Genomic DNA, 288,358 nt, shown 5'->3' with positions numbered 1-288,358 from the left:
ATTTAATTACTTTTGGAGAAGAAATATTTTAAAATGCCCCTTTTAGAAATTTTCCCCCTTTTTTTCTTTACAGCTACAATCCCCACAGATGGCAAATTTCACACTGAATTATAGCAAGATTAGCCAATGGAACTTTCAGGTTCCATCTGCTACTTCCATTTTTTTGAAGTTGCCAGTTTGCCTACCTGACTTACCAGCACTGCTCAAAATGCTATGGGGGCTCAAGGGAAGTAGGTTGGTCAGCAGCAGTCCTCAGGGGTCTGGGAGACACACGTGGGAGAAAATAATGCAGGGGAGGGAACAAAGATGGGGATTGCCTCGGCAGACTGGAGTGAGAGGAAATGGGGCTCTGTAGGGAAGTGTACAATCTGGAGAGAGCCAGCCTGGAGCAAGGTGGATTGAGTTGTGCCTCTCTGCTTTAGGGAGCAGCCTCCTTCTGTCTCTGTGTGTTTTGGGTTCTTGTGTATTAGGATTCTGAATTCTAAGAAATAAAGTACTGTTATGTTGCAACCTTCCACAGGGGTATTTATCTAACTTCTTTGTGTGTATGCCATGAACATAACACGGGAACCTGGAAGTGCTGGTTCTGGCTTCTCTGCATATCAGTCAGTACTGCCACAAAGAGGCAGAGAGGAAGGCAATGTGGGGATGATAAGGAATCAGAGTTAGGAATGTGAGGGCAGGAGTGAACAGGAAATGGGTCAGGGAAGGGAGAACTTGAAATGTCGGTCATGGGGTTGGGAAGACATCAGTGTCAGTCTTCCCATTCTTTCCCCCATGTATGCTGCCATCCACCCATTTCCCCAAATTTTACCCTAAAAGTGATTGTTGCAGAGGAGTTAGGAAGAGAGCCAGGAATTTGTGGGATTCATGAGGGACATCTAGGCCCCCCCATCTGTGCTCCCCTCATAGCTCTATGCCCACTAGTAGGCCCAGAAGGAATGATCTGATCAGCTCTGTCAAACTAGGACTCTTTTCTGGTGAACCACAGGAGTTAAGGTTACCAGACGACATATACCACCAAGGCAAACAATAAAATATATGGAAATACCCAGGTAAGTCTTCTGACAACCCATCTATGCCACATGTATCAGTTCCCATTCTCAGCCTTAATCTCCCTTTCACTACCCATAGCTCAGAGGGATGAAGCCTAGGATGAATGTCCTCTCCCTTTTTCTCTCAGGAAGGGGATTCTGCTCATGTGGACAGAGTCTGAGTTTAGTATCTCCTCCTCTCAGGAGAAGAATTGTTTTCATATGGCCAGGGTTGAGACAATCTCCATGGCTGAGTAGGATTTGAAGCTTATGGAAGCCCCAAACCTAGCTGACCTTCCTCTTTCTTCTTTGGTTATAACTGAGTTGGGTAGCTATTCCACATGAGGAAGGAAGGAGGAGGTGCTGGGGCAGGGATTTAGCAGAGTTTTCCGGATGAGATAATTAGCTGAGCTGGCTCAGTATCAGTCCTTTCCTGCAAGAACCAGCTAAAGCATCCCAGATCCTGAAACAGAATCATAACGGGAGCATCCAGTGCCACAAATCTCAGACCAAACCTGTACTTAGGTTGTAAACTAAGTTGCTTGAAGACTCTCCAGTACCTTCTGCTGGTGTTTGTCTGGCAGGAGACCAAAGGGTTGGTCAGGGATCAGGGGGCTGATAGTTTTGTATCAGTTGCTGGGCTTTCTGAAGACTGTTGTCAGCTTCATATTTTGTGGCTGTTACACTTGCCTTTACACTATAAATATTATTGCCACTAGCACAACTGAAATGCCAGTATGACAGAAAGTGGGAAGGCCTAGTGGTCAGAGCTGGAGCAGTCATGCCTAGTGGTTGGAGCTAACATTGGCATCCAAGGTGGGGTTGGCGCAAGGCTGAAGCAGGCTAATGCCTGGGGAGTCTGTTGCCACCCTCAGGCAGGAAAGAGTTCCAAGTCCTGGAATGATGTTGAGCAGACTGAGCTTCTGATCTTTCTGTGGGGCTTATACACCTGGTTGGGAGTGACACAAGCAGTTCCTGGATTGGCTGATGCCGAGCAGAGGAGTGACTCATCACAATTATATGGAGAGAAAAATGTGAAAATGTGAAATACATGAGGATCTTTCCTGAAGGAGTGATCCCCTTCCTGCTGCTTCCCCTGTTCATTAACCCTGCATAGACCTGTTACTCTTAGACAGGATTCAGAAGTGACTAAGTTTCCATAAGGATTTTGTTTTCCTTTTTGCCCTGCTCTTTCTTCAGGCTGTCTGCACAGGTGCCAAATTTTGAGGGGTTACTTGAGCGACATTTTACTTTGACATGAATGAATCAAGTGAGCTTTTGCTTGGAGGTGTAGTTTACTGGTATGGCCCCGGGAAAAAAAGGGGTTGGTTTTGCTCCAACCTCTGTCCCCTGCTTCCCAGTGCTCTCACCTATGGGTATTAGGTTAACAAGTCCCTTGATAAGTCAACTGATGGCCTGTAGTGGGGATCTTTACATTCATATTAAAAACATATGCTAGAGATGAGAGAGAGGAAGTAGAAAAGAAGTCTTGCTAATAATGTGTCCTCTATAAAGTTGTCATCTTTCAGGAACACCCCACTAGTTGCCTACCTGGCTCATCTGCTCTGCTTAAAACAGAGACCTAGGGACCCCTTGGAAGTAGGCTGGCCAGCAGGATCCCTTATTTTTTTATTACAAGCAGACTTCATGCAATAAAAATATTAATGGACTAGCAGAAATACCAGATTTAAAACATTGTATTTGGATCACAGGGGCATGATAAATAGAAATAAATGAAAAGTGGACAAAATACCCTGGGAAAGAAATAGATGTGGCTTCTTTGAGTGGACAAGTTATTAAACACCTCCACCCTTCCCTTCTAAGGCCAAAGGACACAAGTTGGGGTAATACAGTTCATTGGCAGGGAAGCCTGTCATCCATCAGCAAAAGGGACATAGTGCATTGCGTATATGGATGGCGAACTTTAGGATCTAAAGTTGTCTGTCTAACTTTCTCTTTTCCATTCATTTAAATGGGAGGTTTTCCAGGTATTAAGTTTTAATACCCAGAGGGTCTAGCTCTCCTGCAACAGGTTATGAGCCATCTTCAGAGAAGCCAATGGAAGTGACATGCATTCTGTGGTAGGAGAATGAGGCCCCAGAAAAAGGGGGAAGAGGTCAGATTTCCTGAAGATCCTGTAGCCAGCCAAGTCTGTTATTTCAGTTCCATCTTATCTCTACAGTGGCTATAAAATATGAGTTGGGAGTATGATGTCAATGCATCCACTTTCAATAATTGATATGATGAATAATCTCAACCTTCCAACACCTTCTGTATCTCCCCACATCTCAAGAAACTTCATTCATCAACCACGTTTGAAATGTTTAAGTAATCTCAGTGATGTATGGAGCACTGACACTCCCTTGTTAGAAATCCTTGCTACTAACATTCTATCAAATTAAAAAGCCACTGAGCTCTTGTGCATAAAATTATCATAAATTATCTCTGAAGGTTCATTGCTGCTTGGAATGTTTAATTGTTCACTAGACTGAACTTCAGCAGCTGAGGATGATTAATCAATTTGTCAGAAGCTCTCTCATTAGTATGTTTTTTTTACTCTAGCTTCGGAAAACGTGGCAAACCTGAGTGTGAGTTTCTTAGAAGCAGCAAGGTTCCTTCCATATATTTTATTAAAGGATACTTTTGATTGCTGGTTTCCAATAGAGGACTGGTCCAATTAGATAACTCTGTATCACCCCTTCAGAGGGAAAACTTAATTCTCCAGAATAGTATTCATAAATCTCCAGTTAGGGTTTGCATTTAGATAAGGGTGGGATTTTCAGAAGAGCTCAGCGTTTGACTAACTGTTCCCAGTGAATTCAAAACTCCCAGTGACTTCAGTGGAAGCAGAGGTAGGCCAGTGCTAAGTGCTTTGAAAATCTCACTCTGTGTATGAATTAGAACTAGTCAAAAATTTTCAGCTAAATAATTTTCCTACTAAAAAAATGGATTTTTGTTGAAAATTAAGTTTTTCACATGTCAATGTGTTTTTGATGAAATGGTTAAATATTTAATGGCAAAGTTAGAAATGAAACAAAACTAAAAATTATGTTTTGTTTTGTATCTAATTGAAATCTATTTGGCTTTGGAAAACTGAAAAATGTTGGAATTTTAGATTTTATTTTTTCTGCCATTCTCCCACTTTTTTCCTTCTTTGAAAAAAGTTGAAGTTTTGAAAAGTTATGCAGTGCCAAAGTTAATGAATTTTCTTTTTCCTGTTGCCCCTCTGTAAATTGTCAAAAGTTGGAGAATATGTGAAAAGTTACAAAGTGGAAAAAGGGAAAAGAAAAAATCCTGCTCTCTTTATTGCAGTCACTGGCAAAAAGAGGACAAAAATAGAAAAACGAGAGAAGAAAATGAGGAAAAGCAAAAATGTGTATCATAGCAGTTAAAATAATCTGAGATCTTGAGGTATCATGCTTCTTTTTTAAGGGTCAGTGCAGACCAGTGACACCACAGACCTCTGAGCAGCATGAGAAGCTCTTGGGATGAGAATCCCTCTATAAACGAAGGAGCTAGATGTATTATGACTGCTTCCCAGTTTCTCATTACTATGACCCAAAATGCAGTGGACTCCTTGCTGCACCACGTGCAGTGTTCATAAAGACAGATTTGTGCAAGTTCAGAGTCTAGGAGACAATGTTGCATTGTCTTCTCCACTATTTGCATGGATATTTCACTGGAAATTCCATTGCTTTGAACCCCTGCACTGTATAGAGGTGTAAGAGGGTGGATGACTGAGATCTCACTTTGTAAATGAAATACGAATAACCAAGTGTTCAACTTCCTTCTGTATCTTAGTAGAGTTAGACACACTTGTAACTCTTAGTAGAGTTAGACACACTTAATACACCAATCCATTGATTTTAATAGCGTGATTATTAGGTATATACCAGTAGAATGCAGTGCTGGTGAATTATAGCATCTTGTTCAATTTACTGTCAAATAAATTAAGATCATTTATTCCAGGTAAGCTAGTTTTTCACATTTCCTAAAGAGAACAGGTCAAACTTGTCTAGCTTTTAAATATAAACATTTAGGGCTAAATTTCACCCAGATTTACATGAAAATGGTTCAAGTCTCAGTAGAATTTGGCCACTAATTTTCAGCTTTTATAGAGCTCCTGCAGAATTCTAACAGCAATTTATTGAACTAAATCTCTTTCAGGGGCCTTTGATAAAACAGCTGCCAAAAGTTTTACAAGAGTTGGCTAGTGTCGCCATGTCATGCTTTATCACAATTTGTCCCTGAAATGGATACTTGGCAATTGCCACTTTGCTTGTCCCTGGAAATGTTCTTTTTTTCATTTACTATACCCTTTTTTTACAGCCCAGTTAAAAAAATTATGTTCATTTTATCCTTTAGGGGACCAGTCCTCTTCTCATTGACCTCAGTGGGAACAGGATTGAGCCCTGAATGAAAATGAATATACAATCCATTGTACAAAATCACTTTTTGTCTTAGTGACTTAAGATTCTGAAGTGACTTACTAAATAAAGTGACCATCCAATACATACAACATATTGATTTGTAAGATTATCAACGTATAGTATAAAGAGACCATTGTATTATTTTGGACATGAATTTTCACAAAAAAGTGTTTTTTTTAATTAATTAAAAAACTTCAGTCAGTTCTAATGCTTATAAATGCTGATTTAGAAATACTTCAAATATAAAGCGCAGAAAACAATGCACATATATCGGAGGGTGGTGGCAGTGACAGGACACTGTCAATGAAGGGCTTCAGATTTCAGAATTCATTTCCTCCTTGAGTCACCAAAAATCAGATTAGATTACTTTCAAGACATACAGCAAGACTTAACTCTTCTTCTTGGATTGTCCTCAGAGACAAAAGTTTGACTGGCAGTCTCTATTGAGGCTGGGATGGAAAATGTTTGGGTTTGGGAAGATACTATAGGAAGTCTGTATTTTGTCTTGTATGATCTACTGGTATAGATATTTTTTGAGTGTCCCATTTAAATATTTATGTGAAACAATTTTAAATGTCTAATGCCACAGGAGCTTGAAATTGCCACAGTTAATACATTTAAAAAAGACCACAGTTAAATATAATTTTAATTACTGCAGCAAAATGAAAAAGAGTTACATGTTTGAGGTGCTGACTACACAGATATTTGTTACTGCATCAGGATTCATTGGAAGTAATGGACATTTGAATTTTCATGTTTCAGAGTTCAATGTTTATAATACAGTGTATTGTTCTTACCTTAATTTAGCTAAGAACTAATAAATTTACACCAGCATAACTCAGAATAAAATCTGGCTACTATACCCAACACATGATGCATGATATTGTCTGACAACATCTAAGTCATTTCAAAATAAAAAGCAGAGAGATCATCAAAGTGTTCTTTACGCATTTAGCAAAACTAAGGGAAAGTGCTACCACATCATCAACAAACCTACCAAGCCTTATATTATACTACAATATTTAGACCAGATAGGGAAAGTTATAGACAGGGTCGGTTTTAACTTTGAATATCCTTATTTTTTTTATTTGTGTAAAATTTTAATCAAAATGCATGGGATAAGAGAGAAGGTCTTCTCATGGATCAGTAACTGGTTAAAAGACAGAAAACAAAGGGTAGGAATAAATGGCCAGTTTTCAGAATGGAGAGCGGTAAATAGTGGAGTCTCACAAGGATCTGTACTGGGACCAGTACTGTTCTACATATCCATAAATGATCTGGAAAAAAGTATAGACAGGGAGGTGGCAAAATTTGCAGATGATACAAAATTACTCAAGATACTGTGTAGACTTACAAAGGGATCTTATAAAACTGGGTGACTGGGTGACAAAATGACAGATTAAATTGAGTGCTGGTAAATGCAAAGTAATGCACATTGGAAAATATAATCGCAACTATATATACAAAATGATGGGATCTAAATTAGCTGTTACCACTGAAGAAAGAGATCTTGGAGTCATTGTGGATAGTTTTCTGAAAACATCTGCTCAGTGTACAGCAGCAGTCAAAAAAGAGAACAGAATGTTAGGAACCATTAGAAAAGAGACAGAAAATATCATAATGTACTATATAAATCCATGGTATGCCCACATCTTGAATCGCCCCATCTCAAAAAAGATATATTAGAATTGGAAAAGGTACAGAGAAAGGCAACAAAAATGATTTAGTATATGGAACAGTTTCCATATGAGCAGAGGTTAAAAAGACTGGGACTTTTCAGTTTGGAAAAGAGATGACCAAGGGGTGGGGAATATGATAGAGGTCTCCAAAATCATGAATGGTGTAGAGAAAATGAATAAGGAAGAGTTATTAACTCCTTCACATAACACAAAGAACCAGGGATCACCCAATGAAATTAATAGGCCACGGGTTGAAAACAAACAAAAGGAAGTTTTCATACAACACACAGTTGACCTATGGAATTCATTGCCAGGGGATGTTGTGAAGGCCAAAACTATAATGAGGTTCAAAAACTAATTAGATAAGTTCATGGAGGATAGGTCCATCAATGGCTACTAGCCAAAATGATCAGGGATGCAACCCTATGTTCTGGGCGTCCCTAGCTTCTGACTGCCAGAAGCTGGGACTAGATGACAGGGGATGGATCATTTGTTGGTTGCCTGTTCTGTTCATTCCCTCTGAAGCCCCTGGCTTGGGGAACTGTCGAAGACAGGATACTGGGCTGGATGGATCATTGGTCTGACCCAGTGTGGCCATCCTTATGTTCTAAATATAACTTATGTAATTATAACTAGGTCACTTCTGGGTTCGGGATAAGTTACCACCAGGTGCCCAGTCAGGTGTAAAGAAACAAAATGGACCTGTTGGTTGCCACCTCCCTCACGTGGGATACCACCTGCAGCAGATTTACTTTGCACTATCAGGTAAGTCACTAGTGACAAACCAAACAATAGTCTCATATCAGGCCTACCTTCCCTCAGGGAGGCTCTGGCAATCAGCAATATCACGCTGTTCCTGGCTCAAGTCAGGCCTTTCTCCCAGAGTGAGAGCTGGAAGTCTGCTGTCCTTCCCACTCAACTACCAATAGATCCCTCCCTCCAAGCCTGATACCTACTGCAGTTCTAGCAGGCCAGGCCTGACTGAACCCACAGCAACTTATTTACCCCTTCCTGACCTGTGAGGGGGTTTTATACCCCATCTCAGTGATATATATTTTTAAAATGGCACTGGCATAATAAAACTTCCAGAGGGTCTAGCAAGTGTTTCAGGTATAATATATATGCTTGAAACTGTCACATTTCTTTCCCTCCAGGTGCCATCTCTCTGTGCTTTTAAATCCCTTCTTCAAACCCATGTCCTCCATTAATAAATAATATAGCAGCAAAACAATGTGAATAATAAATAATTTGCACCTATTTGAAGATGTCAAAGTACTTTACAAATATTAATGCATCATGTTTCAGAACACCTGTTTAGTGTAGATATTACTGGCCTAGTCTGCAGAACCAGAGGCACTGAAAAGTTAAGTGTCTTCAGGGGGCACTGGATCTGATCCTCAGTGATTTTCCCAAGGTTATACAGGAAGTCTGAAGAGCTGGGAATAGAAGCCCCCTGACCCCTCTGCCACCTATGAGCTGCTGGGACACGGAGCTGGGTAGGGAGCCCCTGCCAGCCCTGCCATGAATTTTTGTTTACTGCCTGTGACCTGTCCATGACTTTTATTAAAAATACCCATGACTAAAACATAGCCTTACTCATAGGTCATGTTTTCTACACCTTTAATAATTTTTGTTGCTCTTCTCTGGATTTTCTCCAGTTTGTCCACATCTTTCCTGAAATGTGGCATCCAGAAATGGACACAATACTCCATTTGAGGCCTAATAAGTGCAGAGTAGAGCGGAAGAATTACTTCTTGTGCCTTGCTTACAACACTCCTGCCAATGCATCCCAGAATGAAGTGTGCTTTTTTTGGAATTGCATCTGTCCAAACTATCATGTATGGCCCACACATGAGTAAGAATCAGGATTGTTGAAGTGATTTGAACAAAGAAAAGGTTGCAGGATCAGACCATAAGTCTGTACTTTACAGAGAAAGCCAAATACAGAAAGGAAATAAATGGTTATGTAGATTATATATCAATAAGTGAACATAAGTGGATGAGAGTTATTGTAACTTACATGTCTATGAGGCGGAAGCGAAGGGTTATTGTGCTTAAAATAACCAAGAGGGAGATATAAGAACACAAGATAAAACTGATACCTCTGCCTTATTTAATTTTACATCTTTTAATTCACTGCTTTTCCTACTACAACCCTACCCTCTGTCTCTTTGGTGTGATAGTTACACCAGCTTTTACTCCCTTTCATTGACTTCCTGATGTGTAACTTACATCATCACTTACATCACCTCTGATCCTGACTCAGGAATTCTAATGATGTACGATTCAGTCCTGCTCTTTAATTCCCAAATGCAGGTATGTGATTACAGGTAATGACTATTCATTCAGATTTTACCTCTCCAGGTGCCAAAACAGCATTAAAAGCTATCTAGTGATGCACGCCTGCATATCAGAAAGTGGGATAGAGCCCTTAGTTTAAATTCTCCTCAGTTCATGCATCATTAATTTAATAGCCCATAACAGTCTATTATGTCAGCCCAGCTACCACATGTGCTCTAACTGTATGCTCTAAAGGTCCTTATGAAATGTTTACTTGAAAAAAATTACTATACTTAAACATATGATGAATCTGAAATCATTGTAATAATTTTAAATATAAAAACTTTTTGCCGATTGAATGTCTTATTTGTTTATATACTTACATAACTGAAAACTGGTCAAGGTGATTTACTTAACCCAGAAGCTGAAATTTTGCATACCAGGTTTTAACCCAGAGCAATTATTTATTCCATGTCAATGTGAGTACATCTCTGGAAATAAGGATTTCTAATGTAAATGAGAATAGATTCTTAATAACAATCATGCAGTTGTACTGTAACTACTTATAAGAATAATGATATATTTTCTGATATAAGTATAGTTGTAGAAGCAGAAATCTAACTTTCCCATTCCATTTAGAGGCCATTTTATGTTTTTTAAAGTTACTTTTTGCGGCAGGTCTAGTATTCTAGAAATGACTCTTCTCCTACAGAACTTGGTCAGCCTAATAGAGATTCTAATTCTATAGGCTAGATTCTACTCTCATTGCAACCTTGAAAACTCATCGACTACATTGGAGTTATTCCAGTGTAACTGAGACCAATATATTCAGCATCAGTGGCTGGCTCTGGATACACCAGACAAAGGGCATGTCTATACCATGGGAGCTACAGTGGCACAGCTGCAGTGCTGCCACTGTAGTGCCAGAGTGTAGACACTTCCTACATTAATGGAAGGGGTTTTTCCATCAGTGTAGTTAATCTACTTCTGAAGCAATAGAAGCTAAGTCAATGGAAGAATTCTTCCATCAACTTAGCTACATCTACACCAGGGGTTAGGTTGGCTTAACTATAGAACTTGGGTGTGAAATTTTCAGACCCCAAGTGTTGTAGCTAGGTTGATCTGAATTTTAAGTGCAGACCAGGGCAAAGGTTCACTGTGAGAAGCATGTGCTCCTATGAACCTGCACAGACTTAATTATGCACTATGTCATATTTATGTCTTGTGTGCACTACCATTGTATAATCAGGGTACAACTCTGAGAGGAATGGCTGCTTTCTTTGGAGGTAACGGTGATTTCTGATCTTTCAGGAGTAATGTCAGCTAGACACACAAGAACATTACTCGGTGGGAAATTTCAAGGTAAAAAGGAAGATTAAAATGTACCGTTGCTAGCCTTGGGCTTGCTTGCTTGAAGATTAGTGTGGTCTGTTTTGGGGGCTGTTTTAGGCTAACTGAGAGCTTATTAATAAGGTTCTATCCTTCTATCCCTTGATAGAAGCTCTTTAGGATCCCATGACAAAGGGAGTGGGCTAACTCAAGGAACAGGGGTTTAAAAGGCAGCTCCTAAGCAACAAGAGGAGCTAGCGAACCGGGGAATTTTGCAAATGAGTTCTCCAGGTGAAGGAGAAGAGACTAGGTGACCCTTGGGGCTGAGTTTGTTTGTCTGTTAGTTGGTTCTGTGCTTGAAGATTATAGTGTGCTCTATTTTAGGGGCTGTGTGTTGAGATTTTCCTGAGACCTCTTCCACTCAATTCCCTCAAAACTCAGTTCAATTCCAATCACATCACTTAGCTACCTTTATTTGGCATAAAGCAAAGTTTAAATGAGTTGATCAGCCTCAAGTATGGGGGGGAAGGGTATAGGGCATACCACATATCCAAACTACAAAATCATTAATCAGCTTTTATACACATTCTAAAACAGACAACCACATGCACTATCTATTCCACATTGTATCATGCACTCTGTGATTGGTACTTTAGTTTCTGCGAACCAATCCCTGTATAAATCACAAACTATTCATGCACCACACATATGCTGTCTGTTGCGCATTGCTTACTTCCCTACTATCTCTTTTCACTAGTTACATATTTTACATACTTACAAGGCTACTGTGTATTTATGCTTTGTTCAGTGTTTCATCTCCTTGCTCACAAGAAAACTACACTGTGTGCTGAGCCAACCTGCCTGCTATGCTCAGCTGAGAGAGGACTAATTAAGCTCTATCTTTTGATCCTTAACCCTGTTAGGATCCCTTGATAAGGGGGTGGGGCTAACTCACGGAGAACAGGGGTTTAAAGAGCCAGTTCCTAAGTGACCAGAGGAGCTAGGAAGCAGGGGAGTTGTGGCAGTTTAGGGAGGGAGTGTTAAAACCAGATACACCTAACACACATACTCGAAACTTAGGCCAATGACCTCCCGCATTGCAAAACAAACAATAAATAATTAAGGAAGAAGTCCAGCAGCACAATGGGGGCTATCCATTTTATTGCACTGTATGCAGCATGTACGATTATCTGTCTTGTGGCATGTGTGTGGATACAGTGCAAGCCGCTCAGGGCCATCAGAGACACCTTACAGGCTCTTGAGGCCAGAATGGCTGAACTGAAGGAGCTAAGTGAGACAGAGAGCTACATAGATGAGACTTTCCAGGACACAGTAGAGCAATTCCACCTCCAGACTGACAAACTCTGTGCTGTTGAGGAGGATAAAAATCTCAGGGAAGGAGAGTATCAAGCTGGAGAAGTGCAAAACAATCTCATAGTTAGGATTCTCCTTTCAGATGACGTCATGGTATCCTCTGGCACTGAGGATACCCCTTGTGTGGAGGGAACCATAGTTACTAGGAAGAGCCAGGTAATAGTAATGGGGATAGCTGATGGTTCCTGAGGACTGGAGAACTGCCTGGTGAATTGCCAGCTGGCTGGGAAAGATGTGGGTCTCATAAAACATCTAGACAGACATTTGTGCAGTGCTGGGGAAGAGCCAGCGGTCGTGGTACATGTAGGTACCAATGACACAGGGAAAACTAGGAAAGAGGTCCCGGAGGCCAAATTTAGGCTGGTAGGTAAGAGATTAAGTCCAAGACCTCCATGGTAGCATTCTCTGAAGTGCTTCCACTTCTATGCACAGGGACAGGAAGGCAGGCAGAACTACAAGGTGTTAATGCGTGGATGAGACAATGGTTTAGGGAAGAAGGTTTTAGGTTTATTAGGAACTAGGGAACCTTGTGGGAAAGGAGGAGCCTACTCAGGAAGGATAGGCTCCACCTCAACCAAAACAGAACCAGATAGTTGGCCTGTACAATTTAAAAATGTTGTAGAAGAGTTTTTAAACTAAGGGCTGGGGGAAAGCCTACAGGTGTGGAGGAGCACACAATTTGGGTGAATTTATTAAGGGAGGCACTCTATATCTTAGTAAAAAGGATAAAGGAAGAAGTTGGTAAAGTACAGATAGGAGCTAGTGAGGAACAATGAAATGTAAAAGAGTCTGATTTAAATATAGCTCATGGACACAAGCCACTGAATATTGACAAAATGTACAAATGCTTATATACAAATGCTAGAAATCTAAATACTAAGTTTTGTGATCTAGAGTGCCATTAGATAAGGATATTGATATTTCAGGCATCATGGAAATTTGGTGGAATGATGGTAATCAGTGGGACATGGTAATACCAGGCTACAAAATATATAGGAATGACAGAGTAGGTTGTGCTGGTGAGGGAGTGGCACTAAATGTGAAAGAAAGCATAGAGTCAAATAAAGTAACAAACGTACTATAGAATCTCTATGGAGAGAAATTTCATACTTGAATAATAAGAGTATAGCAGTAGGAAAATACTACTGACCACTTAACTAGGATGGTGATGGTGATTGTGAAATATTAAGGGAGATTGGAGAAGCCAGAAAAAGAGAGAACCCAATAATAAGGATGTGGGGATTCCAACTAGATAAAATATCTAGACACCATAAATTACTACTTCTTGGAACAGCTTGTCATGGAATCGACAAGAGGAGAGGCAATTCTTGATTTAGTCCTATGTGGGGCACATGATCTGGTCCAAGTGGTGAATATAGCTGAATCGCTCAATAATAGAGACCATAAGGTAATTAAGTTTAACATCCTTGTAGGGTGAAAAATGCCAAAGAAACCCACCACAGTAGCATTTAACTTCAGAAATGGAAACTACACAAAAATAAGAAAGCTAGTTAAATGGAAATTAAAAGGAATAATCACAAGTGTGAAACTACAAACTGCATGGAGACTATTTAAAAACACCATATAGAGGCTCAGACTAAATGTATATCCCAAATAAAAACAAAACAGTAAGAGGACCAAAAAAATGCCTTGGCTAAACAGCAGAGTAAAAGAGGTGGTTAGAGGCAAAAAGGCATCCTTTAAAAATTGGAAGTCAAATCCTATGACAAAAATAGAAAGGAGCATGAATTCTGGCAAGTGAAGGGTAAAAGTATAATTAGGAAGGCTAAGAAAGAATCTGAAGAGCAATAGCTAAAACACAAAAACAGCAATTGTTTTTAAGTACATCAGAAACAGGAAGCCTGCCAATCAATCAGTGGGCAACTGCAAATCAAGTTAATAAAGGAGCACTCAAGGAAGACAAGGCCATTGCTAAATGAAGTGTTTTCATTGGTTTTCACTACAGAGAATGTGAGGGAGATTTCCACACCTGAGCCAGTGTTTTTAGTTGACAGACCTGAGGAGTTGTCTCAGTTTGAGGTCTCAATAAAGGAGGTTTTGGAACAAATTGATAAAGTAAACAGTAATAAGTCACCAGCACTGTTCCCTCTAAGCTGTGCACGTGCATGCACGCACACAGATCCTGAACCCTGTGCACACAGCAAAACACCACTCACACAAAAATTTGCACAGAAGCACAAAAATTTGCACAGAAGAAATTTTTTGTGCACATGGCCTGTCAAAAATTAGAGGAAACATTGGTCACCAGGACCAGATGATATTAAGCCAAGAGTTCTGAAGGGATTCAAATATGAAATTGCATAACTATGAACTGTGGTATGTAACTTATTGCTTAAATCAGCCTCTGGACCAGATGACTGAAGGGTAGCTAATGCAACACCTATTTTCCTGGCAATTACAGGCCCATATGTTTAACTTCAGTATCAGGAAAATTGGTTGGAACTATAGTAAAGAACAAAATTGACAGACACATAGATACACATGATATGTTTGGGAAGAGTCAACATGACTTTTATAAAGGGAAACCATGCCTCACCAATCTATTAGAATTCTTTGAGGGTGTCAGTAAACATGTGGTCAAGGGCGATCCAGTGGATATAGTATACTTTGACAAGGTCCCTCATCAAAGGCTCTTAAGAAAACTAAATAGAAATGGGATAAGAGGGAGGGTCCCCTCATGGATCAGTAACTGGTTATAAGATAGGAAGCACAGTGTAGGAATAAATGGTCTGTTTTCACAATCGAGAGAGATAAATAGCAGGGCTCTCCCAAGGACTTGTGCTTGGACCTATGCTGTTCAACATATTAATAAATGAACCAGTAAAGGGGCTCAACAGTGAGGTGGCAAAATTTGCAAATGATACAAAATTACTCAAGATAGTTAAGTCCAAAGCTGACTGTGAAGAGTTACAAAGGGATCTCACAAAGCTGGGAGATTGGCAGATGAAAATGGCAGATGAAATTCAATGTTGATAAATGCAAAGTAATGTACATTGGAAAAAATAATCACAACTCTACATGCAAAATGATGGGGTCTAAATTAATTGTTACCACTTGTGAGGGCGTGGGTATACCCTGCACTAGGCAGGAAAGGGTTAATCCCACACTATGGGTGGAGGAAGTGCCACCCCTCAGACTGTGCTAGGCATGCTCCAAATGCTGTGCTAGTATAAAGGAGAGCAGTCCAGCTCAGTCTGGGTTGACCACCAAGGAGGAAGGACATTGGTTGGAGGCTCCAGCCCAGGAGCCATTACAGCCCTTGCCTGTGGGAGTCACATGGAGACCCTGATGCCCTATGGACTGCAGCTTCAGGAAGCCTGGTAGGAAGTGACCCAGGGAGGGTGAGTGAGTGGTCTCTCCCACCCGTGTAAGGTCAGTGTGTTGCGGTTGGATTCCCTGCTGACCTAGTGGCAGACCACTCTGCCACTGTTAGGGCTCTCGGTCGGCACCCGGTGGAGTTGGGTGGGCCTGGGTCCCTCTACCCCAGCCTCCACCCATTCTGGTGAGGGCCCCCAGATCTGGCCACTAGGCCACACTGCCCTGCACTCAAGGGCCATGGTATCAACTCTGGCCACTAGGCCATGCTGCCCTGAACTCAAGGACCATGGTATTGACTCTGGCTGCTAGGCCATGCTGCCCTGAACTCAAAGGTCACTGTATTGACTCTGGCCATGAGGCCACGCAGCCCAGAACCCAAGGGCCGCTGCTTTGACTCTGACCCTTGGACTTCATCATGGTGAGGCCCAAGACAGTCCGGCAGACTGTAACTGTGGTGTCAGCACACCCATTATCCACCCCGACAGGAGACGGGGTGCACATACACCACCACACCACTCAAGAAAGAGATCTTGGAGTCATTGTGAATAGTTCTCTGAAAACATCCACTCACTGTGTGGTGTCAGACAAAAAAAGCTAACAGAAGTTAGGCACCATGAGGAAAGTAATAAACAGAAAAAATCATAATGCTGCTGTATAAATCAATGGTACTCCCACACCTAGAATACTGCTTGCAGTTCTGGTTGCCCCATCTCAAAAAAGATATATTAGAGTTGGAAAAAGTACAGAGAATGGCAACAAAAATGATTTGGGGGATGGAACAGGTTCTATATGAGGGGAGTTTAAAAATACTGGGACTGTTCATCTTAGAAAACAGATGACTAAGGGAGGATTATGATAGAGGTCTATAAAATCATGAATGGAATGGAGAAAGTGAATAGGGAAGTGTTAATTACTTCTTCACATAACACAAGAACTAGAGGTCACCTGATGAAATTTATAGGCAGCAGGTTTAAAACAGCCAGATGAAGTACTTCTTCACACAGTGCAAGTCAACCTGGGAAACTTGTTGCCTTGGGATCTTGTGAAGTCCAAAGGTATAACTGGGTTAAAAAAAGAGTTAGTTAAGTTAATGGAGGTAAGTCCATCAGTGGCTATTAGCGAAGATGGGTAGGGATGCAATCCTATGTTCTGGGTGTCCCAAAATCTCCAACTGCCAGAAGCTCTGACTGGACAATAAGGGATTGATCACTTGAAATTGCTCTGTTCTGTTCATTACCTCTGAAGCATCTGGCACCAGCCACTGCCAAGAGACAGGATACTGGGCTAGATGGGCCATTGGTCTGACCCAAAATGGCCATTCTTATGTTCGTACCTGTTGACAATGATGGCACTAAGGGACATAGAGAGAAATGGCTCACTGACTGCTAACTTGAGCTGAGTGAATAATTTATAAGAAGTCAGTAATTTTTTTTCCCCCTCTCTTTATGACTTGTCCATAATTTCCTCCAATTTACTTGTTGTTTGAAATTATTTGCTGAATAATGTCTATGAATAAACAAAATATACATTCATTTCTCATGACTATTCTGCAAAATTGCTTAGAATTTGCTGGGTCTCTGAAGAGTCCTGCCAACAAACACATTAGCTATAATATTTGTGGCAAGTGAACACAATATGGTGGTGAACACAGTTTCTGAAGTCTGAAAGAATATGAGCAGCGGAAATGGTCTTGTAGCATCCACCCTACTCTTTTGCTGGCTTTGCTTACCCCACTCCTTTCTCTACACAAATTAATTAAACAATGTAAGCAGGCTCAGGTGGCTAACATAGTGTAGGAGGCAATATTGATGAAAAGCACCATACCAGTGCCCTATATAATCTCCAAGCAAGATTTGCTCCATGCTATGGAGTGGGACTTTGGAACAAGAAGTAGAGAGAACCCCTGAAGCTTCCCTCACCAGAGTATGCTGGGTCTGCACATTTTGGGAATATTTTGACCTTCAGCCTAGCTGGATACATTTTATAAAAGATGCTGCTTCTTTGGGTTTGGTCACAGAGACCCCCTTGGGACTGTCACCTGATGTGCTAAGACTACCTCTGAGCCTATTTTCCCTGTCAGCCTGGAACTCCAGAACCCTGTCTTGTTGAGCCAGACACACAAGCCTGCTGCAACACAGACCCAGGGTCTGAACCATGTCCCCAAAGCTGCAGGCTTTAACTGAAAACCACTCAGCAGGTATTCCTGTCTCCAGCACCAACACCCAGCTCCCAATAGGATCCAAACCCCAAATGAATCCATTTTTCTCTGTATAAAGCTTATACAGGGTAAACTCAGAAGTTGTCCACCCTCTATAACACTGATAGAGAGATATGCACAGCTGTTTGCTCCCCCAGGTATTAATTACTCACTCTGGGTTAATTAAAAAGCAAAAGCGATTTTATTAAATATAAAAAGTAGGACAAGTAATAACAGACAGAACAAAGTAAGTTACCAAGCAAAATAAAACAAAACACGCAAGTCTAAGCCTAATTCAGTAGGAAACTGAATATGGGAAATCTCACCTTCAGAGATGTTCCAATAAGCTTCTTTCACAAACTAGACTCCTTCCTAGTCCTTTTCAGACCAACGTTGTGGCTTAGGGCCTGGGTCCAGCAATCATTCACCCCCCTGGAGTTACAGACTTTTGTTCCAGTTTCTTTCAGGCATCTCTTTGGTGTGGAGAGGTCATCTCTTGAGCCAGTGGAAGACAAAATGGACAGGCTTCCAGGACCTTTTATATTCTCTCTCTTGTGGGCAGAAACCCATTTGTTCTTCTGTGCACAGTCACAGCAACAAGATGGAGTTTGTAGTCACCTGGGCAAGTCACATGTCCACGAATGATTCAGCCTTTTTGTAGGCTGACACTATTGTTTACATGTTAGTTTGAACATTCCCAGGAAAGCTCAGATGTGGATTGGCATCTCCCAAAATCCATTGTCAGTTAAGTGTTTCTTGACTGGACACTTACTGAGCATAGTCCTTTCTCAAGAAGCTGACCAAATGCTTCACTGAGGCTATTTAGAATCAAACACATTGAGATACAAGTACATAGCCAATATTCATAACTTCAAATACAAAAATGATACACACATACAGACCATATAATCATAACCAGCAATTTACAACCTTTCTATAGACACCTTACATGACCTCCTTTGTACGAGATTTGCAACTATAGGACCCTGGTTCCCACAATGATCTAAATGGTCACAGTTCATGTCAATAACATCACATTTGCCTTAATGTTAAATCTTAGTCTAATAATTCAAGGCTCCCGTAATCTGTGATGTAGCATCCAGGATAATGATTACACTTAAATCAATAGTTAAAGAAAGAGTTTGAGGTTTTTCTGCCTCTGATATTCCTATTAAAAATGGGACACACACACACAGTGTGCCAGTTTGGCAACATCTGTTTTGAGAAATAAAACCTATAAATAAACTCTAAACTTTGTCCCACATGTACAACAAATACTGAGGCCACAGTGGTCTAAAAGGACCAAATTGTGAGTCACAGCACTAGCACCTCAAGACTGATCACAGATAACTCAATTCACGTTTCATTTGTTATGTTTTGAAAGGTGTAAATACCTTTCTGTTTCTCTGCAGTATTAGTTCCTAGGGGACTGAGGAGCAATCTTCCATGCAGTTGTTTTCAATAGTTTAAGCTTGTGTGGTCCTAAGTAACATTTTAGGGTGTCTCAGAGACCATCATACTTATCATATACTAACACTGTTTGATGACTGTTTGATGGCTGCAATGGCAACAGCCATCTCATTAACAACTGAGCTAATGCTAACACAGTAGCTCACAGTTTGTGATCATAGTTATTCCAGTTTCATAGGTTTAGCAGAATTAGCAAAAATAAACTGTGCATCCTGGAGTGCTGAGAAATGAATGACTTGATGTATGAGTGAAGGAAATGTACCTCATGCATGTATGGCTCTCAGAAGGACAAATCACATTCAAGTCTTTCTTTATTAGAAGACCCATAAAAGTAAACACATAGAAGCAAATTTTTAGCTACTCTATGCTATTGATCTTTTCAAGCTTTTTTAGGAAGCCTTTTGCATCATGTACAAAATTAAATGTCCATTTCAGTATTATGGTTTATTAAAGGTATTGGCAATGAAATAAATTGTAGAATGAAGTTGTTTTAAAAGTACAATTTAAGAATGATTTAACATATCTTGAATACAATGGATCAGATTCACTGAGGCCTCTCCAGATGACATTAAGTATCCACAAAGTGGCACAAAGCCCTGGTCTTCTGGGATCTGCAGTTAGCCAAGACCATCCCTGAAATGGGTAGTGCTGACCAGAGACAGGATGTGGCCATCACAGTCTATGGATGTACTGTTTCAGCCATTCGCATTGCCGCCACTTCCTGGTGGGCTTCTGTGGAGCCCTCAGTGAAGATTAAAATTTTGTTTTTATGTGCTGATGTGTGTGTCAAATAGACCTCTATTTGAAACAGATAAGGTGATAGTAGGGCCATGCAAATGGAACAGCTCAAATGTATTGAAATAGCTATTCCTAACCAGACCAAAGATAAGGTAAGAATATGGCTGGCCCTGTGGAAACTCTCCTTAACCCTTTGTGTGGAACACAAGGAGTCTGCTGCTTGCAGGAAGTCAAGTGCTCGTCTAAGCCAGCTGACACTGAAGACAATAATCTATAAGGACTCCTGTAACAGTGCTAAGACCAGTTCAGAGCATTTTGCCATGTAACAATCCTTCATGAATTCTAATGGTCTGTTATGCTGTTGCTATGTTTGGTCCAGTATTCTGGCATATTGTGCTGATACCTGGTAGTCTGTTATGATTATCAGGAAGTCCTTACTATCCCTGGACATCGTTAAAGGTCACCTTATTTCCAGACTCAGTCAAGAGCCTGATCCTGCAAGGTGCTGAACCTCCTCAACTCTCATTAGTCCCAAATATTATATAATCTCCTTTGGAAAAAAGAAAGCTGGCCAGGAATCAAACTGAAAAACTCTTCATGCCAGAAACACGAGTTGGTCAAATTACTACATGAGTATTTGGTGGTGGTCTTCTTAATCAAACTTTAGTGTGGAAACACTCCAGGCTTTCTTCTGTTGCTTATGTTATTTCGGTGGTACTTCCTTTTATTTACCTAAGGATGTTTTGTTTTAATTAATGTTTATGACTGGCTTCATCACCAAAGCAATACCGACAAAGTACTGAAGTGGATGTGCTTTGTTTATGGGTTTTGAATCTAATTATGTCATCCATAAAAATAGACCAGACAATTTTGTTTGTCTGCCAAAAATCAATTCTTTATCACTGGATTGCAGATCTTCTTTTTTTTTTCATTTAAAAATAATAAAAGTTGTTTACTGATCATTATAAAACTAGTCTATATGGAGGTTTCCATTTATTAAATTTCAGTATGTTATGCTAAAAGGAGATGTTATATTTATCACTGAGATGTACTTTCTTTCCAGTCTTGAAAATTTGCTAGAAATCACTTTATTAATATTTTAGAGACCACTCCTGCAAACCTCTGTTTGTGTGACCAATTCTGTAATCATATTTCATATGATGAATTTTCAGTGCGAGTAACCACATGAGTAAGGGTTTACAAGATAAGACCATTAGGGTTGCTACCTTTTACGGAATGGAGGAAGCTACTAACACTTAAATATTGTTGTGCAAATATTTTATGCAAATATTTTAATTTAGTAATTTATGCGTGCATTTAATTGGCATATTTGGATATGATCACAAACTTCCTTTTTAAAAAAATGTGTGTGATTTAGTGGTGGTGAAATGCATCATTATGACAGCTCTAGTGAAAGAGGTCCTTTATTTATCTACAGGTCAGCAATAGGGCAAGCTGCCACCATGCACACTGCCCTACCAGCATTCCTCAATCGTGATCTAGGGGAGACTTCCTCTTAGGGTAACAGGGATAATTCAGTCTCTATGGACCATGACATTCTCCTGATAACTGAATCTGCCAAACTAAGAAGATGACAACATTTCACATTTTAGGGCTTACGATCCAGATTTTTTAGTTCTGTGCTCGGGGTGCCTCTCCTTCATAGACTGGAAAATATGGAAGATGCACAGTGGTATCACTGAGGCAAAATCGAACTACTAACCATTTATAGACTATTTAGTACACATACAGTATATACTTCTCGTTTTGTTGTCTAATGCAAGAGCCAAGTATCTCCAGGCACCACTCAACGTCGCCATCATATGGCCAATATCATAAGTGTCAGCGAATCTGTGGGAGGGATGTGAAGAAGTAGATTGTAATGACCTGTGGATTAAAAGTGGACAAGCAGGAGGCCACAGAGCTGTGAAGCACCTTGAAAGAGAGGACAAAAAAGCTTTACCTTGATGTAGGGGAAGCCAGCACATGGATTCAAAGGTGGTGGGGAATGTAGTCAGAGCAACTGCAAAGTTCAGCAGCTTGTCTTATACTGACCAGAAAGGGCAAAGTGGGTGTTAGGGAGGCCAGAGGTTACATTATCTAAGATGGGAGAAGGACGAGAGTTTTGGTTGTCTAGACAAAAAAGGAAAGGGAAGACCTTAGAAATGTTTGGAGGAAGAAGCAGCAAGATTTGGACAGTGTGCTTGTGTGGGCACGAGAGGAAGGGACTGCAGATGACTACTACATTATGAGCTTGGTTGAGAGGCAGGATTATGGATGTAAAAAATGACAGAGAATTGGGTGGGGGGAGAGTGCAGAGGGTTTGGAAGAAAACATGAAGAACTAACCTCTTGGTTTTGGTCTGGCACACTGAAAGGAGTGCACAAAAGAGAAAGCAACTGGATCTGGCCAGCCGCGAATTCTTCCAGTGTGGTGGAGCTTACCATTGTGCAGATCTGATGTGGCCATGGCCAGCATCTGTGCCATTCCACACTTGACTCTGGTGCACAGAGTGTCTTGAAGCATGGCCAGAGTGCTCTAGAGTCTGGCTATGCTCGACTAGAGTATGATTCTTATGGTACTGAAGCTAGCTGGTGTAACTATGTTGGCTACACTGGGTCACTTACCTTGAAAATCAGGGATCTGTGTAACCCCTCTTTTGCTGCAATGAGCAGAAGTCTAGTGCAGCAGAGACTCTGCACCAAGGAGTTCAGTTTTGGCTGTGTTAAGTTCAAACCGACAGCGTGACTTGCCTGAGGAACTGTCAGAGAGCTGTATTAAGACAGATCAGAGAGACAGTGTTGCCTAGTGGCTAGAGCAGTATAAATGGAATCAGCAGTTCTGGTCTCTATACCTTGCTGTGCTAATAACTAGAATAATATCTTGGGTAAATCACTTCAATTCCCGGTGCCTCAATTTACTCATCTATAAAATTGCTATAACTATTTCACAGCAATGTTGTGAGGATTAATTAATTAAAACTTGTAAATTGCTTGAGAGCTTTGTTTAAAATATTTATAAGTGTAAAGTTCTTGAATGTGACAACATAGCTAGACACATGACAACAATGGAATCGCAGGCACTAACAGTTTCTTCATCAGTTAAATGGAGATAAGGATACTGATTTCTTTTGTAAAGCGGTTTGAGATCTACTGATGAAAAATGCTATATAAAAGCTAGGCATTATTATTAATTATTTTATTCATGTAACTACTCCTCTTTTTCCATCATACATATTCTCCGATTGAGTGCTGACTGAATAACATTAAGATATACTGGTACGGTTGTCAGAGCCAATATGAAACCTATGTTAAAGATTAGATTTATTTTTAAATTTCCCCCTGAGCACTGAAAAACTATTGGAGTGCTGCAACCAATCCCAGATTCTCTGCTGAGTGACACTAAATCCTAGATCATGCAGCTTGTTGGCAATAATAGGCACACTCATACACCTGATAAAAAAATAACACATCATTCCTCTGTTACACTCGGCCACCTGCTCCATTTTTGTGAGTAGGAAGGGGACTAAACTGTACATTAATTCTGTTCTTTTAGTATCCTAAAGTGTGCAGTAGGTATTGGAAAACATATATATATATAGTGCATTTCATCCAGAAGGTTCCAAGGAGACATGTATAGAACCACTGAAATGCAGCCACCTCTGTGGTGGAATTCAGCAGCTGTTTAACCCTCCAAAACAGTCTAGACAAGAAAGAATACTGTATCCAAATGAAAGTGCAGATGGAATTGAAGCCAGAACAATGGTACTAACATCATAGTGCTAACTATTAAATTTTTTTAACTTGCTTATCTTAAATAATGCTGTAATTCCCTTTGTGACTTTCCTTTACAGGCATGAAAAGAAATAGGTTCTTGGAGAGGAGATTAACAATCTGGCTGTTGGAAACAATTTAATATCTCCGTATTGACTGCTCTGTGAGAAGGAGCATTATTCTTAATACCTACAACTTTGTTAATTATTGGTAAACTATGTTTTATAGATATTGTCTGAGATTGTAACATTATGAGCATCTTTGCCACTCCATAATATTTTAGCTTTCTATATATATGCAAAGTAGAAAGAAATATAAGTTTAAAAGGAAAGTTAAAAAAAAACAACTAAACTCAGCAACAGATCTCAATCTGCGTTCTTTCTGCTGGATGACTGCAATTGTCTATGTTTAGGAGGGATCCACGCTTGAAAAAAAAAGTTTTTATCTGCTCTCAGCTAAGTTTGAAATCTTAACTACTTTTTTTTTGAATAAGAAAACAATAGTAGAATGGAACAAAATTTGGTTTTGAATTGAGCCTTTCCTCCCCAACGGGTCTATTTCTGCTGTCACAGCAGTTTTACACTGATGTAATTCCATTGATTTCAGTAGTATTACTCCTGATTTATACCAAAGTAAGCAAGAGCAGGATCAGACTCAGAGTGGAAAACCTGTACAGATAAATAGAGCAGCCATTATGTGCTTAGCTGTAACACACATGCAGTGTTGGACACTGGAGCCTGTTTTTATCCTTTTTAGAGAAGCACTTTGCAGCTGGAGAGCTTGAATTAAAAGTGCTCATTAATTTCCAGCTAGATTTTGCAGGCTTTTACAATTCTGTATGCTCCTAGAGCCACCTGCTTTTTTATTTGGATTATAAAGGGCTAAAAAGAGTTTAAGAATACTTCAAATTTGTTTGTTCGGTTTCTTCATGGGATTGAGATAGGCAGCTCTGGCTAAACAACTGGTGTGAAATCCTGGCCCTGTTGAAGTTAATGGGACTTTTGGCATCAGTATTTCACCCTGATGCCTCCAGAACTATGATTAACAGGTCTGACCTCTCTCTAATCTGGGTAGAAAGATGTGTACACAGTCTGTAAATAATTAAGCCGTGATGTGTATGTATAGTTCAGAGCTGTGTAATACCAAGATTGTTCACTCATCACTCACTGTATAATTAAATATATATTGGTGTTCAATACTTCATTTTGAAACTTACACATGTACATTACTAATCACACATTTGAATCGAAGATTGTTGGAAGATGGTTGGAAAATAAATATTTACTTCCAAATCATGTCCTTATTTTGATCAGAGGTCTCTGCTGCAATTAAAGCTCACGCAATTCAGGTGTCACAGCTTCCACACTTCAGACCAACTTTCCTACTTAAAAAAAGAACAAGGCTGAATGAAAGAATCAAGTGCTAACTCCCCCTCCATCCTGAGCAGAAATGGAACAGAAGGGTTCTTCCAGGGAACTCCTGCAGAGAACAAGGAAACAAGTTCAAAGAGATTTGTATGACCTTTATGTTCAGGAAAATGAGTCAACTGACAACTTGAACTTCCAGGTCTCAAATTAATACTTAAACAAAATGTGGCCAATATGTGGTCCAAATATTACCTACTGTGTTACTACAATTATTCTATATTTATATTAGCGTAAATTACAGCAAAAATTTGCATTGTAGCTTTCACAACAATCAATGAGGTTGTACTGATGTAAATGAGAGGAGAGGTCGGTAGAGTTATTTCAAAAATGCATGAGTGTAACTGAGAGCAGAATTTAACCTCTGTTGTGTTGCACTAAGAACAAATCAGATGACGGAAAGAGCATTTCCATTCCATGTGCAGAGCCGAAGATCATGCACAGGTTCAACAGAAATGCCAATGTCAAGTTAGAAATAAAAGAGAGACCAATAACACCCAATGAAATTAAAGCACCTATCAAAGATATCAAACAGGGGATAGCTCCTGATCTTGACAAAATCCAAGATAAAATTCTAATTAAGCAGTTAACAAGAGTCTGTTGCTAAATATGGGTGAATGAACAGGTGCCATAGGACTGGGAAGATAGTTTTATCATGGCATTTCCAACAAGGGTGATCTTACTGAATGCACGAACTGGAGAGGAATCCTACTGCTATCAATCCCGGCCAAAGTATTGGCTACTGTTATGCTGAATAGAATGAAGAGGCAGTGGATGAAAAGAGAAGAACAGGCTGGGTTCCATCCAGGTAGATCATGTTGTGACCACATATTCACTCTTTGACAGATCTTCAAAAAAGCTACTGCTTGGCAAGCTACTATAATCAATAGAGGAACTGGACTGCCCAATGTGTCAGTGGCACATTTATCCATATAACTGTCCAATTCCTTGTTGAATCTTGGTAAGTTCTTGACCTGATCCGCTTCCTATGGCAGTGAGTTTGTTCCATAGTTGAATTAGGAGTTTTGTGAAAAAGTATTTCCATTTATCAGTTTTGAATTTGCCACCTTTAAATTTAATTGAATGTCCCCATTCTCCATTTTGCCTCAGTCTTCCTTTTTCTGCATTCAACCAATTATGAACTGAACTTACTGATAATGTTGATATTTTGGGGGAGGTTATATTTTAATGCTTGTGAAAGTTAAAGAATATTGAAGTAGGCACAATACCTGAAAGCTTTGTGCAAGTTTATTCATTCAGCTCTGTGAATATGTTGTATTTCAGTCTTGGTCAGCAACACTCTTGAGATTCCAGTCTGAGCACTCAGCTAAGCACTGAACGAAACATTTATCAAATTTAATGGGACAATTCTGATGTAGTCAAATATCTAGAAGGAACAAGACAGGATAGGCCTGACTCTCCACTGCCTTGCACCTATTGTTGTCATTTACACATGTACCAAGGAAATGCAATGTGGGTGCACTTTGTTGGGAGAAGGAAAGTAAGTTCCACCCTTTGCAAGGCTCCAGTAAAGATTGGTTTACAGTAGCAACTTATGTGAGAATAACTGTCGCTCAGTGGTGTGGAAAATCCACACCCCTGAACGATGCAGTTATACTGACATAGCGATATGTACACTGGGAGTTACGTCAGTGGGAGGGCTTTTCCTGTCCACATAATCCAGCAAGAGGCGGTAGCTAACTATGCCAACAGGAGAAGCCCTCCTGTTGGGATAGCCAATGTCTTCACTGAAGTGCTACAGTGGCGCAGCTGCATCAGTGCAGCTGCAGCATTTTAAGTGTAGACAAGCCCTGAGTAACTTCTCCTGGGAGCAAGTGGGGAGCAGGGCAGGAACTGTGAATTAGTTCCTTCCCTGAGTTGCTCCTGGATCAGCACAGCTGTATAGAACCTGATGTCCTGGGCTTAGAGCTAAGCCTCAACCTAGTTCAATGTAATTAAATAAACAAAATCATTATCACTTGCGTATCTAAAGCACCCCTTTCTGGCCAAGATAGCAAAGTACCTTAAGTAATAAATAAATTACAAAGCACAAAAGTATTCAGAAAATACCCTCACAAAATAGTAAAAATGCAAATGTTTTGTTTTGTTTTTAAGGTGAGGACCAGACTTCTCAGTAAACTCTTTATGTTAGTCTCTGGCATGCAGTTTTTAGTGACTCAGATGCAGTGTTACTATACCTCTACCCCTATATAATGTGGTCCTTGGGAGCCAAAAAATCTTACTGCGTTATAGTTGAAACTGCATTATATCGAACCTTGGCCTCGAGCATTTCCATTATTAATAGTCACTTCCTGCCCCCTGACTGACTCCTCAGAACCCCCAACGCATCCAACCCCGCTCCCTGTCCCCTGACTGCCCCGACCCCTATCCACACCCCCGCCCCATGACAGGCCCCTCGGGACTCCCACAACCTATCCAATGCCCCAGTTCCCTGTCCCCTGACCACCCCACCCCCAGAACCTCCGAACCATCCAACCCCCCCTGCTCCCTGTCCCCTGACCGCCCCCCGAGACCCTCTGCCCCTTATCCAACCCCTCAGCCCCGGCCCGGCACCCTTAAAACGCTGCTCAGAGCAGCGTGTCGGAGTCAGACACGCTGATGTGCTGATCTGCTGGAGCACGCGGCCCCACCCCCCAGAGTGCTGCTTTACTGCGTTATATCCAAATTTGTGTTATATCGGGTCATGTTATCTCGGGGTAGAGGTGTATAATTAAAAGAAGCAAACAAGCCTTTACTGTAAATCTGGGCCTGGCTGCATGGGCATCCAGCTGTTAGATGAAGTTTACATTAATAAAATGTTTGTCTCTTACCCAGGGGCTTTCTGAGTAGCCTGTATAAAGAACTCCGGAAAAATGAAGAGTAGATTTGTTCCTAGCAGCCAGGAAGGAAGTTGTCAGGCGGAAAAAGGATATGGACCTGTTTGCATGCGAGGGTCAGTATTTGCTTGCTGGATATTTCCGTTGTGTCCACACGACAAGAAAATCCTTAGTTTCCTGCACTGGACAAATAGCAGGAAAGGGTGTGAGAGTTATTGAATGACATTATCATCTTATAGCCTCATCGGTGAGGAAGGCTGCTTATCAAAACTGATAGCAGTGAACTGAATTTTTGTAGCTGACATGAGGTGGTGAAATTTTTAAGGGATTCTTCTTTAGACTTCTTTAGCTCTGTTTAGCTATTGTAGTATATCATTCTTCCTTTAGCTTCATGAATTTCTGCCAGCTTTTTTATTTTCATCTAACTGCACAATCAGGGTGGGGAAATTTCTAAAGCTTTGTTTGATTTTGTTCTGAACAGAGCCATGGGAGATTAGAAGAACTAAAACCTGAATAAAATAGATGCTTTTTTTGGTCATAATTTATGTATATATAATCGATGAACTACAAATGTATCAGGTATCTATTCCATTCGCCTATGTACATAGACAATATGAAGTACTGATCATCTGTCAGTGAATTAAACAATTTCTAACTATAAGTCTGATCCTGAAAAAAACCCCTTCCAAATGAAGTACTTACTCCTTCAAGTAATTCCACTGAAATCAAAGAGACTACTCAGGATAATAAGCACTATTCCAGGATCAGGCAGTGTGGTTAAATCCTCTATCAATGTTCTTTTAAATGTGCAAATGTATTTTTTATTTACTGTGTTCACAACCTTTTTTGGTTTACTTTCTGTCAAGATTTCCAGCATGCAAGTTTAATAATGTGAATATTTACCAGAAGCAACATTTTGGGTTGAATGTTTGGGTATTCACCAAAAGCAATTTTCAGATCACATATTCAGTTGCAAAATTTGCTCTCTGCAGTTTCTGCTGTTGTGGTTTGCTATGCAAGTTATCAAAGCAGGGTTCCAAAACAACACTATGTTGTGAATGTGACTAACAAACGCTGCACTCATTTAGAGCTGTGAATATACATATATTTGCTAATGAACTGCAGGTGAGGAATTATTCAATGAAGAAATTAATAAATCTTCTGGAAAAATCCCCCAATCATGTGCAAATGGAAAAAAAGGATGAAATATGTCAAGTAAATTATTTGTCATAAATTGTTAACTCAGCACTACAAAAGTCAAAATTCAAATACTATTTCTGATTTTATAATCACTCCATGTATTTGAATGGCAGGATTCTGCATGTGATTTCAAGTTGCAAGTGTCATTTAAATAGTAGTATCTCATACCTTGAGTCAACTAATAATTACTTTGTGGCAATTAATTAGGTCAACAGATATGTACAACTCTTAGTACAACTCAGGCCTAACTTTTTCTTGTGCTTTTGGAGAGTTATTCACATTTATTGCATACTAAATGACGGATTTCGACTGAGGTTGGCTAGGCACGTAAGCACTCTGTAGTTGTTGGTTTTAAAAAAAAATACATTTTGCATTAATCTACATAATAGCAAACACACATACTTCAGAAAGTTGCAGGCAGAGTTATTCATTTACAACAGATGGCACAAGGCAGGAACATGATGAATTGGTAGGTGGGACCTGAACTAGCAGGCACATAAATAAAGTATCCTCCAAGCTACTTTGGGGATCTAGTTTGTTCAAAAAGAAGAGAGAATGATGGGACAAAATATTTGCATATCTTCTTTTGTGCAGTGTAATCCCCCAACATGTGCCCTTTAACTGAAGAATGTTGCTACCTAATCATAATTTTGAATGTCTTCAGTTTGGTAAGCCTTTTTTAGATACATCTTCATCATCTCCAAAACCACTGCAACAGTAACAGAGTTTTCTGTAGTTATTTTTATGTTTACTGATCTAATGTCCCTGTACATTTTACAAAAGCTTGTAGTTACATATAAAGCCAATCACCTTCATATGCTTAGCAAAGTCCCACATAGGCAGTTTTAAACATTGATGCCATTTAACGTATGATGAGATTATTTCACCAAATGAATAATGTTTAAAAAGACGCCCATGTAGTCATTTGTTTTATGATTAATGCCACAGCATTTTAATGTCCCCAGAAACCACCAGCATATGAAGCAAATAAGTTAAACATTTATCCATACCAGAACTCCAGCACTAAAGAAATTCCCTAATCCCTCATACCAAACTTAAATGCTGTGTTTTGGTGTAGGGAATCTTTTATTTTCGATGAAGAAGAAGTAGAAAAGGCAGAACGGTAGAGTTTACACCCTCTTTTCTCAGGTGTAAATCACTAGATAGGCAGTGGAGAACCAGAGCCAAGGTCTCTATGGGAGAGCAAAGAGAAAGCAGAATGAGGATCTCACTTCGTCCTCCATCTTGGATTCTATCACAGCCATGTTTCCTCCCCACCCATACATACACAGTAGACAAACAGAAGATTTTGTACATTCAGAGGGGCAGTACACAGCGAATAGATTCATTGCAACATAAAACATTCCTACCACTTACTTTCATGCCATAACTTCAAAGCCATTAGTATTCCAGAGCTCAGGAGAGGTGCGATGTTAGCTACAGTGCTTACTTTGAAAATTTAACATGGCTTTTTCATAAGAGCCTGGTAGAAAAAAAAATTCCCCTGGCTATGGGAGAGATTCCCCTTGTATTGTTTTGAAAAGTCATGACAAATCAAAATTAATGTAATTTCTGCAGCTAGCCCTTATTCTTTGGAAAAAGACATAAATCACGAGTTTTTCTATGTTCTGAGTCATCATAGGAGGTATGCAGACTGTCTCTTTCGGATTAAGTTGTGATCACAGTGATTCTATCAACTTTTCCCTGGGATTCAGGACAATGACTAACAACTGACGGGAGGGTAAAAGGCATTACAGAACATTTTTTGGCAGGAGAAAAATATGTAAAAAATGAATGCTTGGCCTCTTGAAAAAACGTGAAGCATGTGCATTGCAAATTATCCTTGATTTGTAAGGGACAACACCTTCCCCAAATCCAAGAGTCTAAGGTTTACATCCTGGAAGTTCTGACTGAGTGGAATGTCTTTGGTCTTTTTGTGGGCCTGTTGGAGGTATCACAAAATAATCCATGCATTTTGTTTTACAATTTGGGATGTTAAGGGATCACTGCTCTGGAGAAGTCCAAAGTAGAATTAATATCCTCCACACAGAGTTTTCTTCCTGTCAGCATTATGTTCATTGATCAGGGAAGTAAAATGTTTTGCGTGCCGTTTATAGACCCCACATGTGCCACAAAAATGTAGTTCTTATATATTGTGTTTTCATTTATCAGTCTCCAAACTCTTTACAAAGTAAGATCAGTATCTCATTTTATGGATGGGGAAACTGAGAGGCAAACTAACTTGTCCAAAGTCAGATAGCAGGTTAGTGGGAGAGACAAGAATAGAACCTCTGTCTCCTCATCCAGTGCCCTATCCAATGGACCACACTACCTTCCGTATAGACACCAACTATGGTACAGCTGGTATACTATTTCAGATCGGGGTTTATTTTTTTTAACTTGCACACCATCTGTCCTGTGAGTGAAAAACAAGCGAGCTATTTTAACATTCTCCCTACTGCTCTCTTTCCTTCCTTCCTTCCCTCCCCCAGTGGACCTGGGAAAAGAAGAACAGAATGGTTTTTAAATATAATGGCTTATATGTATGCATATATATCTGGCTTATATAAAACCTAGGAAGCTGTCCCCAAAATTTCTAAGACCATGTTTTGTTAAAAAAACAACCTGTATTACTCTTTGCCTTTTCATGTAAAATACTGCCAACTTTCTAAATCTACCACAACACTTTTGATCCTCCCCAGGCGGGTAAAGTGTACTAAAGTGATTAGATGCTATCCCTATACTTATCTGCCTCTAAGATGGTGATTTATCACAAAAGACTCAAACTACTGCATTATCAAGTACACCCTTTAAATGTCTCTTCTTCTATCTCTCTCTTTCTCACTAATCAGCAACAGGAGAGACAATGTAGTAAGCACAGTGTATACTGTAACCTCCTTTATCAGTAAACATATTTACTATTTAGGTTCATAGGATGTGATTATAGAAATGGAAAAGAACTATTAGATTGTAAAAGTCTGTTCTCCTCCGAGAGCAGGATATTCTGTACGCCCCAGATAGTGGATATATCAGATATTGAACCAAAATTGAACTTGATCTTAACAAAATGTCTTGGGCCTAATTTGGATCTCACTTATGCTGGTTTAGACTGGAGCAACTATGAGCAGTTTCAGGTCAGATTCATTGTTGCCTTATGGCTTCTCTATGCTGTACAGCCAAAAGACAAAGGGCAGGAAGAAGGGTGTCTGCCTTACCAGACCCAGTGAATAGCAGCTGCTCAGGGTACAGCTGGGTGAAATGTTTCAGCCAGAACTTTTGTTTTTCACTGAAAGATGCAGATTTGGCAACACAAAAACCTTTTGCTAATTTGTGTAATTTTTGCCAAATTGTGGGGAAAAAAAAAACCCTACAAAATGTTTCCAACTCTCCAAACCTTTTCATTTTGACATTTTCTAAATGAAGTTTTTTTATTTTTTCCATTCAGAATTATTTTTTTCAAAATTTCTTTTAATGTTATTTAACAGTCAAAATGTTTAAAAAGAATCAATCAATTTTGTCAAAATGAAACATTTTGCTCCCCCCCCCTTTTTTTTTTAGATTTGCTGAAAATTTCAAAACATTTAGTTTTCGGTTCAACCAGAAACAATTTTTGTCTTTATTTTTCAGAATCACAGTCCAAGTGAAAAGCCTGTTATCCACCCAGTTCCATTCAGGGGGCCTCTTTGCTACTCTTGTACAAGTCTTAAATGCAGGGAGTGCTCTGGGGCTGGAGCGGGGGGTGACAGGAAGAACAGTCGGTGGAGCCGAAGCTCTCCAAGTGGAGATGGAACTGTTTCGACCTATAAAAATCTGAAATCTCTTGATCTGCCTATCTGAGAGAATCTTTCTGTGTGATACTGTTCTGTTCAATGGTGGCACTCAAATTGGCCTCCTCTTGGTACAATAAGAGAGAGGGAGCTGCCAAAGAGGGAACTCATTGTCCATGAGAGGCCTTCACCTTTGGAACCTACTCTCCACTTTGATTGGAAATAGCCCACATTTGCAACCTCTGAATTATGCTGCAAGTCCCATCTGTTTCTCCAGGCTGTGGCAGAGAAAGGAACATAAAAAGAGCTGCTGTACATGGGATAAAGATAGCTCTTGTTTGGGCTTGATGTATTTTGGTTTATCTCCTGATTTGAGGAACTTCTGTTTTTACTTTTGATTTATATTTTTAATTTTTGGTAAAACCACCTTCATCTGTATGTGCTTTTTGTGCACATTTATTTGTTGAACTATATAAAAGAAATAAATACACCAGGCAGTTTGCCTTCTCTTCATTTTTAATTTCTATTGATAGATCCAATATTGAAACAAGGATAAAGCAGGACATTTAGTATAAAGTTTTCTCATTGAAAAGATGACGTTGATTCCAAAGAATCTCTCACTAGTCTTGATTTGGCTCAGTTTATTCATTGGTCAATATGGCTATGTCTAATCATAGCCCATATCTAAACGCATGAGGCATGTGTGATTTATCTGAAAAGGCATCTTTTTCAGCAGGTGGAGAGCTCCTCAAAGAAAATAAGAAGAATGCTCATGGGCGCACACATGTTGAACCATTATTGACACACAGGCCTGTTTAGACATATAACTGATAAAAGGTTATCTCATGTACACTATTAATGAGTGATTTTCAGATCGCTGAGCTCCTGCAGCTCATGTTGACTTCATTTTGACCTGTGAAGATCAGTTTCTGAAAATCAATGTCTGAAAATCAGGCCCATACTGCACATTAGCACTGTACAAGCTGAAATCTGACTTAAGTCAACATTCATTTTTAATATCTATCTTCTAATAACCAATTAAATCTTTTTTGTATGACTCATGTCCCTCTGTACATAAAACATCCTTAATATGAGTCCTCAGCTTTTCCCCTTAGCATCATATAATTCAGTTTATTATCTCTTAGAGACTCTATAGCACTAGGGATGACTCTTCTAACATCTGATTACTCAGTTTGGCTCCTAAAGGGAAAAATGACCACATTTGCTCCACACTTTATAAGTTTCCCTCAAATCATGATGTTCTGTACCTCAAATATCCCTTAGTAAAAGAGAAATTCTGCCAAGTAATGACAGGAGTATAGCTGAGGGTCCCAGATAACACTATTACAAGTAGTACTATTTTGCTGGTTCTGTTTAGCAGACTGTTATAAGCTGTTAGATCGTATAGAAATACCTATCGTTAGTTGTGATGCAATTCTTCCTGGTATCTGAGTGTATCATTGATATATTTTATTCTAACTCTTCGAACCTCTCTGATTAAATTATTTCTTACTCCCTTTTCATTATATCCATGCAAGGAAACAAAACCATACATGGTGTCAGGACATTACAATTACTACACTGATGTCTTTCAGATCAGCCCTCACTAAGTCTAAGGCTTCTATGAACAGCTTTTTTAAAACATGTTTGTGATTCCATTCTCTCTTTTGCAAGCACTCTTTAATGGTTTTGAGCAATAGTGCCAATGGACATTTAAGTGAAGAACATGATCTGTAATAATATAAGCTATTGTTATGGGATGTTTTCCATGGTAGGGTCTCAAACAATTCCTTGTTCACAAAATCATGTCAGCATCTCTAACCAAAGCAAAAAGCTTCTATCTGGCTTAGGTGCTGATCTCAAGAGATATTGTTTTGGCTGTAAAAAAAGAGAATTAAGGTGCTAAGAAAAATCATTCATCTTCAAGGGTGGACTCAGGTAAATGGAGTCCCAGCACAGGAGACTTTCTTGTCAGGATGGATTTTCCTTTCCAGGCCTCTATATGGACTATTTTCTCCCTCTCAGTTCTGAGTCTTTAATTTTCCTGCTAAGTGCGGTCTCCGGCTACTCCGCATCACCACTCTGGTCCAGATTCCCTCTGGACATGGCTCCCAAAACTCTATACTTTTAAACTACTACACACATCTTTAAGATCTTTTCAAATTAACATATGCCTGGTCGCTCTCTTCTATTCTAAGGTGATATCCAGAAATGCTCTCTTGTATGCTTTCTTCATCTCCATCTAGTGGTAAACATTTTGCAATTGAAACCTGCCTCTGTCAGTCATAACTGAGTCAATCCAGTCTAGTTTCCAGGGACATGTATGATCTCGTGGCTTGAATATCAAGATATTAATACATCTTCTCTGATTTTTTTTTAAAAAGGTACAAACCACAAGGGCCACTGCACCCAGGGTGTGCCTCACTCCTGGGGAGGGGAGAGGATGTTTCCATAGCTCTGCTTCTCTGGGGATTTACTAAAGAAGGGCATTTAGTCATCTGTAAGAGGTCTGCAGGTTGCATCAGGGTTGCATCAGTGTTGTCCTGAATCAGTGGGTCCCCCCACTGTGCTCCCTTTCCAGATATCACTGTCCACTTCGGGGGATTACACTGTTGGATTTCTCTGGAGGATAAGTTGCAAATGCTTCTTCTGCTGCATTCTCTCTCCAGGAGGCTTTCCACTGCTTTGGTCTCTCTGCCGTCTGCCAAACACCCTTAGTAGTTCTGGCTCCCTAGCTAATTAAAAGGTGCTCAGATGTTACTAATGCAGTTTGCTGTGTATCCAATTCTTGATAATCCACCGAATTAAAATGATGGCAGAAATAATAGAGATGTGACAGGGATAATTCCCCCGATGAAGATTTGACAGATATGTGAAGAACTTAAAAAAATGAAATTGAAAATAATTAGGCTGTTGGACTAAACAAACAATCAATCAAATTGCTCTTTTATTTTACTATTACTTATTTAAGTCTCCCTGTCAAAACAGGTGCTGAACTGAGGTGCGGTAATGCTGCGCGACTTAGCACATTAAAATATATTTTACCTAACTAATCCTCACAACAGTCCTACTGATAGGCAAGTAAATATTATTAAAGAACAAAAACCTCCATGAAAAAGCAGTGTGTATGTCTCCTCTATTACTGAATTGTTGTTGCACATAGGGCTGTTCCTAGAAATACAAAGCTTCAGTATATAATAAAACATAAAAAGCATTACAAGTTCATATGTACATCCAGCATAATTATCCCTGTTTCACAGGCAGGAAAAGCGAGGAAGAGAGGTTAAGTGACATGGCCAAAGTTACAAAGAGAATTAGTATCAGAGTCAGGATTAGCACTCACCCATGAAATCTTGGCCTTATTAAAGTCAATGGGGTTGGGGGGGTGGATACCATTCACTTTAGTGAGGCCAGAATTTCATCCTAGGAGTTGTTGAGTCCTCTGTTCAAACCACTACAGTCTTTCTAGGAAGCAATGCCAAATCTGCAGCATTGCTGCAGCCTCGTTAAGAGCCATATTCTTCCATCCACTGCATGGCACTGTGGGAAACAACCACAGTAATGCTAAGGAGGGGAGATCGGAGTCCAAGCAAAAGCAAATGGTAGTTATGCAATAACGTCTGACCCAGTGGAGAAGGGTGGGCCCATGCCATGAACTTTACCAGTGTTGAGGTGTTCCAACTGGGAGTTGGATTCAGCCTGAGAAAGGGCCCAGTTACAAAGTTAGATTCGGTATCTGTACCTTTTTTAAAGTGTCAGGATATAGGGTTATGATTAGAACCCATCTCTAGCGTTAGGGAACAAAGGGTCCGAGCATAATCTGCATGATGAAGGGTGCAGGTCACACCTCTCACACAGAGGGGGACTACACTGTTTCTGTGGCAGTGTCCCACCACCCTTTGTCCTTCGCAGAAGGTGCTCTGTGGCTCCAGGGATCCATGTGTCAGAAAGTCAGGTAGAGGGCAGCATGGGAATGAGACTAGCATAATATACCCCCCTCACTAGACTTGTGGAGACCCCAGAAAAATTTACAGAATCCTGTCTGTAAATCCCTCCCTGCTATGGTGGCGGTCCCTCTCTCAGGGGGTCACTGAGGCATCTGCCAGCAGCTGGAGCTCTGTTACCATGACTCCATTGTAGCCATGCTGTTAGGAAGTTTATGGGGACCACTCTAGCACATAGTCTCTGTGTGGATAACATTGGCATCCTGCTGGTCCACTGATCAGTCAGTGTGAAAAATAAATATGTTCCCATGCTAGAGACTTGATAGATTTGTTCTAATATTTGGGGTTTAGGGAGATTAAAACCTTTCCAGATAAATGCAGCATGGCAAAGAGCCAAGCAACGACTCAGGTCCAGTGGTAAAAGGGGGACCCAATGCGTTAAATACTGTGGTCTGTAAAGTATCTCACATATTGCATATCCACTGGCAGCTCTAATGTAGTGGCTTCTTAATTACCTCTTAATTACTGGACAAGCTTAATAGGCTGAGGTCATGTAGAGTAGGCAACAGCTTTAGCCTGCAGGGGTTGCTCTAATGCAAGGATAATTATCCTGAGATGTAGCAACAAATCAAGCAGTAAGACTAGAAGTTGTTTTGTTTTGTTGTAAGGGCTATGTTTATATCCCGCTTTAGCAGACAGGCTTCCCAGCTACAGAATCTTTTTGTGGAAGGCTTGAGATTGTTTCCAGAAGAGTATGAGAACTACAGCATGTACTTTTTAGCATGTTGGGATTTTCTATCTGAAAGGATGTCCTGTTTATATTTTGCACAGTAGTTCAGTAATTATACTGCATGAGTTCTCCAGAAATGAGATGAAACACAAGAAGCGGGGAGATGGCTTGAAATGGATTTTCACACAAGTTTGAAAAATGACACTCTCCGACGCCTGTCATCATGCCATTTGGGATTAGTCCTCCAAAGGTCTATATTTAAAAAAAAACTATGCACTTAGGAGGGAGAGGCTATGGTATCCCTGGAATGCATTTTGGGTGGTTTGGGATTTTTTTGCCTTTTTAACAAAGAAAATAGGGAGAGGCTGATATTTGGCAGCCAGCCAGTCTCATTCAATGAAATGACCTGTGTAGGTAACTGAGCCGTGCAGAATGGAATATTATCACAGAGCAGCATCTAGCAATGGCAACATTAATAAAGCAAGGAGGATAGATTCTTCATTGCCCTGAATTTTGTACAGTCATCTACACCAGCATGTGGGTGTTTTATACTCAGTTTGCATTCACTTTGCACTGGGGCAAGTGTCTGCACAAGATGAAGGGCAACAGAAATCAAACCCAGCATATTTTAAGATCAGAGAGAAGTTTTATTTTAATGTAGTTTTTCTGGGGGTGGTGGGAAAGGAGGTAGAGGTGGCTTAACATTTTGCGATGAAATGTAGAGCCAAAGAACTAAATTCAGACAATGTGGCATCTAAGCATAAGTAAATCTAACTAAGTCTGTTGGGAGCCTAAACAGGCATAACTTGTGTGAGCGATACCTTCTGCCCCCTTGCGCTCCCTACACAGTTTACCCCAACTTACAGTCCGTAGATTTACTTAGATGCAAATTTAGATCTGAATCTAAGTGATGTTAGAGAGAGTCTAAGTTGATTTAACATATATTATTATTTATTTGTATTATTGTCATGCCCAGGAGCCCTAATCATGGGCTAGGACCCCATTGTGCTAAGTGATGTACAAAAACAGAACAAAAAATGGTCCCTGACCCAGAAAGCTTATAATCTAAGTACAAGACAAGAGACAACAGATGGATACACACTGGGGAGTATTAGGAGACAATGGGACAATATTGGTCAGCATGATAGATAGGCAGTCATCTCAGCACACTATTTAGTTTTTTTGTGGCATCCTGGAAAAGGGGTATTTTAGAAGGAAGGTTTGGAAGGAGGATAATGCATTAGTTTTGCACTTGTTTGTGGACAGTTTTAAACTCACATCCACTTATCCACATGACATCCTCCTGCTCGCTCTCCCCACATCTCTTCTTATTGTGGTTCACTGAGTCTAACTTAGATTACAGGAATCTTCATACAGTCACCAGAGACTGGGTCTGATTCTCCTCTCATATTCCCTTCAGTGTTGTTACTCCAGATTCGCATGGGTGTAACTGAGTGCCAAATCAGGTCCATTGGCCTTCAGTCAATGAGAGTAAAAGTAAAGGCAGAAAAAGATCTCGCCTAGGGTTTGGCTCTGAAGAAAGAGTGATGGGATAGCTTAATAAAATAAGCTCAATGTAGCCGTAACACATCACCTTATCAGTAGGGCAACTACATTTATGTCTAGCAACACCACAGAAATCTGAATCTGTCTCAGTTCTTACACTGCACCCATCACCACTGTATCTGAGAAGATGAAAATAGTACATTGTATATGTTATTAAGTCTGCCAATGTTATCTCTGGAATATGGGAATTGATTGGGGGTAATAAAGAGCACTCCAGAGCTCTGAAAGCCCTTGATTCTATATTTACATCTCTGAACAAGCTCATTTTGACTCATAGTTCCTTAATTAGAGGCATAGTCATTTTCTTTTCTGTAGGGCATTTTTTTACCCTCACAATACAAGCATACATTTGGTAACTAATACCAGCAATTAGCTTCATCTGCTATGTAAATGAGTGTAATTGCAATTAAATACTTTAGTGGGCCCAAAGGGAAAACATGCAATCATTACAAAGTAAGTAGGAGTACATGGTTAAGGGACATTTAGAAGTGTTAGCAGAAGTGCCTTTTCAGTAGTGACTACAGTCCTTTTCATTTTTAGTTATTCCTTCAGGAGGTTAGAACATGACACAAAGGATATTTTTTCTTCTTTTTCACAGAGAACTCAGAGACACGTGGTACAAGGAATGACAAACATGAGGAAGAAAAGAGGTGTTATCTACAAGAATGTTCAAAGCATTGGGTAACATATTTCTGGTCATCACAACCAGTATGCCAAAAACAATACTGGGGCAGATCCTCAGATGATGTCAATTGCCATAGCTCTATCAAAGTCAACTGCTATGACAATTGACACCAACTGAAGGTCTGACACACTGATTCTTGGAGGTATGTGCACATTTGATCTGTGAGATGTGATTCTGTCTTGTGTAGACATACCTGTGATAGCTCTACTTCAGCTAGAGTGCTAAAAATAGAAGTGCACCCTGGGTAACGTAGGCAGTGGCTTGGGCTAGCTTCCCGAGTACTTACGGAGAGGGTCTGGGGAGGTGCATATACTAGTGGCTAGCCTGAGCCGCTGCCTCTTCTACCCCAGCTGCACTGCCATTTTTTTGTGTTAGCTCGAGCCGAGCTAGCACGAGCATGTCTACACAAGCTGGAATCATACCTCACAGCTCAAAAAGTAGGCGTACCTTTGGTGGTGTACATATGGTCCAGGCCTTTGCTTTCAGGGCCTGTCCATACAGTTAAATGTCTAAATTAAACAGGTAATACATTTTGAAAAGTGAGTATAGTATTTAATTTATTTCACTGTTCAGGGTAGCAGAGCAGTCTGTTGAATGTGAATTGCCTTAACTCCTTTATAGGCCTGCTGCAAGGAATTTCCATGTATTGTCCTGAAAAGATTGATCAGATCTGAGATAATTTGACCAGCACAGGAAGTTATGAAAATGCCACCTTTTCCTGAACAGAGTTTCACCCTGTTTTGCTCAGGGAGGGCACTGAGTCTCTAAGTGTCCTTTGTCTCTAAGAGGCCAATAAGGATGGTAAGAAATATTTACTCTTCCTCTGTAAAGACCCTCATATGCAGTTTTCTACTTGGCTCCATTTTCTCAACTTCCTTTTCAGTCTGTGTGTATTACCTCTAGAGACATAATGAAATGCTTGACCAGCCATTTTACTAATGTAGGTATGACATTCAGATCTACATTTACTTTTGGTCAAACCTAGATACTTCAGTCTGTGAGCTTTCTTATTGCCTGAAAGAGATGAATAGTAAGGAAGAATCTGAACTGATTTTCGTCTTGAAAAATGTATATAGGCCAAACTGCCACCCAACCCTGGTTTGTCTCATGCTCATTTGCACCTTCATTTATGGAATTTAAGCACTAACCTATAGTCCTTATGCAGGCAAAACACCCACTAATGGTATTGGGAATTGTCCCATTGAAAGAACTACAGAAAAAGGCTCTTTTTGGATAAGCACCAAATACTAGTTTATCTTACAAAAGAATATTAGTTTTTAAGAGAGTGTCCAGATGCAAACTGGCTTAGTCTCAACCTACATAAAGCTGAAAAAATACACCAGACAAGTGGTGACACATTTAAACAAATGGGACAGTGAGCTCACCTTCTTAGTGGAGGTGTGTGCCTTTTCCAGTGTTGTCAAGATGAATCATAGTCTCAGGGACATTTCTTACCCATCACTGCTCCTGGAATTTCAGTATTGGCAAATAGTGCAATTTCCTTTCTATGATTGGCATGGTGATTGACTGTTCCTCTTTTAAGCAGACCCCATAACCCCAGTCCATGTCTTTGTAACTTCAAGGTTACTGCAATGAGCTTTACTTGTGGCTACCCTTGAAAAGGCCTCAAGATACAGCTAGGGTAGAATGTACTGTCTCATCTCCTGAGTGAAGAAGAGTGCTCCAAGGTCTCCACAGAAGACTTTGTTCAGTTTATAACTCCTTTAATTGAACTATCCTACATGATCTGGGCCTCAAATATCTGCTAATAGACCTTCATTTGAATTAAGGTCTTCTCTACTGATGCCATAGCTCTTCTGGGGCTTAATGTTTCCATGGTAGACCAAAAGTTTCCTTCAGTGATCTAGGAGATTCTTTATTTCATGAGCTTTAGGGTAAAGTATAAGACCTATTAGTATGGACAGGATTTACACTATTCTATGTAAAATATTTTTTTACAATTTGAATTTTATGATGTTCTCTTATTTTTTATTGATTTCAGATGGATTCCTTTTACTGATACAGGGGGAGTCCAGATGACTTGCCAGATTTGAAATCTCATCCCCAACAAGATTGCCTCGTGAAAGAAAACACCATCATGTTTGGAAATGGTTACCCTTAATTAGCATGCACTGAAATGGATGGTTGAAATTCAGTAAAAGAAGAGAAAGAAACAACAAAAACAAACACACAAAAAACAAAAATAATCCCCACCTCAACTCTAAATATCTTTCGGTGACATAGAATGGAAAGATCAAATTTTTAATGAGGATTTTTTCTCTTTTTAGGAAATGAATGGCCATAATTAAATTAAGTGTCAAGATTTGTGGAATATGAGTGGGAATATGGAGATTATTGGGCCAGTTAGACTATATGAGTGACACAAACACATTTGTATTACACTGCACTCATGCTTTTCATTATTAATGTAAATAAATTTAGCTGTGTAAGTATCACAAGGGAGCACAGCAGTTTTCCTTTAACATTATTAGGGCGATGGCTTTTAAGATGATAACTGTATCTGTGAAGGAAAAAATAATTTCACATGCAGTAGATGATTGTGTGAGGGGCCTGTTCAGCAAAGAAGATGTTTGGCATTCTGGGGGGGAACAAACACCATTAGTCCACAGGTGGTAGCTGTATCCTGATTTATCCAGGATAAAAGATTGGTTTCCTGAACAAGAGCTAAACAAAATAATGACCCACTTCTGTATCCGGGAGCAGTAAAGCTGCTCAGGGAATTGTGTAATCTTGTAAATGTGCGTCTTGTTCTGATATGCCCAACCTCTGATTCAATGATATGCCTGTTACTCTTCCCTTCAGTCCACACATGCTAGAGACATATGGGCAACATGAGTTACAGCAGCCCCACACAGGTAGAGACTGCTTATTAATCATTATTAGTAAAATTAACATTATATTCTGGCTCCAGGTAATAACCTCCTTGTATTGCTCTGCTAGGGTTAGCTCTGGGGACCGTTAATTTCTTTTTTGAAGTGAAAAAACAAAGCTAACTTGTATTTGGGCAATGAGGGAGGAGGACTTACTGCAGTCACTACTTGTGATAAATTACTGTGCCTCACCACTCCCTAGCTGAGCTCCATTTTAGAGTTTCCATCCAGAAAGAAGGCCTCTTTAAAGTTCCTTTCACAGCTGATTGACATCAGTCAGTTTGAAAAGAACCTCACTCTTTCAATGGCAGGGGATGCATTTGTCATGCTCAGGAATCCAATGATCACACAATATTAGTTTACAATATCTGGGGCTCCATCCCTGAGATTGGGCATCAGCCTTCGGTGATTAAATTGAATTCAGCGATATTCAGCCACATCCCAGAGTCAAATGCCTCCATCCAATAAGGAATAATATTTTGAAGGATCTTGCATCCATATTTTAACCCTTGAGCTGCACATAGCTCTAAACAGGAACACCTTAGTTTAAAAATAGACTGCCTCATTGCTACTCAAACTTCAACAAATAACATGCTTATTATTTCAGAGTTTAATATTAGAGATTGTTATTATTAATTCAACTATCTATGTATTTATTTGTATTGGAGAGTAGGCATATAGGCCCCATTGCATTAGGCACTGTACGCATATATAACAAAAAGACGGTCCCTGTGCAAAATTGCTTTCAAGCTAAGCAATGGAACCAAGCCACAAAATTTGGATCCAGATCAAGACTGGGATTTTTGAGGACTCAGAATTCAGAAGTGATCAGGCAAGAGTTTTTGTTCAATGTATTATATAGTTGAGGACCATTTGCAAAATTAGAATTTGGGTTCATATTTCAAATACCCTCAAAACTAAGAAGTGTTTGGATCTTGGATTTTCGTTTCAGCTCTTCTCTGTTTAATACTGTGCTAGTTGCAGGCATGATAAATTCTGAGGTTGAAATTTGCTCATAAATGTTGTTTTATTTAACAGTTATGTTGAAATTAAAAGTAAACTTTTAGGGCTGTAGGGTTTACATAAAGTGGACTTAAGGCCATTGCCTAGATTTGCAAATTTTAGAAAAAAGCCTGGGCAGAAACTTTATCTATTAGTGCTTCATTTATCATATCTCTGTTCTGTGTGAACTAACATCCACCTCAGTTCTGTGGAACAGAAACCTATTCTTCCAGATGTAATATCCAGTGTGTTTGTGGCGTCCTTGCAAATGGAATTGTTTCGGTCTTTCCCCGGCTGAAAGCAAAACATAAACAAGAGTCACATTAAAATGGAAACAGGATCTTGGTTCTTGCTGTTTCTCAGTTTTATTTAGCATTGACCTTTAACCCTCATTAAGATACTCTGGAAAGTTTGGGGCTCTTTATTTGTATAGTCCACTGTGGGAATATTTTGGTTGTGTTATTATTGTTGTTTTCCTCCTCAAAGATATTTAACTGCCTTTGGGCAGATATGTGGAAAGAAAAAGCCACCTTCAGAGAGCCTATTGTACTTGTTGTGGGACTGAGGTCAGAGCATATGCTCCGGCTATTGCAGGCACACCAAAAAAGTCATCCTTTCAGACAATGGCACCCAGATTGTAATCCTTAAAATATGAGTATGAGAACATGTAAAATGGCATTTGTCCAGGGGAAAACACAAGGATGTGTGCTCAAAAATGGGTTACTCCATTTAAACAGACATTTGTTCACTGAACAAACATGACACACTTGTATGGGCCAAATAATTGTGGTACAAATAGGTATTTGCATATTCAAAACATGTTGTGGAATGTATCCAACAGACAGGTTAAGCATGTAAATACCTGTGTGCACTGATCTTGTTTCCACAAGAAAGTACTTACACTGTTGGCAGACTGCTATTTGTACCTATGCACATGCACATGTCTTGCATGCCCATTTCAAGAACCATTGTTTGAAAATTTAGCCCAAAGTAACGAAGGATGCCCAATATCAACAATCTTCAAACTTTATCAGAATCAGAGCATTACTCCCCTTAGGTTCAGAAAAATTAGTCATGCTTTCTCTGATTTAAATATGTGGAAGAGGAGGTACATTAAAATGCTACCTATGCCCACTTGAGCTGTAGCTCACAAAAGCTTATACTCAAATAAATTTGTTAGTCTCTAAGGTGCCACAAGTCCTCCTTTTCTTTTTGAAAACCAAGGGTGCATTTAGGGATAAACCTGTTCTTTTTTGGTCTGCCTTGTTGCTGGGTTAGTGCCTCATGCAATAGCATAACTGTCAGTTCAGTGTTTTCAGTGATCAGCAACAGCAGGGATAAGTGAAATAAAAATCCAGCAAGAAAGTAAAAATATTACCATTTTCCCTGGGTTTGCCGGAGGCTCCCAGGCAAGGGAACAGAGCCTTCCCAGGGAAGCCATTCTAAGAACTGGAGAAACACTGTCCTATGTTCTATGCCTTCTATTAAACAGAAGCTGGAACTCTGGGTTCTGTCTTTGTCACACACAAAGGTCCCCAGTTCTCCTGACAGCATCAACAAACAAACAAACAAACAAACAAACACACACACACACACACACACACACACACACACACACAGAGCTCGTTGGAAAACACGAACTGTATCCCAACAACTTGTATTGAAAGAGAGGATATCTTTTTGAAAGACACCTTGATTGAAAGACTCCAAGTGATGGAGAATTTATCACTTCCTTGGTTATCTGTTTTGATGATTGAATGTCCTCACTGCCAAAAATTTGCCTCTTGTTTCCCATTTGAACATTGCTGACCTCAGCAACTAGCTATTGGTTCTTACATTTTTCCATTTGACTAAAAGGCTATTTTTGAACTAATAACATGTTACAATTAATATTTTTATTTGAGTCTTAAATGATTTGATTGCAGTTCCATCAGCTTAACCTTTTTAAAAAACTACAGCTAAATACATCCTTAATATAACTTCACTGACTACAGTGATATGACAATAGAGATATATTTGTCCCAACAGATCTAAATTTGCAAAATTTAAGCAACTCTTATCAAGTATCTTTTAAGACTCCAAGTCTTTCATTGGTCCCTGATCCATTTTTTCACTTGCCACAATCTTCCAGATTTAGTGTAGGCCATTACAATCCATAAATTTTACATCCATTAAAGGCAGAGTTTTCTGCTTGTAATAATTATTAATATTTGATGGCAGAGATATTATTCTTTGTAGTTAATTTTATAGGTAATAATTAATTCAGAAAGACTCAAAACTTCTATGCAAAGCTACACTTTAAAAAGTGACCTTGTCAAAGCGGTGCTTTTTTTGCTTCAATTAAGTTTAGTCTGTCAGTCCCATTGGTAATGTTAGCAATTGTAAGAATAATTTACAAAAGTAGTTAAAAACACTCAAAATAATGTTATGCTGTGCTAGTTTTTTTTTTTAAAGAATGATTTTATTTGAAAAGATCCTTATTTTAGTAGCCTTTTAGCAGATCATTTTGGAGTTTACTGTTACAAAAAATATTGGGTCAGTAAATGAGGCTAATTAAATTGTAGTAGGAGTAAAAGTCACCACGGGTTGTTATATTTATCCTACCCAGTCTAAAAAAAAGATGTAGTATGTCATTAGTAGCCTTAAAATTGCTAATTATTTCAACATGAATAGCAGTAACAATGCTGTCAGTTTAATTTAATGCCCTCTTGAGAATTCCTGAAGAATACATGATTTCTCTCTGTATTTTGTGATTCCAGGAATAACATCATCATCAACAACAACAAAAAGAAAATTCGGAAAAAGTCCCTCCTGTAGTACTTCAGAGTAGAGCTTGTTGAAACATTTTTGACAACACAGTTTTCCATTGGAAAATGCAGTTTCATCAAAATCAGAACGTTTCATGGGAACATGTTGGCTTAACAGAAAAAAGATGAAGTGTATAATTTCAACTTTCTCATTTTGTTTTGATAATATTGAAACATTTTGTTAAGGTAAAAATATTTCATTTTGACAAGGTACAAATGTTTTGTTTTGACAAGGTAAAAACATTTTGTTTCAAATTTATCATCTCAATTCATTTCAATTTGACATGTTATATTACAAAGTTTTGACATTATCTAAATGAAACATTTCAATGATACTGAATCTAAATTTTGCAGAATTTTTGATTAGAGGGAAATGTGTGTGATGGAAAATTTTTAACTAGATCAACACACCAAAGCATCCATACCTTTGTTCTTATAAGAGCTGCAGCAGGAAATTTCAAAAAATTGGCTTTCCATTCCAATTCAGAACTTTTTTTTTATCCTGGAATTTCCCATTGACCAGAAACTCTGTTTTCTGATGGGCTCTAAACCAGTGCCCTGTCACTTTTGAAAGTGACAGTGCTACTTTACAAAAATGTCTTTGTTATATAAGGTACAGTATACAATTACATCCTGCAAACCCTAAGATCTGTGGTACAGTGAGTATACAGCCACATTTTATTCAAACAAAACAATGATGTTTGGCTTCCCCAAAGTCCAATTATGCTGGGGAATAGGTGTGAGTCCAGTTCTGTAGTTAGCAATGGGTCTGAACTTCTCAGTGAGCTGGTATTCTGATCATGTATATGGATCATTTTCATGTTCCGAAGAGCCAAGGACTCGACAACATTCAAATCACTGAACTTTCAGAAATAAACACAAGATTGTAGACCAATCTATCTGTCTATATTTTGTTTTTGTATATCATGAGTCATCTTAGTTTCTAACCACTTTTCTAACATTTGGGCTTTTAATATCCAGAAATGAGGTATGCCAGAGTGCAGTAGGCAAACAGGAAAACTTCATTGTCCTTGCCAACAGCTAAGATTTTAAAAGTCAGTTGTTTAATGGAGGTGATCTTCTGACAAAGGCAGAGCAGAATTTTACTCAACGTGTTTGAGACAATCTTTAAGACATTGCCTAGTGGATTGCCCACTAAGAATGGGCCCTTGTGCTGACTTCACTTTACTTTATGGGTTTTAGTAAATCTCTCATTACAAAGAGTGAGAGAGTCCCACATTCTTTTAAATTTCGCATACTAATGATTTTCTTCCATTCTCTCATTTTGGATGTTTGTTCTAGTGCTGCAACTTGTTAGATTAAGAGTTATTCTAGAAGTTGAAAGGCTTTTCTCCTCCCTTTCCTTTGTGCATGGCAGAACTTGAGTCCAGGAAGGAAGAGATCTGATGGCCTTAAAATAGGATTTCTTTCTTTTTCTTAGTTGCAAGTACAGTCCTCTTAATATGACCACTTGGTTGGTGAATATGAAGGTGAGTCTCAGTTTGTGGGCCTCATTTATGTACTGTATTTGTATGTATATATGTTCACTATAAAGTGAGAGTAATTTTTTGTGCAGATCCAACCATTTTGATACTATTCAGTTTAGACAAAACACATTATTATAGTTTCTTGCTGCCATCTAGCCAGGATCTCATGAATATAAAAATTCCTGGAACAGAGCTTCAGAAAGTCGATTCTCCTATCAAACGTTACATTGTACTTAACTAAACTCCAGAAAAGTTGAGACCCAGTCAACCCCTCTGGGAAAAAAAGGAGGTGGCTTTAGGGTGAGGAAATCTCAGCAATATTTTCCTGGTGGAGATTTCTCCTGAATTGCTCACCAGAGGTATTGGTAAGAGATGCAGGGCTTGACTCCTTTTCCCCCTCACCAGAACAACCCACAGGATCAACCACCCGCAACACCGCAGATCCCAGAAGACCAGTGGGAGGTTAGCTTGTTTCCTCAGTGACCCCTCTCTACATATTATCCAGGCTAATATGGCTCCTGTATCCTGTGGACCCCCTCACAGGGAGTTCTTCATCACAGAGAGCAAGAGCAATTAGTACAGCCTAGATTTCTTGACTTTCCTAGGGAATCTCCAAGTGGCCAGTGGATTGGACAGAGTGCTCTGCAGCCCAGCCCCACACCTACCTGTCATTCCTCCCCTGGATCTCACACTCTCCACTGCTTCCCACTTTCAGATTCCTAGACCTCTGTAACACACTTCATAAGCCCAGGGTATTATTACTCCTTGCTGGTCATTATTGTCACTGATGAATTCTTAATTATCTTTACTTACAGAGGGGAATTTACCATTCTGAACATTTTACAAATGACATACCAGAAGACACACACTTTAAAAATAATATATATTTGTTCTCTACTACCCATGTAAATTCCAGTCTAGTCCAAGGAATAAAGATGAATATAAAACCCCAAGAGTGTTATGTCAATCTGAACTTCAGTCAGCTTGAAAGACTAGACACAAGCAGTGAAGGATGAGTCAAGTTTCTATTACTCACCAAGGCCTGATCCAATGCTCATTGAAGTTAATGGAAAGATTCCCAAACCCAGACACAGGAATGGAGGTTGCTCCTTTATCAGATAGACAGATATTCATTCCCAGATAAAAACTTTGCTAACTTTGAGATGAGGTTATAAATATCTATTTTAGGATTATCTTTAGCACCCATCACCATAGTATCTCCGGGCCAGATTTTTACAGGTATTTATGTGTCTAAATATGCAGATAGGCACCCACTAGGATCTTCAAAAGTACCTAAGTTGGTGAAGTGCCCAACTCCCATTGACATCACACTTATTGTGTCACATCTACAACTGTATTGTAAGTTCCTCAGGGAATAGGCACCATGGGTGAAATTCTGTCCCTATTGTAGTCAATGACAAACCTTCCTTTGATTTGAGTGGGCTAGAATTATACCCCATTTCTTTATATTTCTTCTGTAAAGCACCTATCATGCTCTGGACCACTATATCAACAACAAGTAATTATTATTGTAAAAGAATGACAAAATATTACAAGATTCTACAAAACATATTTAAGATTTAAGAAATTGTAATGCAGTATTATGCTGTATTATTTGAGAGATTGCATATGATCCTACCATGAAAGACATACTATAATACATATGCACAAAGGGTAGAGTTAGGGTTGCATTTCAATTTAGACTTTGGCTTTTTCCTAACCAACCTAATCAGAAGGGCTAGTGCTGATAACAGAAATTGGTAGTCTATTGTAAAACAATAATAATGCTCAGCGCATGCATCTGTGATCCATGTGAGGAAGTGAACCACTGCCCCTGGATGGTGTTTCTCCTGAACTGAAAGAACAAGTCAGATGATTCTGTGACAGTATCCTCCCAGTGTCAAATGGAGCAAGCCAGTCTACTCATTGTGTATCCTTTGTATCATTAAACCCAAAGTAGAATGAAAGTACACATTTTACGCATGTGTTTAGCAGTGGAACTGACTAGATGATATGGGAATGAGCCTTAAATGCTATCTAGAGGAAATTCAGCTTATTTAGCAGTTTAAATATTATTCAGTCACAAGAAGCATGGGTGTATCATTGTCTCAAGCTACAAAGCAAAGAGATTACTACACTGTGTGAGCAAAGAGCTAATCTGGTAGCACATTTTCATGGTTGTAACAAGTGTACACCTACGCTGTGGCTACGAGTGGACAGTCAATTTGTGATCTGATGCAGCATCTAGAAAAGTGAACGGATGCCAGGATTGCCACAGCCTCAGAGGAAACATTTTTAATTTAAGTGTGCACGCTGAGATGCAGCTGTGCCAATGCATGCATATTTATTGGACCTGGCCAGGAGGCAAATGTGTAACTAATTAAACTATTGAGGTGTCAAACACACTGGCTAAGATTTTATTCTAAAGGTCTGAGCTGCTGTAGACTTAGTTCAGAAGACTGTAGTGTTTTTAGAGGCAATTTAATCAATTAATGTATCGATAGAATATTAAAACACTTGCATGTTACTAACACAGTCGTTTATTTTCACAGAGTTCAGCACGGGTGGCTACACTATATCTAACATTTCTCAACAAAGTCATCCCTGAACTGGTATTTTGAGACAATAATGTTTATATATAGCTATGGTACTTATCATTTGTGGCCCTGAACTGCATTACTACACCAGATATGAGTTTAAGAATGGGCTAAACTGGAGATTTAGTGAGTTTAATTCTTTTGTCACTTTGATTTTTCAGTCAAGTCAGTGGTCTTGGAAGGTGTCAGGCTGACAGGGTTGGAGACTGATGTCTCCCTTCCATGTACAGAGCAGGAACTACATGAACATCAGCACTATGAATTTTCCCAACCTACCCTGCGACTGTGCTCATTCCTTCTTTAGACAGGCCACCTTTAATGACAAAAAGGTACACTGGCCTCTTCAGTCATTCACCTCTTTGAGGAGAATGCCAATGGAGATGTATATTGTGATGAATTTTTTGTGAAATGGACATCTGTACACTAGGAACTGTACTGAGACAACCAGCTCATTTCACACAGGCCATCAATCAGCTATCAGATGGTATTGACTTTCAGTTTCAGAGCTGAAGCAGCAACAAAAAGGTGAAAGACTTAGGGTCTGATTTTCAATGATTGTTTACCCTGCGCTAGCCTTTATAGTAATTTTCGGGCCCCTTTATTCGGCCAGAATGGCGTAAAGGTGCCTTAGTGAAAATGAAAACCAGGCTTTCTACATTTATTCCATTGATTGCCCCTCAGTTTGGTGGGTTTATAATTTTTTTTTATTCTCATATAGGCAGTATTGCCAACCTCAAGCATTCAAAAATCATGAGACTGACTTACAAATAGTGAGATTTTATAAAATAATACATTTGGGGTTCATATTATTTGCCTTCTGGCTTTTAGCTGCTAGGGTTCATATATGCAAGTTTTTCTCCACAACCATGATGTCTAGAAACTTACTTTTCTTTTAAATGAAAACTGAGATTGAACATGCATAATTATCTGATTCTAGGAACTAGGGCTTTAAGAAATACATAGAATATTGCAAAACTCACAATAAAATGAGGGCCATCTTGTATGGGATATTTTGCTCCTTCTTCTTGCTGGATTCTTCCATGGAAAAAGGGTAGTAAATAGGTTCCTGAATCTTTTGATCCCTTTTGTGCAGGCTGTGAAAACTATCACTCTATAGTAAGGGTCCACTATGCTATATGCCAGGCTACATGTCAGCCTGTTTTTGCAGTGAAGTTGCTGTAGTGGAATTTAACTTAAAGTAAGAACATAAAAAACAGAAAAAGTGAGACATAAATTAAATCAGTAATACCCACCCACTCCCAGCCTCAACTTCAAGCTTAACTCTGTGTAAGATTGAACACTATTTACCTGTTACGCTTCTCTTTGTGTTTAAATTCTTACATCTTACAGTGAAAAATGCCTTGCCAGACAAACAGTTATTTTACACAGTAAGTTATTGTAAATAAAAATGTTGATTAATCAAGGAAAATCAAACTGTGAGCCCCAGTATCATTCCTTCCTGGCTGGTCCCAGACTCCCAGCTTGTTTATTTAGTGTCACCCATAGTCTATCATGGCTGACCTAAAACTATCAGAAACAGCCTCAATTGCAGCCAAGCATAAACAAAAATCCGAACTGAAGGTGCAGAGGGACTGCCATTCTAGAGATAAGATCTATTGCTGTAATAGCCCTTGATTATGAAGACCAAAGGAAAAAAACACCAAATATACAGACACACTTCTGTTTATTTAAACATGAAGGGAGGGAAGCAAATCATTTACAAAGAGGAAGGCATATAGGGAATAAGGTTTCATTACATGTCAGTGTTTCTCAACAGTTTATAAAACAAGATTTTCTGATACTAAAGGTTTGCTTGTGGTCTTCTTTGTTTGCTTATTGACATTTGGCAATGTGCTAAAAATCACATGCTGTAGATGGAGATAGTAGAGGGAGAGAAAGAATCTGCCAGATGGTTAGCTGTAGGTAGAGTGATTTTTTTACCCTTCCATCCACCTACAGCTTAGAAGCCCCAGTTTTATATTGTAGACAAACTTACATTTAGATGATATGTCACATGAAAAAAATACAGTATGATATTATGTTTCATAAGCATGCAAGATGCATGAATGCTGGAGATGAGAGTAAAGAAGGTCAGTTTCATGCATGCAAAAAAGCAGCCCTCTGAGAAGACAAACGTACCCTCTTTATTCTCTGTGGAGTTATTTTGGGGCAGGAGATCATTTTCACTTGGACTGTTGATTTTACAGTTTTGGTAGAACAGAGAGGGAGAGAAATGGGATTTAAAGACATGCTGAATGCTTTTGACGCATTTTGAAATGATTTTTTTTATTATTACTGCAGTTTGGTGGACATGTGGAATTATCTCATCCCAGAGGATAATAATTTCTCCTGAACATCAGTGAGATGTATTGCAGATTTAGGGGAGCTATAAAAGAATTAAAGGAATTTGCAATAAAACTGGATGGCCATAGGTGGACTGATGGAATTGAACCACACTGAATACTACAGCCAGAAGTTCTTTTTCTATCTGGGCATATCCCTGTTCAGCCTCTGACAGGGATGTGCTGGCATAAGTGACCAGCTTCTCCTGCAAAAGAGCTGCATCCAATCTTTTCTCCATTGTATCACATTGGATTCTCATTGGCCATCCTGGCTAGGAGTACTTTTGGACAGGGGCATCTGTTATCATTTGTTTCAGCATGTCAAATGCTTGCATTTGGGAACCAACCTAACCCCATTTTACATCCTTTGGGGTTGTGGAAATTGTTACTTTTTCTTGTTTTTTTCTGTGTGGGCTTGCGCCTCCCATGATTAGTAAAAGTTTTATGTTCAAATAGTCTCAAAGAGAAGTTGAGTTGAAACCATAGGATTTCATCTGATTTCATGAGAAAACCATGGGAAACTATTCATTTCATATGATTTTGAACAGAAGCATCAATCAAAATGTGTTCACTTGAAACTTGGGCCAGGTTTCCTTGAAAGATTTACGAACACTTCAAAAAACCTGGCCTGAGCTCATAATAAAACTCAAAGTCAGATGAATTTTGTATGGCTTGGGCTTTTATTACAAATATTGGATGTCTTGTGGCCCATGCACTGAACTGAGAGTAAAACAATCTGTGTCCTATTCCCAGTTTTGCTAAAGAGTTAGTGTGAGGCCTTGGTCAAGTCACTGAACCTCTTTGGGCCTCAGTTCCCCATCTAAAAAAATAGGGTGATAATTCTTGCCTCCCTCTCAGAATGCTGTGAGGCTTAACTCATTACTATTTGTCAGAAATGCAGTTTTCAAAGGTTCTGGATGAGAGATTCTGCAGAATATCTGAGCAGCATTAGTGGGTGCCCAAAATTAGGGGAATTTGTGAAATGAGTATGAGCCATTCTTGTGTTTGGAAAATACCAAGGTAGCAGTTATTCAGACTATGAGTCCTCACACTACTCTGACACACAGAAGGCACAATTTTCAAAAGCACCCAAGTGACTTATGTGCATGAGTCCCATTGAAAGTCACTCTGAAAATGGGACTTATGCTTCTAAGTCACTCGAGGTTTTGAAAATACCAAAGACTAAGGGTAACATTTTCAGAAGTGTCAAAGTCATTTAGGAGGCTAAGTTCCATTTTTCAAAAGTGACTTTCATTTATTTTCAATAGGAGTTAGGCTCCTAAATCACTTTGCCATTGTTGAAAAGATACGCCTTAGTAACCAGCTCTTTCATAACGTCTTTCAAAAGTATTTGTGTGCTTTGCAGCCATTGTCACATTCCCTATTTAGAAATGCCATGGTCCCTCTTCCCTACAGACACTTCATCCCTCTTCTCGTGTGCTACTTGTTATCTCATGGGATGATGCAGCAAGTGCACCAACTCCTAAATATCTAGAAAAGCCCCTAAAGTAGCAGAGTGTTTGTCATGAGATATGAACACCACAAGATATTGGTGTTTACAAGTGACAGAAGTGCTGCTTTTTTCAGTGAGTTCTCTATTCAATAATCATAATCTCTCAATGGTGATCAAAGGTAAAAATACATGTCAATAAAAGATGGCATCCTTACAAACTCTCTCCTGCATGTGTCTTCTATGGCTAAACTAGGGTGAGCACCATCTCCTCTTTGACCCCCTCCATTTGACTAGAAAGCATGGCTAATTAAGAACAGAGGAGTCTTGTATTTGCTGCTTGGCTATGAGAAGTACACAGATTTCTAGAAGGACTTGGGTGCTACCAAAAAGAAACACCTTTTAAAGGAGTTTTTCTGGTCTGAAATCCATGAAACTGCAACTCAAAAATAATATAGGTAGGTATGTTCATCTGCTTTCTGGGACTTAACCCATTTCTTGAAAATTGCATGGCTGTGGCTTGGCAAGTGAGTGTCTTGAGCCAAGGGCATTACAAAATAGGCTGGGTGGGGGAAAGAGAAAACCTGAGTAAGCAGCTTCTGGTGAAATTTTCAGACTCCCGTATGCTAATTTCTTGGCCAGTCAGGGCTTCCTGGAAATGCCCACGAGGATACCATCAGCATATGCTAATGACGTATGCATGCCCAGAGGCATTTATTTCAAAAGGGAGCCATTTTCAGAGTGTGTTGAGATCCTCAGATGGGAAGCATTATGGAAGCATAGAGTATTACATCCTATGGGAAGATATTCAGAAAAAAAAACCATATGGAATTTGTCAGTTATATTTCAGACACAAAGTGTGAAAAAGGAGAACATGTTCTCTCCAACAGACACTGTTATTTAGAGCTGCTGCATACTGTTTTATATTATCAGTTGCTAGGGCAAATTGTTGCATGCAGTTCACCCCAATCAATTTTTTGCAGCCAACAGAGTGCCACATTTTACACCAAATACTTAGGGCTTGATCCTATCTGGTGTTGGACTGATGAAGTGAGGAGACAGGGGCACAGGGATCATTTCACTCCCTCTCTGGCTGTACAAGCAGCAGGGCAGGATCTCCCAAGAAAGCCCTAGGAGGAAATCAGTTCCAAAATAGGTATGGTCTGCCATTTTGGGGTGAGTCTAGCTCCCTAGCCATCTAGTGTGCATACTGCAGTTGGCAGCATGTGCTTGCTGGGGTACACACTGCTTTTTCAGAGAAGCCCTAAAATACAAATGGCAGTGGTTTCCCCTGTTTATCCCATAGAAATTTGCCCTTGCTAGCAGAATTTCTGGAGCAAAGGATACAACTTCCCACATTGTTGCCCAGGGCAGGGTTTGGCCTTACACTCCAGTGCTTCATTGCATACAATATTTCAGAAGGAATTTAACTGGCAAGGTTCTTAACACTAATGCATCCATTTTAGTATACTGAAACTGTCTGAGAGAGAGACATACATGTTTAAACAAATCACAGGCATACTTCCAGGAAATCTAGGACTCACGCACTTCTTCACTGTTAGAAAGAGTAGGTTTTATCCACAGGAGGCAATTCCTAGAACATTCCCACAAGTGAGGAGGCGACTAAAAGTTACTCTAGCTTTCAACTCTGGCAAAGGTGTTTCCCATGGACATTTGTGCAGCCAGAAAAGGTCCTAGAAAAAATAGAAATTAGAAACAGTGTCAAGGAAGAATATCTGTATAAAAGGCAGTTTAAGGGATACAGATACGGGATACAGAGCCTTTCATTTCTAGGTTGTGAATGAAAGTCATTACCATCAGAAGATTCTTTAGTAGTCAGTCAGAAATGAGTTGGTGTCTCAATCAGTCCCTAAAAGACAGACATATACATCCTAAAAATTATCACTGCAGTCATCACCCTTCTTAGTTGTCTTAGTAGATAGAAGGACTAGGATTGAATGGAAAAGAAGACTAACTCCCCAGTCTTACAGATTTATAGATTCTATGGCCAGCAGAGGCCTTTGTGTTCATCTAATATGACCTACTGTATAACACAGGCCATAGAACTTTCTCAGAATAATTCCTTTTAAACTAGAGCATATTTTTTTTACAAAAATCTTGATTTATAAATTTCCAGTGATGGAGAATCCACAATGATGCTTGGTACATTGTTGCAATGATTAATTGCCCATTGGAACCCATTCTTACAGCCATACTTTTTTATGTAAAAAATCTATATAGTTCTTATCAGCTACTTAAAAATAAATTTCTGCTGTGGTGCAAGTAGGGTGATCAGATGTCCTGATTTTATAGGGACAGTCCCAATATTCAGGGTTTTGTCTTATATAGGTTTTTATTATCCCCCACCCCTGATTTTTCACATTTTCTATCTGCTCACCCTAGGAGCAAGCAGTGGTGTAATGGCAGACCCATGCCATCCTCAAGTGATAAGGAAATTCCAAATATGGATAAGTGTTGCTATTTTTATTTAATTAATCCAATATTGCACAAATTCCTTACTGTGCTATGCGCCTGCCAGGGTAACTGAAACTCAGTCTCTATTACTTTGGAGGGACTGAGGGCTGTGACGAGAATCCAGAGAGGAATAAAAATTGTTGCTGCCCTGAGACAGTTTTGACAGGGATTTTACATCCTGTGAGTAGAATTTCTTCTTTTGCAGCCGTGTACCCAATTCTTGGTGTTTTAAAGTACTTAATATACTTTTGCACTGTCCACATTATAGGGAGCTGGTTGACACTAGGGATTTTAACTGAGTCCTGAAAGAACAGAATTGACTTTGCAACATGGTGTCAATTCTGTTGGACTACCAGACTTGTCACCTGGTTCTATAGCACCTGAAAATAATGAATTTTTCAGTTTGTTGGCAATTTTGAAAAGTCAAAAACAATTGTTTCGTGCTACTCTGAAAAAAGAATATTTTTGAAAAAAATGTAGCTTCAGGTCAAAGGAAACCTGGTATTTCAACAAAATCAAAACGTGTCATTTTGATTTTGACCACTTTTACATATTTTTGGAATGTTTAAAATAAAATTAAAGGACATTTTGAAATTAAGCAATTTAAACTGAAAAATGAAACATTTTGTAATGACAATGTCAAAATAAAACATTTTGATTTGGGGGGACTTTTTTTTTAAACAAACAATTTGGTGAAATGATAAATTCATGAAATATTCTGATGTAATCAAAGCTGCGTCTTTCATCGAAAAAAATGTCAGCCAAAACATTTCACCAGTTTCATCTGTGAATCCCCCTATACAAGGGGAATCCTCCAATAGTTAGATCCACTGGTGTTAGGGCTGCTTTATGTCACCTGAGTGGTGCTAACCAGCCAGAGGACACTGGAGAATTGGGATCTATATATTTAAATCATGTATAGTTCAGGTATATACACTCCGATAAGCCTTCATCATAAAAGAACAAAGTCATCAATTGGGTAGAGAGAAATATATATAAATGTCTGTTATTTATCAAATTAAACTGGTGAGTGGATAAGTTCTCCATTTCAGCTTGAAAATTGACAATGGCTGGTCCATTGAGATTGGTGGAAACTTCATTCAGTTCAAGGTAGTTTAATTCAGAGTTGCATTACCACTGTTGCCTTTAATCAATATTGATGCTGTTTTCCCAGAGGAATTACAAATAAAGAGAATTAGAAAGATGTATATCTGTGATAAGTCTTTGTTGTTACCAGTAAGAGGAGTCTGCTGTGGCACCTGAAGGCAACAGTTCTTGACATCTCCTCCAGCTGTTTTTCACTTGTAGGATGCTATCTACTTTCTTTTATTCAGTTTTGGTGGGTGATCCATTGGGTGATTCTCTTTTAAAAAGCGGATGTAGACCAATCAGAATGTGTTCCTTGCTTTGTACAAAGAACAAAGACTGTCCAATCAGAAAATGAGTTGTGCTTCATGCATCACCTTTTCATAGTCCAATGAGAAAACAGGGTCTCTTTTGCAGCTTTAAATTTGGAACTAACTACACACCATTACTGCAGGTTTTATTCCAAGAATTCAAGGTCCATAACAATAAGCAACCAATGAATACCTGCTTCTGGGGTCTCCTCTGTAGCGATACGGAGCCCTGCAGCTTTTGTAAAGCTTCTTGTAGGACCCCTCTGTTAACTGTGGTGTAAACTCCTTGGCTCACTTTTACACTCTCAGTTCCTTCTGGCAGAGCAGTGTCTCTGTTTTACAAAGTTTTGTTATTTTATGTTCTCTAAATAAAGTCTCTAGTCTACCCATTCTCTGGTGATTTTATAAGGTCACTAAAGTCAGTGAGTCTCAAACTGTGGTCTACAGAGAACTTGCTGGCTGATGAAGAGTTGGTTGGTCAAAGGATGTTGGCTCTCCTTCTTGTTTTCAGCTGCTAAATTGCAACAAAAGACAGCTAAAATATCTCAAGTCCTTTCTCAATATATATTTTTTTAGGTACGCAATTGTAGTTGTCACAGGGATCTAATGTAATTGTGAGTGGGAGGGGAAGTGGTCCATAGAAAACTGTCTTGTTTAAGATGCTGTCCACAGCACGCTACGGAAAATTTTAGAATGTCTGATTTAAGTAATCTAGTCTTTAACAGACTACATTTGTTTCAGTACCACTATGATGAAACAACTGTGCAATCCTTAATCTTGGGATCAGTATCTGTTTATTATCTTTATTTATTCTTATTTGATTTATGTGCTGGCTCCAGCTCCAAACTCTGTACCCACAATCTCAGAATAGGTTCTAAATTCAGCAAAACAAGGTCTCCTGCTCCTCATTGCTTTTGGCACACCTACAGTTGCAAACGCGATAAACATATGGATATATTTCTCATATATGGTTTGTGGTTCCTCTGATGAAACTGGGAGAAAAGAATCATTGCCTGTTTTTTTTTAAAAAAAACTCGTATTTTCCATCATAACTCTCTATTTCCAGGGGTTTATAACTTGCCAGTAAAAAAAAAAAAAGCTTCAGGCTGAAATTGTAGACAAGCTCTAAGCCTGGGAGCAAATATTTGGTAACAAATTTCAGAACACAAAGATAGCAGTGTCATATTTGAATAGTGTCATAAATCATAATAAAATCTAGTTAGAATGAAACTCCTATTCACACTGATATGTTACAACAAGAATTTAGCACAGTTTAACTCTAATGGGTAAAGTACATCAAATGAAGGAGTTGGTTCTACTGGTTAAAGAACAGGACTTAATTCATTTAAAACTGAATCATGCATGTGTTGAAGTTAATACGAAAAATCTCATTGACTTCGACTGGTGCAGGAGTAGTCTCAAAAACAGTTTTATTCCTTGATTTGCAGTAGGATTTCTCTAAGTGATTTTACTTTAAAATAATAAATGTATTGTTGTAACTTATCAAATAGGTAATAAATATGAGTCATACTAAAATTTTCCCTTCTGTTTTGAAGGAGGACTTTGCCATGAAAAATTCTGACACTAAAAACCAAAGACCACTTGCATCATTTAATATGCTGTGAGTTAATATGCCATCATCATGGTACCTGAGCACTCCAGATACTTATCTCAAGAGCACATAGTCTTCACTTTTCCAAAGACGACAAAATCTCAACTCTGATTCCCAATAACTCTCAATAAATAATTTTTAAAACCAGGCACTTAGTTGCCTATATCTTCTGTGTATAATTAGGCTATAATGTGTCCATTTCTATGGCATCTCAATGCTGTACATATTAATTAGAGCAAAGTTCTCTCTCACTCGCCATCTCTTTCCAGGGAAAAAAAAAGAATTCTTCCTATGAAATATGATCAAAACTTAAATATAATTTTGAAGAACATAAGAACGGCCATACTGGGTCTGAACAAAGGTCCATCTAGCCCAGTATCCTGTTTTCCGACAGTGACCAATGCCAGGTGTCCCAGAGGGAATGAACAGACCAGGTAATCATCAAGTGATTCATCCCCTGTAGCCCATTCCCAGCTTCTGGCAAACAGAGGCTAGGGACATCATCTCTGTCCATCCTGGCTAATGGCCATTGATGGACCTATCCTCCATGAACTTATCTAGTTCTTTTTTGAACCCTGCTACAGTCTCAGCCTTCACAACATCCTCTGGCAAGGAGTTCCACAGGCTGACTGTGTGTTGTGTGAAAAAATACTTCCTTTTTTTTGTTTTAAACCTGCTGCCTATTAATTTCATTTGGTGACTCCTAGTTTTTGTATGATGAGATGGAGTAAATAACACTTCCTTATTCACTTTCTCCACATCATAATTTTATAGACCTCTATCATATCCCCCCTTAGTCGTCTCTTTTCCAAGCTGAAAAGTCCCAGTCTAATTAATCCTCCTCATATGGCAGCCATTCCATACCCCTGATCATTTTTGTTGCCCTTTTCTGAACCTTTTCAAATTCCAATATATCTTTTTTGAGGTGGGGTGACCACGTCTGCATGCAGTATTCAAGATGAGCATGTACCATGAATTTATATAGAGGCAATATGATATTTTCTGTCTTATTTTCTTATCTTTAAAACAAGGTCTACTCACTTGGTGCCTAGTACAACATATCACTCCTCAACACTGCACAGTAACAATTCAGTCTAATATCCTGGTTATCTTTTAACTGTAGCTATCCATCAGGCAGATGACTTCAAGGATTCTTGTACATAACTCCCTAAAAGTCATTTTCCTGGACAATAGACTTCCAAAAGGTTTCCTTTACATGTAATCATTACTTTGGCTTATTGTCTGCACCTTTATTATTTTACATCTTCTTAAACTTAAGATAATTTATCTAATAATGGAGATCTTTAAAAGCTTAAGATCTTTCTCAATCTGGTTCTGCTGTCCTTAAAATTTGCAGTATTTCCAATACTGGCACTGGATCATTAACAAGTGTTGATAGTTTTCTATCCAAATAATGTACATATATAATGCTATAAAAGAGATTTCTTCCCAAACCAATCCTGGAGTTACCCCTTTAAGAACCTCTTTCCGCATGTGGGAATCCCCTCTTACTCCTTTCCCTCTTACAAGTGTGCTGTTGGTTTCACTGTTAGACTATGTCACTCCATCTAGGAGCTTTCCCTCCGGCCCCCACTACCCTGCAATTGCTAGTTAGTGCCAATTGTTTCATCTTATCTTAAATTAGATAGTAAACTGCTTTGGATATACCTGACAGGGGCCTTTGGGTCTTATTATTATTTATTTTATATAAATATTAAAAGACTAATAAAAGTAATGACAATCTTAAGTAATCATCCCAAACACTGAAACATCAATGTTGTAAGCTGAGGATCCAAATTCTGCCCTCACATAAATCCCAGTTTAACAAGGTATTTACCTATTATGTCTAATCTGAATCGTGATAAAGTCAGTCATAAGATTTAGTAGCTTGCTGAATTGGGACCATATAGAACTATAATTCCAGAAGTTCATGGCTTTCAGTGGATTTCCACCAGATCTGGTTCATGTGAAGGCAGAATTTGGCTCATCATCTTTCAACAGTAACACCATTTGGATCAATACTGTAATTCTTTAAGGAAGGGACTTTTTGCCACTTTGACATAATTCCCCTCCTTGATGGTGATATCTAATTGAATTCTTAACAACAATAATAATAATAATTAATAATTAATAATGATACAACACTCACTGCATTCTCTTGTCTATAGTGGCCTTTATTAGTAAAGTGAGACTATTGCCTCATAAATCCACAACTTTTTTCAAATGATACTTTCCAAAGTAACCACTTCTCTAAAACTTTCAAAATAATATTTTTTAAAAAATCTAAAATTACTTGGTTTATGACTTATTCCCATTCCTCATGCTCCATTAAATTTTGTATAGTTGCAACTTAGGAGCTCCATAGGAGACAAAGAATTGAGATTTTTTTGGTAAGTGTCTTAAATATTTTAATACTTTGAAACCAAATGCTGAGCCAAGCTATAAAAGAAAGCTGAATAATCAGGTTGGTTTAAGTTGGCTAAACACACCAAATTCTGGTCTGAGCGTAATGATCACTCAACCATATATTCAGTGTCAATTATTTAGAAATAAATTGCTTAATTTCATTTTCTCCTTTAATAAACAATAAACTTAAAAGAGTAAATGCTTTGTGTATCTCACTAATTTTCTCTTTTTTAGCATAGGATGTAACTTAATTGAAAATCATATATTGTAGCCTACTTGGTGTAAAGAGGCAGATTAGAATACCAAACCCTTTCTATGAATATCACTATGACATATGAATATCACTAAAATCAGCTTCATCAATTCACACATTTCCTGGATGGTTCTGAAATGTGTCAGATTTAAAACCTTGACTATTCAGCCAGAACTTTGGATGATGAAATTTCTGGTCTCAGACGCTGATCTGAGCTTGTTTTATAAACTGTAGCATGCTGGAGCTTAGTGATGGGAAAGCCTAGAGCTGTTTAATTCTGCACACCTCTCAGCAAAGTTGTTGCACCAATAAACAGCTACAGCAGGTTTCAGGAATTTTGGAAATAAAAGGAACCAACCCCTTCCCCAATTTCTCCCTGAAACTCTCCACACAAAGACACCTGCAAAAAATGAAAGCAGAATAATAAAAAAAAAAATTCAGCATCATCATAAGCTGTCCCCGCCCCCCCAACCCCCCGGTATGAAAAATAAGTCCAAATTTCATGCTGCAGGCTGCTATTGTGATAAATGTTTTTTTCCACAAATGTTATGTTTTCTGTGATTCTGTGTCATCATGAGGTAAAATGTCAATATGTGTAATGACACAGCACAGTGAAAATGCATATTTTAATATTCAAAGGACTCACATAATTGTAAATTAGGCTGTGCCACCCAATATCATAACATACTTCATGCGAAAAGATGCTAAATTTACTTGACCTACTTTCATCTTCATGTTTAGGAAACAGGGTATAAGAAGTAAACAAAGAAGCTGTGCCTCATGTAGGAGATGATTATTGTTTGAATTTATGATTCATGCCTTGAGCAAAATTTTGTTTGTGGCCTCATTTGCAACCATAATTTACAACTTTACTAGGGATATATTGTGTATTTGGAAGACTATATATTAGACATGCTTTGTACTGGAACAGTTTTCTAGCTTTGGGTATAGTATTTTCTATGTTTTTGTTAGCTATAACATTTCTTGGCATAACATTTATTGTAGTAAATATGGATTTAAAAAAAAACTTGCATTCCCTTTAGGAATGTCCTATTGTATTTACATCAATATGCTTATTACATCTAAATCTAACTAGTATTTAAAGGCATTGTTAATACTACAGATATCTAGTCATGAAGGCAATAAAATTAACCTTTTCAGCATTTCCCAATTGCTGTTCCTCATTTTAGTTAATCTGAATCCTTTACATACCCATCAATGGCCATATATTTTTTGGAATTTAGAAAAGTCACCTTCGCTGTTAGAGATGGTAATCAGAGAAGTATAATGTTAACTAGTAAATTAGGTTAAATTATCTTAGCACTATTAGACTAAAATCTAAAAGATATGATGGAAGATCCTTTGCTGAGGCACTTAAAATAAGATGGGACAAAACACTAGGTTGTTCAATATATGCAGAGAACAATCCTGCACTGGCAGAGAAATGGTCATTACCTAATGGCCCTTTCCCTCTCTAACCTTTATGAATCCATGATTGCCTTTGAATTGTTGATATATTGTGAGGTTCCTATGAGTACCCAGTTAACGTCATAACTAATAGAATCACAAATGATATGCTTGATCTTTGTAATGCACTTTTCTTTCCAAATCCACATACTTTATAGATAAGATTTATTTTTAAATTACAGAAATATTGTACTAATCCTTAAATGACATGCGTATAATAATTCCCCTTTCTATTTTAGCTTTCAAGGGGATACATTTCTAATATAACATTGGGACAGAGGTTTTGGGGCAGAGGTTTTAAATTTGATGTGAAAAACTAGGCTGCAAAACCACAAATTCTGCTGGTTGAAGCACAGAGACTCAGACTCTGCCTGATACTTTTTGAGCCCACCATCTAAGCTCCGCAGCATGACTCCTGAAGGAGCAATAGTTGTCAGTGATTTCTTCCCCTTGCCAATTCATTTAAAACTGTTTGGAACATCTTATGTACATATTTCCATTCATAAATCTGCCAGACCCAACCCCACCCACTCCAACACCTGACAACTCTAGTCCTAGCTCCATGGACATCCAACTTTACATTATGGCTGTGAAAAGGCTAACATGGGCTTGGGGCAAAAGGGGAAGTATGCAGCAGAGTTTCCTCTTTCTGTTGTCCATGGTCCAGGCCACTGGCTTTAGCTCTTCTTCATCTAACAAAGTGATGGGGAGCATTCAGTTCATAATAAAGACTAAGATATAGCAGGACAAATTCTGTATCCACTTACCTCCATGCAAACTCATTGTAGTCAAAAGACACTGATGTAAGTGCAGAATTTGTCTAAGTTTAAAGGAAAATGGCAAAATATTTTCAAAAATGAGAATCATTTCACCTACTTGTGAAATGTGTAAATCCAAAATTCAAGAATATAACAAAGGGGAGAAATGACTAAACACAAGGAAACTGCCATTGTAACTATCTGCTGCTCAGCATCTAAACATAGTGATTGTAAGATCAATTCTATGATGTCTGTATCTTAATTTGGAAAGGGTGGTTGATTTAACATTGTTTAATATTAAAAATACTCACATATTGAATAGAAATTTTGTGTTTAATATAAAGCCTCAGTTCAGAAAAATACTTCAGAATGTGTGTAACTAATGGGGCATCAGTGGTACAGCTCGTATGCTTAAAGTTGTGTTTGCATAATAATAATAATAATAATTTATAATAATAACAACAAGCAAGCACCTTGCTGAATCAAGGCCCAATAAAATTCACTGTAAAACAAACATGAAAATCCTCTATCCTTTCTAATACATTTATTTGTTGAATGCTACAGCATCAGTCTCGAACTGTGGGGCTGATTCTGCTGCCATTACACAGGCAAAACTCCTATTGAAGTCTGCTCTCAGCTGTCAGTGGGATAGCACAAATGTAGATGAGAGCTGAATTTGTTTCAGTAAAAGTTTTGTTTCAGTCACTGAGGGCCAAATCATGCCATGGGACAGTTAGCTCATTAGCGTTGAAAAGTGAAGTAAATTATGATGGAAAAACTGTGAAATTGCAGGACAAGCCCTGCCATAGAATCATGCCAGGTATCTTCAAGGTGTTTTGTGGAAGCTAGTCAAAGATGTACAGACCAATATTTAAACAAGAGGGCACAGATATGGAGAAAGGGGGAGCTGAGAAAGTAGAATGATGCCATTGCTAATGTGTGGAAAAAGCATGCACACAAAAATTCCTAAAACAATATAGAAACACAACATTAAGTAGTGTTCTCCAACAGCAGATATTCAGGCATGGTCCACGGGGAAGTTATACTAGGCATGCACAGCACACACATGCTCCCAAATAAATTTCCAGGCCTGACAGACACAAAATATCATGCTATGATGTTATAGATCTCATTGTACTACATCATAGTCATCCACAAATAGGGTGACCAGATGTCCCAATTTTATAGGAACAGTCCCGATATTTGGGGCTTTTTCTTATATAGGCTCCTATTACCCCGCACCCTCTGTCCTGATTTTTCACACTTGCTGTCTGATCACCCTATCCACAGAAGTATTTAAGCATACAACTAAAGGTAAGTACAGCTTGGCCTAGAGTGTGTACCAGCAGTTTGCAAGCGTAACAGCCAAGTAATATTGGATATAGTAACAGAGTTCTTATCCAGATACTCCTGTCACATACTATAGCCAAGAACAGTTTGAACTCTCCTCCTGCTTCTGGTCCTTCCACTTTCATCTATAGTCTCTGTCCTGGTTTCTGTTCTAGCTTCTGCATCAGCCTTGGGTGTTGAGGGATAATAATAAAAAGACACTTAGACCACACTTTATATTGCAAAGCTTTTCACAAATGTGAACTAATTAAGCACTCTACTAAATGACTATTTACAGACAGACAGACAACCTTTATTTATCAGATGTCATTGCTGTTTGCTTTTGCTTTTTAATCTGTGATGGATATGCAGCCTGAGCGTAGTTAGGCATTACATGTTACCCTAGAGATTTCAATCTCTACCCTGAAAACTGCTTACCATTTACCCGCCTACCAAACTGAAGGGATAATACCTTATTCTCCTTACACTTTTTTGCCATACAAAAACCGCATAGGTGGCTTCTTCGATGATTTGACCTCTCTATAAGGATTGTAGGACTTACGGGGGAAGTTAGCAGCGTGAACTTTCTGCTGGAAGCAACAGTAAAAGAGCAATGTTTATATTCCTAGATGGAAACACCACAGTCAATTGCAGTCATAAATAGAGACAAGTGTTTCTAAATATGTTTGAAACATTCAGTTTCTAGGCTATTTTAGTAGTAAGTGCTAATATTAGGAAACAGTCATATAGCTAAGGCATCAGATGTGATCACCTCTGTTTCCCCATTAACAAAGGAAAATTGTGACAGTACATTAAAAATGACAAGCTTAAATGCCCAAGGTCACAGTGTAAAATTTGCTAAGTATTTTGATTTTTGCTGCCTTTATATAATTGTGAAGAAAAGGCACTTCAACTCCATTGCTCCTTGTGTGCACAGTAAAGAGAGAAAAAAACCTTTCTATTAAAACATGGCCTAGCTTTAATTGAGCAAAAGGAATTCATATGTTGTCTGGACTTGCCTCTCATAATTTCTATAGACATCTTGAGTTGCTGTGTGATGATCCTAGTTCAATTATATGAGAGCACTGAACTGTCTAAACTAAAGTAGCTGCTTCATCAGTTCATCTGGTGAATTAAATGTTTGCAAAGGTCTGAATCTGTGCATTCAATCCTGCTCCTCTGTCACTATGGTTTTTACTGTTAAGCATGTAGCACTGAATAACAAACTTGATGTTTTAATTTTTGGTCTATAGGTGGCAGCATTGTAAGGTTTTGCAGCCTAAGAAAATTGTCTGGCAATTTTTCTGATCTCTTCAAACCTCCCCCACTCGCCCATTCTACATCATCAGGACTGAGTTAACATCATTACATGCTCATGTCAGGTAAAATAAAATACAGTGAAATGTCATGGCCAAAAAATTAGACTTTGTTCACTTTAGCTTGTATTTCATATTATTTTTTGATAATATGATATGTTTGTAATTATGACCTGTGAATCTGGCAATTTGGGTTTCACTATGGATTAGATGTTAACCCAATGGAAACCATGTCTCATCATAAAGAAAAGAAAGATATGATATAAAATTACATGTTGGGGTCATACAAGTTCTGCCGGCACTGGTCATGTTCTATATGTCTTGTACTATAGATGAGAATGGCAAATAAAAGTACTCTGTAAAATTGTTCTCTCTTCTTAGAGAAGCATATGCCACCTGGTATTTTTCCCATCACAGGGATAAAATCCACACTGTTTATGCATATATCATACTTGTAATTAGTTTGCTGTGGACAGAGATTTCCAGTGCCTGTGGTGCTTTGATTCATTAGATCACTCTTATATTAATTGGACAGTTGACAAACTATCAAAAAGCCACAAAGATTGTATGGTTTATTTATTCATAATGGTATCTAGTTAAAAATAAAGCTTTTCTGTATAAATGGCTCAATTTTTAAAAAACTGGGGAGGGGGGGAACGCAGTTAATGTTATTTGTGCATTTAAAGCAGCCTCTTAAATTGCTGTTCTTTTCAATGATTTGGGATTATGGACCCAATCCAGCAAACATTACTTCAGTGAGTAGTCCATATTTCAGTGTGACTACTTAGTCCTTGAAGTCAACAGGATTACTCGTGCAAGAAAGAACTACTAGCAGAAAGGATTGGGCTCTGTCTGGTCATGCATATTTTCCTAGGACTTCTATTCTCATTCTTTATGATACTGTGAATTTTATATCCCCTTTTGTGATGTCATAAATAAAGACATCATGAGGTCATGCATTTCCAGGACCCTCCGGGAAGCAGATTCTGAAGTAAAGATTGACAAAATTGTTTAAGTATTATTGAAAATATAAACCAAAATTGTTTCCTCAATAAATATAATTAGCTGTATATACTGCATTTTCAAGAGCAAATACTGATGTTGGGACCAGCTCTTTAAATAAAATAGGACCTCTGTGGTCTCTGGAGAGAACATGCATAAAGCAAAGTAAATGATTTTCTGTCAACACTAAGTAGACAGGTGCTTACATTGAACAGCATTCTAATATGTCTCTGAATATTTATGTCTTCTTTTTCAAATGCATTGCCCATGAATGTCACAGCTGTCAAATGTCTGTATACAAGAAGATAAAAAATGAAATTAATAAAAGGCAGATCAACATTTTGTTTGTTTAGAACACCTTTTCCTACTGCTTTTTACAGAGGTTAGCAATGTTGTGGTGCCTGGCAACTCCTAAAAGGCTGAGTGAAATCTGAGGTGATTAGTTGTATTTTGCATTGTAACAGGGGAACTTCTCATTGTGTAACGCAGAAGTAATCAATGAAAATAATGATGGAAAGTACTATGGAGTGTCCCTTTGTTCTCTGTCCATTTGTTCGGCAGATGGGTACCCTGCAAAGGGAGCAATAGCAGGTCATTGCTGCCCTAACCTGAAACCATCCCAGGATTTGATAAGCGAGAAGGACTTTTCAACAAATTGCTGTAGCTGTGTTGGTCCCAGGTTATGACAGCTAAGGTGGGTAAGGTAATATCTTTTATTGGACCAACTTCTGTTGGTAGAAGAGTCAAGCTTCCAACTTACACAGAGCTCTTCTTCATGTCTGGAAAAAGTCATCAGAGTGTAACAATTAAATACAAGGGGGGACAGATTGTTAATCATAAGGGACACATTGCAAGAGACCAGTTAAAGTGAAGTGGGCAATTTCCACTTGTTTGGTCATAGATTTGCAAACTCACGTCTGCATATTCTGAACCAAAAAGGGCTGTTGTGGCTGGGCCAGGTGAGCCACCACCATTACCTAAAGCCAAAGCCCCCATGAAATATATTTATTTAATTTTAAGACTTTTCTTTCACACCTCTCTTCCAAAAAGACCTTCTCCATTAACAGACCATACCAGGGTTTAGGATGAACTTAGTTGTAAGGCCTTGTTAGCCCTCTGCTATGCAGCACTGACCAATTGAGAGAAATGGATATTCCATAAAAAAGCTCCCAAAATTAGAAGGGAAGGAATGGAGCCAAATTGGCATTGTTCATTCTTCCTCTAAGAGTACTTCTTCACCGCAGAATTAGCCTGGGATCGTACATGAGTGTTGCCCTTAGTTCTCCTCCAATCCATACATAAAGATCTCTCACCCAAGTTTAGTTTTGCTTTCAGCCCAGGCTAGCTGGCATGGCTGGGGGAATGGGTTAGATTTTGATGGTCCTCCAATGCCTTCCCACAATTCCATCCATGTGCCCAAACCCAGATAAGTTCACTCACAATTCATTGGAAAAGAACCGTAGAGCAGCTCAGCTTACTGCAGCACAAAGAGCCCTGGGCTATGCCCTGGAAAGTCTTACTTACACACACACACTGGCGAGTGCAGTGCCAGTGAGGACACAGTAACCTGAGTGTGGCTTTGCAGTGTGGCTGTTCAATTCAGTGCTGGTTAAACAGAGCGCTGATTACCCAGGCTGACTCTGCAGTGAAGACATACCCTAACCTTTCAGAAGTCTCTGTACATGGGGAACTCCAAGAGGTGGGGTCACTGTAAATTGCAGATGTGGGGAGGTCATGTTGTATTAGAAGGGGGTTGGAGACAGGGAGCAGCCACTGTGAAAGCTAGTCTTTTATTCTGAATTTTCCATTGGACAGTAATGCTACTCAGAGCCATATTAACTTGGGGACTGGGAACTGACATGGAGGGACTAACGTGTATATCCAGGGATTTCCATGTGGAACATTCATGCCTTAGGGAGCCACAATTCCTGCTCCTCACTGCAGACACCAGTCCTTTCCCCTGGAGAATGTGATGTATTGAAAAGTACACATACTGAACTGCACAGTTTTCCAGATTAAAACTTATTGCTTATCATTTTGTTGCCACAAGATGAAGTGATAGGGTCCGAGGATTTTCAGTATAAATTGCCCAAGATGAAAGGGCAGATGTTAATGATTGGGTATTAACTATGATTACTATTGGCTGAGCATTGAAAGGTTCAGAAGTTCACTTTGATCCATATATCCATATGCTTAGTTGGATACTTAGAAGTGGACACACCTCTTTGGTTTGGAAGTATGTCTGAAAATGTAGCCCACCTTGGTACAGTTCAGGTCAGTAACTCTATAAGTACATTGCTGCATCTGCTTCTGTTGAATTAAGGCAGACATACAAATGTGCAAAAACGGGGAAAGAGAGGACTTCTCTGAAAGAGCCATTTGATCTTTCTTGTGATCCTAAATGTTCCTAGGGTTTGTAAAATGAAAGGGAGATAATGTTGGCCGTATTTGGGAATGGAAATACAGAGGTAATGTGAATAAAGGTCCCATTCCTGCAGTCTATATGCCACAAATGATCCCTCACAATTAGAGTGCAGAAGTAACACTGTGTCATGTTTTTATTAACACCATCTAGCAAACATGGCTTCTCCAAAACTTTTGAACCACTCTTCCATTCATTCATGATGTTCTCTAGGAAACGGTGCTAAGATGATTGTGTGTTAAGTGTGTTTATGTTATTTATATCCTATACATTTGGTTATTGTGTCCAAACACAAAACATATTTTGGATCAGTCAAAATTACATACAGTATAAGAATAAGTTACCTTTAGAGAATAAAGTTTTTCAAATCCATTGAGTGTGTTTGCTATTGATGAAAGAGATTTCATAAATACATTATGGCTTATTCTTTTTGTTAAAACCATCTAGTTTTACTTAGGAATTGCAGCAAATACAGGGCCAATTGCACACATATAACTGTGGGCATACTTGGTTCAAAGGGTGTAAGATACAGGCTCCGCTGCACTTCTAAGGAGCAAACAGCAAGAACAGAATGTATGGTCTTGAAAATATTTACTCTGATGAGTAGCCTCTAATTATGCACATAGTTCTGTGAAGTCAGTGAGAGTACTCACATAAGTAAGGGTTTGTAAGATTAGATCCAAAGTTTCCTCCTTATTTTAGAATGTCTTTGGTTTGGTGAGTGTAAGTCAGATCATTATCACTTGAAGTTAGTTTATTTTGTTTTCAGTAGAATAGACAAATCATACTAATTTAATGCTATCAAATTGACTCTTTTCCTGTACCTTTCAGATAATGCATTTCAGTTCTGGAATTCAACTATCTTTACAGATTTCCATATTAATGCATGCATTTTGCAGTACGCCAGATGAATCTGTTATGTTTGTTTCTTTGGGAATTACTATGGAACTGAGCTGCAAATCTGTATAGACAGTCCTGGACTACTGAACTCAGCCTCACAGACATAACTAAGCGGGATGTGTCACAGCACTGACTGATCAGCCCAGCAATTCAAACTGGAAAAAAAAATTGCTTTCAATGAAAACATTGCTTGCTTTCAAAGAAAACATTCCAAGCCTGATCCTAAGGTATTTACTAAAGATAAAACTCCAGAACCTGACCATCTCTCTTTAACTTATGCAATTATAGCTACATATTGTAAAGAACACAGAACAAAGCATACATATAATACAGTATCACATTGTGCTCAATGATGGCATAAATTAAGGCAAGAGAGCGAGCCTCGAATTTCTCTCTATATCTGAATTTCCTTGTTTTTATCAGTACATTGAGGATGGGCCTCACCTGGTTTTTTTTAAATAAATATTTTTCTGATTTATAAATTGCCTCCACACCCCCCCATTAGCATTTAAAAGAGAAAAATCTTTTTGGTCAAGTAAATATGTAATTATATATTTTTCATAGATTTTGCATGAATCTGGTAGACTGCAGAGAATTATTCTTCAAGCTTGTCAACACGGACAAGCTTGTCATCACAGTGCCATTGCTAGTTCGGTCCTGAGTTTCTCTTGATTGGAATCTCCAAATTGTACCCTAACCTGACTCGCATTTTCACTTCTGACCTGAAATAGGATTTAAATGCAGCCCTCCAGAAGTGAAAGGCAAGACATTAGCTCACTGTATCACATAACCCTCTAAGAAGATATCTCGTAAACCACATATTACAATGCATACCCTATGGTCTGTACTATTGAAGTATACAGAGTGTTATCCCTTAATGTAATGGATGAACTCCTGGCCACATTGAAGTCAATGGAAATTTTGCCATTGACTTTAAAGGAGTCAGGATATCACACAATAAGTTTAGGGCCAGAATTCAATGGAGCTATGCCAGTTTACGTCAGCTGAGAATCTGATCCTGATACTATATCTCTTATCCCAAATTATATGCAAAAATTACTTCATCTGTCACTAAAATGCAGTCACTTCTGGGTTGGAACATAGCACCTGTTAATTAGGGTACAGAAACACTATTCAGTAGTTCAGGCCAGCATATGAAGAAGGATAACTAAAGTCACTGGAACTGGAGGGAGGATTAGAATAGCAGAACACAATTACCCAAACTGGAATTTGCCCAGAGTACCAGGACTAGAAACTGTTAAACTGGATAGATATATTCAAAATGTTGTAAAAGTTGCTGTGCTTATGCAGCAGCCAAATTTCAGTCTTGACTATCCCCTCTGACCTTTTATTCCCTATTGGGGTCTGTAACTTCCTCCTCTTTTCAAAGGAGCTCTTTAAGCTGCTCTAGTCCCAAAAGAGAACAATGCCTCTTTCTGGAAGCCTTCAGCCTCCTTTCCCACTAGATTGCCTTTCCTGTTTAGCAAGCAGCTCCCTAGTGGGTACAGATTCCCGCATAACAAGCCAATGAATTTTGTTTGCAGATTCCAATAAATATCTAAAAATGTAATATATTGTCTATGTATAATGTATATATGAACACATAATGCACCATCTACACATACACTAGATCAGTGGTTTTCAAACATTTTTCTGGTGACCCAGTTAAAGAAAATTGTTGATGCCCACGACTCAACGGAGCTGGGGATGAGGGGTTTGGGGTGTGGGAGGGGCTCAGGGCTGGGGCAGAGAGTTGGGGTGCATGGGTGAGGGCTGAGGGGTGGGGCTGCGAATGAGGGGTTCAGGGTGTGGGAGGGGGCTCTGGGCTGGGGCAGGGGGTTGTTGTCTGGGAGTGGGTCAGGGCTCTGGGCTGGAGATGCAGACTCTGGGGTAGGGCCAAGGATTAGGGGTTTGGGATGCAGGAAGGGGCTCTGGGTTTAGGGGGCTCAGGGCTGGGGCAAGGGATTGGGGCGCAGGCTTACCTTAGGCGGCTCCCCGTCAGCGGCGCAGTGGGGGTGCTAAGGCAGGCTTCTTGCCTGTCCTGGCACCACGGACTGCGCTGCGCCCCGGAAGCGGCCAGCAGCAGGTATGGCTCCTAGGCAGAGGCACACAAGCAGCTCCGCACAGCTCTCGCCCACAGACTCCCTCCCCCCCCAGTTCCCATTGGCCGGTTCCTGGCCAATGGGAGTGCGGAGCCGATGCTCGGGGCGGGGGCAGCAAGCAGAGCCCCATGCCCCCCCGCCTAGGAGCTGGACCTGCTGCTGGCCACTTCCAGGGTGCAGTACGGTGCCAGAACACGTAGGGACTAGCCTGCCTTAGCTGGGCAGCACCGCCAATGGGACTTTTAATGGCCCGCTCGGCGGTGCTGACCAGAGCCACCGTGACCCAGGGCCTTACATTCTATGACCCAGCACTGGGTCGCGACCCACAGTTTGAAAACCACTGCTCTAGATCAATTACAATGAATCATTATATTTTACATGTTATAGAATGATGTCATATAGATATACAGTATATGTTACATATATAGCTTTCTGTTGAATCAAACTCATACCTGATGAATTTTCTGCCATTGAGAGTCTTTGCTAAGATCTCAAAGGGCAGAAAATATTGACTGATAGCAATTTCTGAGCTGTATCTGTCTCATGATGTTTATTCAATGTGTTTAAAGTATATTAAATTATATATTCAATAATTGTATTATTATTTCACTGCATAGATATAGAGTAATACATTATACATATTATGTAGGGTTGGTATAATTCAATTTTTAATATACTTTTCAAGGATAATATAGATTTTTAAAACAAATTTTCTATTTTTATTGATCTACATTTTCACAGTTGCATAAAATTATGGGGTGTGTGTGTTAATATCATATGTAAAAATACAAATATGTAAAGTAAATATCCTTAAATCAAACTTTAATAAGTTCTCAAGCTGAATTTTTCTTACTTTGTCTATCTGTAAATTTTGATCATCATCAGTAGAAATATTTTTAATTGGTTTTTGTGTGTACTGTGAAATTAATATTTACTGATAAATATCTAATCCTTCCAAGCCAACATACAGTGTAAAATTATTCTGCAGTTTTATTCAGGGCCGAGCCCTGAAAGGTGATGAGCGCCTGTTGACCTAAATGCTGCTTGTACTGAATATCTTACAGGATTGGACAGAACAAGATGCATCACTGATTTGATGCAACAAAATCCTGCACGTATATCGAAGAGCAGAATTTATATAATTTAGGAACATAGTCAAGAGCAGGTGTCTGAGCAATATTTAAGAAATCATGACTACATGCAAATGAGTATCTGTATATAGGATGTTCATTTACTTCTCTTAAGTAGCTGACAATGAGTTAACAATATATATATATACACACACACACACAAATTATTGTTATAATAGTAAATGAGGTCTTCAGGTTTTTTAGCAGGAAAAAAAACAGGATGAATCATTTGCTTTTTCTGTTATCCAGTACCATCTTTGATTTTATATTCAATGCCAACTATGTGCTGAGTCTCCACATTCTTTGCTAAAACCTTGGTTTGACAGTAAACCGTCCAGGCTACTTTATTTCCCACTAGCAGCAATTTAGTATGTAGTTGCGTCAGTTATTTAACTAAATAAGTTGTTTAATGTCAACTGTATCTGAAAGGCCAGAAGGTGTTTCTAAAATCTAATGCCCTTTTTATATCATAAACCTGGATTAGTTTTACAACCCTATTCCCCTTCAGCAGTTTGCAAATCAAACAAAGGATGTAGAACAATGCATAAAAATCCCTGTGAAACTACCCTCAGAGTTTTTGTTAATGACAAAAGCATTTCAAGTCTGCTGGTGGGTCCCAAACAGTGCTGGATGGCTTATTTTATATTGCATTTACCCTGAGACATTAGAGGCTACCACATTTGTGTGTAGTATATGGAGATTTTAAATGTAACTTGAGTGTCAATCTTGTTAAAATGAAAATCCAACCTTTGCCTGTATAACCTACGGATGAAATTCTAAGGTTCCTGTCATAGGCTGGCTGGCTGGCTGGCTCTTTAAGTCAAGCCAGCTTCAGCCTTGACTGTGACCTACCAGCTAGCCCCCCAGATGATGGTGATATGGCATCTTAATGATAATTAGTGAGTTAAGCTCCAGGGAGCTATTTAAATAGAGCTGGACATTCAGTCTAAAGGGAGATAGATTACAGAGAAGGTAGGTAGATAGAGGAACTCACAGGAAGCAGGGTCAGGCTCTTGTAGGGGATGCCCTGAGGTAGGGTCAGTAAAAAGCACTTTTGTGGAGCCTGAGAGAGGTAGAAGACTTATTAGTTCAGTTGAGAAGCCAGAGGCCTGAGAACCAAAGGGAGGCTGTGTTAAGCACAGGGTGTGGGGATGCAGCACCAGGGGACATAAAGGCAGGAAGTAGCTCAGGGAAATATCAGCACGTCAGAAGAAGCAGATTAGCTGCTTAATACAGGGTTCCTGGGCTGGAACCCAGAGTAGAAGGTGGGCCTGGGTATCCCCTACCAGCCCCTGAGGAAGGAGCATGAAAGCCCAACTGCAGGAAATACATTAGACACCTGGAAGGGACGTGCAGGAGGGCCAGTAAGGGATATTTCAGCAAGCAACAGAGGAGGAACTCTGCAGGAGCAGGTTAGGCTCGTGTGTGGGAGGTCAGGAAGAACATGTCAGTGGAGCCTGAGTGGGGTGGGAAAATTGTTATGCTGCTGTTTAGCTGGGACTTTCAGTTGGACTGTTTGTTAGCATGGAAGGGGACTGAACTTTGTCACTTAGCTTGAGGACTGAGACTTCTCTTAAGACTTCAAATTACATGCATAGAACACTAAAACCATTGTCTCTAAAGAGAGAGTGAGTGATTACTCTGCATTAAAGTCTAATGTCTTCGAATTTGAAAAACAAAACTTTTAAAGTTTTAAACTACAGAACTAAAGAAAAGGGTGTTAAAGTATCAAGATGAAGTTCATTTTTGCTCTGCTCTCACTCAAATGCCTAGAGGGATGTCTTTTTTCCAAAATCTGTAACATAATTTGCTTGTTTCCCAAGTTCCAGCTAAGGCATTGCTATAATTCAGCTCTGTACTTTCTAGAATGCCTCCCTTCCTCCCTTCAAATCATCTTTTCTTTTTAAAAAAAGACATGTTATATGTTTCCTCTGTTTCAGCTCTGTAATATGTCAGCAAAGCTATTTTGTTCTTAATTGATTTATTGGAAGCAATTTTGTTCTTATATTGTTGGGGGTTTTATAAAAATTGTTATATAAAGGAGTTTTGTGGGGTTTTTTTATAACTGACTTTTTACATCCTACATTTTAAGTGTTTACAAAGCGTTTCAGACCCTTGGTTATCCATGTCTGCGACTTTCACAATCTCATTTCTAAATTATAGGATTCTATAGGGTTTTCTTGTATCACTTCAAAACAAGAAACTAGATTCATCCTTGATGACACAGGGAAATTGTAATTCAATGCACTAGCTCCACGTATTGTAACACACCTTGGCCTATTGTGTTATCACTGTGTGTCCTCCTTAAAGATTTCTGCTGGCAGAGGCAGCTTAAATCAGTGCTGTGGGCTTCATAGGAACTCCATCAGTAGAAGCTGCCTTGGGGGATGTGCTGCCAACTTTTGGGGCAGGACTGGATGGTTTCTCTGCAGAAGCACTCTACGGAGGAGAGGCTGTCACCTCCTAGGCACAAATTCTGCTGTCAGAGGCCGCTGTCAGAGGCCTTGCACCAGAGTCTGAGTAAACTTGATATTAATTCCTAAACTCAGATTCTTTCTTACACACTGCCCCCTCTGTGCAAAGTGGGGTCCAGAAAGCAGCTGGTTCAGGCCAGCTGAGAACTTCATTTCCATGGGGGACCTCTCAGCTGGCATAGATCTGGTGTAGCTGGCTTTTGTGCCACACCGTTATGTGGCCCTGTTGTAGAAGGAGTATTGGAGCGGGCAGAGAGGAGTAGAGAAGAGGAGTGGCTTGCACATGGATTTGCACTGATAATCTCCTTCTGGTGTTTGTTGTTCTAATCTGTGCTGCAATGATACAGTTTGGTCCAGAGGATCAGAAAAACATAACTGGCTCCCTATTGCTCTTTTGCCAGGCAGAACTCTGCTGGAAGGAATGTGGGCCTTAGGGTTCTTTTTCTTATATGATGACCTTATGGTCATTATTATTATTTTAATATTAAGTGCGTCAAAGAAGGGATAATAATGTTGTAGTTTACAATTTTTGAACCAGGAGAATTAATGTTAATAGTACTGGAAAATTGGCATGATTATATACCTGATTGGACTCTATGGGCCTGATCCAAAGTGTATTGAAGCCCATGGAAAGACTCCTGTTGACTTCAATGGCTTTTCGATCAGGTTGTATATAACTAGCTGCCACAAAATAAATACTGTAAAAAGCATTAAAATTATTTATAAGCAGTGCAAAAATACTGCAGTACATTTCTAGGGCAGGCAGTGTGGACTGGCTGATAAGGGATGAGTTATTCGGTTATACTAATTAGATTTTTATTCATCCTCTCATAATTAAAAACAAATATAATATGGCATGGTATGAATTTAAACAAACATTTTACAAGAGTTTGGTGGTTTTCTGACAAAGAATTAAAAAGTGAGTTTGAACAGAAGGAATCTCTCTAGGATAGACTTGTGCAGTTAAGAAAAATGTTTTGTTGCATAGTTCTACTTCAAATCACAAGCCTTTCCAGCATTTTGCAGAAATGAAGGGCCATCTGGACCATTTTAATGATACCACAAGTTTGATAGAGAGAGTGACTTCACTTTAATAATAGATGCATCTTTATAGGTAAGGAAAACTCTTTTGTTCAGACTTAACAAAAACAGCAAGATTTTTTATAATTGCCATACTTAACTTATGGTAAAAGATTCACAAACTTTTTTTTTTTGGTAATAATTAAAACATTGCATGTGTTAGTTTTTTGTGACAGCAAATATCCATCTGGCTGCCTACTTGAGTAACCCAAGTGATGGTCTTTATGAAAAGTTGTGCATTGCACTTGCAGAAACAGACTGGAAAAAAATAGTGCTCTAAATGAAACGAATCTTTGTAGTTTCTCTCTTTACATGTTTTTTTTTTGTGGGGGGGGGAAGGGAATAGTGAATTCTTACTTTTATAGTTGCTTAATAAATAACTGAAACACCAATTAATTATACACACAAAAACAGGAAACAAAAAGAAGAGAAGTTCATTAGTTATGTAACAAAGGGTCTGATCCAAAGTCCAGTTAATTAGCTATTGCCAACAAGCCCTAAATGCATATAATATGGATGCCTTCTTGCATTCAAAACCACTCAGTGAATTGCTTTATAAAGAGAGAGAAGTTACCCTAAATAAGTTTGAAGGTTGCAGTGAGATAAGGTTGTTAAGCTTTTTCTCAATAACATTAGAAATGGAAAAATGCTGAGTCACAATGTTCAGTAAATATTACTAAAATAAATAGCATTTTATTAGTATAATAGTATTCTCATAAAACCTATAATGAAAAACTTCTGTAATTGTTTTCCATCTAGTCTATTGTTCCATTTCCAAGTGATGTCTCTCTTCTCTCTGAATCTATAAGCTTAATGACACTAATTCTATAAGTATATTTAGGCCTACACTTCTATCTCTTACTTTCAATGTTCCTACAATATTATTTATGACATCTTTTTCTTTCTTTCCTATAAAGTCTGTTTTCCCTCAATTCAGCCTCAACATTACTACCCTCTCACCAGCTATCATTGCCTGCCAGGAACCTTCCCACCCCATTCTTCCACACTCCTGTTGATCAGGTTTGATCGAAGGATGAGATTTTTCTTATCAACCCCGGCTCCCTGCTCATTCCCCATATAAGATCGGCTTGTCTAGTGGAGACTTTTAAGTGTGTAGTCATCCCGTACCTCTACTAGTGTCTACCTGGTAAGTGGGGTAGCCAACGTTATGTGAACAATACCCCATTTTGACGTTAAAGTAATAAGACTACTTATGACAAGTTGACCAAAACTGAGCATTGTATATTAGATGTAGTCTAGTACTTTGTGCGGTTGAAGTATCAGTTGTTATGATTTGAGTTCCATATTCCTTTTCCGATGCACCCCACTGTCAGGTTTATCTTTGTTCCTGCATTTACTGAAGTCAAACACTGGGAATATAGTTTCAAGGATTTTTCTCTGGTAACCCCTGAATCTTTTTTTTTGACCAGCAATTACATTTTATCACTGTTCAGCACTTACTGCCTAGATTGTTACTCCTAAAAACATTATTTTATATTTCTGTATCTTAAATGAGGTTTTCCAGTGTGTGGTTAAGTATAAGCCATTCAATTCACACAGTATCTTACCGAATTGTTATTTATTTTCATACTAAAGTTATCAGTGTCATCAATGATCTTTATTACATCTTAGGTTTTATTCATTTTTATATTTTATTACATTGAAGGTCTCCTTAACCAACCTCTCTGGGTCTACAACTGTAATTTCTCTACGACTACAAAAGCTAATATCCTCATAGGGCCAAATCTGATCTTGACTACATCTGTACAAGCCCAATGAAGTCCAGTGTACAACACCTTGTAATTAGGCCAGTCCTTGCTTATTCTATTTTTTTAACCAGACACTATATATTATAAAATATAATGTGTTACTGTTATCATATATTTGAAAATCTAAGTAGATAATATCCACAGTATTTGAAACTTATTAGTCATATCTTCAAAGAAATCCAATGAATTATTTAAGCAAGAGTCATCTCTGAAACTTAATTTAAGAGAGCCAGCATATGATTTTGAAATGATTACTTTAAAAAAAATCTGTATATCTCTCCAATGTACATCAAGATGAAGCACTAGAAAGGACTATCCCAAAACTCAGCCCAACCATTGCCAAACTTTGGAGAGTCCAAAATTCACTTCCAAGCTTTGTGATTTGATTCCATCGCTACTAAGCTCTTATTTACATAGGACTAAATTCCTGAGATAGTATCACATTTTCTACTTAGGCAAGACTCTCATGCAAAAGTAAAATTTGAATAAGTACCTGGTGTAGAAAACTGAGTAAGACTCTCAAGACTGAGCCCACAGATCTAAAGTGAACTCTGCAAAGTGTTGAACAAACACCAATAGGCCCACATCATCTGTGGTAGGTGAATACTTGTAAGTACTTGGAAATGTTGCCTTCATTTTAGGGATAACAAACTGGGATAAGAGGATATTCAGCAATATGTGCTAGTAAAGCTATTCAGAATAAGTAGCAGAGCAGCAATCAGAATTCAGGAAATTCTCACTCTTCATCTTCTACTTAGTCTACTAGCCCATGATCACATTCTATGCAAATGAACTGATCTATATTTGTGAAAAAATAAAATAAATTATAATGTTTGCCACTCTCTGATTTGGAAAGGACTTGCCAGTTAAAAACTTTCAAGAGTATTTTGACTCTTTACACTGATCTTAATTTACAATCGTGAAAATGAGATCAGAATCAGGCCCTATATTTTTCTAGACAGAGTCTTTTCTCTATTTGAGATGTTTAGCTCTCTTTCCATGTAATCTGATTCCAGTCTTGGACTGCTTTCCATTCTCCTCTTCAGGAAGGATAATGATAAAATAAATGTGTCATTCTCTCTTTACGCCTTTTCTGAGATTGCAGTGGTTGGTGAAGTTACCAGTATAGATGACCCTGTCACCATTTATTTTTAGACCTCTGGGTTTTTTGTTTCTATAAAGCTGATTTTCAGAGGTCTTAATGCCAACTGATTTCAGTGGGATCTGTGGGTCCTCTGAAAATCTGACCTTATCTGTCTAACTTCTAGGTACTAACTACATTTTGCTAAAAACTGCTAAATATAGAAGCATACACGAATATCCCAAACCATATGTTGTCTTTCATTTTTAATGGTGTCCACACAGCATGAAACCAGGAAAAAATTAAATGCAGTCTGTACAGAAAATGTTCTGGACTGAAAAGATAAGCCCCATTGCAAAGCATAGTACAATGGAAAGAGCAGATTATATAAGGGCAATCCAATTTCAAATAAACTTGTGTAGTTAGATAAAAACATTAAATTTGAAAATCAATCCCTGTCCTATATTTGTAAGTACTGATGGTGGTATCTATAGATGGCATTGAAAACACTGGAGTATAAAAAAAAACCATTCAAGTAAGATAACTGGCTGACTAAACTCTATACTTTACACTGTATAAAAAGTGCTAATGTCATAAAGACAAGGTCTTTCACTAAATAGGTTAATGAAAATCATTTTTTTCCTTCGGTTTGTTTAACTCAATGGTCATAAAGTTTCAGCTGAGCAGTCCAATAGTGCTCAAAGAAGTAGAAGTGCTTTGAATTTCAGTGTACTTCAACAAGGTACAGTTCTGGAGAAATTGGACTCTGTACCTTTAAGAACTTAAAACTGGCCTTTTTTGACATCACTTTCCCACAGACAAATGGTTGGAGGCTAAAAGACAAAAGGAGGATTTGCTGTGTAAACAATGGAAACAGCAGCAAGATGGAGGGCCTGTTGCAGAAGCAAGACTATGCCTTTTATTTTGAGACTCAGCAAAGAAACAAAGGACTGCATGGATATGGATACAAAGGCTGAATTGCCCTCTTAGCTCTAGAGATGCCATATCTATTTTGTGGCTGCTCTGAGTGAGTCTTTAGAATTAAGATGCCTCAGTGCCTCTCAGAGTTATTTCTACTTTATTTGGGATTTCATTTGGCTAGACTGTTCCCTCTTTAGACATCCTTTTTCCCTAATAGGTTCCCAGCCTTGCATCCTAATTTCTTCTGTCTTCTCTGGAGAAGCTCAGGTGGTCTGCAATTTCCCCTGTCCCCCTCACAGGGTTTATAAGAGGCAGCCAACTGTCCCACTTCCTCATCTGCAGTTATGGAGGGCCCCCAAACTTTCTGGCCAATAAAAATCTTCATGGGTTGAGCTGCTTACCTGTTCCCCATAGTGTTACAACAGGGATCTCAAAGACTGCTACTGCAGCCTTTACCTCAGTCTGGGATTGGGATGCATGAATCCAGATTAGCAAGAAAACTTCTCTTGGGTTCCAGGCCCTGTGAGTTGATGGGAAATCTTGACAAATTTCTTTGGTTTTGCTGGCATTCATTAGGGTTCATAGTGTCATTGAATTTTCTTTTCATTTTGAGGTTTACATTAAACTCTTTCAATTGAAAACTGCATATTTCACACAGCTCTAGCTACTCGTCCTTCTTACAACATGAGTCCCTTTAGTTTTCCTTTAACCTGTGCATAGTAACAAGGATACTCGTGTGGCAAGGAAATGAGATGATTTGATGCTTTACAGAAAAAATATTCTATATGGGTTCTTATGCCATCTTCATCGCTGTAGCGTCTTCTAATAGTGCATTAAGTGATGTAACTACCATTTGTCACATCCGGCTTGTATATACTTCTCTCTCTCTCATCCTCTCACCAGGGTGTATATTTTATGTGAATTGTGGTGTTTTGTTTTGGAAGGGTTGTTTTTGTTTTCTAATATGTACACCTGGTGTGTGTTTATATTAGAGAAAGCATGGCTGAAGAAGTGCACCTTGCACATGTTGTGGTATCCTGAGAAGTTGCCATCTTGTATACTAGCTTTAGAAAGTCAGGACATGCTGGGGAAGCAGCTGGAGTCTCCCTCCCCTTGCACTTAGAAACAGAAACAAAAGTCGTTGAGGAGTCATGACTGTTTTTATTTTATTCTAAAGTGCCCTTGACCTCTGACCACTAGAGTACATTAGAGTATCCTGAACATTCATTTTTAATGTGAGGTCCATCATATCAACCATGCAGGCTGTAGCGTTGAAGTTACTATATCTCAGGGGAATAATTCATTAATATTTTTAAATGACAAAGACACCTACAGGTAATTCAAATCCAGCTCTCTACTTCAATGTCCTAATAGTTGGAAAACTTGACCCAGGTGAAAATCTTACGATGCTATACTTAGCTGCATGAATAGGGTGATACAGGTGGGCTTAGGTGATGTAAGGCAGTTTTTTCTCACTGTTGTATCTCAATATCTGCCTCACCCACTCTCCATTTCCAATCCCTCTTCTCATTTACTGTGGACTCTTTTTAGGGACTAGGGATGGAGAACATTCAGGTATCCAAGATACTGCTTTCACTTACCTCCCTAAACAGGGTTGAGTATCTGACCTGTCCTGGGCTTTGTGATTCAGGATATTATATTCATTTGAATTGGCTCACAGACTTTGGAATCTTTCCATTAGAATAAACCCTCGAAAGACAGAGCGAGTTCAAATCCTTAAATCAATCTATAATAGTCTCTAAAAATAGTGCTTCTCTACCATACGTGGCTCAAAGTCCTGCTGATTTCAGTGGAGCTACTTGTGGTGTAATACCCCAGGACAGATGCAATGATGGTGCAGTTATAAAGGTTTCATCAGTGTGAGATGGGATGGCCCAAAGGCCACATTACTCGTGAGTGACAAAGCCACAAGTGAGTTATATAGGTCATCCCAACTGCCAGTAAAACCACTGTAGTACACCACACCATCAAGTGTTCTGTATACGATCCACATCCACAACACTCCTCTCCCCACTATTCTGCACAAGATCTGCAACCTTAACTCAGGCCACAAACATCAACTACTCAAAAAAACCCATAGAAATGTATTTCCTGGCATTTTAATGTTTGGTTTTGGTGATATATAAACATGGGCAATCTTAGCTGTTTTTTATCAGAATATTTTATTCACTAATATATCTTGTGTATACTTATTTTTTTTATGAACAATTCTTTGGATGTGGAGAAAAATAATCCCGCCGGTAAAGCCTACATATTTTTCATTATCCAGCAAGATAGCTGACCAAATAATATATTTTTCCTCTGGACTTATATTGATTCACCCTGCTGTGAATACAAATTATGGGATATGACATTAAGATAATAAGACAAAAAAGAAAAAAAGTGCAAAAATTTCTTTGTTTGCAAATCTGGAGCATTAATTGCATTCCTGTGAGGCAATATGGACAGAGCTTCTGCTAAGCAAATTAGATATAAACTGAAGGTGAGGGCAAAAGGGTCACCACAGCAAGGGAGCGACGAGTGACAGGCTCTGGGACCTCCGATGCATGGCTTGCAGAGCAGATGTTCTCAAGGATGCAGTGATTATTGAACTGGTAATAAAAAAGCATCAGCTTACAGGCAGCCACGATGGATGCTGGTAATTATAAAGCATCCCCTGGGAGGAAAATGACACAAGTCAGCCGCATCTCTGCAATCACAGGGGTATAATTAAAGCTCCAGTAACAGTTGTTAATAGGGTGCAAATAAAACAGGGAAAAAAACTGAACACAGACTTTTTTTTTTTAAAGAGACGGCAAAGGACAATGTAATTGGGGAGACCGATGTTTTATAATTTTACTATATGCAGTAAAACAAAGAATTTTAATTTATATCTTACATGTCACTATACACACATGCATGTACAGTATAAACAAAGACAAAAATGTTTTACTTTTTAACGATGTAGTTATGGTGGGGAGAACACATTTTTAGCAGAATATTTATCTTTTAATTTTCAAAATGGGCAAAACACAAATTGTAAAGAAAATGGAATATATGTAAATATTTGGCCATTTCATCAGCCCAGAAAGATCTGTAAAGATGCAATGTGACAACATAAGGGTTGGTTGGTTTAAATGGTAGGGCAAGCTTGTGCATCCCTTACTTACACTGCTGAGAATTTACTCACGTAAGTAGTCTTGCTAACTTTAATGGAAATACTTGTTTTATCCAAGCTGAATAAAGAATGGAAAATCTAGGCCTGAGATGTTATTGAGGGCTAGATTCTGCCACTATTATTCATGCTGAGTAGGACCACTTACTGCAAATAGTCCAATTTTAAGTGGAACTAGTTTGATGTAATTCCCTGATCCACAAAGGCATTTAAGCACATGACTAACTTTATTTAGAACCTGAATAGTCATGTTGATTTCAAGTGGGGATTTAAAGTAAGACGTATGGTAAATTTGTTATTGAGTTGGGAGCTAAGGTACTACTAAGTGGATGAAATCCTGGCCCTATTGAAATTAATGTTGAAAGTCCAATAGACTTCACTGGGGCCAGGATTTCACCCAGAGAGAATAAAGGTGACATAATCTGGCAGAAGCAGAGTCATATTATAATTTCCAGTGTTTGCAGAAATAGTTTTATAATCACCTAATGACACTTTACCAAACTTACACGCAAAACACCATGTATAATTATTGGCAACTATTTTTGTTTAAAGCATGACAGGTTCTTGAAATAATAAAGAAAGGCAAAGTTGAATAACTTTTTCATAGAGCCGGTCAAAACACTGTCCCTTTATTTTTTGGTCAAAATGTCAAAATTCAAAATATTTTGACTAGTTCTACAATGAATCAAAAATAAGATAAAGTTTTTGTGACCACTTTTGCAAGAATGTGACCCTTTTTGGGTGACAATTTTTAAAATTTGAAACTTTTCAACCAACTCTAATTATTTTACCATATATGCTACATTATATTTTGTATAGCCATGAAGCCTTAATTCCACCTACATTTTCATAAAGAAAGTGTTTGTCTGTTTTAACAGGATCCCAGTGTTGTCCAATGGAATTCATTCCAGAGCACAGAAGATCCCTTGCAGGTTGAATTCTAAGGCATCATCACTGTACCTGTTTTCACTAAAAAGAATATAACAAGATTTATTTAAAAAAAACCAAGAGATCAATAAGGTTTCAAGAGACCTGATGGGACACATGCCTTTAATTTCTATTTGAGAGACAAGGTGGGTGAGATAATATCTTTTATGGGACCAACTTCAGTTGATGAAAGAGACAAGTTTCAAGATACACAGAGCTCGTCTTCAGGTCAGACCAACAGAAGTTGGTCCACTATAAAATATTACTTTATCACCTTTTTCTCTCTCATATCATGGGACCAAGATGACTACAACAATATTGCAAACAACAATGAAAAATATTTAATTTCTATGGATTTATCATTTTAATGAATATTAATATAATTTATAAGGACCCTTTATCCCACCACAGACAAGGAATTTGAAATTCACAGAAATATAAACATAGCTAACTTCCTTCTACAATGTTTCTGAATGTGGGCTGTGCTAATCTCATTGCTATGAATTATTTTACCCTATCAGCTTCTCTTTCCTTTTCTATCTCAATATAGATAGGCGGTTAATGGCACTTGCATAATCCTTTGGGATGTTATTTTTCTTCTTTATATATGATTCATTAACAAGCATATAACACCCTGTGTATTGTTACCCCTTTTAATCCAAGTGCTTAGCCAATATTTGGGGCCTTGTCAGCTTTTTTCTGTCATGAGGAGAAATTGATTAGAAGAATCAGGGATTTGTTGAATTTCTGTTTACTTAAAAGAATGACAAAAAATTCTGGTTTACTGAACACAGTAGGAACAAACGGGAAGCAGTTTCCTTGTTCGGAGATCCAAGTCTGCCTTTTCAGCAAGTTCTCTGCCCAATAGGAACTCTAACTCTTGGCTTCTTCCCAGGGCCACACTTATGCTGTTTCATCTGTTTTCACATACAGATATGTGCAGCTACAACCAAATCAATGACCCTTGCCTTGAGTTTGCCATCAGTCTTCAGGTAAACCCCTTGGGTTACGTGGGGCTCAGCTTCTACTCAGCCCAAGCATCCACACCACAGTTAAGCTGCCCCCACAAGCCCAACTCAGCTGACAAAGGCCACCTGCAGGTGTTTAAATGCACTATAAACATACCCAACGTTTCACAACCAAACACAAAGTGGAACAGATTGTTTAGCATTAGTAGTTAACACAAATTGTAAGAGACCTTTCAAAGTGAAGTTGCTAGTTAACATCTCTAAAGTCATAGGACCATAAAAAGGTGGGGGGGGTGTCAGTGGATTGCAGATTGTTGGACTAAATCATAAATCCTGTATCTTTATTAAGGGCCAGTCAACACTAGAATTGCTACAATGTTGCAGCTGTGCCCCTGTAGTGTGTCTGGTGAAGGTGCTCCATGCCAGCAGGAGAGAACTCTCCCATCAGCATAATAAAATCACCTTAGTGAACTCTCGCTGCAACATAATGCTGGCCACACTGATGCTTAGGTCAGGGTAACTTATGTTGCTCAGGGGAGTATTTATTCACACCCCTGAGTGACTTAAGTTATATTGACATACCCTGTAGTGTAGTCAAGCCCTCAATCCATGATTTTTAGTGTATAGCAAAGTTATGAATTTAAGCAGCTAGGCTCTTCTTTTGAAGGTGTTGTGCAAGTTTCCTTTGAGGATGAGGAGTGAGGTCAGATATGGAGTGATCTCTCTGTGATGTGTTTGCCCATAGGTCACATGGTATTTTTTTTTGTCTTTTATCATTTTACTGTTTGAGTTCATCTGAGACCATAGTGATTGTCTGATTTCACCCACATAGTTGTTACCAGGATATTTAGTGCACTGGAGGGGGATACCTTACCAAATCTGGTATGCTAAACAATGTTTATTTAAATTGTATTTAGCTGGGACACTCAGAGTACCTTTCTAAGACCTGAAGAAGAGCTCTTCACAGCTCGAAAACTTGTCCCCGGAAGTTGGCACAATAAGAGATATTACCTCACCAACCTTGTTCTTCTAATATCATGGGACCAACATGGCTGCAACAACAATGCTTCAAAATAAAAAGACATAAAAATAAAAACACATGAATCAAGATTTTGAAAAGGCTTTTGATGCATGGATAGTTACCCAAAGGTGCTCAGTCTAGAACAAACCAATTCATCACTTCATTAACAACAAAAGGAACAGTCATGGTAAAGAAGGCCCAGCATGCAGATCTCAGTATAACCTGGGTTACAAGAAATAGGACTGTTTATGTTCTGATGTTAAACCATGTTATGTAAATATTAAACATACCCATGATTTTTCAGTGTTCTTCATTTCCCCATACGTGTACAAACTACCCACATTCCATCATTCTGCAATATACCCTACGTAAGTCTCGCTTCCTAAAGGGTCAATATCTAGGAAGAAGAGCCACTTCACTTGTTATGAGCATGTTCAAAACTGCTGGAATGGTACTTTAAAACTGATAGACTTAATTGATGACATACTTACATAAGTGTACATTTATAGTAATGCTATTCAACTCAGTGAAGTTTTACCTCTGTGTAAGGGAGACCAAGTGAGATTAAAATCAGGCCTGATAACCAGCGTATAACAAAACTCCATCCTCACAAAGTCCAACATATGTACATTACATTTACTTTTTGGTATAATACTAGACACTAAAAATGTTTTGTGCATCTAGTACTATCACTTGCAAACAGCAGAAATACCAGCTTGTAGAAAACTGCCAAATTACTAACAGTGAAATAATGGATTTAAAGTTATACAGGAAATTCAATCACTGGATAAAAACATCTATAAAATAAAAGGACAACCTAAAGGCTTAGAAAAAATTGGTTGCCTTACATTGAAATAAAAGAAAACCAACAGATCTAGGAATTAGATTTATTACTTAGTAATAAACAGGTTAAAAAACCATGGACTGTTGTTTGCACAGGCAGCTCAACAAATAATAATGCTAACAACAACTTTAGGCTCACATACTGCAGCAGCACAACCAACATGACGCTGTCACCATATATTTCAAATGGATTGTATTATTTTCTATTTACTATTTGATATCTTCTTTTATTAATGTTTGCTTTGTTTTATATAGCAAAATTTCAAACTAAAGTTGTAAACATTTTCAGAATAACTTTTGCATTTAGTAAGGTACCTCATATGATGAACAGTCAAAGGGTCCCCATAAATGAGTAATGATTATCTAAATTGGTCAATACAATTGGGACAGCATATTTCAATTTTTAAAAAATATTTGAAATACAGGATGTTTTAATAACCTTAAGTGCACAAAGCACATACCTGAAGGGAAAGGTGTTACTCCTTCCACAAAAAACATCATAGAAGGGCAAACTATACTCATAAATTTCAAGAGGTTTCTGTTAATAATCTTCAAATATGTTAAGGGCTGTTATAGAGAGGATGGTGATCAGGTTGTTCTCCATGTCTACTAAAGGTAGGACAAGGAATAAGTAGTGTAATCTGCAGCAAGGAAGATTTAAGTTAGATAGGAAGAACTTTATAAGGATAATTAAGTAGTGGATTGGGTTACCAAGGGAGGTTGTTGAATCCCCATCAGTGAAGGATTTTAAGAACAAGTTATATGAACACCTATCAGGGATGGTCCAGGTATACTTGGTCCTGCCTAAGTACAGAGGGATGGACTAGATGACCTATTGGGGTCCTTCTAGCCCTACATTTCTGCAATTCTGTGGCCAACTTTCTGTTTCTGTTTCTGCTCAATGAAAGACAATAGAAACCTCATGGAAGAAGACACTAGGTCAGGATATACAGTTACTGGATTTTCAGGTTCATCCAGACCCTTTGCAACAAATACAGTTTCTGTGTATCTTCCAGGCAGAACAGTGCTGGCGCATGCATCACACAGCTATTGGCTCTCCAATCCTAGCTATGCATTTCTGCTTTCACATGCCAGTGGGAGTGGGAGGGCTGGTCTGACTCATCTCCTCGAATATTTCTGGAGTTTGAATCTCATTTTGTTAGTAAGGTGGGCCTTCTATGGAGTTTTTAGTGGGAGAATGAGCAGACAGAAAAGTCACATTTTCCTCATTCCAGGATTTTCAAAGCATTTCTTCCCAGATTTTCAGTTCATCCTAGTAGAGTAGATTTTAGCTCCTTTTGTCTACTTTAGCAGTAATCCAGCATGTTTAGGACTTTTGCCAAGAAAGTCAGCCAAGTTTGTCTAAGATTTCTGATAGGACTTCTTCAAGCATATTTACTTTAAATTCTTCCTATAGGAGTTCATGATTTATTTGATCTAAATTATAAATATATTATAGAAATTTGATAAGTGCAATTTCAAAACACTTCACACTTGACCCATATCAAGGCAGCTCATCTCAAAAGTGGGGCAAGCTGCATGGGAAAAGGCTTAGCTTGTTTTTTGTAGAGTGTCCACCTAGCACACAGATGTAGGAATATGAAAGTTGACTTTTAATAGTTTAGTAAATTTGGGGGTGCATTGTTTGAACATGCACATGCAGTTTTATAGTACCTTAAATTACTCTTTTTACTTTATCTTGTAGGTTTAAGCACTTGTTTTCTATCTTAGGTGTTAAAAATCCCACCTCTATAAAAATCCCCAACTATTCAGTTCTGCTTGTGTTGTTCCTTACATATAGGAACTTCTCTAGTAGTTGAATGGGAGTTGACTCAGATTCAAACAGTTGGGCACTTTCACAGTGCGAAGACCTTCAAGCGTTATTGCTCAGTTTATAGCTCTTTATAATTGTGGCCTGTGTGTGGCTCTCTTTTAGGGTTTGTGTAAGGCATAACATGACATCTTGATGATGATACAAAGGTTTCCCTGGGGAAACTTCCTTATTCACGTCAATGATAATATATGACGACATTTCATAAGCAATTTTGGAAACTCATTATTTCAAGCAATCTCCAAGCTTGTGAGACATGACCTCTTCTGGTTTTCTTTCCATCTATAGATGTGAAGGTTTTTTTCTGCACTTATACAAATAGATGCAATGGGCCAGATCCTCTGCCACCGTAAATCACAATAGCTCTATTTTACACCAAATGTCTATCTTCCAGGTACTTCTATACCACAGTATTTGAATGCTTGAGCTGAGGACCTGGCCCCATAACACATAATCACCTCATCATCCCATATACTGTAATAATCATTGTGATCATGCAGTCTGATCTCTTGCATAAGATAGGCCATAGGTTCTTCCGGAATCAATTCCTGCTTCAAATCTCATAGCGTGGTTGAACTAGAGCATATATTTTAGAAAAAATCCAATCTTGATAAAAGATATTTCCAGTGATGGAGAATTCATCACAACTTTTGATAATAGTAATGATGGTAGGTAGCTATATACATGCCATTTAGCTAGCAGTGACATCAAAAGAACCAAACTTCTCAAAACTAGTGATAGTGACAGACTTCAAATGCTAGGTATCTCAAGGAGTTCTATAACACCACTTGGACTGTAAACGTTATGTAGTTGAATTGATGAATACAGAAACTAGGACTAGATGACCTCTTGAGGTCCCTTCCAGTCCTATGTTTCTATGATTCTATTACCTTAGAATAAAGGGATAACCATCCTTATGGTAGCACTGTGATCCTACCTCTCAGCACTAGGAACAAGGTACTACTGAGCATACTCCTTTTACTTTTCCTAACCCCATAATAGCATATCTGCTGGTGAGACAGAATTTTCAGCCCCTGCTATGGTAAAACTACTTCCAATATCCAGGAGTTTAATGCCCAACTCATTCTACTATAGATGAAGAGGATGCTGATGAAAGATAGGATAGAGGGTGTTCCTTCCTACAGAAGAAAAGACAACCTAGTCAGATGATATCTGAATTTGCTCAATAACATCTAATTTCACCATCCTTTTGATTTAGCTTTTAATGTGTTTTTCTGAATTAATGGGACTTTATATGCATTTTCGGCAGCACACTGGAATCTGTATTAATGTGATGTATTATACCCACAATGTATCCCAACTCATTAAAAATACACCAAATTCTTCAAGAATATCTTTTCTGTTCAGTAGACAAGTTACATATTTATTTGATGATTTACAGATTTCTTTTCAACCCCAACAAACTTGGAAGTTGCTCTTCCATTATTTCAAACTCTACTGAGTGGTATATGTTCTTATGCAGACATGCCAATGTAGCTATGCCACAAGGGCTCATTTTGTATCTACTAAATGAAAAAAGTTTAGGTTATGCTTTTACCATCAGGCAATTATTAATCTTTCTGAATTCACCTGCTGATGCAATTGCACTTAGATATGGTATCAGCTCTGGAATTCATTTTTTGTTCATTTATTTCCAGTGTCACAAACAAATCACTTGTATAGCCTTTATGAAGCTTTGTAAGTTTATTGAGATCCAATAAAGAACTATGTTTTTGAGTAATAATTATCATTATGCTCCAGCTGTATGTTCTGCAATTTATTTTGCTTTTGTAGTTCTTTGTAATTTGTACTAACAGTGACTAACTTTCGCAAAATGGTTGCTTTTATTGAAATCATAATGACACAGCACACCTTGTGCTTGACACCTTTGCTTTGTGTTGTAACTTTTTCAATGTTTACTGCAAATAAATCTGGTCTCTGCTATTTATTTACACCTTGTAATTGTGCCTTTGGATGTGTATATAATTAGATGCATTTAATTTTTTGCTCTCCTCATTAAGAATTTCAATCGTGAAGTACACGTTTCCACTTGTCCTGTCTTACTGCCATTGGCAAAGTCTATTTCTCACAGTAACCTTGCTTTGATTCTGGTTATCAGATATACAAAACATATTTTAGTCTTTATTAGTCTATGTATTAGCTGGTCAAGTTCACAATGAGCTTTATTATTAGTAATAGTAATGGTCTCACCTGGCATCTGATTTCTTTTAGAGAAACTGTGCCTCTCCCAAGTGGTTTTCTTTCATGTGGCTAAGTATTCCTGAATTTTTCAACGGCATTGTTCTGTAGTTTACTGTACCCTTTGTGGTCCCACTGAAATTTTTATTGTCTATCTTCATTGCTACTTGGACCACTACAGAGGATTTTGCCTTCTCCAATTGCCTTCGGATACCACTAATAGGCAGCACTGTAACCACCTCCTACAATTGGTGGCTATGTTCCCTTCAGGATGGATGAGTGCAAGTGGCTTCATTTGTCCCTGTTTTGCCAATAGTTGTTTACTTCTGACACAATGTAATAATGAATGGTGTGACAGACAGGAGTGCTGGTAAGAGACCAGTGTTTATTTTCTGGCTTCAACCACATGATATAGGAAAGGGTTACAAAAGGCTATCCCCCCTGTCACATAGTAGAGGTCAGTTGCACCCCCGCCCTCCAGAAATAACTTTAATAAACTGTCAGGTTTCTGTTAGGGAAGCTGAATTTTTAAAGGCAACATTTTTTAAAAACCACTTCTTTTGTGGCCACGTTCAAAGTATTTCTTTGGGATCTTAAGGTTCAGCTGCTGAGTTAAGGGGTATTTGTTTTGCTTTACAACAGTGAGGTAAAGAAGCCCCATAACCTATTATTTAGCCATGGGGAGGACCTGTAATTAGAAGATGATTCCAGATATTATGGACTGATAATGCCTTTTTTATTTTAAGAATGTTTCACCTCCTTTAATACTGTGTCAAACGTTTCCCGCCACCACGAGTGAGGCATCAGAGGCAAATTCCACTGCAGACCTACATTTCACAAGAAATAGTTGCCATTACTTCACAGGGCTGCCTGTCAAGACGCTTACTCAATATCCTCAATCAGTTTAAGGGGTAGAAATAATCATTTTGGCAAGATATCTTATTGTTTCGCCAAATGCTTAGTCTCAGTGGAAGGCCTTCAAATTCCTGCTTCAAAGTAGTGCTCGGTGTGACACTTCTGAATTTAACAGCATCAAATTATCCCCAATTTGTTTTGTTTGATTTCCTTCTTGTGAACAGTTATGTGTTCTTAAAGCCCCATTTCTGTGCATTAACGCACAGCAGGAAGGCAGATGTCAAAAGGTGACTTTACTACCTGTATGTTCTCCTCTGTGATAGAACTAGTTCACATTCCAGTTTTAAACGGCTTCCCCAAAATGCATAATGGTCACCACCCACTGAGATCTAAGTCAGCCCTGGCTGGCTTGGAGCCTGGCCAAAATTACACCGCTGTGATGCAGAGCATGGCACTTTGCTTCTCCCTCTGATGTGGAAATGGAACTTTAACAGTCAGCAAATATCCCCAGTTTGAATCTCTTCGGTGTAGGATACAGGTTGGAATCTTCAGTCATAGCAGCAGCAACAAGAACAAACCCATGCCTCTCTCTGTGTTTAAATAAACTTTCAAAGGTGTGTAAAAGCAAAGCTTTAGCCTCTAAAGAGAAACTTATAGTAACAGAAACAGCCAATCTTCAGAGTAAGAAAATACATTTTAAATTACTTGTTTTCAGTGCTCCATTTCAGAAAGCAAAAAGAAAAGGAGTACTTGTGGCACCTTAGAGACTAACCAATTTATCTGAGCATAAGCTTTCGTGAGCTACAGCTCACTTCATTGGATGCATACTGTGGAAAGTGTAGAAGATCTTTTTATACACAGAAAGCATGAAAAAATACCTCCCCCCACCCCACTCTCCTGTTGGTAATAGCTTATCTAAAGTGACCACTCTCCTTACAATGTGTATGATAATCGAGGTGGGCCATTTCCAGCACAAATCCAGCGTTTAACAAGAACGTTTCGGGGGGGGGGGAGGTAGGAAAAAAGAAGGGGAAATAGGTTACCTTGCATAATGACTTAGCCACTCCCAGTCTCTATTCAAGCCTAAGATAATTGTATCCAATTTGCAGATGAATTCCAATTCAACAGTCTCTCGCTGGAGTCTGGATTTGAAGTTTTTTTGTTGTAATATCGCAACTTTCATGTCTGTAATCGCGTGACCAGAGAGATTGAAGTGTTCTCCGACTGGTTTATGAATGTTATAATTCTTGACATCTGATTTGTGTCCATTTATTCTTTTACGTAGAGACTGTCCAGTTTGACCAATGTACATGGCAGAGGGGCATTGCTGGCACATGATGGCATATATCACATTGGTGGATGTGCAGGTGAACGAGCCTCTGATAGTGTGGCTGATGTTATTAGGCCCTGTGATGGTGACCCCTGAATAGATATATGGGCACAGTTGGCAATGGGCTTTGTTGCAAGGATAGGTTCCTGGGTTAGTGGTTCTGTTGTGTGGTATGTGGTTGCTGGTGAGTATTTGCTTCAGGTTGGGGGGCTGTCTGTAGGCAAGGACTGGCCTGTCTCCCAAGATTTGTGAGAGTGTTGGGTCATCCTTCAGGATAGGTTGTAGATCCTTAATAATGCGTTGGAGGGGTTTTAGTTGGGGGCTGAAAGTGACGGCTAGTGGCGTTCTGTTATTTTCTTTGTTAGGCCTGTCCTGTAGTAGGTGACTTCTGGGAACTCTTCTGGCTCTATCAATCTGTTTCTTCACTTCCGCAGGTGGGTATTGTAGTTGTAAGAATGCTTGATAGAGATCTTGTAGGTGTTTGTCTCTGTCTGAGGGGTTGGAGCAAATGCGGTTGTATCGCAGAGCTTGGCTGTAGACAATGGATCGTGTGGTGTGGTCAGGGTGAAAGCTGGAGGCATGTAGGTAGGAATAGCGGTCAGTAGGTTTCCGGTATAGGGTGGTGTTTATGTGACCATCATTTATTAGCACTGTAGTGTCCAGGAAGTGGATCTCTTGTGTGGACTGGACCAGGCTGAGGTTGATGGTGGGATGGAAATTGTTGAAATCATGGTGGAATTCCTCAAGGGCTTCTAGTCCATCTTTGTGTGGAATGTTGGTGACCTAGAATCCTATTTTCGACGTCTCCAACTCAAGGAATATTTCCAACATACCTCTGAACAACATACTAATCCACAGAGACCTCCCTACCAACACTACAAAAAGAAGGATTCTAGATGGACTCCTCCTGATGGTCGAGACAGCAGACTGGACTTCTACATAGAGTGCTTCTGCCGACGTGCACGGGCTGAAATTGTGGAAAAGCAGCATCACTTGCCCCATAACCTCAGCCATGCGGAACACAATGCCATCCACAGCCTCAGAAACAACTCTGACATCATAATCAAAAAGGCTGACAAAGGAGGTGCTGTTGTCATCATGAATAGGTCGGAATATGAACAAGAAGCTGCTCGGCAGCTCTCCAACACCACTTTCTACAAGCCATTACCCTCTGATCCCACTGAGAGTTACCAAAAGAAACTCCAGCATTTGCTCAAGAAACTCCCTGAAAAAGCACAAGATCAAATCCGCACAGACACACCCCTGGAACCCTGACCTGGGATATTCTATCTACTACCCAAGATCCATAAACCTGGAAATCCTGGGCGCCCCATCATCTCAGGCATTGGCACCCTGACAGCAGGATTGTCTGGCTATGTAAACTCCCTCCTCAGGCCCTACGCTACCAGCACTCCCAGCTACCTTCGAGACACCACTGACTTCCTGAGGAAACTACAATCCATCGGTGATCTTCCTGATAACACCATCCTGGCCACTATGGATGTAGAAGCCCTCTACACCAACATTCCACACAAAAATGGACTACAAGCCGTCAAGAACACTATCCCCGATAATGTCACGGCTAACCTGGTGGCTGAACTTTGTGACTTTGTCCTTACCCCTAACTATTTTACATTTGGGGACAACGTATACCTTCAAATCAGCGGCACTGCTATGGCTACCCGCATGGCCCCACAGTATGCCAACATTTTTATGGCTGATTTAGAACAACGCTTCCTCAGCTCTCGTCCCCTAACGCCCCATCTCTACTTGTGCTATATTGATGACATCTTCATCATCTGGACCCATGGAAAAGAAGCCCTTGAGGAATTCCACCATGATTTCAACAATTTCCATCCCACCATCAACCTCAGCCTGGTCCAGTCCACACAAGAGATCCACTTCCTGGACACTACAGTGCTAATAAACGATGGTCACATCAACACCACCCTATACCGGAAACCTACTGACCGCTATTCCTACCTACATGCCTCCAGCTTTCACCCTGACCACACCACACGATCCATTGTCTACAGCCAAGCTCTGCGATACAACCGCATTTGCTCCAACCCCTCAGACAGAGACAAACACCTAGAAGGTCTGTATCAAGCATTCTTACAACTACAGTACCCACCTGCTGAAGTGAAGAAACAGATTGATAGAGCCAGAAGAGTTCCCAGAAGTCACCTACTACAGGACAGGCCTAACAAAGAAAATAACAGAACGCCACTAGCCGTCACCTTCAGCTCCCAACTAAAACCCCTCCAACGCATTATTAAGGATCTACAACCTATCCTGAAGGATGACCCAACACTCTCACAAATCTTGGGAGACAGGCCAGTCCTTGCCTACAGACAGCCCCCCAACCTGAAGCAAATACTCACCAGCAGCCACATACCACACAACAGAACCACTAACCCAGGAACCTATCCTTGCAACAAAGCCCGTTGCCAACTGTGCCCATATATCTATTCAGGGGTCACCATCACAGGGCCTAATAACATCAGCCACACTATCAGAGGCTCGTTCACCTGCACATCCACCAATGTGATATATGCCATCATGTGCCAGCAATGCCCCTCTGCCATGTACATTGGTCAAACTGGACAGTCTCTACGTAAAAGAATAAATGGACACAAATCAGATGTCAAGAATTATAACATTCATAAACCAGTCGGAGAACACTTCAATCTCTCTGGTCACGCGATTACAGACATGAAAGTTGCGATATTACAACAAAAAAACTTCAAATCCAGACTCCAGCGAGAGACTGTTGAATTGGAATTCATTTGCAAATTGGATACAATTAACTTAGGCTTGAATAGAGACTGGGAGTGACTAAGTCATTATGCAAGGTAACCTATTTCCCCTTCTTTTTTCCTACCTCCCCCCCCCCGAAACGTTCTTGTTAAACGCTGGATTTGTGCTGGAAATGGCCCACCTCGATTATCATACACATTGTAAGGAGAGTGGTCACTTTAGATAAGCTATTACCAACAGGAGAGTGGGTTTGTGTGTGTGTGGGCGGGGGGTGGGGTGGGGTGGGGGGGAGAAAACCTGGATTTGTGCTGGAAATGGCCCAACTTGATTATCATACACATTGTAAGGAGAGTGATCACTTTAGATAAGCTATTACCAGCAGGAGAATGGGGTGGGAGGAGGTATTTTTTCATGCTTTGTGTGTATAAAAAGATCTTCTACACTTTCCACAGCATGCATCCGATGAAGTGAGCTGTAGCTCACGAAAGCTTATGCTCAGATAAATTGGTTAGTCTCTAAGGTGCCACAAGTACTCCTTTTCTTTTTGTGAATACAGACTAACACGGCTGTTACTCTGAAACATTTCAGAAAGCGTCTCCTTAAAAATGCCTCGTTTTTTTTGCACCTGTCTGTCCTAAATGTATTTATCCACATCTCCTAAACACTCAGATGCAAGAGACAAAAAGTTTCCCTGACACTCATGAAGACAACTCTAAACTGCCTTAAATTTTAGTCCTGGGGAGCATCTTCTTATGCATGTTGTATATTACATCAAACTGTGTCTCCATGAGATTAAACATTCCTGTATATGATAGATGACAACATTTTGCAATAAGACATGCAGGCTAAAGAACTTGCTTATTTTTGAATGATGAATCTGCTTCTAATCTAAACAGGACAGAACAAGATAGGGCACTATAGAATCACTCTTATGCTACCTTATACTAGTGTAAGGCCAGACAGAGATCTGTGGTGGTGGATAAAATGACAGGTAACACATTATCAGCAGCTAAAAGTGACTGCAGTTTCAGTGATGAGTGCAGGAAATCTCATGGACCAGAGCTGTATGAAAAGTGGGTGGGTAGTACACTGACTCATCACCTCACGCAATAGGCTCCCATTAACAGAGCTCATTCAAATATTAATTCTACCTGCTTTCCAGTGGAAACCTGATGATAGGACAGCAGCAGTGACACCACTTGCTATGTGCAGAGAGAATCCTCTCGCTGGTGGAAGGAAGTATAATTTACCTTTCCCTGTGGCAGTATTGCTGAAATTTGCCACCTATGTCTGCAATGAAGGGTGCATGAACCCATGAACACATGCAGAAGGGTGTTTTGTTTTACATGCGTAACTCTCATTACATAAAATAAAAGTATGAAGTCTGAAACTCCTAACTTCTATCTTAGGTACTTATGTGGCCCCCATTATTGTAGTATAGTAGTGGCTCACAATCTTTAATGCATTTATCCTCACAACATCCCTGTGAGGAAGGCCAGTGTTATTTTCCCTATTTTACAGTTGGGGAACTCAGGTTGAGAGCAGCTAAGTGACTTGCCAAGGTCACACAGGAATTTGTGGTGGAGTAGAGAATTAAATCCCAGTTTCCCAAATCCTAGGCTAGTGCCTTAACCAATGGACCATTTTTTCTTGTCATGGGCACAGTTGATTTGTTGAGGAGAAAGCTCCCAACAGGTGGTTAAGTTTTGTAAGTGCAAATTCTAACACGTGGTTGCACACAAGTGTTAAGCTATTTAAAAGGTATGCCTAAGTGCTAGTGCTCATATAGATGGCTGCGTCTGCTAAGTGGAGGCACTACGATTTACTCAATTGTTCATGCAAATGTGGAGGCTCCCATTTGACATTTCATTGTTTAGACAGAACACCATAAATTAGACAGAAACAAAACAGTAAGATTCTTAGAATGCATATTCAAAAAATGGTATTTCCCATTTGTTCGTGAATAGATTATACATGCAAACAAGCTGACTTTCCAAAGTCACATGGAAGTTTTTATCTACGACATGAAAGAAGCTTATACAGAAGTGCACAGTGCTGTGCATTTTAACTATTATTCCATGATAGAGCCTACAGAAAAGGCAGACTTGACCTATGAATGCTAATAAATGAATTTGACAGATTGCAAGCACAAGCATGCTTTTGAGTAGTTTAACATGACGATCTAATGGGGCTTTTCCATCTAGGTCAACCAGAGAGTGTTAGCTAGTAGGTAGAGAAGAGGACTGGTAGTCAGTAGGCCTGGTTTTATTCTTGACTTTGTCCCTGTTTTGCAGTGTGATCTTGGGCAAGTCACTTAACCATGTTTAGAGCCTCAGTTTACCCATCTGTAAAATAGAGATGATAATATTTACCTATTTCACAGAGTGTTGGGTAGCTTAATTGAGGTTTGTGAAAACACTCAGATTCTCAGATCACAGGTGTCACACATATGAAAAGCATTTTTTAATAGGCACATTTTAACAAAACCCTCTATATTCCTGAAACGCTTTACTCACACACCCTAAAGCATGAACTGTTTCTGTCATGGTTTTAGCTATGCTATGGGAGAACTCTCTATGAAAAGTTTGTATTTTTACCCCAAATACAGTTAGTACCAACTAAAAAGGGCCTCATTTTCTAGGGGACGAATTATCTCTTGTTGCTGTCTTGTAGCTCACCAAAATATGTCAGGAAACTAAAGGTTTTAGTTTTTTAAAGGAAATACCCAATGCAGGGTTTGAAATTATGTTTTCAGACTTCTGTAGACAAGCACTTTTTATGGGGGCTCTGTATTTTCCCCCAGTACTTTTCCACCCACTTTTCTTTAAATGACTTAGTTGTTTTTACTTAGCTTTTACTGTCCAAAAGCAGCTTTCATCACCAGACTGGGGCTCTCCGTTCAGCATTTTTAGAGCAGTCAGGGGTGAGGGTATGGAACTCCCATGCCCGTATTAGTAAACTGCAATTTGGCTCTGTGGCACTATCCATTGCTCCCTGTGCAGCAACAGATCATAGATTGATTGTAAATCACATCCAGTATGTTTTCCTAATTTTTAGGTTTGGGCTAACTGTCTAATAGTAAAAACATCTGGTCTAGTTTTGCTTTTATTCTGTTTTTTATAGCAGGAACCTCATCACCATGGGACCAGTGCAGTCACACAAGGTCAAGTTTTGTACCTGTACACAGTTAATGTGCAATATATATGAATAATAAGGGGTTGCTTTATATTTGTGTTATATGGCTTTTATAAGCATAACGTTAACAATAAAACATTGATATGACAATCAGATTTAAGCAATAAATTCCAGATCAGTGAAAGGCCTGGAACCTGATATATCCTGGATAAAATGAAGTAGGGAATGTGATAGCCGAAGCATTTTGATGTAATATAGGTCTGTCACTGATAATAAGTTTGCAGAGACACAGGACATCCGAGCTTCAAAACATTCAATGTCTGTGTTGAATTTTGCTTTCATACACCACAGTAAAGCATGCATTACCTGAAAGACTCTCTCATGTACCAGTATCCTGGAAACATCACAGGAGAACCAATGTGATGTGAAGTTGCTTTGTTTTCTACACATATTCAGCTTCTGAGATAAAAATACATTGGAAAATAATTCCAGCCCCAATAAATAGGGGAATAAAAGTAACTTTAATTTTACTATTGTGATTGAAGCATAGAGCAATTTGAGTGCTTAAAATAACTTCAAGAGGCCCTAAAAACTATATTTTCACGTAATTTTTCACTTGAAGTTCAGTGTTTAAAAATACATTTCTTTTAAAATTCATTTGACCATTCTGGAGAATTTTCTAATCAAATTGATAACCTTTTTGTTTGTTTTCTGTTTTAATGCTGTGAGACTTCCTCAACTGTCAAAATAGCTACAAATTCACTACTTAGTTATCCATCTCCTATGAATTTGATAGAAATTCAGGGTCATCTGGAGCAGCATGGGAGCATGCAGAAATAAATTTCATATAGCCTGGGGGCTAAGAAAAAGTCCTTCCCAAATCTACAGTATGTTAGGGGACTTCTGCTCCCCAAAGTAATGTTAATGTTTATGCATTCCAGACTCAAAGTTCCTTTTAACTGGGCCTTAGCAGGAGTGCATAAACAGCAACATTAGTTTAGTCAGCAGGAATTAATTATTGAAATCAATTATTGCTTCTTTCAGATTACAGCAGTCAGTCCACAGTAAGCTGACATAAAAAACAGTTGTCTTGTTTGCTGTCTTTGTGGCAGCAGAACAAAATAAATCATAAAGAACGGGCACTGGCACAGGATTTCTGCTCAGTTCTAGCATCGTAGATTTTTAGAAAATGTATCCTATCCTTTATTCTGTGTATTGGCAGGGCAAGACAGCTATGCGAGAGAGAGAGAGAGAGAGAGAGAGAGTTAGGTTTTGCTCTGGTCCAGTGGCATTTAAAAAAACCCCAATTAGTGTATTTTTATCATGTCTATGATGCTGTATAAAAGGAAGATAATGAGGTACACTAATACAGTCACCACTGTTATAAAGTTGCAATAAATCTTATACAAACTATGTCATGTACATTATCAGTGGAAAAGTTATAGACCACTAAGTATTATTGTCCTGTTTAAATCCATGTATCATCTTTCTATATGAAGTTATGAATATTTGCTATGTGTTTGTATCTCAAACATGTTGTTTTCTTGGGTGGTTCCCCAAGACAGATTTGCATCAAGGCTAGCGCCAGCTGTTTGATAGCCCATTAAAGACAATCAGCTCTCCCAGTGAGCCCCTCCTGGAGACGTTTCAGAGGACACTTTGGCTGCCCTATGATTCAGCAAGGCAGGTAAGGACATGATAAGGACATGTGATCTAAAACTCCAGGTTTGGCCAGTAACTTTCCATGCACTGGGGCTGCAAGTATAAAAGGAAATTATGATATCACTTGTCTTCATTCCTGCTCCACAACTCTGGATGTGATTTCTAATAAAGAAGAGCTTTGAACAAAGGACTGATGACCCTCAATCTAATGAATGAAGCAGAAAGTCATATTACAAGCTAACAGATTTACAATCACTGCTGTGACTATAGACTCTGAAATCACTTGTAATTTATATGATTCCTTTAACCATTTAATAATGGTCTTCTTTTCTTTTTAGTTACTAAAGGATTGGCTACAAGGGTGGTATTTGGTAAGAGCTAAAGTATATAATGGACCTGGGGGTATGGCTGATCCTTTGGGATTAGAAGAATCTTATGTATGATGAATTTGGTTTTCAGTAACCTCTCATCTAAAAAACCAGATGCCTGGATGGTGAAAGGGGCTAGAATGCCGAAGAGGACTTTGGTTTAGCTTCTTGTTAAGCTGTATGGTGCTTACTTTTGTTACTGGCTTGATGAAATCTAATTATAGAATAAACCACAAGTTTTGGGATGTGTCTGCCCTGCTTTTTTTATCAGTCTGTCCTGAATTTGGCATTCACAGCTGTGACCCACACTAGGCACGGTCACAACAGACATTTGAATCAAAGTTTGTTTCTGCCTAGAGTTCCATTAGTGGTGTAAAGCTTGAAATCTAGAATGAGAATTATGTTATGAGAGCACAACTGGGACCTCATTATTCTAGCCCAATTTACACCACTTAAGGATCTGGTCTTTTATCTCTTAAACAGTTCACTGACTGTTTCTGTGTTTTGTCTGAGAGGATTTCCATTTTATTTTTCTTTCTTGTAAGCTACTTTAGAAAATAATAGTTTGTTCCAACCTTATCTTCCCAGCAGTATTTTCTAGCATACCTACTTTCACTGGGATTGATCTATCAAATAGTAAGTATTTTTTCAATTTGCTTCCTTAAATTATGGATCCAATTTAGGTTAGATTAGTTGCCTTTTTAGCCCTTTTTCTTGATCATATTTCTAGTTCCTTTGTAGTAATGTGCATCCCTGCATGCTGTTGTGATCCAATCCTTTCATAAATTCTTTTGCAGATATCTATCTTTTCTGGGAAAGGTGACTTCACGTTTCCCAGAATGGATATTTCCTGTCACCTGTATGTCAAATGGCTTCTTCAAAGATGTGTCATAGAGGGCAACTGCCAGAACTTCCTGCAGCCACCTGAATATTTCTCTGAACATTATTACCCTAGAACTTGAACTTGACATTAGGGACAAAAGGTAACACGACACATGCTACTTTCTTGTAAAATTCAGGAGAAGATCTGACCTTCCTTACCAGCTGTTCTCACAACCCCAGGATGCTGTGTGCTGATACAAATGCTTTGAATTAGACCTTGATGTCTGAGGAAGCCTATTACAATACCACACACACATATCTATATCTATCTATCTATATATTAACAAAAGCAATTATTTGATGAGAAGTGCAACAGGCTTCCTCTATATTATGGCCTAATGAGCTCACAACTCTAAAATCTTCAATTAACAATATATCTCTATCTGTGTAATCTACAAATATTTATATCTTTTATATCCCTAGAGAGAGAAAAAAAATTCTGGGTCATGGTCCTTATTTGGTTTAAATTGTCAAAGTGCTATTGGAGTAGATGGATCTATGACAATTTATACCAACGGAAGATATAGCCCCCCCCCATATTTGAAATTGCATCTTTGACAGCTGTTGTAACACATCTGCAACCTGTTTGATAGATTATTTTACACCTGGCTTATGCTGGCTGTACTACTGCTTCCTGCTAGTCATGCGAAAGGTGCTAACTTAAACAAATATAATACATCACCTCCAACAGTTCTTGGCCTGCAGCAAGTTCAGTGCTTTTCCAAATAGACAAACAGGGATCCAGTTATAACCTTACATAGCAGTCTGACTGGTGTTTGAGACTGCTCGATACACAAAACAACTGTTCAGTCTTAAAAATCAATATTGTAGTCAAACTATGTAATGTCAATGATTTCTGTTCTGGCACTGGATAGACAGGCATCTTACTTGTTATAATGTACCATAAAGCGCCTCTTTCAGTTTGCCAGTACAACCAACATTTCAAGCAAAAATCTTGTTTCCAGCTCAAACCACTTTGCACTGCCTCAGCCGCAGAAAGCAACTGGAAGGTAGCCCTAAAAAGGGCAGCCAAAGATGCTTCCTAACTGATGGGAATCTTCAGATCATGCAGTTCCAGCATAGCTCTATGTCTCTCATTCCTCACGCAACACATAAGATGTGTTAGCAATGAGGAGGAGGCATGACACACATGGTTGTGGGTGGGGAAAGGACATGGACTCTGGCTGGCCCTAGCTGGTACCAAGTTTTCTACAGGACCACTGCATCTGACATAATTTAGAGCAGCCCCTAGACTGTCATAACTTATGACAGGGGCCTTTTTAGCTCCTGGATAGTCCAAGACTGGGGGAGTGGAAATGTGGCTTAGATCCATTTTCCTCCTTAACTCTTTAGCTGTACTGATTGTCCATTCATCACAGCTGAGGATGTCTCTCTTCACAACACGCACTTGTCTTCTATTTCTGTCTTTCTCTTTTCTTTTTGTGTGTTTGTAGTTTCAATGCCATGCCTAATCTAGAGGAACCTTGACATACTTAATAACCAATATTTAACAAAAAGACAAACTTTTGCTTCGCTCCCCTTTTGAAAAAATGTCTAATGGAGAAAAATGCTTTTCATATATAAATTCAAATCTGCAGTTTAGGTTATCCCCAAATTATGTCCTTTCCTGAGAAGGTTGATTTTGCATCCCATATTGACTTCAAGCATTTAATCCTTTTAATTGTAAATTAGTGCATATATTACAGAGCTTTTTAACATAAACCCAATCATATCTGATATAAATGAATGACATCTGTCTTTTGATTTTAGGTTGAATTCAATAGGGTGACAAATAACTATTCAAAAGGCAGATTTATTGGTATTTCTGTCCTCCAGCTGATACATAAAATATATTGCTTGTTATCTTAGTCTGAGTCTATGAGTCTGACGACATAGGCTGCAAGACAACACTGACTGGTTATCTAACAACTCCAGGACCGTTGGTCATTCGTTGTTCCACTTGACATAAAATAGTTAATTAGTTTAATGAAACAAGTGTTGTTTGAAAAATACATGGTTGGTTGATTCTTGGTGAGTGAAAAGTTTACTTGCTTTACTCTTTCAGTATTTACGACTTCCCAAATAAAGATTACACAGTACCTGGGACACACAGACAAATACACAAAACTTCAGTTTGTAGAATGCTAGTTTTACTTTCCTGATGGATTTTGTTGGCACCATGAGGACAGATTTGTGGCTGGCCCTGCAGGAGTATACAAAATGGGGAAAACAAAAGGTAATTGCACATGGATTTTTTTAAGAAAATCCCAGAAGTTTTAATCATCACGTCACATTTGGCTGTACCCCATGAAACAGAAGGGGCTAACAAGATGCAATATGGTGAGGCCAGCTAAAATAATAACGAGAGACAAATCACCTACCTCTTCTCCTAAGGGAAGGTTCAGCAAGTCAACAGATCTTCACTGGACCTTGTGTTACAGCAAAAAAGTGGGTTGAAATACTTAGGAAGTGGGTAGATGAGGGAAAATACATCAATATCAACTCTTCTTCTGTGGGTGTGCTCACCCAGAGTCACTCTTCAGGGGCCCAAATCAATGCCTGTTGAGACCAATGGATGTTAGATCATCCCACCTGGTGAGTGCTCTTGAGATGTACTGGCAGGCTGGCTGACACTGACACCCCTTCTGTCTCAGTCCTTGCAGCTAGAATGTTTCCTCTTCTGCACTGTCTGGATTCTGTGATGTCTGGCTCAGATTGATAGAGAGAAAACAAGGTTCCACCTGCACAAGTACTTCCTAACCCCTTACTTCCTTTGATCTCTCCTACTGGTGAACTTAATTTCTCAACTGTCACTCTAAACTGCCACGAAACCTTCAGGTTTCAACCTTCCATCCAACAGCTCCCCAAAAGCTTTAAAATGCTACAGAACTTTCAGGCATCCGTATTTCATCCAACTACAACTGTCTCTTTAGAGCCCCTCAGATCCTATTTAACCAGCAAAGAAGAGAGAAATAACATTATCACATTGTCTTCCTGTTTCTGAAGCTTTTCATCTCTCTTCATTGCTTCACCCTCTTCCTTTCACCTGCTTCTTCGACTACATTGGCCACAAGCAAAAGGAAAAAGGGAATATGATTAACTCTGGAGATATTTCAGCAACTGTGGACAAGAAATCATATTGGTAACCTCCTAGAATAGAGGTTTATGTTTCCTTTTGGAGCTTAAATATACACTATACCTAGTGTATGCAGTGTTGTTGTAGCTGTGTTGGTCCTAGGATATTAGAGGGACAAGGCGGGTGAGGTAATATCTTTTATTGGACCTCTCTGTTGGTGAGAGAGACAAACTTTTTCACTTAAACAGAGATTTTTTTCAGAGAAGACTCTTGTCTTTGAAAGCTTGTCTCTCTCACCAACAGAAGTTGGTCTAGTAAAAGATATTGTCTCAGCCACCTGGTCTCACTATACTTAGTATCTCTGAAAAAAAATCCATTTTTTGAAACTCTGTTCAGTGTTCTTTATCTGGCTTTTCACTTTTTGTTGATTACTTTTGACTGACGTACTGGCCTATGAACAAAAATTGGACTTATATTTGATCAATTTTAATGATCTTCCCTTTCAAGAAAGAAAGAGAGAAAGGAGATTTTCAAAATACCAGCTGAGTAACTTCCAACCCAGTGAATCATGTATTTCCCCTAAAAGGAAAGCATTTAAATGCAAAGTCACTATTTATTTTCTGTATCATCAATGACCTCGAGGCTAGAGTATTAATGGTCTTTGCCAATTGTGAAGTAACTGGCCTTCAAATCAATAAGCATACTTAGCTGCTTGCCATTAAAATTGATCAGTACTGCCCTTCCGATTGACGTCACATCCAACTGTAAATATCATCAAGTGAGCTGTCACCTCATTTTCATTATGTGTGTTCTTCCTTTCAAAAGATAGAATTCTTCTTAATTATTTCTGACATTTCCCCAATGGCATCAGGATCTTCCTCTCAGGACAGAAATGTCTGGCCAGTATCCTTAAAGAGTAAAAAGAAAAACCAGTACTACAGGATGGTGCTGCAGCAACTAAAAGTTCTACAGTTAACACTATATAACAAAATACAATGTTCAGAAGAATGATTCAACAAATAAATTTGGATGTAAATTGATCATTTAACCAGCAGAATGACTGTAATGCCTGAAGTTTGAAAGTGCATAACTTAGGTATGCATTTACATATATTTCCAACTTCTGTACATATGAGACAAATTCTACTGCCATTTACCTGAGTATTAATACAGACTAATTCCATTAATTTCAGCAGAGATGGTATTCAGCCATATGGTCTAGGGTAGCCATTCACAATTTACACCAGGAAGAAAAAACATTTAAAACATAGATGTTAAAATGAATAGATGTTGGGCTTGATTAACTCCCACGGATACTGAGCAGTGCACATTGCACCCCTTGTACCTTTGGGGGAAAATACACCAAGGAAAACATACATCCCAGGGAGACAGCAGGTAGTGATACTGCTGCTGCTGTTTTATACTGTAGCTGGGCTCCGTAAAAAGCCTCCTGGGAAATGCATTGAATCATCATATTCTCTGAGTGTCCAGGCCATCACCTCCTTGACTGACCTGCCCCACTTCCTGGGCTGTGCAGGCCATCTCTGGGGCCTCTGGTGGAGTGTGTAGTGTGGATGATTTCTGTTGCTGTGACCCTGCTCTATGCAGTCTTTCTCTCCCAGGGGTCCGCTGGCTTGGTTGTGCCAATGGAATCAATCAGGCCTCTGTGAGTCCAAATCCAGGCCAGATTGCTTCTGGCACATACATATTATAGCTGGATTTACATAGCTCTAGTCTGTATTTCATACTTGACAAAATTTTGATGAGTGCAATTTCAAAACACTTCACAGTCTGTAATGGGGGCTATACATGGTGCTTGTTTTTGGTATGTTAAGCAAACTCAAGCGTTTAAATAAAAAAAGAAAAAAAAAGAAGGAAAGGAGATTCAATTTACCCCAATAACAAAACTACAGCTTGTCTGTTATTTATGACTTCCATCAGAAGTCTAGGGGAGGATCCTGACTAAAAGAAATAGAATGACTTATAATTGGATTTTATATAACACAGTTAGGGTACATTTAGATCTAATTTAATGACTGACTGATGCACATTCATATAGCTCCTTTCCTTCAAAGATGCCAAAATACTGGACAACGTTTGCAAATAAGTTGCAAATTGTACATATAATGATTGCTTCATTCATCACTGAAAGGCAGCTACCTCTATGGTGGAATACAGCAGCATTTAATGAGTGCCCCTAGTAACTCCCCAGTGGCTCAAGACTGAGAATAACATATCCTATCCAATTGAAACTGCATGGGAATCTTAGGCAGGCAGAATGTAATTTATCCCACTGGAATTTGGCCATGATGACTTGGCTATCATTTCAAATCTTGCAGAAATTGTCAGGGGATTTTAACTAATCACAAATCATTAAGAGCTTGATTTTAGACCTCACCAGAAAAATACCATTTCTATCAGCTCCCTATGCCCATTCTGGAGTATTGGTACAGTACTCACTCAGAGGAGAGAAGGCTACCTACTGAATCACTAGTCCAACTGCCTGGAGCACCCTGGCTTTGACACAGAGATTTTCAAGAACTTATGCTACCTATATCCTGAAATTGCATATAATTCAAATGGAAAAGTGGTGAAACATGGCTCTCTCACTTAAATATGATGCTGATGGTGTCCCTAATAGACTCTTTTTAACACTGTAAGATTTGCAGATGTAAAGTTCTATGGAGCTTGGTGTGTGTGTGTGTGTGTGTCTAATAAAGCCATTCAGGATAGACAGCCCACCTCTGTGCTTTCCTGTCAAATTGGGAGTGTTTTATCAAGTCCTTACATTGTAAGTATTGCTCCTGCTATTGAAAGAGAGAGTTACAAAGTTTCCCTGTGCAGTTTCAAAGGGACACTAACACCCTGCATTCAGGATGTGATTACTGTTATCCAAATGTAAGCTCCATGCATTCTTCACTCAGGTTCTGGACGTCTCCTGGAGAACACCTGCAAGATTCCAGTAGCCTCATGTCTCTAGCATAAAGCCTGAGGTCTGTTTCCCAGGGGTAAGTGGGTAAGTGAAGTGTCATAAGTATATTTATAAAGATTTTTAAAGATGATTAAAAATAACATTTAGATTTTCTCTCTTCCCCATGTACTCTTTTGTTGCCCAGTCTCCTTGTATTTGTTTTTCTCTCCATTTGAGCACTGCTCCATTTTTACCTGTTCTTGATCTTTTCTCCCTGTCCTTTCTTTGCTTTTTGTTTCTGAAAACACAGCTTCTTCTAAAAGAAGAATGTGGACCCAATAATAGACTTTCAGATTGAACACTCTACTACTCATCACAGCTGTAGGGTATTTGTGTGTTCGGTGAGCGTTCAATTTGGGTCAGATGAAACCAAACAAGTTTTCTGTGTTTATCTGAATCTATGGTGTTGGCAAAATGAGATGGATATCTAAGGAGAACTGGCCCTCTCCCAAAACTTCTACTTCCTGCTTCTGGTCACACCAGAAATACCCAAAGAACTGTTTTTTGTAGGCTTTTGTCACATCTCTTTCTAATCTCAGCAGGAACTAAAAAATACAGAGGAATTTGAAAATGAAAAACAATTAAAGCCTTTGGTTTTCCTTTACAACTGAATGTCACATTGAACATCAACCATAATTTAGGCAAAATCTCACCGAATGGCAATTCAATTCTACATATTTTGACATTCTTTAGGCAGAATACCACCCACCTTAGGAATCTTTCTTTCACCATAGAGAATACACGCTACTCAGAGACCCTATACCCATAGACTCTGATAACTTCCAAAGACTTTCACTACATAATTCAACATTTGAGTGCAACATACCCTCTTCTGTCACCCTAGAAGAATATGAAAGGAATTGTTCTTTTGCAGTCTACATTTAAAATGACATGACTAGAATTTGCCAGTGACCTGAACCCTGATTCTGTCATCCATAAGCTCACCATATTCACATTTTTGCTATTCCCTAAAGTCCAGTAGTTACAAAGACATATATTGATTCACCCTGCTCTTGAGTTACTCATCTAAACACACATGCTTCGAAGGTATATTTTTCTCTGCCTTCAAATATTCACTTAGTCTTTTCATAGACTTGTTTGAAATCTCCAGCATGACCTCCAGCATTTCAAAGGCATTTTTACCTTATGTTTGACTACAGATGAAGGTAAGGTAAGGTACTAGTGAGATACGGCCATTGTTCATTACATTAGCACAATTATCCATTTCAGAGTGACTGTTTCCTAGTCACTTAAATTACTCATAGTGAAATGTTACATGCCCTGTGATTAGCAATGTCCCACTGCTGGAATATAAAGAAATTTCATCATCATCAAATTGGACTGTTTCTTCACACAAAAAATGAACAAAGAAATTGTGAGTCAAAGTCAGGCAAAATAGTATGTAATTAAATTGTGTCTGTCTTCTGTAATTAGTAGGTCACTCTAGATGTCTTCTGTTAATTGTCAGAAATTCACCATTTGAGTGTTCAGCAACTGAGGAGTAGATAGAAGCCAAGAATATGCTAGATGTAGTCAGCGCAAGGATTGCCTAGTCATTGACAACAACTTTCAAATGACTTCCCCTGAAGCTACTGTGAACTCTGCTCCTGGACTGGATCGCAAGGCCATTATTTGGGAGATTTTGGCCAGCGTCCTTCACCAGAGTTCCTCATAGAAAGTTTCACATTCTAAAGCCATTGATGCTCAACTCTCCGGCATTTCAGTTCAAAGTTAATATATCACCAGGTCCACTCATAAATTCTCTTTAATGATTGACTGGTGTGGTCCTTAACAGGATGGAACAAATTGTAAATGAGAAATATATTTGGGGCATAATTATCATTTTAGTAAAAATGTCTGTGTACAAATGAGGATCTCCCAGATATCTGACCGTGATCTTGATTTTGCTGTGCATCACCATTACCCCAAAGGCTGAGCCAGACTCTTTTTCTTATCTTATCCTTTTATTCTCATTTTCCCTTATCCCCCACCTCTAGGGAGTTATACTAATTCCAGCTAATTAAACAAAAGCTAAGCTGCCTTTATAAAATAACACCTCTACCTATTCAATGCTTTTCAGTAGAGCTTTAATTTTATGGGTAAAGTGTGCTTACTTACCAAGGAGATAGGTGACTCTAGGGATACCTCAGATAGATAAGATATATTGTATGCATGTGTTTCCTTTCAGAGACCAAGGTATATGAAGAAATACATTATTTAGGGTCAAATTCATCCCTGGTATAGCTCCATTCAAGTTAAGTTGTTTTAAAAATACATTCTTATTCAATTTTCATTTTTTGATTTATTTTGTGTTGAGTTATTATTTAGATATATTACCATTTGCTGGAAATCCCAACTCAGTAACACTATGTTAAGTTCAATGAACAGTGAATATCCTGCAAGAAAGATGGGGACTAGTCTGCTTGAAAGTGACTATTTCTTCTCTTTATCTTCATGCTGAGCCTCCCAGGGCCTGAGTGAGTTTGAATGATCATCAACGGGGAAGATAATATTTTAATTTGTAAACATTAAAATTATTAACCACCCTATATTAAAGAATATACATTTATATACTCTCAGAACACACCAAACACATTCCTGTATACACATTCCTGTTTTCCACATCCTTTATTTTAGATAAAATTGTTTTATCTTATTTAGTTTACTACCTTTATTATAATTGCTTTGCTTTTTCAATCACAACAGGTACACTGTTTTAATGTGGTGTTTAATTTTCTCCAGTTTTGACAAATGGTGTAAGCTGCTTACAGTTTCCATTCTGTGTTGTGGGTTTTCTGGTTTTTGTTTTGTTTTTTTCCCTTCCAGTCCTGCATTCACTTTCCATGGTTGCTTTGATTTACTCGCAATTAATATATTAATTTACAATTAATTAATTAATCCCTCTCTGACAACTTTTTATAGGCATCACAACTCATATTAATAGTGGACTGCCCATTCTAATTAAAATCAATATGTAGTCCTTAATGCATTTACTACTATCTTTACTAGCAAACTGGATCACTAGATAGAAGTAATTTAGTCACTGAAATGGAGAAATATCTCTGTGATCTTTCCATTTGATAGCTTGTGGAATTGTGGAAAGACCCACCTTTTTCTGGTTTTACAATCCAAGGTTACTGGGTACATTTCTAGATCAATAAGTATATATTTTATAGGACAAAGTTTTAATTATATGTAAAAATGATTGTAGCCCTGTTCTGAAGAGGCCTGATCCAAAGCCACTCTTGGTGATTTGAAAAGGGCTGAATTTTTGAAATAGCTTGAGGATAAAAAACAAACCTCCATGGGACTAATTCTCGATGGCAAACTTGAAAGCACTCCTGGGGGCTATTAGGCAATATCTTGTATGCTCCATTATGTGGCTTCTATACAAACTCCCCAGTGGGACTACTCACCCGACGTTAGGTACATGTTTAAAGTAAGGCTTTGCTGGGTTGAGTTGGGGGTGCTTAACTTCCTGAAAATTTAAGGCCACAGAGCTGCCCTATTGCCTCCTCAGCAAAGTCCCTGGTACAAACACTGCCTGCCATCTCCCAGGGTGATTTCTCCCTTAATGTTTGGTCTCTCCCTCCATCAACAGGTATGCATCAAGCCCAGTGTATTCAAATGTTCGTTAACATGTTTCTCCTGACTCTGCCTTGTGATCTCCCCCTTTTCTTGTTAGAGATTATTACATTAAATACCCTGCTACTATTATTTTTACTGAATACTGTAGCTATTAAGCATTTTCATCGTTGTTGTTCTTTTACGTAGCAGACCAATATTTTTCTTTATCGTCCTTCTACTACAGATAACCAGATAAACTTTTCTTGTTCCCATCTATATTCTTTGCAAATAGAATCACCCTTCATGTGCCCCCCGCCCTTACTATGTTTCTATATTCACCATGTAATTGTCTTTTTCCCCATGTCCTATTGCTTGTGTGAACTTTACTTCATTTTCAGGTGTCTAAGTGCAGAATAATTGCAATCCAGTCTTCAGAGACAGGAAGTCCAAGTATAGTATCTAGTTTTATACTGCACCAGCATGATACAATCTCATGTATTTCTCCCTAAAGAGCCAACGTATATGCTTTTGGGAGCCCCAAGGGGTTAACGTAAAGAAGACATTCTTTCTCATCATTGCTAATACTATACTTCATTTAAAACTACATCAGAAATAATGTACCTGATAAATCTACAGACCAGTGTAGTTTGTCCTTTCAGTGAGATATACTAAGGTAACACATCAACTTTTTAGGTTTAGGAGCCTCCTGAGCTTTCTCTTTTTAATCAGAGTATCAGACTATTGATTTTTCTCCTAACATTCATTGTCTAAAACTTGATCACTGACATAGTTTTTACCTTCATGAAACACTCTGGTAATCCCAATAAGGTATGTTGAGGCAGATAGAATGCCCATCAAAAATACAAATCCGGCATTATTTTTTAGTCAGCCTCATAGGTAAACTATGGGAATTGCAAAGCTTTGGCATTTGTGTTGCTGTTTACTAATACAAGCCATTAAATACATTGATTCATTTTGTTTCTTAAATAAACATGCTAAGAGGCATGTTTTACAGAGTTCTACAAGATACTGAGCACACGTCTTGTAGAAAGTAATCCATACATGCACAAATCCACTTCCCTGAAAATGGCCTTCAACATTGCTAGAATGGAGTAATTTCCTACTCCACCAGCAACCACACTGGAGGGACAGAATTAGGAAGAATAATTGGCACCACTGTGATCTAGAAGTACTTGGCAGAAAAGTGAAGAGTTTGAGCCCACTTCATAAAAAAATTTAACTAAATTATTTTATTGAATTTCTCGGATGAGGGAATGCATTGATTGACACTCGTGTGTCAGGAATTTGATGTGTCACTCATGAACTCATCTGAGAGCATTGCTATCTCCTTGTTTTGTTTCTGCTTCCAATTTTGTCTTTACTGTCTCCTGATCCTTTCATAGGCCTTGATGGTCTGCCAATAGATCCACCACATCTTGGAAAACTCTTTAAGAAGGTACCATTTTAGTTGCTTTTCACAAGTGAACTACACTTTAAAGCACTTAGAATCTATTGCAATCCAAGTAATACAAAAAAGGCAATATGCCCTTAAAAGAAATATAATCTATAGTTTTGCAAGCACTCTAGAGATTTTCTCTTTTCCTCCCCACCCTCTACCTCTTTTCTGATATTTCTAAGGCGTTTCTTCACTTACTGTACTTGGTAAAAACAAATGAAAAACAAAAACAAAAACAGCCTCCCCCAACACACAATCAAGGATTATCTTTAGAGGTAGAGGAAAACATTAGGGGGTGCTTTTAACCCTGTGGATGTGATATGCCAGCAGCTAATTTTCACTTGAAAAAACAAACTTCTTAAAAAAAAAAGCCCGAGTCAAACAGAACAAGCTATTCTTGCAAAAATTTAAGGTTGTTTGCAGCTAGAAGGAATTACAGTTTTTTTTGTAGAAACATGCAGTTCGATCTGCCTGCTGAAGGTAGGGTTAGGTTGATACAATCAAGTATCAGGGGGTAATCATGTTAGTCTGTAACCACAAAAACAACAAGGAGTGCGATGGCACCTTAAAGACTAACAGATTTATTTGAGCATAAGCTTTTGTGGATAAAAATCCCACTTCTTCAGATGCATGGAGTGAAAATTACAGATGCAGACATAAATATACTGTATATGTATATTATATACTGTATAAAGTATATATGTATATATGTATACACATATACATTCTGTATATGTATATTATATACCGTATACATTATATACTGTATAAAGTGTGTGTGTGTGTGTGTGTGTGTGTGTATATATACAGGGTCAGGCCAGATGGCTACAGGAGAGTAATAGAAAGCAGATATATTAGCCCCAGGTTAAGTAGGTCCTTTTTTCCTGGGTAAGGTAACAGGGAAGGTTCCAGAACAATCAGGAACCTTCTGGAGACAATTAAGACAGACAGGCTGATTAGAACACCTGCAGCCAATCAAGAAACTGCTAGAATCAATTAAGGCAGGCTAATCAGGGCACCTGGGTTTAAAAAAGGAGCTCACTTCAGTTTGTGGTGTGCGTGTAAGGAGCTGGGAGCAAGAGGTGCTAGGAGCTGAGAGTGAGAACGCATACTGTTGGAGGACTGAGGAGTACAAGCATTATAAGACACCAGGAGGAAGGTCCTATGGTGAGGATAAAGAAGGTGTTGGGAGGAAGCCATGGGGAAGTAGCCCAGGGAGTTGTAGCTGTCGCACAGCTGTTCCAGGAGGCACTCTAGACAGCTGCATTCCACAGGGCCCTGGGCTGGAACCCGGAGTAGAGGGTGGGCCCGGGTTCCCCCCAATCCTCCCAACTCCTGGTCAGACACAGGAGGAGTTGACCTGGACTGTGGGTTCCTGAAAACGGCCAAACTGAGGGCTATCGTGAAGCTCCAAGGTGAGCAAATCTGCCAATAAGTGCAAGACCCACCAAGGTAGAGGAGGAACTTTGTCACGACTAGTGTTAGTAGTGGGATTCTAGGTGTGCACAGCACAGTGGAACAAGGAGGGTGTATGGGAGGTGAAAGAAAAAAGGGAGAGGGTTTATTTTTTTTCACCACAATGGAGGGCACTGATACAAGCCACGGCTGCCCAGCAGGAAGCTACCCGTGTCCAGGCAGCTGCCCAACAGGAGGCAATGCGGCTGCAGCAAGAAACTAATCACCTGCTGATGAACCAGACTGCTCAAGACCGGGCTATGCTGCAGGAACTGGTGAACCAGGTAAAGGCCCTTACAGAGCTGAACCACGGCCATGATGGGACGCAGATCATGCGGGCCAGCAATTGGCTGCAGAAAATGACACGGGAGGATGATGTAGAGGCGTACCTCCTGGCCTTTGAGAGGACAGACCTGCAGGAGGTTTGGCCTCGAGAACAGTGGTCTGGCTCCATTCCTTTGTGGGGAGGCCCAGAAGGCCTACTATGATTTGCCTGAAGAGGCTGTGGCAGACTACCCCCAGCTGAAAGCAGAGATCCTGGCCAGATCTGGGGTAACGACCGCAGTACGAGCAAAGTGATATCATGAGTGGAGGTACCAGGAAAACAAAACCCCATGGTCCCAATTATATGACCTCATCCATCTCACATGAAAGTGGTTACGAACTGAGTCCCGGAGTCCGGAGGAGATACTAGAAGTTCTTGTCATTGACCGGTACATGAGAGGACTACCACCAGACCTTTGCGCCTGGGTAAGCCAGAACGAACCCTCCACCTACAATGAGGTTGTCACGCTGTTAGAAAGGCGAAGGACTGTGAGGGAGCTGACCCGACCAGTTAAGGAAGAAGCAGCCCAGGTTAAACTAGCGGCACCAAGCCCTAGAGCTCCGGTAACTGGGCCACCAGGAGAGCCCAGGTGGAAAAAGAGAGGGACTGAAGGCCCACCAGAAGCCACAAAGAGTCGGAGCACTGAGGGGGAAGAGGATCATGATGTTAGACTGCCCAAACCAAGAGACCAGGGAATGCCTAGGGCTCCATACAGATGTTATGCCTGCGGGGAGTGGGGACACATAGCTTCACAGTGTCCCAATGCCGAGGAGCCTATGCAGTGTGACCTGGGGAACTGGGCAGACCCATGCTCCCTAATCCACTTTGTGGGGGTCTCACTAACCCTACATATGTACACCAGACCAGTGAAGCTAAATGGGGTAGAGACCACGGCACTGGTTGATTCGGGGAGTGCTATCACACTTGTCTCGGGGAACCTCGTGAAGCGTAGTCAGCTGCTGTGGGCTAAGCGTACGGGGATAACATGCGTCCATGGGACAGTTGGTTATTACCCCACAATCCCAGTAAAAATCGAGATTCAGGGGAACACTACTGAGGTAGCAGCAAGTGTAGTCCCTAAACTCCCATTCCCAGTGCTCATCGGGAGGGACTTCCCAGGGTTTGGAGACTTACTCCTGGTAGGGGAATTGGAGAAAGGGGGAAGCCCTGAAAGTAGTGAGGCATCCACAGTAGACTGTCAACCCCCAACCTTCTCTGAAATATCCCCAGATTTGTTCTCCACTCCCAGACACGGTTGAAAGACGAAAAGGGAAAGAAGGGGAGCTCAGGCCTTGGGAACCCGAATACTGGCCCAAAGCCAGAGGGTCGCTCTTGTAGGTAGGCGGACCCGAGCAGCTGAAAAGGAGGCCGCCCAGGAGGGAGAAGCACCTGAGTCTGACCCACACCCTAACGCCTTTGAACCAGTAGAGGCAACAGAGACTGGCCCCCTAGATCTTGGGCAGATTAGCCCCGGGAGAGGAAATTTTGGACGGGACCAGGCTGAAGACCCAAGGTGTGAAAACATTAGGAAGGAGGTGACCGAAGTAGATGGGGTCCCCGTGGAAGGGAAAACCCAGGGACCACGACCCTACTTCATAATGAAGAAGAATCTCGTTTACTGGGTTACACCAGTACAGGGGCAGAAGGTAGAGCAGATCCTAGTACCTCAAAAACACCAGAATGCTGTATTAAGTCTGGCCCATAGTCATCTTTTTGGGGGTCATTTGGGGGTAGCGAAGACCCTGGCATGGGTCCTGCGACTATTCTTCTGGCCCGGAGTACATTAAGAAGTGCGGAGGTACTGTGCGTCCTGCCCGGAGTGTCAGCTGCACAGTCCCTGTCCCCACTTGAGGGCACCTTTAGTACCCCTTCCCATCATAGAGGTCCCCTTTGAGCAAATAGCCATGGACCTAGTGGGACCCCTGGAGAAGACAGCCCGGGGCCACCAATATATATTTTCGTTCTGGATTATGCTACTCGCTACCCAGAAGCCGTCCTCCTGTGGAACACAGCCTCTTAAACGATAGCTAAAGAGTTGGTGGGGATCTTTGCCCGAGTGGGGCTACCAAAGGAGATATTAACAGACCAAGGTACCCCATTTATGTCGAAGCTAATGAAGGACATCTGTACGCTGCTCCATATACATACCCTGACAACTTCAGTCTATCATCTGCAGACCGATGGGCTGGCAGAAAGGTTTAACCGAACCCTCAAGGCAATGATAAAGAAAGTGGTAAGTTAGGATGGGAAGGATTGGGACACCCTATTACCCTACCTTATGTTTGCAATCCGGGAGGTACCTCAGGCCTCAATTGGGTTTTCCCCCTCTGAATTATTATACAGACGCCACCCCGTGGCATACTAGATATTGCAAAAGAAATCTGGGAAGAGGAACCCAATGAGGGGAGAAATATAATTGACCATGTGTTGCAGATGCGAGAACGGATAGCCCGGATCACCCCTATTACACGGGATCATTTGGAAAAGGCGCAGGAGGCCCAGCGAACCCATTACAATTGCCAGGCAAAAGTCCGACAGTTCCAACCAGGGGATCGGGTGATGGTGTTGGTACCCACAGCAGAAAGCAAGCTTTTGGCCCAATGGCAGGGGCCCTATGAGGTGGTTGAACCTGTGGGGGAAGTAACCTACAAGGTGCAGCAGCCAGGACACCGGAAACAAGAACAAATTTATCACATTAACCTCTTAAAGCCTTGGCACCAACGAGAGGCGTGTGTAGTGGCGCAAGAGACCCCGATCCAGGGAAATAACATGCAGGAGCAGGTCAGCATATCCACTGATCTGACACCAAACCAGAAGAAGGAGGTAACTGTGAGTTTCAATGCATTTCACAAACCTTAACTAAGCCTCATGATAATCCTCAGAGGAAGGAAAATCTTATCCCCACTTTCCAGATGAAGAAGTAAACAGAGAGAGGTTCAGACCTGCATTTTCATAAAAGTGGCAACTAATTTTCAGTGCTTCAATTTTAGGATGTCTAACTTTAGCTATGTAGAAGCCTGATTTTTGGAAAATTTAGATCTTGATGACGATTACAGATTAGACAGAAAGTCTAAAATAACTCAGTTCTCATGATTCATAATTTTGCCATAAGATGACAGATCATTTCATTTGTACCAAGCCTTTCTCAAATAATTATTCCCTTGCATGTGTGTGAATCCAATTGCTTGAATCATCTTTCAATGTTCCATGCAGTGTACAATACTGCATAGCACAGATTAGAAGATTTTTTAGAAAAGAGGTGGATTGAACAGGTATCATGAAGTTGGAATGATTTCAGAACACAACTGGCATGTAAAAGCCATTGAGACCATAAAGGTGTACATGGAGTAAAGCTTTGGTAAAGAAAAATATATATTTACATTTTGTTTGGGTGCATGAGTTGGGCACCTTTATTATGAGGCAGTGGAGAGTGACTGGACAGTAATGAGATTCCTAGAAGACAGAAAGTGCCAATTTACCAGAGGAAAAGAGGCAGATGAAAGGAAGATGTAGTCTATTGAAAAAAATACACATACATTAAAAATAAAGAATACAGAGGGACTGTCAGCCAGCACTGATCAGCTTAGACAGATAGAAATTAATTATATTTTGTTTAAGAAGCTTCCTCTTCAGCCTTGGTCAATTCTAAATAGCACATTAGAAGATTTTTCAAACTCACTTTCCAATTACCTTGGATAGCAGGCAAAGTGCTTTGAAACAAAAACTCTTTTTAAATTGGTAAATGTAACCAGTCCTGACTGACAGTATTTTCAAAATTCATAACATTTTGTTACTGGACAAACTAATTCTAAAGGGGACGACACACAAAGATACGCTGTCTTCTATTAATGAGAGCATGAAGACAGGGATATCCAAGGAACAAATGCAAAAATTATTTGAGATGAATTGGAATCAAAAATAGAAAGAGGGAGAGGGTTTACCCAATTTTACATCATCTGTAGGTATTACAAAATTAAATACCAGTCCTTCCAGGCAGCCACAATCTTCATGGGCAATATACCATTTCCTCTCAATCAGTTTTCCTGTGACCCACTAAATATTAGAACTCATATCAGTTGGATGTTGCTTTTTATTGGGCCTTCTGGTATATGTGACATCCATGAAAGGTAAATCAGCTGTCAGAATTGCTAAGTAATAGATTCCTGCCCTCCGGATGTCTCAGCAGCCAATGACAGTTATGCTGATTATGTAATGGATCCACCTTGTATGTCATTGGCGGAATGTGTTGTCACTTTATATCCCCCCAGAGAGCTACGGGGTGGCATCCTGAAATGAGTGATAATGTTCCTGCTTCAGCCATTTGTGTCATTTACATTTAAGTTCAGTTGAATTTAGTTCTTAATAAACTTGTTATTTTTTTCTAATTTACCTCCAGGCTTTTTAATACTATTAACAAAACAGAACTCTTTAAATTCAGGGCATTCTGTTAAAGAGCCGCCAGTAGAAAACTCAGAGAAATGGAAGGAATCATCAGTACAAAAATCTTTAATAAGGTTGTAATTAAAGCTTTCAAGCAACAGAAAAATAGACTGTGTCCTGTTTCTACATGGCAGATTATATATATATATATGTATGTACATAGAATGATTTGTTGCTAAGTTGTGTTGCGATCTCTGCTGGCTTTTCCTGAGCTCTCAAAGCAAAAACATTTTGTGGGAGAAGGACATCTATCATATTTATGTCATTTTAGACTCAAGGCATACAGTTTGCTAGCTGCTGGTATAAGGTGCTTTTTTTAAAAAAGAAAAACAATAAAACATATATCACAACATTAACTGTATATGCAGGATATGTTGTGGGATGTCCAATATACTGCATCTTTCTCCTTAAGCTGGAAAACTATGCCACCCATAGAATAAGTATGCAAAGGGATAGGCTCTAATGTTAAAAATGTTCAACAATCTAGCAGTGAACATTAGTGAACCATTAAACAACAGTTTTATTAAGGAAATTGAAGTATGTCTTTGGTTTGACGCTTAGCCATCAGTAGTTTTCCTTCACTGTTCATGCTTATGTAATTGCTAAATTATAATACTTAAAGAAGGAGGACAGAACTTCCTCAATAAAGAACCAAGAGGCTCTAAGAAAACTCCAACCAATCAGCTGTGAAAATGACACCTACCCTTCCTAGTGGATAAAGTCAGGTGACCCTTGCTAAATGAGATCATCAACACCCCCTTTAAAGTAAACAAGAATTGTTTACCAATTGCCACCCTGACTCCAACCTCCCTTTTCTTAGGCTATTGAGAAAGTAGTGGCATTGAAGCTCCCACAACATTTTTTCTCTACCAATATTTGGATTAATCACAATCAAGTTTCAGAGGAGGATACGGCACAGAAATGGCTTTGTTTGGCAAATGGACCAGCTGCGTTCACATGGCCTTAGTAAATGACCCAATCTCAGTGCTCATATTGTTAGAACTCCCTACAGTTTTCTATGCACTGATAAATAATCACCACTGAGGTCAGTGAGAATTTATTTGAGTAAGAAGTGAGCACAAGCCGAGAAGGGACCTCAGGATTTGGCCTAATTATTGCTAACCTCAAGCATTCAAAAATCATGATTTAGCCTGCTAAAAGCTTACAGTCTCAAAACGTTCTATTCTGAAGGCCATCAGGGAAGGCAGATGATTTGTGATCCACAGGCAACAATTTGAGAACAACCATATCAAATTAGTCCTCAAAGAGAAGTAGTGAAATCTCCATGAGATATTTAAAATTAGTTTAGACAATATGTTGATCTAGGCCAAATATAGAAATAGGGAACAATCTTGCCTAGGAAGGAGGATTGAATGAACAGTCACACGGGCCTTTCCACCTCCAACATCTATGAGTCAAAGCAAAATTGATGATGTATACTACACAAAAATGTCTCTACAGGGTCAGTCTTTGTGAAAAATATCACTACTGTTACGCTGTCAAGGTCAATGAGAGCTATGGAGATCTTGTGTGTGTGTCCTAGGTGTGCAGTTACAACGCTGAGAATGTCCAGGATTCAGTCTTTTGTAAGTCACACATGTAAATTGTTCTGCCACGTGATGTAGGCTCTGTCAATTTGCTAGCCCCCTATTCTGATGATCTTGTTTCTTGTTGTGAAACAACAATGCAAACCAAGTGAAATTTGAAGAAAAATTGCACAAAAAACTCTGGGAAATAATGCAAAAAATATCTAAGGCCCTGCCTTCCTAGCACCCCAATTGGTGATTTTTACAGTTATAGGTGCCAAATTACACAAAGGGAAAATTGGGAATATGCAAAGAGCTAGTGTCAATCCAGAAGATACAGCATCATAATTTATTCTCCTGTGATGTGATATAATCACCAGAGAGAGGCACCACTCATGAAACTGGGCCAAAGGAGAAGGCTGATTAGAAATGTTTAATTGCAAATATCTGAGCAGTCAGCAATGATGGAAAAGAAAATATAGAACATATATATGACAGAAAAATGAAGGTATGATAAAATACCCTAACCCTAACCATACTTGAGTATGCAAGTAGTTATTTAATGTGAAAGTAGAAAATATAGTCTCAGAATTTTGTAATTGTTCTGAGAATGTGGAACCCACAAACTACAGCTGATCGTCCAATATCAGTGCCGCCCACAGCACTCAATATATGTTCAGTACTTAGTAAATATAACACACAGTGACAGGAAAGCCAGGTTTAGAGCTTAATCCTTCCAAATTTAGGCACAGTCTCTTCTTGTTTCCCAGTCAGTTAAAGGGACTTTTTATATCTAGAGATTAGTTATCGAGGTGATATACATCTGACTTTAGAGGCGCACACTAACTTTCTTTGGCTATACATACCCAAATCATTACACTTTACAAGCACAGTGTACTCCATTAGTACCATAAATGTATCACTAGCACTTCTGTTGCTCTCAATTCAGCATTTAATATTGTTTAATTGAAAGGCAGTATGGGCTAGTGGGTAGGGCACTACAGTGTCTGTCCGGTAGCCTGGGTTCTGACCCGCTAAATGACTTTAGACAAGTAATTTCACCTCAATGTGTCTTTGTTTCCCTTCTCACCCTTTGTCTGTCTTGTCTACTTAAACTGTAAATTGTTTGAGGCAGGAACTCTCTCTCTCAATAGGTATTTGTACAGCTCCTAGCACAAAGGGCCCACGGTCTCATAAACACTTGCATGGCTAACAGAAATTAGATAATAAAGGGCTCTTTAACCTATCAGGTGTAACAGGAGCCAATGCCTGGAAGCTGAAGCTAGACATATTTATATTCAAAATAAGGTGCAAAATGTTAACAGTGCGGGTAATTAACCATTGAAAAACATTACCAAGAGTTATGGTGGATTCTCCATCACTGCAAAATTTTAAATCAAGATTGGATGTTTCTCTAAAAGAGATGCTCAGGTTCAAACAGGAATTATTTCAGGGAAATCCTATGTCCTGTGTTACAGAAGAGGTCAGACAAAATTATTACAGTGATCCTTTCTGGCTTTATAATCTATGACTATTAAATTAAATAACACAGTCTAGAGCTGCAAAGGATATGACTATTTTGTCTTCTAGCAGTGGTTACAGAAACTTGCTTTTAAAGTGCTTTTTTGCCTTCTCAAGTTGGATATGGATTCCTTTTTAGTAGAAACATATCCAATATGTACTGTAGCACTATACTGGCCAAGATGTATGCTGCCCTGAAACTGCTTAAGTGGTAGATCAAAACTGCAAAAGGATAAACAAAATGATTATCTGCTGCCTTTCTAACACAAATGAAGGCTATAGGTTGCTAGGCCTGATATTAGGCAAAGTCAAACAGGCCATTTGCATGGAAAATTAAGATTGTCATGTTTTTCTCTTAGTATTTTCTTTATTTGTCTTCATAAGAAAACAAAAAGGGGAACAAGTCCCCAGTTTCAGGACAGATTTAGTCTTTCTAAATTATGAATCCCAAATACATCCATCTAGTTACTTTCCATCCCAAACACTTCTCTTCCTAGTAGCCCACTTCTTGAGGATATATACCAAGGTGAAACCAAGAAACCACCCCTTCCTCTTCTTATTTATGCCTAGATAATTTTAATGAGGCAATTGTGTCTTAACTGATCTCAGCAGATTCTCTGATTGCAGGACAATCTTTCTGCTTTGATTTGCCCTAATTCCTATCAGCTCAGAAAACGAGTGTGGGGAGGGAAACTTTTCCTTCATTACTCCCTAACAAGCCTTGACATACACCTACCTCATTTATGACCCTAACAAAAAAAAGCACTTAGCTGTTATCCCAATCATTGAAAACTTCATACACTCCAGTTTTCTCCTCAGAAAAATTCAGGGGTCTGTTGATGTGTGCAATAGATTAAGACAGCAGTCAGTCTGATAAAACGGCCAGACACCAGGCATGATAGATTTCAGGCACTGTATCAATGAAGGTAGCAGGTTATGTCTTGATATGGGATATGGTGAAGGAAAAATTAGCATAATGGGGCATGGATGAGTGGGACTTACTAAATATTTTCCAAGAAGTTCTGAAGGGAAGAGTTGGAAAGGATGGCAAGAGGAGACATCCAAAGATTGGGGGAGGGGTTCATAGATTTTAAGGCCAGAAAGGATCATGGCCCTGATCCACAGGGACTTAGACACTAAACCCCAGATTTAGGCACCTCTGTGATCCACAAAACCCCACTTAGCTGCCACCTAACCCTGTAGGAACCTAAACTTAATTGGTGTCTAACTTTTTGCGGTATAAGTTCCCTCAGTGCCAATGTTTCTGCCTCTAATTCTCCACACAATTCCTGACTTTAGATGTTCTGATACCTGTCTCATGCATAAGCCCCAGGAGGATCCTCAAACCAGGTGAAGTTAGGTGCTCCCTTGCGTAGCTTATGTCTGGGGCCCAATCCTGTAACTATGCTCAGAGCATTAGTTATTGCAGCAGGGAGATGGGCTAGGGTCTCCCACCTCCCCCGTGAGTGGCCTAATCACTGGACTATAGACTCATTCCCACTCTCTCCCTATGGCCAAATGACACTTTAAATATTTATTTAAAATGGAACAGCTTCAAAAGGAGTGACTGAGAGAAAACTGCACCAGAGTTTAGTGGGAGACCCTAGTTCAAATCCTTTCACCTCAGCAGGTAGAGAGGGGAATTGAACCTGGGTCTCCCACATCCTGGATGTGTGTTTTAATCACTGAGCTGAAAGTCATAAGGGAGACAGTACTTTTGCCAATGTTTCTGGCAAAAATGACTTAGGTGCCCAAGTTGCCTGACTCCAAGAAGGGGTTCTCAGTTTTGGATTATCTCTTTGCAACCTGGATTTAGGAGCCTAACTCTGTAAGAGGGGTGGGGGTTAGGACACACTTCTCTTGCCAGCATCTCCCATTAGCTAGCTTAGTGCTCCCCACCTTGTAGGTTGGCTTTTATCGATCTTGTTCATAGGTGCCTATATCTTCCTTTGCTTGCATAGGGAGCCTAGGCACCTAATTCAGGATTTGTGGATTCCAGTAATTTTCTAGGCACCCTTTGTGGATCTGGTCCCATTAGGTCATCTAGTCTGACCCCTTGTATAACACCAGCCATACATTTTCGTCCATTTACTCCTATCTCGAGTATGATCACCTGTGTTTGATTACAGGATATCTTACAGAAAGGCATCCAGTCTTTATCGAAGGATTTCAAAAAATGGAGAATCCACCATTTTCCTTGGTAGTTTGTTCCAATGATTAATCATCTTCACTGTAAAATCTTGTGCCTTATTTCTAATTTGAAACTCCCATTGATTTCATTAGGGTCTGGATTTCACACACACACACACACACACACACACACACACACACTCACACCCCCGTTCTGTCGGGAGGAGAGAGAATCTAGTACATAAAGAAGTCTGACATGAGATAAGAAGGAGAACCCTTGAAGCTTCAATATTTGAGTAGAGATTGGGATTTGTCTGAATAGGATAGAATGTTTGATTGCCCATCACTAATGCGGAGGCCATTGCCAAAATGTCAAAAGTGCTCAATGATTTTGAATGCCTCAGGTTTTGGGTGACCAATTTGAGATACTTTGGGTATGATTCCTAGCAACAGTACTGTTGACTTGACTTGTGGTACTCAACACTTTTGAAAAGGGGGTACTTCACTCTGAACACCCAAAAATGAAACACACCAAACCAGTAGCCACTTCTGAAAATTTGGCTGCAAGTGTGTTTTGTTGGTTTGGCATGGGCCAGCTCCTAAAAAATGACAAATAATGCCATGCATCTAGTGGGTAGGAGAATGCCCATCCTTGCTTGCATGTTTCTACATATCTAATCTCAACCACCTATACTTTCAAATGAACACAAAATGAAGAGCTTTAAAAGAGTTTAACTTTTTCATTTATAAACTTTAACACTTTTTAAATTATCTGTGTTTTAGAAGTTAATAGGACTTAACAAAAACAACTGATTTTCCATAACATTAATTAAAGGAGAATTAAGGTCAACTCTATTTTATATAACTGTCTCTACTAAGAAAAAACATCCCTCTTCATTAATCAAAAACATCCAGGCCTGCGTTTCCTCTACTAATACAGGTATATATAAAGTGCCTAACATTTGTAACCAATCATTGCCTTCTCTAATGGATCTTTGGAGCCTTTATTGATTTGGGTAAATTTGCTTCTGCTAAGGTCAATAATGATAAATTACTTGTTCTGCATGAAGTGACTTGATACTTTGAAATTAAATGATTGTAATTATCTGTAGTTATTCTGTAACTGCAACCATTACTGCTGCTGACAAAATGCCCATGTAATTGTGATAGGGACATTTTTTCCTTTAAAAATTCTTGAATTAATTTAGAACTTTTAAAAGGGAAAAGCAATGACCTGACCATACATTGTGATTGCAAAGTTCTGCATCAAACTCTGCCAGTTCTCCTCCATCTTGACCTGCAACACCTTTGCTATTTCAGCCCATAGCTTCCACTCAGTAAAGACTACCAAAAATACTAAATTATGCCTGTTATGATTATTTAATGTGGACAAAGAAGTTCTAGTTGTATGAGACCTAAGTCAGGGTATGCTTTTAGGTCTCCAGATATAAAAGTTCATCAGTCCACTGTTCTTTTAAAATCCCATGATTGAGACTTTTTGTGGGTTTACGCTGTGGATATATTTGTAGTGGATTTCCAGCTCCAGGTTGTTATGTGTTCTTGGGCCACCCATAAGCAACAAGAAAATACCTGTTTCCCACAGCTTTTGCTACAATTCCATCTACAATAATATTTCATAGTGAATAACCTCTGACTGAAACACTGCACACTTAGAACTCAACCGGGATGTTGTAAGTATCAGACATAAATGAATGTTAGAAAACCTAGTGTTGTGGTGAGCCATTCAAAGGTGTCCAATAATATTGAACAAGTTCATGTCACCTAAGATGGCATTTGGTGGGAAGAGTACTGCTACTGCTAATTGTGAACAAGCCTCATTCATTAGCATCAGATGGACTCAAGATCAATTGCTTGCATTTACAGTAGGTTGGGCAGGGAGAGGAATTAGCTGATAAACCTTGATCCTTCAGTCTCTTCATATGTTTCTAAGTGATTTCAGTTGATCTCTACAGCTCTGAATCTGATGGAAGCTGCGTGTTAATTCTGTGAGGATTTATTTGATGTTATATTTGGGACTTGTAAAGGAGCAGAAGGTAAAGACATTTTTATATTCAGCCTGGTTCAAATGACACAAAACCTAGCAGTTTTGGTTTGCAGGAGTTCATGCAAGATCTGTTCAGTTCTTCTGAATTAGCATCCCTTTCACTGTGTATTCTGAGTTTGAATGTGGAAATCAGCTAAAACCAAGTTTTGCCTCCTTAAGAGCTGAAGCCATTCTGAACATTTTGTGACGTTTCCATTGAAATCATAAATACCTCAAAACTTTATTCAAATTCACTAGCAACTCAGCCCAAGTATACCAAAACATTTTTTTTCCAGATCTTTCAGAAATCCTGGACCAAATGTCAGTTTTGTAATGAGTAAGATAGAAGATTCCCACCTGGATTGGGGTTTTCTTTTCAGTGTTTAATATAGCATGAATAACAGAAATTGCAAAAAAGAAAATAGAGTACAGTAGACCCCACTTCTTGGGTTCATCCTGCTTCCATGGGAAGAAACAAATAATATGTGATTGTAAGTGTCAAGGTTTCTTCACCACTCTGAACTCTAGGGTACAGATGTGGGGACTTGCATGAAAGACCCCCTAAACTTATTCTTACCAGCTTAGGTTAAAAACTTCCCCAAGGTACAAACTTTGCCTTGTCCTTGAACCATATGCTGCCACCACCAAGCGTCTTACACAAAGACCAGGGAAAGAGCCCACTTGGAAATGTCTACCCCCAAAATATCCCCCCAAGCCCTACAACCCCTTTTCTGGGGAAGCTTGATAAGAATCCTCACCAATTTGTAAAGGTGAACACAGACCCAAACCCTTGGATCTTAAGAACAATGAAAAATCAATCAGATTCTTAAAAGAAGAATGTTAATTAAAGAAAAGGTAAAAGAATCACCTCTGTAAAATCAGGATGGTAAATACCTTACAGGGTAATCAGATTCAAAACATAGAGAATCCCTCTAAGCAAAACCTTAAGTTACAAAAAGACATAAAAACAGGAATATGCATTCCATCCAGCACAGCTTAATTTACCAGCCATTAAACAAAAGGAAATCTAAGGGCATTTCTAGCTAGATTACTTTCTAACTAACAGTTGTAAGGCTGCATTCCTGATCTGTTCCCGGCAAAAGCATCACACAGACAGGCGAACCCTTTGTTCTCCCCCCCTCCAGAGTTGAAAGTATCTTGTCTCCTCATTGATCATTTTGGTCAGGTGCCAGAGAGGTTATTTTAGCTTCTGAACCCTTTACAGGTAAAAGGGTTTTGCCTCTGGCCAGGAGGGATTTTATAGCACTGTATACAGAAAGGTGGTTACCCTTCCCTTTATATTTATGACAGCAAGTTTGGAGACTCAGATCTTGTCTTGTTGCTGATGTAATCATCTGTACCTATGCAAAAGGAATGCAGATTAGATGTGGAATACTATCCAATCAGAATAGTAGCTTTTACACCTTGTCTGCAGTCCTGTTTTCACAGCTGTAAGGACAAGGCAGTAGATAATCAGGCCAGTACTCACCCCCTGGAAGCAGTGTATCCTTTCCTATATTCTGTTGGTTAGCTGATCTGAGGAAAGCAGAAATGAGCCCTTTCAAAGTCATCTTACATTGAAGAAACTATTAGAAGAGCAAGAACTGCTGTAAATCCAAGAACTAACAAGCTTAAAGCAGGTGTCAGTATGTAGGCATCTAATTCATGTTAAACAATCTTTTCCCAAGTGTCCCAAGTAATGGACTCAGGAGGAAAACAGCATTAAAAAAAGAATTAAATAAATCATGAAGAATAGGTCCATTTGTGGCTGTTAGGGAAGATGGTAAGAGACACAATCCCATCCTTTGCATGTCCCTAAACCTCTGACTACTCGAAGCTGGGATTGGATGCCCTGTACTGTTCACTCCTTCTGAAGCAACTTCATCAGCCACTGTTGGAAGACAGGATATTGAGCTGTTCTGACCTAATATGTACCTGTATCATCCAAAAATCAAAAGTTGTCACAAAAAACAATTATTTTTAACAGAGATGCAGCTGAGAAGAGCTGGATTTTGGTTTATACATTTCATTGATTATTTCTGATGTATAAAGAAGGCATCATGGGTATGTTTCTTCCCTTTATAAAATGCTTCTATTTGTTCTTTACTTTAGGGTCAATTGGAGTGTTGTCTTGTCTCCCCTGTTTCACAGAGGAGAAAGAGAGACACAGGGTGGATGAAATCCTGGCTCCCCTGAAGTCAATTGCAAAATTCCCACTGATTTCCATAGGGCCAGGATTTCACCATAGTTCCTGCCACTAAAGGCGTAAAATATAAATTTATTAGTAATATGACAAGTGGGGGAGAAAATCCAGTGGAAGGGATTGGGAAGGCTTTAAGGAATAGGATCACATGATTACTCAATTAGGACACATGTACATCATGATTGGTTAAATAACTATAAAAGTTAAGAAGATGGTTATTTGTGTACCAGACAAAATGCACAGCTGTCAGTTTGCCACTGCTGGTTAATTTGCAGAACCTCATATCTCTTGTGTTTACTAAGGGCTTGATCTAGGCCCTTGATGAAGTCAATGCGAGTTTTTCCATTGACTTCAAAGGACATTGAATCAGGCACTAAGGATCTTAAAGACAGAAAGTATGGTTGGTGTAGTTTACTAGTGCGTGTGTGTGTGTGTATTTGCTGTACTATTCTTCCCTTCCACTTCCAGCCCTACACCTTGTATAAGTATACAGTATTGACATAATCATAAGCACTGTTGTAATTAGGGTGACCAGACAACAAATGTGAAAAATCAGGACAGGGGGATAATAGAAGCCTATATAAGAAAAAGACCCCAAAATCGGGACTGTCCGTATAAAATCGGGACATTTGGTCACCCTAGTTCTAATTAACCCATACTTGCTGAACTCTCAATATAACAAAATACTATAGCACTTGCACAATCAGAAAGCATATTAAGTTGGATTTGTGAATTTGTTGGACTTCACCCTCCATGTTAAAGAACAGGCTGATGCTGATCAGAAGGCTACAACAGTTTGATGTAATTTTCCTTTAAAGCAACAATGCTTGGCTAAATTGCAGTAGACAATCCTTGAAAGTAATACTGTGGCTTTCTTGTTTGCTGCTATTGAGGGTCAGGGAATAAGAAAAGACTGTAGTACATAACATTATATATATATATATATATATATATATATATATATATATATATAATATATATAAAATATTATGATTTTTCAATTTAAATATAAATAATGTACTGTAGTATCACATAAATGAATAAGGCACATGCTTTTCATATCCAGTCAAACTTGAAGAAAATGAGATATGTTTGCTAGTATCAACTCATCCCCGTAGACGGTAATACACATCACAAGAAACACTTAATTGAGCCCATTTGGCAGTCTCTGCTCAGCAGGGGCCTTGTAATGAAATAACAAGTAATAACATACCTCTCATCCGTAGAGATGGTGTCCCTCCAGGTCAAGGTTGAGGTCATTCGAAGGACAAGATTGGGGAGCTTATGCTTTGGCTGCTGTCACAGCATCAAATTGTACCTGGGGTAAAAAGGGGAACATTCATTTTATAGGCTATTTTCTAACTTTTGACTCTCTCAAAGGCATGTTTGCACTGTCTCCTTGCAAAGAAATTCAGTAGATCATAAGGAAAAACCCTTTAAAATGAGAACAGGACATTACCACTGGAACGAAATGTCTCATGAAAATGACTCAATTTTGCATATTAGTACCTTGTAACACTACAGTTTTATACTATTCCCACTGGATGAGCTCATGACTTCTAATAAATTGCTACACAATGTCTTTTCACATTAACAAAGGAGAATTACCGTAGACTGAGCCCTTATGGCCCCATCGTGCAAGGTGCTGAATGCCTCACAGGAGATACTCAGCACCATGAAGAACTGGACCATGGTTAGCCAGGGTATTCAGAATTTACAAGGATTAGGTAGTGAATACAACTGAACTTCCTGTTTACATTCTATGATATTATAATACATTAATAAAATATCTCCATAGCAAAATAAATAATTAGGAAGAAAAATCTGTTTTTATAATTGGTTGTAGTCACATAAAAATAATAAAATTCATTATTCTTATCTTCCTTTGAGAAAATGTGTTACAAGTATAAGTACTCTAAAATAATTAATGGAATCTCTATCTTTTGAAATTATATACTCAAATTATGGCCATGATCCTGTAATCAGATATGAATGGGTGACTCTTACAAAAAGTCAATGGGATTCTATATGGGAGCAAGGATCCACCCATGTCAATCCAGTTGGAGGATCAGGGACAGGATTTGTAAAGTAGCCATAAATGGAGTGGTCATAATCTCTTAATTCTCTTCTTCACTGGGAAATAAGGACAGAACTTTTCTGTGTGCTGTATTTATGAAATCAGAGAAATAGAATCATTTTCTGATTTAAGACTATTTTTCTTTTTCCTGAAACAATTGAATCTTACTTAGGTGACAAATTGTGATATCCATGCCCGGTGATGAAACATGCAAAAGAAAACGAAAATCACATTCAGTTCTACTCAACCCCATGTGTACGACATCATTGTTCTATGGAGAATGTCATGTTAATGAGACAGAACATATGGCTATCGTTATATCATGAACTACAATGAGGTAGATAAAATATTATAGGTAAGCTCAATTTTTATACTTTTAATTGTTTTTTGCTGTTTCAAGACTGTTTATCAGAAAGGTTTTGAAAATGATCTGTATTTCTACTATACTCTATGGATCAGATCCTCAGCTGGTGTAAATTGGCTTAGATCCACTGAAGCCAACAGATCCATCCTATTTTACATCTGTTGAGGATCTGGTTCTACCAATTTCTTAAGTCATCTGAAGTTTCTGATACCATACGGTGAGTTTCCTCAAGGAAAGAAATCAACAGTCATTCTCTCAGAACTTTAAGGCTGGATATATCATCTTTTCCTTTGAGGAACTCATAGTACTGTACACTGAGCAAACATAATCAAGAACTGCATGTGTGATAACCCAGTAGTCTACTTTGGGTGTCAAGTTTATGCCTTTCTTGACTGAAGCAGGGAGGGGTAAGAAAGCAGGAGACAGTGCCAGCTAGCATTGCTTTCCTAGACCAGCTCTCTTTAGCTAATGGCTGGAGCAGGGTTGGTGGGTTGGTAAGGGCATCATACCTACAAATCCCAGCACAGATCCCAGCATTCACTAGTGCTCCCCACAGCCTCAATGGCAGACTGAGCGGCACGTACCCATGTGAGTAGTCCCAATGCAAGTAAGGGTGGTCAAACCAGGCCTTCAGTAAACTGTATTTGTGTATTTGTCAATGTAGGGAAGAGAAGGGATGGAGAGCAAGCAACTGTCTACAGATGAAATTGAATGTTAATGTGTGCAACACTCAATTAAGAATTGTTTTAGTTTAAACCCCAAGAAGTTTTCGCACTCTCTAAGTGACATATTATATCTATTTAAGCAGCTTTTGTCAAGAGTATAATACATAGCACAGTTATGAATAAAATGGAGATTTAGTTGGGAGGTAGTTGTAAGAGTACTTGGAAGAGAGGGAGAAGAGAAAAGAAGAGGGGAGAGTGGAAATAATATGAAAGTGAAAAGACCACGACAGGGTTGGAGAAATGGAGATAGGGAGATGAAAAAGAGGATGCAATGGTCAAATATCACCACGAGATTACAGCTGGGGAAGTGAGAGGTTCAGATTATATTTTCCTGTGCTGCAAACATCATCTATTCAATTTACATTAAAACATGTTTAACATGCATATTGATCAGATCCTTACCTGGTATAAATTGTTGTGGCTCCCATGAGGTCAAGAACTATTTAGGATCTAGTGCTAGATTCTTACAAGTTAAATTATAAACTATTTTGTAAAATACTAGTAGTTTCTAGGAACGTTCTAAGAGTTTCACAAAATCAGACATTAGTCTGAATAGTCACAAAATACTGTAAATATTGTAACTCATTCTCACCATTTAGATATTTTGTGACAGGATGTGCCATGGTCAGAAAACAACTGCATTTTCTACCTTTGGGATGAAATCTTGGCCGTGCAGCAATCAATAGCAAAACTCCCATTGACATCACTAGTGCTAGAATTTCACCCTTGCTTTCCTTCATTTGTGAAACTCCTATTAGGCATCCTCCAAAGTAACTTCATATGTTTAATCTGATTTAGAAAACTTTAATAAAAACTTAAGAAGTATTTTTCTGAACTAACACTGATTTTGGGAAATGCACTTTTTTGGTCACTGGTAACTTCTTGCAGCAATGGCTTTTATATTGTACATTGGAATGAAACTTGGCTCTTCATCATCAGCATCCCAAAATAATTTGCTCTTCTGTGTAAGAATCAATTGCTCCAACTCTGCAATAAAACATTAAATGGATCGTGTCTGAAATAGTTCTGTCAGGCAGGAAATTTGAATCCAGTGTATTTTTGAATTATTTCCTTTATTAAAAATTGCTTCCTCCCACCCAATACGCTTGCATCTTACTTTCAACTTGGCTCCTTTACTCAATGAAGTCACCTTGTGGAAGTCTCCCTCTATAACCCAGAGGAAATGCCAGCAAAGTTCTTGACTGTAAAAGATAAATTAAATGGAATGGATGCTTAATGCACTTTCTTGTTCCTGGTTGTTGTTTTTTTAAAGTTGAGTTTTTACATTACTCACTGTGGATCATTTCCTCAGTTGGAGTAAACTGGCATAGCACAACTAATTTCAATAGAGCAGTGGTCATTTACACTATCTGAGGATCTGGCCCTATAATATGTATGTGAAAAGGAGCAAGGCAGAGAAATTATGAGACTGATTTTGCCACCCTTGCTCATGTTCTGTAGTACCCTACTAATCAAAGAGTTCAGCTGAAATCAATAGAGACACTCACAGATAAAGGCGCTACTAACTATGAGTAAAGGTCTGACCCCTGAGAAAGTAATGTCCAGATTGCTTTCATTTTAATGACTAGGAAATTCCTTCCATATATCCATGTATACATTTTGGGAAACTGAGTATTGTCCATTAAGTTTCAAGATTTATGACTGATGTCCAGTCCAATTTCATTAAGAAGAAATTGTTTAAAAAATTGGTTCTCTGACTTTAAAATTAAAACCAGATGCAATAAAAAAAATCTCAACTGACACAGCTACTGATAAATGGCAATATACTTATTTAAATAAGAAAACATTATTAAAGACACATTTACTATTTAACAAGGATCTTTTGAAAAATAATAAGCAGAATTTGCCTATGATATTCCCTATAGGCTGTTGTAGGGGAAATCCATGCAGTAACTCAGAACTGAAATTCAACAGTTTGACCCTTTGGGTCTACAGCCAAGGCTAGATCATTATGCCAAAAAATTTCCAGCCTAAGGTCACAGCACAGTCTTAGACCCTATCCCCAGCTAGAGAGAGGTTTCAACCCCATTCTCATCCCAAATCCCATCATTCAGCCAATACCTCTGAGACAATAGATACTACATCTGCAAAGGTTGTATTGCATAGCAGCTGTGTTGATCACAATAAGACTGTGTCTTCGTGGTTTCAAATATGTGAGATATGAAATGTCAGCTCCAAATTTCTGATCTTTTTAATGTAAATTTTAAATTATTTGGGACTAAACTGTACCCTCAGTTAAGCAGTTTGAAATGAAGTCAATGGAAGATGGATATGTTATATCTTAGTGTGGACTTTGGCCCTCTATTTCCTAGGGTGTTGAATTTTGAATGTACACTTCAGCCAGCTCAGTTACAACTGAAAAGTGTTTTCTTAGCAGATATCTAACGGATTATGCATGTTCTCAGTTAATATTGTTTTTTCTACCACTATAACTTGTTATATTAACTAATACATTATTCAATAAGGGTGAAATTCATCTCTTCCTGCGCAAAAGACCAAGTGATTGTGTTTTGCATAAGGAGATGATATTTTCAAAATAAAAAATTAGGACTTTTTGTGGAAACGTGGTCTAGAAATATACAAAAGAACAGTAACAATAATACCTAGCTCTTGTACCCTTACTTTTCATTTAGGTGTGTTGGTGTTGCTACTACCAGCTTCTGACTCATCTATGACTCTTAGATATTTTCTAGTATCTGAGGGTGGGATTTTCAAAAGAGCCCAGCATTGGTCTGACTCTGCTTATGTGGGTGCAGAGCGAGGCCAATGCTGAGTGCTTTTGAAAATCCCAACCACAGTGTACTGATTTTATTCCGAAACACTGAATAATTGGCATTAACAGACACCTGGAGCAAAAAAGAACTTAAAAGTATCAGTGCAGATATGACTTTCCTCTTCATTCCAAATACTGATCATTACAATGAACACTCATTCCCCTGGACTACGTTTTCCTGGTAAACACAGAGCAAATTCTACTACCTTCTTGGTATTTCCAGAAAAAGTCATTTCAGACTCAAAGTGGTTAAAGATCTCAACCCAGCATCCATCCATAGATTTATCATTCACTTACTAGTCATTTACCAAAAGCATGTAAGTGAATTAGGAGCCTAAATCCCCAAGTTAATATGACTTTTTCTTCTAAATTACTTGGGTGCTTCTGGAAATCCCATCCTTATGCACCTAACCATGAATGTAGGAGTTTACTTTTATACCTTTATCTTAGCACAGCAATATATCCTGCACAAACATTTTGAAAGCTTTTATTGATGAAATGAAAACTAAACAAGGGTTTGTGGAGTTCACCCCCCCCAAAACAAGCAGTCCTTACGACTGTGCTGCAACCCTCCACAGCCTTTCTTCTAGGACACCAATGGGACAAGGTGTTGTTTTCCTGTACTTGTGTGATTCTTTGGCAGGATTTTTCAGCCACCATATTTGACTAAATCCATCAGCTCTCCCAATATACCAGCCTATTTGGCATCATTGGACAGAGCCGCAGGTATGCAAAGACAGACCACCTCCTCCCAAAACTCAGCTGCTTCACCTGAAGACTCCCACTAAAGAGCATAAGTGGTAATAAGAACGGGGGTTGAGGGCTTTGAAACTGGATGCGTTTAGGGGTGATTAGTCTGGCTTTAAATACATTTTGCAATGTGTAGCACCACCAGCATCCTTACAACCACATCGATTTTGATATGCACAGAGAAAATTAAATCACTTTAAGAATTTCTTGTTAATGACTTTAAATGCATTTATTTCAATAAGGGTATGTACTTGCCTTAATGCACAAGGATTTAAGCAGTTAACTTAAGGGAATTTAAATGTATGAATGAAAAATGAAAAATCACTGCCTAAGGTCATTGCCTTGATTCTAGAAGTGACAGAAATTTAGGAGCATAGAGTGCGGTTTTCAAAAATACCTGACGGTGTTCGGCATCTAATTTCCAATGAATTTAAATGGGGATTTGCAATCCTGACTCCTTGAGCAACATTTGAAAATCTCATCCACAGTTTTTCCATTTAATAAAACTCACTACTGTGCACGGGGCCAACATCTAGGCCTATGTGTTGGATTGGGAGTGGAACTCCCTTGGACAGCAAGCTGAGACTTATCCATATTAGTACAGCTAAAATGCATATGACAATATATCACTTGCTATTAAATAAATATGACCATGCTCCAGTGGCCCCAAGGAGTGAAGTAATGCTATTGTAAGATGTTTGGAACCATTAGCGTAGAATATGGTAATATATCTTTATAAAGAGATTCGGAAATTGAGGAACTTTTCACCAAGAATATGTGGGGACCTTTTAAAAATATTGACTTTATTCATTTAGTTTGTTCTTAAATAAACGTGCTGAACTAGCTCAGAAATATCTGAATTTAATTGGGAAGTTCAGGCACCTACTTTGTAAGTCACATACCAGGTAACTGTTCCATAATGCAATGTGGTACTGCCATTGAGGGCAGATTACACAGAGCTGCCAAACTCTGCTGTTCTAAATAAGTGACAAATCATTAACAGCAAGTTTGTGCAGTGAGTGGTTCCTGCAGAAGGGAGGGAAGACCAGAGGAAGAATTGTAGAGATCTGAGTAGGTAGATGCTGCTAGATTAATGACTGGAATTGTCAGCACTGAACTGTGGGGATGACTGCAAAAGCTTCACAGACTCACCCCTACTAGTGGGTGTTGCTATGGGGACCACCTCAGAGGTGTCATATAAAAAAGGGAGGGGGAAAGACTGATGAACAACAAAAGGAAATAAAGGATATGAATGCCATAGCAATATGAAGACACAGACTTCCTACACAACAGAAATGTCTTACCATCTGTTTTAGAGAAATATGAAAAAAAGATAGAGAGCTAGAAAGAATTGTTGAACTACCAACAAATTACATAAGGAAATAACACCACTTGCTTTTTGTGAATGTTTGGATTTAAACATTATTGTTTATTATTAAACATATCGGCTTTTAGATATGAAAAGCAATCAGCTCATGAATCTCAGCATTATTTTAAGAAAGAAATGGAGTATTTGTACCATGCAATTAGTATTAATTAACTATTAATTAGGTGCATGCACAATCTCCAATAAAACACATTTAATAAATTAATCTATGTTGACACAATTTCAGCTGAAAAACTCTCCAAATTGAAAAAGCTAAAACGAGGAACTGCTCAACCTACTCCACATTATGTCCTGGTTCAGCAGGGTACATTTGCCCTGGCCTAACTGCTCCTAACTTCCGTGGGATTACAGATGTGTTTAAAGTTAGGCATATGCTTAAAATACCTTGTTGAACTGGGGTGCAGGAGAACTAGCTGAGTGGTCTTCAGAGGTAGCACAGTGTAGTGTGTGCACTGCAATAATCTAGTCTGGAGGTGACAAAGTCACGGATAACTGTGGTGAGGTCCACATGAGGGAAGAATGTTCATAATGCCATAGCCAGATGTAGGTGCAAAAACTCTCCTTTGGTGATTGCTGCTATTTGGACTTTCAGGAGCAGTTGTGGATCAGGTAAGACCCCTACATTGCCATCTTTCATCATAACAACAGACCGAAATCCCCTTAGTAGAACGGACAGATATTATTTTTGCCATTTCCTCTGGTTGCTTCTATCTGCCTAATACCACCACCCTCACTTTTGGATTGAGATTCAACCAGCTAGATCTCATTCAAGCCCAAAACTTGATAAGATACTATGAAAGCTGAGTAACTGCATCAGCTGGGTCCAAATAAACAATTGTAGCATCATCTTTTCTGTGTGTCTTCACTATATTGGTAACACTGTTCACCATGTCACTGATATTCACTATCTTCCCCTGCAGCTTTATATTAACATATTATTCACATACATGTTGCTTTGTTGTTAGTATGTTTTGGGGTGTGCCCAAGAATTCCTGGTAACCTGTGCAGATTCTCCTTTGAACTGGCCTCTTGTGCACCAGAACTACATCATTTCTGTGGCATTGATTAGACCTTTATGCACCAGCATAAATTCCATGAAGATCTGGACCGTGGTGTTTAATCAGCTGCTGAAAACCTTGCATTTGTTATTTGGGATCACAAGTATGTTGGAAGCCATAACAAACAAATCATAGCAACGACTGTGCAACCAATGGAAATGAATTGCAAAGTAAGTCCATGATGAAAGCAATTCATATTCCAAGGAGAAGGAAATGCCCATAAACCCATAAATATATATGCTTTAGAAAAGTACCATATAAACAACAGATTAAAATTCAGAAACCAGAAACCTTCCTGAAGACATTTTAAATGATACTGATGAGAAGATTATATATTTATTGCCTGATATTGCAAAGACTTATTACCAAGAATTGTATAATGGAATCAGTTCTCTGCTCCCTCAACAAAGGTATCAGAGATAGACCTAGAGATAGATAGTCCTTAGCTAGGATACCTCCAATCTGCAACACATATAGCAGAGAATCTGAGCTAACATGCCTTTTGAGATTGTCCATAAATATGGACAATCTGAAGCAAAAAGTTCCACACTTTTCCTCTGTTTACACACACACAGACAAATGCACTGTTAAAAACTGTGAAAAAATATAACCTTACAGAAACTAGCAAGAACTCAGTGGAATCTTTTAATTTTTTCTGTAGTATCAGAAAACTTTTGCTAGAATTTTTAAATATACCACAGTGCTCCCAGCACTAGTAATTCTATCACAAGTATCGTGATAATTGATATTTGGTGTTTTTCTTAAAGCCCTATCTTCTGGAGTTATGTTAATGCGAGAGTCTTCGCTTTTGCTTAAAAAAAAAAATTCTAGCATTAATGGTTGTAGGAAAAAAAGCATGAAAATGGGATTCCAGTGTTTCCCAAAGGCTCAAAATCCGGACGGTAAATTAAAAAAAAAAGTCCAAATGCATTACTTTTTAAAAATCTCATAAGTTTTAAACCAATCTTGTGATTTTTGGGGAGCCTGACTCAAGACGCTTGATCAGCTGGCAAGTACAAATGGGACAAATGCCCACTTTGTTAAAAAAGTGGGGTGCGGATGATCATGCAGGACTTGCGCAGGGGGCAGGCAGAGCTCTGGTCAGCAGTGACGCCAGCCCCATGCAGGGTGCAGAGGGCTTGGATAGGTGGCTTGGGTGAGCAGCTTGGGCCAACCCCATGCTAGGGAGGTGGAGGGCTCCAGCTAGCCCTACATGGTGTCCCGTTTTCCCATTAAGAAATATGATCACCCTACTTGATAGGTCATGTTTTCTAGAACTTAATCATTTTTGTTTCTCTCCTCTGGACTTTCTCCAGTTTGTCCACATTTTTCCTGAAATATGGTGCCCAGAACTAGACACAGTATTCCAGCTAAGGCCTTATCAGTGCTGAGTAGAGTCGAAGAATTAGTTCTTGTGTCTTTCTTACAATACTCCTTCAAATACATCCTAGTATGATGTTTTCTTTTTTTGTGACAGGATTACATTGTTGGCTCATATTTAGGTTGTGATCCACTGTAACCTCCAGATCCTTTCCTGTAGTACTCCTTCCTATATAGTCATTTACCATTTTGTATTTATGCAATTCATTATTCCTTTCTATGTGTAGTACTTTTTATTTGTCCGTATTGAATTTCATCCTGTTTATGCTAGACCATTTCTCCAGTTTGTCCAGATCACTTTGAATTCTAATCCTCTCCTCCAAAATGCTTGCAACCCCTCCTACCTTGGTAACCTGTGCAAACTTTATAACTGTACTCACTGTGCCATTATCCAAACCATGTATGAGGCTATTGAATAGAACGGAACCCAAGACAGATCCCTGCAGGACTCCACTCAGTATGATTGATTGTGAACTATTGATAACTACTTTATGAGTATACTTTTCCAACCAGTTGTGCACTCACCTCATAGTAGGTTCATTTAGGCTATTTTTCTCCAGTTTGTTTATGAGAAGTTCATGTGAGACAGTATCAAAAGCCTTACTAAAGTTGAGATACATGACATCTACTGCTTCCCTCCATCCACAAGTCTTGTTACCCTGTCAAAGAAGGATGTTAGATTGATTTGACAAGATTTGTGCTTGACAAATCCACATTGACTGTACTTATCACGTGATTTTCTTCTATGTGCTTACAAATTAATTATTTAATTATATGCTCCATTATCTGTCTGGGTAAAGTTAGACTGACTGGTCTATACATTCACTGGGTTTTCATTATTTCACTTTTTATAGATAGGCACTATATTTGCCATTTTCCAGTACCTCTCCCCTCCTCCACAAGTTCTGAAAGATCATTGTTAACGGCTTAGAGATCTTTTCAGTCAGTTCCTTAAGTATTCTAGGATGTATTTCATCAGGTCCTGGAGACTTGAAAACATCTAACTTGTCTAAGTAATTCTTAACTTGCTCTTTTCCTATTTTAGCCTCAGATCCTACCCCATTTACACCGATGTTTATTATGTTAGTCTTCAAATCATAGTTGTCAAATCACTGCTAACTTTCTGGCAAAAACTGAAAGAAAAAAGGCATTTAACAATTCAGCCATTACTGCATTTTCTGTAATTGTCTTTCCCACCTCATTGAGTAATGGGCCTTGTCCTCGGTCTCCCATTTGCTTCTAATGTATTTATAAAATGTTTTCTTCTTATCCTTTAAGTCCCTAGTTAGTTTAATATTGTTGTTTTTTTTTGCCTTGACTTTCTAATTTTGTCCCTACGTGCTTGTGTTGTGTTTTTATATTCATCCTTTGTAATTTGACCTAGTTTCCACGTTTTGAATAACTTTTTTTGAGATTCAGGTAATTGAAGATCTCCTGATTAAGCCAGGGTGGTTTCTCACCACATTTCTTATCTTTGCATTGGGGTATTTTGCTCTTGTGACCTTAATAATGTCTCTTTGAAAAGCTGCCAACTCTCCTGAACTCTTTTTTCCCTTCAACTTGCTTGCCACAGGATCTTACCTACCAATTCTTTGAGTTTACTAAAGTCTGCCTTCTTGAAATCCATAGTCTTCTGCCGGTTTCCCCCATACCATTCCTTAGAATCATGAACTCTGTTATTTCATGATTACTTTCACACAAGCTGCCTTCCAGCTTCAAATTCTCAATCTGCTCTTCCCTGTTTGACAGAATCAAATCTAGAATAGCCTCTCCCCAGTCACTTTCTCCACATTCTGTCATAAAAAGTTGTTTTTGCATTCCAAGAACTTGCTGAAAAATCTGTGCCCTGCTATATTATTTTGCCCAAAGAAGCCTGAGTAGCTGAAATCCCGCATCACCACCAAGTCCTGGGTTTTGGATAATTTTGTTAGTTGTTTAAAAAAAGCTTCATCCACCTCTTCTTCCTGGTAGGTGATCTATAGTAGACACCTGTCATGACATCACCCTCGTTTTTTACCCTTTTATCCTTACCTAGAGACTTTCAGCTGGTATGCCTTCCACTTCTTTCTCAACCTCAGTGCAAGTGTACACATCTTTGATATACAAGGCAACACCTTCCTGAACAAGCTGCATCCTTTTATACCAATATTCCAGTCGTGAATTATCCCACCAAGTTTCTGTCATGCCAATTATGTTGTAATTGTGATTATTCACTAGTATTTCTCATTTTTCCTGCTTAATCCCCATACTTCTTACATTAGTATACAGACCTATAACATGTTCACTAGATTTCCCCTCTATATTCCCTCTTTCCTCTCCTTTGTCTCTGCTATGATTTCCCATGTTCCCCCCATGCCATGGTCAAGGAAGCCATAGCCGTCCTGGTGACACAATCTGTGCAGCCAGGCTTTCACTTCCAGGAAGTTCCTGTCTCTGTCTGGGCCCTTAGCCTTGACCAGAAGTATTGACAAGAACACTACCTATGCCCCCAACTCCTTCATCCTTGCTCCCAGAGCCCTGTAGTCACTTCTGATCTGCTCAGGGTTATACCTTGCAGTATCAGTAGTGTCCCATGGATGAAAGCATAGGGTAAAGTATTCAGAGGGTCAGATGATCCTCAGCAATTCTTCCATAATGATTCACCTGTGGGCCACTGGCAGGTAGCATATCTCCTGGGATGCCAGGTCAGCCCAGCAGATGGGTGCCTTCATCCCCCATAGAAGGGAGTCACCAAACACTACCCCCCTTCATTTCCTCTTGGGAGTGGCCAAGTGGCACAGTCTGCCCAGCCTGGGGTGTACATGGCTTCTTCTCCCCCACCTTTGGGGGAGATTCCTCATCCCTCATTGCCAAGGCAGAATACTGTTTTTTTTTTTAAATCTCGACAGAGGGTGTGGGTTGGGAGCAGAGGTGGAGTCCTGCCTGCTGCCAGAAGTAACCAGCAGCCAGCTTTCTCCTTGTGAATTAGCCGTTTCCTCTTCCCTGGTGGTGCTACTGCAATCCTCTTCAGCTGGATTCCTGCCTCAACCATGGAGGCTTCCATATGCATATTTGTAATGAATTCCTGCATATCTTCTAATAAAGCTTAACCCAGGATTAGTCAGCAATAATGTCATGACAATTATTTACCGTTTTTATTCTCCCCTAGGTGTGCATAGGGCTTTACAGACACACACAATCTGGCCTCTACCTTTAGGACCCTACCATATAGCACACCAACCCTGCAATCTGTGGGAGCAATCCCATTCAAGTCAATTTAATCCTGTCTTTCTGCTGATCCAGCCCACTATGTGAGCTTGTGCCTTCAAGTGTTGGGCCTTTTGGTGAAGGAGGGATAGAGGCCGTTTGTGCTGCTGCACCCATGTTCTAGGCACCTTTTCCAACCAACAGCAGCCTGAACAGGGAGGAACAGAGGTCAGGAAGGAGCATGTTTGGAATGAGCGGGGAAGAGATGGGGAGTAGCTGTGCACTATGACTTTTGATCTGTGCATATCCTAGTGAATAGCCCGTGCCAGATAATCTCACTCTCCCCTTACACAAAGTTTTCGATAAGATGGTACAATGCTACCCTGTGTGCTGGTAAAGACATTTAGTCTCAATGTAATGATTATTGTTGGGTAGCAGATATTAAAGTCTGAGGAATAATTGTTTCATCTATTGTCATTGACCAAACTTTGAGGGTTAAGCTGAGCTACAAAATTCTGGTATAAACACCACAGCTGCTGGAAGCAGCAACAGTAAAAATGCTAAAAAAAAATAATTATTTGATCAATGTGAAAAATTATTCTTTAAAGATGAAATTGGCTAGATATATAATAAATAATACTATTTTCATTTAGGGGAAATCAGATGATTTTAATACAATTTTTTATGTTTGGTGATTCAAAATAAAATTATCCCTTTTGTGTTCTGCAATGAAGCCAAAGTCAAAATAAATTCCTTTAACTGTGCATTCCATATATGTGTGTGTTTAAAAAGACAAACCTGATTTTGCGTCTTCTGTAAGCATCCAAGAAGGGATATGTGACCCCGCATGATGCTTGCAGATTTGTTTAAATAATAACGGTAACATTATTATTGTCTATTATTATTTGTATTACACCAGCAACTAGGAATGGATTGAGGAACAAATGTGCTAGGTATGGTAACAGACAGTTCCTGCCCCACAAAGTTTACAATCTGGATAGACAAGACAGACAAAAGGTAAGAGGCAGGAAGTACTACTATCCATATTTTACAGATAGGGAAATTGAAGCACCAAGAAATTAAGTGACTCATCTACAGTCACACAGACTTCTGTGGTAGAGCTAGGAATGGGACCCAGATCCACAGAGTCCCAATCTGGCATCTTAGCTACAAGACCATCCTTTCTCTGAAATATTCTGTGTCTAGAGTGGGTTGAAAATTTTTCATCAGTTTCAAAATTTTGAAAAATCTCAGCCACTGTATAAACTGCTTGAAAATAAGCAAAAATGTTCACCAAACATTTTTGTCAAAAACTTTTGACTAGACCTAATTGTGTCGGAACCTGAATTGGAGTAAAAGAATGGGGGAGAGAGCTCAAGGAGCCTTCCCTCTCCATTTCCCGTTCACTCTACAGGTGATACAGACATTGCCAGGAACAGCTACTAGCCTCATTAAAGCAAATGGCAAAACTCCCATTGATGCCAGTGGAGTCAGGATTTCACCAGAGGTTAGACGGTAGGTTGGAACTAATTTAGTCAAAGAAGGCAGGTGAGAGAGGGAAAGGCTTAAGCCATGATCCTGCCCCTTCCACACCAAAAAGCATAGCTGGCTAATGCTTCCCACAGATTTTGAGGCATTGTATGTTTATCAGGTACTCTGCCTGCTGGAGCTCCTACTGGGGTAACAAACCTCTGCATCCCTCATGCAACAGAAATGTGCCTCCTTAGCATAAACAAATCCATAGAGTGAATACCTCTAGTAACTGTGACTCTGAGTAGATAAATAATAACCTCGTCAAAAATAGATGGATTTGAGGGAAATGGATAGTTTAGGGGATTAATACGTTACCAAATTTCACCTCCATTTTGCTGGTTCAAATCCAGCCCAGGTTGATAGTGACTGAAAGCACTTACTGTTTGATGGCTTTTTAGGGGTCTCTATTAAGTTGCTTTCTCCCCAATGCCTACGGAAAAAAGAATTCACACCACAAACCCCTCCCCCGCAAAGTGGAACCCTTGTCTGCAGTGTAAGTGAAGGCACCAAGGACAATACTCATACAAACTAATCTACCCTACCACCCCTAGAAGTAGGCCTTCCAGCTCAAGTAAAGTTTCAACGTCAAACTTAAAAGCTCTTTCACCTGTGTTAAATTCATACACACACAAAGAGTGCAGAATGAAATGAAGGTAGGAAAAAAGCAAAGGAAGAATCTTGCATCCCCAAATACCTATATATTCACAGAAGAAACTTGACCTTTCTCTCTCTCATTTTGTATATTTTGATTTTTAATTACATGCAAATTTGCCATATAGTAATATACAATGCTCATAATGTAACTCCCCCTTTCCTCCCTGGGTTACTCGGGAGCAGGCAACATGCACCTGTGTGCCTAGGTGCCTGATGTTCTTGACATTAAAGGAGATCCTGAGTATCCCAGTGGTGATGCTGGATAGGTGGGAATCCTCTATGCATCCCTCTGCTGCAGTGCCTTTACTCCTAAAGGAAGTTAAAATTGGTGGTGCCTTCACCTGGCTGGCCCCTGTACACACTCAATGGCATGCCTTGGGAACCTCCAGAATAAATCCCTTCAAATAATAGTAATAATAATACTCTCTGGCATGGATCTAACTCAAATACCAATTATTAATTATATACATCCAATATACTTAAATTAGAGTTAACACTCCTTTACTTAACAACTTAAGGAAACAGGGTTTAACAGACTAAGATTAAATGTCACTACTAATTTAAATCCACAGGAGCAGTTGCATACAATCAATTAACAAATATAATATACAGTAATAAATAAAACTTATGTAACTAGCATTTACGCTGCCACCATTTACCCCAGGCCAGAGTGTACACTCCTCTGGATTTCAGAGTCCTAGATACTTGCTTGTGTGGGCGCGCTTGAAGATCTGAAGCTGGACACAACATTCTGTTGGTTCTATGTATCAGTCCAGCCAAGGCAACGAGTGTACAACCCCTCTGAAATTGGAGTTGGCCCCACCAAATGTCAGCAGCTCTAGGTCCTGGTTCGATGGAAAGATCACTCTGCCTCTCCTCAGACTCAGTCTCTCTGCTGTGCCCCTTCCCTTGCAGTACTTTCCCAAACAAGAGCGGGGTTACTCACAGTTCCTTCACTCCAGGCCCACCTCAGCCAGCTCTAGGCACAGCAATAGTCTCTGCTCTGACTCCAGTGAAGGCACCAACAGCCTCTGAGGCTCCCTGCTCGATCAAAACCCCTGCAGGCTCTCAGCAGCAGCTTCTGGCTTCCTAGCAGCAGCTCCAGGTATGGACAGAGCACCACAGCAGCAATCTCACTCCTTTTCCCAAAATGGAGTCCATCCCTGCTCTCCCTTCACTGCCTAGCAGATAAAGTCTCTCACTCTTTCCCCAAGGAATCACAGGAGCTGTTGTCTCTAAGGCTAGATTGCAGCATTCAGGATCTTCCCAACTGGAACACTCCCCATAAAGTTCAGAGGCCCCTCTAGTAAAGGGGGCCTACATTAACATAACATATGGCAAATGGGATTGTTACATTATCCACATAAAGAAGGACTAGTACACAAATGGATTGCAGGAAATATACAGTTGATAGCTTTCTGAGGCAAAATAACAGGTTATTAAACACACCAGTAGGAGGCTGAAGGAATTGTTTAAAAAATCAATTCGCTTATTAGATTCTCTAACTCCTTGAATAGCGTCTATTATCTGACAGATGGGGTCATCTACATACTCTCTGTCTTTTGACAGAGAATCAAAATGTTTTTATTGTTGTCTCTTTTCGAAGTGGAATTTGCCCATGCTTATGTAACATTGTTTTGATACACAACCCAAATTAAGCCTACACTAGAAATCAGGCTGCACCTTTAAATATCACATGGCATTTCCAACCATCACAGTAAAATGAGGATGATAACAGACAAATCCCTCCGGCTGTTGCATCTTTTCCTCCTCCTCAACACAAGGACCATATGAGGGAACACAGCAGAACCACAAATTACTGTACTGCGCAGTTCCTACTTAATAACGACATCCCATACCGTTAGCAAAAAATCTGCCAACATCTGCAAGCTTCTCTACACTGCTGTGAGCCAAAGTTAAAAATCATGTGTGACAGTGCTGTAGAAAAGACAATTGATTCCATTCTGATTGTGTCAGTTCCAAACACAGACAATATTGATGCTGCTGCACAGTAATCTTACTGGGCTTGGGCCCAACCGAACATTGGTCTTTGTCAACTCATTATTCCTCTATCAGAAGGATCTCGGTAGATTGATCTTGCCAGAAGCTCTTGATGTGTCTCACAAATCACTGTTCTGCTCTTGGCAGGCAGATTCGAGTACTGCACAGTAATTGCTGTGTTTTTTTTTTCTTCCCCCAGAAGGCAGTGACTACATATTGCAAGTCATTGTCATATGAGAGACTATAACTGTCCTAACAAGATAATGTAGTTAACTGTGCAGTATCCGATCATGCCAAGAGATATGGTCATGCCATAGATGTTTCTGAACTGGCAAAATAAGGTAAAGTTATGCCTTTCCTGCTTTCTCTTAAATATAGATCTAATTTTTTTTTCCAGTGTGCAAACTTATTTGCCTAACAGTTTTAGTTTTAAATTGGGGCCCAAATTTCAAATAGTACAGATGCCTAACTTCCATGCACGCACACATAGGTATGCCCCCAAGCAGCAACTCTCAGGGAACATTGGGCATTGCACATGCAAAACTCAGAGGCACACATTTGAACATTTAAATTTGTTTACAAGTGATTACACCTTAGATTTTTATCTTTATCCAAAGGAGAAAGCTTGTTGTCTTGTAAGCAGTTAAACTGATCACTAAGAACCATCCAAGCAAATTAACGATAGCCTTTGAGCAAGGCATTTCTTCCCCTGTGATATAATCAATTTATCCGCTGGCTAATCTTAGTAGGCATGAAAATGAAACCAAATCCAAACACTTGATACATTGGGTTGAGTAGTCTGGGTAATAACATCAGTGTGTGCTGAAGTTTCCGCAGTAGAGATTAGAAATATGCAGACTTCATGTAAAGGTCCAGACCCTGGCACCCAGCTCCATCCTGGCAGTGCAAAAGGGAAGGAGAACAGTGCTAAAAGGGGATTGCTCTGACATAACAGAATCCCTGGGGGGGGGCTTAAACCTTGAATAGTCATCTGTATATCACCCCAGCCAGATGGAGTGGTCCCTAAATGGCATAAATGAGAGCTGTCTGAGACATGAGATAGTAGTGCCATGCTTTACCTCAGCAAGGTGGGGTGCAAAATTCAGGAAGGCTTTCACATGTGAATCAGTAGGAGAGGGTCAGTATCATTTCACTTCTATTTTGGTATAACACCAATCAGGACAATGTCTCCTTCCCCATTTACTTCCCAATGTACGTCCACCATTGTAGTCCAGCAATTACTTAGAGGCTATGGGCTCAGTTGGCAGCCAGCACAAAGCAGCCAAAACGTTGACCTAAAAGACACTGCTATGGGTTACTCCTGAGGCAGGAGAATCCTCATATGGCATGAAGCTGCCACAGCTGCCTTTTCACCACCTGTCCCCCAACCACCAGTACAGGGAGTGAAATGGAGGTTAGGAAGAGGTGTGCCAGGGGAGAGGGAGTGAGCTAGATCCCCTTGCACTCTGCCAGATCCTCAGTGGCCAGTCATTAGCTTCATGCAGTGTAATTGAGCAGCCCGTGAGGTTGCTATAAATTATGCCCTAAAGCCATAAATCAGGATTAGGAGACAAACTAGATTAAAGCCATCATCTGTCTTTGCCTCGCTCTACAGCTGCATTTAGTGTAAACCCAGTGCATCTGAGCACTGAGCCCTGTGTTTCTCTTTGCCGTGCTTCACTACTGTAGTGACATTCTGCTATGGTGTAGTGAGTGAAGAAACACAAGGAAAATAAGCAATGAAGTTCCAGAGCAATGGGTCAGTTCATTTTAAAAACATACAGGTAATTAACGAAAGAAAATGACTGCATTCGATGAAGTGAGCTGTAGCTCACGAAAGCTTATGCTCAAATAAATTTGTTAGTCTCTAAGGTGCCACAAGTACTCCTTTTCTTTTTGATCCAGGAAAGTTTTCTATTCGACTTCCTTCGAGGCTTAGTGATTTGCTTTGACAGGAGATTCAGATTTCTGAATTAAAGTAGATGTGAAATAAATTTCTGTCAAAACACGTTTGATAGATTTAAATCAAAATTAGAGGTACAACAGCTAAAACATTTAAAATTTGCATTAGGGTGTTGACTAAAAGGTGTTACTATATGACGTCTGATGAGTAGTACATGTGAAATGAGTTGATCATCTCACACCAGTTATTAGTGCACAGTTGTCCACATCCTCCAAAATAACCACCCTAAGAATAGCAAACACTTAGCCTCAATTCTGGCTTGGGTTGGGGTCACTATATTGTTACAAATAACTCTAAAACTAACATAGCCAGCCAGAGGAGGGTCATCCCACCATAAACAGGAGCCTGTGATGGCTTAGAGCCACTTTAGGAGTTCCTACACTAGGATGTGGCTAGAAGAAAGAAGATGTGACAGCCTCTTGGGATTTGGAAGTAGACATAAATTAGAGCACTTGCTCCGATTTATTCTGTGGGGAGAGCACAAATCTTAAAGCTTTCTCAATATCTTCCCTCATGAGTTGTGCTGTTTGTTCCCTAGCAGCAACCAACAGCTGAGATCAGAATCTTCAAAGCACTATACACTCAGTGGCCAATTAATCTTTACAACACCCACATGAGCTAGGTGTTATGTTTGTTTTACAAGGAGGAAACTGAGGAAGAGCCATTTTGTACGTTTCCCATGACACAATTTATGTCATTGTCGTGTTTAGAATTCGTGAGTTTCTGGCTCCTAGACATGTGCACATAGCATAAGACTGTACCCCTGTGTAGTATCATCTGTCTATACTTAGTTACATGACTTAAATTTATGCTCTTCTAAATTACATTAGTAAATATGATAGGTGAATCTAAAGGGTTTGTTTTTTATTAAGAATACTAAAAATTGGATTATCCAAAGAATATCCAATCCCCCCTCTCTCTCCTCATACCTCCTGCTTCCTCCTCAAATTCCTTTCTTAAAAGATCCCACAGCAAGCCAAGATCTACATTTTCAGTATTGTTTCTTGTGGCAAAACTTCCAGTGAAATGTTTGGAACCTATTGCTTCACCCAGAAAAAAGATACATTGATATGCAGAGAAACATAAAAGTGTGCTATACAGGCAGAACAATGCAGACCCTTTAATTTGTCTTCAGCCGGTATTCCTGTGCCCCATGTAATGTTCACCCACTAGACCCATTCCACTACCAAGTGTCAGCCATGTTAGTCTGTATTCGCAAAAAGAAAAGGAGTACTTGTGGCACCTTAGAGACTAACCAATTTATTTGAGCATAAGCTTTCGTGAGCTACAGCTTGTGGAACTAACAGGTCTTGGCTTACAAGTGTCTGCATCTTTTCACTAGTATTTGCTGGTCTGACACCAAACAAATGTTCACTTTCCACTGAGTAGAAAATGAGAAAAGTGATAAATATCTTTGATCTGCATAATGATCTAAGGCTTTTTTTGTTCTCCATAGGTGCACAATAGCCCATCTGGCAACATCAAACTGTGGCAGCAGAAGAGTCTTGAGATCCTCTGTGCGGGACTGAGAGGAGAATTTAAATCTGTGGGCCTGATTCTGCCCCCCCAGCCCAATAGCTTTACTCCGAGGGAGCTGCATTGGTGTAAATCTGGTCTAATGGAATCGAGAATCAGTCCTTTAATTTTTACAGTGGACTCACAAAAAGTCAGATATCATATTTATTTCGGCAAGTTTCAGAAGTGGAAAAATCAAGGTTCAATGGCAATTAAACTCACTTCATGTGGCACCGTCATGCTATAATGTTAGATATAAGATTTTAGTTGTAGTTTTACATACATTTTAGTACTTGTGGATCACTTAGTCTGAGAGAAAAGGGAAACTTAATAAGGGATTAAGGGGATGTGAATTGGCACAACAATCCATGGCTGTATATGTACAGACACCGGACCTGTCTGTTAAGCCACCCACATGAGGAATGGAAAAAAGAACTCAAGCTTGTCTGGTCGTAGAACCATGTGACCAAAAAGAAACTATGTTGTCTGTCAATAGTGTTAAGGCTCCTGTGCTCTTTGTAGGCCTGCAATTAGAAGATAACAGAATTGCAAACAGCTGAACAAGTCTGACTCCATCCAAATCAGTGCACAACCAGTACATGACAGTATGACCTGCTCACTCCACTCAAAGGCACAATTGGAACAGGCACATTATTAAAGGTTAGTAAATCTTCCTCATGGTCATTCGGCTAATTACATTTCTTTTTTTGGAAGTAAATTTGTGTGCAAAATACCTAACTGATGGTAGTCTGGGTTAATACACAGGCATTTGGGTGATAGAATGACAGATCAGATGGTTTAAACCCCAGTTCCTTCTTTTGTCAACTCCTTGTTTTATTTAACCAATATTGCCAACATGTAAATATTACTGTTTGCTAAAACCACTTCCTCTGTCAGATACTTCTTGCTCAATGGCTTCATTATATTCACCAAAACCACCAGAAAACAGAGAATCACAGTGTGTGTTTATGCAACCTCTGCTGTATGGCAATAGGCAAATTTTATTAACCTTTATTAACCATGCTTCACTGATGCAGTCATAGGGATGCCAGCCTACATAATCAAATCAGCTGAACACTGTATTTTTCAATTTTTAGGTCCCAATCCTTCTCCTATTAAAGTTCATTGTAAAAAGTAAGCAGATTCTGACCTTTATTGACTTCCAGAGTGTAGACGTAGAACAGAATATTGAACATAGCTTCTTTGGTTTCATAAACTATTTCTGTGGTGTCAAAGGACTAACAAAGATAACTACAAGTGCATTTATGTTTATACTGCACAGTGGTTAAAATAACTAAAGCTTTGTGAACGGTATGGTGTTTTGTAAACCACTTGGTTTCCCCCACTTGATTCTGTATTATGGAAATAGACCATGCACAATAATTTACAGTAACATCCATCAACACTGATATAAAACTCCAACAGCTTGATTTTCACAGTTGCTGAAAACCCATAGCACCCGGTGACTTTGGCTGGAGTTGCGGCACTCAAAACTTCTGAAAATCAGGGCCTAAAAATATGCTGGGAACCCTGATTCATATGTGGTGATTGGACCCAGGAAATACGATTCAGTCTCTCTTGTAATCTCACATTTGTTACAGAAGGATTGCAGTTGTACCTGGCTCTTATTTGAGCTGTATAAGGGAGGGAAGATTCCTCAGGCTCAATCTCTCACACACACATAAGGCAGTGTTGCCAATTCTCATGATTGTAATGACAAGTTTCATATTAACTGATGTTCTCCTAAGAGCCTTGATTCCTGGAGTCATGTGAATAAAGGAGAAGCTCACTTTTCTTTTCTTTTATTTTCAGCTAACTTTCTAATCCTCCGGGTTGCAAAGAAAACCATGAAAATATGAACCCAGAGTCTCCTAAAGGCTTGAAAATCAGAAGGCAAAAAAAGAGAGAGAGAGACCAAATGTAGTTTAACAAAACAACTCATGATTTTGAAGCCAATCTCATGATTTTCCGGAGCCTGACTCAAGTTTTCTGGACAGTTGGGGTAAAAAATACAGCAGTCCAACCTTTTGGGGTTTCTACATTCAAAGAGAAATAACTTCACTATGACAAGTTCAAATAAATTATTTTTTTTAAAACTAGAGCAAGAAAATGTAAAAGATATTTGACAATTAGGAATGTAGGCAAAGGCATGTGAAAAGCTGAATCCTGCTATCTGACAAAAAAAGCTCAGCTTCTTCCATACATAGTGCCCTCAACTTCAGTAAGAGCTGTTCTTTTAAACCCCTTAGATTATTAGTTTATCCAACCGGGACCTTGACTGCAAGCATACAGCATTAAAAGTTAGGCTGAAAACTGGCAATGTCAGGTTTCATAGAGGAAACTGGTTTATCTTTTACTAACAATCTTTAGCAATGTGCAGTGACTGCCCTTGGAGTAGTGGTTTAACAACCTTTGTCCAAGCATTCTGTGGTTCTTCTTATATCTTTAATAGTTTACTTGATGGACTATGAAGAGCTGCCAGATGACAGTCCTATTTCATTTTTGTCACTGCATGGCGCTCTGTTTTTCTCTCAGTCTTTTTCTCAAGGGCACAATTCTATAAGTCAGTGTGGCAATATTCAAGACAGGTATTGCTCTTTCAGCTACTGTATCTTGATGGCCCATGTGCAAGTCACAGGCATGTCAAGATTCCAAGCCTTCAGAAAAATATAATCATGGAGCACTTTATAAATTCTAATGTCCTTCCTACTGGTGGCAAATTGAAACTAGGAACTGGGATCCTGTATTAGGGATTTACTTGAGGCATAAAAATCTTCTTCGATGATTAGTATTAGATCATCTATGTTAAAAATAAACAAATGACATCTCTTTTACCCTTATACTAATTGATTATACAAACTAGTACTTATTTAGTGGTACTAGACAAGTCTATATCTCCTATGGTCCCCTTAATTATAAGGCATAGAGGGGAGCAAATAAAAATAAAATGGGACAGAACATCCCAGAAAGGAGTGAAAGAGGGGAGAAGTATATGTCAGACCTTTTTGTCCACAATTTCAAAAGGCCTATAAAAATTCACAAGCAAATTTTCTGTGTGTACCTGTTTACAAGTGCAAGTACTTACATTTGTATTTGCAAACTAATATTTGCATATGCAGATTGGGTAATTAAAAACAGACATGCATGTTTGTGTGTGTAACTTTCTGTTTGCATGTGCTCATCTGGGGAGTTTGCTCTTGGAAAAGGGTTATAAAGTATATTTTGTGGGAGTATTTTCAAGGGCAGCCCTTTGATATTGCTTCTTGTATGTTTAGTTTCATTTTGATTCTTTAATAGATTACAGCTCATGGGTCTCAGGCTTTTAGACAATGAACATTTTACTAGCACACAGATTGCAGTAAAACATGATTTGCTAAAAACAGGGATTACAATTATATTCAACAAATAAAATGGGATTCATAACACATCTAGACTGAAATTCTGCAAAACAGAACCAGATAAGGTAATTCTGGGACTCCTAACTTTGCTGCCAGCACGCCATGTCTGCACCATGGCCCCAACCCTTATTTTGAGTGTCAGTGGCAAGAGCCCGTGTGAGGGGGCACACCCGCATTCTATTCAGGAGGAAGCTAATGAACTCTTCTGGGTCAGCCAGCACTAACCAGATTCACCTGCAACACTTGAAGGGAGGACATGTGGAAAGGGAAAGCCTGCCACAGGAAGGGATGATAACTAGGGGACATAGCTGTGCCTCAGAGACAGCTGGTTGCAGGGTTAAACCAGCAAAGAGGGAGACTGTTGTTGACCCTGGTTCCCCTGAGACTACCTGAACAAGTTACTGGATGGGTGCTACAAGAAGTGGGGGGAATGTCTAAAGAGAGACTCTAATGCTAATTAGGACACTAAAAAACTGCTTACAAGCAAGTTCCAAGGAGTAATTGAGAGACTGTTCAAGAGCCTGAGCCACTTTTTTCTCCTTTTTCCTTTTGATCTTCCCTGTCCTTAGGGAGGAAGAAAATCCCTTTTGTGTTTGGAGAGAATCTTCTATATCCTGAGTGGGGGGAAGGACTCTGGGAGTGCTAGAGAAGCAACTCAAACCATGGTCTGGTGGGGACTCACAAGTAGTGGAGAATCCTGGCCAAAAAAACCCCAAACAAAACAAAACAAAACAAAAAAAGAAAACAACCCACACAGGGAGAACAGAACCCAGCAGCTGTGCGCAAGATGTAACCTTCGTGGTGCTGAAAATAGTTGGCTGAAATGCAGCATGTCAAGCAGTAACCACGATTCATGTTCAAGAAAGAGCACCTGTACCAAGTGGAAAGAGATCAACAAACTGGGGTAGTAAAGACATAGCTGCTGGTGCCATGCAAGTATTGCCATATGGTGTTGCAGCTCACACATGACATCCCATACATGGAGCACCTGGGAAGAGAAAAAGCACAGTCATGGATACTAGCCCCATTGTACTGGCCGGGCTTGCATCAGGAGTTGAGGGAATATTAGTCCTCCACCCCAGAGTACCATCTGTCCAGCAACAAATGGATCCCAAGGCCCTCTTGATCCCTCTGCCCTATATTTAGACACCCTTTGAAAGAATAAGAATTGACATGGTTGGAAAGGATTGCATCTGGGTATCAGTACATATTAGTAATTGTTAACTATGTGACCACGTACTTGTAGGCTTTTCCCTTTTGCTCAGCAAACTCCAATTGACTGAGGATTTTGTTACTGTATTTTTCCCCCACCCAAAGAGAATGCAATCAAGTCAATATCATCTAGAGACCACCCGATTCCAATGGGTTGGGGAGAATCCTTGACCTTACTGTGCCAGGTTGTACCCCCAGGATGCAGCCTGGGAGCCATTGGAAACGCTGCGCCCGCTAACCATTGAGGTGGGCTGGCCTCTCTCACAGTGCTTTGTTGGTGCCTCAGCCAGCCTCTCTAGGCCCTGTTATCACCCAACACAACTGCAGGTGCACCACACACCCAACTGAGTTACCTGAGTGCTCTACCTAAGCCACTCATGGACAAACGGGAGGCCGGAAGTCAACTTCCCAGCTCCTCAGCCTTGCACCCCTACTGGAGTATAAACCCAGAATTATACCATCTTGCACTGCACGGGGATCTGTAGGATGCAAGCTCATTAATTAATTTGTTCCCCCCTTGATGTGGGGAAGATATGCAACAAACCTTGTTTACCAAGCTGAGATTTTCCAGACACTTCACATAAAGAGACACTGGTTAAGATAAAACATAAAACAAGTTTATTAACTACAGAAAGATAGATTTTAAGTGATTATAAGTGATAGCAAACAGATCAAAGCAGATTACCTAGAAAATAAACAAAACCGCAAACTAAGCCTAAATATACTAGATAGATAGGATTTGAATTAGCAATACCTTACCCTGATTGATTATACAAGCAGGCTTACAGATTCTTGAGGCACAGCTGCACCTGCTTTGTCTTCCAAAGGTTCTTTCAGGTGTTGAGTTGTGGGGGAGTGAAGACAAATCATGACATCACTCCCCACCTTATATAGTTTCTCCACATGATGGGAAACCTTTTTTCCAAGCTAAGTTTCCAGCCCAGTTTGTGGAGAACACTAAAATGGTGTTCAGTGTCATATAGGTTGGTCTCATACCCTTGCATGCCATGCTGAGTCATAGCAGCCATTGCTCATAGGCTGGCTGAAATGCTCCCTGGTGAGGACAAAGCTTTCCCAGTGTCCATTGTCTTTGCTGATGGGCCATTAGCACGTCTAGCTTCTTCATTGTTGTACCAGAAAGGCGAGCTGTAGGTGTTTTCAACTTCACTACATCTTTCAGTAACACATACATAGCAACATTTGATAACTTCACATACAATCCAACAGGATATTATCTGAAGAACAATATTGTCAGACATATAGATGAACCCTTTAGTAGGATTTACTTAACTATTTTCACAAGCACTGTCGTTCATATAGAGGCCCCGACCCCAAAGCCAAGGCTCGCAGAGCCCCAGATGAATTCCAGGCTGCCTGATGAATTCAGAGAGGAGGCTTTGCTGTCAGGAGCTAAATCACCTGAGGATCCCAGAGGCCCATGGGAACCATGGATCATTGCTGGAGAAGACAGGGTAGGAAGCAGCCCAGGGGACTTCAACTTTGCTCTGATGGGTGAACCGGGGAGCCAGTCAGCGTGTTTCAGGAGGATCCCCACTGACTTGGTGGAGAGTAACCCTGCCACTGCAAGGGCCCTGGGCTGGGGCTTGGAGGAGAAGGGAGGGCCTGAGTCCCCCTACCCTGGACACCAAACAACTGTAAATGGCTCCCCACTTCCCCAACGGGCCAATAGGCCACACAATCCCACACAGGGGTGCAACTTGATTGACTCTGGCCATTAGACCACGCAGCCCTGTGTGGAAGGGTGACTTTGGGCATGGCTACACTTGCAGATGTAGAGCACTTTGAGTTAAACCAGGCTTCGTAGAGCCCAGTAGGGAAAGCGCTGCAATCTATCCACACTGACAGCTACAAGCACACTGGCATGGCCACATTAGCAGCTCTTGCAACAGCCACAGAGAGAGTGCATTGTGGTAGCTATCCCAGCATGCAAGTGGCTACAACATGCTTTTCAAATGGGGGGGAGTGTGACAGGGAGTCTGTTGTGTGTATGTGGGGGGAGAGAGAGTGGGTTTTAGGGGGGCTGAGAGCATGTCAGCATGCTGTCTTGTAAATTCAGACAGCAGCAGACCCCCCTCTTCTCCCTGCCTCTCTCTCTCACACACAGCATTCCACAGTAATGGTTGCTTTGTCTTGGAGCAGATAAGCAGCCAGCTGCCAGAAATGGAGCTTTCAAAGGGCATATCCGCATTCCTGCAGCGATTCAAAAACAATGAGAAGAGTGGTCACTTGATTTAAGGGAATTATGAGATGTTTCCGGAGGCTGATCAGAGCGCAGTAATGCAACACCTCGTTCACACTGACACCCGGGCGTTTCAGCAAGGCACAACAAGCGTTAATCTTCTCGCCGAGGTGGAGTACAAGGAGTGCTCTAGCCATAGAGTCAGAGCGCTCTACGTGCCTTGCCAGTGGGGATAGGTAGTGAGCTAGGGCGCCCGGGGCTGCTTGAATGTGCTCTAACTCTCAAGTGTAGCTAAGCCCTCAATTTACTCTGGCCACTAGGCTGTACTACCACGTTCCATAGTAAGGGTCATCAGCATAGGACCTAACTGGCTGCGGTACAGCCTCTTCGCTTTCTTTTGACAACATGTGACCTGACACCCCATGATGGGGTGTACATACCCAGCGACAGGCCTTTGTGCCTCACCTAAATCAATAGGGCTCTGTATGGGTGATAGATTGCATGACCAGGCCTTGCATTATATGTTGCAATAACAGTAGTCAAAGATTGCATAGGCAACCACAGGTCTGTAGATGGCATGTATTTTCAAGGATGGCATCTCCGAACTGACCCTCCATGTCCTATGTGTCCCATCAGACATAAATTATGCAGACAAATTTAACTTTGGTGTAACTCCATGAAAATCAGGAATGAATTGGACTAGTTATTATTATTGTTTTTTAGGCATATTGCAATAGCGTCTAGGTACCAATCTAGAATGAAGGCACTGTAGAAACACAAAGTAGTAGATAGTTCTTGATCCGAAACAGACAAAACAGATGAAGGGTAGGAGAAAGGGATATACCATACAAGCCGAGTGGTGGTTTGAAAAGATCACAAATTCCTAGATTAATATATCTGTAAGCCAGAAAGTATGATTATGATCATCTAGTCTGACCTTTTGCATGACAGTTAGTATCGGTCATGTTAGTACCAGGATCTTTTTTGTTTTGGTTGGGTTTTTTGTATGTTTTCTTGTTTGACTTAGCCTCCTTAATCAATACCTTACAAGCAGCCAAGCACCATTAATAAAAGCACGGAATGATAGACCTGTTATCCATCTCTTTTTGTCTTATACTTAGATTGTAAACTCTTTGGGGTAGAGACTACCTTTTGGGGATCTTAGTCTTTGGCTGGACTGGAAATCTCATAGAAAATGCTTTCTCAGAGACATATATATCATCAAGAGGTATATCCTTCTTCCAGTTTGTCTTGAAAGTTGAGTGCAGCCTTTCATACTGTTTTTTGGCTTACAGCTGAGATGTAAGTAGTTCAAATTTTTAAAGCATGCCACCCTTTCTTGTCCACCAGTAGAAAGAATTGGGACTCGATCCAAAAGTGATCTCAACAAAACCTAAACTAATACTAAATATAACACATTATAATTCAAACCATAATTCTACTTTTTGAAACTTGATGGTTCAGAGCAACAACTAATATAAATTGTCATTGAAGTCAATGGAACTATGCCAATTTACACCTGCTGAGGATGCAGCCCCATGACTCTGAAATCCCTAATGAACTGAGGAAATGGATGAAGTAAGTTCTGTGACTGCTCCATCTGGCAGATCAAGAGGAATTAAGGATAATGGTGAGCTGCGTCTTTTATACCTATAGGTTAGAACATTCAGATTTCTATTTGATGAGCAATTGCTCCATTGTCAGTCTACTGCAATCAGTGATACCATGGCTCGCAAAACATGGCATGTGACACCTGCCGTGTAGATCTGCTGAGGCAGTTTCATGAGGGAGAACAAGAGAGTATTAGCATAACATTTCCAGTACGTATTTGATTCTGGAAATTTACAGCTAAAGTACGTGGGTCATAGCTCACAGTCACTTGATTTCACGTTTTACATATCCCCTAGATCTTTGAAAGTTATATACTCTGGGAATTGGTCTTTTTAATATATTTGACAGGCCTAAACCTGATGTGGATGGGACAACATTTAACACATGTAGTATGAAAATACATATTTATAATATAAAATCTAAAGTATTATCATTTCAGTTCATTCATGTCTGTAAGTACATGTCAGGTGAAAGATGGATAGAGGGGGTTAAGTGATGTTCTTGTAGATTCACTATGATGTGTAAGATAAAAGAGACCCATTAAAATGTATATCTTATTTATGGAGAAGCAGAAGTAGCCCCTACAGATTGTCAGATACCATATGAAATATCACCAAGCATGGTAATGTGTTCTTGCTAATAGTTCCATTGTTTATCTGAGGCTCAGCACTAAGACAGATACTCAATAGATGTTTAATGGTTCTGTACCTTTTAAAGGCATTTTCTGCTATTTTTTATAATTAGACTTAATCAAATAATTTAATATTTTATCAGATTCAAACAATACTTAAATATATCAATACACATGACCTGTATTGTTGGCACCATGATAACTAGGTAATTATATAATAAAATATCTGTTGTATTATACATGATTGTTCCCCTGTTTTGATATTTTTAAATTAAATGATCAAATCTTTGATGGCCTTCATCCAGTTCCTACTAGACAGGTGTCCACACCACAGAAGTACAGCCCCACTGCAGCTAAAAATATTAGCACTCTATTTTGAAGTTTAAATACAGAGATCAATAGTTTGACTAGTCATAGAGCCTGCACTATGCTCTCCTTGCTAGATGTAAACCCTCCATGTCAAGGAAGAGAAATGTGGTTGGTCAGTGTGAGGAAGTTCGCACTCTCTCTCGCTGTACCAAACCTGTTCTATGGGAAAAGAAAGTCATTTGGTCTCAAGGACTATAAGTCTTGTACAATTCACTACAAAGGAAAACCGTGGGGCTACTAGAACTAGCTAGAAAAATAACTTACTCACACTATAAAGCATAATCCATGATCAGGGCAGTGACAGGTGACCTTCAATTTTGTTGTTTACGCGTGATCTTTTTTTTTTCTGGTTTAGTAACATTCCAGCTTTTCGTATAAGAGAATTGACCCTTCTTTTCAAAATACCAAGGCATTGTCTTGGAATTTCTTGCAGGGCCGATAATCTAACCCTAAATAGTCATGAGGTAAGAGATATATAATGCCACAGATTAGAAACAACTTAAAACTCAGTGAGTACGAATAAATAGTCTTCTTTTGCCATGGTAAAAGATTAACAGCGATACCCAAAGGTTCCATAGTGGGACCAGTGTTGTTTATATAAACCCTCATATTTCATGGAATTAAAACAGTCACTGATGGGGATTAATAAGAAGCTTCTTCTATGGACAGGTTATTTCATAATTGTTCACTAGAAGTAGGTTTCTTGATGCATATTATACTGTCCACTGTAGTGCAGAATACTGGACTAGACTGATATAATGGTGTGGCTGGAGCAGTGCCCCCTCATGGATCTTCTGGGCACAATAATGTGCCTGCCAGTCTCCCTGCAGGAGGAATCTTTGTCTCCAGTGTACACTGAGGCAGGTTCTGCCCACTGGCTAATTGTCCCTTCAGTCTTATTCCCTTCTAGGCAGGGTTGAGAGACTCAGCCCCAAAAGTGTTTTATGACAGAAAAGCAAATGTACTGGGCTGTCCCCCAGTCTTCTGGGGTGGAAAGGTCACTCCTGCCATGTCCTTCAGGCTTGTTCCCACAGCCTCTACTTAATGCATGGCCCACTCCTTGGGATCTTGCTGTTCCTCTGCAGTGGCTGCTCTGGCTAGCAGACCTATCTGTGCAAATCCACAGGTGAAGCTCGCTCAAGCAGAGCTCCATTCTCTCCTGGCTAGTCAGCCCTGAACTGAACCAGGATTTCTCCTTTTATTTCCTCTCTAAACTTGATGTTCACTGCAGGTATGGTGTGGTCGGGCTAGCTGGGCCCTTTTCTGCTGGTCACACATCCCTCCCTGACCCCAATAGGGGAACATCCCTCTCCTGCTGACTCTCCCCCATCACGAGAAAAAAAATAGCATTCAGCTCTTTTGGCTCTGTGCTAGATGTGGAAGGAGGAGGACTGGCAGGACAGGTATAACCTCATAATTTGAGGCTGGTGTCCTTTATGGCCTGGAGCCAATATAGCGAAACATGGTTGATGGCTATGATGAAATGATTGCCAAGGAGGTAGGATCAGAGTGAGGCCATTGCACACACACTGCCAGTGCTTCTTTTTCGATTATGAAGTAGGCCTTCTCCCTTGAATAATTTTCTATTCAAGTGGAGGATGAGGTGTTCTTCATTTTCCATCACATGAGATAAGACTGCCCCAATCCCACATTGGAGGTGTCTGCATGTAATAGAAATTCACTGGTGAAGTCGGGGCTATCTAAGACCGTTTCTCCTAACAAGCATTGATCCACTGGATCTTCTTTCAGCTATTGTTTATAAGGAGATCTGTAAGAAGAGCTGCAAAAGTCGAGAAGCCTGAAATAAACCATCAGTAGTATCCAGACAGTCTGAAGAAATGGTGTACCTGTTTCTTTAAGGTTGATGTGGGGCATATATGGAGGGCTTGGACCTTATCAACCAAGGGTCATACTTAGTCCTGGGGGAATTCTGTGCCACTGTGCATGCACAGAATTTATGTCCCTGGCAGATTTCTTTGTTTCCACGCAGAAAAATTACTATCTGACAGGGAAGCAAAGGGAAGCCACAAGAGCATTCATGTAACCCTCCCAATCAATATGTTTTGGGTGCCAAGGGCAGCCAGCAGAAAGGTAAATCACTGTGGGGCAAGAGGTGTGACTGGGGAAGACCCAGCTGGTGGCTCCTACCCTGTGCCAGGCTCAGCTGTTAGTCCCAGATGGGCTGGGGAGGACAGGACTTCCTCTTCCCCTGCACAGCATCCAGGGCTGTGTCAGACCCATCCCTATATTTTTCCCCAGCTGCAGGAAGTTCTGCAAACCCCCCTCCCCCCCCCCCCGCTTCCTGTACCCATCGCTTCTCAGCTGCATGCATCCAGACCCCCTCATACTCAGATCACCGCAACGAGCCTCACCCCCTGCTGAGCCTCACCCCCCTGCACTTGGAACCCCCCGATGAGCCCCACTACTCCTGCACCTGAACCACCCCAATGAGCCACCCGCACCCCACTGAGCCCAACTCCCCCAGCATCTGGACCCCCACTTAGCCCCCCACACCCAGACTCCCTGAAGAGCTCTATCCCCCCCTTACTCAGACCCCCCCCCGATGAGCCCCAACACCTTCACCTGGACTCTCCACAGAGTCCCATTACCTTTGCACCCAGAAACCCCCAACAAGCTCCTGTGCATCCAGATCTCCCCCATACCCAGAACCCCCACTGAGCTGCCCACACCCAGATTGTCTGTAGGTTTCTTCACCTGGATCTGTGATGTCTCCCACATCAACAAAGTTTACTGGGTCATGCGGAACTGAAGGTGGCGACTTAGGAAGTGGAGACTCATCTCACAGGAAATATGATTCCCACAACAGTTCCCCAAAGTATTCCCAGTCATGGCCAATGATAATGGGATAGGCAAGGGATGGGACTAGACTAACCATCAGGGACTTTGTATGTTCCCCACTTCCCCACAGTTAGATGAACTTGGATGCAAGTGTAGGATTTTTACATTTATGTGTACACATTATAGAAGGATGGTGCATGGGGGTAACCCAGGATTTGGGAATACAGAACTCCATACAAAGGTTTGCACATCGCAAGTTGACAAGGCCCACTACTTAGGTACCATTCACCCTTATGGGGGTGGCCAACTTCACAGGTCTTCATTGTCAAGCTTGGGCCGCCATCATCCAGATTCCCCAAAACTCCACTCCATAAAAGGGCAATTCTGGGACCAGTGCCCAGGGTGGCCACACGAGAAGCAAATATTTGTGGTCTCACCTGATGAACAGGGCCTCTCTGGGGTCACTGGGAGGTCCCCTCTTTGTGCCCCCCCACTTTGTTTTCAGTGATTGTTCCCTTCTTCAGACAAGGTAGATCAGCAGTTTCTGGAATTGGGACCTGGGTCGATGGCTCCAGACCTCTGTTCCAGGCTACCCATGTTCCCAGGACCAAGGGAAACTCCTGAGTTCTGATGAGGGGGAAACAGGATGAGGTTTCTCAATGTTCTACAACACAGAAGCAAATGTAACTCACTACTGTACTATCCCCCAGTCTTCTGGAGGGGAGGGGAGGAGAGGCTCCTGTCCTTTCGTTCAGGTTTCACTCCATAACAGCTTCTTCTCAAGGTGGTGTCACTGTTTCTCCCCAGTGGCTGCTCTAGCTAGGTGGCCTGTCTCTGCAAGTCTGCAACTGAACCTCCCTTCAGGCAGAGCTCCATTCTCCTTCCTGGCCAGTCAGCCCTGAACTGAACTAGGCTCTCTGCTTTTATTTCCCTTCCAGGCTTGGCATTGGCTGCAGATATAGTATTGCAGGGCTAGGTGGGCTCAAGGCTGTCCATAACCCCTTCTCTGATAGCATGGGGCCTCTCAGCCCCATCACAATGGGTCATAAATTGGAGTGCTAAATAATATATTATTATCAATTCTCAGACATGACCAATGCAGAGGAATAAGACTCAGTATTTCTCTCCAAATTTCTTAGATGCTGCTGGAATTCTGGTTAGATGTTTTTGGATATTCTGGTCTTTAAATAAACTCATCCATAATATTCACCTCAAAGACTAGCTGCTTTTAGCTCTATGTTTTTAAAAATTCATATTTTGGGGTACTGTATTAGTATGGTTTGGTTTCTGGGCATCATATTTTAATATATTAGGTGGAAATATCTTTGGGGATTTTCTTACTATCATTAAGGCTCCCATGCATCAAAGCACTTAAGCACATGCATAACACTAAGCGTGTGACTTGTTCCACTGAAATCAAGCAATTGTACCAACAGCAAATCAATGGGTTTACTCATACATTATCCATATAGTAAAATATTTTCTGGGTCAGGGCCTAAATCATTACTTACATATATGAATTGGGCAATCCACAGACAGAGTCTGATTCTGCTCTGACTTTCATTGTAGATGAAGAGTTTATCTACTGAAATCAAGAGTGAATTATGAATAATGAATTATTACCTTGTCCTTATTGTCAGTAAGAATATCTGTTGTACCAGTTTTTCATTACAGATAAATGATTATCATTCTAACAGTAAAATTTGCAAACAGTTTAATATATAGCCTCTGTTTTCAGACACTCCCCCAACTATAACTTTGGTTATCAAAACTGGATCCTTTGCAGTGGATGCTAAAGACAACTTTTCTGCCAAGTCTGAATAAAATTGATCAAACTATTTTTGAGTTACAGGTCATTAAATTATTATATTGATTTGAAATTTTGTCTTGTGTTTCCTGGTTTCCCACTAAAAATGGCTTTTCTCTTCAAACTATCCATGTACGGTAGTTACATCTCCTCGGAAATTCATGTAAAGAAAATAATTTATATATAAGTATCTAGTGGTAGAAAAGATAGGAAACAAAGGGTAGGAATAAATGGTCAGTTTTCAGAATGGAGAGAGGTAAATAGTGGTGTCCCCTAGGGGTCAGTACTGGGCCCAGTCCTATTCAATGATCTGGAAAAAGGGGTAAAAGGTGAGGTGGCAAAATTTGCAAATGATACAAAATTGCTCAACATAGTTAAGTCCCAGGCAGACTTCAAAGAGCTACAAAAGGCTCTCTCAAAACTGAGTAACTGGGCAACAAAATGGCAGATGAAATTCAATGTTGATAAATGCAAAGTAATGCACATTGGAAACCATAATCCCAACTATACATATAAAGTGATGGGGTCCAAACTGGCTGTTACCACTCAAGAAAGATCTTGGAGTCATTGTGGATAATTCTCTGAAAACATCCACTCAATGTGCAGCGGCAGTCAAAAAAGCCAACAGAATGTTGGGAGTCATTAAGAAAGGGATAGATAATAAGACAGAAAATATCATATTGCCACTATATAAATCTATGGTATGCCCACATCTTGAATACTGCATGCAGATGTGATTGTCCCATCTCAAAAAAGATACATTGGAATTGGAAAAGGTTCATAAAAGGGCAACAAAAATGATTAGGGGTATGGAACAACTGCCACCTAAGGAGAGATTAATAAGACTGGGACTTTTCAGCTTAGAAAAGAGATGACTAAAGGGGGATATGATAAAGGTCTATAAAATCATGACTGGTGGGGGGAAAGTAAATAAAGAAGTGTTATTTACTCCTTCTCATAACACAGGAACTAGGGGTCACCAAATGAAATTAATAGTCAGCAGGTTAAAACAAGTAAAAGGAAGTATTTCTTCACACAACGCACCATCAACATGTGGAACTCCTTGCCAGAGGATGTTGTGAAGGCCAAAACTATAACAGGGTTCAAAAAAGAACTAGATACATTCATGAAGGATAGGTCCATCAATGGCGATTACCCAGGATGGACAGGGATGGTGTCCCTAGCCTCTGTTTGCCAGAAGCTGGGAATGGGTGAGGGGGATGGATCATTTTATGATTACCTGTTCTGTTCATTCCCTCTGGGGCATCTGGCATTGGCCACTGTTGGAAGACAGGATACTGGGCTAGATGGCCCTTTGGTCTGACCCAGTATGGCCATTCTTATGTTATTTTAAGTAATTTCTGCTATAATGGATTGTTACATCTTAGAAGAGGCTTAAAGGTGACCTGCAAAAGATATTTTTAAAATTGTGTTTATGCCTTGTTTTTTTTTGTTTTTCTATCTGCATTATAAAAGCCCTGAGAACAGGTTTTTTAAATTCAAAAATAAATAAACAGGAGGCTCACAAGTTACTGCTCTTTGGCACAATTTAAGGGCTCTGAAAAACATTTTGTACAATGCCACCAATAATCCCCCTGCATCCACACTTCCCTTATGCTTTGTTTAAATAGCAGTTTTGCCTTAATGGTGACAATGTATTTGCCAAGGCTTTTGACATCATTTTTATTATCCACATTTCAGCCTTTTTCCATTTCTGTGAATTCATGTTTTATCACAACAATAATACTCGCTTTAACCTCTGCTACTATTTCAGAAGTCCTGCTTTCTGTGCATGGTATCTGCACACTCTTGCAACTTTCTGATTCAGCTTTCCAGCTTGGGTTTCTTTCTTGTTTATCACTTTTTCCTTTTAGATTTTTCACCTAAATTCTTGCTTGAGATTAAAGGACCATGGATTACTTATGTCCAGTTTGTTGCCATTCTTGTGAGTAGATCTTGTTGGGTATGTTTATTAGGTTCTGATGGATGAAGGGAGCAACATGAGTAAATTATTTGTGCCCACCATCTATTGTGTAATTCCCTCAATTAAATTTTTTTCCAATATGCACATTATTATTTCTAAGGGGTTTCTAATTTTCTGTGTGTGAATCTCTAATCTGTCATTTATATTTTGGACACAGAAGAGAACTCTTGGTAAACTTTGTATATATGAAATTTAATCCTGTTCTTCAAACCCACAGGATGAGTAGGGACAAGACTGCAGGATCACAAGCAGAAAGAACAAAGAAACTTTGTTTGCTAGTACACTTTTTCTGTAAAAACTCATCTACACCTCATTCTCCTCTCACTTACACTGCTGTAAATCATTCCACAGATGTCAGTACAATTACATGGGTGTAAAATTGGAATAAGTGAGAGAAGAACCAGACCCACCTATACTTTCTGGACTTCATCCTGAAGTTCTTTTGCATGCAAGATTTGCAGTGAGGTATCTGAGAGTTGAGTGGTCATGAGGATTGTCAGATAGCTGATTGTTTGTTTCTTTAAATTATTATCTGATTAAGCATTTAAATTTTCTTACTTTAATGGAAACAAAGTGTTCACTGCATATGGTGAATCCCAGACAATTGTTCCAAGATTAAAATATAGCAGTCTTTGGAATGCACAAATATAATGGAATATCCCCAATAAGCTGCTCATGACTGGAAAAAAAAGTAGAAATTGGATGGTTACTCTCCTCCCCGCTGCAGTTAAAACCTTCCAAAAATATTTCTGCATTGCCACCACTTCAAGTTTTATTGCATATATGATGTCTATTGGCAACTTGGAATGAACTTCTGGGACAACAGAAGGGAAGCAGACCATCTTTAGTGTCTGAAACACAGGTCAGAATCCATGAGAAAACATCCCATTGTACACACAGAGTCCATCAGGAGAAACACAACACCGAAAAAGAGACCTTCATGCTGGAAATTTTTGTGTTGAAATTTACGAGGCTGTCATTCTATCAGTTGAAAGAGTTTCCGTTTGGGGCCTAATGCTAAGGTTTTAGAAGGGAAGTGATTTGTTTCATTTTGCATAGGCCTTTATGTGGCTGAATTATATTTCAGTAATCCCCAGTATCCATAGTTACAGTATTTTCCCACTGACAGAGCAACACTTCCTGGTGAAGTTTTCCCATAACTCAGCCAGCAAGCTTGTCTTAACTCCAGGTTGGATTTCTTCACTGAAAGCTAATTGCAGTTCTATGGCAGTCCCCTTTCAATTCTCCCTCTCTTGGGGCTTGTAGGTTGCCAAGAAGATCTATCTCTGCCAGCTAAAAGAAAAGACTCAGTAAGTTGGTACCAATTAACAAAACAAATAAGTTGTAACTTGATCAGAGATACAAGAGCCCAAATCTGGCCCCACTCAGTAGAAAGGTGTTGTAGGGATAAACAAATGGCAACACTTAACCACTGGCAGACTGGGAGGGCATAATGTTTAGCCAAGGCATGCATTTCTGCTTTGTTTCATTCATTGTGACTATGCACTCTCTCCCCTCCATACCCTGTCCATGATGCCTAATTAATTCACATACATTTTGAAAGACTACATGATTAGCTATCGTAAGGCTAAGCAGTAGCATACTGAGTCACAGGCTAGAAGGCCTGCTTTGGGCATTAGTTCAGAATGGCAGGATCTATGCCAACTTGAGAAGCTAAATTGATTGCAGGGAGTGGGAGGGGGAGTTGCCAACTAACTGCCTAGTCTCATGGCACCATCTGCCAATTTTTAGACTGATGTTGGCATCAGATCTGAAGGAGCCACTTATTCACTTGTAAGGCTATAGGCCACAAGAGTGAAAGGAGAAGCATTTGAAAATGAAAAGGAAGTTGACCAAAAAAAAAAAAAGCACTGTGCCTAGCATGATTCTGATCTGTTCTTGATCTGCAATATTGTGTCCTCAGAAAGGACTATTTCTTCTTTAACCAAAAGAAAGAGATCTCTATTTTTCATATCTACATGTTATAATAATGTCTCAAATTCCTAAAAGCCTAGGATCAATGCACTCAGATTCAGTATACATGGAAAGGATTATCTAATTCATAAAAATATTTATATCCTCTGTACTTAGCACTTTCTAAAATTGCCAGCACACACTGGATGTTTTGCAAAACCCAAAATGGATTCTTTGGTGGTGCTCTCCACTTTGGATTTTCAAAAGTCTGAATGAGGATTATAGGTACCACCCAGGCTACTTCAGGATAATGTAGTTGAAGTACTGGTCTCCCCATAGAGTATATTGTATTATTTCCAATCATCCCTGCTGCTTTGTTTTTTCTATTATTCTCAATTTGTGATAATGTAATTCAAAAGCAATGTAATTAAAGATGATACCCCAAATTCTAAAGTCTCTATACTGATCCTGTTCAGGTCAGATTCATAAGAACATAAGAATGGCCATACTGGGTCTGAACAAAGGTCCATCTAGCCCAGTATCTTGTCTTCCAACAGTGGCCAATGGCATGTGCTCTAGAGGGAATGAACAGAACAGGTAATCATCAAGTGATCCATCCCCCGTAGCCCATTCCTTCTAGCAAACAGAGGCTATGGACACCATCCCTGTCCATATTGGCTAATAGCCACGGATGGACCTATCCTCCATGAATTAATCTAGTTCTTTTTTGAACTCTGTAATAGTCTTGGCCTTCACAACACCCTATGGCAAGGTTGACTGGGCATTGTGTGAAAAAATACTTCCTTTTGTTTGTCTTAAACCTGCTGCCTATTAATTTCATTTGGTGACCCCTAGTTCTTGTGTTATGAGAAGGAGTAAATAACACTTCTTTATTTACTTTCTCAACACTAGTTATGATTTTATAGACCTCTATCATATCCCCCCTTAGTCGTCTCTTTTCCAAGCTGAAAAGTCCTATTCTTATTATTCTCTCCTCATATGGCAGCTATTCCATACCCCTAATCATTTTTGTTGCCCTTTTCTGAACCTATTCCAAGTCCAATATATCTTTTTTGAGATGGGGTGACCACATCTGCATGCAGTATTCAAGATGTTGGTGTACCATGGATTTTATCAAGGCAATATGATATTTTCTGTCTTATTATCTATTCCTTTCTTAATGACTCCCAACATTCTGTTTGCTTTTTTGACTGCCACTGCATATTGAGTGGATGTTTTCAGAGACAATGACTCCAAGATCTCTAATTAACAACTCTTTCTTGAGTGGTACAGCTAATTTAGACCCCCTTGTCCACTTGCTTTTTGATCCTCTCAAAGAATTCTAGTAGATTGGTGAGGCATGATTTCACTTTACAAAAACCATGTTGAATATTCCCCGACAAATTATACTCTCAAAGTAGTTGTCAATAAAAACTTTTATCTTCAATCTTAGATGACTAAACAATGTTACCTGACTGTTTGTATTAGTCCTTCTATTTCCTTATACTAATTACCAAGGATATGATCATATGATCATGTATTTTCTTGATTTAAGATGAACTGATAAGGATGTCTGAAAGTTTAGTTAAGAGCTATTTGACCTAGATCCTTTAAAGAACGGAGGTAGCAAAGGCTCACTTTTTGTTAATTAGAGACACCACTAGTGTATCTTGTTAAAAGAACACAGTCAAATAACTGCAAAGTGACTGCAAACAGCTTTTAATTATGCATTCTGTCTACAATACTCTACAATTTTCCACTGAATGCATCCAATGAAGTGAGCTGTAGCTCACGAAAGCTTATGCTCAAATAAATTGGTTAGTCTCTAAGGTGCCACTAGTACTCCTTTTCTTTCTACAATACTGATCACTCATTAGTGTAATATTCCTTCAGATTTAATTTGAGGCCTGGTCTACACTACAGCTGCTGATCAACCTAAGATATGCAATTTGAGTTACGTTAGTAGCGTAACTCAAGTCAATGTAGCTTAGATCTACTTACTGCGGGGTCCACACTATGCTATGTCGACAGGAGACGCTCTCCCGCCAACATTGCTTCTGTTTCTCATTGAAGTGGAGTACAGAACTCGATGGGAGAGCACTCTTCCATCGATTGAGCATGTCTTCCCCAGAGCATGTCTTCCCTAGACTCACTAAATGATGCCACTGCATCAATAGCAGCAGCGCCGATTTAGCTCTGTAATGAAGACAGGCCCTTTCTAATACAGAGGTAATGCTGGTGGATTGGTGGAAGTATTTCAAAGATCCATTAGACTCCATGACATACTCCCTTAGTTGTGTGCAGTGTAGTTGTAGCTGTGCTGGTCCCAAGTTATTAGAGAGACAAGGTGGGTGAGGTAATATCTTTTATTGGACCAACTTATTTGGTGAGAGAAACAAACTTTCAGCCTGAAGACGAGCTCTGTGTGGCTCAAAAGCTTGTCTCTCTCACCAACAGGAGTTGGTCCAATTAAAATATTACCTCACCCACCTTGTCTCCCTTAGTTGTGACTCAGTTGCCCTGTGTCTTGTAAGTCAAACTCTACTCATCCTTTTGCCTGAATGCCCAGGAGGTAGCAGTTCCCAGAAAACCTGCATCCATCTGAATCCTGCAAGAATTGTGCACCTACTTCACCTAGACACTCACCTGATCACAGTGCTCCACATTTTATTTTTCACCTAGGCTAGGCTGTAATGGTCTGTGTAGAAGGCTGCCCAAAGACACTACTCAGAAACTGCAGTTGTTCCAGCATGCAGTAGCCTCATTCCTAAGAAAAATAGGTCAATGAGAACCCATCTCTCCAGTGTCAGGCACATTCATACCTGGCTCTCCATTCATTTCTAGATACACTTCATGGTCCTGGGTCTTTATCTACAAAGCTTTTACTTAGCTTTGTCCTGATTATCTGAAGGACAACTTTTTCCTCTGTAATCCACTAAGAACAGCATTAACAACAGGAAGGATGCAACTAATGAAGGTCAAACAAAGCCTTCAGTAGTAGAGGATAAGCAGTTCTCACAGACCTTCATACTGCAGAAGGTCAAGAGGAGTTCATGTCTTGCCTTGCCTTCTTTGACGCACAATGCAAGGTTTACCCGTCCACAAAACACAACAACTTTTAAGCAAACACTCACTATTAGCCTAAGCTGCTCTAATTTACACATGAAAAAGCAATCCCCTAGGATGATGGAAGGACAAAGCCACTTTTGCACCATCCCCATGCTGCATTTATCACTCCACAATTACAGCTCAGGTTTTTTGGCAGTAGATATATAAACAGACTTCCAATACAATAGTTTAGTTAGGTCCCTCTCTGCTTATTGTGGCTATTATGAACAACAACGTAACCCTAACAGAACAGAAATATCCACATATCTTTGATGGCTGAAGCCCGTGTCTTCAATCTGTTGCCTCATAATTCATCTGTGGCATACAGTGTGGATACCCTGGTATAAATACATATCTTGTTGTGTGTTATTAATTAATTATTTTTTCTATATTTTGTACAAATATTTTCCTGTGTATGTATTTGCTATGCCAGTCACAGCTAAGTAGGCATCTCTAGAGTCCTAAGAGAATTAACATTTTGTACCATGCTATTACAGTAGACCTACTAAATTATTTTTAACAGACAGTCAGAAATGGGTGTTATAGATCAGATAGGGGATGGGGGAAGGAGGAATGCAACCTCTTTAATATTAAATGATATGTATTAATATTTAATAGAGTAAAAGACACATCTTGGTTTGTGTTACTACTTACAGGAAAATGGGCTGTGTTAATCTGCACTGAATTATCTAGAGGATAGTCAGAGTGGTGAAAAGAACAAAGCTGTGAAATGTTGCAACTTACATCTAACATGTACTGGAGAGCCTCTTGCCACATCCGGTAGAATAAATTACAGATTTTTTTCAGACATAAAAAAATGCTAGACAATCTAGAGAAAAATCTTTGTTTGAACTTTGGGATAAAGGCTGCCACTTCTTGAGATGAGAAGACTGCACAACTATGAGTGTACATTTTTTTTAGTCGAGATGAATGAGTTCTTTCATTGAAAATGCCTACAATTAAATGTTAAGTATTTTCTAACGTGTGATTAATTTGACAAAAGGCACGAAACAGAATCTTTTTTTCACCCATCTCTGATACTGAGATTGAATCAAAATGAAACCAAAAATATGAAAAAATATGGAAGCAAATATGTTATAATAGCATGAATATGTTAATACAATAAAGACCAAGGACATTCTGAATGTAGGCAGCCACAAAGTGCCCTGCACGCAGTTCATTTATGCCTACCAATTGCAGCACAAATGGTCCCCTAGCAGAGAGTCTCAGAACAGTGGGATAGTTTATATACCATATGTATGCAATTGGTAGCACAACGGGGTTGCGTTAAGGTTATTGCACCTGCCCTAATTCAGAATCCTCTTGTATTTGTTGCTTTATGCCAGACAGTAATGTTATTTTAACATTTTTTGTTCAATTTAACATTTTTTAAACATTATAGCTTCCTTTATTTTATTTTTATTAATTTTGATTTTGCAATAGCATCTCCAGAGACTGAACACTGAAGCACACTGAAGAGCAATCACTGTTAGAAGCTGCACATTCACAGCAATGATGATCGGCACTGCCTGTCTGGTTACCGTATCTATGCGACTTACCGGGAACTATTTTGAATTTCCCACAAGTATTTTCTCAAATGTATGCATTCTGTGACATTTTTTACCAATAATTCCTGAAAATCACATTTGGTCTGTAGCTCATTCAGAAGAGTGTTTGTGAGACTTTGATGTTCCAAATAGAAGTTGTTTTGATTGGACATATAGGTCACCGGATATGTCTCCATTCCCTTACGGGATGAACATAACTCTTAGAAGCAGGTTACTGTTGCAAATACTGACAATTACAAATCTGAAATTCACTTTCCACCAGTATTCTGAATTGTTAACCTAAATTTCAATGTTTCAGAAAATATTCCTGTCAGCAAACTCATCTTCTAGAATTAGTCAGGGACAGTGAAAACACAAGGGGTACAACATCTAAGTAAATTTGTCTAAAATACCAAACAATTATTAGTGGAAGACATTTTGCAGAATTCCCCCAGTTTTAATCATATGCAAACAGGTTGGACGGTCTCTTTAATAGGCTTTGATGTCTATATAATCACCAGTGTGTAAACCAGCCATCTGTTAATAAAATCTCTGTTACTTCATTTTATCCAATGTGTATTACCCATCACCACACAGGAGACGAGAAGCACTCTGATCCACAGATTTCAAGGAAAAATATACCTCAGACAATAACCTGTAGCAGTTACTGGAACAATTTAGACATTGGTTTACCTCTAACTTCCTTGTTCCAGGATTAATAGTGTCTGGCAATCGCATCAGTATGTTGAAAGCAACAGGAGATAGTAAGCACATTCATATAACACATTTCAAACATAGCTTAAATCTTCTTGTAAATGACTTTTATAGTAGACCTACAGTGGGAAATTATTTTGCCTTCCACTGATAATCTGTGGGTACTTCATCTTCTTTTCAAAGGCAAAGAACTCCTGAAAAGTTTAATCGAGGCCAATAGTTTACTATTGAAAAAGCTAGAGTAGGAAGTAACCAGAGAATGAAATTCCATCTCCTGTGATGACAAGCTTGAGAGGCTACCGGAGCTTGGAAATATAGTGCTGGTGAAAAACGACCCTGGAAAGCATACTATAGTTTATGTGTATGTGAAAACCAGTGGGACTTTATTGCTAAACTAGTCACACATTCCTTTGAGATTGCGACCATGAGGTCAGTGCAAAGGAGTCCTTTCCTAGTGACACAGTTTCTCACACTCAGTACCTGGAGAAAATCAGATAGGATTTTTTTTTTTAATTATAGCAACCAATACAATTTATATAAGGATCACCAATATACCTAAAGGCTTTACATTAATCAAACTAGAATAAATTCCTGTATCAAAGGAATTTTTAGGGGCTAAATTGTCATTTCTTGCAAAATCTGACAAGAGAAGCCAGTCCGTCTACTGTCTATGAAAGTACATTCCCAAGAGCAGGTAGAAAATCTCAAAGGTCAATGACTAATGTATTTTAAGTTTTAATGGGACAGTTGCTAAGGTGTTGTTTGTTTGTGGGATTTTTTTCTTTTAGAACAACTGAAGATAGGAAAGGTGAGCAAAAACACTATGGTACTTCAGAGCTCAATGACTAAAATTAAAGTCATGTAAAATATTGGATGCTACAAGGAATCAAGGTAGGAGCAGGTAGGAGCTGCTCCTCTGACATTAATGGGTATGTTGCCATTGATTTCAATAAAAGCAGGAGCAGGCCCTAAATTTGACCATAGAGTACTAATATTTGTTTAAAGTGAAAACACGCAATCTAGAAATAGCTCTGTGTATGCAAAATGCAACCATTCTGATAGGGAATTGTTTTACAGTGCACTTATTTTGCACTGGTGTAAAAAACCACACAAAGTGTAGGGCAATAGTGAATTAGGGCCACAGTTTCCGATACCATGGATGTCCCTGGGACTTGTTTAAAAGGGAGATTCCAGCCAAGGGGGGACTTCACAGAGAAATACCACAGGATGTTCGGGGGAGAAGGGAAGGCTGATGAAAAGCCTAACCCCATCCAACAAGGCTATACCCATACTTCATTCTAGTCCTCATGTTAACCACTCACTCCACATGGGCAGATCCAGTGCTGTGGAGCACCCTCCATAAGTTCTGGTAAGAAGGAGAGGAATGGTACCATGGAGACAGTTGCTGCTCCCCCCCCCTCCCCAATTTGTGGGTTGGAGTGGGCAGATGCACGTGTAAAGGGGAACCTTTCAAGTGTGGATCATGGGGGTATAGCATGGACACTTATAACTAAAACCACAGAAGGAGAACAACACAGGTCTTACTCAAGGGGCAGCTGAGTATAATCATTTAACTTAAAACATCATACTGAAGTCTTAGGTCCTCTGGAGCAATTCAGTAAAGCAGAGGTAGGAGTGGGCATCCCATTAAAATCTAAAGATTTGTAGGACTGGATAACTCTCATCTAGTTATTACATAGTCCTTACTTGAGTGAAGGAAACTGAACTAGATGACCTATTGAGGTCCCTTCCAGTCTTACACTTCTATGATTCTATGACTCCAGAGCAACAGAATAGAATGGCATTGAAGTCAATTGGAGTTTTACCTCAGTGAGTACTTCAGGTCTGGGCTTTTTGTTTGGTACATGTTACTAGAAGCTGTTGGCAAGTAACAACTGTAAGTGATAATCTGGACATGAAAGAGAAACAAAGGATCAGCCAGCGAGGCCAGCTCATAACAGTAACCTAAATTTAATTTTACAAAGAAGAAAAACACTTACCACATTCCTGATGAAATCCAGGAAGCAGCAATGTTGTTACCCAAATAAGAGAGAGTGGGAGGCCATGGCCTCCTGGTTCCCCCTGTTCTGGCACCCCTGTCTTATACCCAGTAGTCACCACTGGCAACTCTTACGAAATGCCTCTGATGTCCTGTTTAATCAATGTCCATGTTTCAGATCCATATAAGAGGATCAGAAATACACAGGTTTGATAAATCTGTACTTTTGTATATAGTTTAACCTTCTTTTGGTTCCAGACCCTATGCGTGTCCTTCATGGCTGAGACCAGCTGTCCTTAGAATGTCTGGCTGACTTTCCCTGTTTGATGACAATTTACTACCTAGATAGATGAAATCATCCACTATTTCCATGATTTGTCTGGAGGAACAGATGGCCGGTAGTATCTGATAAGGGCCCTTGCTCAAGGTTAAAAGCGCAGGCCAACTATGGTCTCAGGGGAGAAGGGAAAAATATTCCCCAAACAGTGATGAGGATGCATGAGCTATGACCTCAGAATGATCTGCTACGTGTGGACGGGTTTCTTGGGAAAGGGTTTGATGTCCCCAAACAAAATGTCCCCAAACAAGTCTACATTTCCCTGGTCCCCAGGAGACAGAGCAAATCAAGGGGCATTTGATGAAACATGCTCCACATTTTAGGTCAAACTCTATAATGCCTAAGTCATCCATATCTAACTTGACAAAATCCACCAAATTTGGCATGTGGAATTTATTAACCCTAAATGAGGTTGGGTACCAGGTTTCACCAGACTGAAAGGTGGAAAGATACAATGTTGCAGTTGCTAGAATAACCCAGGCAAGACTTGTGAATAATAGTCAATCTTTTGCGGAGGATGCAAGTCTACTGTACTCTGGAGGAACCAGGCATATAAACAGAGTAGCACTCATCCCCTGACCACATTTTTAAAATAAATTACTCACAACATGGCACCCTATTTCTGATTGACTGCTATACACAAGGTTGTGACATTGTCATGGGCAGCTGTCCATCACTGTAGCCTATGCTCCCACTGAGGAAATTACAGATGCTAATAAAGGTGAATTCTATTCTCTCCCTGTGGCCCATAATAACAAGATAACTACACTACATGTGAAACATAATAGTCTAGTCTTCTGTGGGCTGTATTTCTTTGATCTAATTTCAGTTGCTGGCTTTAGTATGTGGGTGGTAGCTGGTGTTGGTGGCTTGTGATATACAGAAGGTCAGACTAGATGATCTGGTGGTCCCTTCTGGCCTTAAACTCTATGAGTAACTCTGCGATTTAAACATTTCATATTTAAAACACGAAAGTATTTTCAACCACAAAAAGAATATTTGAGTCTTTGTGTTTCTCGCAAAATATAAAAGTCGAGTTAGGAGGGTGTGTGTCTTTTGGTTACGCTGTTATTCAGCAGAGTGTTTATGCATAATGGCAAATAACAGCATTTTTTGCATAAGTAGTTTTAGAAATATCTACTTGAAATGTTTAAATGTAAATCTGCTTCTTATTTTGGCATTCCAATTTTAATAAAACATCATTAGACGAGACAATGTGCCAGATTATGTGTTTTTAAAGACATGGCTTGCCCTGTGTTCAGGTCAGCCAGGAGACAAACTAACTCAGCAATCTACAGCGCACTGAAGGGGTTCTTATGGAGCACTCTGTGGAAATGTATGAGGACATCCCTTGATGGCTCCATTACCTATGCTGAATCCTTCTCATACCCTTCTCCCCACTGGGATGTATTAAGCCAGGCTGGCAAAGAGATAAGTGTGAATCAGGTCCACTGAAGTGGATTGATATGAAGTGTTTACATGCAAAGGGAATTTCATACCAGAATGTCGATTGTGATCCTCTTAAAGAGTTTAGGTATATCCGGTGTATTTTGCAGAATTTAAGCTCTTATTTATGAAATTAGGTTGCTAACCCTTCTAGAAAATATGTCCTTCTAAATGAAAGCTGATGGAGTGCTAGGCTTCCTGACACTGAGAAGAGGGACTGAAACAATAACAGTGATAAAAGTGTAGACTGCTATGGTTCAAATTCAAGGGCCATATTTCTAAAATGCGACATACAACATCCATATGCTAGAATGCACGCACACTTACTTCCTTATTTGTGGGTGCAATTTACTGCCACTGAATATGCAAATCAGGGGATTGCACATGGGAATCTATGTTTAGCTGCATAATTACCCATTTGCTCAGGACAGATATTATCCTTGGACCTCTGATTTTCAAAAATGTGGCCCTAAAATGTCAACATTGGTAACTATTTCTCTGCTGACTGCTTTAGTAAAAGCATCTAGCTAAAACATTTATCTAGGGTGAATGGATTACAGTTGAAAGGCTGATCCATAGGAATAAAATTTAAAGACACAAGTTATAGGAGATTCTATCAAATATTTGATTTTTGTCTTCACTACAGGAATCTGGGAGAGAGAAGAGAATATTTAGGTTGACTGGTAGATCTCTGACCACAGGGGATCTCTGGGGAAGATCTCAAGGAAGGGAAGGAGGCATTTTATATCAATATAGATACTGTAGAAAATAATTTACCATAAAGCTTATTAGTATTTTCTACAGTATGAAAGCTGATAAGTTAAATAGAGTTGTTGGGGTAACTGTATTCTTTAGAATTGTCTAAAATATTTAGTAAAGTATTTGAAATTATTCAGTTTTTACATAATTTGAATAAATTACCTTTTTATTCTTTTTGTGCAGCCGTTTTCTCATATTTAATAATTAACCGAGCCATATTCAGCCAGGCTTTACATGAAACTTGGCAAAAAAAAATTCCATTTGCCAATGTTTGTTCATCATTATGTTTGAAATTCATCCAAAGGTAGAGAAGGCTGTGCACAAGACCCTCCACATTACTTAAGCCCCAGGCTCAGTGAGCAGAGCAAATGAACAGTGGGCCTCTGTATGCTGCTCCAAATAAGCTGAGGTCAGAGTCCCCCGTGGGCTGGCTGGGAGAGGGGCAATGGGATTCATTCTTAATCAGATGCAGTGCTCCTGAAACACAGTCTAGGTCAGTAAAGTAGCCATGGAGGGACTTCACTGCAGCACTGTGGACTACCTGAAGGTTCAAGTGGGAGTGAGTTCAATCCATCTTCTCAACCCCTGTGCATTGCCCCTTGCAAAGTCCCATTATTCGGGATGTATGCAGGAAGGGGTGAATTTCATCTTAGGAGTTTACGTCCTGAACGAGGAAAATATTTCTGTTCAGGAAAGAAAGTTCAGCACATAGTTAGATAAAATAAACGGGACTTAAGCATGTGCTTAAAGTTCAGCATGAGCTTAAGTTCTTTCCTGAGCAAGGGCCCTAATGGGGACTTACACCATAGGAATGAAAAGCAGTACTGATTGGCTGAATACTGCAAAACAGTGTATTCAAATATAGGGATGTGGAAAGATGTGATCATATTTTTGGTAAATGGAGTGTTTTGTTCAAAGGAAAAGTGAAAATTTTGTTTATTATTTATAAGAACTAATGGTGCATAATCAGACACTAACCCATTTGGAATCCTGTTTATGCACAGCGTGACCAAACCGCCTTGACCTATGCTTACCCAACTGTACTAAAGAAATTTGCATATGGGATTGGTGACTTGATTGGTGTCTGAGCTTGACTGGTGTCTAGGTTGACCAAACAATGCTCTGTGCAGCTTGTGGAAATACACTTACTCAGAATATGTGGAGGATGTAAGTTCTTTGGGGCGGGGACTCTCTTTATTTGTCTTTCTTGTTTGGCACATAGCTCAGTGGGGCCTAGGTACTACCACAATACAATACTACTATTACCACTACTACTAACAATAATAATAATTGTGAATAAGTTGCTTACTCAAGTATTGTAATATCTGCGTCTTGGTTGTGGAATAGGGCTACTGTTTGCTTATTATGTATGGATGCCCTCCGCATGCATTGAGGGATATCACTCATTTAGTCCCTACATTATTCTACACAAGTTTGGCATCCCTTCACTTTTATTGTTGAACATTATTTACATCAGAAATAACGAACCATGACCCATGTTATTTGTACTAAAAGAATGAATTTCACAGCCTTTTAGGTTTCCTGTTTGAGTAATTATTTTGTGTCCCGCATTTTGGATTTTTATTTGGGCCTTGGCAGGTGGACATAGATGTTTGTCAAGAACCTTAATTCTGTGAACACTAGGCACTTCATTGTGCAGTAAACAAAGTGGGGAGAAAACCCACAGAAGCATTGCAAAAGAACCTTTGTTGGTTTGTGTTACAGATCTTAAGAACTTTTCAGCAGCTTTGAGCCATTAAAAAATTGCAATTTAGTTGACAGTTTGTATCAGAGTGTCAGCTTGGTGTGATTTGAAAAAGCTGAGAAATTAACTTCTGAACGAGAGCATTATAATAATAAAAGCCACACAAGCGTATATTGTACTAGCAGCTCCTCTATAGTTAACATCCTTATCCTTGTTTAGCTAGCAGATGGAAAAATAACATTTTATTTGAAAATAATTCTCTCTCTCTCTGTTTTATATATATATATATATATATATATATATATATATATATATATATATTGTTCTTCATACTGAGAATGCTTATATGAAAAACATGTTTCTTAAGAGTTCATCTGGGCTGACTCTTTATTCCTCACCTGAATTGATCAACTCTCTTTAGGATATCATCATCACTTCCACTGCAACCCAGCTGCCAGACCAAAATAAACAAAGATTCTGTCTTCTGGCAAATATTTTTAAGTATTAAGAAAACGAGAAGAGAAATAAATAAGAGATGGAACAGAAGCTGCATTGTTTTTTCAGATAAAGTTTTGCAAAGTTTGCCATGAGGTGTCAGCAGTTCTTTAATTTTCAGAAGCCCTTCCTGACATTAGCAATTTACACACTAAACTTGTTCAAACTTTTCTTCAGTATGATTTTATTATTCAATTATTTATTGAAAATAATGATCTTTTCAAAGTCATTAGATACAATAGGGCAAGTAGTCCCATAATAAATAATAATAATAATAATTTATCCAATCGTTATAAACACAAATCTGCATGCAGGTATGTTACTACATGTATTTAAAATAATTGCATAACTTTTTTTCATGTCTCTGTTTTTTAAAATGCCAAATAACTTACCTTTTAGCCTTTGCCTGATTTATAGTTTTTACAAAAAGAAAAGGAGTACTTGTGGCACCTTAGAGACTAACCAATTTATTTGAGCATAAGCTTTCGTGAGCTACAGCTTTAGCTCACGAAAGCTTATGCTCAAATAAATTGGTTAGTCTCTAAGGTGCCACAAGTACTCCTTTTCTTTTTGCGAATATAGACTAACACGGCTGTTACTCTGAAACCTGTCATAGTTTTTACAGTACTTCTCAGAAGCCCATTAGAGAGTGGAAGTATATGAACTGCTGTGAACATGTAAATGATACAATATTATGAAAGTTAATAATGATATTGACTGGAAATAGGAGTTAGTGGTTGGACGCAATATGAGTAACAAGGTTCACAAAAGAGTTCAGTGAATTTTACAGCTAGAGTGTCAGGCTTAAGTATTGTCCCTTTAGGTTTCCACAGGTGGCAATGTGGATTAAGGAATAGCAGCCTATTTCTGGAAATCCTATTCCTTGCCATTTCTCTTTTCAAATAATCATGTAACTGATGAATGTAGTATTACTCTCAGTCTTAGGGCTATTGTCAGATGAAAAGTAGAGGCAGAGAATATGCTAAAACAATGACTATGGGACTCAATGTAGTGGGATTTTCGGAGAGCTAAACCTTCCACGAGGCTTATGAAAATAAAATTAAGTCAAAACTTTGATGATCCAACACTTACACATAATCACTGTAACATGAAGAAGCAGAAATAAAAGCTTATTTAGTCTCCTGCTCTGATAATGTAGTTTTCAAATGCAGTGCTAAAATGAACGTTTATTGGAGAGTGCGAAACAGTCCCTTTCTGTCACCTCCTCCAAAGAGCGAACAAACTATTGGAGTGAGAAAACAACCTTAAACCTTGTCACTCTGTTCTCAGCCTTTGTGGTTTGCTCTTCATTATCCTGTGTTGCTAAAACTCAAACTGTCTGTTATGGTCAGTAGCAAGCTTTACAATAATATGTCTCCACTGGTCTAACTGAAAATTCAAAATGCTCCACAAGGCAGGAACCCATGGAGCTTGTAATATTCAAGGTAACATTCAGAATAGGATCACTGCTTCACAAAATTGTTTTGAGAGTTCATCTGAGCCCATGAATGGAGATTTTATTGGAAAGTCAGCAAGGAAGAGGACAAGGCATAGGTTGAGCACCAACTTTATTTATTTTAAATTATATTTTTGCCTATAGACATGGGTATGAGGTCGTGGAAAGCAAGCTGAAAACATGAGCTTAAACCATTTTAAATATTTTTTCTTTATTTCGAACACCTGAGATTGAGGGACGATTAGGGAGGATAAGGACTGTGCTGAGTATTTATATGACTACGTAGCACATGTGAGTAATAGGTCACCCTCCACTTTGAAGGGCAGATACAGCCACATCTTTTCTGGTGCTTCAATTCTGAAAAGTGCTGAGCACTCTGGCTCAAATGCAGCAAAGTACAAAAGCACATGCTTAACTTTAAGCATCTGAGTAGTCCCATTATGTTAAAATTGAGCATGCACTTAAGTGTTTTGCTGGAACAAACCACTTAGAGTCATAGTGCTCAGCACCTCACAAGACTGAGTCAATGAGACGGAGGCGGCAGCTTAGCAGTAAACTTTGGTTTCCAATTATGTTTCCTGTTTGCATTTTAAAAACAAAAAAACGGCTGTTAAATACAAAGACTCATTGCTTCTTTGAGAAGATTAACACCTGGATGGAGTCACAAAACTGCACTTTAGTAGAGACAAGAAAAGAACAAGATACCCACCTCATTTGGCTGTATGCAAATCCCCCCCTTTCCCAAATAATCCCTTAATGACCGGTTAGCACACAGAACATTCAGGGTCTGTTTATTTGGCAATCAGAGGTCTTGTCTTTAAGAGTTGGCCTTTGCAGCTGGCTCAGTCAGTCATATTCTGCTCTGAGATGGAAAGTCATTGGATGAAGTTCCAGAGCAGGCTTGGGCTCATACCCAGTGCTGGCACGATAGTACAAGTATTAAGAAGAGTGTTTCCCTGTTAGAAAGGCTTTCCTGTGAAATATCTAAGGTTTCGTCTGCTCTTTTCTGGTAGTGGGACTGTGTAGAAGTTAAGATCTACCCTTTGAGAAGGCTGGCCTCCCTTTTGTGGATGCATTTTGTGTCAGATAAAAAGGATTTCTTGCCACAAATTGTGAGCAAATGTTAGCATTTGGATGGTTAGCTACTTGACTTATGCTTTATATCCAGGAAAAATGGTGTTTAAGATGGAAACCATGAGAGTGAAGAAGGGCTAGTTACAGTATTTTGACCACCCAGCTTTCCTAAGTATGCCTGTGCAATCCTTGGTTCTGAAACATTAGAAACTACTACTTCTTAAACATGCACTGCACAATCTCTCTACTCTCACCATCCCCAAAAGATTCTAAAAGAAAAATTCTAAATCTAGCACCTAAACACAGTCAAGGAATGATAATAGGCTGTTGTCTGACTAAATCAGAAGCAAAAGAGCAGTTTAAGTGCTTTCTAAGTTTGTAGTTTCCTACCTAGATTTTAAAGGAGTTTGAAGGAGGCTGATGACAGTGGCAAAGTAGGAAAACTTTTTGAAAAGGAGACAAGGGGGAAAAGAGGAAAACAAACTGGACAAAATGGAAAATCACCCCACGTAGTTTTGCCCTAAGCTTTAAGTGAGGTTGAAACAAACTACTTCTGAGGTTTAAGAAATTTCAGTATAGTTTCAATTTAATTATTTTAATTATATATCTGTTCTTCTGGTGAGATACTGAGGTATTATGAAATATGCAGTTCCAACTGGAAGTAGAAAGTGTTAGAAATCTTATGTGAAAACCTTTTCCTGCAAGATGTCTAATTATCCAGTCCCATCTTGCAGATGTAAGAGAGTCATATGAGCGTCTAAACCTGTAGAATGTATCCAAACAAAACCTCAAAACATTCCAGAGGTTCTTTCATCAATAAAAAGAAGTTTGTTCACAAAAACCACATCCAGTTTTTCATGACTTTAAGACTGCAAGAGCCCAAGCCAAGTTAAAAATACATCCACGTCTATATTTAAACATCAAGTTGTGAAAAGAAATCTCAAATTATAAAAACAAAAGTTGCTGATTTTTTTAGTCTATTTCTTTTTAAAAGCTGTGAAAGGTCAAAGCCAACTGTAATAAAACCTAAAGAACAGAATTCATTCTTTGTGTAACTTCATCATATACATACACTAGAGATAGGAAGTATGGTCTCATGGTTGAGGCACTAGACATATACTCAGGAAGCTTGGGTTCAGCCCCTAGCTGTGCCACAGACTGTGAGCAAGTCATTTAATCTTTTTGTGCCTCAGCTCTTCATCTGCAAAATGTGAATAATAATATTCCTTTCTTCCATTGTCTGTCTTGTCTATTTAGATTGTAAAGGATTTTCTCTTCATATGCACCTATACATTGCCTAGCACAAATGGACCCCGATCTTGGTTAGGACCTCTAGGTTCCACTATAACACAAATAAATAATAATGATAATTTGGGCCCATTCAACCTAGAGATTAGATAAAGTTCTTAAAATATTAGCGCAACAGAAGGTTACTTCAGAGATAAGTCCTCAAAGAATTTGTTAACAGAGATTGGATCATCACTTGGGCATTTTATGCCTTCAAACCTGGTTACTCAATGCTTAGTAATTGTGTGAACAATATAGTATGTCTGATTTTAAAACAATTGAGTGGTTGTCAAGCTCCTAAGATAAAGGTACAGTTGATTTGTATGATAAGATTTTTTTTAAGTCAAATAAAGATGGAATTAGTAAACTGATTCTGATAAACTTGATCTGATTGTATGGGGGAAGTTATTTTAGAACATATCCTTTATTTTTCTTAAAAGGGGAGGCATAAAGGATCTTTTACAGGGATCTTTTTCTCATTCTGTTTTTGTTTAGCTATCATCTGCTGCCAAAGATGTTCACACAAGACTGAACTATGAGTTGTGGCACTCTGTGAAACTACCTTCTTTGGAAGATTTTTAGCAGCACTTCTTTGAAGATTTGGCCTTTAGCCTATGAGGGTCAAAATACATTTGGGAGCTTCTATTATTTGTCACCAGGGACAGTCTAGGGTAAACTTAGAAGCACACTTCACTTCAAAATGCACATGATTAAAATTAAAATAGCATGTCCATTATTTATACAGAAAAAAATCATCTGGCTTTTCTTAAGCATCTTGAAGCAGATATAGTAGGCAATGATATTATTATCCATTTCTGAAACAATAGACCTTGTATGTATATCAAATGTATATACAAGACTTCTGTGTCAGTATATAGCAGTATATATATGTCAGCATTATAGAACTCAGCAGTATACATTTTGTTGACCTAGTTTAAATCACCTTGCAATTGTTCCTGGAACATGTGTAGTGAACACAAATGCAGTAACATGAAATATTCTTATCACAAGATATTGTCATCAAACTGGAAATGAAATTCAGCACAGGTGGGTCAGAAATGCAAAATTCATATGCATATTTGGATCTAAACTTTCCAAAGTTTCAGCAATTTGCTCTTCTGGTGGTTGGTTGAAGGACATGACCTGATAACCAAGCAGAGGAAGATTGGGCTGGGAGATGATCTAGAGGATATTTTCCTTACCTTCCTCCAAAGATGGAGAACCACTGCTTTATACCAATTCACAATTTTCAGCTTGCTTGCCAGTTAATCTGTTTGGAAACTGCTGATGCTCTCCACAACAATTGCTTCAGTGGGATATTCAAATTCTTGAGAATATAAATATGAACATCCCTGTATCTCCTGGGAAATCACGCAGTTCAAGATTATGCAGTACATTTAAACTTAGATTTCCATAGCACGAGGACATCCCAAGGTGGCAAAGAATTGGCACCACCCCCAGGGTACAATGCATTTTTGGGTGACCACAGCACTTTTTGCACTCTGACAATTCCTTGAGGCTGTTAGCTGGCACAATTCAGAGCATTGGGCCTGATTCTCTTCTACCTTGTACTTTGTGTATCATATTTACACCAGTGAAAAAGTGAGTGCAAAGTGGGTGTAAAATGCTGCTAAATCAGATTGGTAGTGTTTTACCTGCTCTTTGCTCAGGTATAAATGACTGTACAGAGCAGTTAATAAGTTGCTAGGTTGGGACTCAGGAGGCCTTGGTTCTGTTCCTGGCCATGCTATTAATCTGCCATGTACCTTTGAGGAAGTCACTTCCCTTTTTGTACCTCTAATTCCCCCGTCCCTTTGTTTGTCTTGTCTATTTAGAATGTAAGCTCTTCAGGTCTCTATCTGTTTATTCAGCACCAGCATGAGGTCCTGATCTTGGTCAGGGCCTCTAGACATCCTTTAATATAAATAATAATAATTAATACACAGGTGGAAAGGTAGTGGAGAATCATTCCCATTAACTTTCATGGAGTTGCTCCTGATTTACGCATATATAAGTCAGAGGAGAATAAAGCCTTTTATTTTCAAGTACTTTTGATAGTAGAGGTAAGAAACTGTATCTTAACAAGTAAACTTTTGTATGTTTTTTCATCTTCCAAAAACTTCAAGCAGATTTTTTTAGAAGTGTTTTTTTTTTTAAGAGTAGTACAAACAGTGATGTGGTTACACAGGGCAGAGAGATAACTGACTCTGAGATTTGCAGAATGAATGACATTTTTGCCAGAGAAATTCCATAGTATCGACAAATTTGATGCAACATGGAGAATGAAAATGTAACATTTACTAACAATCAGATTAATAAACTGATCATTGGAAATAGCTTCTCTTAAACAAAATAACCACCACCCCTCCTTCTTTCGCCCCTCAGAGAAAGCGAGTCACAATTACACCTCTGGGAAAAAGGTCTAGTGTTCACACTTCATCAAAGGAGGATCAAACACTTTTAAGCTGTTCTTTTTTTAACTTAATCGCTTCCAGACCATCATTAGTCATTTCTTATTTTTAAGTGTGAAAAGTCAAAGTACTTAAAATTAAGGCCATATCCCAAGATCATAGCTACTAAGGAGAAACAACTTAAACTGTTAAAGATTGATCTGAAATATCTGATCTAGATCCTTCACTGGGTCTTAAAATTTCCTGATGAATGTAAACATATATATTTGCTTCCTTTTGTATTCAATACAAAGTTCTGTGATGCTTCTGTTGTGGTATTACTATTACAGCCCATACTATGGTGTAATATCTAGTGTGATATTTTTCTGTGCTTCAGTGTAGCTCAGTTGAGTAGTGTTGCCCAGTCAGGTTTTAAGAGACTATTGTACAGAGTTGTAAATGTGAGCAATTGCATGCTCAAGATTTATTGAGAAGTAGAGTCTTTTTATGGGTTTCTTGTATTCCATGATGTTGCCAAGGTGACCATACAGAGTTAAACCAGTTTAAAATATAAATAATGATACCCTGAACATTTCAAACTCAGAATCTCTACTAAGTAACATCTGAACTGTCAGAGTTATACAAGTAATCCTACTTGAAAGATCCTACAGCTTTTAGTTACATATCTTTTTAAGGTTACGGCCTCACAGAAGACCATTCATCGAATTATATATTTCCTCCCATAAATTGTAATGCAGCAATATGCTGCCATAAGAAGGGAACTGCTAAGGGAAAGCAAATTCCAGACAAGATGCAGTGCTCCTGTAATGTCACTTTGTGATCACAGATTCTGCCATGTTAGTGTCTAATCATTCTTAGAACATTCTGAAAACATTAAACATACAGTTTTCAGACAACTTCATCTGACCTTTGGAAACTAAACTAACTTGAACATTGATTTTAGGATTTTTTTAGCCAACTTTTCCATTTTGCAAATATAAAGCATACCAAACCAAAACGCTTCTCAGACACACTGAAAAGATTTTAGTCAGTCTACAGGAGTCAGACAGATTTCAGGGATGGAAAGGGCCTCCCTAAATCATCTAATCCAGCCCTTCACATACTGTACTGTAAGAGCAGGAGGGAATACCTTGAATCTCGTATTTCAGTCAGTTGAAACAGAAGGTTTAGGCTTTCATAGAGAGGAGAGAATGTGCAGCTTTCAGAACTAAATTACTGTAGAACCTTTTGTAAAAGTTTTAGATATTTCATAATGTTAGAACATAAATATTTGGTGTAAAATTTTCAAAAGTGCCCAAGGGCCAGATTGTTAAAGTCAATGTTCAATGAGACCGATAGATGCCTAACGAGATTTTCAAGAATGCCTTGGGGACTAACTCCTAAAATTTAAAAATCAGATCCTACATGACTTGGGAACCTAAGCCCCATTTTCAAAAGTGACTTAGGTACTTAGAAGTCTAAGTCACATTGACTTTCAATAAGTTAGGGTCCTAAATCAGGTCTGAAAATGGACCTTACGTTCTAAATCATTTAGGCACCTTTGAAAATTTAATCCTAATAGCTCAGTTTTATTGTTTAAGTATAATCTCATTAGGGGGCGAGTACACAGCTACCTCACCCCAGGAAACCTTGAGATGAATTCCATTTAGTTTCCCAGCACACAGGCAGAATGCAGCATGCTCCATGATTAATTCCCAGCCAGCTCTGCCAGACAGTGTGTAGGAGACAGGGTCCTGGTCCTGCATCCATGCCACTAAACACCCTTTGGGGATGTCTTGCACACATCAGACAACGCATGGAGTACAATAGTGTCCCATGAAGAGGCATAAGAAGGGGGACTCCTTGCACCTTCCCCCATTATGCACCCACAGAGCAAAAGGGTACATTCTGTCCCTAAATCAGGGAATTCAAATAAAAATGCAATAAAAACCCATTTTAGTAGAGATTTTCCCTTCTGCACCATAAAAACAAGGAAAAGAAACTCCGCTTAGATCTATAAACTGAGCAGATTTCCTAGTATTGGATTCCTTGGACGTGCTCCTTGGGCTTTCCCTTTTCAGTGTCTGATCTCCTTCTGCTTCTTGGGTCCCTTCCTCCTTTCTCCCCCAATGCTTCCACAGTTCCACTTTTCTTCTTCTGTTTCCAGCATTGTTCTCACTCAAGGCTGTGCACACATGCACACAGAGTCCAGTCATTCCCCGTAGTTGAAACATGCAGGCAGAAAAGCTGAGCAATAAAATTTGGGAATTGCAACATACTTGTTAACTTCTATTTGAGCTGCGCTGACACTGGCTTTTGGGCAGCCAGGAGTGTGAAGTGTAACTAGTGTGTACTATGCCCACAGAAGAAGTGACAGTTGGTGATGAAAGCCATGGAAGCAGACAAAGAAGTGGTATAGGAGTCCCATGCTGGGTTCATCTACTGTCTATATCACATAGCTGTCATCTGTTCTAACCAGGGAACCAGCCCAGCCTTGGTGAGTAATATGATGGGGTGGGTGAAGTCTATTCCCAGGGATAATTAGGGGGAAGGACAGGTGAGATGGGAATTAATACCATGCCGTTCCATAACATGGATATTTTAGAGCAGAAATTCACACCAAGAAGGTGCCTCAGCTGTAAAGCAGTGGTCAGACTAACATTTTCATTCCACATGCAAGGACCAATTCAGCTTAGGTGTAAATAGCTGCAGCTTCATGGAAGTCAATGTTGCTGCACCTACTGGGTCTGAATTTAGTTCACAGTAGGTCTTGTGTATTACCCTACTGATCGCTACGGCAACATACTGTTTTTCTACATGACCTAGATGCATTCTCAACTTCTCACAAAGGAATGTTACAGCACTGAAACAATGTTGTTCTGATCTTGTTCATTAGGGGAAAAGATGAACTTCTGAGGTGCCTAAGGCAACTCTAGACTATACCTTTGTTGGGTGGCTTTAACCCATGCATGGAAGGAGCACACAGTGCTCTTCCTTGTCCTGGGATAATGCTCCCATTTTTGTTTGGTGTGCCCCCTTTCGGTTTATGCTCCTAATGAGCACATTGTAATGTGCTACCCACGCTGTTCTAAGCAATGAGGCAGCATCATAATACTAGGGACATTTTTTAAAACTGTTGCTGCCTTTGGATACAGTTATTGTTGTTTCATTATTTTTTTTTACTGAAGTTTCAATCTAGATGAAAACTTTTCCATTGGTAAGAATTTGCAGAAAATGTTCTGAAAGGTAAAGCTCACTGAAATTAACCAGAGTTTTTCCATTTAAGTTCAATGGGTTTAGCGCATTGTGCACATAGGGATTGCAGAGCATAAGAGCAGTTCTCCCAGCATCTCCTGCCCAAGAGTAACCAGCCAGCTAGCCCACCCCTTTTGCATATAGCTGGGATCGAGTCAGCCAACTCCTCTTGAATGGAAGACCAAAGGGGAAATCAAATGTCAGCCATGGGAGATAAGAGTCCCCCTAGACACACTTCTTTGGTAGAATAAAGATGGTTGAGGTAAAGCACACATAACAGGAAACCTACTTATTTGACTGTAGAGTTTTATCTGGATATAGAGGCCTTCAAATTATTTATTTATGCAAAGCAATATCAAACACAATTTCCACTCTAGGGGGAACTCTTAAATAATCAAACAAAAGGTTGTGGCTTCCTTGCCAAGTTATTTGAGGCTTCAGAGTTTAAAAAAAGGAAAAAGAAGCTACAACATGAAGTAATTTGATACACTTTGGCTCTGTTCCAATGAATCTGTTTCTCTCCACCTTCCACACAACATATTGTTTAAGTCTTGGCTATTTTTTTCTCACCCTTCTGCCCTGATAAGAATAGAAAGAAAAACATAAAAGCGGACTTAAATTGCGCTTAATCTTTTTCAAAGTGCATGTACAGTACATGGGTAAGAGGGGGTGCATTACAGTCGTCAGCATAGCCAACCCTTTCTTTAGTCCCATGCACACTGCAAAACCATAGAGGATCTGTGTAGAATCTTTCTTTAATACAGAGCACCAGAAAAGGATTCACATAGAGTAAAAATAAAGCTAATCTAATAAATACAAAACATACGACTGGAGAAAATAATCTCAACAGAAAATTGAATAAAAGCTGCATCAAAAAGACAATGAAGTCATTTTTCTTTCTGATTAGTTAAGTAAACAGCTGACTAAAATTAAAGTAGATTACAGTGAGATTGCACAGAGGGTTAAATTCACCAGATTTTCAGCTCTGCTGACGTGAGTTCAAATTGTGGACAAAGCCTTGGGGTTAATGATCTTCTCCCAGTCTCCATGTGTGCGCACCCTTAAACCACTTATAGTTTGGCAGCCTCTGCACAGGAAAGGGCCAGGACAGGGTAGCAGGAGGTTTGCATGGGAGAAATAGGGCCACGTATAAAAATAAAACCCTCACTACTAGCAAAACTAATGAAAAACCCATGGCCGGATGCAGTGCGGGGCCTCTTAGCTGGAAGATCACAAAATGCAGTCCAAGAAAGGGAGACAGAAATGGCTTTATGCCATCTTTGTGTTCTGCTATTTCTGGTTGTTCGAGGGGCCAGAATGACCCTCAATATAGTTGATATATATTAGACTAGGCCCAGAGGCTGCTCTGATTTATGGCAACCTTACACAGCAATTGGGATTTGTTCTGTATCCCAGAACAGCCAAAGCACAGGGAGCTTCAGTCACTCACTCTTTTGCCCACCCCAGCCCCACCTCAGCCTACTGCTATTCCGGGGACTACACAGGAGAGTAGTTCAGAGCTGCTTGTGGCAGCCCTATACTATCACCATGCTTGGGGACGTAGGTGCCGCAACTAGGGGTGCTGGAGGTACAGCAGCACCCCCTGGCATGAAGTGATTTCCATCATATACAGGGTTTACAATTTGGTTCAACGGCTCTCAGCACCCCTACTATACAAATTGTTCCAGAGCCCCTGCGTGGGGATACAGGTGTTCAGAAAAAGGAGTTTCTCTTCCGCATTCCAACATTGAGAAATTTGTTTTCATTCTGAATCAGAACAAGAAGTCATTATCTCAGAATTTCTCACAGAAAGAAAATTCCAATAATAATAATAATAATTTGAGACCACTGAAATATTTTGTTTTGATAAGGTCTAATTCTTTCATTTTGATAAGATAAAAAAAGTTTCATTCTGACTTTATCGTTCTGAGTTATTTGACTTTGTTTTCTATATAATATGTAATATTAAATATATTAATACAATATAATACTAACATTAATATTTAATATAATACAAGTCAAAATGAAACATTTTGACATTACTGAAACAAAATGAAAAAGTCAAAATTATTTGTTTCAACTTTTTCCCATAGAAAAGTTTGTTGAAATCATAACATTCCTGCTAAATGTTTCAATTTAGAAGAAAGTACACTTTTTGACAGAAGACTGTTCTATGACAGCACTACTACTTGGGGATTCCTTAGGGAACAATGTAAAGGGGCCACAGCAGGTTTTTACCAATTTCACACAAAAATTTTACATTTTTAAAGTGAAAATGGGCTGTGTGAAATTGAAGCAAGGCATGATTTTCAATATTGTATATGTAACATTTACAGATGTCTCACATGCGAAAATGCCACCTATCATTCTGGGTTTTAATGCTGTCTCCACAAATTCAGATACTTTTGAAGTTTTCTGCTCTGGATTTTGGAATTACTGGTAGTTTAGCATCTTCAAGGAAGAGAGGCATCAGCAGTGCTGTACTATTAGTTCCTCACTTGATCCTCCTGCCTTAGAGCAGGGGGCTGGACTTGATGATTTTTTGAGGTCCTTTCCAGCTCTACATTTCTATGATTCTCCCGGGTAATCAGGGATTATGCCAAGATTTGGAGCACTGAAGACTCCACTGCGCAGGAATAACAAATAGGAAAGTAGGCTTTCAACATCCCACAATGAGACAACTGGGTTCTGAATTCATCTTCAAGGTAGAGAAGAGATACCTAAGGCTCGATCTACATAGCCCACGGCTGGGAGGCCGAATTGACAAACTTGGAATAGCTGGGCTCATGCTAGAGCTCTAAAAATACTTGTATGTAGAGCTTTAAAGTTGCGACTTGGGCTCTGAACACATTTACCATCACCACCCCTCCTGGTCTCTGTAGGAGGGAAAGGGGTTGCAGCCAGGAATCAGGGACAGACCACTGGGTAAGTGAAATTTCACCTGCTGATCACATCCAGCAAAATGAAACTGGGACAAAACACCAGTTTTTATGTACATTATTAGGACTTATCTTCACTATACCAGAAACAGTAACAGTGAGTGCTTCCTTTCTTACATAGCCACACAGTTTCCTACTATACTTGGTTTGCTTCATGATATTGATGGTACTAAGAGAAAGCACAAAGCCCTCACACAGTGTAGACTCTCTCTCTCTCTCTCTCTCTCTCTCTCTCTCTCTCTTTCGCCTCAGGTTCATTGTGTTTCTTTATGTGATTTTCCCCCTCTAAGTCAGGGGAAACTATTAGGAGAGAGACAGATTTCTCTAATGAGCCTAGAGGTAATGCAAAATTCATGTTCTTTCACCTGCAGCTGGGTAAGGCATAATACAAAAATAGAAAAGGGGAGCTGCTGCTGCTCTCTCTCTCTCTCTCTCTCTCTTTTTTTCAGAAGCAGGTACCCTGATTGCTACTGGGCATCATGACCCACTTGTTCATTTTTAGGAAGAAGTGGATACTTTCAATGGGAGAAGCTCAAGCATTAGATTTGCTCCTTGGAGCATTAATAAAAGGTCTCAGTTAGCTTCATCTCATTATTTTACTATGAGTATTGACTTTGGCCTAGAGTCATGTATAGATAAAATGGTGCAAGGTCTTGTCCTAAGTGATTACTCAGAATTACAAATCATTTCACGTGTAACTGAATACTGCAGCCTAGCTGGCAACCTGCCCCTTGCTTTCCCCACCTCCAGCCCCCCTTCGCCTCTAATAAGAGCGTGAATCCAGCTTTGGCTGAAGAGGCAATTAATCTTATTCACTGAGAGCTGAATTTTAATTCACCAGCATGAGGAGAACATACTTGCCTATCACATGGCATTATGCCAACAAAGATTTCAGAAAAATGGTTAATAAGTGCCTCAGTAGCAGGCAAGCAACCAGCAGCATGTAACTGTATATATGTCCTTTCTCTAACAGTGTAAATTCTATTAGTCAGGACTGTTTTTTAGTGTTTGTAATTTGCTGATCACATCTGATCATGTATAAAGGTTACCCACTAAATGTATGTGTTTTAAAAGAAATGAGCAAGAAAGTGAGAAAAATAAATTTTAGTAGCACTGGGATTCTAAAAGCCCATTATTTTTAAGAGTACAGAGAGGATCAATAAAATAAAGGGACACATAAAAGCACTACATACTCTTGGTACATCCAAATAAAATAAAATTGAAAGCGTAAGGTTCAACTTGTAAAGCACTGGACAGGAGATTAACACATAGTCTGTTAGGGATATACTGGGTTTCCTGAGTGCATCTCCTGTGCTATATTTTAGCAATTTTCCCCTGAGCAAGACCCTAGCATTTTGTCTGAGGCTTCTTTCATATCTAGACTTGGTGGGAAGGAAAAATAAAAATCTTGAAGCAGTTTCTTTGTGCAAGTACCTATGAGCAAGCATATGATTTAAGATATGTCCCTGCTTAGTCAGATATCAAATTCCTGTAAGGTCACAAAACAGATTCCCCCCCCCCCCAGTTTAGCACTTCCCTAAACAGTTAAAATGCCTTCAGTCAGCCACTTGGTATACCAAGCCATCAAAGACATAAAAGTGCCTGCTCACAAATGAATCTTAGGTTCAATAATTAAAAAAAAAATTATTTATTAAATATGGTAAGATCTTTTAGGGGAATACGGCATTGACAACACTTTTGAATACAACAATTATTCCCACATTTTTTAAATGGATCAAAATATAGAAAGCACATATGGCATTGACAGCAGATATTTCATTTCTTTTGTAAAGATGTTATTATCTTAATAGAATACATTGTAATTTCATTGTTTAGAATACAAAGGACTAAGCAATATGGCCCCTGTTCTGCAAGCAATTTAAGGACAGGGCTAGTCCACTGAAATCAGTGAGGCACTGACCTTGCCAAATGGGGGCCTAAATTATTAACTATAAACTTTTGTGATATGTAATGGATCTAGCATTGCAATAGTAGCTTTGTAGGAGCATATGTATTTTTTGAATTGATAGGGTAGCTGTTCATTTTTCTGTTCAAATGTATATGTGTTTTTAATGTTTTTTGAGAAACCTTTTCAGGTCTTTAAAATGGAAATAATTGTAATTTATACTCTAAGTTTTATCTAAAGGGTACCAGGTATTTAAACATTTTCAACAATTGGGGTAATACTTCGCAGACATAGTTTGAAATTTAGCCCCTTCTAGTTAAACTCTAAAGATTTATACAACACCCAGACCTGTGTTTAACCCCTTGGTGTGATTGTTTCCTTTGCCTGTGCCACTGCTAAGTACTTAAGTATCAGGAAATAGTGACTCCTGGAAAAAGGGGTTAATCTTGCAGTGTCTAGAGCTATTCTTAAGAGCTTTCTTGACAGAGTGTTGCATGGAATACATTTGGTTATTATAATTATTATAACTAGCTGAGGGCCCATTATGTGATAGGGTGTACTCAATAAATCTTTTGCCAAGCTGTGGTTACTTTACATGTCAAGTCATATTTCTACTTTTCAGAGTTCAGATTGTCAGAGAGGGTTTGCGTGGTTTTGTTGTACCTTTCCACGTCTTCAGTGACATCTCATGGATTGTTACTCCTGGCTTATAATCATAGCATGAAAATTGCATTTTATCTGTTTCTACTTAAAGAAACAGAAAGAAGGAACCAATAGACAGCTACACTTTCTAAACACCAGTTCACAATAGGGTTATGCTATTCCACTTGTTCTTGGGTGCACTTCAGTGGTGGGCAGCTGCACAAAACCTTAAGGCAGATAGGTGGATTGTGCAAAATAAACCAACTGCCTTCTTAGTAAGGATTCCATATGACCTATATATTGTGCTAGTTCATCATCATTTGACTTATTTTAAGAATGAAAGCCACTTTTGACATATACAGACCATGAGCTTTCTAATGATATTTGCCTGTACACATATGCTTGAAGGCATGTACAGTTACCATAGCTGCATGTGCAGATTCAGTACCTGTTCCTGCAGATGCCTCACTAGCACCTAACTGGCAATGTATGCATATATTTCGTAACGTTTGTATGCATGATGGCTGTGGTTGAATTTGCTATCCAGAGCATGCTTTTGCATGCTCATTTTTTGTACATGTGGACCACTAAAATCTCCATTTTTGAAAAATGATCCTAAATATCTAGTGATACATTATAAAGAACTGGTCAGTTTTAGGGCAGGAGGGGCTGATGTTAGTGATATATACCATGATGGTATATATCTCCCCCAGAGATTTGACTCCTCCCTATGGGCCCACACAATCCACCATCAATGAGAAACTTGAACACCTGGGTATTCAAATTACTCTAACAGCTAGGAGAGTTGCTACTTTTGATATACCATTTGACATATCATTATAGAATCACTGACATTTTTCAAAAATTAAAAACGTTGATAAAATTTTTTGAGTTTTTTTCTGGCATTTTTTACCAACTCTGTACCAATCTTTCAGCAATCCTAATAAAATCAGGAGGTATCAAAGCTGTGTTTGGTTTTTGGGAAACTAAATATACATTAAACATAAAAATACATTAAACGAATGTTAAAGTTTCAAAGTCAAACATCTGAAATGTAGGCAATGCCAGCATTAGGTTGACTGTGCAACCTTAATTTGAGCCCCTAGTATGTATGCACCATGACACAGTCTTTAATTTCATGGTTACATACAATTATTTCATATAAGACCATGCCTCATTCAGGGTACAAGGTGAACCTCCTCTGGGCATGAAGCAGGGAAAAAACTACAAAGATGGTTTGAGTGAAAATGAGACCATCTCTGGGGAAGCAGAAGACACGTGAAATGAATTTATGAGTTAACATTTTTATTAAACACGGTGCTAAAAGACTGATTTGGACATGTGATGTTTTAACATCCCTTAGTGAAGGAAATCTGGCACACTGACCATAGGATGGGCCAGTTTGGCAGGAGCTGCTCCATTGGGAGTAGAGGAAGGATGCTCCAGAGCTTGCCAGCTGTTAAGAAAATGAGGTGTTCACCTAGTAAAATGCCTAGTACTGATTCATATTAGTAAAATAGTTTCTTTGTGGCCATTAATTGAATTGTTTCTTGTGCATTGCTCTTTCCTTTTTAACACAAAGGACTAGATAGCATAGCTTTCACTGACCTCCAATGACATAAGGAGATGCGAAATCCACTGATCCCTACTGGCAGGGGCTGTGTCTCCTGGGCGGTGCTGGGGGTGGGAGGAGGTGTCGAGAGGGCAAATGTTGTTTGCAACCTATGTTTGCTCAAAGGATTCACCAAGGGAAAGCGGCCTTGAACTGTGATGAAGCCTTACTTTTAGAGTCTGCCCATGGTAAGTACTGTATCAGCATATTCCCTTGCTGCCCTGCCCTTGCTACCTCTCTTACTGGTGCTGCCCTTTCTGGAGGTGACATGGGTCAGCTGTAGACTTCCCAGAAGGATGAGGGCTGTAGATACCGTTCTAAATAGTTCCCTTCGGAATAGATTTTATGCAGCTGGGGCCCCGTGCCAGCGTTAGGTCTGAATGTATCTTTAAATATTATGGAGAGAAAATCTGTGCTTTAATAATATCTAGAACTTTGTAGGTTTACACCATGAAAAATTGAAAGGGCTTGAGATTTAGGGCCAGATTATTCCCTTTCTTCACCCATTTACACTGATGTAATCTCATTGGCTTCAGTGAAGTCACTCTTGTTTTATGCTGGTGTAAGTGAGATCAGAATCAAGCCCAGAGGCTTCTTCATTCCAACCCTGGATTTTATACTGACTTTTATATATTAATTTATTAAAATTTATAAACCCTTCATTTCCAAGATATAGGCCTCGGTGGAACCATCTGGTGAGAAAGAATGCTTATCTGACGAAAGTCAAAATTTAGGGACAGATCTTCCACCTGTGTAAATCTGATTTATTCTAGATGAGTCTCTGGCTTTCTGAGTCCAAGTATTTTCCTTCTCTTACAATGCCTTTTTGATTTAGGCTTGTGTACACATGTTCCAGTACTGAATTGTAGCATGCTATGCAGTATCTATTCGTTAAACTTTAGGATCCCAATGCTAATGGAGATAGGAAAGGATTAAAAATGAATATGCACTGCACAAAACAGTGGGCTTCTCTTATTTTTCTTCTATTTTGTAGGTGGGAAAAACAATTAAAGGACATTATGGGAGGAGGGGGGAAACACAAGTGAAACCCTATCAGAGTTTTTTTATTGATCACAGAAAGCTGGCATTAAGCATTCTCCAGCCAAAACTCAAATGAATATCAGATTCATTTTAGAGAGTCTGCATCATGTTTCCCTGCCTGGGGATTTTCTTACTTTACAGTGCATGGAACACAGAGGACAGATGATATAGCTTAGGTGTAGGTAATCCCCTACCCTGAGAGAGATTTGTAGACTCAGTGATCATGTAAATTATTAATTAAATGTAGAGGAAAAAGAAAAGAGTAAACAGATTTGGTATGTGACCATGTTATTTGCTTTTAGCTTTGATAACCTCTCACATTTAATTACATGTAAAGGGCTTTCTTGTATCACTTGTCAAAATTACAATAGATATTTTCTACTTCCTCTCTGGCCCTTTTAGGTGTCCTAGGAAAACCACAATAGGGTGTTGAATTTATATGTTTGTCTGGGTGACTACTCTGCAAATCAAGATGGATGGGATTTTTTTACTTTAATTAGTAAGCCCAGTTGCTCCCTAAGAAGGAGAGTGGTTTCATTTTGTGGGACTTCTAGGCGATTGTACCACCCAAGTTTCAGTGATTCATTAGAGAACTGGCTTTCACTGGCTTAAGTCTCTCCAGCAGGGGATCACGACAATTTAGGCTGAGATCATGGATGGGGAGTCGTCCTACTACAAATACTGACATATTGTGTAGGGATTTATCATATAATGGGAGAAGCATTTATTTTAACTGGTTCTGACTCCAACAATCATCATAAAACAGTCAAAAGGATTTTTATATACTTCTAGCAGAATTCCCAAATCTTATCTCATTTATTACCAGGTTTTTTTTTCAGTGTTGACTCACTCCATGCCCCCACCCGCAAAGAGACTCTTCTTTTGAGATCAAAGCTTAAGGGCTACCCAGGCTGAACAAGTTTGGTTCTGGACTTTCATTTGCTATTTCTGTCTGAAGTCACCTCTTTCTAGAGGGGCTCAGATCTTTCCTTTTCATTCAGCAACTGTTTGTCAATCTTCCTTGCCTTGCATGGGAGAGCTACAGCTCCATTAAACAGCCAAGAGAGGTTGCTACAATCACAAAGCAGCTGGACCCTTACCTTAAAGGAACCCCTCTATATGTCAATAGGCTTCCACTAGTCCAGGGACTACTAGTGACAAGGTGGTTTCTAATTAAATCTGAAATTTCTATGTGGCAGAATATAATACTGCTACCAAGCCACCATCATATGCACAGAAAGATCTTTTAAAATGTGATTTTCTACTAGGGTTTTGTATTTAGCAAGACCTTCAGGAGTTAGATTTGCTAGTGGGCTTTTCTGCTGGTTTGCTAAATATACAGTAAGTAGCTCTGCACTCTGTTTTAAAACTTAATAAGTTTTTACAACTTATATCAATACTCCATAACTGAAAGTGTATAATGATTCTTAAAGATGGGTGGTCCAAAACTGTTACAGATGGCCCATGTGCTGGTGTCATAAATGACCATTTTATAGATGGATAATGTACTAGAGTCATAATTCTTTATTGCTGATGGTTATTGCACTAGATCATGACCCTTGGATATTGAAAGTCAGTTTTTAATATCACAACCATTTAGAGAGGTTAATGGACTAGGTTTTGCAGTTTTTGACCTTTTGCTGCTGAGGGTTAGAAGGTTGCATTTGTGCACTAAACTGCCAGAAAATATCTGTTTATTTATCTTAGCTTTAATAGACATAAGTTACTATTTTTCTCAAGAAGCTAAGAGCAGTGTGACTTGCAAGAAGGTAAGTTATCAGAGCTGCAACTTGTGAGGAATGTGCAATATGAGATATGCAATTCTTATTAATGAAATAGTGTTTATTAACATCCAATCCTTATGTTTTATGCACAAAAATATACTTGACATTAGACTGTATCAGGTAGAAAAAAATGAAACCAGTAGTCCTGATTAAAGAAATGTTTAGAGGGTCATGGTAGGTTATCTGATTGGCTAGGCTACCTATCGATGGCCGGTTCAGGTGATTTGTGTATCCATCTGAAATGGTCACAGGGGACTTATCACAAGGGTTAAGCCTTCCTGTTTAAGTGCATGAGTTCACTTGCTTCAAAAAAACATTTCTCCTGTGCTATAAAATGTCTGCAACATAAAGGCAGCCATTTTAGTGCTTCTCTGACAGTAAACCTGGCATTAGGACTGTCGCATCTATAATGATAGTGAGTACAGCACGTAAACTTAACAAAAAATTAAAAACAAGGTTTTCTTCCTTTTACTAGTGCAAACTAATTTATTTTTACTTTGGAAGTAAAAGCTGTGGGGAGAGAAGGGAGGGCAAAGGACAGATGCCTATCAGCCTTACAGTAGTCAAACACATTGAAGGAGGAAACAGTCATTAAATCCTGGGTGTAAAGAAAGAAACAATATACTTTTTTTAAAGAAGTTTGTTTTTAAATATAAATGTGTGTTTTGATTTTTTTGTTTCCTAAAAGCGATCTAATGAAGAGAGACCTTGACAACAGAGACAGAGAGATGGTGAAATCATGGGAGCAAGAAGTGGGAACTCTAAAGAGAAAATGTCAAAACATAACAGCATCTCTAAAGATTGCCACCCAACCAAAGCTATTATGGCAAAAGCTGTAAGCCCAAAATATATAGTTCTGGTTACATGTCCATGCTACATAATCCAGCATATTAAATCAATTCTATAAGTGCTTTAAGGGTGTGCACACATGGAGACTAGGAGAAGATCATTAACCCCAAGGCTTTACTATTTACTTATTTTAAAAGCTTTCCAACAGCAGTTGTTATAACTATTATTTCTTAATAAAGTTACTTATATATTACTGCTACAGTACTATGGTGCTATAGAGAGGTTTACAGGCAAACAAAGCATGTTCTGACCTCAGAGAGTTTATATAAGATTTCACTGAGACCCAAACAGATCTGAATTTTTCATCCCTATTTATCCTTCTTCTGCTCACCCCCACCTTTTTTCCTTCTTCTTCTTTTCTATTTCAGAAGGGCAGGTGGGAGTGTTGCACTTTCACTTGCAAAGTCTGCAATGCTGAATGATTCCAGTATAATCAAACTACACTTTTATAGTGCTCCTTTCTGCCATGCAGCCCAGGTTGCTAACTGACTAATAAAATTAGCAGCTCAGATAATGATGAGCAGGGCAGGTCAAACAAACAATTTTTGAGTCTTGGAATTGAACCTGAAATGGTATCAGTCACAAACAGGCCAGAGAAGTAATGAGGGGCAGTGAGATAGGACTTAGCCAAATCCCAAACGTAGATATTTGAGGAGTATTTTGGATGCACTGGAGGATGGATCTCATATGGTGCTGAGTACCTCCTGCAAGTTAACAGGAAGTCAAACTAGACTAAATTAGTTTTAGTCAATTGGAACTTAGAGAACTCAGCACCTTGCAGAATCAGGCCCTAACATCCAACCTGTTTGTTTTTGTTTTATTTTGTATGGGTTTGGGGTGGGGGTTTTTTTGTAACCAGTTGCCTATCAGAATTGTGTTTTCTGATTTACCTAGGTGCAAGGGATATTTCTAACTCCAGCTCATCTGTAGTTGATTATCATTTTACCTTCAGCTTGACTCCATTTGCAATGAAAAAAAGATATATCTGTTAACAAAATGTTGATGTGATGAAGTACTTCTGATGTGGATTTTTTTTTCCAGGCATGTTTGGGGAGGTAAAAGTCAACAGTACATTTGCAGCTTGAGTTTATGGAAATTTCCTGAACTTTAACCAAAAAGCTTACAAATTTCACTGCACGACAGGCAATGTTTCTTTATTATGGGGATCTAATCCAAAGCTGCCATATTAGCGGGTGGGAGGCAGGGCGAAGATACCTTTTGAGATTTACACTGGTTAGGTACAAGTGCTTTTCACCTATCAAATGGGTGACAGTCAGATCAATTAACTACAGAATATAGTACTTAAAGTGATGAAGAAAGACATTGGATGGTCAAGTGATTAATGCCAAGCTAACCATTCTGAGGTTAGAAATCCTAATTGTGTTTAGCACTGACCTCCATCCTGATTGCTCTCAATATATGTACAGGATTCTAATTGAGACTGGAAAAAAAAAATAACTCTCTCCAGCTTTTTCTCAAAAAATCTCTTTTTACGGAAACAAAACAAAAAGCCATAACATAGGGAAAAGAATGATACATTTAACTATCTGAAATGTGGCTCCTGAGGGATAATAGTGTTGAATTGCTCAGAATTATATATTTTTGTATTTCCTTCCTTTTTTTATTTTCTCTCCCCCTTCTCCTTTGCTCATTGCTTACTCTTTTTTTGTTTGTACAATGTTCTTTTATTCTGAGCAATATAACATTTTAGTTCTTGTAATAAATGCCTTCATGTGAAGCAGTTCAGCTAAGAGAATGTTATTAGACTGTGCTCTCAGGCGGTGCACCTTCACACGATCAATACAAATCTGGGGTTCTGTTCATTCCTTCTTTGCTTAAATTCTCTGCAAATGTGCAAGAGAAGCAGCAGAGGGTGTCATCAATCATGGGCTACTGTGACATATGCTGAAACCTGACCAATGTTGAGATGTTTTAATAAGGCATCCATTAAAACCCTCAAATAAATTGCAATTTGAAAACAGAACATAATACCAGCCAAGTTTTCCTCATCCATCTTGTGGCATGTCATGTAATGTAATTGCACTGTTAATTTATCCAAGAACTTTCTCAGTACACTGTTTCATTGGCATTGCTTAATTTCCCTGAAGACTATTTGTGTATGTGTGTGTGTGCACGTGTGTGTCTGCTTCTGCTTCAGGGGTAGAGTAATGTTTCTGCTTAGCATGGCATTAGCCAGAGAGCTAATCAAAGATTTGAAATGTTTGACATTTTGTCAATGGCTCCTCAGCTTTCTGATATAGCCTCACCAGCTCTGGCCTAGAGCATGACCCCCTTCCTCCTCCTTGCCAAACTTGCCATTGGTTTATGCCCCTTAAGAGTGGGATCACTCAGAGTGCCTGTGGATCCCATCAATAAATATTGACAAAAGGGTTTAGGGACCATTTAAGATCGCAAAGCAATGGCACTCAAAATAAGACAATACTGATTTCTGTTCCCTAGCTTAGGATGTGTGCAGGGAGTTTTGACAAGGATGAGGAAAGTATGAAGCTGTAAATCAATAGGAAAGAATGAAAAAGTGTTTCTGTAGAATAATGCTAAAGTGATTACATTTAATATATTTTTTTTAAAAAAGGGCTGGGAGGAAATATACAGGCAGGATCTCATATAGATTTTTTTATCTTCCTTACATAAATCTAAAAATAAGCAATGCAATTCCTCATATAGGAGCTGCATCAGCAGATTTTTTCACTTTTATTTATTCTTCTGGTTTTTTTAATCAATCCTTTATCTCTTTTTGCTGTGAAAGAAACCACTGATAGGCATAACACAGGGCTGCCATGTACATTCAGTTAAAATCTAGTCTGCCACTCTAACTGTAATGCCAATCAGATATTGGTTTAAATCTATTAAATGTCTTCTCAAGGTCCTCCATTCTGAAGAATTAATGGTAGCAGACAAACAAAGGGTGCTGGCTGTTTTTTCAACAAATGAAACCACTGCTATATATCAAACAAGAATAATAAATAGTTATCAAAATCAATAAACAAGGGCAATTACATTTAACTTCTGCAATTGATATCTGTCAGGACAACATTACCTTTTTCAGTAGGGTTGGTCCTAATGTCAAATTAGACTTCACTGACTTCAGATGTGCTGTAGGCATGTATCTAATCAAAATTTTTGGCCTTTGGTTTTCAGCAGTGCTCAGGATGACAGCTATTGCAATCCATGTAGTATATTTGGGGATCACTGTATTACATTTATGATTTACATACCATGGTTCAAACTGGATTTTCCAGAAACTAAGAGAAAAAAGGAAGAACTTGGGATATATAAACGCTGAGTTTAAACAGACTCAGGGCCTTCATTTTGAGTGAGCAATCGGACAGGACATTTTGCCTAAGAGGAGGCCCTAATTCTATTGAAGAGTTGGAATGGCTGTTCCCTACTAGGGCCCAAAAGACTGAGGGGTGATTTCTGGTATGTTTATTAGTAAGTATGTAGGAACTTTTATTGTCTTTATGTGTTTTCGCTGTGGTATTTTGTCCTTCAAAAAAAAAAAAGAGTCTCCTGAGAAAGCTGTGTGGGAACTTGTAACTTCAGGCACACACTGGTATTGTCCTCGGAGAGAAAGCAAAGAACAGGAGATGATGTTTAGACAGCCTGGCTTACCGGACGTATCACAGTATATGGCAGGGAATGTACAGCCTTTAATAACTGTCAGAAGGGAGTGGGCAGGGGTCCCTGCCCAGAGACAGGTGATTATTAGAGTCCTGAAACCTGACTGGGCACTCCTGGAGTGGACTACAAAGTCCAGGCAGTTACCATAAAACAATGACACTCAACATCCCAGTCTCCACTGGAAGTCAGTGAGAATGGCAAGTACTCAGGACCTCTGAAAATCAGGCCCTGAATGTCCAGGGGTGAGTAGCGAAGGTATTAAGTGCATAATGGATTCTCAAGCCATTGTACGTCTAGAATCCAGCTCATCACTTTAAGTACTGCGAGATCATTTGAGAAAAAAAAGCCGTTAGATTTAGGCATCAAAATATAATGCATTTTAGCAGAGGCATATATATGGGGAAGTCTTACTGCTGTCACTAACAAGGGTTTCCTTCCGTGTATGGAGGGCACTTGACAAAAGCAACAGAACAACACATATTATCTATCAAAAAGCCTGAATTGCTAGCATCATTTATATGGACTTCAGCCACAATCCTGCTAATAGCCAATGTTTTCAGAAAAGTAAGTGTGCATTTGTCTGCAGAAAAAATGTGCATTTGCTCACTTAATTTTTCCATGCAATTACCATCATTTCACATCCAAACGAAGCAACTGTATGCACATACACTTCCTTGAAAGTCGCATACACGCTTTCACCCTTTTTTATCCTTAAACATTTAAAACAATAATAAATTTAAAAGTGCTTTAAAATATTATTTCTGTTCAATCAGTCTTAAAAATCCTCATTGTGATTATCTAAGGGTGATTTTTTTTAATCCATTATGCAGTGAACATCGGTGAAACCCATGTTTTGCCATTGATTGCAATGACATATCATTAGCACAATAATCAACCTATTACTTACATTTATTTTATTTTCAATGTATGGAAAATGCAAATACCGGGGTAACGTTATTTAGCTACCACAGTCCAAAGAAATATTTTTAAGGATGACAATTGTCCTGTGTGTATGAACTGTTGTTTTGGGTTAAACTGACATTTCATTCCTCCTCTCGAAATACAAGAGAGTAATGAAACGTCAATACATAGAGAACATGAACTTCAACTCCTTCAATATAATTCAAGGAGAAGATATGAATATGAAGATATTGATTAATGTGAAAATGTGTGTTTGGTGAATAGTTTAAATAAAGTTTTTGTGTTTGTTTTATACAATTTGAGCATGATTCTCACTGATACTAAAATTGCTTTACACTGCTCATTCTCATGATGGTTGCTTTTACCGGAGCAGTGTAGAGCAGTCTTAGGGGCTAGTCTACACTGGCAATGTTAAAGCACTGCTGCGGTACCACTTTTACGTGGCAGCACACTAATGTGGGAGAGAGTTCTCCCAGAGCTCTAAAAATCCCTCCTCCACGAGGGGCGTAGCACGGCTCCCAGTGCTGGTGCACTGTCTACACTGGCACTTTACAGCGCTGAAACTTGCTGTGCTGAGGGGGGTGTTTTTTCACTCCCCTGAGCGAGAAAGTTGCAGCGCTGTAAAGGGTACATCTACACGGCAAACAAAGGTGTGATTGCAGTGCGGGTAGGCATGCTGTGCTAGTTTTAATGTAGATGGCCCAGGTAACAATGGTAGTGAGAACGTGCCAGCGTGGGCTTCGGTGCAGGCTAGCTATACCAGTACTAGCCTACCAGGGATTTGGGATATGTACTTGGGCTGCTGGCCCATGTTGGGGTCCATGCTACTGCATCTTCACTGCAGCTGTTATCCACACTATCTCAGTTAAAACTAGCATGGAAATGTCTACCTGTGCTGAAATCATACCTTCATTTGCAGTGTAGACATACCCTTGGTGTAAATGAGAATCAGGCTCAGCGTTTAAAATAAAAAGAAACACAACAAAATAGAGTAAGCATAGGCAAAGCACAAAGGACATACTCATGCATTTAAGATACAGAAATGCACCCTTTATAGAAATCAATGGAATGACTATTTAGTTTCTTCTTTGAAAAACACAGGGACGTTTAAAGGATAAGGGTTTGACTGTACAATCCACTGTGGCCTGCCCCAGTTAACCCTGAGATTTTTTTTAAAATGGGTTGATTTGTTTTACTTTTTGATTTCCTTTCTATGAGCTCTTTCTTGAACTAATTTACAATTTTTTGCATCTATTGCTGCCTTCAGCAATGTGTTCTATATTCACCCACCCTTTGTGTAATTAAATTCTGCTTGAATTGCTTAAAGGCTTAAGCTCCCTCCTTAACTTCAATCTGTGACCTCTTGTTTCTGAGTTACTAAAATTGTACTGAGCATACCATGAATAACCTTGTTTGACTACTAAAATACCTGTGTCTGAATTCAATTTGAAGTTCAGATATATGGGCAAAAAACTATGTAAACTTACATTTTAATAGAAACCTTAATCCTTAAAAACCCCTTACGTTGTCGTTGACATTTTAGAAGCCTAGTGAGATAAAATCGTATTTTACATTCTAAAAAAAACCCAGTCACACACAAAACCCCCAACAATCAACAAGCAAGCAAACAAGAAAACACTCTTCACCCAACTCTAACCTTGCCCGTCCCCCACCACCCCAAAAAATTAGTTTAAATATTTTACTCCAAACATGGATATGGTTGAATGTTTTAAGTTCCCATTTGCTCTATTTATAATATGCATTTGATGTACTTTTCTAATACCCTCGTAGTTATGAGTTTCTTAAAGCAACAGCCCCCTTTTTAACTCCACTGATTTGGAAATAATCCTGGGAAAATGTGCCAGTAAACCAGCATGACCACATGCAATGATATTTTCAAGACAACCTCAAGAGAAAACCATTTAAATTTCATCGCATAAATCTGCATTCCTGCCCAACCTTCTGTTAGCAAGTTGCTTGCAGAACTCTCATGCTAATTCTCCACCAAACCTCCAGTTTTATGAAAACTATATTTTACCTGTTTGGTTACTGCCACATGAGAGTTGAAAAAGGAATATTAGCACCACTCACATTTTATACTGGTAGTCACAGTACTTGGTTGACCCCTTTTTCAGGTCCTATTGAATTTCCTATACAAAGGAAATGAAAATGTTTTATATTTAATACAGCAACACATAACAAGAGGTTTAGTTATTATGTGTAGTACTGCAATTTTCGGCTTTGGTTTCAGTGCTTTGAACAGAAGTGAAAGTGAAATTTTCTGCTTCTGTTATTTATCCCTAATCAGCTTTGATATAGCATATATATATTTCAGTGTTTTTTACTTCCATTTTACAGCTATGAGCAAATTAGTGAAATGACTTGACTCAAGTCAAATGCAACCCACACTGGATTAGACCTCATCCACCTACTAATTCCATCCTCCAAACCCATTGTTCTAACTACTAGACTAGAAACTTCCCTAGGTGGATATATACATATGGAGGTTAGCTCATACTAACTAAATTACATCAGCAATATAGGAGAATACACAGAGTCTTAAAACTCTTACTCTGGCAAATGAAGAAGACTTTTGCCTCAAAAAGAAATGCAGGCTAGGCCCATAAAGTCAATATTATGATTTTATTTAGATTGTTCAAATCCTTTCATTGCTAAATAGAATATGGAATATACATGGTGACCCTACTTAAGTCAGTGGGGGCAAGTACTTGTCTAGCTGGTGGTTGCTACTACTTTGGAGCTAACACAGTAGTGCCTAATATGTGTTTATAGATTTAGGCTTTAACCATGGATAATACCAGTGGTCATCTCAAGCTCTGGGTGCCCCTTACAAAACTTAAACATTCACTATAATCACATATGGAAAATTTCTTGACTAGATTATTAGATTAGTACTAAATGAAGAGAAAAATGTAGAGGGGGACTATCTACGGAGTAATGCCAAATATATTCTCAAGAGGACATTGCAGGGCACACTGTAAAGATAAAACAAAGCATAGCTGAGAGAAATCTCGCTACCTTCTGGGCAAATGCTGGGAGCATCAGTAATAAAAACTGATGAATTAGGAGTTGTGTGTTTTCAAAGATAAATATGAGATTACAATAGCAGAGAAACAGGAGAACCGAGTATATGACAGGAAAATGTGAAACTTCAGGAATTAAAATTAAATGAAGGGGTAGCAAACATAAAAATAAACATTGGAAACGGCAGGATGATGAATAAAGGATTATATTCAGAGTTTATAACCCCTCTGTGGTTGGAATCATGGAATTAGAATTTTCCTGTGAATTTTGCTCTCTTCTCCATATTTTTAGCTTTCACTTTTAAGAGATGAAGCTCCTATCCCTTCTGGTTGAGAAGGAAACTTTAACTGATTCATGCATTCCCTGTTTGGTCCCTCCCAGGACCCAAGCTTTGGTTTCTGGCATTCTGAACCACCAAACCTAATTTTCTCCCTGAAACACCCAGTGCTCACTACTCTGCTGTCTCCAAAGACCCTAGCCCACCACTGATGCCCTCCCGATTCCTCGAGCCTCTGAGCCTCTTGCCTGTGAAAAATAAGATTAAATTTTATCCTTAGTGCTGTGTTGCCCACACTACACTGATCTGCTGCTAGAGTTTTCCAGGTCTGCAGCATCTACAGTGTGCCCCTGCTGGCCAGGTAGGCAGGGCAAAGGTCCTCTGGGCTTCAAAAGGCAGGGAGATGGAAGAATTGAAATTTTTTTGAGGAAAAGGAGAGGAATTAAATCTTTCTCTGAGGGGTTGGGGCGAAAGCGGCTGAAGTGCTGTGGTCTCCCTTCATTTTCCTAGTTCCCTCACTGTGTGCATCTTTATGAAAAATATGTAGAATTTTGCAAATTTCAATCTATTATTTTTCTCTTGGACGATGTTGGCAGACACGCTATAAGAAGTCCAAGGTAATTGTTATCAGTTTGAGTGTTTTCATTTGCTATCTTGAGGTTAGGTCCCAAACAAAGACTTTTGATTGGCAGGGTCTCACCTGTGGAACATACTCACGGAACGAGATCAGTGGTAGATATGACATATGGAGCAATGTAACTGTTATGATTTTTGTTATGTACTGTATCTGTCTCCTCTGTAGCTCACGAAAGCTTATGCTCAAATAAATTTGTTAGTCTCTATGGTGCCACAAGTACTCCTTTTCTTTCTACAGCACTGGTCAGTTTTGTGAGGTGAAACTGATGCAGCCTGTTACAGGGAGACATCCATTCTGCTCTCATCATGATTTTGTTCTTTTTTGTTTTACTATTTCCCTCAAGCTAAAATAAAACTAATTCAGATTGAAAGTTCATAGGCTGATTTTTGTGTGTGAACAAACATAGCATGGGGTTCTGCAGCAAGACCAATGTGCAGGCCATATTCACTTTTGCTGCTAAGAAGGAATTTAAGTTGCACCAGTTTTTGGCAGCCTGGCTTTTGCCCCAAGGTGATTCTCTGCTACCTGCCTTTACTTAAGGTCTGAGATGGAACAGGACATCTTTTATCTCTGCCTAGTACTCCATATAAGCCTTATCAGAAGAGGCTGACTAGAGGGTACTCTGAATGAGCACATTCCCTGGCTGCCCCAACCATATCACCTCTTTGACCAGCACCGTCCATTTTTGTGGCTTTGTTGGCTTCATGCAGGCCCCCTGGTGGAGGGAAAACTGCAGCAATTTGTAAATTTTAAGGCCAGAAGGGGCCACTACAATAATCTAGTCTGACCTCTTACATAGCACAGGCCATAGAATGTCACCCTCTGGTTTCTACATCAAGCCCATAACTTCTGTTTGAATGATAGCATATCTTTTAGAAAGACATCCAGTCTGACTTGACAATTGCAAGTAATGGAGAATCCACCATGTCCACAGGTAAGTTGTTCTCATGGTTAATTACCATCACTTTTCAAAATGTGTACCTTATTTTTAGTGTGAATTTATCTAGCTTTAACTTTCAATTATTGGATCTTGTTATTCCTTTTTCTGCTAGATTGAAGACCCCTCTGCTATCAGAACAGTATCTTGGCAGATGTACCTTGGTGGAGATTCTGCCAAATGGGTGTCTCTACCTGTTGGCATGGACCCTGTGTAAGTTCAGCCCTTTCATTAAATTATTGAATTTATTTTCTCTATAACATTCAAGTTCCTTACAACGATGGCAGTTGAATAAATTATTTAAATAAATAAAACAACAGCTGAAAGGGCATATATGTTAGTCTTTCCATTCATATGTGTGAAAGCATAGAGAAAGTAACATCAGACAGCTAGAGACTAGTGTAATCCTGCAATTCTGAATCTTGAGAATAAATCTGGACATTTCACTAACTGTAAATCAGTGTCTCTGATTATTTCAAGTCTACAGAGGAAACGGACATAAATATTTTGTCTGACACAAAAAGAGTCAGTTTGGAAAGAAGTTAAGGAAAATAAAGGCTATTTGGATCTTATTCTAGACCTCCTGTGCTGTGAGAGAAAGGAGATGTCGATATATTTAATAGATAAAACAAAACTTGTAAGAAAGCCAGGTTTTGATCATGGGGGACTTCTCTCTTATAGTGATTGAGACAACACTCATTCCAAAACTCAGAACAGGAACATGTCCCGAAAAGGAAACGAAACCCATGGCAGTTATGTCAAAACTTTAAAATAATTTTAAGCAATGAGTAGAAGGTTTTAAAACAATGGTAACATTTTGGTGAAGATTAGGGGCCTGATCCACAGCCCATTGATTTTGGTCTTGGATAAAGCGGTAGGTATATACATATTTGAATAATGTTTCACTTAATTTTGCCAAATTTTCCTAAAAAATTCTTCAAACATTTTTCCATTACTTGCACAGTTTATTAAACTGGCAGCATAAGTCACAAATATATTCAGAGAATACTTTATTTGATGGATGTACAATTTTTAAATAAAATAACAAATGATTCATTTTTTCTCAGTGGTCACCCAGCTTTATTTATGAGAGAGTTATAAAGGAAAATTAGAGGCATAGGAAAAAAAACATTAACTGTTCTGGCCCTAATATCAACCCTTGAGATGGGTCTTGATCTCAATGGAGTTGGGACCTGGCTACTTAATTACCACTTTCCCTGTGACATACTGTCACAACTGAGATCAGTAGGGGTGCTTGAGCCGGATTCCTCCGGATATAAATAAGAGGGTGCTGTTAACAGGGTGTTCTTCCTTAACAGGAAGGAATTTGGAGCTTGCTCCCCTTCTTGGGCCACCAGAGCCTGGATTTTTTTAATATTCCAGGCACACACTAATTCCGTCTCCTTTCTCAGGCAATTGAAGGGCTGAGGTATTGACTAGCATTGGGTCAAGGACAGGTCCCTGGAGGATGACACTGGAAATGCTCCCACTGGATGATGATTCTCGAATTGGGGGATGATTTTCAAAAATATTACGGATGAGTTGTGGACAAGCCATGGAAAATTGTGGAAAAGTAATAATGGACCTTATTATTTGCACTAATAAAGTCCATTAGTACTTTTCTGTGATTTTCCGCTGTCAGCAGCCCAGGACTGAGAGTGGCTGCCTGGGGCTGACAGCTGGGGCTCCCACTCTCTGCCCTAGGGTGGCCGGGGCTTCCACTGTCAGCCCCTCACATGGTGGGGCTCCTACTGTCAAAATTGTTGTGGAAGCCTAATATTGTAGAATTCACATTTTCCACAATATCGCAAGATAAGTAGGGCCTTAGTAATACATTGATTTCATAGAGTGCTAATTTTTAATCAGAACATTGTTCAGTACTAAGTAAAATACCTTCAAGAAGTGTAAGTATACTAGTCAATATAGTTTCTATCAACCAAATTTGTATTGTCAACACAGTTACCTTTATTGACCAAACTTGTAATCCCATCAAAATGGTATCAAGTTTGTTTTTAACTATTAGCAAAACATTAGCTTTTTTTCAGTTCTCTGGAACTTCTCTGGTGTTCCAAGAGTTGTTAAAAATCAACACCAGAATTTGAGGTACCTTCTCTGCCAATTCTTAAAATTCTTGGGTAAAAGCTATCCATTCCCACAGATTTAAAAATGTTTAACTTTAATATTTACTTATTTGCATCCTGCCTAGTTACTGTTGGAATAGAAAGTATTTAATTATCACTGTAAATTGTGAGAATGCATTGTCCAGTTTCTTTCCAAACACAGAAGAAATATTAATTGAATCCTCCTCCCTTTTTGCATCATTATTGACAATTTTACCACCCTTATCTAGTAACTGACCTATACATATACAACAGACATACACAATTACACTAGTTCAATTTAGAAATAGATGGCATATTTAACTATGGAAGGATCCACATCTGAGAGGAAAAGGCATAATCTCCTGGGCAATTAGAGATGCAAAAAAATCTTTATTACCCACCAACCCTGCCTGGAAAATTAGGAGCGGACAAATTTCAGTATGTTGCAAACTGCTTTCACAAAGGGTAGTTATATATTTGCAATAAAAAGAGCAGACATAATCCTTACCAAATTGTCTAGAGAATTCCCTTGACCCACCAAAACCATCACTGTCTTGTCTGGATTAACCTCATCCAACCCAGAGTCATCCAAGGCCCCATCTCATTCAGGCACCAGGAAAGCAAACACTGTTATCTAGTTAACCCCATGAATCACAAATAGAGCCCACACATGACTCAGCAACACCTTCTAATCAATGGTATAAAAGGCAGTAGTAGGTGTTTAAATACAACTATCCTCAGAATCAAGCACATCAATATAGACTTTGTTTCATCTTCCTCTGAAGCCAGACTGATAGAAGATCAAGAAAATCAGAAGACACTAGATTGTCCTGGAACAGTTTCACTACAACTTGCCTGACCACTTAGCTCAAAGAGAGAAGGCTTGAGAATAGGCAGTAATTAAGCATTTTGTCAGAAACTAGTGGTGATGATTTCATCGGGGGCCTCAAGACTGAACATTTAAGACAGACCAGCCACACTGAGATACTGACAATCCCCATCAATAGTGAGCCCGATCACTGACTGGCTCTCACTAAACAAGAGAGATATGGATTAATCTCACAGCTAGTTCAGCATCTCCAGAACCTCCATGAATTAGAGTGACCAAAACTGAAGCAGAGAAGATGGCACATTTGACCTCTCCTGGGTGTTGACTAAGTAGGTGAAAAAAAGTTTTATAGTGGGAAATGTTACGTCCTGTGTCCAGGCAGAGTGTCCATTCTGCCCATGACTTGCAACAATTCCATTTGTCTTGGCTTTGCAGATACTACTATGACAGAGGAAAAGTTGCTTTGACTCCACGACAAGTATGGTGTCACAAAAACTCACTATAACGTGAGGGATCAGTATGACAACCCCTGTGCTCTATCCTCCTCAAACCTTTCATTTGTCACAAGTCACCTGTATACCAAGCTGACCAGTATGAGCAATGCAATTTGGGGGGGGGAGGGAGGGGAAGGGGGGACAGGAGCCCTAGGACCCACTCTATTGATAAATTAACATAAAAGATAATGCTAAAGGGACAAGTTGCTCTTTGGGGGAAGGGCCATCTCTTTGTTCTGGGTTTGAACAGTGCTAGAACACTGGAGTCCTTGTTCATGATGAGCCTTTGTAGGCTCTATAGAATGCAAATAAGAAATAACAATATAATCATAATAAAATCTTGTTTATGGCGATACTACAGATAGGATGGCACTTGTGATCCAGTTTTCCACTAGTATAACCATATAATATCCCCTCCTTTTTCTGTACTAAATTCCCATAAGGAATCAGATATGTGTATGCAACGCTCAGTGAGATCGATGGGAGTTGTATCTGTGAAACTAAGGGAAGAATCTAACCTGAAGTCTCATCTGCAAGTGTATTTATAATAAAAAAGTAACTTCAAAAATAGTACCTTCTTAACATATTTGGGGGAGATGAGAAGATTGTGACTGACTGACAAGGAGACATGGATTGTGTATTCTATTAATATGGGTTTACATTAGTGTTCAAAATATACGTTTAATGCCTTTTGTCTCTCTTAGCACTGCAAAACCAATATAGCTTGGTAACTTCAGAGTTATTAACTAGGTTTCAATTGCAGGATTTTTATTATTGGTAACAATGTGCAAGTCATCTTAAAAAACATCTTGATTTTCTGATCCTAGGCTGTCTTCAGTACTGGCAGGTAGAAAAGGAATACATTTTACATGGAAATTACTGAATCAACATGGAAACTCAAATTGTCATTTTTCTAAAATCGTTTTTCAGAATATGAAGGCACTTTGTTAGAAATATTTTATCAGATTCAAGACAAAAGATTAACATTGTTCCAGATCATACTAGCTGGGTAATAAGAAATGGCTAATTGCAACTGAAATAATGTCCTGAAATCTAAAAATGTATAGGATGTCAAAATTTACTCACTATTGAAATTATAATATTTTTAAATGAAGTATTTGAGGTTCATTCATAAACAATCATACTTTTATTTTTCTTCTATCCCCCAAATAAATTTATACTGTGCTTTAAAATTAAAATAGAAAATACATGTTCAAGTAGCCCACAAAATTTAGCAGGTAAGACTGTCAAATGTAGTTTGTACAAACCAATTACAGTGAACCCTGGGGGTTTTACAGTCACTCAACAAATACTTTGCACATTTAAAAAAAAATTCATACAAGAATATGAATAAGAATATTCATAAGAACGGCCATGCTGCATCAGACCAATGGTCCATCTAGCCCTGTATCCAATGCCAGGTGCTTCAGAAGGAATGAACAGGGTGATTATTGAGTGATCTAGCCCCCATCATCCAATCCCAGCTTCTGGTAGTTAGAGGCTTAGGACACCCCGAGCATAAGGTTGCATCCCTGATCGTCCTGGCTAATAGCCAGCGATGGACCTATCCTCCATGAACTTATCTAATTCTTTTTTTGAACCCAGTTACAGTTTTGGCTTTCACAACATCCCATGGCAACAAGTTCCACAGATTGGCTGTGCATTGTGTGAAGTATTTCCTTTTGTTTGTTTTCAGCTTATTGCCTATTAATTTCATTAGGTGACCCCTGATTCTTGTGTTATGGGAAGGGATAGATAACACTTCCTTATTTACTTTCTCCACACCAGTCATGATCTTATAGACCTCTATTGCATATTCTCCCACCCCACGTCATCTTTTTTCCAAGTTGAACAGTCCCAGTCTTTTTAATCTCTCCTCATATGGAAGCTGTTCCACCCCCTAATAATTTTTGTTGCCCTTCTCTGTATCTTTTCCAATTCTAATCTATCTTTTTTAAATGGAGCAACCAGAACTGCACACGGTATTCAAGGTATGGGCCTACCGTGGATTTATATATAGTGGAATTATTATATTTTCTGTCTTATTATCTATCCCTCTCCTAATGGTTCCTAACATTCTGTTAGCTTTTTTGACTGCTGCTGTACATTGAGCAGATGTTTTCAGAAAACTATCCACAATGACTCCAAGATCTTTTTCTTGAGTGGTAACAGCTAATTTAGACCCCATCATTTTGTATGTATAGTTGGGATTATGTTTTTCAGTGTGCATTACTTTGCATTAATCATCACTGAATTTCAATCTGCCATTTTTTGCCCCTTCACCCAGTTTTGTGACAACCCCTTATAACTCTTTGCAGTCTGCTTTAGACTTAACGATTTTGAGTAATTTTGTATCATCGGCAAATTTTGCCACCTCACTGTTTACCCCTTTTTGCAGATCACTTATGTACAGCGCAGAACCCAGTACAGATCCAGGGGGACACCAGTATTCACTGGAACGATTTTCTGAATGTAAATTGGGAAACTTAACTACATGAAAAAAGTGAGATATAGTGCAAAAGGGATAAACATAGATGTGATTTTTACATAAAAATGGTGAGAAGCTCAGAATTACATAAAGAATATTTTCAAAAAAACCCTAAAACTTATTTGACTAATACTTCTTGGCATTTTCTTCCAAGTTCTAAACTAATTCAGTGCAGGAAAATACAGTACAGTTAGCATTCAACTTTAATTGCAATGAGGTGACAACATACTGAGTAACTCATTATGAGTTGTAGATGTGTTTACAATGAGTTGACAATGTGTTGGATAAAGTGTTCTTCTAAAGTTGTAGATCTATTTACAGTGAGCAGTGGGGGAATGTTCATTAGTTGTCGATTTGTTTGTTTACATTGTTTTCGATTTGCAATTGAGATAAAACAAATTGCAGACTGATGAAGGAGGATTGTTTGTGTGCTTTAATGATTTACTGTAGTAGCTCGTCTGAAAGCGTATTTAACTCTCCTTCATCTGTCAGTTTCCACTGCAAAAGCCTCCAGTCATAATAGTTTTATTAGCACAGCATGGGCCATTTCTAAGAACATTATGCATCTAAAAAATCTTGGTGCTTTCCTGTTCAGTCTGTTGTATTTTGGCGGGCTGTGCTGAACAGAATTCTTTCTGCTTAGTACAAGCTTATACCTTTTAAGGTTGCAACTTGAGAAGAAATTAATGTGCTTCAAGATGTACAAATCTAAAGCTGGACACAGTCTCTCTCTGAAAATTCTTTTCTAACTGCCTCCAGTCAATGATGTCAGGTGTTTAAAATCCTATGGCTGTCTGCTACTACCACCTACTCCAAAAGGACTATTTAAAAATTACCATCAGGTTATGCTGGGTTACATGACACAATGAAATCCAATATACACAGGAGAGCACTGAAAAGGTCCTTGTTACAGAGCCTTTCAATAGTTTGCAGTAATTTGGTGTAATCTGCATTATAATATACTATGTTGTCACAGTAACTGGATTCTCCTTCATAACTTCTGTCCAAAATAAAGTACAGACAAAAATAATGTTGTTGCTTGTATTGTTTCCACATCTCATTACACATATTTTTCAATCACATTCCCTGTTGCCCGGGAACAGGTGGGTTTCACAAGTTCTCTGTCTTTCTGAATTATTTTCAAAGAGCATAACATTACATATTCCACTCTCATCTTCCCTCACCACCCTCCACTGTACCCGCTGGTAAATGCTGCAAAGACTCATCATCTTGCAATGATTAGAATGGGATATTCATGCAGCCTGATTTGAGTTTCCCACCTAAACTGATGGAACATGGAAGCGCTTTTAGTCCTTCCTTAAGATAATGGGCTGAAACATTGCTCCAAGCCTCTCAGTGTAGCTGCTGCACTGGTGCAAATCCCCAGTATAAATAAGGAAAGCCATAGTTTGCACTGGTGGAGTTTCAGTTAGGGGTAAATAGCAGTTTTGCCAACCTCAAATGTTCAAAAATAATGAGTCAGGCTCACCAAAAATCATGAGATTGGCTTTAAAATCATGAGATGATGTAGAAATAAGAGATTTGGGGTTCTTTTTATTTGCCTTCTGCTTTTTGAGCCTTCAGGGTGCATTGGGGTCACATTTTGAAACTTTCTCCACAGCCACATGGGCTAGAAACTTACTTTTTCTTTAAAACGAAGACTGAAATCATCACATCTCCACTTGACTCCGGGAGCTGGGGCTTTAAGGAAAACAATAATTATCATAAAAAGAAAAGGAGGACTTGTGGCCCCTTAGAGACTAACAAATTTATTTGAGCATAAGCTTTCGTGAGCTACAGCTCACTTCATCGGATGCATTCAGTGGAAAATACAGTGGGGAGATTTATATATTTATATTTATATATTTCCCCATGTTTATTCCCCACCCCCCACTGTTTCTCAGGCATTCTTGTCAACTACTGGAAATGGCCCATCTTGATTATCACTACAAAAGTTTTCCCCCGCCCCGCCGCTCTCCTTCCGGTAATAGCTCACCTTAAGTGATCACTCTCCTTACAGTGTGTATGGTAACACCCATTGTTTCATGTTCTCTGTGTATATAAATCTCCCCACTGTATTTTACACTGAATGCATCCGATGAAGTGAGCTGTAGCTCACGAAACCTTATGCTCAAATAAATTTGTTAGTCTCTAAGGTGCCACAAGTACTCCTTTTCTTTTTGTGGATACAGATTAACACGGCTGCTACTCTGAAACCAATAATTATCATGAGACTCATGACAAAATCATGACAGTTGGCAACACTGATTAGAGCTGCACCCATTTATAGCCACACAGAATTTGTTCCAGTAAATGCAACATATGGATACGATTGTGCCCTAAAGGAGTCAGTGGAAGTTTGTCATTGATTTCAGTGTGGCACAAAGGAGCACCAAATCAGAAATATGTGCTGCCAGATCCATCTCCACCCTCCAAAGCCCTGCTTTCTAATACTAACTGCAAAAGAGAAAGGTAAGATGAGCTCAACACTGGATCTCTATGAGAAAACTCTTATGGCTGGTGAAAAATCACATATTTCAAAATGAATAGGTGAAAAGGCATTCCTTCTCTCCTCACTTTTTCCCTCCCCACAAAATGAAAAGTAGTCTGTGCAGGCAAAAAACCTACCATTTCTGCCTCTGAAAAATAGGAAGCAAACATTGGTAATTGGTTTGTACGAGTCTATTCCACATCGTATCTGTGTTTTTATATGGGTGCTGCCAATTGTTCAGCCACCTTCTATTCTCAGATGCTTGCATAGACTTCCTTGTAATAGCTAGTAAGGGTTCCCAATAGATATCTTGAAATACTACATATAGCACCAGCTGGTCTAAATTAACATAGCCCAATTGAAGTGAATGGAGTTATGTCCATTTAGGCAAGATGAGGATCTGGACCACAATGTCCTGAAAATACACAAGTTGTCCTGATGTAAACTTCTCTTAATTTTAGACACACCAGCAATACCTGTAAGCCAGAAGTGTTAACACAGAATTATCAGTGTAAAAAAAAACACCTAGCAGTAGTTGCTTGCTCTAAGTTTCATGATTTTCCATCTTTGTTCTTTGCACCTTTTCCTTACTATGCCATTATACAATTCATGTAATGATCACAAGTTTAAGTTTTCAGTCTATTGACTCTTATTATGCACATGAATTATGGATACTTTGCACCCACATCAGTTATACCCAAAGGAAGGGGCTTGCATCTGTAGAAAGGAATTCAGCTTCTATGGCCTATCCCTCCCTTCGAGGGCATGGGACCTAGGCAGGCTGGGGGCAAGAAGGGGCTGCTGGTGGAGCTGGGTAGGCTCCCCCCATAATTTTATCCCACAAAATCACGAGAAGAAGCCAAAAAGTATCTTAATACATTCACTGGCTTGTCACTTCACCTTGTTTAGGGGCTCCAGGGATATCAGTGGGGGATGTTTATCCACTGTGGTACTGTAGGGCTAAAAGTGCTGCAAGGCCAACATGCTGTCACAGGGTCTCAACATGGATGCCTCTGTTTCACTGCAGATCCCAGAGATCAGCAGGTTTTCTGATCTGAATCCCTTGCTTCTTCTGTGGGAGAGGCACGGGAAGAGAGAGGAAACCATACCCCCAGTGGAAGAATTCCTAGGATACTTCAACAGTTGAAAAAACTCTCTCCTCCCTATGCATTATTCCTACATAGGAGAGAATGATGCTCTATGTTAATTCAATGGAAAGGCTGTGATTTTTATTGCCTTAATGAGTAATGCTTTGATAGCACTTTAAAGATAAAAAGCACTCTAAGAGCACTAAGTATTATTTGATGTGGACACAGCAGCACAATGAGGACAAATGCATGCATGAAATTAAGCAGAAGGCCATAACTTTTATTAAACTTTGAATGCTACCAGCCCATCAGCCCTAATCTCCTATTATCAGGCATTTAATTGGTTCCAGTGCCAGGGTTTACAGGGCTCCTTACCATATAATCCATAACTGGTGCCAGGGTTACAGAGCTTCCCTACCATATAACCCATAATGCATGGTAGGCTCTTCTCTTCTTCATCCCCCAGGACTAAGCTCTCTCTGAGTGCTAGTACTTTCCTCCCCTGCTGAGGGGAACAGAGGGTGCAAAAGGATAGGAATCTCATGCCGCGAGAACCACAAGGTCTGACCTCAGCCCACAAAGTCCACAAGTTCTCACCCTATCACATGAGCCTAAGACACAGTACCAAAGTCCCAAGTCTTTTACCTCTAGGAACTGTTAATTTTATTCTCCTACCCACACAGGAAACCAGCCACAAGTTGCACCAAATAAACAACTCCGCTCTAGTATCTCAGTTACGTACAAAGTGCATACTAACTCAACCCACTGTGGCTTGAAGGTGCTGTGAGGAAGGCACAAAAATTCTCTGGTCCTCTGCCAAGTGGTCCATGGGGGAAAAAAAATTCCTTCCTGATCCCCTAAATAGGCAATTGGCTAGACCTGCAGCATCTGTCAGCCCTGGATCCCATTCCTAGTTTGGGTGGGTAGTGTGGGGCTGCTGGAACAGAGCTGAAAGAGGCTCCACATAGCCGCTGCACTGGGCTAAATTCTGGGAGCTGGGACACGCTGGTCAATCAGCACCCTTTTCTCCCCCAAGCTGGTCAATGAGTGCCAGACATTTGCTGGGGATGGAGCTACCTATTGTCCCTTGATGAGTGTCCCCTTTCACCATGATCCCATCAAGATCTCCCACCCATTGATGCAGGTGGGTGGTATTTATATTATCATCATCATGATGTTATTCATCACCAATAAAATTCAGAGTATATATTCCCTCTGACTTTAGTGACACACACTTAGCAAAACTTTATAACATGCTCATATTCCATAATAAATAATAATAGTTAATATCTGATTAGTGTATTTTTCTAGCAAATCAGAAGAAAATAATTGTAGCATGTGAAAAAGACAAGCACACATGAATCTTCATTCATGAAATAGCAAGCTATTACAAACCACTTTGAACTGGAGTACAGAAAGGTGGGGGTTTTTTTTACATGCCTCAGCTATAGTATAGCACATTTTATATAGCAGCCTGTATGTTACCTTAATTTCAAATATTACCCATTCCCTTGTTATGTGACACTGTCTCTGGCACTGTAAAACTCCTTGCTCTTTCTATTTTCTTCACATATTAGGAGGTGGTAATTCTAATTATACCAGATGGAAAACACTGCTGCAGAACGAGCTGCAAAGGCTGTGAAGCCACACTCAGGTTCATGCCCCACCACCAGGCATGTTCTTTACATGCAACAGTTACTGTTCATTTTAGTAAAAAAATAAATAAAACAGATTTTTATGATAAGACAGTAGAGGGTCAATTTTCTAAAGGATAAGTGGGAACCAACTCATATAAAGCCCATTAACTCATAATTGGAGTTGTGGGCATGCATCCACCCATGCTGCTTGGAAAACTGACTAATTTTCTTACAAACTGAAACTTCGTGGCTGATTCTGTACCATCCACTGAGTCATCGGCCCCAGCTGGGAATACAGCTATGCACATGTTCTTCCATTAGGAATTAAGATCGAGATTTTATTCACTAATTGTTAAATACGGTAACACTTCTATAAGAACTGAATATTATTTACAAAATTGCTGATTGTAAAGCTCAATTGGCAGCAGAGTACTGTAGGAAAGATAAAGGGGAAACTGCTGCTCATGTCATTTTCACAATATCTGACCTACATATTCATGGTCCAAGAGGATACCTGCTGCTGCAACTCATGCTCATCTTTGCAAGTAAAAATTGATGAGATTTAAACCAGCTTTTTACCTGGACATTTTTTAATGGCAGAATGTTTCCGCAATCTAGGAATGGTAGATACCTATATATGTATAATGTGATGGGTTAGATTGTAATGTAGTTTTGATGCATATGAAGGTGGTGTTTGCCCTTCAATGCAATTCCATTTTTATGTCAAAAGGAATCTACTGGAATTAATAGTGCGTTGTTCAGACAATAAGAAACAGTACAGTAGTACTTTCCTTAAAAGAGAGTCTTATTCCTAATAATGCAAAGAATTAATAAAGAAATAAAAGTTTCATAGGCCTGATTTGATGTGGATTTGTGATTCTACATGTGAACTACAAATGTGAGCTTACAAAAAGTTGGTAAGGAAACTTTCATCTCCATCTCAGTAAGTGACATAACTGTGAACCCGCAATATTTCATGTATTCGTTCTGTGAAGGATGTACTCATTTATGTGAACTCAGGGCATGTGAACTCAGGAAAGTTAACTAAAGGTGCGAATTTAAGAGCATTTGTTTAAATGCATTAACACCTGTGTGAATGCTTTCATTTAGAAGTAAAGTGGCCTTAGTTTGCTTTAGCACCAAAGCCATTTCTGAATGAGGGCATCCACTCAGGGTTTCATGAGCTTTAATCAATGCATACCTTAAAATGCATACCTTTAACTTGGCTTAACTTTTCTGAGGGCAGGCCTACACTACAGAGAAAATTTTCACACCCTGTGTGATGTAATTAAGCCAGCCTAAGCCCCAGTGTAGACACTGCTAGGTTGACAGAAGAATTCTTCCATCAACTTAGCTACTGCTCCTCGAAGAGGTGGATTTACAGCAATGAAAGAACCCCTTCTGTTGCTGAAGTAAGTGTCTACACTACAGCTCTCCAGCTGTAATGTTTTTAGGAAGACAGTCCCTGAGTGTCTCCATGTAGTCATACCCTCAGTTTCAACAGTACATTCACATTGGCATTTACAGTGTACCCAGAGTAGAGCCACTCATCTTAGCTTTGTGGTCACGTAGCTCAGGTAAGACCCAGTACAGCAAAGCACTTAAGCATGTGCCTTTAATGGAACTATTCATATGCTTAAAGTTAGGAACATGCTTAAGTGCTTTGCTGAATCAGGGCCTAAGAGCTGTTCATAAGAGACCCTATAATATAAATGGATAGGTAGATAGGTATTAGAGAATACTCTGGGGGCATTATTTGAAAATAGATATAATGGGCCCAGAGTATGGTGTCTTCAGTTGGATTTGTATGGGTGCAGCTGCTGCATAAATGGGCCCATTGTGAATATTAAACCCCAAAATTGGTACCTGTTAAAATCAAGGACAGAGGAGGAATTTGGCAACATTCTGCTTTGCAGAAGCGACCCTATTTCCTTTCCATTATCCTAGCATTATGTAAAATAACATTTTTCAGGAATAGTATCTTTTGGAGTCGTGTGAAATTGCCAGAAACTCATATTTCAAATACCTTTATTGTTGTGTCCCAGAATAAATTAAAATACCACTGTCAATTTCACATTTTTAACATTGATTTTTAACACTGATCTCCTCTTTGGGGGGAGATCCTTGGCTCATGCAGTGCTTTGTTGGAGGCTTCTATGAAACTGCATGTGTGGGAGGAATCATGTAGCACCCACACACATAGAAATTAGAGCTGGTCAGAACTCAGAACTTCCATTTTGTGGAAAATTCTAAGATTTTGAAAATTGGCTTTGTTCTAGATTGGGACAATTTTTTAAAAAATTTCCCAACAAATACAATTTTTGAGAAAAAAAAATTGTTTTGGGCCAGTTGAAATGGTCTGTTTCAATACAATATTAATAGTTCATTCCAATATTGTCTTTTTTAAAATGTTAAATTATATACTTATAAAATAAAATAAATTTTAAAACAAAAACTCATTTTTGAAATGAAAACTCGAAACTTTCCATTCCAATAAGTACCAAACAGAGTGTTTCAAACTTATTGAAAAGCTTTTTTAAATTTTTTTAAATGAAATTTTGTCAAAATTGACATTCCTATGGAAAATTTAAATTTTAATGAAACAGCATTTTCTGATGGAACAAATATTCCATCAGAAATTTTTCAACCCACTCTAGTTGACAGTAAGGTGACAGCATTGGATTGCAACTGCTAAGCAAATGGAAGGAGGGTGGAGAACAAACCTGCCTGTTTCAGAGTAGCAGCCGCGTTAGTCTGTACCCGCAAAAAGAAAAGGAGGACTTGTGGCACCTTAGAGACTAACCAATTTATTTGAGCATAAATTTGTTAGTCTCTAAGGTGTCACAAGTCCTCCTTTTCTTTAAACCTGCCTGTCTAATTACACCCATCTGAAAACTTCAGGTGGTATCTGACTCTGTTAGAGCCATGAGGTGGCCAGTTCTGAAAGCCCCATGTATTTGTTGTGAGAGCTTATCTTGCAGAGCCAAGAAACTCCATGCTTTTTCTAAACTCCCTGCTACAGTCAGTGAGCTCCTTAGCTCTAGTCTGCTAGGCACTACCTGCTGAGACTCAACATTCCTGGAAGAAAAGCTATCCCCACTGTGCTCCACAATGCAGAACAGGAGGGAGTGCCACAGCATGCAGTTGTAATCCTTTAGGGGGCAATCTTGGTATGTTGGGGCTCCTGGTTGTGACATATTTGAGAGATGAAAAGACTCAGACTGCCCCACACTGACTTACATCCTGTGCTGTCCCATTAAATCAACGTTTGACTAGTTGTGTTTAGGCAGAATAGCTTTTCTGTTTGAGCTCAAGTTCTCGATTTATTCACAAAGTAGTGAATCCCTCACTGAATAATTTTTCCTGGCCTGTTGTGCATGTTTCTGATTTGTCACACTGTTAGGCCTAAATTGGAATAAAAATGTAAGCACAACTGCAGCAACTTGATGTGCAACTGACCAATTAGACATCTATATAGGTCATCTGTATGTATGACATGCAACTGCACATGCAATCATGGTAATTGCATATGAAAATTCAACATTCTTGTACACATGCAATTGTGCACATATTTTTTCTGACAATGCAGGCTGTAACTTTATTATTGTTTGACACAGTTTCAACATGTTTAACTATTTTATGTAAGGGTTTGTGAGATATTGTTCCTGAACAATTAAAATGCAAGGGGATACATTTCGCTGCTGGTTTTTTCCTTTGGGATAGCAGAGTGCTTGAACTATTTTTTTCTTGACTGCATATTTTTGATCTGGAGTCAAAATATAGATACACTGAAAAACCAAACTGATTTATTAAAGAACATTACATTATGTGGTGAATCAGCTGAGCAGTCATAGTTCAGCAGAGGGTAGGCAGGCTGATTAATCTGTCTGAGTCAATCTGTTGCTCTTCTCTTTCCTGAATGAATCATAGAATATCAGGGTTGGAAGGGACCTCAGGAGGTCATCTAGTCCAACCCCCTGCTCAAAGCAGGACCAATCCCCAATTAAATCATCCCAGCCAGGGCTTTGTCAAGCCTGACCTTAAAAACTTCTAAGGAAGGAGATTCCACCATCTCCCTAGGGAACCCATTCCAGGGCTTCACCACCCTCCTAGTGAAAAAGTTTTTCCTAATATCCAACCTAAACCTCCCCCACTGCAACTTGAGACCATTACTCCTCTTTCTGTCATCTGCTACCACTGAGAACCGTCTAGATCCATCCTCTTTGGAACCCCCTTTCAGGTAGTTGAAAGCAGCTATCAAATCCCCCCTCATTCTTCTCTTCCGCAGACTAAACAATCCCAGTTCCCTCAGCCTCTCCTCATAAGTCATGGAAGCTGATAGGTCAGCAGGAGGGGGAAGGTCCTGGCAGATGGATGTGATTTGGAACAGCCTGCTCGCAAGAGTCACGTGCGGTGTATTGGGCATAAGGACAATACAGAAGGGCCACCAAGAAGACATTCTGCAGGACTGAAAAGCTGATGAGTAGACCCACAGGATAAGTAATATGTATAGTCTAAGAGGGAGCATTCTAGTACTAGGCCTGTGGAGCCCTAATCTTCATTGTTGATGTTCAGTATGATATCCCTCATTCTCTGTAATCGTCCAGGAGTACTACAGAGTCCACAAGGTGCAACAATAAACTCAAAGAGGTCCATTTATAATCGTGAATACTATTTCCTGCTGATCACTGGGATGGACCTCTACTTCCTAGCAGCCCCAGGCCCTGTCTGGGGATAAGTTTAGAGACTATTGTGTGTGAACAGGTCCTTTGAAAAATACATATCCTGAAAGAAAATCAAAATCTGATTTTTCAGAACAATAGGATTAATCATTATATTACCATAGATAATCACAGTCCTTTAGGTTAACAACTGAAGGGCCACATTTCTGCAGTCCTTCCACAAAGAGACTCCTATTCTTTTTCACGAGCATTAGACAGCATAAAGGATACAGGATCAAGTATGTAGTTTACTAATACTGCAAACTATACTTGCTCTGTCACCAACATGACCTCAGTTAACTCACAGGTTAGTTTTTATTTTAGATATGTTTCGTATTTGGATATTTTGCTTTCTCATTGGATCAGACCGTGGAATAGGTAATGTTCATATTTACTACAAAATAATCCTCAAGGTAAACACTTGAGAATAGTATTGCATTTCCTAGTGGGAACTCTCTCTCTGTCTTGAGACATCTGAGAACTCCCCCCCCCACCCTTGATAATAATACAGATGAGATTGGGGCTGACTTTCTTTGTGAAATAGCAAAGGCCATATGGAGGGGCGATGTGACATTACTCAGCGTAATAAATATCAACTACAAGGTGAGCTGACTAGGACTGACACTATAATAAATTAAAGTTGGAAAATTTAGTGAACCTCACACTGTATGAAAGGGGAATCTTTAGAACACAAAGCTAGACGTTGTTACCAGAAAAGCAGACTCAAGGGCTGATGAAATGTAAGCTATACTACTATGGGAATAGGCCAAGTTGCATGCTTGTGAATTTATTAGCTGATAAATATCAATCTTCAACAATGCTGTCTATTAAAAATATCTGAAGAGAAATTAAACCTCATACCATCAAGATTTCAGAGATCTTTGTGTACTTTTTAAAATAGTCAATTCATTGGAAATAAAAGGTTTAGACAGACTCAAGCATTCTTTACTTTCTATTTTCTGGATGCCCTTCCACTTCCTGTTTTATCAAAGGAACAGGATTTTTTTGAAGCAGGATAATCCAATAATATAAAAAGAACACATTTGGAAACCTTTTTGATTTACCATCCAGGAGGACTCCTGGATCAATCAATTTCTCAACAGCCACTATATATAATCTGCACAATTATTTCTTCCCCCATTTACAAAAAACAAACACAACATACAATAACTCATTTAAAGAAGATAGCTTCCGGTAGGTTATTTGACTATATTTTAAAAAGACACCATGAAGATCAGTAATGCTAAGATTTATTCTGCTAGACAGTTTTCCTATTTGTTAAACTCATAATTCTTTACTAAAGCAAAACAAAAATGAATATTTCAGGGCTTTTTTTCTTATTATAATAATTAATAATAAATGCCAGCAGCTGTGCACACCAGTAACCCTAAAACAACCACTTAATGTTTGGACAGAATGGAGGGGAAAACATTATTTAAGGAGACAGATTTTATTTCCATCTTCCAGATCATATTGTATGATTTTATTTCTTGATTGGTTGAACATATTTCTTTGAATCAGGTTTCTGGTGTGAATATTTGCCATAGTAAATCTGAAATTCACTTCATTTTTCAATATTTGTTTATGACTTGCTGTTTCAGTTAACATTCCTGTCAGGAAACTCGTTCACTGGAATATTCACAGAAGTTAACACAGAGGAGGAAAGAACACTTGATCATGGTCTAAAATTACCAACACAGGGAGAAGACATCTGATACTAGAAGGCTCTTTAATCTATCAGACAAAGGCATAACAAGATCCAGTGGCTGGAAGCTGAAGTCAGCAAAGTTCAAACTGGAAATGAAGATGTAAATTTTTTAACAGTGTGGGCAATTAACTATTGGAACAGATTATCAAGGGATGTGGTAAATTCTCCATCACTGGAATCTTCAATTCAAAAACATATGTTTCCTAAAAGATTTTTTTCTACTTCAAACCATAAATTGTTGGGCTTGTTACTGGAATCACTGAGTGATAATCTCTGGCTTTTGCTGAACAGAGGGGTGAGTCTAGATAATCTTAATGGTCCCTTTGTGCCTTAAAATCTATGCATCTATTAATATATTCAAGTGAATTCATGTAAAAATCTGAACTAACTTGGTGGATATTTTTTGCAGTATTCAGTCAGCACTAGAAATTAATAGTTGCCTCTGTCAGTGCCACAGCATGCAAACCCATCAGTGTCTTTGCTGTAATCACTTCGACACAGAGTGAGTTTTTCACCTCCCCTCTTGTCACTTCATCAGCCACAGGTAATCTGTAAATAACAGTGACCTGCAAAGCCGATGCTTGTCCTTGTAACAAAGATAAGCCAGCTGAGAAAAGAAAGGGAAAAAATACCTCAGCACCAACCTATGACAGTTTGGGGATATGTCTATGTCAAATTTGAATTCCATTTTGTATTGTAAATGTCATTTGTGATCGTAACCTTCATTGAGAATTATAGCATCCATCTTGTAGCAGAGACTTCACACTTGGTGGAAAAAGTGAGTCTGAAAAGCTGAGAGAGATCAATCAAGGGACAACAGTTTCCTACAGGAACAATGGGTTTTCTAGCAGTAGGACCACTGACTTTGAACATCTTTCTACAAAGAAGCAGACAGGGCTGGAGCTTGTACCTCCTCTCAGCTTGCAGCACCTGGGGACAGAGTCAGTTTTTAAAAAGGGTGCTTCTCTAAGCAAGAGAAGCTGACCAATGCCAGAAACACAGAGGCCACACTAAGCAGGCTGGAATAGCTGCTTTGCCTTAGGACTCAAATCAAATGTAGGACTACAGGACTGGTGAGATCAGATCATGAGGATTGCATTCAGCGGTTTGTTGTTTTCCATAGATCTGTAACACACTTGTGTTTTTTTTAAAAAAACATGTGTGTGTGTATAAATATATTTATAAGAAATTCCTTTACTAAGCCTGTGTTCCTTGCTTGGCCTGGCACGGAGTCCACAAAGGGTGTAACTAGTTAACCAGAGCTCCCACAGCCAGGTGAACTCTTGGGAGAATGCATCTAAGCAACCTGGGCTATGGCCACATCATGGAGCAGTTTCAGAGACCTGAGTTATAAACATACCAGACAGGTTATCTGCTTGCAAAGGAAAAAAAGTCTGGTCACACATCTCAAGCTGGAGAGTCCCCTGCTGGATTACAGCTCTGAAGGTTCCCCCGCCCCCCACAATCCCAGTTGCAGGGGGTATGTTGAAAACAGAGGGGAAGAGAGGATTGCATAACAGTGCTGTAGTGAGGTCAACACTCACCAGAGCAGCACCTCCTGCTGGTGATCTGGGAATTAGCTCTTTTCCAGCATACAGAGCACCCTCTGCAGGCTGGTGTCTTGCCTGCCGTTGGCCCCATATCCCTTCTGGACCTCAGTGCCCTTTACCTCAGGGTTCTGCCTCAACAGTACCCCCACACTCTGGGGAATTCCCAACCCTCTAAACCCACTGCCAGTCATCATCTAGCCCCCGCTCAATGGGGCAGACGGAAGTCTGTCATAGCCACTCATCATTGGCAAGGGAGTAAGACCTGCTACCTTTGCCTATTCCCAGGCTGTATCTCTGCAGCCCTAGTACCACCATAAGCCTTCAACAAGGCCTGCAGTTTTACCAGCCTGGAGCTCCCAAACCCTATTCCCCAGCACTGCTCCAGTTCAGGTACCTTCCTCTCAGGCAACTAGCCCTTCTCCCTCTAGGGCTAGAAAGAGACTCCTCAGCTCCTAGCCCCCAGCCCTCTTATCAGGGCCAGCTGGGCCCTGATTGGGCATGGCCCCAGCTGTGGCTGCTTCCCCAATCAGCCTAGTTTGGCTGCTTTTAGCTCCTGTTCTCCAAGAGTGGGGCAGACATCCTACTACAGGTGCATTTTGGAGCAATCTTTAGCATGTTCTTCTAACCTGTACCTGAGGCTAGGCTGAGAAGCAAGGAGCTGTAACAAGCTCCCTGATATGCACCCCTTGCTCCCTGCCAGTGTGTCTAGCAGAAGCTGGATACAGCAGAGAATCTAGCACACTGTATTCTGTGGTTGAGTATTGCCCAGTTTCATCCAGTGAAGTTCAAGGATTTTTATGGCTTGTCTTTGTGAAAACAGGGTACCAGTTGCTGTTAACCAGGAGGTGGTAAAGCCTCTCCTAAAAGAGGCCATTTTTTATGTTAACCATCTTTCCAGTTACTGGTCTTCTGTGACTCACCATCTTGTGCAGGGAAGGTTATGTGAGATAATGACACAGGAACCATCTAATTGCATTGTGGGATACTCAGTCCTACCAGTCTGGATTTAAACATCGTTTTAGTGAAGTGAAGGTATGATTTATGGTTGCTGATCTCATCCTGCTAATGCACTGAGCTACAGTGTCTATGCTGGTTTTGATTAGTCTTTTGTCAGTGTTTGGTATCAATCACCATGAGATATCATGGAAGCTGGGGAGCTGACTTGTTTGACTTAGTTTCTTCTCTGGGTGGTCTCACAGATGGGGCCCTCACATGCAGGGTTTCTTAGTGTTCCATCCTGGTATCTCTCCTGTTTAACATTTATGCATGGACACTTGGAGATACTGTCAGGCATAATATCTCACTATCAGCTGCACCAGTATGCAAATGGCAATCAGATCTATATCTCGTTTTGTATTAACCCAGATACCATGATGTCTGTGCACTACCAGTGCCTGACATAGGAAAGGAAATTAATGTGAATAAACTGTCTTAAGATGGAAAAAACAGTGAGGTTGGAAATGAAGCTCCTAGGGAGATTTGTCTAGAGGAAAAGGGTGTGGGGATGGCTGTGGGTGCACTTTCTATTGTATATTGTATGTTTTGCAAACTGGAGTCCATGCAGTTCTATTACTAATCGTGGACTCTCTGAAATCTGTAGCAAGTGGTACCTTTTCCCATCTGAGACAGCCCTTCTCTAATGTAGATTGCACCACAGTGAACCAGGACTGTAGAATGTGAAGACAAAGTTTGGCTACTTTTATTAATAAAAATTGATGATGCAGTCTGATCTTTTCTTCTGAAAAATCATGTGACATGGCTAATCATAGGCTAATCATAATAAAACACTTTATCATGTTAGGATTGTGTCAAAATCCCTTCACTAATGTCATGAAATTACCTACTTTCAACTCCTTTCCCCCACTGTACTACACTGCCCCAGATTCATCCCTGATATATTACCATTGAAATCAACAGAGTTACACCAGGGATGTATTGGGCTTATTGGCTTTGAAAACACTGTGTTTTGACATTTTAAAAGCTCATTTACAAACTGTTACTCCCCTCTCTCTCTCTCTCTCTCTAGTTTCTCAGTAATGTTCCCTCTGAGATCTGAGCATACTCAGGGGGATTTTTGCAGGCTAAAGCATCAGGAGAAAATAAACTCTCTTCTTTAGATCAACAGGCCCAGGTGATGACTCCTTCCACCCAGAAACCAACCAGCTTGATCAATTAATACTTCATTGGCTTAGCCAGTTCCCTTTAACAAGATGACAACTTCTTTTATTCTGCAAATGAACTAGACACATTTAGGCCTATATTGAAAAAGATATGGGAAAAGTTGAAAAATCAGCTTCCTCCAGCCCCATGACTGCATTTTTTTCTGCTTATGTTTTCTCTTCAGTTGTTTATTCTGAAAACCACTGTGAACATAGAGTCACTCAGTGGTGGGCAATTTGTGGCCCGTCAGGGTAATCAATTGGCGGGCCTCAAGACAGTTTGTTTACATTGACCCTCCGCAGGCACGTCTGCCTGCAGCTGCCAGTGGCTGAGGTTTGCCATTCCTAGCCAATGGGAGCTGCGGGAAGCAGCGGCCATTCTCCCTCCTCTAAGGTTGGCAAATAAATTAAATATATTCCCTAACATTTCCTACACTTAAAAGGTATGATGATCCTGCCTCTGATCACTTCTACTTATTATCAATAATAGGGGATGTGGTTTGCATTTCTGGGTATTTTAGGGTGACAAGACAGCAAGTGTGAAAAATCGGGACGGGGGAGAGGGGTAATAGGAGCCTATATAAGAAAAAGACCCAAAAATCAGGACTGTCCCTATAAAACAGGGACATCTGGTCACCCTACGGTATTTTTTTCCAGGCTTACATTTCATCCTGAAGTAATGCAAATGTACAAATGGTTTATTTCTGCCATCCCACCTTCTGTTTAAAATATAGTTATGGAACCATGCTAGTTGCAACAAGCTATTGACCTGAATGTGGCCTTACATCTTTTCTGTGGGTAAAGTAACAAGTCGGATTATTATTATTGTATTACTGTAATGACTACAAGCCCCAACCAAGATTGGGGCCCAACTGAGCTATGTGCCTTACACACATAGTAAGAGGCAGTCCCTATCCTGATGAGATTATAATTTAAATAGACAAGACCAAAGATTGGAAAGACAAAAGAAGTGTTGTTTGGATTGGAAACTGCTTTCCTAAATTACTGAGGTTTTTTGGTTGTATTCTGGAGAGTTGGAATAATTCCTTCTGAAATATATACTGGTTTAAGGTTTTCATTCTCTCTCTTGTGCCTCGCTTTTTTTTTTTTTTTGTACATCTTTTGCAGCAAAACTAGCAGTCATGTACCCACACAGCTCCAGATACCCAGCTTTTCAAGTCCAAACTCCTTTTTTTCCTGGAAAGTTTGATGTTTCCTAAAAAAAAAAAAAAAAAGAAATCTAGAACTGGTATTTAACTGAAAAGAAAAATGTCCCTCAAAGCCCAGCATTTTTCTTGAATGGCAACCCACTACTTAGATCACAGGAAGCTGACCTGGGAGCAGAGCCTCACTGTTGAAACAGCTTTAGCTCACAGGCTCCTTTCCCTATGCCCCATCTTCCATGGGAAGGGGCAGAGAGATGGAGGAGACTTCTTTCAGAGGTTGTCTCAGGACTCGGCAACAGATTCCCAGCCAGTGGTCTACACCACACATTACATTTATTTAGCTTGCCCTACAACCTTAACTAAGACTCCATATTTCCCCCATAGCTATATAATAAAGCATTGCATATGCAGCCAGTGTACATATGGCAATACTAAATATAAGTTACAAATTTGTGTTACAGTGTGAGCTAGATTCATGTGTTGTGTACAGCAAGTTTCTTTATTTGCTTATGATAGAAGACAGTTCCTTGTGGAGGTATGGAGTCTGTCAGTGACAGTGGCTAAGGTATTGTTAAGAGCTGTCTTTTCACTTGGCATATCCTTGTTTGAATGGCTTGCACTGGCTATGGAATTTAAATAGTTTTTAACTACTTTTTTGTTTGTGATGAGTTTTACGATTACGTGGTTGTTCAGATATACTTAAAATACATAGTATGGGTCTCACTTCAAGGATGCTATTAATTATTATTATTGTTTATTTGTACTGAAGTAGTGCCTAGGAGCCCCAGTCATGGAGTGTGACCTAATTGTGCTAGACACTGTACAACGCAGAATATTGAAAATCCTCAGACAAAAGGAAACCAGCTGTACAAATAAGAAACAAACAAACAAAAAGCCTTTTTCAATTCTGCACCAATCCATTGTTCCTTCTTCTAGCTATTAGCTTTTAAGAGCTTTGTCCAAAAGCCTTCATTCTTGTGAGAAATCTTTCTTTTCATTGCTATCTTATAACAATTAGCAAAGTTTAGTTTTATGAGCAAGACTTGTAATGCACAAGCTTTCCTCTCTCATAACATCTATTCAAGTCTCTACTTACCATTCTCATTATCAGTCTAGATCTAGATTGTCTACTTAGCTTCATAGTTAGTTACCCAAGAGCTAAAACAAGAATAATAAAATAACTTTATTAGTAAGTACCACACCTTGTGTGAACGTGTAGAAAATGTTGATTCAAGCTTTATAATTAGCTGTGAACTTGAGAAATGGCCAAATTATACATTACTATCTGAACATCCCAAAACTTTGGGGAAGTTTTGATCCAAATAAGCTCAGGCCTATTTCTTCTGCAAATGTTTTCTTTTTTCGTAAAATCTATCTGCAACCTAGCTTTCCATGGCCTAGATCATTGATGTACAATAATCACATATTTGGCTTGACAAAAATGTGTGTCTTTATGTAAATGTTTTTCAACCATTGCTTGACCGAAATGACATGTGAATAGATTTAGAATTCACTTCACATGTTCTGAGGCTATAATATTCTAACATATTAGTTCAGTTGGATTCTAAATGGTTCACCAGACTTCATCTTCCAGTGACTCAATGTTTATGGCTTGTGCTCAATTGTTTGAAAGCATGACTAAACAGTGTAAAACTGGTCTATGAAATCATGAGTCCAGAAGAATTCTTTCCTCTGTTGAACTGAGCTGCATGTATATTTATTTTCTAGGTTTATTTTCTTATTTTCTTTTAACCTTTTGAGTGTTTTAGAATTGTAGGGCTGGAAGAAGTAGTTATTCAGAAATGCCAGTTTTCAGTCTGGAAACTTTATAGAACAGAAACATCTTTTTTTCATGAGAATGTGGAATTCTACAGTAATTACAGCTTTATAATGCAGTTGACAGCAAAATTATACCAACTTCTCCAAAACCAAAAAGAGACAGAGGGAGGATATATATGTGTGTATGCTATGTAGTGCAGTAGGGGAGAACAAATAGATAACAGAAGGGAGAATTGCAGCAGCAGCTTGGCTCCTAAAGCTAACAATGATACTGAGGGCCTATCTCAGAGCCATAGCACACACAAAACCCCCATTGTCTTCACTGGACAGGAAACGCAAAAGGGCCCTTAGCTTGCTAAATCATGGGAGCACAAGTCTTCATCCCTTGATGTAAATGTTTCCTCAAAGAAACAAATAATTTGTTTTGCTTGGTGATATGAGAGGTGATACAAGAGAGAAAACCTTTAAGAAGTGCAGACAGATGCTTATTGCTGTTTACAATTAATTGTATTTACCATTTGTTTTGATTTCTCTTGTCCAATCTCCAGCCCTCCAAGTTCTTTCTGTTGTGACAGTGAGTCCCGCTGGTCACTGGGGTAACACACAGAGTGAGGCCAAGTGGGATGTGGCAAGTTCTCTTTTAGCTTTGATCTTCGGCTCCTTCGCCCCTCGGCCCCCGCTGTGAGACACACATTATAATTTCAAGAAAAGAAAAGCATTTTCGTTTTCTGCAAAAACTGTCTTTCACTTGTATTAAAACTGTCAAAGCTGCCCAAGGGGAAAAGAGTACATCTCCCCACCACCACCATTATAGAAAAATGTGAAGCAGCATATGTTGTCAGTTTCAGTGTAGGTGGGGAATATTCGGGATAGTTTCACACAGCTCTGCTAAACATCACCCTTCTGTGGCATCTAAGATTCCATAGATGGCAGCTTTTAAAGGAATGGCTAAAGACTTAATTAGAAGTCGAAGAGTTAGCAAACTAAAATGCTACAGAATCACATGAAAAATCCATGAAAATAATTCTTTAGAATATTTAGGAAGCTGAAATTGTCCCTTTAAATTTTCCTTTCATCTCACCACAACAGGTTTACTGTAGAATAAAGATATGGTATCCTACATTAAAAATATACATTTTAGTGAACTGAACCTACAGCATAACAAAGCAAAATATATTTGACTGCACAATATTGATTTTACATGAGAGCACATCAGTTAGTGAAATGCAAAAACCAATAAAGCATCACCCATGGCTAGGCTGGATATCTCCAGACACAATTTATTTTTACATTTAAACCAATTACTGGGCTTGTTGCATTTAAAAATGCATACCATATATCCTTACAAGGACTTTTTTATTCAATCAAATCAGTTGCATTGATCTCCATATTCTATATTAAACACCAACCTTAAATTAAAGCTGACTTATTTTGAAGGCCACTATTCAAGTATCTAAGCAGAAATAAATTCTATGAGGCTTTCTACATGGGTTTTGCTGCCCAAACATGAATACAAGTATCGATTATATTTTAACACACAATTTACAGGCTATTTCAATGCTGATTTTTTTCTCCAAGATTTGTTCAATAATAATAGAAAGTTATTGAAATAAAATGTTGCTCCTATTGAGTCAGTGTGACAATGCCTTTTATTAATAATGGAATAATCCCACAAAAGAGATCTTTCTTTAAACATAATAGTGTTGATGTACACTCTTGCTTAAACAAAGCATTTTCAAAATGTATTTATGTATAAGGCTTGTTTTCATTGTATTCATTATTCAAAAAAACTGCAGCCACTATGAGCCTGAACAAGTTGTTTTAATTCCCACTGGAATCACAAGGCAGCTACAAAGAAAGGCTCAGACCCCACAAACTCAGGGGGACTCCTCCTGTGGGCAAAGCTGAGCATGCAAGCATTTGCAGCATCAAGGCTAATGTTCTCTAATTGAAATCCTGGCCCTATTGAAGACAATGGCAGAGCTCCCACTGAGTTCAGTTGGGCCAGGATTTCACCTCCCTATCTTTATTCACCCTGACCCACTTTACCGTATCACCTGGCCATTCTTGGTTGAAAAACCTTCTCCCCTGCAAGCTCCACTGTTGCCTGGAACTGCCTTCTTACCTCTCTCTCTACCTCATTCATTTTAGAGCTCTTTTTAAAGCTCAGATAAGATTGTTTGTACTCCTTAATTTCTCTCTCCTGCTAATTTTGATTTAGCTCTGGATTTGTATTATTCAACTCTGTAGAGCTTTCTAGGATAGAGTTTGTATAAACAATGCTATTCAAAGTAAAATGGAAGAGTCGAGTTTTTGGCTATATTTTCAAACATTTAAAAAAGCAGGGTCCTCTTAACCCTTCTCCATCTCAGTTCATCCCTGTGTGCATATCTTGCAGCCATCAAATGAACAGCATAAGAACCAAGAAGGGAATTTCTCAAATACGCCAAATAGCTGCACATCACTACAGATTATGACTGCCTGGATTTAAGGAACATTTTTTGGCTGAAGCAACATTCCAGTGGGATAGATTAATCTATGTAAACCACACCGCTCAGCTGAAACTGCTGTTCAGCATTCTAAATTGCCAGCTTCCTCTTCTTCAGCACAAAAATGCACATTTCTTCCTATAATAAAGATATTTTATAATAGCAATAAGGCAACTCCAGGGTGTGTGGTTATCTCAAGATAATCATACCCTAGAGGGATTACAGATACTTGGCTGTGCCTCATAACACCCCATGTGTGTGTTTATCTCATGATAACCCTACTCTCTTTTGTATCTTATTGCCTAATTATCCTCTGCTAATGCAAAATACTAATTTTTTGTCTGAAACAATATGTGCAAGAATGCATTGCTAACAATCACTGGAGGACATTGATAAACAATGCTGCCATTACTTTATACTCACTTCCAGGAACGAAATTTACACACAGAAGGAGCAAAAACTCAGATTTTTTTTAAATTAATTCAAATCCTTTTTGCTTATGTTTCAGTATCACAACTAAAATATTTCAAGTAGAGCTGGGTAAATAGCTCAAAAAAAAATGTCCACAACTATTTTCAGATTCATTCATATTTATTTTACTCATATAAAAATACTAAGTTTACTTCATTCATGTTTATTCCCCTTTCATGTTTGCGTTCTACCAAAATTCTAATGAACAAGGCTCTGGTCCCTTACTGAGCCCGATGCAGGGGCAGACAGCTGCACGGACTTAGAGGTCCAGCCATATAGCACTCATTGCAGGATCTAGGCCATTATTTATTGCCAGGAATGTTAGCAATAAGAGCTTTCAACTAACATTAGGGATTTTTCACAGGGGGTAAAATTATGATCGTCCTTGAATCAATGGGAGATTTGTTTTTCCAATAAGTGAACAGAAACATGTTATGTTATTCATGTAGCCAACTGAACTGTATCAGTATAGCCCAAATTTTAATATTTGGGTAGTGAATATTTGAAACAAACTTCTCATGATCAATCTATAGACCAAGACTAATGCCAGTGAATAATTTCACATAATGAATAAACTTGAGAAAATCACAAACTATTCATGGACAAATCACAAAAAAGGCTAACCGTAAAGTTAACCCAAAAGAATTATTCACTCACTCACAATTTAAAGTGTTAATATGATAAAACACTGTAACAACTTTACACTACTATATCAGAATCATCTGTGTAATATTTGCCTTTCCTCCTTTTAGGAAGTTATTTTACACAATTTGGAAAGGGATCTTGGTTAGATGATATTCTGATATATTAAGAAAATAACATCAAATTATCTATATTCCCAGGATGTAACCTCACATTAAAGTTGCAAAAAAATAATTCATGATTCAACAGTAGTAATATCACTGTGCACTTGTGCTGCATTTTTCATTTGAGCATCTCAAAACATTTTACAAACATTAATTAGCTGAAAATGTTTCAGCATGTATATTACAAAATGTAACATACACAAAAACCAATCATTGGAATATCCACCAACAATGACAATATAAATGTGAATATAACAGAAGAAAATAAGGGAGTGGGGAAATACAATTAAACTGCAGATTAATAAATTACATGGGAAAACTACATTTAATGCAATGGTAAAGTTGCAAGCTTAAACAAAAGTCAGGAATTAGATATATAAAATTTTCATTACAGCATTAGCTCATCCACATTGCACATGCTAGACACAATTCTACCCTTAGTTGCATCTGTGCAACCCATCAGAATTGGCCCATTAACTATGTTTTCATCCCTGCTTAATGAGAGCAAGCTCTTGACTTTTTTAAGAATATCCACTTATATACGCCCTTTCTGAGTAAAATGCTTTCATGTTTCCCATCCTCCCACTCAGCCCAGCTTTTCTGAAGACATGCATGTTTATCTCTCTTAACATTGCTTACAGATCTAATTTCTGAGTCCCTTGATTATTTTAGTTGCCCTTTTCTGAATACTGGTTTCGTGGTGCCAATGGGAGAGAATTATCTTAATACAGTTCTCCTTAGAAGTTCCTAATTCTGCTGCCAGCAAAGCTGCTCGCTCCCCCATGGCATTCTTGGCTGTGCTTGCTGTTCTAGGTTCTTGAGAAGTGGAACAAGAGGCATATTCTCAATAATCCTATCCCAAAAATATATTTTAAAAAATGCAGTCAATAAATTATGGCACTGATACAAAAGGTCACTAAACACACCAGGTACTCTTCTATACTTGAGGTATGAATTGGCACTTTGTTTTTTAAAACAAAAAGACCAAATAATCCATAAATACTGTGGCATTCAGGTAGAGGTTCAGAGGGAAAGCTACATGTACTCTAAATACTAAGATATTTCCCTACATTAGCCACAAAACACCCATGTCTTGAAGGAAAAATAAAGAAAAACAAATCCTGGAATATGCTGTGCATGTGATGCTACTTCATAAATGGTACCTAGAAACATCTTTGCTGGCAAAGAACAGTTAATCAGCCAATCATTCATCTCATTCCTTAGATTTCACTGGCATTTTGTCCCTTACTCACTGCCTCAAATTCAACCTAATCTTCAAACCCTACACAAACTTTCCACAACCAGTGGGCATCACTCGCCAATGACATAGTATAGGTAGGAGGACTAGTGAATGGATGCTTGAGCACATGCTATGAAGCTCCCCTCTGGAAATTATTGCTCTCCCTCAGTACAGGAGTAGTAGCAGAAATACAGCCTCCTCTGTCCAGCCAGGAGAGTGAGATCTTTGCACCCTCCTGTGCTAAGGAGGAATCTTGGATCAAATTTCCAGACAAAATTTGCTGTTTTAATAGTAAATGCAATTCTTCACTGACTTGTTTTTAATAGTTTCTATAATGTTGCAGTGAGGAAGCATGTGAATGATGTATCCTGGCAGGGCTAATCATCATATTGAGTGAAAAATAGTTTTCTCAAAATCTGTGTCTAATAGGTCAGGTTATTCAATTCCAGATGAATGAATTATAAGTACTACACATGGTTTCAAAGGGGGCTGGTAAATCCAACCTATTCATTGTGACAAAAACAAAAAAATAATGAAAAGTGATAGTTTTTTTGGTAAGAAATCTTGGCCACTTTACTTCACAGGTCCCTGCCCTGATAGCAGTTCCAGTGCCTGTGGTAGATGCAAATATAAGGCCATGTCAACACTTACCGGGGATCAACACTGCTACAATCTATGTAGCGGGGATCGATTGTGCGGGTCTAGTAAAGACCCACTCAATCGACTGCAGAGCTCTCTCCGGTCGACTCCAGTACTTCACCCGAACGAGAAGATTAAGGTAAGTCGATGGGAGAGAGTAGACACCGCAGTAAGTCAACCTAAGCTATGTTGACTCCAGCTATGTTATTCACATAGCTGGAGTAGCGTAACTTAGATCAACTTACCCTGGTAGTATAGAGAAGGCCTAAGTGAAAAAGAAGCATAGAGAGAATTTTCGTAGGTTTAACAGCAACCTCACTCATTGAGGAGAGGCAAACTCTTCCCAGGGTGCTGGCCTAAGTCTTCTCTTTTGTCTTGCTCCAAACAATGGGTAATCAATTGGCAGCTGAAGAGAATTATGCTTCAATTATCAGCAGTCAGATTTTCACATGTGCTACTTGCAACTCTGGTTTATCTAGTAACTACTGGGTAGTGATTGTGCCCATCTCCTATTGACAGAAGTAGGAGTAGAGGGGTTATTTGGCACTGGTGTAACTCCTACTGGAATACTGAGTCCAGTTTTCATGTTCACAATTCTAGAAGGATATTGATAAATTGGAGAGGGTTCAGAGAAAAGCCGTGAGAATGATTTAAAGGTTTAGAAAACATGCCTTATAGTGATAGACTCCTGGAGCAAAATGTATTTAACTTAAAAAAAGAAAAGGTTAATAGGTGACTTGATTACACACTTAAACTACCTGCATGAGGAACACATATTTAAGAATGGTCTCTTCATTCTAGCAATGAAAGGTATAATGTGATCCAGTGGCTGGAAGTTGAAGCTAAACAAATTCAGACTGAAAATAATGCTTAAATTTTTAACAATGACAGTAATTAACCATTGGAACAATTTACCAAGGAACATGGTGGATTTTTAAATCAAGATTCTTTTTTTTTCTAAAAGATATGATCTAGGAATTTTGGGAAGTTCTACAGCCTGTGTTATGTAGGAGGTCAGATTAGATGATAACAGTGGTCCCTTCTGCCCATGGAATATATAAGTATATGAAAAAGTGTGGCTCAGATATGGTTTTATTTTAACATGGCATTGAATGTGCAGTGTTAAAGATCTAAAATGGGTACTGGGGAAAATAAATGTTGTAATACAGACATTTAGAATAGTTAGGAGTGTCCCTCATTTTACCATACCACTTCCCATTGTCTAAGCTCTTGCGCTTCAAAACCGGATTTTTTTCGGTATAATAATGTGTATATTGAGAAATAATGCCACGTTTTTGTTTTCTACAACTGGTCAAATGTAAGTTCCAGTAAGTGGAGCTAAGTCAATGACCTAATGATCTTTCACACTGAAAGTTTGATTTGCTGTCCTCTACATAAGGAATGTAACTTCAAAAGATAGTTTTGTTAACAAGACCCCTGCTGTGAAGCCTCGTAGAGAAATCCATTCTACTCTCAGATGCAACATCCTCACTAGTAAAACTAATCTTTCTCCATGTCTGAAAGACTATGTATAGTCTACCGCAATGATCTATAATTTTATGAATTTATGACCTAGCTTTTAACATTGGATTATTGAAGTGTGTGAATGTATTGGTTCAATTTAATCGTGGGCTGTTGGGGAACAAACAGAATAGCAAAATAATTGCCTAGATAAGTAACAGCCCAGTAAACACTCAAAGGACAATAGTTTAGCTATTTGGTGTGAAGAGGGGACTTCCAACCCACTATTTTGCCATGACCAAATGATCTAAAGACCAAAAGAACACTAAACAGTTAAGAGGACCACCTTGAGAAAGGAAGGGCATGAGTTGTCAGCAACTGCTTGAGGGGAGACTCTGATAGAAAGAAACAGACAGAAGCAGAGACTATAAAAGGGCGGCCTGTCACTCCAATCCAGAGATGGGGGTCCCTGGGTTAAATGCAATTTACCTAAACTTGCAAGGAAAGAACAAGGTTTAGGCAAGTTCATATGCATTTCTTATTTTAATCCCATTTTGCTCTGCTTCTTAGATTTCTATGAACCAATAAATCATACTTGTTTTGAAGAAACTGTTCTAAGTTACTGCTAGTTCATCCCCGTCAGAAGCTCTTGGAGAGAATTCTCTAGCGTACCAAACCAAGTTGGGCCAGTTGAGGTAAACAGGGGAGTTGTAACCTGGTGATCGAGTTTAAAGATGGATGAACTTGTAGAGGCCTGTCACCTAAAAGACATGCCCATGGAGACACTGAGAGTGTGAGTGGTCAGAGGTGCAATTCACCCCTGAACTGTAACTTCTTTATCCAAAAACTACAGTGCAATATTGGAGAGTACAGCTTTTGAGATAGAGACTGCTTCAACACCATTGGGATAGTGATTGTCTAATGCCCACATACGAGAGACAAAGTAGGTGAGTTAATATCTTTTATTGGACCAACTTCTGTTGGTGGAAAGTACAAGCTTTCAAGGCTCACAAAGCTCTACATCAGCTCTGGTGAAGGAAATGGGAGAGTCTGAGCTAAATACAAGTTCGGAGAGATGGTTAAGCATAAGGGGTTAACACACATAGTGGGAGACCACTTAAAATTAAGTTGGTAACTGAGGGTTAGCAGGCAGTGGGATATATTAAATATTGTAGTAATGAGTCATAAAACCAGTTTGGCCCTATTGAGTCCATGGTTTTTAGTGTCTAGCAGAGTTATGGATTTAATTTCCCAGACTTGCTGTGGTACTAGCAGACCAGGCGAAGCCCCAGGCCAATTCACTTGAGTATTATTATAGATCAGTGGTTCTCAACACATAGAGAGCTGCATATGCAGCCCACAATGGTAAATAGGTTATGTGGGCCATATCCACACAATAAATATATATTATGGCCCTGAGGATGTCACATGGGCCACAGTTGTGTGCTGATTGGGCCACAAGTGGCCTGCGGGCTGCAGGCTGAGAACCGCGGCTATAGGTCAAAGTGATTATTACATGTATAAGAGTGTATTTGGTATTTAAACCTCAGGAAAACTAATGGGATATTACATACATTGTGTTACTTATCTGTATCCTGTTTTAATGGAATGAGAACATTTACACTGTGTATACACCTGTAACTAAATAACACATCAAATGACAGAGATGCCTTGTGGAATGCAAATGAAAAACTTTGCATTCCACAAGGGAAGTGTACCAGATGCAAAGCGGAGATCCTCAGACACAATCTTGGTACCCTGAAAAGACTTTTGGGAAACTGAAAGTGTATTACCTCACTGCCAGCATTTGGAATTACAAACTGTGACTCACCTGTGCATATATTTTACCTGCTTTAACCTCTCAATAACTCTCATTTCCTTTTCTTAGCTAATAAACCTTTAGCTAGTTTACTATAGAACTGACTACCAGCATTGTCTCTGGTGTAAGATCTAGAGTATCAATTGATCTGGGGTAAGTGAATGGTCTCTTGGGAATAGGAGCAACCTGATGTGCTGTGATTTTTGGCTTAAGTGACCTTCTATCACCAAGTCCAGCTTGTCTGAGTGGTAAAATAGATTGGAGAGTCTAGGGGAAGTGTCTGTGACTCCATGGTAAGACTGGTGTAGTGATCCAGGAGTTCACATTTGTTACTGGGTTGGTGAAATCTAATTATAGAAAACCACGAATTTGGGGTGGCTGCCCTGTTTTCTGACAGTCTGCCCTGAGATAGTTGTGAGCCACTCGAGACAGTGTGACACTTGCGTTTGAAAGATGTTGTGCAGGTTTCCTTTGAGAACAAGTACTGACAGGTCAGATATGGAATTATCACTTAGTTAAAAGTTAGGTTTCAGAGTAGCAGCCGTGTTAGTCTGTATCCGCAAAAAGAAAAGGAGTACTTGTGGCACCTTAGAGACTAACAAATTTATTTGAGCATAAGCTTTCGTGTAGCTCCCGAAAGCTTATGTTCAAATAAATTTGTTAGTCTCTTAGGTGCCACAAGTACTCCTTTTCTTTTTTTTAGTTAAAAGTATTCACCTATGAATGATATTTGTTTTTTTCTTTTATCATTTTTCAGTGAGCTCATCAGAGATTGTAATGACCATGTAGTTTCACCCGCATAGTTGTTGGGGCATATGATGCACTGGATTAAGTACACCACATGTTGTGATAAGCATATATAGGACTCATGAATCTTGAGATATGTCTGCAGGTTTTGCATCTGTTCTTTGGAGAAGGATTTAATGGTATCTTTAAATTCTTCTGAATTGTGGTGTAGAGTCTTCTATGAGTTCTTTATAGTAGGTAGTGTCAGAGTGTTGTTGTTGGCCTAGTTGATGCAGTCATCAAGATTGAGGACTATGATGGTACCCCCTTTGTCTCTTGGTTTGATCACTGTTTGGTGGTTTCATTTCACAGACTGTATAGCTATCCTCTTGGTGGTAGAGAGATTGTGGTATACGTAGTGTTTGTTAAGGATTTCACAGTCTGTTTTTTTCCTGAAGCAATCAATGTAATGATCAAGTATATCGTTTTGTCTCCTGCAGGGTGTCCATTCATATGATTCTTTTTTTCTCAAGACTGTTGGTAGGGATGTGGTAGTTCTGGGTGGAGTCGTCTTTGTAGTGAAAGAATTTCTTGAGGCAGAGTTGGCAGATCAATTCATCTAGTTTCCCTCATGTTAGTATGGTATCAGGTTCTGTAGTGATGCAGACGTATGCCCATATCTCATTTCATACATTCACTTTCAGTTCTGGATCATGGCATAAGTCCAGCACTGGACAGAGGCAGAGAACATCACATATCTAAACGACACCATGAATGACCATCTTCCTGCCTGGCGATAAGACTTAGCACTGGGACTTCATAGATATCCTTCAGAGTGAGCACTGGTCCCACTCCAATCTGGAGGGATACACCACTGTGCAACCAGCCAAATAATGCTGAATTAACTCTCAGATGTGAAAGCAAAATAGTCAGCAGAATAATGACTAGCTGGGATACCTGCATGCTGTTTTGCTCAACCTAGTGTTGGAACATCATAAGTAAAAACAGTAGGGCATGGTAGCCATTCCAAGCCTGAATTGTGTTAATACAGCCAACTTGGAGAAGGCATTTCTTCTGTTCTTAACATGCAGGAAGGTAATTCTAATAGAAAGGAGATAGAATCTAGATTTTAAAAGCAAGGCTGCATTTTACTTGTAATCTAGTGGAAGGCTGCAGACTCAGTGGGGACCGTTTTAAACATGTGGATCATTTGTCAATCACCCAGACTCAAAAGACAAATAAATGAGGGACTAATTACATGGTATAAGCATGGACAGATTCATTGCGAGAACCCCCTGGTAGGGGTAGACCAGATGCTGCAATATACTGAGGTTTACAAAGTGGTCATAAATGCCTAGACTTCTCAAACTTGGGTAGCCCTGTTTTTTAGGCTAATGTTACATCAGAGAGGTGACATCTGAAAGTCTAAAGCAGCAATTGTCATCTTTAAGCCTAGCAAGAAGGGGTACAAAAGGCCTGACCAGGTTCCTGTTTCAAAAAAAATGCTCTTCAGCTTTATCTCCACTGCTCCATCATGAGGTATATGACCACTTGACCACACTGAGCATTTTAGATAGAGTAGAAAAGAAATTAAATAAACAAAACAACTTAGTGTTAGGAATGTTGGTATTGATGGCTTCTTTATCAAAAGTACTAGGTATTATTTTTATTATTGGAGGGAAATAATATCATTTTTCTCACTAGACATCTAGGGAGATTTTTATACTCTATGGACTAGATTGTAACTTGGACTACATGAAACCTTTATGTCAATGCATGGCCACCTGGACCTTAGATCTGGACAGGAAGGAGTAAGCAGATGTGCAGTACCTGTTTACTCTCCCCTGGAACAGGAGGGCAGATAATGGATGAGGAGGGATGGGGTAGTTTTAGTTCCATCCCCCACACAAAATGGCCAGCAAAACTGAGGCAGCCCGGGGGGATGCCATAATTTGCTGTTGGCCTATATCAGCAGCAAATTCTTTCCCTTCTCTCACTCCTTCCCAGGGGGAAGCTGGGAGGGAATTGAGCCTCAGAACAGTGTGTCTGAGGCACTAACACCTGCTAGTGCTCCTTCAGAGCAGGTGCAGCTTATGCTCCACTGCTTGCTCATGGGGGATGTGCCATAAAGGCACAGCTTAGTCCCAAATGTTACCAAGCCACACATACCTAATTTTCTTGCTTTGTTTACGTGAAGGTAATCGTCCACCCTTTCTTTTCTTGCTTTGCAGAAATAAGATAGGACTTTGGAATTTGGTTCTTTGAGGCTAAGGAAACCAGAACTCTTGAATATTTCTATAATAGGAAGCCTGCTGCTGTAGTCTTGCTTTGGGACTTTAATATCTGGTCTTAATGTTTTTCATACATATTTTCTTACGATGCTTTACAGTACTGAATTATTTATTTGACAAATGTAGCATCTTGTTTGCAAATTGCCCACCAGCAATTTCTGATTTTTCTCAATTGTATTCATTATTTAGAAATATTCATCAAATAATGAATGTAGTTAATTCTTGGGCTGGAGATTACTCATCGGAAATTTATTGTAAGTGACTTTATAAGTTTTTGAAACTCAAACATTTTATGCCTCTCACTTAAACCTGTTTAAAATAAGATGTAGCTCTGCTGAAGGCAATGGAAATTCACCAATGTAAAAGTGGTGTAAGTGAAAGGAGACATTGTTTTGTATGAAAGATAAGTATCTTCTATAGCCTCTGTGTGTGTGTGTGTATACACAGACACACATGACACTAAGAATGTTTTTCCTCTGTTGGATACATTCATTTTATTTTAGTTAACAAGCAACCTAGCTTTATTTCCATAGTGATAGAAAATAATCAAAATAATCTTGCAAAGTGGCAGACTTGTGTATGCTTAATAATGATCTACCTCCCTTTCACTATGTGCCTTGAAAGCTTGTCTCTCACCAACAGAATTTGGCCCAATAAAAGATATTACCTCACCCAGCTTGTCTTTCACTAAGGGCTTGTCTACATTACCCACTGAATAGACACGATAAATCGACCGCTGAGCACTCTCCTGTCGACTCCAGTACTCCACCAGGGAGAGAGGCGCAGGCAGAGTCAACAGGAGAGCATCAGCCATCGACTTACTGCAGTGAAGACACCACAGTAACTAGATCTAAGTATGTCAACTTCAGCTAAGTTATTCATGTAGCTGAAGTTGCATAACTTAGATCGACACCCCTCTCTGTCCCCCCTCCCCCTGTGTAGACCAGGCCTAAGAGAGCTATTGAAAATGCCTGTCAATAATAACAGCATTGCGATCCCATTTGTCTTAAGCAGCCAAAGTGAACTAGACCAGGGTCAAAGCCACAAGAGGCAACATATCATGCAACACAGGAGCCATTATCACAAAGGCTAGAGAAACCAGATCAGAGCAGATTATTTACAAGTAAATTAGGTATAGTGTCCAACTGAAAAAACTTCTGTCCTGGTGAGAGAGTATTCAGACTGCACATTACCCAAAGACTTCAACTAAATAGTTTATTCTTGTGTCTACACCTGAAGAGTAACATTTTTAGCCCTCATTCACCTCTCCAGTCTGCCCACATAAATTTCCTCTTCAAAAAAGATGAGACTGCTCTTCAGCCATCTTCTCTCCAATCTACAGTTCAGCTGTTTCAGTTCTTGGAGATCACTTTAAAAAAAATGGTGGGCGCTGGGCTTCCAAGGCAAGCAGCATATAAACATGCCCTCTACCTGCTGATTAGAAGCATTTAATAAGATGACCAGTATCCCAGTTATAATTGGAGACTTCATATGCCAGTCAAACACGACCGGCTTCAAACCCAGCTCCATGGGGTTGTCAAACAAGAGCCTTATCTACTTCACCACCAGGAAACTACAGCTGGTGCTCTGCAAATGGGGGCTCCACCAATTGACTCAGCAGGATCAGCTGACTAGCAGCAGATTGCTGATTGGACATCTCTTAGCATAAAGCTTCCTGTCCTGGCACACACGGTGTCTGAGCAACTAGTTGCTAGACCTGCTTCTGACCAAACCCCTGAAACCAAGTTCCTGCTTCCTTGTCTGGTTTCTGCCCCTTGTTCCTTCTCTCTCACCCAACTCCATTTTCTGATTCTGGTTTGACCCTTGTTGTAGCTTCTAACAGAGTCGGACTTTGGCCCTTGGTGTGACTTCTGGCTTCAGCTGTGACACTTGGCAGGCCCCTGCCCATGACCCTTTCTCCACTCTGGGCTCTGACCCATTAGGTCAGATCATCTGCGCTACAGGACCTGACAATGCCTGGCTGCCAATAGGGAGACTAGAGAAATTCACAGAACTCATAGCTTCTGATACCATGATGAAATAAGCTAGCTCTGATATGTGGAATAGTCTCAGCATTAAAACAGAGATGTTGAGGGTTATATCACTCTACAGGATTGATCTGAATATCCAAATCAACCCCAGAGATTAAACTGTATACCTATTGAACTCTGTGAGAGTGCCCCTTAACTTTCTGGTAAAATGAAGGGTGACTGCCATTTCTAGGAAGAGAAATGCTGGTCATCTAAGCTAATATTGGCATGCACGATGAAATACCTGCGGACAATAATCTACGAGGACTCCAATAGTTGTTACTCCATTTTAGAGAAATCCAGTTATGAAATCCACTTTAACTCTTATGTTTTATGCACTAGAAGAACCATAAACCGAAATCCAGTCCCTGGGCACAAAAAGTGACTAAATGCATTATTAAACCCTTCTTTGTGGTGGGCCTCTTCATGAAACTCAAGAAGGTTGCAACAATCACAGCTATTCTCATGCTATCATTCTTCATGAGACTGATGGAATAAGGGGCGGCTCTACCAATTTTGCCACCCCAAGCAGTCGCTGAATTGCCACCACAGGACACAGACTGCAGCCCCATTCTAAATGCCTCCCCAAGCACCTGCTTGGAAAGCTGGTGCCTGGAGCCAGCCCTGGATAGAATGCTGAGTACCCAACCAGAACCAGCTGGGGCAAAACTGGGCTTGCACCATCATTCCATCAGGTCTTAGTGATTCATGCCATATTGCAGTGATGTTCCATAAGGGAATCTAAATGGTGGTGGCTTTATTGTCAATAAACCTGACATTACCCAATGAATATCTTATCCAAGAATTCAAGTTATTTGTTCCATCTCACATTTATAAATTAAAGCTTTTGTTTCCACGAGTCTTGGCTTTCTTCAAAGATCTGTCTGTGCTTTGCTCCCAGAACACATTCAGATATTCTGTTGCCTTGTTTCCAGATTTTAATTTCTCTGGCTTTGTTGTTTTGTTAATGATCACATAAAAAGGATTCACTGTGTAAATTCTGATGATTCAGTGGATGATTTAGAGGCACTGAAGAATGTAGTTGATTTGTGTCACCTTAACCTGTCACTAGTTATCAGTAATTATTTAATGTAGTTATGAAGCAAAAGCTTTTGTGGACTTGTAGGGATTCAAGAAAGCCAAATAAAGATTTTTATAAAATTCAGATTTGCAATCAAAACAGTTATTCAGCTTCAAGAAGGGGATAATGTGCAAGTTAAAGTATTGTAGTCAGAAGACATTTCTGGGCATATAGAAATTTCACACTTCCTTCTTTGATACCAGTGCCCTTGCTTTATTGTGATACAGGAATTAACCCCTTTTACCCAAGGTCCTTCATAGTGATCTGTCTAAGCATCAGTTTATTCTCTTTGATGCCATTACAGAATCACAGGAACTAGCGAATGTGTGATGCTCACTGGTAGAATTATGATGTTATCCATAATTTCTTATTATTCTGTAAAAAATACAAATTCAAGGTCAAACCTCTGTGGAACACATTATTGCTAGGTTTTCGGCCCAAGAGGAAAACACGTTAAGAGACGCTCAGCAGCCCTAGGAATCCCTTCCAGGTAGTATCTTACATTCCTAAAATATCATGCTTCTGAGCTTCAGCGAGTCATCTGTAGGAGTCAAGAAGAGATTTTTTTCCCCCATGATGTATTGTGTTGTCCCTTTCCACTGAACTTTCAAAGATAGCCACAGCTGGAGATGGAACACAATACAAGGCAGACCAGCGCTTTGAGATGGTAATCAGAATTTTCTCTTGCAGGTGCTTGGCTGGCTGGTTCTTGTTCTCATGCTTAGATCTAACTGATCACCATATTCATCGTTGGGAAGGAATTTTCCTCCAGGTCAGGTTGGAAGGGAATTTGGAGGGATTTTACCTTCTTCTGCAGTGTGGGATGCAGGTCACTTGCTTGGATAATCTGTGTGTATGTGTATATATAACAGTCAATTGTCTGCAGTTCCAGAGGCTTCAGCCATTGGCGTACCTAGGCTCCTCCTATTCTCTGCCTGTGGTCCATAGTTTAGTCTCCTGAGGACTGTAATACACTAGTTGTTGGGCTTAGTGTAAAGATGGCAGGATGGTGTTGGTGGCCTGTAATACATAGGAGATCAGACTGGGTGATCTGGTGGTCCTTCTGGCCTTAAACCCTGTGACTAAGAGATGGAAAGGAACAAAAACTCAAATGACTGTAAATAAAGAATGTTAACTGATTTCTGCACAAAACAATCTAGGCACATTGATGTAATCAATAACACTGATAGCAAACCATATCCAACAGCAGCCCTGCTATTGAAAATCTTGATTTAGCTATGGAGAATTACACCAGGAATTTTAATATTATTGGTTAATTATTATTTTTTATCTTAATGGATGCAACGCTATGTGTATGTGTGTCACTAAAGACATCTATACTTACTTGTTTTTCCTCTCTTCTTATGTAATGAATATCAGACTGCTGTACTGGTTTGAATTATAATTTTAATAATAAGTAACATCGGATGAGATCAATCCATGGAGTGCTAATCTGATATTTAGCCTTTCACCACTAGGATACTAGTCCAAATCTGGATCAGGTTTATAGTGACCAGAATTATTACCATCTGCAGGGTGTTCCATGAGCTATTTTAAACTGGTTTTGTGGTTACAATACAGTTGCCACTGGATAAGTGTCCAAACAAAAAACTAAAAGAAACCCCACTGGTTCCACAAAGAACAATAGTTGGCTCTTCTCTTGGCAGTCTCAGCAAAGAAGCCTAATGCCTCAAGATAAAAAAATGGGCCCAGATAATGAACAACCCTTTCATCCCTAGTGGTGGCTCTTTCAGTACAAATTTGAGGAACATCACAGGGCAGGTGCAGAAAGCTGGTACTGCTGCTTGCTGTGCTGCACGTGTTCTGTGGAGAAATGATTTCAGTCTGCAGAGATGTCAGGTCAGCACCTTTCAAGAGCTTCACACAAAATGCATTTGAATAAAAGCAATAACAATGGATTAAAATCACTATTGAATACTCTTCAGTGTGCTATTGAATGTTTCGTGTTGAAACTTTCTAGCATTTTCATCTGTAAAATGTAGCACTTGTTATTGCTCGAAATATTATTTTTAAATGTTTTATTGGTGTTGGTAGAAAAAGTCTTACAACAGGAAACACATTTGTTTAAAAAAAATAGTTCTATAGACTTGCTCAGTTACCCACCCACGGCATGAGACGATCTTTCAATTCATTAGGGGCCTGGGGCGAAATCCTGGCCCCACTGAAGTCCCTGGGAGTTGTGCCATTAACTTCAGGGATGAAATTGATTGTGCCACCCTCATGATCAATAGGAACATGTGCTTATTTTTAAGCATGTGCTTAAGTCCATCCCTCTCCAGCAAAGCACTTAACCACATGCTTAACTTTAAACACATCTTTAAGTTCAGTGGAATTTAAGTATTTGCTTTGCTGAACTGGAGCCAGGTTAAGATACTACTAAATATGAGCACGGGGGTTAGAATCCGTTCCTTAATGAGAATATATGAACATAGCTGAAGGGATAGTTTGATAAAGTCCTGAGGCCAAATTATGCCCTTAGATTGAATAATGTTAATACTTAGCACTCCTACATCCCTTCCATCTGGGGAGGGTTCAGGGCAATACAATCCTTACCAAATGAAGCCTCACAATAGTACTGTGGGCTGGCATGCCCATTCATTTCAATAGGAGTTGTACGTGTATATTTCTGGGCAGAATTTGGTCTTTGGTTCCCAATTCTGCCAGTTCTCTGAATCATGCAGGGACTTAGTTTATTATTATTTTTAATATTTCTAAGGAATGTTGGCACCTGTATTTTCATGCTATGTTGTTCTTAGAATCAACCAGAGACTGAATGACTTTTTCAGTAGAGTTGCAATGCTTGGTATATAAATGCCTACATTTTCCATCACAATTCACATTCAAATTTTGCTTACTCTAGAGATTGCCTACAAGCAAGTATCCTTCCAAAGGCATGGTTTTCGTAGGTAATATCACCCTGAAAACATCAGAGTTCGTAGAAACCATAGGACTGCTATAATTCCTCCAAGAGATGCAACAGAACCATGTTTTTGTCAGAGGAAAATTATTCCCTGTGAGACTAATGTGATCTCAGAATAGCCACAGAAATATTGCAGTAAAAATACACATCAGAGGCTTCTAAGAGGTCTTAAAAATCTGATTTAAAACATTGTTTGGGAGGAAGGGTTGACCTATTTTCCAATGTGAAACTCCCCCAATAACAATGCCACCTGACATTGCCCTTTTGGATTATCCCAGTTTGGAAAAAGAAAGGAGGATGTAGACAGACATCCTCTAACTTTCCCACTAAGAAATGGAGTGCTGAAAGAGGAAAAGGCAGAACAGGGCTCTCCTGTCTACCTTATATTTATGTTATGTAATCTGGATATGAAGCAGGGTGCTCAGATCATAAAAGTGGAGTGGAGAGGTCTACAAGGGACAAAAAAAAGTCATAGACATGTAGGATTGGAAGTGAACTTGAGAGGTCATCAAGTCCAGCACCCTGCACTGAAGCAGGCCCAAATAAGCTTACATCTTCCCTGACAACCTATCCAACCTGCTCTTAAAATCTCCAGTGATAGGAATTCCACAACCTCCCGTGGAATCCTATCCCAGAATTTAACTACCCTTACAGTTAGTGAGATTTTTCCTACTAACTAATCTAAATTTCCCTTGCTGCATATTAAGTCCATTACTTCTTGTCCTACCTTCAGAAGACATGGAGAACAATTGATCACCATCCTCTATATAATAGCCCTTAACATATTTGAAGACTGTTTTCAGACCTCCACCTCTCCCCCAGTCTTCTTTTCTCAAGACTAAACATTCCCAGATTTTTTAACCTTTCCTCATAGGTCAGGTTTTCTAAAACTTTTATCACTTTTGTTGCTGTCCTCTGGAGTCTCTCAAATTTGTCCACATCTTTCCTAAAGTGTGGCACCCAAAATTGGACACAGTGAACAGCTGGGTCCCCACCAGTGTTGAGCAGAGCAGGACAATTGCCTCCTATGTCCCTTCTGTTAATACACCCCAGAATATTAACCTTTTTTGCAACTGCACCACATAGTTTACTTGTATTCAATTTGTGATCTACTATCTTCCCCAGGTCCTTTTCAGCAGTACTACTGCCTAGCCAGTTATTCCTCATTTTGCAATTGTGCATTTGAATTTTCCTTCCTAAGTGTAATACTCTGCACTTCGCTTTATGAATTTCATTTTTTTATCTCAGACCAATTCTCCAATTTGTCAAGGTTATTTCAAATTCTAATCTTGTCCTCCAACATGTTTTGCAACTCCTCCCAGCTTGGTGTCATCTGCTAGTTTTATAAGCAGATTCTCTGCGCCATTATCCAAGTTATTCATGAAAATATTGAATAGTACCAGACCCAGGACTGATCCCTAGGCGAAAAATGTGGGAAAGGAAAAGTCTGTTCCAATCAGTTAAACCATTCTTAAAAGCAAGAATTAGGATGTGATTAAAAAAAATCTATTAAATAAGCGAGACCTCCCCTTATGCCCATATTTATGTGGCTGACAATGCTGGGAGAAATAGCCTTGAACCAGTATGACAATCTGTATGAAAGTCTTAGTATTCTAGAATGACTTCTTGAATGTATAAGGTGCAACAGGCTTTTCTTCAACATCTATGAACAAGTTCTCTCCATTCCCGGATTCAAGTTTGTATATATTTCTGTATCCTCAAAACTTAAGCTACCCAGCAGCAACCTCTAACTCTTCCCAATAGCAGATCCATTTTTGCTCCTCCATACATATACTGCCAAAACATTCATTCATCCCTTTTGCAGCCCTGCATAAAAATCAAACTAGCCACTACCACAAAGTAAGGGTTTGATAGGGACAAAATAACTAGAGCTGAGCCGATTAGGAATTTACGCTCATGCTAACTCCAAGTTACAATCACATATTTGCCCATAGTTCCTTTTGAGTTTAATATGTGAAATTCTGAATATGTAATTTTCAGGCAAAGACAACCCCCCTTTTTTACACGTGCATTCCTAGGGGTGCCAGACAAACATTTCCAGATCCACATTTTTGAATACAGCCTAACTAATGACTGCATAGTTAGTATTCGTTTATTTCCATTTCTAGCAATGCAGAAGTGGGAGTGGAATCTAGCTCTTAGACTCTAATGGCTGTATTGCTACCAAATCATGAAATATTAAAGTTGTGCATAATTTATTGAAAATATTAATCTCTGCTAATTGTTGACTATTTTCAAAATCAAAAACTGGGGTACTTCTTATACAGTTGCAAAATAGTTATACAAATGACAAAAGGACACTTTTAAAATGTGTGTAGGTTTTGCTACTGCCAGCTTCTGAGTGCAATTCTCAGAGTGGAATAGCATAGTGTTCTGAATGAGGTTGTCATGAAACACTAAATAACCTAGCACTCAGGAAGCACAAGCTAGCATAAATTGTATCTCCAGTCATTTGACTTTTATCATCACAGTGAACACTCTTTCCGCTGGACCATTTGTTCTTGCAAACAGAGCCAGTTCTATTTGGTATAGCAATAGGTCTGGAACAAACATTTTGTAGTTGTTAAAAATATTTTGATTGACGAAATGAAAAACTTGGACATTTCACATGTATGGAAAGAAGTTCGCAGGCATGATGTGAAAAACCAGGACTGTCCTGGTAAAACTGGGAGAAATGATCACTTTATTGATCTCTGTTCATTTTCAACACTTGCTTATATTTTTGGAGGTTCTATGTACTACCATTATCCATGCAATCTATAATCTGTTCTGTTTGGAGAACAAGAGCCAAGTTCAAAGATTTTCATCGTCTATTGATCACAAAATCAATCACAGATAATTGACTTGAGATCTTGTGGAGCAGAGATTAGAGTTAAGAGTTGGATCTAGGTGATGGTCATGCTTTCCTTGCTGGACAATTGGTTAAATAAAACAATTTACAGCATAGGATTCTTCAAAATGGAACATGTTCATCTGGATAAATCAAGACTGAAGACATGCCGCACTATGAAAACAAAAACAAAACACTGACAGTTTTTACTGAAAAATGAACCAGACCATCCCTTGAGCACTGCCATACCACTTGCACCCTTAATTCCTTTGGCTTTCTCTCTTCGTGACAAGCTTTCCAAAGGAGATTGTCACGGTTTTTTTAATCAAACAACCTAAACAGTTGTCTCTGAGATCACAAGGCATTGGTACAGAATGTAAAGAGTTCTCTAATCCCCAAGGAAAACCTTGTATGAGTGGTGAAATGCTTGCAGAAGAAATCTTAGAAATCTTGGGGAGTGAAATCTCTTACTGTCAGAACTTTCAATAAAAGAGCAGCCACAGATACTGAAAGCATTAATAAAAATTACCAACAAGCTGTCTTACCTGCGTGCACTCAACTGAAAGGAAAGGCAAACATGAGCAGGTAGTGCTTGTACATCAATCAAAATGCTGACAGGTACGGTGTAATGTCTGACAAGGCTGACATGTGCTATACTCGCTAAGATATTCCTAACTGAACCATAAAAAGACAAATAAATTAGTAATAGTATCCCTCCTGTCAATGTCCTTTCTTGTGAACCGCTCATACTGTTCATTAGCATTGTCTGAAGTAATTCATCAATACAACTTTTCCATGCTTGGGTGGGGGGGGGGATACTTTGTTACCATTTATTTTGCTATTCTTAAAAAAGTATCTGATTCCTTATAATCACTTATTTTGTTAGTTTTTAGGGAAACATGAGAAACAAAAATCAGCATAATGTTTTCCCAAATGTACTAGGATCTCTTTAAAAGAAAAATAAAATGGTTTGATATAGTCATAAAAAGCAATGGATAACTTACCGTTTGTCAATATGACCAAGCTCATTTTGAAGTTCAGTTCTTGTCTTTCAGAATTAGTCAAACATTCCAGATCAGTCTTTTTCTATTGTACCATGTAATCCATTAAATCAAGGTTTTGTTACTAGAAGGAGCATCACAGCACAAGAAAAGAAATTCTGCCTATATGTTGCATAGTAACCCACAATTAAGGTTTTCCCTAAAATGTCATATTTTACAATCTAAACACACTCTCATGTGAAAACTTTGTTACTCTTAATCTTTCTTGTGGCTCAAGGTTCACATAATGTGAACGATTATGACAATTATCTATATGAGTAAATTAAAACATTTACAAAAGTGTTTTAAATAATAATTTTAATGACACTTTTGATGTGAAAAAAATAAGTTGTTAATAAGTTTGATATCACAACCAAGTCAAAGTTTTCTGTAAAAAAATGTAATTGAAATGAATGGATCATTGTTTTCTTGAGGAGATGTAACCATACAGTGTGGAACGCAGGCTTTCATAAAAACATTACTATTAAAAAAAACAGCTGTTTATGGGTAAAAAGTTATACATGGAGATTAGGGGAACACATTGCAACAGACTTGTCTTGCAGTAAAAAACACTGAAATCACCATTAGAAGTATTTACATCAGCAGGCTTACAGATATCTTGTGGGTGTCCAGCTTTCACCAAGGTTCACTATCCACATTATGCCGTGTAGTCAATAGGAGGATTGCAAGCCAAATCCAGACTGGCAGACACTTTTGACCCCAAAATCTTTTTACTGATTATCATATTTGTTGTAATATTTTTTATTATTTTCTCTGGAGTCTGGACCTTGACTATACCCTGACCAAGAAATTTGGACCTTGACAACAAATAATTGACTACCCCAATGGAAAGAACTTCAAAACCCACTGAGAGACTGATCCACCAGCAAAACTAGGAATGTTCCCACGCTCACCATTCCATTCAGACAGAGAACTCTTTCACCAACCAGTGCAAATTTTTCTTACTCACTATACAGAAGTGTCTTTTTACATAGGTCCAAGCCCTCCAGGAATACTAGTTTGTGCTATCCCTTAATTTTTTTAGTTGTTTGAAACCTATACCACTTGATACATGTACATCTCACTTAAATATTGATTCAGCACATACAACCAGCTTCCTGTTCCCTCCTTATATGCTAAACACAGGACTATATTACCATAATTAAGCACTCTAAGATGGCACAATAAAGTCATGGTTTAAACTGCATAATTATATCCAATAATAATATCAAAGAAAAATTATGCTGAATCTCAATGTGTCAACAAACCGTTGGCAAATGTATTTTAGAAAATAATCCTGAATGGGCAGAGGATAGACTAGATCAGGGATGGCCAACCTGTGGCTTCAGAGCCACATGCGGCTCTTGAAAAGTTTAATATGTGGCTCCTTGTATAGGCACCGACTCTGGGGCTGGAGCTATAGACACCAACTTTCCAATGTGCTGGGGGGGGGGGGGGACGCTCACTGCTCAACTCCTGGCTCTGCCACAGGCCCTGCCCCCACTCCACCCTTCCCGCCCCCTCCCCTCAGCCTTCAGTGCCCTTGCTCCTTCCCCTCCCTGCCAGAGCCTCCTGAATGCCACAGAACAGCTGACTGGGAGGTATGGGGAGGAAGGGGGAGGCGCTGATCGGCGGGACTGCCAGTGGGTGGGAGGCACTGGGAATGGGGGTGGGGAAGCTGATGGGGAACTGCTGACATATTACTGTGGCTCTTGGCAATGTACACTGGTAAATTCTTGTTCCTTCTTAGGGTCAGGTTGGCCACCCCTGGACTAGATGATCCAACACAGTGGACTGGCTCTCATAAAAAAGTGCCCCATTTTCATGACTTTTTCTGTTCCATTTTTTACTCTGTAAAATGTTCCTTGTGTGATCCACAGTATAGCCAAAAGAAATGGAAAATAGACTCCTATCAGCCATATCCCTGCTATGCCCCTGGAATACAAAAGTGACCACACTTTCATTTAATACATATGCTTCATTGAGCTGTACCTTTAGATTAACTCATCCTGGGAACTTTAGCGTTCTCATCATTCTACATTACATTGTTTTCCACACCACATTAATGTATTACTCTGCTTTTTCCTTCTGCGGAGTCTTGTTGATGTTTGTATGTTGAAGACTTGTGCCTGGAAAAGGTTGGTTATGGTGCTATTTAAACAGAGCTCCTCAATCATTGCCTGACTTTCTGGGGCTTTTGCAATTGCCAGCTGTGGGCCAAATTGTATTACCCTTACTCAAGTTAAATAATACCTACATCAAAAGTAAACCCATTGAAGTCAATGGAACTACTCATGGAGTATGGGATTACACACTGTGTGTAGGAATATCACTATCTGGACCTATACTGCTTATTAATAATATTAATTATATGTGCAGGATATTGTACTACCGAATATCCCTTGTATGTCTCTCGTCATGTATATTCAACTCTTTCCTTCTCACAGCAAAATACTCACTGAAAAACCTATGCCCTCTTTCAGTTTTTCAGATACACCTGAACTATGCTTGGGTGTTTTGTCTTTCTTCCTGATCATCAGGCTGACCTGAGAGAGAGTGCAGTTTGAGATATGCCATATCAGTTGCTCTGGCAGCCTGAGTATGCAAAAGAGAACACATATGGCTGATCTCTTCTGTACACAGTAGGTTACCTTAGTGACCAGGTCATAGATTATGTGAAGTGCACCTGTGTGAAACAGCTGATGTTTAAGGGGATGACAGTATCTAATAGTGGAAGCGGGATTGTCACCTACAGTTGACGGAAAAAGGGATTGTATCAATTAGGCTCAGGGAGGAATGGATAACCCGGACAGTGCAATAAGTACAATTTCCTTATCAGTATCAGTTTGTAAATGAGTGAGCATAATATTTTAGAGCGACAACATTATTAGTCTTTCCCATCTCCATCTTCTGAGATATATGGTTTTAAGGATTCAATGAAGTGTAGTGCATTTATGTAGAGAATACAAAGTCATTATTGGATCTCAAAGGTTTTACCTCTGTTGCCAGACTATTGTATCAGTGAACATCAGCTTTTAGATTATTTGCATGATCTAGGAGATTTCTGAAGATATTATACACTGTTCCCAATATATGAAGTAACCTAGATACTATCAAAGTTTTCTGACCTGTTGCGCACCTTACTCTTCTGAATTTATGAAGAGACTTTTCTTGAGTGGACATCTTCCACTCACTAGCCAGGAAACCAGCATCTCAAAATTCCTTCTGAGCTCTTTTCTTATTCCTTAGGGAACTTCCCTTCTCCCCAGAGATGGAAGTCTCTTTCTAGACTCTTCAGTCCTTGTTGTAAAAACCTTGCTTTCCCTGAGTAGGTGAATTTTATACTCTGGATTCACTGAAAGCCTTAATGTCTTACTCTCCTCCTTCTCTATTCATTTTGATCACGGTTTTGTACATATGAAGATTGAAAAATAATTGAACATGCATAATTTGTCACCAGATCCTAGTAAATATTCATGGTAGTTCATGTTCATAAGTACACATACCACTTTGGCCTATCAGGATGTTTAGATAATTTGCGTAAGAGAAGGAGAACATTTGTATGTCATTTAGTTACTAAAAACTAAATCAATATCAGCATTTTAAGATAAAATTTGAAGGTTGCTGCAACTTCAAAGAAGCAATTTTAGGGAGAATTTTGTTAACTAGGATTCCAAGACCAGTAGATTTAATTTTCTTCTGTTTTTACACTTTATATGCACAGATGCAAATGGAACCTAACTCTCTCTCTCTCTCTCTCTCTCTCCAGTAACTTGAAGTCAGTAGTTGCTAACCATTTCCACAGATTTTATACTTAACCTAGAGGGAAACTATGATAATCACAGATACCACTGCCTGGTAATTGATGACAACTGCTGACCTTTTAGTGGCAACCACAAACACCTAGATAGTGGCTTTGAATGACAGACCTGTGTAGGGGGTGAGGAAAGCACAATCTCATGTAGTGTTACTCCTTGCACATAAGATGTATACAAGAAGCAGCACCGTTATGATGGAACACATAGCTCCCTGATGCATTGGCCCCACTCTCCAGGAAGGTGCTAGGAAAGGGGTTGGTGGGATTGCATCCTCCCCACTAACTTTTCGCTGGTTAGCTACCTGGGACAGATTGAAACACAAGAGAGAGCAGTCGTGTTCCCCAAAGTACAGGGAGTGCTATCATAAGATATCCTTGTGGAGCCATGCACTAAGCATGGCTTTTTCCAGACCACTCTAGTCTTGCATACCTGTCCAAGGGCATCAATCATATAGTCTACCACCTTGTGGGCATTTTCAAATGTATACATCCACAGTGTAGAGAAACTGCCCCATTTTGCCTTTGCCGACATATAGAATTACTGTGACATTACTTCAATGTCTTTATACTTTTTCCCTGATGCAGTTTGGCAGATGTGTTTTAGTGGGTCTTTTGCCTTCCTCTGAAGCATTGAAGATAGGCCACACCTGGAGCCATGAGACTGCAGTGGTGTAGTGGTAACAAAAGAAGTGGATAAACTAATCTAACTCAACTCCATATTCCCCAAATGAGAAGTGGGTAAACTCCATTTACCTGCATTTACCTTTGACTACACTACTGAGACACCAGATGGGGAGGAACAGTGCACAGAGAATCCTCCCTCTCAGATTCCTGGCTGGTGTGTCTTGCACACATGCTCAGGGTCTAATTGAACATCATACTCACGGCAGGGATGAATTTCCTCCCCGCCCCAAGTCACTTAGACAGAATACATGGAAAATTTTTTGCCTTCCTCTGCAGCTTGAGGCTATGTCTATGCTACACACTACATGCCGCTGATAGTGGTGTATGTGTAACTACACACCACAGTGAAGAGTGGGCTGCATCCATACTGCAGTGTCGAGCTACATACGTCAGTGAAAGACTCCAGCAACAGAGAGGCAGCGGGGAAAGGCTTCCCAGCAGCTCCCCAGTGCTGGAGCCTTTTACTGAGGGGAGGAAAGGCTCTGGCAGGGGGGAGGCAGCAGGGAACCCCCCTCCCAAGAGCCTTTCCTTGCAGCGGGGAAAGACTCCAGTAGCGGGGAGCTCCTCCAGTCTTTCCTTGTGGCCAGTGCCTTTCCCTGTTGTGGGGAAAGGCTCCCGCAATAGGGAGGCAGAGGAACACTATACTGCTGAAAGTAGCAATATAGACAGGGAGACATGGCCTACGTGTGTAGAGAGTGTGTAGGGCATGTGTGTTATTACATATCCACACCCTTCAGTTCTGTTTTTAGTCTGCTCACCTAAACCGTGCCTCACTAGCTATACTGCTGCGGGGGCTATGCACATATGCACCCTACACACTGCCAAAAGAAGCATGCTGTGTAGATGTACTTTGAGGATGTGTCATCTGCTGAGATCATCTGGGCATCTCACCTAATCAATACCCTGTCAGTGCAGTGACCTTGGGCATTGGTGGCACCTCAGTATTTCCTGTTCTCTGCCTGTGGCACAACACAGTTTAATCTCCTGAGAACTGAAATGCTTTAGTGTCACTGGGCTCAATACAGGGGCATCTGGGTCAAATGTAATGGCCTGTGATATCGAGGAGGTCAGATAAGGCCTTTTGGACTTAAGCTCTATGTAACTATGAAAGGACAGAGAATAAGACAAATGTTGAAGTGACATTACTTAGCTAGAAAGGCAACTGTGATGTTTTTAAGAACAGCCGCCATATATGCGTGTGTCTGAGCCAGAGATTGAGTGAGTGAAAGCATGAGGGAGAAAAGAAGGGTTATTTGTATGTTACTTGAGTTAGACTTCTAGCTGGATTTCCCAAAGCTCATGCTCATCCACTAACAAACACTGTCCGGTCAGCCAGTCACCTCTGGAATTAAACGGGAAGTATGCAGGGGGCAGGACTCAAAGAGGAAAATGAATAACTCATTCAAGGTGAAATATAATTGCTGCGTCTTTGTCAGACAGATAATGTGACAGTAAAAATTCTTGGCCAGTTAGCAACTGTAGTGAATATAATGCATAATAATGTCAGTAATATTTACTTTTGAAAGTGAGTTTAGGTTTGGGTATTTAAGAGCCTGTGGTGTTCTCTTCAGCTCTGAATATGATAACAGTCCCAGAAAAGTATTAGATCCAAAGGATAATAAATTAAACATAGCACGCATAATAAAGATTGTTTAAAAACAACAACACATTCTGTCTGGGAGCAAAATTGAAAAAGAAGAACAGAAAGACTGAAGACAGCAAGTGTTTTTTAACTAATGCAAGATTTCCCTTTTGTTTCTTTCCTTTTTGTAAAGTTCACACTTAGTTGCTCTCTTCAAAACCAATTCTAACTAATGGTTCTGTTCATCTTTAATATGGCTCTTCGCTGAAGCTGTGATTTCTACTCAGAAAGTGTTATTACATATCTAACACTACATTGAGCACTAGAGATTAATTATATGTGAAATGCATCTGAGGTTTCTCTGGGTGGTGCTGAAGGCTGCTCAATGGTATCATAAAAGTTGTGTAAATTTAATTAAAACACAGTTATTTCATAGGTTCTACTCTCTGCAAGTGGCGCCATAGTTTTCAGTAAAATATAAGAATGGTCTCCTATAAAGTGCTTATGCATTTACACCAGCAGAAGAAAGAATTGGTGACTTAATGGCTGCCAGTGCTGTGTGAGATACAGAGTGAAGCATGTTAGGAAACAAGGGAAAAATTCATCCAGGGGGTAACTTGATTTCAGTGTACTTAATCCAGGAATAAATTTGACCATGAGGGCCTTATTAACACCCATGTCCATTCACTTCATTTGTGTTATAAGAATGTGAATAAGGAGAGAATTTGGCTAAGTCTTGGCAATGTGGACTCCATTACAAGATTTTTATTCCTGTGTGAATGGGCTTGGGAATCTAAGGGCTAGTCTACACTAGAAGTGCTACAGAAGCGCAGCTGCACCGATGCAGCTACACCACAATAGCGCATCTGGTGAAGATGCTCTATGCCGACGGGACAGAGCTCTCCTGTTGGCATAATAAAACCACCTCCGCTGACATAATAAAAGCTCTCCCGTCGGCATAGCACTGTCCACACCAGTGCTTAGGTCGGTGTAACTTACATCGCTCAGGGGGGTGGCTTATTCACATTCCTGAGCGACATAAGTTATAGCAACATAAGTGGTAGTGTGTACAAGCCCTAAATGAGTTTTATGGTTGGGAGAATTTCAGATGGAACTGAGAAAGTGAGTTAAACTATTTTAGCTTTCTTTATTCAAATTTCACATTGTTGAACACATTTACATTTTTTGTGCTCTCTCCAGCAACAGATTTAACCAATTCAAACACAGAGCAGTTGAACAGACTTTCAGCTCAACTGTGGCTAAGTAGGCAAAGAGTTTTTCAGCTGCAAGCTTCCCTATCTCTGACTGCAAGGCATGTGTCTCCTGTCTTTGATCTAACTACAGTGAACCCTGGAGTTAAAATTGCCACCCTTCAGTTGGGGAAAAAGCAAAACAAAACCTCTATCTCCCTCCCATCACAATCTCCCTTTTACTAAATCACAGGATTCATCTATGAGGAAACTCACCTACTAGCTCTGGGAAGAAAATAGGGGAGTCCAGGAACAGAAATCAGATGTCTTAGTGCCTACTGCCTTGCAATTACTGCCACACCATAATCTAAAGCAGGAAGATTTACAAATATAGGTGGGAAAATCCCATCCAAATTAAGGCGGTTACTCCAAAGTTAGAGAGACAAGGTGGGGTGAGATAAGATCTCTTATTGGACCTGATTGAAAGCTTGTCTCTCTCACCAACAGAAGTTGGTCCAATAAAAAAAATATTATCTCAGCTATCTTGTCTCTCTAATATCCTAGAACTGACATGGCTACAACTACACTGTATTCAAAAGTTAGGGCATATTTTAATGCTAACCTTCAAAACACTAGGTAGCCTAATTTAAAATTGTAATATCTCCCAGTGGGAAGAGACATTAATCCCTTTTCACTTCATAAATTAACACCTAAACAGCAAAAATATTTTAAAGACGCTATTTTTAGTTATTCTCCATAGTAACCCTTTCTTTTAGGATCACCATATGTACCACATTATCCAGTGATGCTACTTTAAAATTGTATGGCACATTAGGGCCCTATTGTTGTGGATTGCAAAGGGATGTTTTAAATTGCTACATGTTTTAACATTTATGTTTACTTGATAATAAAAACCTACAACACCACTAATAGTAATTAGTACTGAGGTCACCTTATCTCATGTACATTACCAAGAGCAGAAAATTATAAAGATGTTAAAACAAACTCTAATAATAAAGCAAAAGTTGTTTGGATATAAGTTCTGGGGAGAAAAATCTGTGAAGAAATCTATGGCTCTGTATATAATGATAATATAAATTAGTTGGCTTGGTCCTGCTAATATCACAATACTAGCAATGGTTTCCTGTGTCCATCATTAGATTAAGTTTCCTTCATCTTCCACTTAACTTTTAATTATAGTCTCTAATATCTGACATTTGCATGGATTTTGGTCAATCCATACAATGCCAATATTTAAAGATAAGGTCCCTGGGTTAATCAGCTAGAAACCATTCCCAGAAGTTCCAGCTAATCAAATTTGTTCATGCAATTCAGTGAGTATATTGCCATGATAAGTTTTAGAACAGATGTCTGATGCTGGAGAAGCCTCTTTATAGTAGAATTTAAATCCCTCTTGTTCGGTAATGACATAGGTTATTAAAACACAGTTTTTTGAGTGACCTAATTAAGGCATTCTATCAAAAACAATCAAAGAATCCACCCCATGCCCCTTTCATCTATGGGATTTTTCAACCTCTAAATGTAACACTGATGAAAGCACAGCATGAGGAATGGATAAAATTATGATCTCAATTGAGAAATTAGCCTTAAGCACTTGTTAATAAAGGCAAATAGGATTTTACAAACCAACATATAAACTTAGTAAGCGTGGATTCTATTTTATTGCCTATTTGCAGCAAGGTAAACTAGACTGATATAATTACCACCCTAGCATTATTGTTTAATTCTTTGTTAATCTTTTTTTGGTGATGAGAGGCCTAGGAATCAGAGCATGGGCTCTTGCTAACCTCACAATTATTAGCTGTCTGCTTCTTGATTATGCTACCATCCCTTCAGTCCTGACAGACAAGTGTTAGGCACCATCATAGTATTTTGCTCCTTCTTCCTTCGATAAAAGAGTTCAGTTTCTGGCCTAAGATTACTACTTCTCAGCCGTAGATTCCTTTTGGGTTTGCTGATGTACAGTATAACAGCAGCCTAATTTACCCAGACTTTAGCCCATCACCCTTATGAAATGCCAAGTTTCTACAGTCCCTAACAGCAAGAGTCAATGCTGAAAGAGTCCTAATAGTCCTAAAAGTCGTAATTATTATCAAGATTCTACCAGCATAAAGTAGAGTCAAGAGTTAAGACTCTTTTTACTCAGTGTTTTTGCCCTCACTGCTTGCCTTAGCTGACATGTCCCAACAGCGAACTATATTTATCATTTTACTTCTCACTGGAGCAGATTGAGTTTTTCTGAATAAAAGTTGTTTAGTCAAAAGAAAAAGGTTTTCTTTTAAATTACTATTAGAGAGAAAACTTTTTGTTGTTTTGAAATGTCAAAAGAGAAAAAAATATTTTGGGTTAAGTTTTTATAGTTTTGGGGTTTTCCTTCCCCTACTTTCTTCCTCTTTTTGCCTTTCACTGACCGTGACTCATTCACTGCCCCCTTCTCCACACACACTTCATCTGTGGCAAAAGGAAAAAAAAAGGAGAGGAGTGAAAAGGGGGGGGGAGAGAGGGTGGAGGGGAAGAACCAACCCCCCAAACTTGAAAATTCAGTGTGCAACTTTTGTTGATAAAAATGTTCACGCAAAAAACCCTAACAACTTGTTCCTTGTCAGAGCTTGCAGAATGAAAATTTAGTATTTTTTCATGAAGACTCTTTACCATTTTTCAATCATCTCTATTTCTAACATTTGATATCAAAATATTCCTTGTAGATAAGACAAATAAGGCTAATAAGTAATCACTGAGGTACTAAACTAAGTACTAATGATGTACTCAGACATTGTACAGAACACAGTTCCTATTCCAAGAAGCCAACAATTGAGAAAGACAACAGTGTGTTTAGGCACAAAATACACTGGGAGACCTAGAGAAAGGCTCTAGGTGTTTTGGGGAGTTTCGATTTCATTTTAAAATTATTACTAACAATTATTACCGGTGGTCTTTAGAGCATTCATAGGATTAATCCCTTCATAAGGCTAAATGGCTACTGGATGTCATTGTTGCTCCACAGAACTATAGAGGCAAGCACATTTGTGTGACTAAACCCAAAGTTATCCTTATAGGCAAACATTCTGAACTAACTTTCCTCTATTTGTCTTTATTTTTCCTAATTTTTAAAGAGGTCAGTAATATGTTAGCATTTTCATCTTAGTACATTTTCATATTGATACACAGTGATATAGCCACACTATTCCCACTAATATGATAGGAGCCAGGTGACAAAATATCTATGCACTGCTTTGAAAAATACCCCCATATACCATACTTGGAATATAAAAGAGCAAAATCTATCAACCGTAATCTTGAAAGCGTCTTATTTTTAAAAATCTCTTAGGAGGCATATTATAGGTTTTATTTGCAAGCTAAACCAGGAAAAGAACTTACAATAGAACTAATTTTGTGCAGTCTTGAAAATTTGTGATCATCTTAGTAAAATTCTGTTAACTATAAATAATAACTGATTTGCACATTTAGCAATGAGGTCTGGTACCAATCAAGGACTGAGTCTCATCTTCTTTTAATCATGACAGCAAATTGATCTCAAATATGTACTTTAGAATTGCATTTGGTGGCTGTTCTAAAAGATGTTTCCACATATAATATTATTAATAACAGTAATAACAACCACTATAAGTTATCACATAGCACAATACTAGGAGATTAATAAGCAATAGATTAAGTCATACAAAAGGAAATGATCACAAATCTGATATCTGCCAAAAGCCCTTTATTGACTCCCGGACTCATATTTTCTGAGCAAAAAGAAGTGATAAAGGGATCACTCAAGCCATAGAATATAACCAGGAACGTTACATTTCTTCCTGCAATACTGAGATAAGAGGGTGAGTGAGCTGTGAACCAGAACTGCTCAACTTTGCCTCCTGCCTAAACCATTTATCATACAATATTTATGGTATATCACAAGAAGAACATATTTGGGGCTGGTTTTCATAAAATGAAAGAAGAGTGATCTTATTACTTACCAACCAGTCCACACAAATTCAAACTGCAGCTGTATTTTTCATGCTAATAATTAGAGACATCCATTCAGAAGTGTCCGTTTATTCTATGCTGCTATTATTTTCTAGTTTTTGTAGTTCCTGGCACCCACTTTCCCTCAAAGACAAAGACAAATAGTCCATGTTCTGTTGTATGGGGACTACTTCCCTCCTTCATTTTATTTTATGCATAAATGAAATTGCATAGCACTCAGACTGACTGCAGTGTATCACAATGGAGATGGGATTTAAACAGGGGCATTCTCTGTCAATACCTCCATTAATAATTTGAAGGTTTAAAGTAGCAGAATTTGCCATTCTAAGAATAAAGACTGCCAATTTTCACAATACAGTGCTCTGTAGATGCACAGAAATAACATGTATCACATGTACCTCAAGGTAACGAAGCCCAGAGATTGCACGTTTGAGGGCACTAAATGAAATGAGATTCTATGTTCTCTACATACATTGCAAGGAAGCAAATTCAGGCAACACTGACATGACTGAACCAATATCTAACATCAGTAAAATGGAGCGTGATGCCCTGCAAGGATCAACATAGGAAATGTCAACATAGAATGCAGTTTATGAACAGGGCGAGGTGGACTGCAGTTATCTACATTCAGGTCAGAACATCTTGGATGCGACTATATGTACCTGGCCTTGAGTAAGGTGCATACAATATTAAAGCAAACTATCCTTTCTTTCCACCTTGAATTATTGGAGGATACCAAGATAGATGTTCATACACTATGTTGGTGAGTGTGGTATTAGGGGATGGATAGGTGGGTGAGGGTGGAGGGATGGATGGATCGTGCATGAGATGCACATTTGGAATGTTCTCTGTTCATCATCATCTTGCCTATGTCTTTTGTGCAGGGTCCGTCATGTTCTGATCAATTATTTTAATCTCTGCTGTATCAGATTTGGTTTGCCTATTGATAAGTACAGCATTGTGCAAAATAAACTCTGGGTCAAAAATACTCATGTAAAGGTCATATAACTTTCTCCACAAGTTGGTCTCGCCAGTACAGAGATATGTCAAATGAGATGTAACAGCAAGTTCTGAAAGCAGCAATGTATTGTTCATTAGATTTTGCCACTTTGGCAATATGTTCATCTTTCTACTTTCAGATCTACATTAGACATAAAAAGTATTATGGTTTGTTTTACAGAAAAACTGCAGAAGCATTATCAGTAAGAAGTGTAAAATAATACATTGGACCTTCAGCACTCAAACAGGGTCACATAAAAGCTTGCTTCTTGACATCTGGAAAGATAGCCCCATGAATAGCAAGAATATCATTTTCAAAAAACTGAGTGCATAACTTTAGTGGATGACTTTAGGCACCCAAGCATAAAAATTCAGTCCTAGTTTTCAAGCACTGTCCCTTTATGCCTTTGATTAACTCAGGAAATATTAAAAACAAAGGCACTTTTGGGGGCTAATTACCTTTTCATTTGCTAATTCAAATACTATGCTAACTCATTCTAAAGCTATATTATTACCTTCTGTGCAGTTGCATGACGCATCATGTACAAAAACTGGGTGGGTGAGAGTTTGTGTTCTGTATACATAGGGCCCTGAGTGAATTCTTAAAATAATACAACTTAATACGTACAGTATACTTTGAGCAGGCAATAATGTATAATAGAGGGTGATAGACTATGTCTGACATCATCAATTGCTTCTGACATGCACATTCTAGAATAGACAGGCCAACAAAGCAACCAGTTCATTTTAACATTTTTCAGGAGCAACCAACTGCCTTCCCTGTTGCCTTCCACTGGGGAAATGAACTGGCTGTCCCAATCTTGTTAGCAAGCAGAAAGCCTTTCTTTGCCTCTGTCCTGCCTGTAAGCAAGAGGAGACAGCAGTAGCCTCACTCTCTCTTGATCAGGGTAGGCCTTTTAATGCACTGAAGTCCTTATGAGCAAAAAAGTCACTGGATAGAAATCCAAAAGGACAATAAAGCAAATGATGATGGTCTCCAAGGGCCACAGCAATAAAAATAAATCCCTCGAGTAAAAGTAGTTCCTAAGGTTGTGACATATTGGAATTTCTATTTCTTTGACAGTAGTTTACTGCTGTTGCCCTTGGACCCAGTCAATACTTACACAATCTATTACTGAGTCAGGATGGAGACTACATAATATAAGCTGGTTTCTGTTATAAGCTTGGTTTGGATTCCCTATGCTTTCCTAAAAAGTTGCTTTCTTCATAAAATTTGGTATGTATAGTCTCTACCACGGCAGTTTGTTTTTGGTAAAGTCTGCAAGGTTAATTGGCAAGTTATTTTTAAATACAGTGTAGCTGTCCCAGGATATTAGAGAGAAAAGGTGGGTGAGGTAATATCTTTTATTGGACCAACTTCTAGCGGTGAGTGATACAAGCTTTCGAGCCTGAAGAAGAGCTCTGTGTGGCTCAAAGGTCCAATAAAAGATATTACCTCACCCACCTTGTATCTCAAAGTTAAATCTGGGTTTATCAGACTTTGGAAAATTGGTGGGTTTTCACTTTCTGAAAGGTGTTCTAACATTATTATTATTATTTTTAAAAAGGATCATAAAATTTCACACTTGTTTTGTTCACTAAGCCTCAAGGAGAGCTAACACGTAGTGTAGGGATATTTAGACCAAATTGGGGAGCAAAAGATTTTAGTTATTGAAAACAGAATGTTGTGGTCTTCATATATATTACAGCTTCCATGAAGGCTTCATAAAACGTCACAAGCCGCAAGCTAATTTCAATTTTCATGAAAGAAGGCTAATTCTACATTAGAAAGTGCCCTGACCTTATGAACTCTAAAGGATATAGGCTGGAGTTTTCAAAGGGGCTTGAAGGAATTAGGTGCAAATCAATTCCTTAGACCAAATTTCCTTAATGCTTATTACTTTGGGTAGTTCCAGTGTGCACTCAGTAGTAAGCATTAAATTTAGTAGTGTCTGTGAAACTAGGCCCTTTGCTTGTTACTAAAAGGTTATTAATGGAGCTGAGAGTAGGTCCAGTTGTTGGAACTCTTCTCAGGTCTATCATTCAGTCATGTGTCAATATAGAGGTATCCAGTGCCTCTTCTCTTTCCCACTCTACACACCCCTTCATAGTCAAGTTCCAGGCCTGACTCAATACCAACAATCAGAGTCTGAGTCAGATTTCAGGGTCCAGGTCAGGAGGCGAGGTCCAAATCAAGCCAAGGTTGAAGCCAGGAGTTCAAAAACAGGGAGCAGGAATGATAATGACAGCTACAGAAGATCTATACTGTTGCCTGGACACTTCCTGGACTGCCCCTTGGCTTTATATAGGGCAAGGGCCATGAGGTTGCTGCCTGTCAGACCCCTTGAAGTGGGACTTTCACGGTCTATGTCCTCAGCAAGTCATGGTAAGGCTACGACTGTGTCACTGTTTATGTGATTTTAAGACATATCCATGAGTTCTTCGGATTCAGCTTCAGCCCCGGGCAGTGGGGCTCAAGCTTCAGCTCCAGCTCTGGGCAGCAGGGCTCAGGCTTCAGCGTGATTTATTGTTTATTGCCCATGTCTTGTGCGTGACTTCTAATAAAAATATCTGTGCCAAAATCATAGCCTTAGTCATGGGTAGTTGAGCACACCCTCATCATAGCAGCTACTGGGTGGCAGCATGGAGATGGCTGTTGCTTAACAGCTCCGTAGGCCTGGGTTTAAGACTGGCTTATATTGACAGTTTTGAGACCCTCACAGAATGGGTGAGGGATTCCCAAAGATAAACATCTAATTTTAATCAGTCTTGATAACCTCATAATAGAAGAGGCCTCCTAACAACACAAAATAAAGTAGAAAAGTGGGTGCCAAAGGTACCATTGTACATTTTATGAACATACTGTTAGAGTGTATCTGTATACACAGCAAGGTAAACATAAGTTTTTTGTGGTGAGTGGTTTGGGTGTACAATTTGTAGGTGGAATGCAGTGAGAAAGGGCAGAGTTAAGGTTTGTTTTAAAGACCTAGCTTAAATTTCATGGGTTTTAGCATTTTTTTTCTTTTATTTGTTTGTTGTTAAAATATACCAGTCTACTGACAGTGCTGTAAAGTTCAATATGTTTCTCTGAACATGTACAAACACTATAGGTCTGATTCTCCAGTTCCTTGTACTTCATGTAATCATCTACATCCACACACAGTGAGTGCAGAATGGAGTTCTTCGGATTCAGCTTCAGCCCCGGGCAGTGGGGCTCAGGCTTCAGCTCTAATGTTCTACCTCTATACATGAATGGAGAGTTTGGATTTGGTAGCTTTTTACACCCACTTTACACAAGTGCACAAGACTGCACAAGGTGCCAGGCACAGGAGAATCAGGCCCTATCTATCTATTCCTTTATACATATGCATAAAATATATATACATTACACAAAATATACATGTATCTGCAGGGGGAGGGAGGTGAGGCACTGTGTATGTTCCTAAAATGTTACAGATTATTCATGAGAATGGCAGTGGCACCAACTTCTGTTAGGCCCTGGTCCTTGAGGTTAATTACTAATTCCCATCACTCTTCAGGCACCCAGTGCATCTCCTGTTCCTCCGTCCACATTACAAATGACTTGTACATCACATATATATGACCCATTATATCTGATTTAGCCTGACCTATTCTTTATTAATAATATATATAGTGCCCAAAGTGTGCTATGTGCTTTACTATGTATATGGTACGAGTACTCTGTCTTTTCACTAAAATGCCTAGCACACTTTGGGCACTATATAAATTATTAGTAAATATGTCAGATTCACCATTGTATTCCAGCTGCTTTGCATTGCTCTGACAATATAAAGCAGCTATATTCTGGGCTTAAGTGGCTGGTTCAGCTGGGTTTACAGCTGCATTGCCTTGATAGCATGTGGACATGTATGAGTGAATCTTGGCCCAGCACCTTCACTGAAGTGGCCCAAATGAAAAGATCCAGTCTTTCAACATATTAATTATGCCATCACCTTTTTCAAAATCAGAATTTGGAAAGATAAATGCAGATTAATGAAGACAGCCAGAGTTCAGGTTTGCCATTTGAATAGTACATCTGTAAATAGTTAAAGTGGTCTGCAGCTATTAAAGACTCATGAATATAGGTCACTAGTCTACTCACATGTCTAGTTTAATCTGATCTAAAAAAGGAGAATTTTTAAACATTACTATCAGTCATTTTTCCTCAGTGCAAATTTACTGCTAAGCTCTGTATGAAATAAAAATATTATCTGAAAAAGGGATGAAATCCATATCATTAGCAAAACAAACCTCAGAAGAGACAATCTTGTAAATGAGCTGTAGCTTAAAAAATATATTCCTGCCTATTCCTAAAAAAGGACCCTCCTAAGATCAGAGGCCTATTAAAAATGTTCGACATCTGTTGCTGTGTTGTATGAAGGCAAGACAGAGATATATTAATACCATATGTCGAGGAATATGATTCAAAAATCCAGCTTTGCTGGTATTTCCCAAATAGGTTGCCAGGATTCTAGAATAAATAAAATCAAAGATAAATGATTTGGGGGGTGGGAGGAAAAACCTCATCCCGAAAAATTAAGAAATCCCTCAATCAAAAAACAAAAAACCAAACCCTGATGATATATATATATGTGTGTGTTATAAAAAATGGTTGTAGCATGCATGGATGTGAAGTGATATGTCAAGTACAGGACTGAGTCAAAAAGGAACATGTGGGGGAAAACCCCATTAAAGTGAAAAAATGTCTTAAAAAAATCAAGAAAAAAGTAACATTAAAATATTGTTGTTTGTCTTTGGTATTTGCATTTTACTCCACTATCTGGGAGGCCCAACATTCAGAAACCTCAGACTGGAATCTCTTTCTAGGACCAAGAGAGGCAATGGCCCTGGTCCTTCAAACACTTATGCTTGTGACTTTACACCACTTTTACGGCACCCAGGCTCCACACTGCCAAACAAAAGCTGCTCTAAATTGCAGCAGCTCTTCCTGGACTGCCTATGTGCTGCTCTGCAGACTAGAATGTCTGTAGCGCCAAGCATTACAGCTACCCCCCTTTGCAGCTCTGCCCCCTGCACACCAGGGCTTGCATCAGCCCTATACTGCTCTTGTGTCAGGAGGATTTTTCTTTTCTTTTCTAGTTGCTGTAAATTCACACTTGTGTAAATGGGAAGAGTATTTGGGACCCTTCTCCTCACCCTCTCTGCACCCATTCTAAACCTTTTCCCTTGTCAGTTCTGATCACACAACTCGATTGTCCAGGACTAAGGATTTGGGGGAGGGTTAGTATGATGAATATTTGGGATAATCTCCCACACTTAATTCATTAATTTTGTATAAAAATGTGCATGGGGGTCGGGGAGAGAAATCTTTAAACTTGCCTCCCCATCTTAACTCAAAGCCTCCTGCTGCCAGAGCAGAGCCCAAAATCTCCTCCCTTCCAATAGGACTGACCAGAGGTCAACAATTCTGTTTTGTAGCAAATTTTTTGGAACGTTTTCACGAAACCAGAATTGTGTCAAAATGTCTGCAAGGTTTTGATACAGGGAGAGAGAGTGAGTATGTGTGTTCAGGGCACTGGACCAGGATATAGGAGATGCAGGCTGATTCAAAGAAGTGTTTTTCATGCCAGATCACTGTGCATCAGGCAGAATAGGGTCTTGATCATGGGTCTTTCATATCTAGGCCAGCCTCATAACCACCATCTTCAATCTATAGAGTGCAGGAGTCGCTTTCCCTCTCTCTCTTTCTCTTCCCTCCCTCTCCCCTGGATGTAAACTTAGTTGAAACCAATATATCTGTGTGAAATGTTTCAGCTTTGTCAAAAATGTTCCGACCAGCTCTGCCTTCCAGCCTAGCAATTGGTTTTCATAGCTTTACACTGTCCAGGCTACCTTTGCAAAGGAAAGTGCTAGAAAATTACTTTAAGGGAAAAAAAAGAAAGGTGAAATTCTGTCTCATGAGATCCAAAAGCCATCTCTGTTAACAAGGGGCTTGCAGTAGCCCCCACAAGTCTCCTGCAGATTATCCCTGTGACATCATCTAGGGGATATCTCTTGGAAAACTGTGACTATGTACTGACAAAACATGATCACCAGCAAAAATCCTTTTCAATAGACTCCAGGAACCACCCCTCCTTTCCGTTTCCAAGAAACCAATCAAATTGCAAAATCAGTTAAACTAATTAAATCTTCACAAGCTTAGACCTTAATTTGGCAAATACCTTTGTTACTGATCTGTTCTGCAAACAAATTTCCAGCTGGACTGTTCAGTCCCTTGGCGTAAATCCGTCAGGGAGAACCCAACTCTTTTGTAAAATATGGTGTAATGAGAACGTTTTTTATTTTCTGTGGTGATTTTCTGAGATATAGCCACAGAAATGCCACTTTAATGAATTATGCCAACATATTATCAACTATATGTATATTTCACATACAACCATGATTCCCTCCCCTTTGGGCAACCACAGTCACCACAATACAAGCCATGCACTGCACTCAGTAGGATAGTCAACACTGGAGAGTGTTCATGTCACTGTACCAGCTGTTAAACTGGGCACAGTGGTGAAATGATCTGTGTTCTCTTTCTCAGCCGAAGAGAACATTATATCTGTAACAATCATAGGGCCTGATCCTGCAAATAACTGGGGACTGATTCTAGCCCCCATCTGGGAGCATATAAAGGCCACAAATGATCCTCAAAGGGCAACTTACAGTCACGTAACTCTGGATTTATATGGATGTAACTGAGAGCACAATATGGCCCTGTGGTTTCAAAGTGTCATTAAATAAAGAGCTCTGCTGAATTTTTAAGAACCTGGAGCAAAATTCTGCTCTCTTACACTCAACCAGTGCTACTGAAGTGCTGGTGACTTCAGTGGATGTTTCATAGCTGTAGCTGCAAGCAGAATTTGGCCAGCTACATGAAACAATGGATGACTTTATACTGGAGAAAGTTTCTTAAAAGAAATATTTTAAAACAAAGATCAAAATAGCCATTTTGATTTTTAATTATAGAAGCCGGTTGACGACCTGAACCATAATTCTCTAATAGTGCAGCCTGTAATTGCAGATAAGCTCTCTCAAGCTTCAGAGCTTGATTATTCAGAGAAAATTCATATATTTTGTTTTATTCTGAATATATAGGTCTTCAATGAATTCCCAGCCTCCCAGTTAGAAGTAGAAGTGCCCTTTATATGACCCTCTCCATTAGAACAGCTTTTATTTGTGTATGGTCAAACATATGGTTTTCTGCCTTTTGGAGACAATATGGAAAACCATACTTTCTTCAGTCATATTTTATTTTAATTTTTCATGTTGGGGGAGGTGGAAATCTCAGAGGCAGTCTCCATATGAATTTATGAGGCTGCCTATATTTCTTCTTTGTGGAGCCCAAAGTATCTGAAGTGACTCCCTTTATAAATCATCAAAAATGAAAAGGGTGGACAGAATTAATGGTTTAAATGCAAAGGACAAAAAATAAATAACGTCTATTGTTATTTCATAGAAAGAATTTTACTGTTAGTGCCTTCTGGACTTCAGAATGGAAAATCTTGGGAACTGGAAGCAGAACTTCACATCCATCTACTGTCAGTGCTTTGGAATATTGTGTGCTTCTGCTGAGTTTGTTTTGTGTGTAAATCTTCTCAGTCCTCAGTTTTCTCTGAGGATAGCACTACCTGTCCAATATTAAAGGCTCAAAAACTCATCAGGAGATCAGGACATTTAGAGTCAAAATAGTGCAAGTGAACAGGAAGTCATTTAATAGATGCAAATCATTTAAATACATATCTTAAGGGTTCAGTCAACAAGGTCCACTCTGAGTCCTGTTATAGCAATTCATTTTATATCTATGGATAACACACCAGTATGAAGAAATTGCCCTCTTCTCACATACATTGCAAAACACAATAGGACCAAATTGTGGCAGCCTCTTCTCAAGCTTTGCTTACATGAGGGATGAGAGTACACAGGGAATTCCCTTCCTCCCCTCCCAGCACCCTCAGTCACAGAAGGCAGCCATAATACAACTGCTTGTGGTATCTGACTAAATAAAGGTTGCTACCATGCACAAAAGAAAACACCTGGTGGGATAAAGTCATGGTTATGGCTCTCTGTGACTGTAAGAGCATCCCTATGCCAGAAGACAAGGGGCTCCCTGGTATGCGGCAGTGAATTTCAACTGGCCTGACCAGTTCCAAGTACCTCAACTCTTTGTTGTTATAATCTGTATCTAAAAGGTGTCATGTGATGTGTCATTGGAAAACTAATAACTCACAGATCATTAATATTCCTGTGTGATGTATGTACAATCAACCCAGAAAAGTTTATGCAGATGTGCTGGAATTATAACTAAAATGTGTTTAAACCAGACATGTCAGGGGGAGTTGGTAAACAGGAAAGACACCAACACCTCAAACCAGGTGTGGCCAAATTCCATGAGCTATTCATTTGTATTGGAGGTTGCAGGAAGAGATCATCTGCATTGTAAAAGTCACCAGTGGGAAAGAAGACAGCATGGAGTCTACACCAGGTAGCATGGTGTCTAGACCCAGCAGAGAAAAGGAACTTTATCTGAGGAGGCACTCCAGAAGAACACATTTCAAAGGTTTACTGGACTATAAAGAGAGGGGGAGTGAACCCTAAAATAATATTTCACCTGAGGAGATGAGGAAAACAAGCTCCCTAGACTCTGTGGGGATCCTGGCTAAGAGCTAGTTAGCCATCATAGGAAAAGGAAGACTCATGAGGAAACTACCTTAAACTGTAGCTTGTTAAATTAGGGTCTTAACTTATTCCATTAGAAAGTGTATTTTTACTTGTTTGTTTGTAACCTTTTCTATCTTTAGTCCTTATACTTGATCTCATTTAAAACCTACCTCTTTTTGAGTAAAGAAACTTGTTTTACTTTTTAACTAAACCAATTCAGTGCATTGAAAGGAGGGGTTCATTAACACCTGTTGTGATGCAGTGTATTGTCTCTTTTAAAACAGCAAGAAACTTAATAACTTCTGTAAGTGACCCAGGAGAGGTCTTGACACTGCAGACCAGACAGCTTTGGGGATATTCAAAACTGGGAGAGTGTTGGGGTCAGGCTGCAAAGAGTTACTGGGCAGTGGAAGCCTGGATGTGACCTGCATGCTTGTATGCTGGCTGTTGGTGTCCAGGCTGTGAGCCACAGCAGCATAGCACAGAAGATACCCAGCGTTTCAGGTCAGTCAGTGACTGGGGAAAGTGTACTCCTTTTCTCCTGTAGCAAGTTTTGCTTTGGCCCTCTCTCTCTCACCCCCTGGAGGTATTATGTCTTCTTCAGGGTGCTACAATTTCCTCACTGGTTGGTGCTCCACTAATCTTTCACAGCCATAATTTATGCATTAGACTCAAGCAGAAATTCATAGATTCCAAGGCCAGACAGGACCTGTGCTCATTTAGTCTTACCACCAGTATAACACAGGTCATAGAATTTCCCCCATATAATTCCAAAATAAAGGTAGATAGAGAGCACTAAAATATTGAGTCATATCCAGTGCCATCTATTTTATTAAAATCCAAAAATGTTATCTAATAGGTAGCACAAATCTTTCATTAAAATATCTGTTTCTGAAAGGAATGAGCACTGGTATTAAACAAAAAATAAGCTCCCTGCTTTTAATCACAGTGTATACTTGCATGGAATGTCTTTAGATTAGCAGTAGCCTAACATAACTGTATATAGCAGGAGTCCTCTACTAAAAATGTCACAGTAGTGACCAACAGATTGAATTAAATAGCTTTCCAGTTCAGCAAAACGCAAGCCTTGCTATTCTGCTGGACAGAAGTAGCAGTTGGTATCCTGTTCCTACATATATGAATGTCTCTAACTCAGGTGGCAGGTCACATTTTCCACATAATTAAGTAGTTGCAGCAGCACCTAATTTCCCTCTGAGGAGGGCAACCACTGTTGCCTAATCCCTGTTCGCTGGATAGTTATCCTCTTTCTTGACACAGTTTGGATGTGACAACTCATTTGCCTGAGCCTCATTCATTCCCCCACAGCAGAAGGCTAGTATTCAAGTCACAGACCTCGAAGCTAAGAGTTGGCTTCTGTGAATGATCTATAGATGGTTTTGAGTTCCTGCCAAAGATAATACATCTCCTCAGAGAAGAAAAAAAAAAGAACAATAAAAGAATGAGCTTTATGGGAAGAGGAGCCTCTTTTCCCATAAATGATGAATCAATCCATTATATTTGTGATAATCAATGCCATGGATCCTCTTCATGTCAAGGTAAAAAAAAACTTGGTGAAGAGGCAAATCATTATTAATTCATTCATTGCAATAACATTAATCACAGTGAGCTAATGTGATATTAATGTGGCTATAATATGTACTTCCATAGGAATTTCACTGTAATATAGGAATTAACTAATGTACTATGGTTTTAAAGAGTGACTAAGCTGATAAATAACACTGAAAGCTTTTTAAATAGGGCTAGGCATGAATCTACCTACTTGCTACCTTCTGGTGGTGGGGAGGGTCCTACCTGCACCCCACATTTGCAGGTGTGCTAAACGCTGCTTTGTGTTTCCTGTGAATTATTGCCTCTAGCAATAGCCAGTCAGCCTTTTCAACATTGTAGTATTATTCCAGGAAATATTGATGTGGGAGATTAGTACTTCTGGGAATGGAATCAAAGTTGTGATGATGCTTGCCGTTGTCTGGGAGTCAAATGCACACTCAGGCTTCTGACCAGCCTTGTCCTCAGAGTGATTGGACTGTTCCATAGATGTATTTCCCAGGATGAATTTCAGTAATGACTTCTGCTACACTTTTATGCCTACTGTGTATCATCCATGCTATTGTCTGATCTGTCTGTATCTCGACTACACTGAAGACCCCGTGGGACAGGGGGCGTGTTTGTTTGCAAGGGGGCAAGCACTTGTAACTTTTCTTTTCAAGGAGCTTCTTTTTCTGACCATTGCAATTAACAATGGTTAAACAGAAGCTGGACTACCTTCAGTATTGAGTTTCTCTTAAAGAAAAGGGTGGAGGGAAAGCCACACTGGGCACTGAGTCCTGATTTAGCTCCCCCCCCCACCCCCGGCAAAGAAAAAAAGAAATATGGTATTGAAAGAGACCCAGCCTACAGGGAAGTACTTTTGAACGTGGATAGTTTAGAGCACAACTGAAAGGGAAAAAATCAGCTACACAGGCTGTTGACAACTGACAAGTGTGGATTGGGGAGCTGCACTACACCATTGCACAAAAGCATTCTGCTTGTGGAGGAATCAGATGGGTAGAATGCTCCCAGCTGCATTGCTGGGATAAGGTAATGCAGCCCCCTAATCTGATCTAACACAGTGCTTGGGGACAGACCCTGAACAGAGAGCAATTTGATCAGGGAGAGTGCAAGGTGAGCTTTAATCCACCTTTGCACACACAGCACTGATATGCATCTTTGTAGCTTAGTTGCACCCATGAGTCTGGCCTATTATTTTCATTACATTCAATCTGATGATCCAAAATATCAATAGAAAAAATTGTCATTTGCTACTAAAGTCTATTGGGCTTTGTCATTAATGTATTCATCCTTCACACTTACAATGAATAATTATGCTACACAATTTCCTAGCAAGAGGTATTATTAGTTGAGAATTTTCTGTTATGGCTTATCTAAAGTATCATTATTTTGGTGTGATGATGTTAATAAATTTCGATTTGCTGGAGATTTCTGTGATCCTAACATTGCAACCTTAGAAATTAATTGATTCCATGGGTTTGCTAAGGAACTCAGATGTATTTCATAACAGGCAAGTTAATTTTGTTTCCAATAAACAATATTTAAATTTTCAGTGAATTCAGGAATTACCAACATAACAATGCTGCCAATAATTTAACAAGATGTCTCCACAAAATGGCCTCTCTTTTAATCCTTCAATTAGATCCACATGAGTGGAGCATTCAACATACACAGAGCCCCATTGATAAACCATTTCTTCTAAACAGTAAGTTAGGGAAATGAGGAGCCTATTCGTTTGTTTTAAACTTTAAACAGAATTACTCTCCCAACAAATGGATATCAAATGCATTTGATGGAAGTGTTTATTCTTTGTTCCTGAAATATACTGTGTACAAAGATAGTGCAGCAAAGCAAGGTCGGTAATTTGAAGTGGGGCTGATGACCTTGTATGGAAACTTCTGGGAATCCTTCCTGGAATACTTTTTGAAATTGTCTGCCCTTTTCTGCAATATCGTTAATTCCAAAGACAATACATTTGTTCCTGAGAAGTATTTTTCTGAGCCCCAGAATATTTTGACAAATTTCCATGTAAAATATTTTCCACGCTCCAGATGTTTTTAAAAAAATAGAAAAGCAAGAAGTATCCAATAGAAATTCAAATAGAAAAGCAAGAAGTATTCAAAAATGTGTTGTGGTTGCTAATTCTGAAGAAACATCAGTTGTATGAAGCTCACATGGACAAGAAGAATCAATTCAAGACTGGCAGCCAAGACACACTAACTTTGGGCTCAACCCTGTAAACACTAGTGCTCACTATCGTGAAAAGTCCCATTTAAGTCAATTTAAATAGTCACAGTAGTAAGTAATAAACCAGTAAGTGTTAACAGGACTGGGCCTTTTCCATTCCTCATTTCCCTATCTGTAAAATGTGGACAATAATATTTCCTTCCTTCCATCTTTTGTCTGTCTTGTCTATTTAGGTTGGCATCTGTTCTGGGAAGAGGTTGTCACTTATGTGTTTGTGTACAGTGCCTAGCACACTGAGGTCCGGATCTTCCTTAGAGTCTCTAGGTACTATGATACTACAGATAATTACTAATAATAAACTAAGGATTTTTCCAAGCAATAGAGGTTGTGACAAATGAAAACATCTAGAGCATCAGTTACAACCTCAGACAAAGTTCACAGGATAATTTACAACACCAAAGACAGCCCTCAATGCTCTCCCGTATCAGAGAGGGAATGTTTCTTCTGAAAAGATAAGAAATCCTAAGGATTTTCATGAATAATTTTCAGTACTAGATGAGGAAAGGGTCCTGCCTGAAAAATCAGTGTCAGATTTCTCCCTCCTTTCAGCTTTCTAAACGTTTTACAACCCCTGAAGAAGTTACATCCTTCTAAAAGGAATAACACTGACGAAAAGGGAAATGCCACACTGGGGGTGTGGTAGTGTTTGGGTTTACCTTTGAAGTGTAACTTTAACTGCTGTGAATGTTGTTTTTATGTCTGTGAGAATCATTTTAATTTTTTTAAAATGTATTCTACTCCACATACCCCCAGAACTGGAGAAAAAAAAATTCTACTGACTGTTGAATTTCAAGAACCAGAGGAAATATTTTGTGTTTGAAAATGTCTCTTAGGGATTGTCTCCGTGGAGACTGAATGCACAGAAAGCCAGGGTGTAAATTTGCAGCACATCAACCTGCCACATACTAAATGACTGTGCTGCCGTGCACCAAAACTTCTATAGCACACTTTGACCCTGTACAGTAGCAGGGTCCACTCAGCCCTTACGGTGAGGCATGCTGGTGCACTGTCAATTCACACCCTGGTTTGCCACACATTAAATCTCTGTGTAGACCAGACCTTATATACAACTTAGGTTATTTAAATTGACAGGATTATGTTTAAGATATTCATAATAATATTACTTTTATTTCATTTTACTAGATTACTCCATCTGCCACTGTTTTTTATAGTCACAACAGCCCCCATCCCCCAAAATAATAAAAAGAATGAGCTGCTATATTGTTCACTTGCCTCAATTGTTGTAAACTGGAGTCTCCTAACAATAACCAGGGGTTTCAGTCAGTTCCTAACTCAATGGCTGAAACATAAGAAAGAAGCTGAAGACTAAACTGAACTTCAGTAACCGGCATTCTAATAATAAAACACAGACATCTTATATCTTAACTATGCTTTGAATTTTCTTGGCAAATGGATTGGGAATTTACTATATATTATATTATATTTTATATTCTTTTTAAGAAACCAGGAAAAAATGTAGCATTCTGGAAAGCACTCAGTAAACCTCCAGGTCTCTTGATGATACCCAGAAACATGTTTTTGTTTGTTTTTTAGAAATGGAAAAATAATTATAAAACATATTGTGCTAATAAATCAAAAAAGGTGCTTGAAATAATCTCATAAAATGTTATGGCTTAAATTATGCCCTTCATCAGTATTCTTTGTTTAACATTTTATGTTTATTGATAAATGAAGATGCATTTAAATAATTCAAACAAAACATTAGCTGCAAGCAAGGAATTAATAATTGATATGACTGGAAGGGCTTTTTTCACTTGGGAAATAGATAATATTAGCTTAATGTGGGGCTGTAGGAACAGAGGAAATGTAATGGATCTGCCTGCTTTAAACTGATGATAGTTATTGTGGTCTAAAAGTTGCTACAAAGGCAAAAGCAGGACAGCTCTGTAACTGCAATAGATTTCACTCATAGGAGTTGACAGTGCACATTGTGGTTTGATATGCCAGATTTATACATGGGAAGAGATCTAATGAACTTGACATATACTAAAGGGAAAATATAAATGCTATTAAACTGAAATCTGAGAATTTTAAAAGACAAAAACACCAGGATTATTGTGTTGTAACAGATTTGGAGATTTTTTCTCTGTCTCCTATTTTATGGATTCCTCCATCCATAGCTGCTCTGTGAGCCAAAGAACCACTAAGAATACAGTAACACAGAAGCCAGTGCATTCTTTAGGCTCCTCAGAGGAAGTACATTTAGTCTAGAAACACTCATTGTAAGGTTTTATTTAGATTTTGCCTGTAAAGGAGCGAAACGGTTCCAGCTGCACGTTTGGACATGCCAACCTCTCATTTGGTGATATAGAGGAGGATCTCCTTCAAGACTGCTTGCAAGAGGGAGACTCTTACTGGTGAACATATCATTTCTGGTGGTTTTGCTTGGGACCAAGTGAAAACGGGCAAACAAATACAAAAATCACAGCCAGGCATGACTTTGCAATTCCCGTATCCACTCAATTTTGAAGACACTAAGTGCATAGCATTTTGCAACAAAGTCCTTTTTAAATTACATGTACATTGTTGTGTAATAGTGTTAATGGCTCTGCAAGCCAATTTTTCACAGTACCTCAATCCAGTCTCTGATGTAGGGCAGCTCTGATTTTCTCAGCCTCAAACTCTGATTTGAAAATGCAAACAAGATTTGAGCATGTCAATCAATTAGTTTGGCATCCAGGGCCTGATTCCAATTTAATTTACAGTGGTCTAAATCTGTAGTAACTCCACTCAAGATAATGGATTAAGATTAGAATCAGGTCTTTTACCACCTGGTTTGACTCAGTCACAAATTTACATTGTCAGAGCAGTGTTGGACAGTCACAAATCCAGAACATCCAAAATTAGATGCTGCTTTTGGAAACTGGTTGACATTTTGAATGAGTTTTTTAATTTGACTTCAAGAAATCATAAATACATCATATGGGGAGATGGACAACTTGCATCTATCCAACCTTGATTATTGGGAATTACAGCAGTAGAGAAGAGAAGGGACGCAGAATTAAAAAGCCAAAATTGTTTGTATCAGTTGTAATTCACATTGTAACAATCATAGTTACTGTATAGCGAACCTCGGCTCTAGTCAAGTTGTTATGAAAACAATTTATGAGAGGTTTCAGAGCAGCATCCGTGTTCATCTGTATCCACAAAAAGAAAAGGAGTACTTGTGGCACCTTAGAGACTAACAAATTTATTTAAGCATAAGCTTTTGTGAGCTATCACTTCATCGGATACATTATGAGAGGTTTCATTGACTATTAGGATGATTCATAACCAGGAAACCTGCCTTCTATTCCTGTTTCTGATGTTGATGTGCCATGTTACCTTGGGCAAGTAATTTAACTTCTCTATGCTTCAGTATCTTCATCTGTAAAATGGGAATAAGAAGACTTACCCTTCTTGCCAATGTGCTTTGAGAACTACAGATAAAGAAATGCTATACTACTATTTTATCAACAATCTGTGAATTTTCTACTGACTGAGGGCTGATTAGCTTGGCCTTGATGGCTTAATTCAAAGCATAGTGAGGCCAACAGTGGGCCTTTCAATTTACTTCAATGGCTTTCAAGACCCTAATAACGTTCATGTTTCTCAGTTTTTCATCTGCATTTTTGTGGATGTTTGCTGATATTTGCTTTTGGTTTTCAACCTCTGTTTTAAATATGGGGTTATTTACTTAGTCACTTAAAACAAACCAGATGATTTAAAAGCCTTTCTGAGCACACAGCACAGAAGAGTAAAAGTGTTTAATGTTCAGAAGTTAAAATGGAAAAAGCCAAGTTCGCTTCTCACTTCATTTGGAGTGAGTCATTTAGGTCTCTTCATAGTGAAATGAGACTATGGACCTGATTCTCCAGGCTTAGCAGTTCATGTAGTCATGGGGGTAAAGTGGATGTAACATGCCACCAAATCTGAACAGTTGTGGTTTTCCACCTACTTTACATAGGTGTAAATGACTACACAAGGGGCAAGGCAGTGAAGAATCAAGTTGTGTATTTCCATGTGTGTTGAGTTCATACCTGAGCATCTCCCTGAGTAGGTTACTTTTGCTATGACAGACAGATGGTAAGCATGCACAAAGTTGGTTTCAGAAACATTAATGGAAGAAAGCAGCTTTGTTTTCCAGCTATTGCAACACTCGACATGACATTTAGATAGACTTGCCTGCGTAGACAGCAGGCACATATGTCTGCTATTTTGTTTTAAAATATATGTACTGCTTTTAATTACACCATTACAGCTGTTCACTAAATGACGCTTCTAGACAGAAGCACTACAATGAAAAAAGTACCAACAGAGGGACAGTATGTGCATGTTACTCCTAAGTTGCCAAAAAATGCAGATATAACATATGGTCACTTTGTAAAGGTGAGTTGAACAAAAACAAGCAGCTACCTGAGCCAATTTTTGTCATTTTGAATTCTCCTGCTCAAAATGCAATTTAGTTTAATTTTATTCTTGTTAATTTGAATTATATTTTTAATTAAAATATGAAACAGTCTGCTTTACAACTGGGAAAACTATTTAAAAAATAAATGATTGGAATGACACGTTTCCAATTTTTTTCACTTGTCTGGAGCTATCTTTTAAAAATTAATGTATAATTTTGCAACAGCAGAAGAATCGAACGCTATTAACAGCTAGTTTGTGTGGACAGGGGAAGTTATAAGTTATACTAAAGATCCCACTGTTGATGTGTCTATGCATGATTTCTCTTGATTTATCTCTTTATTGATCTGTCTTGGAAGGGCCTTTGCACATGGGATTGAATAAGGGAGCATTAACATAGCCCCTAACCTTCTTTGTTAGTCCTTCTGGACACTACCCGGAAAAGGGCAGAATTTGGAGAAAGAGTGACAGGATAGAGGAGCATTGGAAGAGTATTATTACTATTATTATTTATTAGCAAATGCACAAATTCTACAATAAAGATGAAAAAAGTTCAAAATACAAAGTAGGGAGATAAAACAGAGATGTATAAGTGAAAAAAATGTTTAAAGGGCTTATGTAGGCATCACATAAGGTTTTAGCCATTCAAGCCTTGGGGCCAGTAGCGTGATGTCTGGAAAGTCCTCCTAGTAGACAACCATGAGATGAGCAACCAACCACAGCTACACAGAGGGCTGCTCCTGAGTCCTCAGGTATGGTCATTTACTGTATACCTCACTACCCCACATCTCAAATTGTTGAGCTTGCACAAAAGAAAGTGTGGCAGCTCAAAGCCAGATAGTCTCATATCAGGCTGAGTGATGAGGAAGGAGTTTCTTACAGAAGGAGCAGCTGATTCCCATTCTGTTCACCATCTGCCATAGAGATGGTCAATAACATAGTTCAGATTGGTCTTCTGTTAGGGAGTGGATGGCAAGGCACTTCCAATACATGTCTTGGATTTTGTCAAGGAGGTT

The 288,358-nt window shown here is 39.2% G+C and overlaps 1 long non-coding RNA gene across 1 annotated transcript; it reads right to left on the bottom strand.

Moving 5' to 3' along the window:
- Positions 1-56,038: 56,038 nt before the first annotated feature.
- Positions 56,039-258,130, bottom strand: LOC141990113 (uncharacterized). The gene is made up of 3 exons (XR_012640082.1): positions 258,113-258,130; positions 132,149-132,253; positions 56,039-56,066 (listed from the first exon to the last, which is right to left on the bottom strand). It is a non-coding gene; the product is annotated as an uncharacterized LOC141990113 (long non-coding RNA).
- Positions 258,131-288,358: the final 30,228 nt, after the last annotated feature.

Source organism: Natator depressus, chromosome 6 (assembly GCF_965152275.1).
Source record: "Natator depressus isolate rNatDep1 chromosome 6, rNatDep2.hap1, whole genome shotgun sequence".
Taxonomy (NCBI): domain Eukaryota; kingdom Metazoa; phylum Chordata; order Testudines; family Cheloniidae; genus Natator; species Natator depressus.
This window is presented reverse-complemented; position numbering and strand designations above follow the sequence as displayed.